This window comes from Maylandia zebra, linkage group LG20 (assembly GCF_041146795.1).
Source record: "Maylandia zebra isolate NMK-2024a linkage group LG20, Mzebra_GT3a, whole genome shotgun sequence".
Taxonomy (NCBI): Eukaryota; Metazoa; Chordata; class Actinopteri; order Cichliformes; family Cichlidae; genus Maylandia; species Maylandia zebra.
This window is the reverse complement of record NC_135186.1, coordinates 14,367,059-14,655,416: the sequence shown is the minus strand read 5'-3', so window position 1 is coordinate 14,655,416 and position 288,358 is coordinate 14,367,059. Positions and strand designations below refer to the sequence as shown.

Below are 288,358 nucleotides of genomic sequence, written 5' to 3'. Positions count from 1 at the left end.
TTGGAAGTGACGTAGAGCAGCATACATAGCATGCGTGCAGAGGGGTGGCTATATGTACAAACAGAGTGAGGGAAAGAGTCCAGGCCTTTTTAGTGGAGGGTCAGCTTGACACTGATGTCATCCGTGACCGTTGGGCATGAGATAACGCAACAGCTCCCTACCTCTGTGGCTCTTCTCCGTATAAGGATGTCTCTATTCATATTACAGCTCAGTTATTATTAGTAACTCTGCCCCATCCCTGGCCTTCAAGTGCAGGAACAGCAAATTTTACATATTCACTTTAGTACTTTGCTAGCAAGGCCAAAATAAATCAGAGTATTAAAAAAAATATGATGAACAGTTATTAGGTTACTGCATGGGATTTTGCATGTGGTGTCACATGATTTACATGGGGATGTCATTGGCTCCTGCTCCAGATATTTCCAAAATAGTAAAGGAGATCATCTCATCATGTGTGTTTTGTCCTCTGTGTCTTTCTAATACAATGCCACTGTGACAGAAACCTCAGTGACCTTGAGCTACGTTATTTGATCAGAGTGCCCAAGACTTTCATTCTTTCACCGCTCACAATATATAAATGAAACCCCTATGAGTACAGTGCTACCCCTTTTCTGATTTCTTATGGTTTTGCATATTCGTCACACTTACATGTTTCAGAATATTAGGCAAATATAATCTGAGTGACTACAAAATGCAGTTTTTAAATCTTTTTATGATATGCTGTTAGTATTTTGTCAGATTCATTTGATGATCTGAAACATTTAAGTTTCACAAATACGCAAAAAAGAAAATGAAATCAGCATTGTATATTCCCCGTAACACACACACACTGAACAAAGTAACAGGTACACACCCAAAAACAGATGAATCAGAAACACTACAGGATGAGCCTCTCTCGATCCGCTGGGGGCTCCCTCGTGCCATCACACAAAAACACAGACATGCACATACATCAGTAGTAAAATGTGACATAAAATGTATGCACTCGACAGCTGTACCGCTCTGTGGATCCTCTTACCCTGTGAAGGCATAACTAAGTGTTACCATCAGCCCAAAACCTGAGACATCCCTATTAATAACACAGTGGTGGGAATCTCACTTTTGATAGGTAACAAATCCCAGTCTCTTATTGGCAAAGGTAAAATGAGGTGAAGCTCTCAAAAACCACATGGAGTGCAGAGATACCCCAAACCACCTCATCCTATCTGCTGGGCAGCACTTTAAAACCTGCGCTTGACGTGAATAATTTACCAGCACTCTGTAACCAAAAACGGGACGTGTGCTCAAATGAGAAAAGGAGGGATTCCCTGTATGTGTGTATGAGCGCGCGTGTGTAGGTGGTTGGTTTTGTGTGTATGAGTCGTGCTAAGCGGGGGAAGCCCCCCTCCCCTTGGTTTCTGCCTCTGCAGTGAGCCTCACCCATGCAACAGCCAATCAGATTGCAGCTAGAGAAGGGGAGAGAATGATGGGGAAAGCCAAGCAGGGGGTGGTGCTTGCCCGCAGTGAAAGGTGTCAGTGTATGTATGCGTCAACACTTATGTAAATCCAAATCTTTGCATGTTAAATATGTCGTGGGAATACATGATTGTGTGTGCATTTCTAAGATCTTTTACTGAGTTTGACCTGCATAAGAAAGAATTAGCAAAATAATGAGGGGATATAAAGGAAAACAGAAGCAACTGTGTGAAGTGTAAAGATATGCTGATAGCTGCCTTAACTGAGCAGTAATGTGGTTTCAGATAACACTTCCTGCACACATTGTATGCTGAAGAGGATTTCAAAGGCATTGCATTAGTGACATTAGATACTGCATCTATTTTCGTGTTGTTTTAACAGAATCCTCCCACTTCAAAGCCAAAACTACCTATGATGGTGAAAACCCTGCATGAGCAGCCATTGGAACATAGACAGAGACATAGACTGTATGTAAATGATGGCAAGTGCCATCCATTGGTTTTAGAATCTACATTTTAATGTCACAATATTAGCAGTATGGACACCAGCATGATTGGTTTTGGTGTCAGAAGTGACCATATCAAGAAAAACAATTGGCATGGTAAGTAATCTAGTTAGGTTGGCTAGCAAGCTGTGTGGGTGCTATGTACTGCTACATATATCTGCTACTTGGTGCTAACTACCAGAACAGGAAATCTGACAATTTGACTAAAACTGAAACACAAATTGTTTTGGCACAATTCAAAAACTACATACTAGTTTTTGAATTGTGTCGATGGGCCACGTAAAACCAGAGGTATGATAAAAAATACACACGATGTTTTTTTCTGAACATCGTGGTGGTGGTGGTGGTGAACAGTGGTGTTTACAGTGGGAAGAACGGTAAAAACGGCGTTTTCTACAGACAGCGCTAGCACACACTCTCCGTTTGCGAGTGAAAAAAGAATAACAAAAAATACCCCTTCCCTATTGGTGTTAGAGTTTACCATGTCAGCCAATCAAAAAAATGATAAGGCAACATGTGACATTTGGTTGTTTAGGGAGAAGGGGAAGTTTATAGGAGTGACACCCGCAACGGAAAGCGGGTGAGCGAAAGACAGAGAGAGAGAGAGAGAGAGAGAGAGAGTTTGTATATGTGAGACATTAGTGACGTTTAGCGTGTTTGGAGGCTATAGTTAGTGTGTTGTGTAGTTATTGTTTTGTATTGTGTGTCAGTTATACTGCTGAATTTCATATTTGCTCTAAAAAAGCTGTCAAAGGCAGATTCCAGTGTAAACGCTGTTCCCACATTGAAAACTGGACTGATACACCTCCTGTTGTCAGACCTGCAGGGTTTAGGCCTTTGGTATTCTCCTCTGTCTTATACTGAACACAAACTAGATTTTTTGGACTGGCACAAATAATTTGTGCGCCTTCTTATTTGATGCAGCACACCTGATTGTTCTGTAAATAGATTTAAATGGTTATATAAAAAACGCCTGAGGCCTTGGCTGCATTTTTAGGTAAATAGTACCATATAACTTTGTTGTTTGCAAAACTTGTGCATAATTTTTAGAAATGTATAATTTCTATTTGCATTTCAAGTTATGAAAATGATTCGTTAAACATGTTTGTGGGTTTTACAGTAAAAAATATAACTTTTTTCTACTCGGATTTTGAATTTTTTGTCTGAATTTAGATCAACTGTGCTAATATAGTATGCCAAAATGAAAAAATAACTCAAATTCCAGATATTTGAGGTTGTGCTGAAAATAATGATACCAAACAAGGCAAGAAAAACATCTTTTAAAGGTGAAATATAGAGGTAAAATCAAAAGTAGTCAAAAACGGCCAATTATACCCTGGACCCCAGAGGGTTAAGGTGGCCTTCGGACTAAATCCAGTTTTCAAATAAATGTGTTATTAAGAACACATATGCATTCTTTGTCGTCACTCCCAGGTATGTTTGTGCATAACAGTCCCCTGTTTGGGGAACACACACACACACACACAAGAGAAAACATGTCTAGTCTCAAAAGCAATAACAGAATGAGCACAACAACTGAGTCACTTTATTTATGTTCCCCTCTGCCCTCTCATGGCTTTGACAGCCAGCCACGCAACATTCCCCATAATGTCTTTTGTAGTAGTTTAGCATGAAAGGCTATAAACTATCATGGTTGTCTGAGATAGAGGTCAACTCTACCCTGTATCTCAAACAGGCTGGAAGGTGGGTGGGTCTTATTATTTTGTAGGTCAAGGTTCAGTGAGACTGAACTGATGAAGACTGGAAGTAAATACATTCTGTCCCGTTTGACCCCTTCGGACTGAATTTTGTTGTGACTTTTTTGGTATTCTTGTTGTTTTTTAGTGTTTGGTGGTCATAAATCATTGCTGCAATGTATTAATCTCAGCAAAATCGGGATAAGCCCCGCAAGATGTGCGAAATCAGATGGGTAGGACTTTAAATCGTTGCTGGCATCTCACTTTTTTTTTATCCACACCCACTCAGTTGTGTTTATTCCAAACAAAAATTACCAAGCTACAGAAGATTCCCACCAAGAAAACACTACATCTCATGTCCACACACATGAAAGGAATTGTGTCCTTTTAAGGACTGACACAGAAGCAACAATTACATTTCTGTTTAGGTATTATCTCTGTTAAAAATAGAAACACTGAAGACATTCCTGATCCATGAACTCTCTGGGGAAATCTGCAGACAATCAGTGAATTCCAGACCTGGTGGTCTTGTGCCTCTATTCACACGGTCTTCTGAGACCAGGACCTGTCAATGTATATGTGTGTCAGCACGAACACATGTGTAAGGAACTGTCCACGGGGGAGAGGCTGACCCATGATTAAATCCTTATTATCTCCCTTAGAACCAAATTAAGAAAATTACTTAAGTGCCCCATGAGGAGAGATGAGCATGGCCACAGGCAGCTCAGGACCAAGGGTTAAAGTTCAGAGGTCAAACCGGTGACCCACGGGGCTGCTGTTTCCAGCATGTGCCTTTCTTTTGCCTACTTACTTCTACTACTATTGGAAGCTAACATATTAGGAAAAATATAATTAAAGTAATCTCTAATTGAATAAGTTATTATTTTCATGATGACATATGCAATAAGATGGGTGATACGTTAAAGGCAAAACAACAACCTTTAGCCCTCTGATAGTGTGTGGGAAAGGGACGTCATCAGTCCACTTGTCCCCTTAAAAGGAAGTATAACTGGAAATCAAAATAAAGTTCTTCCAAGTGATCACCGTTATTATGTGATGAAACATTTCAAACTTGGAAGTGATTTCCAGTAACACTTCAGAGACAGAGAATGAATGCCATGGTGCACTTAAGCATTTCTGTGGGTATATGATGGTAGTCCAATGCCTTACTAAGGCATGTTGTGCCAGATTTACTAATGGTCTGTGCCACCACAAAACTCTAGCGGCATTAAGAAGCCAACTAAAAGAGAAGAGACAGAGGAATTCTGGAGCAAGTTGGATGAAGTAGTAGAGATGAGAGTGGTGAGAGTGGGATGAGAGTGGTGAGCTGAATCAACCCCAATGGACATGTAGGTGAAGGAAAAAGAGGTGAAGAGGCAATGAAGAGGAAAAGATGGAAATGTCTGGATTTTGCACAGACTTGAGGGAGGAGGGAGGAGTTGAGACAGACTGTGGATGGCAGAGAAGACTTACCAGATGACTGTTGACAGGAACTGCCAAGCATTTGGTGCATCCTTGGGACAAAGGAAAGAAGACAAGGAGACTTAGTGGTGGAATGAGTTAGTACAGAAAACTATCCAACGGACAAGAGTGACAAAGAAAAAGTGGAATAGTTAGGAAAATGAAGAAAGTCAGCCAGAGTGAGGAAGTGAGGTGTACAGCAAAGACAGAGGTGGTGAAGGCAAAAGGAAAAGGCTTCCATTTAGTTGACAACCACATGTCAGCCAACCATAGAATGCACAATTTTCCCTTCCCTTTCCCCCTAACTGGAAGCTGCCAGGGGCCAGTGGATAGTCAGAGTGAATCTGGCTTTAGCAACTTATTTCAGAGAATAAACACAGTCTTTGTATTAGCTATTAGAAAGGGTGAGTGAGGGTACAAGTGATTAATTGGGCACAGCAACATCCTAAGCTACACCTGAGAATAAGAATAAGGCTGTGGGAAGTAATATTTAAATAAAACAGGAAGTTTGGTTTGTTTTGTTTCTAAATTGAGTATCCAAAGCAAAAATCTGACAATGCAGATTTTGCTCAAGCCAATAGCTGAGTAGTGTTACACTGAGGTCATGTACAATGAAATGCAACCACCTAACAGGATATGATACAATTCATTCAGCATTACCATACGGTGGAACAGACATGGCTCAAAATATCAACGAATCCATACTGGGCCACTTGTTTTGAATTTATGCTGTTATTAGTGAACATAACATAAATTACTGAACATAAATATCTTCATTTTTATTGTTATTTTATTATTATTGATTTGTATTTTATATTTATTTATTAAGTTATTATTTACCTGCAGTACACTGAGGGTAAATGTCACTGTCATATGGAAACATCCAAATAACAATAAAGAAAACAGAATTCCTCAGTACAATCAGACCTGGGAATTCTGAAACACTGTATGTCTAGTATATCCGCCAAGTGTCAGTTACAGCACTATTACTGGGAGAGAATTGTGTTGCGGGCTATGATGTCACTGCAGGTAGGATACAAAGCCTTGCAGCCACTGAGCTTACCTCCATCTCCGCCCTGATTCCATGCATCTCTCTCTCTGCCCACGTAGAATGCCTGAGAACTGGGTGAGGGGTACAATAAAGCAGGGATCATTCCAGAGTTGGGTGCGGTCTTGTTTGGGTGGGTGCTTGCTGAGCAGGAGGCTCATCTACAGGGGACAAACTCAGTGACCTTGATGCTACACATCAATGTCAGCTTGTAGTGATTTATTAATGAGGTTATTAGACACTTTGAGGAATCCAGTGTTAGTGGGAATATCAGCTGGTATCTATATGCTGAAATTACAGTGTTTCTGCATTTATATCCTTTGGGAGTAAGACGCATTGCACAGAGGTTAAATAGGTGACAAGAAGATCATTTTTATAATTACAGTATTTGTGTAAAATACAAATAAAGAGCCAGTGATTCTAGCAGTTTCTGAATTTATATTTTTCTCCCCATCTCCTTTCCTATACTTGTCTTATTCCTCCACTGCAGAGGACGTTATGAAACATGCAGAGCCTTGGATATGAATTGCAAGCACGTTCAGCTTGAACTAGAGGTAAGGGAGGGGGTATCTGCGTCATCACTGCCTTTCAAAGCCAACAGATTCACAACTATGTGTCTCTCCCTTGCTCCTTTTTTTCTGGGTTATGGCATACTATCCTGATAGCCTTTAGCAGTGATTCACATACTCTGATCCCCAGCCGTTTGCGTCCTCACTGCAGAGAATAAGGGGCATGAATGGAGGAAGGATGCTCTAGGGAAAAAAGTTGCTTGTGCAACACACTCTGACATCAGCACAGCCTCTCTCCTGCGTAATCAGTCATGCTGCAAAAGTACTGGAGATGGCTTGCACACACATTCACTATCATTTCTAGTTTATTTGCTGCTGTTGTAAGCATCGAGCCTCAGGCAATCCATCATGCACTGGTATTGACATACTGGAACAGGCATGTTTTGCTCACATAACTATATAATATTCTCTTGTTGTTAACAATAGATTTTAGATTTTGACTCTGTCCCCTCCTTTTTCCCTTTGTATTTATTTCATACATGATTATTAATATGCAAAATTAGCTGATGCCAGTTTACAGCATACCCGTGCAGCAATTCTCTGGCAAGTTCATTTTTCTGTTTATTTTTCAGTTTATGGGCATATATTTCCCATGTGGAGTGAAAGTTAACTATTCATTGTACTAAATTTTAAAATCTCAAATCTAATAAACCATTCTGCCAGTTGGTGAAATAACTGGAACATAAAGTTCTTCCTTGACTCTCTCAGTTTCACTCGCTGGACCCACGTCCTTATTTTAGGTTTGACAGTGTTTTAGTAAACAAAGGTGAAAGGCTCGGACATGAATTGAGCTGCGGTTTGGGGAAGGCCTCAAAGGGGACTGGCGGCAGCTCCCAGGCCTGGCAGATCCCCATGTACTAAATAGAAGCGAAGAAGTTAAAGAATTGAAAAGGGAAGGGAGGGAACAGCTAGTAGAACTGGGGGAACATATATAGATGAGAACCAGAGGAAGCATGTTTGGAGGCATGGTCCCGCTCCTGAAATTCAGTTACTTATCTCCAGTTATTTCAGTCTGATATTAACATCCAGGCACCCTGCCTTAATGCTTCTACGGCTTCCTTATAACATTAGCAATGAGCAATGGCAGCTAATGTTAGCTAAGCAGTTCCTTAATGACTGTTCTCAAAAATGACTGGTTCCCAGCACACATGGAGACTAACAGAAATGCTTTATGAAGACAAAAATAAGTAAATAAAAAGTGAAGAGAAAGAAAAAGTTAAACAGCAGTGTCTGCATTGGGTAGCTCAATAGTCTGGGTTTGAAGGTCTTCTGGCCAAACATCACAAGACTAAAAGTCGAAGCAAGACACTTAGTAGAGCAGGGGTGGCCAACCCGCGGCTCTCGAGCCGCATGCGGCTCTTTGCCTGGTTTCATGCGGCTCTTACGTTCATATCAAAGTTTGTGTTTTGGGGGTTTTTTTTGTGTGGTTGTTTTAAAATGTGCACGTTCGCTTCGCTTGAGTTCAATACGGTATTTTCATCAAATGGCCATGTGTGTGAGATGAAAATACCGCAAAGTTTCCCAATAGGAGCAAGTTTGCCCTTAAAATGGCAAGGAAAAAATACACAGCAAAAAGAAAATATGAAGATGAACACAGGACGTTTTTAACAGAGTGGGAGAGTTTATATTTTTTTGTTGAACGCAATGGCAAGCCATTCTGCCTTATATGTCAGACGTCATTAGCGCATTTCTAAGCTTCAAATCTTCAGCGCCACTTCAGCTCACTCCATGCTAACATCGACCAGAACCATCGACCCAAAAGGGACTGAACTTCGCAAGTACGAGTTGGCCACTTTGAAAAGTCAGCACATACAGTTTTTCCAAAAATTTACGAAGCGGTCAGAGACCATAACGCTTGCATCCTATCAGCTGGCTTGGAACATTGCACGGGCTAAAAAGCCATACGATGAAGGGGAGTTCGTTAAAAAATGCCTCAGTGACGTTGTTGAAATCTTGTCTCCTGAAAACGACAAATTAAAACGCATGGTATCAGACGTCCAACTGTCCCGCCACACTGTTGAACACAGAATATCGGACATTAACACGGCTATTGAAACACAGTTGCACTCTGACCTTCAAGCATGTGAGTATTTTAGTGTCGCATTGGATGAGAGTTGTGATATACAAGACAAGCCTCAGTTGGCAATATTTGCACAGTCTGTGTCAAACGATTGTGTGATCAAAGAACTCCTGGATATTGTGCCATTAAAAGACAGAACCCGTGGCACAGATGTGAAAGAAACCATGATGGCTGCATTAGAAAAAGCAAATCTGCCCATAACGAAATGAACTGCAATAGCCACGGATGGAGCACCAGCCATGATGGGATCTGTGAACGGGCTTGTGGGGCTGTGCAAAGCTGACCGAACTATTCCTGACTTTTGGAATTTCCACTGCATCATCCACATGGAGCAACTCGTGTCTAAATCATTGAATTTAGATAACGTCATGAAGCCTGTGATGGAAATCGTCAACTATATCCGCACACATGTACTTAACCACAGTCAATTCAAGAATCTCATTGCTGAGCTGGACCAAGGGCTTCGAGGTGACCTGCCGCTGCACTGTGAGGTGGCTGTCAAAAGGCCAGGTACTCTCTCGCTTCTTTGAGCTTTTGGATGCCGTGAAACTGATTGGCGCTGTCACTTGGTGTTTGCTCGCTCTGTGGTAGAGTATCACTTCCTGTTCCTGCTCAAACACAGTGGTGTTTCTGAGTAGCTTATTTGCTTAGCAATTTAATTAACAACTTTTAAATACATTCTTCTTTCATAGTATAATCTTCACGTGCTTCATCCGAAGCACACTTTCTGTGTACTCACTACCTAATTTATAGCCAAAGTATTCACTCACTGTCTCTGTACTGTCTCGCTAGCTTAGCTTGTAGCCGACTCATTAGCACCATGGCTACTTCACCTCTCCCTCCTGCACTTTCTTGCTCATTGTGTCAGATGTTTAGTTACTCCTCGGCCTCCTTTAGCAGTAATGATATCTGTAACAAATGTAGCATATTTGCAGCGCTGGAGGCCAGGATTACTGAATTGGAGACTCGGCTTCGCACCCTTCATTCACCCGTAGCTAGCCAGGCCCCTGTAGCTGGTGCAGCCGAAGATAGCGTAGGCCCCGCTAGCTGTTCCCCGGCAGATCCCAAGCAGCTGGGGAAAGAGGGCGGCTGGGTCACGGTGAGAAGGAAGCATAGTCCTAAACAGAAGCCCCAGCAGAAGCCCCAGGTACACCACCAACCCGTTCATGTGTCTAACCGTTTTTCCCCACTCGGCGACACACCCGCCGGGGGTCAAACTCTGGTAATTGGCGATTCTGTTCTCAGACATGTGAAGCTAGAGACACCGGCAACCATAGTCAATTGTCTTCCAGGGGCCAGAGCAGGCGACATTGAAGGAAATTTAAAACTGCTGGCTAAGGGTAAACGTAAATTCAGTAAAATCATAATTCACGTCGGCAGTAATGACACCCGGTTACGCCAATCGGAGGTCACTAAAATCAATATTGAATCGGTGTGCAACTTTGCTAAAACAATGTCGGACTCTGTAGTTTTCTCTGGTCCCCTCCCCAATCAGACCAGGAGTGACATGTTTAGCCGCATGTTCTCCTTAAATTGCTGGCTGTCTGAGTGGTGTCCCAGAAACGATGTGGGCTTCATAGATAATTGGCAAACCTTCTGGAGGAAACCTGGTCTTGTTAGGAGAGACGGCATCCATCCCACTTTGGATGGAGCAGCTCTCATTTCTAGAAATATGGACAAATTTATTAAACCCCCCAAAATATGACTATCCAGAGTTGGGACCAGGAAGCAGAGTTGCAGTCTTACACGCCTCTCTGCAGCTTCTCTCCTCCTGCTACCCCCCCAAAAACCCATCTCCATAGAGACTGTGTCAGCTTCCAAAAAGACAAAAAACAAACCAAAAACCAGCAACAAACAACTTAAACATAAACAATTACAAAGAAAGAACAATACAGTATCCACATCTGAACCAAAGAGTAAAACAGTGAAATGTGGATTATTAAATATTAGGTCTCTCTCCTCCAAGTCTCTGTTAGTACATGACTTAATAATTGATCAACAAATCGATTTACTCTGCCTTACAGAAACCTGGTTGCAGCAGGATGATTATGTTAGTTTAAATGAATCAACACCCCCGAGTCATTCTAACTACCAGAAATCTCGAAGCACAGGCCGAGGGGGCGGTGTGGCAGCAATTTTTCACACCAGCCTATTAATTAATGAAAGACCAAGACAGACTTTTAATTCATTTGAAAGCCTGATGCTTAGCCTCGTCCACCCCAGCTGTAAAACTCAGAAACCAGTCTTACTTGTTATCATCTATCGTCCACCTGGGCCTTACACAGAGTTTCTGTCTGATTTCTCAGACTTTATATCTAATTTAGTTCTGAGCTCAGATAAAATAATTATTGTGGGTGATTTTAACATCCATGTAGATGCTAAAAATGACAGCCTCAACATGGCATTTAATCTGTTATTAGACTCAATTGGTTTCTCTCAAAATGTAAAAGAACCCACCCACCACTTTAATCACACTCTAGATCTTGTTTTAACATATGGCATAGAAACTGAACATTTAACAGTGTTTCCTGAAAACCCTCTCCTGTCTGATCATTTCCTGATAACATTTACTTTTACAATAATTGATTACACAGCGGTGAAGAGTAGACTTTATCAAAGTAGATGTCTTTCTGAAAGTGCTGTAACTAAGTTTAAGAATATAATCCACCCACTGTTATCATCTCCAATGCCCTGTACCAACACAGAGCAGAGCAGCTATCTGAACGCTACCCCAACAGAGGTCGATTATCTTGTTAATAATTTCACCTCCTCACTACGTACGACTCTGGCTAGCTCCTGTGAAAACTAAGGCCTCAAATCAGAAGTACCTGACTCCGTGGTATAATTCTCAAACACGTACCCTAAAGCAGATGACTCGTAATCTGGAGAGGAAATGGCGTGACACAAATCTAGAGGATCATCATTTAGCCTGGAGAAATAGTTTGCTGCTTTATAAGAAAGCCCTCCGCAAAGCCAGAACATCTTACTATTCGTCACTGATTGAAGTAAATAAGGACAACCCCAGGTTTCTCTTCAGCACTGTAGCCAGGCTGACAAAAAGTCAGAGCTCTTTTGAGCCAACCATCCCTTTAACGTTAACTAGTAATGACTTCATGAACTTCTTCACAAATAAAATTTTTATCATTAGAGAAAAAATTACCAGTAATCATCCCACAGATGTAATATTATCTACAGCTACTCTTAGTACCATTGATGTTAAGTTAGACTCTTTTTCTCCAATTGATCTTTCTGAGTTAACTTCAATAATTACTTCCTCCAAACCATCAACCTGTCTTTTAGACCCCATTCCTACAAAACTGCTCAAAGAAGTCCTGCCATTAATTAATTCTTCGATCTTAAATATGATCAACCTATCTCTAATGATCGGCTATGTACCACAGGCCTTCAAGCTGGCTGTAGTTAAACCTTTACTCAAAAAGCCATCTCTAGACCCAGCAGTCTTAGCTAATTATAGGCCAATCTCCAACCTTCCTTTCATATCAAAAATCCTTGAAAGCGTAGTTGTCAAACAGCTAACAGATCATCTGCAGCGGAATGGTTTATTTGAAGAGTTTCAGTCAGGTTTCAGAGCTCAGCACAGCACAGAAACAGCTTTAGTGAAGGTTACAAATGATCTTCTTATGGCCTCTGACAGTGGACTCATCTCTGTGCTTGTCCTGCTAGACCTTAGTGCAGCATTCGATACTGTCGACCATAATATCCTATTAGAGCGATTAGAACATGCTGTAGGTATTACAGGTACTGCGCTGCAGTGGTTTGTATCATATCTATCTAATAGACTCCAGTTTGTTCATGTAAATGGAGAGTCCTCTTCACACACTGAGGTTAATTATGGAGTTCCACAGGGTTCAGTGCTAGGACCAATTCTGTTTACATTATACATGCTTCCGTTAGGCAGTATCATTAGAAGACATAGCATACATTTTCACTGCTATGCTGATGACACCCAGCTCTATCTGTCCATGAAGCCAGATGACACACACCAATTAGTTAAACTGCAGGAATGTCTTAAAGACATAAAGACCTGGATGGCCGCTAACTTTCTGCTTCTTAATTCAGATAAAACTGAGGTTATTGTACTCGGCCCTGAAAATCTTAGAAATATGGTATCTAACCAGATTCTTACTCTGGATGGCATTACCTTGGCCTCCAGTAACGCGGTGAGGAACCTTGGAGTCATTTTTGACCAGGACATGTCCTTCAACGCACATATTAAACAAATATGTAAGACTGCATTCTTCCATTTGCGCAACATCTCTAAAATTAGAAATATCCTGTCTCGGAGTGACGCTGAAAAACTAGTTCATGCATTTATTACTTCCAGGCTGGACTACTGTAATTCATTATTATCAGGATGTCCAAAAAACTCGCTGAAAAGCCTTCAACTAATCCAAAATGCTGCAGCAAGAGTCCTGACAGGGACTAGAAAGAGAGAGCATATTTCTCCTGTTTTGGCTTCCCTTCATTGGCTTCCTGTTAAATCCAGAATTGAATTCAAAATCCTGCTCCTCACATACAAGGTCTTAAATAATCAGGCCCCATCTTATCTTAATGACCTTGTAGTACCATATCACCCTATTAGAGCACTTCGCTCTCGCTCTGCAGGCCTACTTGTTGTTCCTACAGTATTTAAAAGTAGAATGGGAGGGAGAGCCTTCAGTTTTCAGGCCCCTCTTCTGTGGAACCAGCTTCCAGTTTGGATTCGGGAGACAGACACTATCTCTACTTTTAAGATTAGGCTTAAAACTTTCCTTTTTGCTAAAGCATATAGTTAGCGCTGGACCAGGTGATCCTGAATCCTCCCTTAGTTATGCTGCAATAGACGTAGGCTGCCGGGGGATTCCCATGATGCATTGAGTTTTTCCTTTCCAGTCACCTTTCTCACTCACTATGTATTAATAGACCTCTCTGCATTGAATCATATCTGTTATTAACCTCTGTCTCTCTTCCACAGCATGTCTTTTATCCTGTCTTCCTTCTCTCACCCCAACCGGTCGCAGCAGATGGCCGCCCCTCCCTGAGCCTGGTTCTGCCGGAGGTTTCTTCCTGTTAAAAGGGAGTTTTTCCTTCCCACTGTCGCCAAAGTGCTTGCTCATAGGGGGTCATATGATTGTTGGGTTTTTCTCTGTATCTATGAAGCGCCTTGAGGTGACTTTTGTTGTGATTTGGCGCTATATAAATAAAATTGAATTGAATTGAATTGAATTGAAACTGTTTATGGAAGAGAAGGACAAGGACTATCCCGAGCTCTCGGACCTCAAGTGGATTATGGATCTGGCCTTTTTGGTCGACATGCTGTGTCACTTGGACAGACTGAACCTGACCCTGCAGGGTAAGTTAAAAATGCTGCCTGACCTGGTGCAAAGTGTGTTTGCGTTTGTCAACAAACTGAAGCTGTTCAAGACACATATTCAAAAGGGAGATTTAACGCATTTTCCCACTCTGCTAAAAGCCAAGCGGGCAAGTCACCAGCGCTGCCCTGAGTAAGCAAAGAGCCAGATATGCAACGCTGATTGAAAACTTGCATGAAAGCTTTGTGACCCGGTTCCATGATCTACAATTGAAAAGGCCACAGATTACGTTCCTCGTCGACCCATTGAATGCAGAGACCGGCTGTTTGAAAGTCTCGCTAGTCACAGATGAAGCTGCGGCTGAGTTGGAGATGATCGATCTTTGTGAGGAGGACCAATTGAAACCTGCTTTAAGGGAAGGGACCATTGAGTTCTGGAAAAGTATGCCAATGGAAAAATACCCTAATGTCAAACGGGCTGCTCTTAAGATACTGTCAATGTTTGGGTCAACATACGTCTGCGAGTCTGTGTTTTCTACCCTAAAAAATGTGAAATCAAAGCATCGATCTGTTCTGACTGACACTCATGTGAAAGAATTGCTTCGAGTGGCAACAACGGAATACAAGCCAGATTTGAAGAGGATTGTTCAAGGCAAGGAATGCCAGAAGTCCCATTAAACAACATGCATTGTAAAAGTAAATGCTATTGTAGATTATTATACTTTTGTTTGTGGACTTGGTTGAACTGAGAGTTTGTGTGTGTGAGACAGTGCGCACAATTGTTGAAAATGACTGGCCTGTGGTTTTAGTACTGTAGGAGTCATTATCATATTGGTGTGTGACATTTACAAGAAATCTGGCTGAGCAGAATGTGTGTATTTTGTGTGTGTGTGTGAGAGAGAGAGAGAGAGAGAGGGGGGTGGAAAGGATGGGTTATGTTCATGTGTGCCCATGCGTATGATGTGGCTCTTTGCGGTAACACAGTAAAAAAAAAGTGGCTCTTGGTCTCTGACTGGTTGGCCACCCCTGTAGTAGAGCCTTCAATTTACTGAAGGAACTTCCTTCAGTTTCATGCATTAAAATGACCTTGAATAGTTTTTTTTAACTATAATAGCTAATGCTACCTTGCCTATTACATGGACCAACTGCAAGCTATCTCTAGCAAAACCCCACTTTGCAAATCCTAGTGCACTGTCCCCAACTTCATGTGATGTAGCAGACAATCCCCGAAAACATCCTGAGCCTTGAGGAAATAGAGGTGAATCTTGTCTTGGGAGGTTCCTAGTGACTAATTTGTTAATTGTTTAAACAAGAGAAAAAAACTGATACTAGCTGAGAAGCTAAAAGACAGAAAACCATAAGAAAAAGTGAGCATGTTTTACCATCTGACAGGGCTGCAACAAGGGTTTCTACACCGTCATAGTTTTATGTAATGTGTTTTAAAACTTTCTTTGTGGCCATTACCCACAGCCTCCCACAACACACAAACTCTAATTAACGTCCAGTTTTTTGAAACACAAACATTTTCATTTTGTCTTACCTCATGGGAAGACACACTTCACTAACAGAGTTGGCATCCGTACTGTTATAATGAATCCTTCACTCATTTATCTCATTTTTTAAATTTCATACAACCAGTCCAAACCACATGCTTGCTCCCATTTGAGGTCTGGAAAAAATCATTATCTCGTCTGCTATCACATGATTGCTGCATGATTTCCTCTTTTCACTTATGAATAATATTATTGACTTGACTGTGAGGGCACAGTCTCACACACACGTGTGCTGATCCTTCCCTGCATGGCATGGAAAAAATTGATTTTGTGACACTAGGCTTGGCTGTGCACAGCAGCACTCACCATACACTGCACACGTGATGATAACAATTGTGACCGAGATGCATGTGCAGTATTTAAGAAACACGGGCATGTTGGTGACTTGTTTAAGCTGAAATGGTCAGAGAAGACATGGGGGCTCTGTGCACGTGCAACTGGTTGACAGGACCAGTTAACACACCAGTCCAAGTGAGAAAGATCAGCTGAAACACTGTCCATGATTACAGGATGCTCCCAGCATGCCCTGGGCTCCCTGGAGGCTGCAGAGGTCATACAAGATAGTCTTGTGTCCTTTTGAATAAATAATGCATGAGGAGTAAAGACTGAGTATATGGCAAGAAAACAAATGAATGAATTCATCTGAGTACAGGTTGTACAGTTACTGTCTTACATTCATTGCCTGAATGACATTTTCATCCTTCAAACACTAATAAACCAGCATAAAAAGTCACAAATATTGGTTACATTTCTTTAAAGACAGCTAGCCACAGATAAACTTTAAAAGCTCCTGTAATGGCTGCTTCAGAAAGGATGGAATGTAGAATAACAAGAACAAAACACAAAGGAATGATTTTTTTCTTCGCAGATCATACATTACTCTGATGAGTATGTTAAACATCCAGCATCCAGCTGATGTCCTGCACTTGAAACAGATAACAAAAACACTCAGAAGTGATGTGATGATTTATGTAGGCTGGCAGCTTGGGACTTATGTAAATGGGTTAGAATGTGTGTGTTTCTTGGCTAATTGGAGGAGGTTTATGGGAGTGCAATGTTGAGGATTTGGGTGGGAAAAGGTAGGAACAGGCAAAGAGGTTAAAGGAAGGTGAGTGTGAGTATAAGACAGCTTAATAAAATCAGAAGGGTCAATGCGGATGGAGTAATAGAGGATGAAAAAAGGGATTACGGGAGGAGGCTGTGGCTCTGCAAGAATCAAAGAAGTGCAAAAAAGTGATGGGTAAGGGTGGAGGTAAGCTGTAAATTGTGGGGGTGGTGTTGCGAGAAGGAAGAAGATCTCTGAACATTTGGAGAGAACAGGAAAGAGCTGTAGATTGTGGATGACAGTGAATATGACTGAGAGAGTGCACAAGGACTTTAGATACAACTCAGCTGAAGGTCATAGCACCAGCAGTGCTTTAGAGACACACCCATACCCAGTGCATGCTCCACAGGAAGGGGAAACAGAGGATGCTTCCCACTGTAATAGGCAGTCACTGGGGAGTACGGCATGTAGCACTGAACAGAGGAGCAGTACCATGGAAGGAAGTCTTTAAATAAAGGATGAAACAGAATGGAGGGATGCGACTGAAGGGTGCCGTAGGCAAGGATATGTGGTCACTGAGAGCTTGTGTGGGTATTACTGCCAATGATGGCAGTAACCACAGGGGATTTGTCATAGAAATTGATTTACACATGATAATGATGTTACAGTATGTATGCAAAACACATTTTAATGTGAACGAATGTTTCTGGGCTAATTAAGTTATCATGGATATGCAAACAGAGATATTACCTTGGAAAATTTCGTTTTTTCCCACCTACAATTCCCAGCATGGGAACAGATGAATCTACAATGGAATTCTGAAAAGGAGTAATGATGCTTTTCTGTGCACTAATTATTGATTTTCACTGGTACCATGGTCATTAGGAAGATTTTTAAAAAGCCCTAAAGGCATTAGGAAGAGTCCTAATACATTTCTATGTGTAGCCTATGCTTTTCTTTATATAGTAGTTTTTGGGTTTTTTTAGTAAATTATTCCATAAAGGAAATTTAAACCTTTTAAACCTATTTTAAAATTAATGTTCCTTTTGGCGTCAAAAGACAATTACACATCTTGGCATTTTTTTTAAAGAACTATAACTTTGTATAAAGGTTGGGACCGGATAGTGAGCAGCCCTTTCTCCAATATATTTCTATACACTTTAATAACAAGAAACAAGAGATTTACTATAAATAGCTATTATAAATTATATTCCAGTTTTTATTAAGGAATAAAAAGTAAACAATAAAGAATAAAAAGATGAAGAGAAAAATAATGTAATATTTAAAAATAGTAACTGCAAGTTGGTCCATTAATCAGCAGTGCACATAAATCAACCGTCTCTGAAGGTAAAAAGATTCTTCACCCTCATAAACATGAACTGATAATTTTGTGTAACATGCAACTAAAATATATATCAAATAATAAATCATTAAGGAAAAAAATACTGATTTAAAATGAATGATACACTCCCGAACAGGTGTCTGTATCCAGTTAGGTTCCCCAGGCTAGGCCCCCGATGCTAGCTAAGTCTACCTCAGATATGAGCAAAAAAGAGAAGCTGAAGCCATACCAGTGCAAATGTCGCCTGGATGAACTAGTTCCAAGTCCAGTGTTGAGGAACAAGGACACACTGATGACAAGTGGGCTACTGGAAGAAGTAGGCACAAGTGGGCAAGGGAAGATTTTACCTCATGGAATGTTGGAATATTGGAATGTTACTACGCAAGTAATCCAAGTGGAAGGGATTACATGAAGAGGATGTCGGACTAGGGATGGGTATCGTTTAGGTTTTATCCGATACCGGTGCCAAACCAGTACTTTTGAAACGGTGCCGGTGCTTAAACGGTGCTCGAACCAGTGCTCGAACCAGTGCTTAAAGAATGGAGAACACAAACTTTGTCCAAAAACTCTCATGTTTAGCTGGTTTTTTTTGTCAAAAGATAACAATGTTAGCCTTTTCTGCAGCTATAGGGCATATATGGTATCACTCTTGGCTGTAGCTCTGCTCTAAAAGAACGTACGTACCTGGGCCCGCCTACTATCATTGGAAAGGTAAATGATTGGCTAGAATCCAAAGTGTATGACATCTCAGGAAAAAAAGCACCGAAATAAAGCACCGAAATGTGCGCTGCTTTTCGGTCTGGTTGCTACCGTTTATGTCAGAACCGGTGCCATCATGGCACCGGATACAGGTACCCATCCCTATGTCGGACCCATTGGAATCTTCAACATCCAATATCTAGACTGGCAAAACAACTAGTAGTTCAATATTTGACATTTGGAAGAAGCAACTGCTGTCAAAACTGGAGCTCGACGAGGTACAACACAAATGTTATGGCAAGGGGGAGCCAGGACATCAGGTCACGGGAGAGATATCATCATTCCTGGCAGTTTGGGTACCAAGCCCCAGGAATAATCAGTGTTTTGCAGCTGACCTGAGGGATAGGACCATGGCTAAGTTGGAAACCTGGACCCTCCATGGCCGATTACCAAGACTACATGAACTACCCTCTGAAGGTCTACTAGAAGATGTGAATGCATGGACAATCCCTACTGCGATTGGAGCAATACAGGAAGAAAATGTGGGAGAAAGACACAACCCAGAACAACGATGCTCAATGGCTAGCAGAGCTAAGAGCAGAGCATAACATCTTCCATGAACAGGATCCAATAATGGTCACAGTAGCAGACATTCGTTGTGAGTTGAACAGCACCAGTCCCTAAGATGATTTAAACCTAATGAACCAGTTGCTAATGGACAAGACACACTCGGAATGGCTAACTGAAGACCAAAGGTTCCATCCAGTTACTGGCTAATAACCTGCCTCAGCACCACATAGAAGCTACTGTCAGGCATCATAGTGGCTAAGATGAACAGGCACATGGTTCAACAGATGAGTGTTGCACAGAAAGGAATTGCCAGAAACACCAGAGGGACAAAACATCAGTTACTGATAGACAGAGCAGTCGCTTGGGACTATAAGACTAGACTGAGCAACTTGTACATGCCTGGAGTGACTACAATAAAGCCTATTACTTGTTCCTTCACATCCTGAAATGCCTAGAAGTATAAAAGAGCAATCCTGGGCCATGTTGGCCCAGCATTCTTAGTTTTCGTGTGTTTTGTGTTTTGTTCTTTATTTATGCCATGCTTTCTAGGTTGTTCTGTTAAGATGTTCCTTATTTGATTACCCCCTGTGTGCCCCTCTGTGTATCTGTGAGCCCTCGTTTTCCCTCCTTGTGTTTTATTCCATGTTTTCCCCAGCCGGTTATGTCCGTGCTCTCTCTCCTCCTGTCTGAACCTCTGTGTACTTCCTGTTTTACTTTGACAGTCTCCCGTCAGTGTTGCATTTACTCCTGCCATGTCTTATTACACAATGATAATTATTATCAGTGTCACCTGTGTTCCCCGTGTGCTCCCACTTCCCTCGTTAACCCTCTGTGTATTTATGTCTGCGTCTCCCTCAGTTCTGTGTCGCGTTCTCCCTCATTCATGGCTGTGTGTTTCTCCGTGTAATATGTTATAGTTTGCAGTTTAGTTTGTATGGTTTTTCTCTCCAGCAATAAAGCTGTGTTTTGAGTTCATTCCTGCCTCTGTGAGCTTGCGTTTGGGTCCTCATCCTGCCTGCACACAGCCGCAACCATGACACTACGGAACTGAGCAATCCTTAACCACCTGCTGATGAATTACCTGGATCACAGTAAGCTGTATGCCAGGAGTTAACAAGGTATTGATTCACTGATTCACACCATTGGGGCCTACATCAGTGACATCAGAATGTCATTCGAACTGGAAAACTGTAGTCACATGGCAGCTTAGAGAGGGAAGACAGTCGGAACTTAGGGTTTGTACTAGGAGAAGGCAACATTGCAGACACTGAGGACAGCTACAAGTACCTGGGAATCCCACAGACAAATGGAAATCAGGAAGAGGCTGCTAGGAAAGCCACAACCACCAAATACCTGGAGATGGTAAGGAAAGTCCTATGGAGACAGCTAATCTGGAAGAACATAATATGGGGTGGCTGTAGAGCAGGTCACCTACTAACCGGAAGGTTGGTGGTTCGATCCCAGTCTGCTCCAGTCTGCATGCCAAATATCCTTGGGCAAGACACTAACCCCATGTTTCTCTCCGATGCATCCATCGGAATATGAATACGTGTGTGAACGTTAGATAGGAAGCACTTAGTAACAGCTAAGAAAAAGTGCTTGTGCGAATGTGTGTGAATTGAGTGAATGAACAAGTTGTGTAAAGCGCTTTGAGTGCTTAGAGTAGAAAAGCACTATATAAGAACCAGTCCATTCACTATTATCTTAACAATCAACACCTACACCTTGCTGGTTATCAGATTCCTCTGTTGGGATAATGCTGGCCAAAGGAGAAGATAAAGGCCACTGACATCAAGACAAGGAACCTCCTTATTATGCATGTAGGATTTCAACTAGTTACAATGTCCAATGGACGCTGAGGACTAGTAATTGTAAGAAGCACTATCCAGGATGAGACAACAAAGATCCATGAGTAAATCAGAAAGATGCCCACAACATATCATGTCCTTAGTGAATTCCTCATGCAGCAGAAACCTGAAGAAAGAAGAAAACCAAGGAGGAGAAGGAATAGTCATCGAAGGATAAATCCCTGCACGGATGTACCACCAGCAGATTGTGGCTGACTTCCTGAAATCCTACCAGCAGCTGGACAAAGCTGGACTAAAAGATAGGACAGATGCACTAATAATGGCAGCACAGCAACAAACTCCAAGCAAAAGGTCCATAAAGGCTGGGATCTACCACACCAGGCAAGACCCCAGGTGCAGCCTGTGCATATATACCCCTGAGACAATCCAGCACAAAACAGCAGGGTGCAAAATGTTAGCAAGAGGGCATACATGGGACACAAAAACCATATGACCCATTACTGTACATGAACATCTGTGACAAGTATCGCCTGAAAGCCTGGAGGTCAAAATGGGACACGAGCGCTGGTGGTTGAGAATGATTGAAAGACCGAGCTAAGATCCTGAGTAACTTAAAGGATGTGAGAGGCTCGAGAACATACTCTACACATTTTCTACCACTTTATCAACTATAAGACTGAGGTTGTGTCTTAGGAACATTACTTCACCACACAAAATGTTTTGAGAGGCTCTAAACTAAACCAGGCAAAACCCTGATTAAGCACCCCAAAAGTAGGAAGGCAGTAGGAGTTAAATCTCACTAGTTAATGGATATGAAAAGTTTGATTTGACTTCATGCAAACATAAAGATTTTGGATGACAAAAAAGACTTGGGTGTTGGTGTTGGTGTTGCATGGGTTTATGTGTACTGTACTTTACATATTTGCATCTTAATCATTTAACCAGTTCTTGGAAGAATGAAAAAGAAAATTACTTCATACATCAACAATAATCCTGCTGAAAACTACAATCAAACAGTTTGCACGAGGAGGCATTATCAAAGCCTGTAGTGGTGTGTGTAATTTTTGAAGAACAGTCAATATACAATAAATAAATAAATAATGTGTTAAGGATGATCAGCTGAAGAACAACAAAAAAGGACACCAAGGACTGATGATGAGACTGAGACTGCAAATTGATTACAACGTGTAGCTGTATTGTGATATTTGCCCTTTATGTTGAGCATGAAAACTGTCCCTTTTCTGCCAACTTCACAAAGATAATATCACGACCTCGAACAGAGCAAATCTGTGATAACAGTAGCTAGTTACCATCATTTGGTTTTATGCAACCAGGCAAAAATTAATTCTTACGATTCTGTTTTTTGGTATTGTAGGTTTAAGACATAAAGTTCACATATTTCATTACTTTTAAAGAATTAGATAAAATTCTGTATGACAACTCTGACTAATATATTATATACACAAGCAAGTGCAGTAAACCCTTTGCATCAAACCAGTCATTCTGTAAAATGAAGGTAGTTATTTTTATAGTTTCTCCTCATTTTCTCTTTTCATAGAACCATCTGACCAACCCAGTGGATGTCTTCAACAGCGCAACCTCATTCCAAAGGTTCACCATCAATTAAGTTCAAGAGTACTGTGTTATAATTACAGGGTTATTTTTACAGGGTTTAACTTCATTTTTTCATTGAACTTTCATCGTCCTTCAGCTTCAGCCAGGCTGGAGGAGCTTTAAGCTTCTGATATAAGCCTCTGACTTTGATTTATTGTATTATTTTTTTTTATCAGTCTTCCTATTAAAAAGTATAACCTGTGGGCTCTCACACTGACTGTCTATACTGTCTGAACAGGGAACTGGACTAAAATGAACTGAACCCCATTGTGGTTTCCAGTTCTTCAATCTTCCTCTTCACTGATTTGGGACCAAGTGCGAGCAGCGGAATTTAATTTGTTTCATCCCCATGTGAAGGGATCTGTGTATTTTCTGAATCCCCTGCATGTGAGTGTGACATAGCGCCAAAAGCTCTTCTCTACTGGCCAGAGAACATCAGGTGTGACGGCTGTTCTATTAAACTGCCTCTGGCATCCATCACGCCCATGCCTCACCCAGACAAATGTAATGAAGTAAGACCTATTAAAAATCAATTTTATAGCCGCTTTTGCTGTTCTCTTTATGTTCCAGTCTAAAAGCAACAGCAGAAGGGAGGGAGATTGTGTAAGAGAGTGTATTAAATTAAACTAAAATAACATAACTTTCCCCCACTTACACAATCTCATATTCAAACTTCAGTTGAAGTGCGATTGGTTAAACAGAACAATTTTTCTTTATGAACACAACTTATGAAATTTGCTACCCATACAAATACAGATATACTATAATACTTGTTTGGGATTTTATTCCAGCACACAAGTAATTTCATCAAGTTTGCACATTTTAATTGATGGGCCAAGGACATTGGAGGGTGATAATGCTCTGTTTTTGTGCAAGTGATTCTCACATTAATCATTTAAAGGAGCCTTATGCTGTAAGCATTAGGAGAGTGCTTCTATTTTTCTTTATATGCTTAGTTTATATATATATATATATATATATATATATATATATATATACATATATATATATATATATATATATATGTATATATATATATACATATATATGTATATATATATATATATATATATATATATACATATATATGTATATATATATATATATATATGTATATATATATATATATATATATATATATATATATATATATATATGTATATATATATATATATATATATATATATATATATATATACATATATATATATATATATATACATATATATATATATATATATATATATATATCCATGGAGAAGGAGGCTAGAGGGCAAGATCAAAGTAGCACGGAGGGAGGTTAGCCAGCAAGCTGTCCATACCTGAGGCCTTGGAAACTGCCAAGCAAAGACTCATAGCCTTGGCCAGCCGCTTGAGGAGGTACACCAGAGAGGTAGAAGGCAGGAGAATAAACCAGCTGTTCTCCACAGAACCAGCAAAGGTGTACTCTCAGTGGCAAGGGAACAATAAGAGAACAGCACCACCAAGGCTGGAGACGGAGCAATACTGGAAGAGCATATGGGAGAAGGACGCAACCCATAACGGCAATGCTCAGTGGCTAGTGGATCTGAGGGCAGACCACAGCGACCTCCCTGAACAGGGTCCAGTAACCATCACAGTGGCAGATATCCAAGAAAGGGTCTCCAGTATGAAGAGTTGGACAGCACCAGGGCACGACATGGTTCACGCCTACTGGCTAAAGAAGCTGACTGCACTCCACGAGCGTCTGGCAGCACAAATGAACCAGCTGCTAGTTAACGAGAGACACCCGGAATGGCTAACCGAAGGTCGGACGGTCCTGATCCCCAAGGACCCCAAGAAGGGACCGGTCCCCTCCAACTACCGACCAATAACCTGCCTCAGTACTACATGGAAGCTCCTGTCAGGCATCATATCGGCTAAGATGAACAGGCACATGGGTCAATACATGAGCGGGACACAGAAAGGGATTGGCAAGAATACCAGAGGCGCAAAACACCAGCTACTGGTAGACAGAACAGTCAGCCGAGACTGCAAGACCAGACTGACCAACCTGTGCACTGCCTGGATTGATTACAAGAAGGCCTATGACTCAATGCCCCACAGCTGGATACTGGAATGCCTAGAATTGTACAAGATCAATGGGACCCTAAGAGCCTTCATCAGGAACTCAATGGGGATGTGGCGTACAACACTAGAGGCCAACTCCAAGCCCATAGCACAAGTCACCATCAAGTGCGGGATCTACCAAGGAGATGCTCTGTCCCCACTGCTGTTCTGCATAGGCCTGAACCCCCTCAGTGAGATCATTAACAAGACTGGCTACGGATACCGACTACGGAACGAAGCAGTTGTCAGCCACCTCCTGTACATGGATGACATCAAGCTGTATGCCAAGAGTGAACGAGACATCGATTCACTGATCCATACTACCAGGCTATACAGCAATGACATTGGAATGTCATTCGGACTGGAGAAGTGTAGTCGGATGGTAACAAAGAGAGGGAAGGTAGTCAGAACTGAGGGGATTGAACTACCAGAAGGCAACATTGCAGACATAGAGGACAGTTACAAGTACCTGGGGATCCCGCAGGCGAATGGGAACCATGAAGAGGCCACTAGAAAAGCTGCAACCACCAAGTACCTGCAGAGGGTCAGGCAAGTCCTGAGGAGTCAGCTGAATGGTAAGAACAAGATCCGGGCCATCAACACGTACGCCCTGCCCATGATCAGGTACCCTGCTGGGATAATAGGCTGGCCAAAGGAGGAGATAGAAGCCACTGACATAAAGACAAGAAAGCTCCATACCATGCATGGAGGGTTTCACCCCAAGTCCAGCACCCTGAGGCTGTACGCTAAGCGGAAGGAAGGGGGCCGGGGACTGGTGAGTGTCAGCACCACAGTCCAGGATGAGACAAGGAACATCCAAGAATACATTGGGAAGATGGCCCCAACTGACCGAGTGCTCAGTGAATACCTCAGGCAGCAGAAACCCAAGAAAGAGGAGGGAGACGAGGAACCATCATGGAAGGACAGGCCCCTGCACGGTATGTACCACCGGCAGATAGAGGAGGTGGCTGATATCCAGAAATCCTACCAGTGGCTGGACAAAGCTGGACTGAAAGACAGCACAGAGGCACTAATCATGGCAGCACAAGAACAAGCTCTGAGCACAAGATCCATAGAGGCTGGGGTCTATCACACCAGGCAAGACCCCAGGTGCAGGCTGTGTAAAGATGCCCCAGAGACAATCCAGCACATAACAGCAGGGTGCAAGATGCTAGCAGGCAAGGCATACATGGAACGCCATAACCAAGTGGCCGGCATAGTGTACAGGAACATCTGTGCCGAGTATAATCTGGAAGTCCCGAGGTCAAAATGGGAGATACCCCCAAGGGTGGTGGAGAATGACCGAGCTAAGATCCTGTGGGACTTCCAGATACAGACGGACAAAATGGTGGTGGCTAACCAACCGGACATAGTGGTGGTAGACAAACAGAGGAAGACGACCTTAGTGATCGATTTAGCGGTTCCGAATGACAGCAATATCAGGAAGAAGGAACACGAGAAGCTGGAGAAATACCAAGGGCTCAGAGAAGAGCTCGAGAGGATGTGGAGGGTGAAGGTAACGGTGGTCCCCGTGGTAATCGGAGCACTAGGTGCGGTGACTCCCAAGCTAGGCGAGTGGCTCCAGCAGATCCCGGGAATAACATCGGAGATCTCTGTCCAGAAGAGTGCAGTCCTGGGAACAGCTAAGATACTGCGCAGGACCCTCAAGCTCCCAGGCCTCTGGTAGAGGACCCGAGCTTGAAGGATAAACTGCCCGCAGGGGCGTGCTGGGTGTTTATATATATATATATATATATATATATATATATATATATATATATATATAATTTCAGTTGAAAGGAAATTGTTTTCTACAGTGTCATAAAGGTGGATCTCTTTACCTGGCTAGATCACCATGGTAACTTATACTGAAAACACAAGCTGATTTGGAACAGGTTATGTTGAGAGTTTAGTTTGAAATCTATTGTAAACACCATATTTGAAATCATTCTTACATTTAAGTATCATATCGAGTCTATACTGGGAAATTGTGTTTTATATATGCAATGTGTAGAGCCATATCTTACGATCACCAACCTACTAACTGTAACATGTATTTCTCTTTTGCACTGCTGGAAAAGGAGCTATAAGAACATAGATTTTAGTATTAGTTACTACTTTCAATGCATGACAAAAATAATGAATGCATCCAAGGACTATTAGATTATGAGACAGATGGATTTTCCACTGAATAACATAAATAGTTTACATGTTTTATATATACAGGACCGTAGCTAAAATCTCACCAAAACAAACATCTTTGTTTCTCTCTGTGTTTCTGTCCTTTTTATAGTAGCTGAGAATTGTACAGCCTTTAAGTTCACAAGCCTCATCATCCTCTCTCTCTTCCTCTTCTCTCTAAATGTGTGCTTCAGCTGTGGGCTGATAATGGACATACTCTCTGGATGCACACACACACACACACACACACACACACACACACACACAGAGAGAGAGAGAGAGAGAGCTGGTGACAGGCACTATCTCACTATCAAACAGCTTTGAAGCACTGAATATTATCTGAAAGGTATCACACTAATAAGCTCACTTTTGTGGGCTGAGCTGTTTTTTGTCTGCAAAAATAAAAGACTGAAGATGGGGATGCAATTTGCATACAACTATTTACATTAATACAAATTACACTATTTCTTAGTGTTGTTATCTAAGAAGGATCCTGCTTCTTCATTGCAGGTCTTTGTTGTATAGGAGTATGCAGGGCTGGAAGACATTGTGACAAGTAATAGATTAGTGCTGGATGAATGGATGGATAGACGTATCCTGTGGTTCTCACCCTCTTGCTTCTGGGAGCTAAAAGCTCCATTTGTCTACACAAATTCACATCTATGTGATCCTAGACTTATCCTTTACAATTCTTACACCAGGCACTGTAGCTGTGGACACACAGAAACGTATCTTTCCCTTGATTAAAAATTTTGGCACTATAGCTTCGTATTGATCCATCAACCTCTGGCTCATCCTTATGTCTGACAAGCCATTATATCTATAAGCAGGTCAGCCCACAATCTTGTTGATTTCAACTGAGTGAGACTGCACTGTGAATCAAACCTCTGCTGATCAGTTTGATGGATTTGACTGGTGATGTGCACTCAGCTTTCATTTCCCACTAGCTGGATATTTTTGGGATAATCTTCACTCGTCCTGGGTGAGAAAGCCACAATTTAAAGCTCCTGTTTTAGACCAAAGCTAATGAACTGATCAACTCCATGAATCCTGGTAACTGACAAATATATAGAATTTCATTCTTATATTGATTTCATTTTGTTCACTTGCTATGGCGGCTTTGTAGCTCTGTTTTACCTCTTTGTAGTTATCTTGCATCTGTTTTCCGCTGCTTTGCATTTCTTTGTGGTTGTTTGTGTCTATCTTTGTAGTTGTTTTATATCTCTGTGTTTGTTTTACATGTTGTTTTGAATCTTTTTGTGGTTGCTTTACATCTCTTTGTGATAGTTTTGTGTCTCTTCAGTGTTGTTGTGGGTCTCTCTGTATGTAATATGTAGAAAGGAAATGACAACAGTCACCTGGAAGGTGGAGGCTGTGGAGTGAAGGTCCGCTTTGCATCCTGGCAGACTTAAGAGTGGCACATTTACTGAGTAAGTCTACAAACTATTAGCAAACAAGCTCAGCCTGGAAGAACTGGTGAGCGAGACAATCCAAATTACCAAAAGCTTTGGACAAAGTTTTGGAAATGATATTTTGCAGTTATGTGAAACTAGTCTGTGACAGATACATGAAATACTGTAGTTGGTCAACAAATCCCATTATCATGGAATATCATTGATATGCTTCTTTTTGTTGTTAATGGAAATGCACTGTGAAAATGATCTCTATCTTTTCATCTCATACAGCATTCTATTGTAAAGTTTCTGACCTGTTTGCATCCATCTTTTAGATAAATTGCCATTTTGGTGCCCTCATTTGGCTGATCTCACCGGATGCTCCGCTTGCCTTGGATCCCATTGAAAACTGTAGCATGTTTCCATTTCTTGGACATGTTCATAATAGCACTTGGAGCCTATCAAGGTGATACTTCAGCAGCTTTTTCTGCTTGTTTGTGCATGTGCATTATAGATAAACCTCCAGTCTTTGATGGGAGAATGATGGGACTGCCTTGTTTTGTATGGAAACAGAGCTAGGAGACGAGCTTCTGTGAATTATCCTCATAACAGATAAGTCTCCTCTTACTAACCATCTTTGCCAACAAGGCTGATGTAGAAATTTTAATAACTCCTTCAGCACTTACACAAGGACAGCCTTGATGATTGAGAGGTGGCATCCAAACTGGCTCAATAAAACAGGCAAGTAGAACAGGTGAAGGCTCAGACAACACTTCAGATTCACAACTACCTGTTTTGCCAACACACCACATTCATTTCCCATGAATATTTTTAATCCCCCCCTGTACACACTGACAGTCAAGCATGACATTTTTTTTGTTTTGTTTTTTAAATCAAGAGGACAGCCTGTTTTTCTTAGCTGTGCTCACAGGACAGTCACTACAAACATCTGATTTTATAGAATTTGGTGTTAATTGCACACACAGTATAAAGTGTTTGAAATGAGCTCGGGCTCACTTTTGCTTACTTTTCTGTAAAAAACAAGTCACAGTACGACCCACATAATTAATTCAATTAAAATTACATCAAAGAAGAGATCATTTGTAGCAAACGGTTGTTAATGTTCGGTGTAAGAGGCTTTGCTGTTTGATGCCACTCTGAAAGAATCTGCACAATGACAGGATTTCTTCTGAGAGAGCTAATCCCATTAAAACACAGACATAAACATAAAACCCAACTGAAATTAGCACCAAAAAATAAAAAATACAGTAGCCTCAACAGAAAACAGCTACAAAACAATGAACTCATTGCCAAATATAGTCCAAATGGCTGGTGCCTAACAGCCAATACGACTGAGGAATAATGCCTGAAGAAACACAATGCTTCATTTTACTGCCAATAAATGCAGTACTTCTACAACTAAAGTTATATTGAAGTTGCCAATCACAATGATTGTTGAGAACATGGCATTTGCTCTCTTTACAGTTATAATTTATTCAGCTCCTTTAAGCCTTGTACCCCAGAGATGACAAAAATACATCTGCTGTTATTTTTAACACACTGATCAGATCTCTTATTACAAAAAGAAGCAAAAATGACAAATTATATCTCTAATATTATCTTTTGAAACATAACAGCAGCCATAAGAGTCCCAAGTCCCTCTCCTTTCAACCAGCTGAGCAGTGCTAATAGATCAAACATCACAGTTTGTCTTTAACCATGTCCTAGTGGGTGTGTGTATTGATTGCAGGACAGGCATTAGCTTTCTGGTTATTAATAGCCTAAGGAGGGAAGCCTAATGGGAGCTCTACTTCCTCCAACTGGTTTATTCATAGCAGGATCATTACTGCCATTTCTGACCCCCATCCTGTTCCTCTGTTTGACTGACAGACTATGAAAACTGGATGTCGTTTTGCATTTATCTTTGTGAAGACCAGTTTCAGTTTTTGACCTTAGCAGTGAAAGTAAGAACATTTTCCTCAATCCTCACCCAAAGATAGAGGGTGGTTTTTGGGTTGCAATTTAGTTTTAGAGTTTCTGAATTGGGCTTAAAAATGCCAGCCAGAGCTATTAACACATTTAGGTTCATTAATGCATAAACCTGGAAATAATTCATTAAAATAATTCATTAAAACTACACGAGGAAGCCCCCATGTTGTCTTGCCATCTTTAATACAGTGGCAAAGATTGTCTTTATGCCTAATCTCGTATTATTTATGTGTTTAGAGACCAGCTATATATGTATAACGCCTTTTAAGTTATCTTTAATTTTAAGATCATAGAGAACTCTTTCAAAATAAATACATGACCACAATATATCATTATGTTTTCCTCCTCCAGTACTATCTGTCTCTCTCCTCTCTCATTTGCACTGTATCCTCAAGCTTCATCTCCTGAACTGAGGTCAGGGCAATAACACTCAAAAAAGTGCATAAACATGTTTATTTATTACCAATTTATTTATTACCGTATGGTCACAATTACTGACTGTGACCATATTGGTACTTGGGAAATCCTCCGCAACTCACCTCAGCATCGCTGTCCTCAGACAGAAGTGAGTTTCACTGACTCGTACCGCACTGTTTGACAGCTTGCTCCAGAGTAAATATATATCAGACAACAGACACCCAGGATATTGACAGCTGAGTTAAGCAGCAAACTCACTATAAATGAAAAGCTGCCAGGTGTGTGTCTTACAGAGCATACTATAGGTAGAACAGTACACTTGAATTAGACGACAGTTAACAGCAGTTTTTGAACGCCATACCTTTAATTTATATACCCTGGGTCTTTCCCAGTTATTAAGTCTTTCTGCAAATTAAAAATGTTTCCAAAGATTAAAAACACTTGTGCATGTCTCTTCTGTCACAGGCATACACTTAACAAGTTTCAAGCACGCCGGATGAACAGGTGTCGAGGACAAGAGGAGGAGATGCTGTGCTGCTGCTGACTGAGACCACAGCCCTATGTCTGTCAAGCATAGCTATATATATGCCACAAAAAACTCAATGACTGCCTGAGCTCTTAGTGGTATTCCTGTTTTTGGTCCAAAAAGGACTGTTGAACAGAACTCTGTTTGAAGGGCCTGTTGTCTGTTAGTGTTTCTTCAAAATAATCCTCTGTTTCTTGCAAACATTTAGTGCTGGTGGTGAAAAGGGTCCAAGTGCATGTGTTCGCTTCTAGGTGAGATACTTACTGCTTTTCTATAGAAAGATCAAAAGAGAAACATTTATCCGAGCATAGGTTTGATTGGTACAGGGAGACGTCATGTCCTCACAAAGACAGAAATATTTATGCATGTGTATTTTGTGCATTTGTGTCTCTCTTTCATTTATCTCTCAGACAAAGACATGAAAGCAAAAACGCAATGTGCACACTTTGTGCGTCATGCTGTGCTATTCTTCTCTATACGGTGCAGAATGCATGCTATACCTTCTGTGCGTGGCTCATTCTGTGTGACTGTGTGAACTGTTCACTCTCTCCTGCTTGCTCTCTCTTTCTCTCTCTCTGTGGGATGCTTTTTTCCATCTCTAGTATTCTGACAGGAGGCTCCACCGATCGCCTCCTGTCCTCTCCTGCTATCGGTCCCTCAGGGTGACAAATTATTCATAAACCATTTCCTTTTTCTGTATAGATATGCTTTCAAAAAGCTTTTCCTTATCCGCCTTTTAAGCTGCATTAGCTGCATATGTGATCTTGCTGCGGCTGAAGCACCGTCCTGCCCTCCAGGTTACATCTTGCAGTAGCTGTTTAAACAGAGCTGCATCGTTCTTCCTCTCCTTGCCTGTTGCCCTACAGCTCCCCACTTCCTTTTTAGCCGAGAAGCTGCAGCAGCAAACATCCGAGACGCCGCTTCAGTAGGAAAAACAGGATGTGACAGAAGTCTGCTGAGATCCTTTCTGTTTCTTCTCAAATGCTTTTGCTGCTATTTACACAAGCAAATCAAAGTATTCTTTTATTAGTAATGGGTATTTGTTTCTGTGTAGCCTACTCTGTGCTGCTCTGCCCACACATCTCCTGCTGCAAAGCTCAATATCCACCAGCTTCCTGTCCAGAGGTGCAGCATGACTCCGGAACACTGTAGGAAACAGCTGTTTAACAATTTACTCCTTGTACACCAGATCATGCACTCCTATCACATCACTGGATAATATCTCAGATATGTTGCACTTGGATGACACATTACAACACATATCACTTCAATCTAGAGACAGAATGTATCAGTGAAAGAGGATTGTGACTCTGAAAGCTTAAATATTGAGCTTCAAAGTTCAAGGCATGGATTGATCAGCCTGAGTTCTTGATTTTAGAGTTCCCTGCACAGATCAGTCATTTTCTCTCTGTTTCCAGTATTACAGTCCAAATGACCTCCTTCTTCAGCAGAATTGTTGGTGATTTTGGTGCATTGTGGTAAAGTCGAGTTCTTGTTGCAGGATTTTTTTTTCCTACTTGTTTTACCAGATCAGTGTGACATTCACCTGTTGTTGAAAAAATTGCCAATTACAAGCATATAGGAATCAGGATGAGTAAAGAATGAAATAAAATCTCTGCCAAGGAGCACTGCAAGCTACAAAAGTCACAAACGGTTGTGAGGCCAACTACAACTTATACACTTTTCTTTCCAATTTCCTTCTGCTGATAGGATGATGACGTTGTCAGTATTGACTGACATGAGTGTGTTTTCTCTCCTCGGAGCATCTGAAACAAGATCTGGGTAATGTCTACAGGAAAAGGGTCAGAGATTGTCTGAAGCAGTCTGAACAGGACAACCCTACTGAGTGGATCTCATACCACAGATTATTAACGTAAGATATATAAATACATAGAAGGGCCTGATTTACACCTAGGTGAAAATCAAATGTCGGGACTTGCCACAAATCACTGATCACATTTAGTTCATGGACCAGGTCACAAGGGAGGATATGAAAAATGACAAGCTTGCATTCTTAGACTGTTGTTTCAAGTGACCCCCATCACTGGGGGGCATTTGAAAGGTAACCTGTGCTGGAAATCAATCCATACAGGTTTGACTTTCAACATCTGAGTAAATATACAGTCATGTTTTACTCAAAAAAAAAGTACAGAAACATATCAAAGTGAAAACGTACAGGCTTTTAAATGCCAGCAATCCACACATTATCTGGCAGCACATAGCATTTGTTTGCTGAGGAAAAGGGGATAGTTGTGTGAGTGACGGCAAAAGAAAGAACAGCGACATCAACAGTGATTTTCTGACATTTGAGAGATTTGTGTCATTTAGCGTGTTTGGAGAAGCTAGTCTGTATACAGTGAAATCGGTTTTTGTTTTGGGTTTTTTGGATGTCACAGATGCAGGCCAAGCCACGAAAGACAAACTACAATGTAAACATTGTCACCAGCTGGACAGGTGTAACATTTTAATATAAATAGTTGTATATAACTTTGTTTGCAAAATTTTTACATACTTTTTATTTGCATTTTAAATTATAAAAATGATTTAAACGTGTTTGTGGTCATCATAGTAAATTCAAAAATAAAATTATTTCCTACTCTGATTTTTTTTTTAAATCAATATGAAACCATAACCATAAAGTCTGACATTTGCAGTTGTGCTGAGAAGAATGACCCCAAACAAGGCAAGGTAAACAGTTTTTTTAAAGGTGAAATCAAAAGTAGTCAAAAATGGCTACTTGACTCCAGAGGCTTAACCATCATGAAAATTGAGTGCCAGACCTCAATCCTATAGGATTGAGGTCTGGCACTCAATTTTCATGATATTTCATGATATCTGAGATATCTGCAGTCATCCGAGGCTGACGTCACAGGGTTTCATCTGGGGCACCAGTCTGGCCTTGAATAATTACTGCTTACCTGTAATATTCAAAATCTGAGACAAAATCAGCAACTACCACAAGTTCAGTTTAGAAAAAAAGATATTCTCAGTTCTTTTTTTAGTTACTTGTCAACACCAAAGCTAATCTGTTTTGTAAGCAGTGCCTGTGTTGTTTGGATTTGGCAACACAAGCAAGTAACTCCACAGATCTTTCTATTCAAATGTTGCTACTCTGATTTGTGAAGGGAAATATTGTGACGTCAGCCTTTTTCAAATGAGCCTCACCCACTTCAGAAAGAATTAAGACAGAAGTGCAGAAATCTCAAGACTGAAACAGCACGACCAGAAAAAGAAATGCAAAATACAGAAGCAGTTATAACTTCTGGTTGCATTTAAATCAGTAACCAGCAATGTTGGTCAAGTTACTTGAAGAAAGTAATTAGTTACTATTTGCTGATTACTTCTCCAAGAAAGTCATCCCGTTATTTCACTGATTATTTATTTTCAAAAGTAATTAGTTACTTTATTACTTTGTTACTTTTTAAAAACATGATACACAACCTGAATACGTAATAAAGCAATAGACCTTTTAGCCCAATTCTATTTTTTCTGCATAATCCAGCATATAAAATTGAATCAAATGAAAAAGTCTCTTTTTTAAAAGTTGTTTTATTAGGTTTAATCATTTAACTTTATGCACAATGCATAAAAAAAAATTAAATTATATGAAACAGAAATTTGTTTAACATTTAAACCTATTTTCTGCATATTCCAGCATATAAAATAAAATATTTTTTTTGTGTTTACACTCACTCTTTCAAATAGATACACACCACACACAAACACAGCAAAAAATAAACAAAATTAAAGATTCAGCAGCACTGAGTCCTGTCGCTCTTAACTCTATTTTCACCTGTTTAGCTGGAGTTTGGCCCGGTGCCACAGCGGTCATGTCAGTGGGGGGATCCGGGGTTTCTCTGTGAAGTTCATATTCCCGTGGCAGCGTGCTCGGTGCTTGCTCAGATTTGAAGTTTAAGCGTGAGTGTACAGTGGACACTAATGTTTTTGTCTTTTTACGGAATCAAACTCAAAGTAATGTCAGTACTTCCAAACTTTGAACGCTCCATGTTTGAACTCTCTCCTGCACTCCACATTGTTGATCTGCACACGTCTGTTGCTGCCGGGGGGCTGGAGCCTGTCCCAGCTGTCTTAGGGCAAGAGGCAGGGTACACAGGTCTCCAGTCCATCTCTGGTAACCAGTTTAGACCTTTACTAATTACTGCTGTTCTGTCACTAGCATCTCAGAGATATGCACATGGACAAGGCCTTGGTGCTTTCAGTAAGTGTCAACCAGTAGCTGTCATCCAAGCTTTTAGAAACAAATTGTTACAAAGCATCTGGAGGAAACGTTGCACCATCACTGTCTAAAGACTTTTCAGGTCATTAGCCAATGAGCACACCCTTCTTTCTGCCTCTAACAAGGACCATAATGTACTAAATTAAGTTTTATTCAGGATGACCTGAAGCTAAACAGTGAGCTCATAAATCCATCGGGAAAATGTTTACAGAGGTCATAACATAAGGGAACTGTATCCTTTTTTTTTTTTTTTTTTGCCTGTCCCGTTTGGCTCTTTTGCCATCAGAAGTATTGTCTAAAGGCAAAGAAAGATGCCCAACGGATTTACTTTACCAAATTGACCATCCCAGCCTTGCCATAATGGTCCATTTGATTCACCTTTTATTGTTTATTTTATTTTCACTTGCTGAATACGGGACAGACTTGACTGGAGGAAAGAAGGGGAGAAAGAAAGAGGGAAAGAGAAACACCTGAGAAGAGGGACGGGGGAGAAGGGCAAAAAACAAAAACCAACAGAATGGGCAGCAAAAAAAAAAAAGAAGAAAAAAAATGCATATATCGATCACCTGGATCACCTGTTGAGAAAGAAAAAAGAAAACAAGCAGAAGAGAACAAGAGTAATAGAATAAACAACATCACAATGATACATGGGAATATGACAGTAAATACTAAATATTAAACATTATTGTGCAGCACTTAAGATCGACAGAACACAGTGTGCTTTGAGGTAGGAGCCAAAAAGGGTGTAGTTTGTGGGTGTGATCACCCGTGTGTACACCTGTGAGCATGGACGCGCTTGTTTTTTAAAAGGTTCCTTCATGTAATGATCTGCTAGAGGGTGTGGGGGAGCCACTGCCCCGTCCTCCAGGGCATGAAGCAGGTATGGAGGAGATCAAAACTCCAGACATCCAGAGGCCCCCAGAACACAAGAGACCAAGGAAGACCAACAGAGGGGCAGCCGCGCCACTGTCCCAGAAAGAGCTGAGGAGAATCCCAGATGAGGGCTCACTCAGCAGCCTCGGAGCAGAAGCCAGGGGGAGTTGCAGTGACGCGCCCGTGAGCTCCGCCGGCAGCCAGCTGTGCCAGAGTGACCGAGCCCCAGGCCGAGAGGCCGGGGGCACCCCACTTCCGAAGTGGCCCGAGCGAGCCCCAGGCTCCAGGCCCCGATAAGCGGCCGCCAAGGAGTGAGCCGGTGTGTACCTGGACGCCCATCCCCAGACACAAAGAACCACCAACGCACCGATGTCTGAGGGAGTCCGCCACTGGCAGGGGAAGTGGTGGTGGGGGGAGATAGGCCTCCAAACCTTGGAGGGCCTGAGATGTCCCCAGGGAGGTGGCATCTCATACCCAACCTGACATATAGACACAGACATACAGGCACACAGAGATACAAACATCCATTCCCACCCTCATGCTCTCATATGCACTTACTCCACACTCAACCAACGTGGAGACAGTACACACGATCACACTCCCCAAGCGTACTCTACGAACCGGGTCTAGGTACCCTTGCCCCTGGAGGGGGGAACTGCACCCAGACCCAGGTGGTGTTACCCTTTTCCCTGCGGTGGGGAGAGGCAGACCGCCCCGACTCCGCAGCAGCAGGGAGGCCCCACACTCCAGACCGCAGTCGGACGGCCAACTCCCCCTCCTAGCCCCCCCACTCCAGCAGGCCGCAGAGAACGGGGGTGAGAGAAGACTCCAAACCTCCCTCCACCCGCTCATTGTAGTGTTGATGCATGTGTGTTCTAAGGTGCATTTAAAACCCACGAGGGCATGGAGCTACCTGCCAGAGAGCAGCAGGTGAGCGCATAGTCCCTCCTGCTAGCCCTCAATGTCTACGTGTATTTAACATTGAGAGGTGGGCAACGACGCCAGGGGTGAGGTGTACACCCTGATGGTAATTTGGACTCCATGTATCGTGCCCACCCCCAAGATCCTATATGTATGTGTAATGAGAGTGTGAGTAATGTGAATGTCTAAGTTGTGGGATAAAATTGAGGCAGAGGCAGCCAGAAGGGGACGGGGACGGGGGGGGGGGGGGGGGGGTAGCCTCCTCTGCACCCTGGTGACATACCCCTACTCCAAGGCCCTGCATGTGTGGGTGATTGTGGTGGAGCGGGAAGAGGGAGGCAGCTGGAGATGGGGAGGGAAGGAAGGGAGGGGCAGGTGACCCCTCCCTGGGGCCAGCTCCCCCGCTGACCCCAGTAGGCACCCCCATACTCTGCGACCCGTCAGGGGAAGGGGGCCCAGGCCCATCCACACCAGGGCCCAGTGCAGCAGCGCCTTCCGGCCCCACAGAGCCCGGGACAGTCCACCCAACCCCTGAAGGCTGTATCCAATGTATTTCAGTGGAAAGGGAAGGGCCCGTTACAGGCATAGTTACATGATGAGCTGGGAGTGAGCAAATAGATATGCTGTATGTCAGGTCTAGGGGAAATTGATTCATTCGTGGTGGATGTTGCAGCTGCAAACAACGAGCTGTCTAATGCTAATTTGAGCATTTGTTGGTTTTAAAGGGAGTGGGTGTGAATGTAGAATGTGTGTGGTGTGTTGGTTTCTACACACTGTGTGGTTATGCATCTGCGGTGCCATGCACATGGCACGAGTGTTTGTGAATGAGAAGCTGTTTTCTACTCCTTGCAGCATCACGTTAGACGCTTCCTTTAGCGTTTTCCCAGTCTCCCAGTGGACGCACACACACATGCACACACACTGGCTTCACAACAAGGAAGCAGGATTTGTTTTTTCCCCAACTCTAAACCAGGAGTTCCCCTTCAAACTCTTCCTGATGTGGATATAAGAATATGCAAACATACATGTTTACATGTTCGTCAATGTCTCTGCGTGGGTGCACACATGAACAGGTGGGAGTGCACCCAACAAGACACACAGGTGTCCACACTCAAGCAAACACACATTCAGTTATCAGCATGTCTTCCTTCCTACTGAGTCAACAAGTTGTTGGTGACTTTAATGCTGTCAGGTTTCCCTCCAGCTTCCACACAGGATGTGTCCGCAATTGACCGTTTTTCCTGTGGACACACGAAGACAATGACAGCACGAGCAACCATTAACCTCATTCATAAAAAACACAGCTGCTCAGCTTCCACGGTGTGTTTGTCTAAGATGGATAACAGGATGAATTTCATAGCAAACACAACTCGCGCCTTTTGCGCCACTTCCCCTCTTCAAGTTGAACAAACAAGTGATGTAATGGGGTTACCGAGTTCTTCATTTGAATATAGCACTTCTGCATTCTCTATATTTTAAGCACATCAGTGTGTGCTCTGACTTGTAGCGCACTACAGAATTGTTACCATTTGCCCGCTTCCTGTTGTCCTATTAAGATTTCATGCTGCAAAATTAAAATCAGTGGAAATGCACAAGAAGTTCTAATAAATATCAGCGATACTCTTAGAGCAAAGAGTTTTCACGTGAGTTGTGTGAAAGTTTCTAGAGCTACATTCAAAGATGGGCAAAAAGAAAAAAAACTGCCAAGCCATTTATTACATTAACTGATGAGTCAAGACGTAACTGCTGACAGGTAAAGCAACAAAACACTATTCTCATATCCATCTCACATGTCAAGGTCTGTAGTCCATTAGGCTGCAGGTGAAGGCTTAGTCTCATCTTAAGTCTTTTGGATGGTGAAGAAACAGGCAGCTGTGAAGACTGGAGCAATTTTGATAAGACCATATCTTTTCCTTCCAGTCAGCAGAGGTGTGTAGCTACTGACAATAAGCTGTATGTTATTTCAAGCACCTAATTCAAGCTAAACATCAGTGTGTTAGCCTTAAAGGAATTGCTCAGAATTATTTATGCTACTGAACCTTTTCTTTAAAAAACCCTTTATAATCGACTGTATATGAAAGAAGGACATAGCCACTCAGTTAACTATTAGGTTTAGCCTTAGGTTTAGGACTCAGAAGTTACCATTTGTATGAGATTGTAAGAGAGCTAAGTTATGCTAGCAAGGCTGTTTAGCAAGCTGCAGTTTGAAATTTTCTAGCTATGACTCACAGAGGTTGCCAACTGGTTTCCTGGCCTATGTGACTGAGGCCTAACAACAGTAACAAAGTAGTAGATTTCACGAGAAGCACAAACATCCTGGTGATCATGCATCACCACCACCATATAGAAAATGTGACAGATAAAACACGCTTTTGTTATGCTAAATGGACTGGTACATTAATAGTGCTTTTCGAGTCTAGCTGAGCATTTGCTTAGTTAAAGCCTAATTCACTCAGAATTTTTTCTGTACCTGAGCACTTTGTCTAGCGTTTGCCCACACTTATTTACAACTCGGGAAAAGAAAAATCACGGTTTACCTTTTATTACCTTTTTTATTTATTTCATCTAAAATAAATGAAAATATCCCACTGCACTAAGTGATGTTGGAGTGACATCTTACAAAACAATGTTGATATTTGTAAATAAAAAGACATATTGATGTCCAGGCTGTACATGGTTGGATGCCCAAATTGAGGACCAAGTACAGACGTCGTATAGAGGTCCAGAATTGGTCACTGACCGAAGGACCCAATATAGACATGATCTGCATGTCCATCCAATGTTTAGTGGGATGTCAACCATCAAATTGTTTTTCCTCTGCAAAAGAGAAGTGTTTTAAGATGCAATGACTGTAACTGCAGCAGAAAGAAAATCCTGGGAAACCCCCTGCTGGTGACCAATTTTATGGCAGTTTTACTTATGTGCCACATTTAGTTTTACTAAGAGTCAATGTGCTTAACCACAAGTGTTTGAGAACGAGGCCTAATCAATGCCACTGATTACCAGTTTCTTAAAGTTATGGGACATATTTCATGCCTGAAACTTTCTACGGTGGCTAATAAATGTTCCATCAGCATACTGAATCTCTTAAAGTGTTTGCATAGCTGCTATGTAATGTCAGGTGTGTGTCAAATGCTTCTAGATCTAGAGCATTTATAGATTTAAATCAACATGCACCATGTGTTATTTTTAAGTGTTGTGTTTACATGAGTTTGTGCTGCTTGAATGTAACATGTACTCAACAACTCCAGTGGAATATTTTTCAATCCATATTCATACATCTTAACCCAGTTTCATATATTAGTCAACAACATGCTAATTTTAGAACACTGCTTTAAGGCTCTATTATCAAATATAGGAATGTGTCATGGGAACAAACGTCCTCTCGGTTTTTGTTTCGACACAAATGCGTCATAACTGCATCATCTGTAAAACAAACCTGCATTCCCCGTTGTCACGAAGAAATCCAAAGCATGTGAAGCATCCATGCACAACAGTCTTGTAATGCAATGGATTATATTTTCTACACCAATGAATCATTATGTTGACAATAACATCTTAGCAGAGCTGAACCATAAGATTTTTAAGGTGTGACTCTTTTTAAAACCCCAGCACCATTTCATTTCATTATCCACTGCGACACTTAAACGACCAAAGAAGATGTGCTGTTATCTGACAAGAGAAGCTGTGAGGGCACAGTCTGCAGAGTGTGTTCAGCAGTTTAGAGGCACGATACTGCACACAAGAGATCAGCTCAGTGCTAATGCCTATGTGCTGGGAAAGTCAGTAAATAACAGAAAATGAGATGCCAGAAAGTTGATTAGGTTCTGCACATAGCATCTCTGAAAACGCTACATCCACAGAATCAGAACAGCATTACCTGCATGAGTGAGCATGCATCAAGACAGAAAATGAGGTGTTTTGCAGATAACTGTGAGTAAAGTCAGTGGAGTTGTTTCTTGACGTACATCAGCTGATCATTCCTGCTTTTATACTTCAAACCTCTGGATAGTCCAGACTTATTTCTCTTCTATGCTAGGGTGGGACGGCAGTACAACGATCAGTACTTACACCGCAAAGGGTTTAAATGCATTTAAATGTGCTGGCTGGCTATTGTTAGGTGAAGGTGTTGAGGGAGAAAACTTTATTTTTATTTTTACTTTCAAGTAAATTTTAGAATAAAGGCCGATCTTTTTAATGACCAGAGACAACAGCTTTTTACCTTTCTTCCTTTCTCTTTTTAACCTGACAAAGGTGTCTTTAGTCTTTTCAACTGATGATCCTGTTGGACAAAGCCAAGTAAGTACAGAACAACAGATGCTTTTACTGCAATGCAGGAAAGAAAGACTTCATAATAAATGGACTGTCAGACATATAAGAAGGAAAAAATGACGTATGTCTATATTGGTAATTCATAAGCATTATGGCCAAGCTAGATAAAGTTACACCTTAATGGAGGCTTTGTGTTCATGCTAATCAATGTACAGTGTTTACACATTACATTACTAACAAAGACACCAGTGCTGCAGTCTGCATCACTGCTATGTGTTGTGTCTTTCCAGGAAAGATGCAGCGATCATATAACAACACAGTATGTATATTATATTATTTTATATTTTATGAATATGTATAACATAAGCATAAAATGTATTTTTGTAACATTCCATCTGTACTTATTATAATGGCTTCAATTACAGATTATTGTGTAATACTGCTTTGGCTTAATAAGGCCAAGAGAACGCGTCACAGAGACAATTCTAGTTTCTAACCACAGTTTAAAAAATAACTAATTTGCTTCCATGTGGAGAAAAGCATACTTCATTCCTCCTTTTGCACTATCCAAAACATTTCGAGACATTACCCAGGGGAGCGCTACGTCTGCATGTTTGAGATCAGACATTAAACAGTCTTTAACCTGCCAATGAGTGTTAATTTGACCTGACATCCTTCATGCACCAACTCTCAACCAAAGTAAACTGAGTGTTTCCAGGAATGAGAGTACCGAGAATCTCCTGTTGTTAAGTACACGCGAGAGTGGGCAGCTTTGGACTGTGCCTGGACCTGACTGTCTTGACACCATGTGCGAAAATGACTCAACACTTTTGCTCCCCTCTCCTCACACCTGAAGATCAGACACGAGGAGGAAGGAGATGTGAACAGTTTGTGAGGGGTTGGATGAAGTGTGTTTTTGTCCGTGAGAGTGAGGGGGGAAAGGAAAAAGAGACACATGGTGTGGAAGCATGGGGCAAAGCTATTTTTAACTGGCTCAGGCAACCTGATAGGGTAGGCCTATATATAGTGAGGCAGAGAAGCAGATTGGGTAACAGTGTGAGCATGTGCTCGTATCAAGGAGCCATTTAGGGTTACTATTCTTCTGCTGTAAACACAGTACTCCCAAACCACACATGCACACACTCACACAGATACACACACAGCTATGTGAGATACACTTAAATGTTGCTAAATCTGTAAAATGAATCAACTCAAGCACCAGAAAGGCAAACATCTTAAATCCTGAATAATTCAACGTTGCTTATAATACAACAGTTATTGTTTAACCTAAGGTCCGTCTCCATCGTTTGCTATATATTCTTCTCCTGTTACACGCCACACTCAGTGGATGTTTTCAGTCTGCCTACTGTCACTTGATGAGTGTTTAATCTGCATGCGTTTGTGAGGTCCTTTGCTGATTTTGTATCAGTGACACAACTGGCAGGTGTGTGTGTGAACGCAGGCACCTGTCCTATTACAGATACCAGAGGGGGTAAGCCACAGGGCAGCTGCTGGTGTGGTCATTTGTTGTTTCAGGTGTTATGACAGAGAGGCGCTGAGAGCATCAAGGAACAGCTGAACATTTGTCTGGACACATCAAAGCCAGCTCATACTGTATTTGCACAGCTGAAATTTTTGTATCTCTTTCTCTCTCACACACACACACACACACACACACACACACACACACACACACACACACACACACACACACACACACACACATACACACACAGACACTGCATGGCAGATTAAGGTGAGTAAAATGTGGAAATGCGGAATGCTTCATTTACAGTCTCTTTATCCTTTTTCTTGGTGTCATGATGTCATTGGAAAGGGGAGAGAAAACTTGTGAAAGCTGCTTTCAGAGATCATCTTGCAAATGGGATTACACCAGCAATGATTCCATTGAGTTCTCAAACTAACCACATATTCAAATAGTGGCATTTTTACATACCAGAACACATTATTATGGGAAGTTAGTTGCATATGTTTGTTTGCAAATTGACCATTTCAAACTTGTGCAGACTGCAAAATTAGTTTCACGTTCAAATTAGGGCGTCTTTCATGTGGAGAGCCATACTTGATGATAAGAACAAGAGCTCCAGCTGTTTGAGAGTCCATAGTTTCCAACCTCAAATGCAGGCCATGTGACCAGTAGGTACGTCACCCCTCAGGGAGACACGGGAGTTTTATCATAACTTTGTGAGGTGTTCAAGGGAGAACATCAGCATCACATATCAACCACAGGTTTCATATTAAAGATAGAAACTTTAAATATGATTATTATCAACATTAGTGTTTTGGTGGATGCTATGTTGTTGTTGGTTTGTTTTGGGGGGTTAGTGTATTTGCTAGAAATAAGCTAAGGCTAGCAGTCTTGGTTACTAAGCTCCATAAACTAGCTGATAAGAGCTACATAACATGAACTTCAACCACCTCACTGAAGCCTAAGCTACTTGGACAGTTTGTACTAGGCTGCAAATGATCGTGGCTCAACAGTTGGCAGTTCGTCTTGTAATTAGAAGGTTGCCGGTTTGAGCCCCGGCTCGGACAGTCTCGGTCGTTGTGTCCTTGGGCAAGACACTTCACCTACTGCCTAGTGGTGATGGCCAGAGGGGTCGATGGCGCGATATGGCAGCCTCGCCTCTGTCAGTCTGCCCCAGGGCAGCTGTGGCTACAACTGTAGCTGCCTCCACCAGTGTGTGAATGTGAGAGTGAATGAATAGTGGCATTGTAAAGCGCTTTGATTATTATTATTAAACCATAATAATAGACAGATAATGCTAGAATAATACTTCAAAAGGCACCAGAGGAACGGTCTAGTTCACTGACTTCATTAATGGAGGTGAAGTCACGGATGTCATTTTCATCACACTTCTCTGTTCACATAAATTTAAACTAGGACAACTACAGTGAGTTATATAAAATATAATCCACACATGTGAGTGTGAAGATAGGAACCTATCCATAGCCATTTTGAGTGGGGCAAATACAGGACGGGTACTCTGTGATCCTAAAGGAATGGGCATGGTTAGCAACAGTCAAGTAGGCTGTGCATTTGAATAATGAATAGTGTTTGTACTAAGCTGCAGAGATGCTCTTCTCCATTGCTTGATTGTAACAAGCAGCTCCTATTAGCTCGAATCAGTCCAGCCAGTCTCCTCTGAACTCTGACATCACAAAGAGAACTGCTGCTTAATATTAGGTTTTTTCGTACCATTCTCGGTAATCCTAGAGACATTTGTGAAGGAAACTCCCAGCAAATTAGCAGTTTCTGAAAAACTCAAATAAGCCTATCTGGTACCAGCAACCATGTTCAGAGTCACTAAAATCATCTTTGTCCTGGATTGGTTTGAATGTCAGCAAGTTGTGCTGCATGCTACTATGCATTAACGTACTGTTATGTTACTGCCTGATTAGACATTTGCATAAACGAGCAGTTGAACAGGTGCGCCTAACAAAATGGCCAGTTAATATATAAGTACAGGAATTCATTTATGAGTGAACCATAGGCTCAATCACCTCTAATAGAAGGCACCAAAGACATGCTCTGCAGGGAGAGAATATTTGCAGGTGGTTTAATAATGTCAACCACTCCCCCTGTTTTAAGGCACACACTTTCCACTCTAGGTAGAGACCGAAGCATTAATCATTCAGCAGATGGCCACTCTTCTTTGTGTGTGTGTGTGTGTGTGCGTGTGTGTGTGTGTGTGGGGGGGGGGGGGGGGGGGGGGCGCAGCAGAGAAAATGCCATGGCTGAATATCAAATAACAGTCCTCCTGACCCTGGCCCTTTTGCATGAGCTCCAAAGGTCTCATCCATCTGCATTATCACACCCATTACTTATTCATGACTAGCAGTTCCACTGTGAATGTTTGGCTGCTTGTGTGCAACTGTTTCTACATAAGTACATTTTGTGTATATGCTATACACTGTGTTAACAGTACTGGGTGTGTTTTTAGAAACCACAGGCATACAATTCAGCATTTTAGCTATACATTCATTAAGTCAGCGGCAAATTGAAATTTTATTTCCACTGACATGTGCTAATTATTTAGTTAGAAACAATAGGACATTAATAGAATTATTAATGTGCACTCAAACAGACATAGCTTGAAGGGCGGTTTGGGTCACATTACTTGCCACTTTTCAATATTTTTGTTTATTTGTTTTTTTAGACTTTTTAGACTTTTTAGACTTCTAAAACTGGACAACTCACACTAAACTGTTTCAGGTGGATAAATGGCACTAGAGGACAGAGGAAGCATTTGTAAATATTGTTGGAAATGTGAAGCCATGATACTGAACCAGAAAAGGGTGGAGTGCACATTCTGGGTCAGGGAGGAGTTGCTGTCCCAAGTGGAGGAGATCAAGTATCTCGGGATATTGTTCACAAGTGTTAGGCAAAAGTGGAGCAGGAGACTGACTGACAGGCTGGTGCAGCACCAGCAATGATACGAACACTGTGGTAAAGAGAGAACTGAGCGTGTAAGCGAATCCGTTTATTTACCAGTCCATCTGCATTCACGCCTTTACCTACAGCCACAGGCTGAGAGTACTAACTGAAAGAATAACATCACATACACAAATGGTGAAAATGGGTTTCCTCTACGGAGTGTCTGGCCTCAGGCTTGTAGACTGGGTGAAGGGCTTTGTCACTCAGGAGGGACTCAGGCTAGAGCTGCTACTCTTCAGCATAGAAAATAGCTAGGTGAGATCATTCAGGCATCTGAATGCCACCTCGACACTTCTTAGAAGATGTGTTTCACAGAACCTGGATGAATGGATGTCCAACAGGTTACATTCAACATTAACTTTCAACATTGAGGCCCTGTAGGTAACTGCATCATAAAGTATACCTAAAATGTTTGTTGTCAAAAACAATATAATATTTTACACCTTTCCCTATAAAGACATGAAGGCTTTTTGCAGCTCTCTCCCAGCAGAAAGAAGAACACCATGTGCACCTTCTTGGTGTATGAACAGTTCTTTCCAGCTTCTTTTATGAGTTCTTAGAGCCCAGTGAAAAAAAGTTGGATGTCACTGCTGCTGGATGCTGAATAAAGCAGCATGCAGATGTCTTTTTTCCTGCTTCAGCCCATCAGTCAGTAAGTCTTTATATCACATTGGGACTTCCTTAACCCTATCAGGTGGTGTTCAGACCATCCTAGCATAAGGCAGAGAGAGTCACAGGCAGCTGCTCTGCTGCTTCTTCTGTGCCGCGCTCTGTGTGTGATAGGGTACCTTCCAGCTAAGTGGCCGAAGAGATAAGTACGATCATGCGTGGACAGAGTGTTGTAAAAAGAAATTCCTCTGTAGAAAGCAGATAAGCCGACGGGTGAGCAAGAGCGCTCCCGTGCACAACCCCTCCACCACTGCTCTCCTTTGACTCTCAAACACCACCCGCCTGTCACGCCATGCTCACACATACATCACTCCCGATTCCAACTCCAGCGGCATTAGTCTCATATATTCAAAAGACTCCTGCTTAGTTTCGTTTAAGGGAAATCTATATTGTACAAAGAAGAAGATGATAAGTTCACATTTAAATATGTCAGCTGTGTCTAAATAGCATTAGAATTTCAATGTGCACCCCGGCACGCAAGTTTTCCCTTTTCACCGTGAGCGTTTTTTGATCATTTTGCCAAAGCCCGCTTCATTGACAGCACTTCTTGTTGATGTGACACCTCCTCCCTGAGCTTTTTAAATCTACCCTGTGGCACTCAGCCATTTGTGTTGCGTGCCCGAATGTTTACCACACACTGGTACGGGTATCCTTTCCAACACGCACGATAGTCACTTCTAGTAATTGGCCTGGAGAGTTACTTGACTTTGCATGCAAGAGAAGTATGGCACACATTTGATCACAAATCTGAGCACTGCTCATTTTTTCCTCCTTTTTGTTTTGCTGCATGCCCAGAAAAATGTATAAATGCGTGCAATGGCAATTCCCCACATGCGATATATGCACAGGCATACATTAATTAAGAATGGGTTTATGTGCAAACAAGATGACAAACATGCGTGGCTCCGTTTACTTCCACCCCGGCCTTTTTCTTTTTCTTTTTAGAGGCTCCAGTTTGACAAACAAACTCAACATGCACTGTTGCCGAGTTCTTTCACATTGGTTGCGGTTGCACCATATGATGGTGCATGTACACTCTCACATGAATAGATCATATAAATCATCTGCCTGGCTAAGATGGGAATCTAATCAAGAAACAGAATTTTAAAACAGCACAACACAACATTTTTCTTTTCACTCCATCAAATTCAGTGAAAAGGTTTTATTGTTTTTCTACTTTGAAGGGGTCTCATAATTTAACAAGAAAAATTCCAGCCATGTTACAAAGCAACAATAAATTTACCCTGAAAAGAAGTTCTCATTTGAATATAGAAAATAATGAATATACAGTATATTTTCCCAGCAACACACTACTTCACACTCATTCTGTTTACACAAGACTGGTCAGTATTTAATACAAGCACTAAAAGCTGTCACAGATTGGGATGTGAAGGAGGGGGAGGGGTTATTTTAATAAATCTTAACATTTGCATAAACAAATATCCATGGGATATAAAACATCCTTAGTGTCTAAGCTCTTACCAAGGGCTAAGGGCCCAACAAGCCCCCTCAGCAATCACGCTGAATTGCACACTAACGCACATCAGGGAATTGTGTGTACGTTCCTGTGTCCACACTCAAATCTGCACAGTGTAATTTGCATGTGCATCTGTGTGGATGAGCAAACCTCACCCTTTCTTCTCACCCACCACCACCCTTTTCCCGTAACATCAGCGCTTGTTGTCCCCTGTGGCTACAAGGGGAAAACCTTCAAGCGCATCTTCAAGGAGTGAGCGGAGGAAGGGGAACCTACAAAACAATTTCAGAAAGAAGGCAGGGGGAGGGAGACAGAGGGGAGAAAGATAAAGTGTTGATAATAAGAGGAAAAAGTTTCATTTTCAGATTGTTTTGAAAATGAATCCAATGTGTAGTGTCAGTATTCTTAAAGGAAAGAAGCTTTTAGTATCATTTTAGTGCCTATAGAAGTGTTTCCTGTTTGTTACTCAGTTGTGTATGCAGCTGATGCAGCTGAAACTTGAGATGCAAAAATTTTAAAATGTTTGCAATTATTTGAAGACGCACAACACATCCAGAGACATCTGTCAGGTCTGGCTTCCCAGTTCCCCTACAACTGTACATCTTTAATTTAGGCATTTGAAAAATATGGAAATGAGACAAAAGTAGATATGAGCTTTAGCTTTCATTTCATCTTATTTATAGCACATACAGTAAAATCTTGTGAAACTGGCAGGAAAAAATGCCAAGAATGTGAGAAGCTGTATCAAAATGAAAAGGCAGTTACTTTGTAGAATATAACATTTCCAACTACACTTTTTCCCCTTACTGCCAAGTGTAAGTACATATTTCATAGTTTTTGTTAGTTCAATTTTTTGTTGTTGAACAGGGTTGAAAATGTATGTATATATACTATTAAAAATGTGGGTGAGGTTAGAAAAAGGCTGTGATCCATGATGATCTCCTCAAACCAAAACACTAGCTATGTTTCATGCCAGTGCCGACTCAGTTCCTAAATGTGGTGCTTCATCAAACGTCTCTCTGAATACAGTCAAGTACACAGCATAATTATGCTAACCAACACAACACAAACCTAATTGGCACTTGTAGTGAGAAGTGAACTGTGTGTTTCTGATTCTCAAGCATTGTATTATAAATGTTAATGATGAAGCTCAAATTCACAACAGCTAAGAAACCCAGACACAACACAGTTTAATGTGCTACTAGTAGATGTCAGTTATTAGTGTATCACGTGTTATCAGATTACTAAAATGTATAAAGTAATCTAAAAACTAAACAAGTGAATTTCAAAATAATGACAGTGAGGGACACTGTCATAAGTGCCTCTCCCAAAATGAGCACATGCACATATTTCATATTCTATTTTCTGAATTAGCCTTTAGCTGCAATTAGCAGAAGGCTACACTATTAGCAACATTTCTCAGAGGTGCTCATCACCCACTTTTATGACATTATACGCAACCTAACTAGCCACAGAACAAATTTAGACATGACTAATGCCCACTTGTGCTGCAGAAAAATGAAAAGATCAAAAAGTCACACTTTCTGTTCATTAACAGACTCTTGTAGATAAGGTTCTCTACCTGATTATCCCAGCGCTGCATTTTACTCTCAGAGTGTCAGGGTGGTTTTACATGTGGAACCACCCTCCAGCTTGGGTTCACGAGGCAGACGCCGTCTCTGCTTTTACACTTGGGTTTCCAATATTACTTTAATAAAGTTTATCTTTTAGATAAGCTACTATAGATTCAGGCTTCTGAGGGACGTCCCATGATGAACTGCTTCTCTTCCCTTCCCCATGTAGTTATAAATGCCACATTGTGTTTTTACCTGCTTTGTTTTCTTTTTAGTTATTTCTTTCATCTCATCACCTGACAGATGACAGCCGGAAGTGTCTTGTTGTTTAAAATGAGTTCGTTCTCCTCGCAGTTGCCAGGTGCTGCTCACAGAGGATCGTCTGATTGCCGTGGTTCTCTCTCATTACTGTTGTAGGAATTTTAACTTTCAATAGAAAGCACACTGAGCTAAGTGTTTTATTAGCTCTTGCTATATAAATAAAACTTGATTAAATACATATCATTTCTTAAGCTACTTTCCAGTGGCCAGTGCTGCGATAGCAACTTTCCTCTGTACCAGTAAATAAATAAGATTTTCAACCATCTGAAGAGGTGTATCATTTGTCATAAGACCTATGATTGATCGGTGGCTACATTTATGTAGTTTTATATGTTATTCATTTCATAGTTACTGCCCAACTGTAATTAATATTAAGATTAGCTTTGTTGATTGTGTAAAAAAAAGTGCAATTCTTTTTCTTTTTTTAATCCAAAAGGAGGTGGGGGCAGGGTAGAAGTAGAAGAAGATGGAGATGGGGGAGGAAACAGAGGAGGGGGTTGGGACAGCATGGTTACGGCAGCTGCTGCTCAGTCAAAATTGCCTCAATTAGTTGATAGGGCTGCCATGACAACACTGTTTGAGTTGTTGTCATGGCAATGTAGGGGGAGTTGATGAGGATGATGATGGTGTTACAAGGTGAAGGGTTGGTGTCAGAGAGGGAAGATGAGTGTAAAAGAGCAATGATGGCGAGAAGGAGCACAGACTTGGTGAAGGATAAGGAAGAGCGGGATGAAAATAATGAGGGCTTACAGAGAAGAGGAAGGGAACAGCATGGAGGGAAGGAAAAATGTTGCTGTACAAGTAACTTGAAGGAATGACTCTCAGTTGGGAAGATTACCCTCTGATTGATCATGGTGAAAGTCATTTCAGGGACCAATGAAACAATACAGACGGGAGAGCTACCATGTAGAATGAAGAAGTGGGAGGTGATGGGGAGAGCAGAGAAGATAAAGCAAAAAGGGAAATCAATTGAGAGATTTAGGAGATTTAGAGCAAAAATGGATAAAAGGAAAAGAGGGGATCAAGGGAAAAGACCAAACTTAGATTCAAATAATGAAAAGATTGATTTGAAATGAAAGGAGTGACAGAATAAGAGACAGTCAATAAAGGGCTTGGCACAAAGGAAAATGGGCTTCTATTTCAGGTAGAGGATGGAGGAGAAAAGGAAAATGTGTGTCAGGAGAGGGGAGAAGAATACGAAGGAAACTGAGAATTGTAAAGGAATGATAGTTGTAGCTGTATGTTTTCAACATGAAGAAATGAACTGACAGAAGAATAAAGCAGTGTTCATTGTTAGAAAATTTGCAGAGCAAAAAATGTCTGTAATGTCAAAACTTCATGGTAAAGCAAATACGTTCTCATCCCAAAATGTAACATACCGATGCTATATTACAAGTCGTCGCTATGTTACGCTTTCGGGCGCCCAACCTGTCTATATGTTACGGGTTGCGAAGCATGAGAGCGGTGTGGAAAGAGTCTATAAATGTAAGGTTATGGTTAAGGTTGGGCTTAGGGCTGCAATAGAAAGCCTTGAAGCGAATAAAAAGGGAAGCACATAGAAAGCAGCACAAAACAGTTTGGTCATCAACATCAAAAGTTTAAAAAGATTAAAAAGGCTGTCACTCTTTGAAGTAAAACAAAGCTGATTATGGTTGCAAGTCTTTAAACAGACTCCACTGAATGGATCTGGGTTATGTCATTGCAGTTGCATTTGTATTCTGGTGGCAAAAACAGGAAACTAGAAAGATCATGCAACTACTAAAAACTACTTTGAAAACAGTTGCTAAACTCCCAGACACACACAGGCCTAAAGACTAGTTGGTGACTGTCTGACAACCTCAGTTGCAGGTCAAAAAGGTATATTCCCTGAGTGATTGACAAGTCTGCGTATTTTCACTGGGTGAAATTAGTTGCCAAGAGTTGATGGCTGCACCAAAAACCTTCTTGCAATTGCAGTGGTTACAAGAAAGTGAAGAGTGCAACACAGTTAAAGTTAAAGTTTAGCCTTTTGAGAGCTGTTGTTTGCAGCTTCAAATTGGTGAGTGGTCCCCATTTTCACTTTACATAGTTTTTCAAGTTTCAGTTAGTTAGCAAGTGTTTGCAGACAAGTCGGTATCTTCCTTGCAAAATACAATTTGCTTTCTTTTTTTTTTTTACTTTGATTTTTATAGGTTATTTTGACATTGTGGACATACAGTAAAGAAAATAACAAACAGACATACATATAAACAAACAGAGTCTGGAGTTTACATATCTTTCTCCATTTATCACATTGCAGAAAAAAAAAAAAAGAAAACCTATTATGTTATTTCATTTGTGTCACTTCTGAATGTTTTCCACTTCCTCCATAGTCTGTCGTATTTACCTCCCATCAGTCTAATGTTGAGTGTTATTTTTTCCATCTCTGAGATATCCTCTACAATACTGATCCAATCCCGCTGGGTGGGAGGATCTGGATGTAACCACTTCTTTGTAATTGCTTTTTTTGTTGCGGCCAGAATTATTTTGACTAAATACACGTCCTCTTTTTGTATGTATTCTTTTATGTTTCCTAGATACATCACTTGGCAAGTATTTGGGAATGTATAACTCAAAATATTATCCATATTCATTTTTAAGTCTTCCCAATACTTTTTAATTTTAATGCATTTCCAGAATACATGAGAATGATCCGCTTCCATTTCTCCACACAATCTCCAACAATTTTGTAAACTTGAGGTCAGTTTGCTTTTTATTTTGGGTGTAATGAAAAAACGTGTCAAATTTTTCCAACAAAATTCCCTCCACAACGGCGAATTAGTTGTACTGTGTTGCAATTCACACATATTGAGCCATTCTTTCTCTGTTATTTTTATGGTCAGTTCAACTTCCCATTTCTTTTTAATATAGAGTGTTGAATCTTGTCTATTTTCTTCTAATGACCTATAGAAGGTGGAAATAGTTTTAAATTGTTTATTTTCATAGCAATCTTTTACTTTTCCGACAACCCCCAGTGGTTTCCCAAGCCAGTCAGATTTTATTTGTTTTGCGTAGTAGTCCCTAACTTGCAAATATCTAAAGAAATCTCTATTTTCCAATTTGTATTTGTTTTTTAGTTGTTGGAAACTCATTAGTCCTCCGTTTTTCATAAGGGTACAAACTGCTGTAATCCCTTTTAGTTCCCACTGTTTGAATGTTTGGTCCAATTGTCCTGCCTTGAAATTTTTATCATGTCTAAACCATCTGAGTATAAATAATTGTTCTTTTAACTGACATTTTTCTATTACTGTGTGCCATATGTCTAATGTAAATTTCACAATTTGATTCATTCCACTTTTATTCTTTGTCATTAAATGTTTGTCAGAGATAAAAATCTGAATGTTGTTTCCCTCGATTTCTTTCTCAATTTCCTTCCATCTTGCCTCATATTCTGGTCTACACCAACCAACAAGTGGTCTGAGTTGGGCTGCATAGAAGTATTCCCTTAGGTTCGGCAAGGCCATCCCTCCCTTGCGCTTCGGGAGTTGCAGTGTTGTTAGTCTTATTCTGGGCTTCTTCCCACCCCAAATAAACCTTGATATCATCTTGTCCCATATTTTGAATTTTTTTTGAGATATAGGAAGTGGGAGTGACTGAAACATGTATAACAGTCTTGGGAGAACATTCATCTTTATTATTTGGATTCTTGAGTAGAAGTTTGTAGGTGTTGCCGACCACCGTTCTAGATCTTTTCTAATGTTGCCCTCCACCTGATTATAGTTTATGTCCGCCATATCTGATAATGATTTTGTCAAGGTTACGCCCAAATATTTCATGTTGTTCGAGTGCCAATTTAATTTGTATTCGTCTCTGATCTTTTGGGAGGGTATATAATTGAATGATAGAATTTGTGTTTTGGATACATTAATTTTATAGCCTGATAAGTATTCAAAGGTATGGAATAGTTGCATCAAAATTGGGAAGCACTTGTCAGGGTTTCGTAGAAAAATAATAACGTCATCAGCAAACAATCCAATAAGGTGTTTTTGTCCAGCAAGGGATACCCCCTCCAACTTTGAATGTTGTCGCACTGCTTGTGCTAGTGGCTCAACATATAAAGCAAAAAGAATTGGTGACAAGACACAGCCCTGTTTTGTACCTCTATATAGCCGAATTCTATCTGTCAGACTACCATTCACCTTGATTCTAGCTGTAGGTTGATTATAGATTGTCCTTATACATTGTATTGAGCTGTCCTTAAACCCGAATTTTTCCAATACTCCAAATAGGAAGAGCCAGCTTACGCTATCAAATGCCTTTTCTTGATCTAAGCTAATTAACACAGTACTGATATTCGTTTTTTCTGCATTGTCAATAATGTGAAGGACTCTCCTTATATTGTCCTGTGCCTGACGTCCCTTGATGAATCCAGTTTGATCCACTTCTATCAGATCTGGTACAAATTTTTGGAGTCTTTTGCTAATGATCGAAGCGTACAATTTATAGTCGTTATTTAGGAGGGAAATGGGTCTATAATTCTTGCAGTATTCTTTGTTTTTTCCTTCTTTGGGTAAGATTGTTATAATAGCTTCTCCCCATGATGGTGGAGCTATTCCCTGATTCAGAGTCCAGTTGAAGCAAGATAGAAGAAGTGGCTTGAGTTCTTCTTTGAAAACTTTGTAAAATTCAGCCTGAAAGCCATCGCTTCCTGGGGCTTTATTTGTTTTTTGTTCGGCAATAACTGTATCTAGTTCCTTATCTGTAATCTGTGAAATCAGTAACTTGTTTTGGGTATCTCCTATGGAGGGCAGATCCAGCGGGTCAAGAAAATTTTTTATTGTCTCAAGGTCTGCGGCTGCCGGTTGTGAATACAGTCTCGTGTAATATTTTTTAAATTCATTTTCTATCTCATTAGGCATATAGTGTAATTTGTTACTATCCAAATTTCTTACTTTATCAATAATCCTTGATCTCTGCTTTTTACGCAGTCTACTGGCAAGTATTTTAGTTGCTTTGGGCCCTGATTCGTAATAGGTTTGTTGCATATACCTAGCCTTTTTTTCTACTTCTTCTTTTAGTAATTCATCAATTTGGTTTCTGATGTCTGATATTTCTTCTAGAATTTCAGGATTTTTAAGTAGTTTATGTTCCCTCTCCAGATGTTTAAGTTTTTCTATCAAATTTTTATATAGGGCCAGTCGCGCTTTTTTTTGTGCTGCTGTTAGGGCTATGAGTTTTCCCCTTAAGACTGCCTTTAATGCATCCCAAAGTATAGTTGGGCTCACATCTCCGGTATCATTGTCTTCTATATACATTTTTATATCTTCTTTAATTTTCTTAACATGTTCATCCCTATTTAAAATACCCAAATTAAGTCTCCATGCTGTATGTATTTTCCTATTATCGAGACTGATTTCTAGACTAATCAAACTATGGTCTGAGACATCTGCCACACCTATTTTACAATCTGTAACATTATGAAGTTCTTCAATATTAATTAGAAAATAATCAATTCTCGAATATGTGGCATGAGGTGCAGAGTAGTGGGTGTAGTCCCTGGTTTGAGGATTACGTGTTCTCCATACATCAATCAGTCCCACCTCTTGTAACAATTTGCTTTCAAACAAAATAATCAATAGGTTTTTGGTGGCGCACCCTCACCTAGAGACAGCCAGCAACCTCCACAATCCATTTGTCAACCAGTCAGGGAATACACATATTTCCTAAGCAGGAAGATTCTCTAAGCCGGCCTGATTGGAGCCTTAGCAACATTAGCGTATTAGCCAAAGCAACATGTGACCTAAAAAGATTACACATAAAAGGTCTTAATGGTAGAATTTTATAAATTGATAGGACGTGTTGTTATGTGTCTTCTTTCAGCTGCTCCCTTTAGTGTCCACGCAGCGAATAGTCTGCCTCTATCTGGTCCTATCTCTATCATCTGCTTCTGTCACACTAACATTCTGCATTGTAATCTTTTACTACTGTCACCTTCCTCTTTTCCTTCTGCCTGGCAGTACCTCTACTACTACATGTTTTCCACCTGTCTACCTCTCATTAATACACATGGAGTTGGTCTTACTTCTACTGATATTTATTCTTCTGTCCAGAGCATGCCTCCACCTTTACAGGCTCTCTTCCACCTGCTCCCCACTCTCACCACAGATCATAATGCTGTCTGAAAACGTCATAGTTGATGGAGACGCCTTCCTGACCTTATCTGTCAACCTGTCCATCACCATCACAAACAAGTAGAGGTTCAGGTAATCCCACCCTGACTTTGAACCCATCTGTCAAGCCTACCACACGTCTCAGCACCATCTCACTGTCATTCCTCTCCTGGCTTCCTCATGCAGTTCTTTTCTTGGTTCTCTATCATATCAACGTTGTCTGGCATTCTCTATACTTATCCACTGACCCTCTCAAAAAAAAAACATCACAGCATGAAGCCATACTGATCAGCACCTCTTCTCTCAACATGGCTTCAGCAACTTTGCCTAACTTCCAAGGTGCAACACATCAGTCTTATTCCACTTGTTCTTGAAAATCAGCACCAGAACACTTCTGCCACTTTGATATGGCATTAACTAATCTGGTTAAAAAGTCCACTGGCCTCTCTCCTAGACCTTCACAGGTATGCATCCTCTTACAGTTTTTGCTCGTTGCTTGAACACTATAAACCCATGCTTAGACTAAAGTAACACAACTTGAAGCTTTTGTTACCATACCCCAAACACATGTACCCATACCTTAAACAAAAGTGCTGCTTTGCACTCTGGTTGCAATTATGCAACACACTTACTCCTTTATGCAACACACATGGTCCTGCATACTACACTCTATTTCATACATAAGACACTTCGTTCAAAAATGAAATTTCAGGGTGCCATTTGGAAAACACATGTATCCAAAATACAAAACACATCGGGTAATTGCAACCACTCAAATATACACCTGAAGGCACTTACTTGCAAAACTGAACACCAATTAGCCAGCCACAAAAAGCCCTCAGTTTAGCCAATTCAAGAACTTTGCAAGCATGGATGGAGGGAGAGCAAGAGGAAGAGGAGGAGGAGGTCAAAGAGGCCATGCACGGACCCATATTTCTGATGATATAAGAGCAACTTTGGTGGACCATGTCATCAACCACGGCCTGACTATGAGGGAAGCTGGGCAGAGAGTCCACCCACATCTAAGCCGCTTCACAGTGGCATCTGTAATACAGTTTTTTCTGATTGCTTAAGCACATTTTTTGTAACTATTGGCTAATTTTGCAAAACTCTTCACACAAATAAGAAAACCTGTCACCCAATCATCAAAACATTGTAGTTCTCTTGCAAAAGCAAACACAGCTAGATTAACTCTTCACACCTTCGTAAAAATGGTGTTTCCGTATCAAACAGTGCACACAAGCCATCATCTACTAAGCACACAATGCGCCAACTGCACACTGATGGTATGAATACAAAACACATCTGGCTTTTGCTTTCTCTGTGCACAAGGTAGGCTATGTCAGTTTGAGCTCATACTTCTGTCATAGATCCATAAGCATAGAGGGATCCAAACTTCAAGTACTGGTGTTTATTCAAACACATCAAAACAAACACAAGTGTTTATTTCCAAGTATAGGATTATTTGCAATCGCCATAATGACTATATGGGTTACTTGGTCTGCAGTGAACATGCTTCCTCTGCCCCCAGCATCTGGTCATCTAGCAATTCTGTAAAATAACAATTTCAGTATTTTTACATCAATGGTATTGGTGTGTTTCTCATTGGCATATGGCAGTGCTACAAATCTTTGTGCGAAGTGACTGTACTAACCGATTCTCATTTCAAGATGTCCTTATGATGCTTGCTACAGTGTAGCGGCTCGAGTTAGGCTGGACCCGTTGGCCAGCTACCCTCAGGGTCATTCCACGGTTGATTACATGGTCCACTATTGTAGCTCTGATGTCATCAGCAATTCTATTTCTTACTCTTCCTACCCTTCCTCTTCCCCCTCCTCATCTTCCTCTCCCCCTTCCTCGTCTTCCTCTTGCTCCTCCTTGTCCTTGTCGTCCTCTTCATCCTACTTCTTCACCTCCACGTTCTCTTCCTCGGCCTCCTCTACTTCTCACTCTTTCTGCTCCCTCCATTGTACTCCGCACACACAGCTTACCTGTATTATAGTGCTTAGGCTGATTGCAAAGTGAACTGATTATCTAAAAAAGTTTTCACATGTGAAAGTGTGCCAGACAGTTGGCAAATTAGTGTTAATGATAGCCATACATGTGTATGCTTTTGCTAGGAGTGTGTTGGAAATTTGGTAATTGAGTGTTGTGCAGTGAATTGTGCCTACAGTTTTGCAAAGTGTGTGTTACAAAATTGCAAACTGAGTGCAAAGCAGTTTTTGTGCTTTTAGTTTTGCAAACTCAGTGAGTGGTTTTGCTATAAGTCTGAATAGTTTTAGAGATTGTGCTACAAGAATCACAGTTAGGGTTTAAGCATTCAGAAAAAACTGTAAGAAAATTCCGACTAGAAAACAGGTCTGTCTTCATCTCACTGCCTTCTACTCTACTCAGATGGTTTTCATAGTACTGTTCTACAGTTACCATATCAAGTGTACAGGGTATTGCAGGGTGCTAATGCTCCTTTTGCAGCCAAAGTGGTAGTTTCTGTGAAACATACCATGATTACTTATATTGAAGTACAGTGTTGTACAGTGGATGATACAGTATATACAGTGAAGTACTGTAAGAAAAATAAGCAAACCGATGACAATATGTGGTTGTATTTCTCTAGAATGACTCGAAGACCTTCTGGGGGAGGACGCCAACGCCTGTTCACACAACGGCAGGAACTTGCTGTTGTGGACCTAGTGAGGGCAGACAATGCCATCCGTCTCCACCAGCTACGACGGAAAATACTTGCAGACAGGCGAGTGTTCAGCAACATAGACCATGTGAGCATCACCACCATCAGACGCATCTTGGGTAAACACAGCATCACCATGAAGCAGCTCTACAGAGTCCCATTCGAGAGGAACAGTGACAGGGTCAAAGGACTTTGAGCTGAATATGTACGGGTACGTGTAACTGTCCCTTACATTTACAATAGAGTATTGGTGAAGTCCAGTAGCAGCTGAATATGTACCATATCAGTACCACATGGATCCATTCTGAGAGCTACACAGGTACCTGTGTGATGGGGTGAGGGTGCTGTATGTGTAGCACTGTAGTACAGTGATATGTTCCCCTTTTTTCCAGAGAATCTTGGCCATGGATGGAGCTGCACAGCCTCATGAATACATTTTCATTGATGAAGCTGGATTCGACCTGAGCAAAACAAGACGACGGGGTCGTAATGTAATTGGCCAAAGGGCAATTGTGCACGTCCCAGGGCAGCGCGGGGGAAACATCACATTATGTGCCGCCATATGCCTTCGAGGGCTTCTGCACCATCATGCAATACTGGGTCCATACAATAGCCAACACATACTCACATTTCTAGATGCTCTCCATGATATAGTTGTACAGAACAGACCAGATCAGCCCAGGTTTGTGGTGATATGGGATAATGTCAGTTTCCATCGGGCTGCTCTGGTCCAGGCCTGGTTCTCCAACCAAAGTCAACTTGAAGTGGTATGCTTGCCCCCTTACTCACCATTTTTAAACCCTATAGAGGAATTTTTTTCGGCTTGGAGATGGCGTGTATATGACCGCCAACTACATGCCTGCATGCCTCTTCTGCAGGCAATGGAACAGGCCTGCGGCGACATTCAGGTGACAGCAATCCATGGATGGTTTTGACATGGAAGAGGATATTTTCCCCGGTGCCCAGCGGGAGAAGACATTGCTTGCGATGTTGATGAGGTCCTGTGGCCAGACCCCAACAGACGGCGGGATCCATGAGCCCACGTATGCACAATTGTCATGATTTTTTGTTTACAGTATAGTGTTTTTTCTATTACTGTATTATGGGGGTTTTTTTGTTTTGGTTTTTTTTGCTTTATCTGAATTCATGGTACTGCAATGTACAATATTGAGTAGGTCTATTTGCTTTTTTGGTTGTTTGCAAATGTGTCTCCTGAAAATATGCCTTCTGAATGAACAATGGAAATCAAAGACTGCAGTGCTTTATATAAAGTAGACTAGTGTGTTCCTCCTGCTCTGTAAGTGTTTGCATATGATGCAAGTATGTGTCATTTTGTCAACAGAGTTACATTTTGACAAAGGAATGTTAGGTTTTGATAGCAGAGTTTAGGTTTTGAGAGTAGAGTTTCAATTTGGTGCAGATGTGAATGGTATATTTCCCAGTGTTGTGTCATGTTTACTTGTGTTTAGGGTTTTGGCACAATGAGCAAAGTTTTGCAAAATGTGTTCAGGCAACGGGCAAAAACTGTAATAGCTGCCCTGACTTCTGTCATACTTCCTGATTCACTAACTTTCCTCCGTTTGTCCTCCATTTCTCTCTCGTTTTCCATATCCATCATCTCTTTAAAGTACTCCTTCCAGTATAGTCTCTTCACATATTAGTGCATTTCTACATCTCTGTCCTTAACCACTGTAACCTGCAGCACATGCTTTCCAGCTCCATCTCTCTGCCTAGCCAATCAATACGAATCCTTTTAGCCTTCCTTAATGTCCAGCCTCACATAAAACTCATTATAAACCTTTTCCTTTGCCACCTCTACCTTTATTGTATGCCTATCCCCCCCCCCCCCCCCCCCCAGTGCTCTTGTCTACTTTCTTCATCTCCATTGCTATCCCATTTTTTCCTTGCCACTTTTTTATTTTGAATATTTTCCTGTACTTTCTTATTCCACCATCAAATCTCCTTGTCTTTTTTTCTCCGTTGAGAGGATAGTCCAAACACCTTGGCAGTTTACTTCACCACTTCAGCTGAACTTTCCCAGTCATCTGGTAACTCTTACTCTTACTCTTACTCTTCCACCAACACCTCCTCATCATCCCTGTTCCCTTCACCTACATCCCCATTGAAGTCTACTCTAATCACCACCCTCATCCCCTGGGGACGCTTGATACCACCTCATTCCAACTTACTCCAGAATTCCTCGTTCTCTTCTAACTGACATCCAACCTGTAGGGCATATGCACCGGCAACATCCAGCATCACCCTTTGATTTCTAGCTTGAAACTAATGATCCTATCTGGCATTCTTCAGCGCCGCACTATTCACATATTCACATATTCACATTCTTCTGGATTACCGCTGCTGCACTTCGCTTCCTTTCTACACCGCTGCATAACAGCCTCTGGCCTTGCTTCCCTTCCACCTGGTCTCCTGCACAGGCAATATATCTATGCTCCTTCTCCCTATACATCAGGTTCACTAGTCATAGTCCAAAGATTTAAAATCCCCACTCTCATCGCCAAAGTCGCTGTCTTCAAACATACATACGCCTAGTTCTTCTTCCTGCATTGCTGTCCATAGTTATGGTCATATACTATTATAATGATCATGTTATAGTGTGTTTGTGTGTGTGATTTAACATCTACTTTATACTATGACTGAACAATGGCAGTATATATTTTAACTTGCTCATCATAGCCCATTTCTTGTGCAGTTTTGTTTTAAACTCTTGCCCTTTGGCAGAATGCTGGTCGGTTGCACAGATATAAAAATCAAAATGTTTAAAAATGTATAAAAAACAAACAATACTGTAAAGTACAAACAGGGTTCTTCTGGGAGAAACTGTGTGTATTATTTGAGCTATTCAGTGGGCTATAAAAACTTCCCTTGCTTAACTCAATTAAAATACACAAATGTGCAGCAGTTTTATGAAAGGTGTCTACTTTTGTCATTATTTGCATATGCAGCATGATATGAGGAAGAATTGTTCATGAAAATAAATATATGCTGAGATATTAATGGTCATAACATCTTTATTTCAACATACTTTATGAACATTTCTCTACATATCGTGCTGCATATGCAAATAATGATAAAAGTAGACACCTTTCATCAAACTGCAGCACATTTGCATATTTTTTTTCCCTTTTACACAATAAGAACGGACAAAAGCTTTTCCGATAACTCTTGCTGTAAGCACGTGTTTTAATCTTCAGGCGTCTTCTGTCGCATCCTCCACTGACTTCAGCTGAAACCCAGGACCCCAGTAATAGCTGGTCAGTTGTACATCAAGCAAAAGCTGTGAAGTGGAAAACTTTCCTGTGCATGTGCACCAAGTCAGTTAGGCAGTAGCAGTAGTTGTTATACAGAAACAATTTCAATTTACCTTGTAACATCTACATGTAATGTTTTAGCAAAATTTCCATAAATTTCAGTAGCTGTGACCCACACCCCCTTTATTATATCTGAGAGTAAAGGTAGTAATCTTAATGATAGATATCTCAAAATCAGACAGATCAACACTATTTAGATTTTATCTACTACTAAAAATTCCCCAACGCAGCACTCAGAGTGAAACAAAGGACAGGGAGGCGAATCGGGCTTTAGATTTGCACCAGTCTCGAGAAGTCAGCTATCTGGTTCGATCGTCTCCCGCTGCGACCGTCTAACCCTCCGGTCAGCAGAGCAAAAAGCAATTTGTCACTCTCACTGATCTGATGGAAGATGGATGATGGTGGCAAGAGAGCAGTAATGCGAGTGTGTCTGTAAGTAAGAGTGTGTGACTTCGAGTCTCTCACACTATCTCTCTCGGTCATCTTCACGCACATTGTCTCCAATTTATGCGTGTCAAACGTCTGTCTCTCTGCACGTGTGTACGTACAGCAGGTGTGCTACCAGCAGTATCATAAAACCAATCAATCTTATATCATATCTAGTTGGCTAAAACAAAATACATGCTCTTTCCATATATATTCATGAAAGGCCATTTTTTTCGCTGCAGACACAGTCATTTGCTTTGTTAGCTTCATGATTTATCGTCCCACCGCAGCTGAAGGTTGGGGATGGGAGAGAGTGCGGTACAAACCGCTGAGTAGGTGTATCCTCTCGAAGCAGCGATGAGCCTCTCGGCGCTTCGCAAACACAAACGCACGCCATCAGAGCAGCTTCCCCCCATCAATTCAGTGTTATTATAATCTCCCTCATTCTTACAGCTAATTCAGCCTTAATATAATGTCTTCTGACTGATCACACGTACCGAAAGTGGTTGTGTTTGCCTGTGTGTTTATTGCAGTGTTGGAAGTCCCAGCGATCACTGTCACAGGTGTTAAGGTGTGGATCAGGTGGCGAGTTTTAAGTTAATGCTTATGCTCAGTCAATGCAAATCGACCTGATCCAGATACAGTGCCCATGTTTTATCCCCCTGCACAAGATGTCATGTGGCGCTTAAAGGTCTCAATTACACTGACTCTTATCACACACGTGGCCACAAATCACATGCCTAAGCAGGAAACGCACATGCAGTGATTTCATGCAAGCTGGAATCCACAAACCCTGCATCATTCAATGGAAAAATATAATGTAGGCTTCTTTCATCTTGTTAAAATTACACTTATTAACACAATAATAATAATTTTTATTATATTGCGTACCATAATAAAATGCCAGAAATAAAAGTGTTTCATCAAAGCTCAAAAATTCAAGTGTCTCATTGTAAAAACATGGCATGAAGGGTCTTAAAAAAACATTTCTAAAAAGTAAAAAAGAAAAAATGAGATTTGTGCATTGATGTCAAAGTAACCCAGACTTGGAGATTAACTGATGGGAAAAACAGTGGGAGGTTGAGAACATGGTGAAACCCAAGAGTCTTCAGTTATTTTATTCGAATAACTAACATCACACCCTGTTCCCAACAAAGGTCACAGTTAATCTCATGGCGAATCTGTGAAAGTGTATCATTCAGTAAAAAACTTTTTACATTTTAAGACAGTGGCAGAGAACTTTGAGTAGGGGATTTTGAAAAGAACAGCCCAGGTGTTCTTTGGTTTTATTATTTGAAAATAATTTTTACCGCAGTATTCTCTCAAGAGAAATTCTTAGAGGGATTCTCAGAAATATTTTCTAATGTAAAAGAAAAGAAAAGTTACAGTTATTCTTTCAGAGAACAAAATGCCTTCAGGAACCAGGAAACTCTGATTCTCAAACGAAGGCTTTGAAGCAGAACTGGAAGCAAACCTTGCCCCCTTATATAAAACCAAATGCAGCCTCCAAATGTTGGATGATCAGTGGTCTCGCTTCATATAGTAATTGGATTAATGTATGTAAAGTATGCAAGGTTTGACCTTCTTTCTGAAAAAAAGAAGCTCTCTTTTTGTCTCATTTGTAACAATCCTTTTTTTTTTTTTTTTTTTTTTTTTTTTTTAAATGACATCAGAAACAGCAGTATGCGACATTACGTGATGGCAGAGCTTCAGTTCATCCTTTGTCATTTTTTTTTTTTTTTTTTTTTTTTTTTTTTTTTAATAAATAGGACAGGGGGAATGAATGAGAGAGAGAGGGGGAGAGAAAGAAAGAAAACCCAAGGGGAGAAGAGACGGTGAGAAGGGGGGGGAAGAGAGACAAAAAAAAAAAAAAAAAAAACTCCTGGGTCACCTGTATGGAGAAAAAACAAACAAACAAACAAACAGAGGAGACAGCAAACAACAAAGAGCAACATAATAATAGAGAAAACAAAGCACCATCACAATAAACTAGCTAGTCATAGATATCAGTATTTACTAAGTAATAAACGATATTGTGCAGCACGCAAGATAGACAGCGCACAGTGTGCTTTGAGGCAGCAGCCAAGAAAGCTTTAGTCCGCGTCTGTGAATACCCATGTGTGCATACCTGTGTGGATCAGCATGCTTGCATTCCAAAGGTTTCTCCATGTAATGATCTGCTAGGGAGTGTGGGGGGGCCACAGCCCCGTCCTCCAGGGTGTGAAGCGGGTATGGAGGAGATCAAAACTCCAGACATCCAGAGGACCCCAGAACACAAGAGACCATGGAAGACCAACAGAGGGGCAGCCGCGCCACTGTTCCAGTAAGAGCTGAGGAGAGTCCCAGATGAGGGCTCACTCAGCAGCCGCGGAGCAGAAGCCAGGGGGGGTTGCAGTGACGCGCCCGTGAGCTCCGCCGGCCCCCAGCTGCGCCTGAGTGACCGAGCCCTAGGCCGAGAGGCCGGGGGCACCCCACCTCCAAAGGGGCCCGAGCGAGCCCCAGGCCCCAGGCCCCGACAAGCGGCCGCCAAGGAGTGAGCCGGTGTGTACCCGGACGCCCACCCCCAGACACAAAGAACCACCAACACACCGACACCTGAGGGAGTCCGCCACCGGCAGGGGAAGTGGTGGTGGGTGGAGATAGGCCTCCAAACCTTGGAGGGCCTGAGGTGTCCCCAGAGAGGTGGCGTCTGATACCCAACCTGACATATAGACACAGACATACAGGCACACACAGACACAAACATCCATTCCCACCCTCATGCTCTCATATGCACTCACTCCACACTCAACCAACGTGGAGACAGACATAAAGAGACGCTGTACACACAATCACACTCCCCAAGCGTACTCTACAAACCGGGTCTAGGTACCCTTGCCCCTGGAGGGGGGAATTGCACCCAGACCCAGGTGGTGTTACCCTTTTCCCTGCGGTGGGGAGAGGCAGACCACCCCGACTCCGCAGCAGCAGGGAGGCCCCACACCCCAGACCGCAGTCGGACGGCCAACTCCTCCTACTAGCCCCCCCGCTCCAGCAGGCCGCAGAGAATGGGGGTGGGAGAAGACTCCAAACCTCCCTCCACCCGCTCATTGTAGTGTTGATGCATATGTGTTCTAAGGTGCAATTAAAACCCAGGAGGGCATGGAGCTACCTGCCAAGGAGCAGCAGGTAAGCGCATGGTCCCTCCTGCTAGCCCTCAATGACTAAGTGTATTTAAAATTGAGAGGTGGGCAACGACGTCAGGGGTGAGGTATACACCCTGATGGTGATTTGGACTCCGTGATTGTGCCCACCCCCAAGATCCTATATGTATGTGTAATGAGAGTGTGAATAATGTGAATGTCTAAGTTGTGGGATAAAATTGAGGCAGAGGCAGCCAGAAGGGGACAGGGGGGGGGGTAGCCTCCTCTGCACCCTGGTGACATACCCCCACTCCAAGGCCCTGCATGTGTGGGTGGTTGTGGAGGAGCGGGAAGAGGGAGGCAGCTGGAGATGGGGAGGGAAGGAAGGGAGGGGCAGGTAACCCCTCCCTGGGGCCAGCTCCCCCGCTGACCCCAGTAGGCACTCCCATACTCCGCGACCCGCCAGGGAAGGGGGGCCCAGGCCCATCAGACCGGGGCCCAGTGCAGTAGCGCCCCCCGGCTCCACAGAGCCCTGGACAGTCCACCCAACCCCACCACAGAGAAAACTGCACCCACCCCACCAACCACACATCTTCCAGACTACATAAGACGGTAAACGCCCAGGCTGAGATCTTCCTCCACCTCTCCTGTATCTCCCCCTCCTGCAGAGAGTTCCTGAGAGAAGAAAGCTCCTGCCAGATGTGACCATCCCCCCCACCAGTTGAAGAGCCCCCCAGGCGGCTCGATGCACCGGCGGCACCCTGCTCCAGGGCCGGGCCCCCATGCACCCACCCGCCCACAACCCCGGCAACACACCAACCAGGACCCGAGCCCCCGAGGCCCGGCCCGGGCCCCCGCCCAGAGACGGAGCACCCCCAGAACCTCACGCCCATCCCGGACCCACCCAGGGGCAGCCAGGTTGCCAGGTCAGTAACCCACGTCCGTCAGCACAGACCCTCCCCTAGCCCCGCTGCACGCAGCCGCGAGGAAACAGTCACCTGAGAGCCAACAGAGCCCTCAACCGGACGTGACCGCTACCCCGGGTTGAGCCCCCCAAGGAAGATGCCTCCGGGGAACCCCCCGACGCCCTAAGCCTGTCCCTACCCCCTCACCAATCACAACAGTGAAGGCGGGACCAAACTATGACCCCCCACCCCCACTAGGTGATGGAGCTGATAAAAGGGGCCCAGAGCAATTGATCTGATGTGGTGGCAGAGGCTGTGTCAAGACTAATGTAATCTAATAGATAATTTCTATATTGGTTAGAATTAAGATTATTTTTATTTTTCCAGTTCATGAGGACTGTTTTCTTGGCTATGCATAGGGCAGTGAAGATCATATGGGCTATATTCTTTTCTGAAGTGACATTATCTAAGCTGCCCAACAAACACACTAAGGGGGAAGTTGGAATGTTACATTTCAGACATTTTGATAAGTCTTCACATATCTCGCGCCAAAACTTTTGCACTGGTGGACAGAACCAAAGAGCGTGGATGTAATTGTCTGGTGTATTGCCTTGACAGTGTGAGCAGTTGTTGGAAGATGTAAAGCCCATCTTAAACATCCGATGACCTGTATAGTGCACTCTATGAAGTATTTTGTATTGTATTAATTGCAGACTGGGATTTTTAATTAATTTAAAAGTTTTTAAGCAAATCTGAGACCAGAAGTTTTGGTCTAGGTTGACTGATAAATCTGCTTCCCACTTTGCAGTAGGAAGGGATATTGATTCATCTAATTTAGAAAGTGTTCTGTATATTTTAGATAATAATTTGGGGGATTTAAGAGTAAGAAAATGTGCCGCACTTAGTGGTGTTTGTAATTCCACTTGACTGAGGTTAAATTTCTTTTTTACTATGGATTTAATTTGTTGATATTCTAAAAACCTTGTCTTGTTGATCCCATATTGTTCAACTAGTCTGTCAAATGGAATAAATTCTGTTCCCTCTAATATATGTTCTAAGTATTTAATTCCTTTACAACTCCATTCTGGGAAATTAATCATATTATTGTTTTGTAATATGTCAGGGTTATTCCAGATAGGTGTACGTTTGCATGGGATTAATGAAGACTCCGTTATTTTTAGAAACTCCCACCATGCTGTTAGAGAAAAGCTGATGTTGATACTTTTAAAGCATTCATGTCTTTTGATGTTTGAGCTAATAAATGGTAGGTCTGAAATCTCTAGATCCTTGCATAGTGCCTGTTCAACATCTAGCCAGGGCTCAACTAAGAAGGTATGTTTTAACCATTCTGAGATGAACTGAAGCCTGTTGGCTAAGAAGTATTGGTGAAAATTAGGCAGATCTAATCCTCCTCTATCCTTGGTTCTTTGTAGCGTTTTTAAGCTAATACGCGGGGGTTTATCTTTCCAAAGGAATTTGGAAATATATGAATCCAGAGATCTGAACCAATCTTGTGATGGTTTGTTAGGGATCATCAAAAATAAGTAATTTATTTTTGGCAAGATCATCATTTTTATAGTGGCGACCCTTCCCATGAGTGATATGGGTAAAGATTTCCATCTAGTCAGATCGCCTTCTACTTTCTTTAGAAGTGGGATGTGGTTTAGTTTAGTTAAGTCTGAAAGCTTAGGAGAGACATTAATACCTAAATATTTAATATTTCCGGATTGCAGTGGGGCAGAGGAAGAATTATGGAAGGAGCAGTTAATGGGGAGAACTGTAGATTTTGGCCAGTTAATTGAATAATCTGAAACTCTTGAAAACCAGTTTATTAAAGTAATTACCTCAGAGAGGTTGGTTTGTGTGTTTTGCAGAAAAAGCAACACATCATCCGCATAGAGACTGATTTTATGTTCTATGTTCTTACATTTTATGCCCTTAATTGTTGTAGCCTGTCTAAATGCTGCTGCTAGAGGTTCGATAAAAATTGCAAAAAGTGAGGGGGAGAGTGGGCATCCCTGTCTGGTGCCCCTCAGGAGACAGAAGCTGGAGGATGTCTGGTCATTTGTTCTGATACGAGCCGTTGGGGAATTGTATAATATTCTTATCCAGTTTATGAAAGAGTTTCCAAAACCAAATTTGTGTAAAGTTGCGAATAAAAATTTCCAATTAACTCTGTCAAATGCTTTTTCTGCATCTAGAGATAATATTATGGCTTCGATGTTTTTATCGTATGAGTAGTCTATTAAATTAAGTAATCTACGAGTGTTTGTTGATGAGTGCCTACCTTTTATGAAACCAGTTTGGTCAGGATGAATTAAGAGGGGGGTCATTTTCTCTAATCTCTTTGAGAGAGCTTTGCAGATTATTTTAAGGTCTACATTTAAAAGAGAAATTGGACGATAGCTTGAGGGAAATAAAGGGTCTTTGCCTGGTTTTAGCAGGAGACTAATGTTGGCAGAATTCATATTTGGTGGTAGTCTGCCCTTTTCCTCGATTTCCTGCAACATGCTGTGGAATACTGGTGCCAAAATTGTCCAGAATTCTTTGTAGAATTCTGCAGGGAAGCCGTCTGGACCTGGAGCCTTATTATTGGGCATACTTATCAGGGCTTCCTGGAGTTCACTTGGCGTCAGTGGCGAATCCAATTCCATTGCTTGACTGTCTAGTAATTTTGGAAGAGTTACGTTGTCAAGAAACAGATCAATTTCATTTTTAGATGGGTTTATTTGTGGTGAGTATAAAGTTTCATAGAAATCCCTAAAAATGTTGTTTATTCTTCCAGGATCATATATTGTGTTCCCCGATAAATCTTTAGCAGCACATATAGTTGTTTTTTCTTTATTTATTTTTAGCTGGTTAGCTAGAAATCGACCTGATTTGTTACTGTGTTCAAAATTCTGCAAGCGAAGTCTTTGTATAAGGAATTGTGTTTTTTTATTAATAATTTCATTTAATTCTAGTTTTGTTTTGCATATTTTGTTCAATGTTTCCTGATCTTGGTCGCACGCGTAGGCTTCTTCTAGTGATTTGATGTTTTTTTCTAATTCCTGAATATTTTTGTTTTCTTCTTTCTTTTTGTGTGATGAGAAAGAAATTATTTTACCTCTCATCACAGCTTTCCCTGCTTCCCATAGAACAGAAGCAGATATTCCGGGAGTGTCATTAAAGTCTAAATATGAAGTCCATTCCTTTTTAAAGTATTTAATAAAGTCTTCATCTTTAAGTAGTGATATATTAAATCTCCAGTTTTTACTTGGCGTAGTATTATTCTTGTGCATTAGTGTTAAAGATACAGGAGCATGATCGCTGACAGCTATAGGATGAATCTCAGTGTCTGAAATGTCACACAGCAGTGAGCTGCTGACCAAAAAATAATCCAGACGAGAGTAAGAGTGATGAACATGCGAGAAAAAAGTATATTCCTTACTGGTGGGGTGAAGAGAGCGCCATGCATCGCAAAGACCAAAGTCGTTCATATACTGTTTGATTATATTTGTGGACTGCCAATTGCGCTGAGTTCCTGCTGTGTTGAGCCTATCCATTTCTTCATTTAGTCCAAGGTTGAGGTCACCGCCAAGAATGAGTGTGCAATCAAGGTGTTCAGAGAGTGCACTAAAAAAACCGTGGAAGAATGAGGGTTCATCAACATTTGGACCATATATACTAACAATACATAGTTTTTGGTTCAATATTGATAGTTTAATAATTAGAAATCTACCCTCTGGATCTATAACTGTATCGAGTACTGTAAAATTAACATTTTTATGTATTAAAATTGCTACTCCCCGTTGTCTAGAATTATAACCGGCTGCAAACACGTTAGGAAACTCAGGTGTTTTAAGTTCGTTTAAACCTGTGACAGGTTTGTGAGTTTCTTGTAATAAAACAACATCTGCCTGTAGTTTTTTAAGCTGGTTAAATATTTTTAACCTCTTTCCTCTGGTGCCAGCTCCATTTACATTCCATGTGACAAACCTCAGCATGCCCTTAATTGTGCGTGTATGTTTAATGATGTATGCTGGGTGTTTCGTTTAGACAGGTGGAGAGAATATGGAAACATCCCTTGTTTGTAAATAGAAAGAGAAAAAGAAGTGTGGTGAGAGACTCCATAAGTCTGACTATGTGTGTGAATATTCACTAATATGAACAAGCGTGGCTTGCTTATGTGTCCTGCAAGTCTGTGCGTGCTGTGAGGCTGTTGTGAATGTGCTGCCGTTGAGCTGATGTGTTTGCGTGATCGTGTTGTGAAAATATGGAGAAATAGAGGGTGTTGTTTGTAGGTGAGTGGGGAAGTAGGTGACCACAGCAGTGAAAGACAAGAGAAAGAAAGAAACCACATGAACTGTGAGCGACAACAAAAAAAAGGAAACGAAACGGAAACATTCCAATTAAAGCAATGACGGAGGGTGACGGTATTATATCTGCTATGACATCCTACTGATATTACTAGGTTAAACACATTTTAAAGGAGAAAGTGTGAATGAATAAGAAAAGAGTGTAGCGGGTTCTTATCTGGAGTGCAGTCAGTATAACCACGGTGTGGTGCCGGGGTCGCGGTACAGCTGTCCGTCCACGTAGAGCCGGTCCACAGCGATGACAGCACGGGAGCCTTTCTGGATAAAACTACGTCGAACTGGGAACAGGACCTTGCGTCGTTCCAGGATCTCTTTGGGGAACTGGTCGTTCACGCTGAAGTCCGTTCCTTTCAGCTCTCTGCCGCGACTCTTCACCTGTTCCTTCTGTTTGAATTGGCTGAATTTGGCCACAATAGGCCGTGGTCTCCCGGTCCGCGACCGCGCGCCCCCCAAGCGATGTACTCTATCGAAGTCGATGTTCTTTACGGTGTCCTCCGGCAGCTTCAGGTGGATTTTAATGAAGCTTTTCACCGTTGCCTCTGCGTCCTCTCCGGCAGTTTCTGGAATACCAGAAAACACAAGATTATCTCTCATGCTACGGGCTTGTAAATCGATAACGGACTCTTTTATTTTTTTATTTTCAATGTTTAGCTGGGTCACGTTATCGGTGAGAGATTTAACCGACTCCCGTAGCGTGGCATTTTCAGCGGCAAGCGTTTCCACCTGCCGCTGGCTGAATTCCAGGGATTCTCTCAGAGATTTAAATTCCCGGTGTAAAATCTCCACCAGGGACAGCCTCGCATCGAAACTGGACAATCGCTTGTCGATGGACTCCAGGATTTCTGCGATGTCTTTGCCGGCAGGCGATGTTGTACCGGGGGAGTCTGCCTGGCGACTTCTCTTCGATGACGGCGTCTCGATTTTGGCCGGGGAAGATGCACTCTGGGCCTTATGCATTACTAAATCTTGAAAACAGCGGTCGATGTAATCTTGGAGAGCGTCTAAACTCTCCCCGTTGTCCTCCAGGGTGTTAGAGATGATAAAACAGATGTTGTTAGTTATATGACAATTGATTAGTATATTTGGAAAATATTTGGAAATACTGAAGCTTGGAAAACCTTTGTTAAACTCTATGCTACCATTTGCTTTTTCTCCGCCAAAATCTCCGGCGTCTGACGTCACCTACAACATCACTTCCGTCACTTTTGTAACAATCCAAAGAAAATCCAGTGAATTTCCTGTAGCCTACTACAGCTGGTCTGTGTTGATCTCTTGTGAAAACTCTATCCGGGACTCAGACACAGGCAGCTTTGGACACTAGTTGAGTTCCTGTTATACTTCATTGAAGTTCGCTTGAAGTCTGCTGCCTGGGGCACACATGTAGTTAATGTGTTGCAATGTTCATTGCAAATGGTCCATGCAATAGCAACAACCTGACTGTAAGCTGACGTTTGGAAAGACTAAATTTTCTGTCATTCTGAACCAAGCAGAATGAAGTAGATCCTTGCGGATTCATGGACATAAAAACTACAACACCCATCTAACATGACGAGTCCCCTGCTTTAAAAGTTTACCTTAGCCAGCCACTAGATAGGCAACTAAAATACACTTCAACAACATCATCTGGTTAGTGTGGTCTCCATTATGAAGCATGTGTTTTTACCATTATCATGTTGATGTTTTCAACATATACAACTGTTTGCCATTGGAGACATTTATTGTTGGTTTGACTGAATCATTATCCTATGACTGGATGACTCATCAAGTAGAATGTTCAGAAGATCGATGTTTCCACGTGCCGTCTCTAACTCATCATTGCTGGTCTGTCATTTTCTGCCACCTGCCCATTAGCAGTTTAATCAGCCTCTGGCTTTGTCATAAACACAGGCTCCTCTGGTTTGCTGTGAATTCCATCTGTTAGCAGCGTTTTGTGATAAAAAAAAATTTTTACACTGAAAAAATTGTTATTTTATTTAGAAAACCTGATACTACCCCCCAGTCCATGTCTGTTGGGTTCTTTCCGCATCACGGGACAAAAGAGAAGCACTGGTGACATCTCCATCTTCAGTGTCCTGTTTAGAGAACAGCTAGCCATGAATTGCCTTCATCTTCTGTTCATTATCATCGATAACGCTTCCCTGCCCATTTGACTCACACGCACCCACTTTCACTGATCATCTCTGCCACCCCATTGCACATAGCCCTTCCCCCATAAAAGACATACATGCACTCACATATTCACACAATCACACTGTTTACTCCCCCCGATCCACCCCGCCACATTTTTTCAACCAGATACTTTCTCCAACTGCTTCTTTTCCCCCGCCCGCCTTCCATCATTCATCACCACACTCTCATTTTCGCTTCCTTTTTAACTCATGTACTCACCTCTTCTTCATAGCAGCTCACGCCTGCACCCCACATACCATCCCCACCCCCTCATCAACACCCAGCACCAGCACTTTTATCAAAGTCAATCTGACTACACCAGCAAGATTTGCACTGCTCGGGTTTCCTTGGAAGCAATCCCACAGAAATCAAAAGCTGTCCTCTCTGAAATCCATCCAAAAGCACTGCTGTGATTGCTGGTTGTCAGCTTATGCAGATTTCATATCCAATCAAATCAAAGCACAGGTCATATTCTCTCAAGATGTCCTGTAGTGCCCACACAGCATCTGAAGGTCATCGTTCATTATTGCATAGCTGAGGTTATAGCTGACACTCTCCAAGTCTCTAATGTATAAGTGACTATGGCTCTGCTGCATTAAAAAGATTGCATTTTAGGGGAATGGAAACTGTTGAAAAATTGCATTCTGTGAGGTTTCTGCAGAATGAAGTATGGTGTCCTGAAAAATGGGCCACTGTCAGCAAACAGACTAGATAGTTGTGTTGTCATAAGACATGATGGATGAGCGCCCTGAAACATTTTATCTTGACAAAATTGCTGTACTACCACCAGTATTATAACATATCTAAAAGCATGAATCAAGACTAGAGTTAAGTCCTTGCCTGAAGTGCACAATGATCGATATCACGCAGTATTTACTGGAAGCATTAACATCGCCTTACAGGGTGGAATATTAAATGAATTCATCAGAGCTCCAGCGCGCCTTCCATTTGATCATATATATATATACTATAACTCCCCACTGAAGGCCGATCATTTCAATATACTGAAATGGGTACACTTATCCATGCATATTTCTCTGCACCCAAGACAGCAAAACAACACATACACAAACACACGTCTAGCATAAGCGTGACAACTGCTAGTTAACGAGGAGTTAGCAGGTGGTAATCCCCCTGTGGAGCTGATGCACAGAAAAAAGTACATCACTCAGGCTTTACACACATACACCCTCATGCACCAGCGCTTGCTTATTGAGACTCCTGGATGTCCACTGGGGGACAGAGCGTGCAAGCCCCCGTTAAAGTCAAGCTGTCACTACCCCCACTGCCCTCCCCCCGATCACTGCCCATTTTTGCCAGCTCTTCAGTTTATCAGTGCGCTCTTCCGCTCTTTCCTTCCACCTCTTGCCCACGCACTCTCCAATATACTCCGAAAAAACAGTCTCTCACTCATGCATGCAAACAGATTTCGGAAAACGCATGCCCACACACTTGGCATAGCTTCCGTGCAGGCCTTGTAGGCTCCAGCATGCACAGTCTTTGAGCTATATTAGCCTCCCCGTATGTTTTCCCTGTAGTACATAGAAGCATCTTTAATCTATACAGAATAAGAACACAAGGTACCAGCATGGAGCGGACAAGGGTTTCTCTTGGGCCTCGTCTTTGGTCTTCTATTTGCTTCTGTTGGATTTTCAGATTTTCTGTGAACATTCTCTTTGGTTTATTTTTCCCCATCTACAGCTTTGTGTTTCAAGGTTGTATTTATGCACAGCAGCTTCAGCATTTTCCCCTTGGTAATTTGTACAGGACATTTAGCACAGGAACAATTAGTGCTGAAGTTAAGCAGAGTAGATGAATGCCTCAAATGATAGCACAGGGCTAAAACGACATATCTGCTGGCTCAATCTGAACTCTATTTTAGCTCTATGATCACATTACACCAGCATTTACTTACTCCAAAATTGAGCTTTTCTGAATACAAAATCTGAAGAATTTTGTATTTGGGTGACAAAATATTGTTGTTGAAACATTCATAGTGACGTTTTTCCATAACAAAGTCTACAATAAAGATGGCATTCTGAAATTAAGCTAGCATAACCTGTATTAATAGTACACTAAAAGTGCTGTAAATCTAACAACAACTGTGCAGTAGTGACTGCGGGGTTACAAATATAGGGGACTTTCTTTCACTGTCACTCTGCTGAGCAACTTCAACAAACTTCTTTTAAGCCTCAGTCACACATGCCTAGAGAGCAGTTATCAACCATCTGGAAAGTGGTCCTAAAGAAAACATGTGCATTCCCAGACCGGTTGCAAGTGGTTTCTGTTGGTTGCTGGGAATTACTAGCATGAAATTGGCATAAGATAAGATGACCGTTATTAGTCCCACAGGTGGGAAATTTGTTTTGTTACAGCAAAAGTGCAAAGTTATGTAGCAGAAATTAGAAAACACTGGAATGCAATAAAATACAATAGAATAAAATAAAATACTATATACAATAGAATAAAATAGAATAGAATAATATATACAATAGAATAAAATATAAATACAAATACTATATACAACTGAGTAGGAAAATACAAAAATACAACTTCGTCAGAAGAAGAATTGCACAAGAATTGCACATATAGCAGTCTTATTGCACATGTGTGGGTTTGTGTGTTTGATCAGCTGCAAAAGTCTTTGTTGTAGAGTCTGACAGCAGTGGGGAGGAAAGACCTGTGAAATCTCTCCATCCCACACCATGGGTGCCGCAGTCTCCCACTGAAGGAGCTGCTCAGTGCTGTCACAGTCTGCTGCATGGGGTGGGAGATGTTGTCCAACAGGGATGACAGCTTAGCCACCATTCTCCTGTCACTCACCACCTCCACTGGGTCCAGAGGGCATCCCAGAACAGAGCTGGCCCTTCGGATCAGTCTGTTCAGTCTCTTCCTGTCCCCAGCAGAGATGCTGCCGCCCCAGCAGACCACACCATAGAAGATGGCCGAGGCCACCACAGAGTCATAGAAGGTCTTCAGGAGTGGGCCCTCCACTCCAAACGACCTGAGTCTCCACAGCAGGTACAGCCTGCTCTGCCCTTTCCTGTAGAGGGCGTCTGAGTTATGAGTCCAGTCCAGTTTGTTGTTCAGATGAACACCGAGGTACCTGTAGCTGTCCACAGCCTCGATGTCCATACCTTGGATGTTCAGTGGTTGCAGTGGAGGATGCTTGTGCCTGCGGAAGTCTACCACCAGCTCCTTGGTTTTACTGGCGTTGATCTGGAGGTAGTTCAGCTGGCACCAGTCCACAAAGTCTTGAGTCAGTCCTCTGTACTCCTTGTCGTCCCCATCAGTGATGAGGCCGACTATTGCAGAGTCACCAGAGAACTTCTGCAGGAAGCACTGGGTGGAGTTGTGGGAGAAGTCTGCAGTGTAGATGGTGAAGAGGAACGGAGCCAGAACCGTTCCCTGTGGGGCCCCCGTACTGCAGACGACCCTGTCCGACACACAGCCTTGAGTCCTCACATACTGTGGTCGGTCGGTGAGGTAGTCCAAAATCCAGGTAGTGAGGTGATGGTCCACTCCAGAGTTCTCCAGCTTGTCCTTCAGAACTGAGGGAAGAATAGTGTTGAAGGCACTGGAGAAATCAAAGAACATGATTCTCACAGTGCTCCCAGCAGTCTACAGGTGCGCGAGGGAACGATGTAGGAGGTGAATGACGGCATCATCCGCTCCAATGCCAGGCTGGTAGGCAAACTGAAGTGGGTCCAGTGATGAGCTCACAAGGCGCCGAAGCTGAGCCAGGACCAACCGCTCCATGGTCTTCATCAGGTGGGATGTCAGAGCCACCGGCCTGTAGCTGTTGAGGTCCTTGGGGCGTGATGTCTTTGGCACTGGTACAACACAGGAGGTTTTCCAGAGCTGTGGGACTCTACCCAGCCTCAGGCTCAGGTTGAAGAGGTGCTCCATCACCACACACAGTTGGTCCGCGCAGGACCTGATGACCCTTGAGCTGATGCCATCTGGGCCCGCTGCCTTCTTGCCATTAATCCTCCTCAGTTCCCTCCTAACCTGGGTGGTTGAGAGAGACAGGCTGGAGCCTTGTGTTGATTGTGTATTGGATGCTGTTTTTGGGGGTGGGGAGGAGTGAGCAGGGTGAATAGAGGAGGTGTGAAGTGTCTGAGGTGTCAGAGGTGGGACAGCAACAGTGGGGGTGGGTAAGTCTGCAGTCGATGTTGGAGACTGCCTCATTGCTGAATCAAATCTGTTGAAGAAATGATTCAGTTCATTTGCCCACCTCACATCCCTCCCAGGCAGAGAGTTCTGATGTTTGTGGCCTGAGATGGTTCTGAGGCCTCTCCAGACTTCACCAATGTTATTTTGCTGAAGCTGGTTCTCCATCTTCTGCCTGTAGCTGTCCTTCCCATTCCTTATCAGTTCCCTCAGCTCTCTCTGCACCCTTTTCAACTCCTTTTTGTCTTTGGATTTGAAGGCCCTCCTCTTCTGCTTGAGGACAGCTTTAATTTCTGGGGTAATCCAAGGTTTGTTGTTGGAGAAACACCGTACAGTCCTGGTGTTATCCACACAGAAATTAATATAGTCAGTAATGCATGTAGTAAGGCTGTTGATGTCCTCTCCGTGGTCATCACAAATCACCTCCCACACAGTCGACTCAAAACAATCCTTAAGAGCCTCCTCGCTCTCCTCCGACCATCTCTGCACTGTGCGGGTGGCTGGTGGCTCCCTGCGCACTAAGGGCTCATACACAGGGACAAGGTGCACCAGGTTGTGATCAGATCTGCCCAGAGGAGGGAGAGGTGATGAACTGTATACCTCTATGTAGCTACACCAAAAAACTCCTTGTAATTGCTGTAGACAGCAATTGCAAACCCGAAAAAGAGATGCACAAACGGAAAACAGACACCGTTCTCATTTTAAATTTTATTTGAAAATAGCGTGCCTTGGAGTTGTTTGATGACTTAGCCTATCTGTATCCCTCCCCAAGAGCAGCTCAAATAGAAGCAGTTTGGAATCCAGGAAGTGCTCTAGTATCTACTTAATTATTTATTCCTTCAAGAAAGTACTTTGTTAGAATAACAATTGCATCACTTTTGCATCACTGCGCAACACTGCTTGAGGTGCACAGTTGCATGATTACCGTTTGACAATGAAAATAATAATTTACAGTCCAACAGGCAAATCTCTATCCTAATGAGGAGGCTACACAGAAGAGCTTTCTTTTACTATTTAAATATTAACGCAAAGGTCAAAACACAAGCCCAAAGAACACTTTACAGTAGAAATAGATACTGGTATTTTTTTATTTTTTAAAAAGAGGAAAAAAAGGAGAGGGTGATGGTGAAAATGGATAATACACTACCAAAAGTCTGACTGTTCATCACTGTGTTGGTTGATTTCATCTATTTTTCTCTGCCTTTCATTCTGCAGCATTCAGGAGATTGCATTTCTAACCAAGCATATTTTAGAAAGCATCTACTATCTTTTCTCAGGGAGTGTAAACAAGGATGGTTTATGGTCTATAACACAGTCAACAACTATGTCATCTATCATTTTATGCAGCCTATAAGTGGATGGAAAATGGTTCTGTAGGCTGCAGCATTTCAATTTAATATCACATATGTTGCTGTTCCAAATTATGTAGCAATGATGAGTCATGATCAGTTTTTTGTTCTATGCTTTTTTCAGCCAAATGACCATGGGGGAGTCCTTTATTTGGCTCTAAATAGGTAATGCAGGGAACAGAACCATGACTCAGTGTGCTGAGATTCAGCAGGGTTACCTGGGCTGTAAAAGCACTTGCTTGGATTAGTGTGTGTGTCATCTATGGTAAGAGGTAATGCTAATGTAAACGCTTTGAGATTTTATTCAGTAGATAAAACCTTTAGCCCTACTTGAAATATCCATGTAGGTTTTAAGATTTTGTCTTAAGCCTTTTTTTCTATTGCTTGCCGTTATTGAGAGTCATTGAGGTACAAAATTGAGTTTACTGCCCAACCATCATAAAAAATGAATGTAATTAACACAAATTCATTTTATGGAGAGAGACCAGTGCCTGTAATCTTTAAATTGGCCTCAGGTGAAAACGTTCCACTGGATTGTGGATACGTGTATTCCCAGACATATATATATTTTATGTATGTACTCCAGGACGAATTTGTGTGGAGAGGGAGATATTAAGGAAAGATCAAGTGCCAGCATTTCATCTTTCTGTTATTCTGCAGGAGATGTTCATGTCTATAGCTCAAGGCAATTAACCCTGCAGTGTGTAAATGGATTTACATAGGTGTCGGTGAGATTTCTTTCCTCCAGGCAGGCGTGAAGAAATTCTTTTTTCCCAGCCTATTTCTCATTATTATTCCAGTTGCTTCTGCCTGTTATCTGGGGCTCTGCTGGTCTCAGAGGGAGTTTCTAAAGAGCAGTGATGACTGGGGGGAAAGGATTTTCCCACTTATGGATGAGCCCTAACTATGTAAATTAGTACATATAGTGTAATTGTTGCTTAATGAGCCTCAGTTCAGCAGATAATAGCAACAATAGCTGATTAGCATAAAAATACATTTCTTTCTCTTCATCACTGTTTTAACTGATAATTAGAAGCCCTCTGCAATAGTTGGTTTTCACAATAGTTTTCACATCAAGTTGATGATGGACCTCGAAGCTCCCAGTTTATGGCCTAAACGAAACTTTGAACCAGTCAGTTGAAACCATTGATTGTTCTACTTGGACACAAGCAAAAAGGACTGCAGCAATTCAGTTTTCATATTTTTCTATATACATTTTCTAGGTTTTCTGTAGTAACAATAGCGAAAACAGTGGTTGGAGAACAAAAAAATAGGAATTGGAGAGTGGTCCATAGGGACACTCTAGGTCATAGGATCAGGATCGATTCTGTAATTGTATCAACTAATCTGCGGTCTTTCCCAGGTGAAGAGAGGAACAAAGATGAGTTGGATCGGGTGATGGGAGAAAATGGTGGACAGGCCTGGCACATCCACATGGATAGTGAAGGTGCACTGGGAATGTAAGGCAGGGGCCCCCTGTGCTCAAAGTCTTTAGTTCTGTCAGAGCCCCAACAGGACTCCAAGGGAGTTTGGGGACATTGAATTTGAATGGACCATGTTGCCTAACTCCACTGTTATGTGAAGCTGTGGCCACAAGGTGGTTGGTGTTTGTCATTTCAGTAATCCCGAACCAGATGTCGCATATCAGAGGTACATTCTCCAGCTAGCCGAATATCCACTAAATGATGTTTTCATGTGTTAAATCTGTCCTGTGATGGGAATCCAACCACTTTCACACATTCATTCAATCCATCGAGGAATCTTACATCTCATTCATGAGTGGTAACACTCATGTCATTCATGTCTCATGACATTACAAACTACAAAGGCATACAAGCAGGAAATAGTTTCTTCACGAAGGACTGCAGACTGAGACAGAAATCTAAACATAATCTGTAATAGCTACAGGTCCTTGTCCTTGTACATCTTTGCCTTATCATACCACCCATCATATTGACTAATAACATCCAGAAACAAACTATTGCTATTAAAAGGTTTCACTTCTAAACATCTGAAATGTGCATATTGATGAAGACTTAACTCAGAGGAAGTAACTTGTTGTTACAAATGGCTCTTTTTTTGAATGAATCTCTCCAAGAAGCAGGAACTTCAAGGCCAGTGATATTTCAAAAATAAAGTGTAGGCAGTCTAGATTTCTTCTTTCATAAACACTTCTGGTAAAAGGATGAATTTATTCCTTTTTTGTATCATCAGAATACCTCGCTTTTATAAATGTAGCAAAGGTTAAGCACACTGGACATATTCTGATCCAAAGCAACTCGTGCAATTATGTTGGCAATGTGAGGAGCCTTGATTCTGGGAAAAGATACAAAAGATTTATTTAGAAAGCAGCAGCATAGCATCAAATCCCTCAAGGTTAATTCAGCTAAAAGTTGATTCACAATTTTCCCTATTCATTTCATTTTATGCTCTTCTTTTCAGTGAAAGCTGAATGAAATAAAGCTATTTAAAGTTCATGATCTACATTTTGGTAAAAGGCCACCGTACATCTGTCTGGCAGATAATTGTTGTCACTTTGGTAAACTTGAAACTCACATACACCATTATGTTTAACCAATCAAACAGACAGGAGTAAGAGAGGTAGTTTTGGTACATTTTTGTAACTTTGACATAGTTTGTGTTGTATTAGCAAAATGAACCAAATCCCAACACCATGGCTTGGTGAACAACAGCAGAGAGAGCGGTCAGTTTTCAAATAGTTGTTTGGTTGAACTGTGTTGCATTTATGAAGCCAGGGTAGTAACTGTGATGATAAGCTTGCAATGGCACATGCATGCTGATGTTTAGCATAGTCAGTATGTAAAAGACTGCTGCAGTCATGTCAAACATCGGTTTTGGACTCCACATTTTGCAGCCTAAGAGTTAGTTAGCATTACGGTCATTTCCAGGTTGTTTGTTTGTTTGGTAGGATTTTAGGGGGAAATATTTCAAACTGAGTTACTGTTTATTGCTGACAGGGTTGGTTGTGTGCTTGGTTCAGTGCAACACACAGATACATACTCCTGCTAATTACTAGTATATGAGACTAATAGGTTCCAGTGCTCCAGTCATTAAAACTGGAACATAGAGTTCTTGGACAAATGAATCCACGCCATAATATTCACCAGACAGTTTCATTAAAAGTGCTCTAAAAGGCACCAACAGCACAGACACAGTTAATAGGTTTAGTGGCCTGTGAGTGTCACAAATGTTTTCACCAAATTTCATTAATGAACCCTTTCAGTAATTTTGAAAAATATGCTCCTAAAATCCTGTCAAAACTGTGAAAATGTTGTTTTGACACTAAATTTGGCACCAGCCCATTTGGTAAGCTGTAGACATCTGCCTTTGACTTCTGAGCATACTTACTGCACTGTAACCTTTCACTTTTGAATTAAACATAAATGTAAAGGTACATCTTGTTTACAGCTGGCTAACCATTCTTAGCTGAGGAAAACATCCATGAAAATCTGCTTCTTGGTGCATTACTACCATCGCTGAATACCCTGAGTAAAATTTTAGCTGACATAAAGATGCCACTTTTTGTCTTGTTCATTGTTAAGTGGAGATGAGTTGCATTTCCAGATGGGGACTTTTATTTTTTATGGTTCACAAATAATGTTCAGAGTAAGGATTCAGCAGTATTTCTTCAGTCTGCCTAGTATCTCACTTATCACACAAGAATGTAGACTCATTACATCTCAATGCATCACAAAGCAACACTGGATCTTTGAACCTTGGCTTCCTATTTCAAAATATTTTGAATGCTGGATCCAGGATGTTCCCTGTACTTAAGATATATTGTCCTCAACTCATTTGTGATTATGTGCGTGGGTGTTTATTTTTATATATATGTAAGTATATCCTTGTGTCTGTGTCGCTGAATGACCCAACGTGGCATCTGCACAAATCTGATTAAACATATTCTACAATAGAAAAAAGAACCAATGAGATCTTTGGCATTATCAGGAGAGAGTGTCAACACTGAGATTCAGAACAAAAGAGGCTGTGCAGTGACTGACGGTTTTGTTAAACCCCCCAACCCGAACATGTTATCCTGGAATAAAGGTCACACTGGAACATTTTCTTTACTCTCGTCTTTTATTATACATTCTGAGACCTTATTTACACAGTTCTTATGGCGCAACATGACTTATTCCTTTTTATTATTATTTATGCTTCTGTCCTCCACACTTTGAATAGTTTTAAACAGCATAATACTCCAAGTTTGTCAGAGTTTGCAGCTTTTTTCTTTTCCCATATACACCAACTATGAAATGAGAAAGACTCCTGTGAATGTGATTTGTACTGTAAACAGAGATTTTTCATCAAGTCTGTTTATGCTTTTGTGTTTTCTATCTTTTAAAGACCACAGAAAAACTGCCCAAACAATATATGACTTATTCTTTAAAGGTAATGTTTTTCTACTGTCCTTAAAGCTTGATGGTAAATAATTTACAGTACAATTTATATTCTTACAATCTTGCTATTAAATAGTCAAACACAGTTTGAAGATCACAATCTGCAAAATGACAAAAAAGCCAAAAAGATGATGTTCGAAAGACAGAAAGCATGACCTCCAATAACACCACGAAGTGGGATTTATTTAATGTATATTTATTTATTTATTATGTCTTGACTGCCTTTCAATGTCAATAAACCAGGAAAGAAGCTGGGTATGTAAACGACGTTTATACTTTTTCTCACTGTAAAATGATATTTTTATAGATTCATTACAATCCGCTGAAACTATTAATTTTATATTTGGAAAATTCTGTTGTGTAAATAGATTTGCCAAAAATCCATCCAATGCATACAGTATCAGCATTTTTGCAATATAGATTCCCCCCTTCGTGCATTTTTTTAAATCAAATGTTGCATTTCTATGAATGGACTTCTTTGTGACAGTCCAAAAAAACAGTATTATTCGGTTTTATATTGGTTAAAAGATTTTGGTCACTCTGTCCTCAGTCTTTGGTCCCCACCCCCCTCTTTACCATTCCCTCCCTTCACCCGTCGATACACTGTCTCTCCTATCAAAACGTCAAAGGAGGATTACCCTCAGCAGCTTAAACCCTGGACCTGACATGAACCCTGATATTATGGTGAGGCACACCATGGCAATATTTCCCAGGGCGGGTCTAGTGGAGTTGACATTAATTTACTGTGTGTGTGTGTGTGTGTGTGTGTGTGTGTGTGTGTGTGTGTGTGTGTGTGTGTGTGTGTGTGTGTGTGTGTGTGTGTGTGTGTGTGTGGAGTTCAGAGGTTAAATATCTAACATGGCTTCTGGTATTGATTTTTCTGCAAGTGGTGCTGATATTTAAGTTTCTGATTCTTAACTGAATAGTCCCTCAATGATGAATGTACAAAGCAGTAACTCTTTTCTTTTCTTTTTACAGTGAAAACGGGTTGAGCTCCAAGCATCTGTGTGGGCACCCCACAGCTCTCTATAGCCCACAAATATACAGTAAAGACTCCACAATAACAGGGTCCCAGTAAAGAACACTGTTTTGGTGTTCATAGATAAATTTGCTCTTTATAATGATTATATAGTAGAGATTATTTTTATAGCTAACTAATTTAAATACATCAAAGACTTCAAATGGCCACTTGGTCACTTTGCCTGACAACTGGGAGCTAATCCGAGTCACCTGCGTGAGTGAAATTCTACCAATTTAATAGTCTGTTTTAATTTGCATGAGCATTAAATGCCACGAAATAGCATCTCTGACCTAACAAGAACCATATCCCAGCTTTAAAAAACCAGGACTTCTTGATCCAACACAAGTTTCAAAGAAGTGCTTTCACAACCAAAAACGGACCGTTTTTGTCGACATACGAGAACAAACAGATCACATTCTGTGACTATTTCAAGAATTGTCATGAGACCAAGCAGTCATGGGATGTCATACAGTTTATTGAGAAACATCAACCGTGAATATTTTCCTGGTTGACAGAACAGATTATCCAATTAGGAGATTATTATGTGACATATTGACATGTTTTTATAAATAAAATAGCAGTTACAGGGCAGCACAATTAAGAAATAAGAATAGTATGTATGAATGGATTGCCAGTATGGAGGGTGTTGTATTGCTGGTGGCTCCACCTATGCCTGCATAAGACATCCTAAATACCAGCCCCTGATGTTACTACTGAGATTTTCATATTCGCAATGTACTCCCCTCATAAAAGAGAAGCAACTATGAGGAAGCAAGTCAGCTTTTAATGTTTTAAAATGCACATTGAACATTCTTTATGTTCTTGGTAGCCCCTCCTGGGGGAGGTGTACCTACTGCACTCAGTCATTAAACTTTGGCTCCACAGCATGCATCTGTATTATTGCTCTATACATACTAGATGTAAGTGTGCATGTAGCACTTCATGCACATACGATGTGCCTATGTGCAGCAACTGCTAAAACTTTAAATGTACCAAAGCCGTCCTATTCACTCAGAATGTCTCATTATCTGTGTATTTTAAATGAGCAGGCTGGTCAATTCTTTATGTATTTTAATAAGGAGTGCATGCATACAGCACAGCTACCTGCGAGTAGATGGATTGGAGGCCTCTCAAGTCTTTTGCAAAGGTGAAAATTACACCAGAGCGCACCTTACAGCTGACATAAACCACACTGTGAAATTTTGATCAAAGTCAGTTCGTTTTCAGTTACGAAGAGAGAAACAATGAATATGGATGCTTCTGAAATGGAAACACGTGATTTTTAAAAATGAATATTTACTGTGGAGTCGGTTTAAAATACTCTACAGTTTGAATACACACTTATTTGTAGGAACGTATAAACCTACACACTGCAATAAGGTAAAAGTTAATAACAGGGCCATCATATAATTTACAGTGTCCCAGATGTAAGATAAAAACAGTCTATATGAAAGATAACAACTCTAACTCTGCATTTACCTTCCCAGAGAAAAATTAATCTCAAGAAGGCTGTCAGAGACGTGATTAAAGAAAATAATTATTCTACTGAGTCGCTTTTTTAATTCCCAGTTTTTGCCCAGATGCAGGCTGGTAACCATGTACCCGGACCTTAAGATTTGCATTTGAAAATCCAGAATTACATCACCATGACTGCCACTGAAAAAAACCCAGCAAATCTAATCTAAGTCAAGAACTGGAGCACTTTTCAAATCCAAGGAATTTCACAATTGGAGCATCTGAACCCGTCAGTAAAAATGGATGTTTTCTCAACCCACTCTGTCAGACACTGCTCTGAACAAAAGCCAGAGGTGTCACAGCAAGATGCACGTTGTTTTTTGGCAGCTAAGTCCGCAGAAGTAGAAAGAAGCAGTGCTATAGTGGGATGTATCCTATGTTTGTCCAAGACAAGTCTCAAGACAAATCTTGCACTTTTATTTATTTTCATCAAGAATGTGTTGTTCAGGTACTAAAATTACATTGTTTAAGGAAAGACGTTGGTTTGGGAGAAATACACCTGTTAAGAACTGTCACTCTGCAGGCTGACAAATTACACTTTTAAATTTGATGTCAAGGGGTCCAGGACAAATACACATACAGTACATGATCCATTAGGAGTGACGCCCAGCTCACAGCTGATGCGTCACAGCAATGATGCCAAAGAATGCTAGCTGAGAGGTCCTTTGCACTGCCATGTGTCACTATAGCTACTAAGTGAAATAAAACATTTATAAAAGAACTGTAACTTTGTTAGTTCAATTTATGCTAGTTTGTGATTAAGATAACAGACTTCCTATTTTAATTAATTGCTCGTTATTGGACATGCTAACATGCTAGCAGAAGAAAACCTTGTTCATGTATTTGTTTATTTATTTTTTGGACCATATATCATGGTCTGCGGTGGGTGGCTGGAATTTCCATAAGGCTCCTGAACTGACCTGGGATCCGCCCCTGGGCAGGGCCAACTCCAGCTCCTGCACACCTGGAGCCTATTGCAGGCAATCAAGCCAGAGGGATTTAAACCACACGTTGATGTTCATTCACTGCCAGTTCGTCATCAACACATGTTGGTAACAGGCCTTATACTTCAAGTTCTTGCTGTGATCTATCTTGTTAACAAGACTCTCTTGTGCTGCAGTTGCTGTATTCACCTTGGCTCACGCTCCACCTCCAGACTCAGGATACCAAACAATCATTTTGAAAATCTCTCTATGCCTCACCTGCCTGCCCTCCTGCCATCACACTTACCACACACGTGAGGAGCCATCAGTTAATGGTTAGCAACGTAGGTTCGCAACGTTCATCTGTAATCTGCTGTAATATTTTTAAATGAGTGGATTTAATGATATACAATAGATTGGTAGCTCTAAGTTGTGTAAACAAGACACTAAATTCCAGTTTAATGACGCCAGTGGCAGGGTGATATAAGAGAGCCGTGGACTCTGAAGCAGTGAGAGGAGACAAAGCAAAGGATGATTTGTCCTAGTTGATGGGATGATAACAAATGATCATACATACAGTATTTATGTTTGTATGTACATTTGGAAATTACAGTACTTTGTGCAACTTCCTAGAACACAGCACTGACACAGCATTTGACTCACAGGAACACATCTGAAAGATAGTACAGTAGTTTTTTCCTTCAGCCTTCCTGGCACTTATAGCCATCTGGCTCCAACATTAATGATAATATGATCACAAAGGATTTCATACTGTTATTGGATTATCTAAATGTCACCGTGTCACATTCATGTCTCGCTCATGATGTAACACATTTCAAATATCCACCACTGATTGGCATAAGAGGCTTGTGTTTACATTCTCTCATTGTGAAATACACATGTGCATTCACACATAGAAAACATAAACAACTAAGCAGCAAAGCGAGTTGTTTTGGTGCCACACAAACCTTTTTGTTTTAGTATCCAATTGTGTATTTATGGGGTTAAAATCAGTGATTTGTCTAACAACCACATGCATGTACTCTCGTTTCAGCAGCAGAATGAAGGTCAGGGCTGGACACCAACAGGATTACTTGGGATTTGCACAGAGTATCACTAGCCAGCTAATATGGGCCAGAGGTTTCCCCTGTTCACTCAGTGCCAGAGTATAAATAGCACTTAGACCTGCCTCCCTAATCCATATTACATACAAATCCACTTTTCATTCATTCAAACTTTGATGCTCGTCAACGTGTTTGAGTCTCCTCATCAGAGGCAATAAGAAGGTTCATACAACTTGCCAAGTATTTTTGTGTCCATCTTGCCAAGACTTTGGTTTTAGTATCGTTCATATCTGTCTGTTTGTTGGTTTGTTTTTGTGCACAAACAGCTCCTACGCGAGGAGTGGAGCAACCAAAATTGCAACACAGGTGCATCAAAGGACTTGAGGGTTGTTATCTCTATCGGCAGTTATTGACATCTTTGTTTCCTAGCAACCACTTACTAAAATATTGCAGTTTTGTGATTTTTACAACAATAATGTAATTTAAATGTTGATGTCTCTAAATTGTGATGTTTACAGTGTGAATATTACATTACATAATTTGGCACACCTATGAAGTCAAATATACTTATACTTTACTCCTTGTATGTAATCTTTCTATCGTTAATGGGCTTCTGCAGTGACTGGTTGATGAGTGCTGCCGGTTAGTATTTTTTTGTACTTTTCTCATTTTAATTCAGTATTTTGATTTCCTAACAACACAAACAAAACAAACAGTAATAGGGTTGTATATCAGCATATTTATAGAATAATGTTGCAATTTGGTGTTGTAATAAAATTTCAAGACCTTCATAAAAACAAAGATTTTATTCGCTAGTGTACAGTTACTGCATACATACATGTATCCATTCACAGCAGCATTTTGGCTTCCTGTGAACAGTGAGTGTTGTCAGCCAGCAACAAAATATGGAAGCAGCCTTCACATGGGAATCACGTGAGGTCCAAGCAAACACTGATGACCCTAATCCCAACCCTGTGTTATCAGAATATGCTTTAAAAGTAATCATTTGACCCAATTAACAACTATTAAAATTTTTGGCCTTTCTAGGTGATGAGTTTGTGAAGAAGAAAGTTGCATGTTTAAAGTTGCAGCAAAAAGCAGCAACTCGATTCTGAGAAACATTTGTTTTGTCTTTGTTTGGTTTTCATCTCACTTTATATCACTTTATACATAAAATCTTAATGGTTTAAGTCCTGCCAGAGTGCAGTTTAGTAAATGGTTTCACCACTGCAGCATTGTGAGAAACTTCCATGCCGTGCAGACAACAAAAACAGAAATTTAAACCATGCAGTGCGACCACTGGCCTGTTCTTCCCTCTAAACTAAAAGAGGATCAAAACAACTCAAGAATTGCTGTCTGGGCTTTCTTCATCTCACGGAACGTCACCAAACACACTCTGCTGTCCTGCACTTTGTGAATGAATGCAAACAGAAAGCAAGAGCAGTACAGGAAACAATCCTAGACAGCCGCTGATTTCACATTGCAGTCCAAACATGCTGCAATAAATATCTGAATTTCCATCTGTTGTGTATTGCTGATTCATTTCACTGGTTTCTCCTCTTCCTGCTCTTTTAACAGCACCAAAGGTCCATTATTACGCGTTGTTTTCTTTCATTTGATAAACTGAAGATTAAGGCCAAAGTGTTCTAAGAATAAGCCCTGTGGTTCAACAAAGCTAGGAGTCATCACTGCGCTCTTTGAAAGAGTTTTTGTCCTTAAAGTGTGTCTGACTCTGTCCCAAACAGAAAAAAAACAAGTTTCACAGCTGTTTGCAGCCCCGCCCGCCTGACATATTTCTAAGCCGGAGTCACTGATGTCTCGTTTGTGCCAAGGCTTTGTAGGCAGAATTTTTGTGGTTTTGAGACCAAGTAGCAACACATCATTTCCATCACTGCTAGTGGTTTTTTAAGTCTGTCTGAAAAAAACCACGTCTGGCCCCTTGTGCCACATCATCCCGACCTACTGCCCCCCCACCTCCCGCCCCTGCACTCCCCTTGACGGTCCTCCTTTCTGTGACTGTTTTCATGTGGGGGGGGGATGAGTTCATTCTCTGACCACGAGACAATACCTCATCCTTCCACTTTGGCTCTCTAGCTGAATCACAGGCTTAGGGGAGGTGGAAAACATCTCCCTTCTCCTCTACTTCTGTCCAAGACAAACAGCTGTGGCTCAGTTATGAGTGTGTGCCTGCTGTGTTCTGACAGGTTTCCAGAAACCTGCTGTCAGGTAGCCCATGCAGGGAAACACAGAGGCGGAGTGTTACAACACCGTTAGGGTCTGTGTGAACTTGTGGCCTGATCGGATGAATTCTTAGCTAACTAGCTAGGCAGAAAAAAGTACACTTAGCACTTAGCACAGCTAAACAAAGACCTGGTAGACTGAATGACTATTTCTACATGGAACATGTTAGCAGAGGCTTACTCACAGGTCACTCCTCGACATGTGGGAGTTTGCTTTACTTTCACACTGGAGGATTGGGCTTTAAGCGGGGGTCTAGTTTTCCTCTCCTAAGAAATGCTGAGCATCTTATGGTGCACTTGCTGCATCGTACACATGCTGATCTTCCACAAACTCATCCAGTTGCCATGGGCTTTGTCTATGCCTGTGGTTTTTCTTTATAACTCTTAGTCCATCACTTCCTATGTGTTTTTAATGTTGCTTCTTGCTTCCTGTTTTTTTTCTTTTTCTTCTTTGTTCTTTTGTCTGTGGTTCACTGTTGCTAGTGTAGGTTTGCTAATCCTGTTCCCTCTTTTGTTTCCTGCTTTATTTTGAAGATTTGTTCCTTATATGGCTTCAGGATTTTTGGCTTTCATTTCACATCCCAAATATTATTGCTTTTCAACCATGCACTTAAACTTCATTGAAAAAAAAGACAAGCATTAATAAACCTGAAGTGAGTTTTTGATCCTCTCTTTGATCCTTCCTTATTTTCTGTCACATGTATACATACTGTTAGCCCAAGATTACAAAGACTACACCCTTGCCACATTCTTGCTCCAGCACAGCCAATGGAGCTAAACATGCTGGATGGCGTTACAGAAGCATCCCAGAATTGTCCCAGACGTGGCTCTCCCTGTGGTTCAAAACGGCTCTATTTTACAATGAAGTAACGTCATCCTGGTCAGAACAGATAAGGAGGACAGGAAGTCAAATGCAAGAATGCCCTAAACAATTGGGTAGAATTGTAAATTTTCAAAATAAGAGACATTTTGCAGGCTTATCAGGTGAAACAAAAACGCTTCACAGGCAGGCACCTGATGTACAGTATTCCTGAGATTATAATGGTGGATGCTCATAGTAAACATTTCAGTTAATGAGGTCAGTGCATGAACAAGTAATCTCCACGAGTCAGAAGCTCGGTCTTCAGAGTAATCTGAAGCTCAGTTTCTTTCTGTTTTTGCTTCGCAGAAGAAAATTCACCAGTAAAAGAAAACCAATCATTTGGCTTAAAGGGAATGGGTTTCCTTTAGTGGAAAATAGCTAAAACTGCTTATTACTAGGAAGGAGGGTGGGAGGCAGGGGAAAGGAATACATTGTGTATCTGACAACAGATACACAATGCTCATGCTGGCATGTGGTCTACTAACTTCCTCCTCCGTGTTGCTTACCTGCTTGCTGAATGGCTGATTGCATGGCTTGATGAGTCAGTGGCATGCTGGGCTGCTCGAGTGTGTCTGTAGTGATAGAGTAACTGATTTGCTGACTGACTGGCTGTCTGAAAAACTCAGATAAAGCTATCCCTCGTCAGAGCCAGAAGAAGGCCTCCACACCCACCAAGGACTATGAGATACAGGAGAGGGAAAAAAGAAAGGGGCGGGGTTGGGGGATGGGGAGAATAAGAAGCAGAAGACATACGAGGTGACTGAGAATAAGAGAGAGAGAAGAGTACTGTGAATCCAATACTGTTCTATTAGGAGTGATTAGATTTTGAAGCTCTGAGCTGAAGCATAGATCTCGTGGGAATATGGCTAGAGTTACAGCTTTGATGTTGACCTTGCATGAACTGGTCTCACTCTGTAACCCACTTTTATTGAAATTTTTCAGCCCCCAGATCCACTCTGAGTCAGTGCATTCCTCAGAGTTTATCATTGTTTATCACGCCACTAGTCGCTTGGATGGTTTATCCTGTGTTTTGGGGAAAATTCTGCAGTGTTGATAGTTACCACCAAATTCCATCCAACTTTTGGCTTTGACATTTTCATGATATCGATTGTATTTACTACTGCATCTCAAAGAAGAGCTGAGGATGGGCAGGGTGCGATCAGACTGCACCCTATACTGCACATATATTGTTATCAAATTTTGTTTGCATATTTATTTGTTTTTAAAGGCTTGACATGGCACTTTTTGGGAGATAACTAATATAGATTATACATAAAAGATAGTTACCAGCCACTGTCAGATAAGCCACTGATTATGGAAGTCCTGTGGTGAAGCTTCAAGCTGAGCATTTTTGCCGTCTAGTCATGAAAATAAGTTATACTGCACACTCATTACTTAACCATAATTTACAAACCCAGCGTCAGTGTGACTTGAAAAGTGGTCATGACCATAAACTCATTAGAAAAGGGTTTATCGAGGTCATAGATAGCTTTAGCGTTATTTTCCTGTAGACTTCTATCTAACTGGACTTTTTGTCCAACCAGGCGACTCACCCATGGTGGCCATTAGAACAAGGCAGGTTTGGTGCACTTATTGACTGGCTTCTCATCATTTCTTCATATGCAGTCTTTACTAATTGCCCACTGTTGAGGTCCCTGAATGTCTTCATATGGCTTTTTTTCTTGTTTGCACTCATTTAATCAGTCAGAATGTTAATGCAGTATAATAGGCAGTTGGTAATTGGTATTACAACAACTGAGCTACCCCAGTTTTTGAACACCTAAGGTTGAACAACTAGTTCAGTCAAGTTTGGGGGATTGCCTTACCTGGTTGATCAAGACAAACAACTGCCACAAGCTCAAAAAGTTGGAAGATCCCAGTTCTTTATAATCTCAACAACATCAAGATGGAAAGATGTGTGGTTGAAAGCATCAATTTTGTGCTCCTTGGACTTGTATAATGCACATTATACAACAAGTGACAATTTCCTTCAAGGATTGCTAAGCATGCAAAGAACCTTAGACCTCCTCTGTGCCAGAAGTAGTAGAAGGACTATTTGCTGGTGTGTAGGCCCGACTATATCAGTTCAGATGCGGTTTGATAATTGTGCTGTTCTACTTGTAACTTTATTTCAGCTTCATCTACACTGCTTTGCAGTGCGTGGATGCTTCACATAGCTGAGAATAACAAACCTCTTGTATTTGCTCCAAGATTTAGGGTTAATCAAACCTACACTTGATGGTTGCTTCACTTTTCTGTGTTTTGATTAATTTTTAGAGCTATGTGTTCAAATTCTTCATACAATGCCTCTGGTAATATTTAAAGTTTTGTTCTTTTCTTTTTTTAATATGGCAGCTGCTGGTGCTGCACCACACAGTCGGAAGTTTCCTTTTGAGTTGAAGAGGATCTGTCCTGAAGTAGGAACTTTAATGGCTCAAAATACAAAAACAATGGACGTCCATCAAGAGCGACACTTATGAAAAGGTTCGTGACAGCAAAGGAGCTTCTGGCATTCAAAGCGGGTTACATTGTGTCATGGGGAAAAGACTTTGTACATACATTTCATGTTTTCATATCACATATATTAATTTAGCAACTTGCACTATCATGACAGATTTTTCCTTTTCCTTCCCACTGTCGCCAAAGTGCTTGCTCATAGGGGGTCATATGATTGTTGGGTTTTTCTCTGTATCTGTTATTGTAGGATCTACTGTGCAATATAAAGCGCCTTGAGGCGACTTGTTGTGATTTGGCGCTTTATAAATAAAATTGAATTGAATTGAATAGATTTAAATTGTTTAAACTTTGTTATGACTCAAGCAGTTATTACTTGGAAATGAATTTAAACTTTGATGACCAATAAAGCATTAACATGAACCAGTACAAACCACACGCCACAGACTCTAAAACAGGCTGTGAAACACCTCTGTACTAAAACACCAAAATGTAGTTTCTAGAAAACATTCCCACAGCAGGGGAAACATAAAACCAGTAACGCAACACTGACTACACCTTCAGTTAGAAGTTCCAAAGCCAGAAGGACGGTAAGTCTGTGGCTGTGACATTTGACACCACTCTGCTGCCCCACTTCCTAAAAGTCAAGGTTGGTTTCTTTTAACTACAACTAACCTCAGCTTAATGTTTTCATTTGGCGCTACACCTAACCAAACCTAAACTGTAGTACTGACACACCAGAAAGTACAATTGATGCACAACGCTGTCCTCTTGATATGAGTGCAAGATGAGAAAACAACTTTTGGGCAACCTTTTCTGTCATTTAGATTGGAGAACTTGTCTGCTGTGTGATCATGTTGCTAAACAATTTGCCCTTTTAGGAGGGAAGTTGGGTTGATAATTTGACTGCGGTCAGTTTGCTATGAGAAGCAGCCTGACCCGAGTTTGCATTTGTATGAACTTTGCAACAAACAAGATAAAAATTAGTCGTATAAAACGGTCACTTTAAATACATGTGATGCTTCTTATCAGACAGCTGAAAGATGTGCATCCCTTCAATGTCATTGCAATTGTCAGATGTCATGTTTGCTGTTATTAGCTTTGTATGAGCAGGTATTAGGAAGCTAAAATGAAAAACTTTCCCAGGCTCCTCTAACAGAGTGGCTTTCACCCCAAACCAGAAATCAAAGGTATTTGCAACTAATACTTAAAACCGAGCCAAACTTACTCTTAGAAAGCCTCTGAGCGGAGAGCTAAATCTGTTCAGGGAATCTGTTGCCTTGGTTCCTGATGCTGTACCATTGCCATGCTGGCTCTGGGCCCACTACTATACTCTCCTCTTTCAGCAACCAGTGAGGGAACATTTGGCACCATGGCAATGCCACTACATCACATCAGGAGTCATTTTGAGTGTTTAAATGAGGTTTAATTTAAGGTGTCCCTCAGCTGTTCAGACTTACGTGAATGCAATTTGTAATTTTTATGTGGCTTTCTATAAGAAGTTGTTGTGTAAAACGTCAGACACAGCCTTATATAATCCCAAGGCCCCAAAGCCCAGAACTCATTTGCTAATCAGAAGACATCCTGCAACCTGCTGCAGCCCCATGGCTACCCTCTGTAGTGCAAACTGGGTGTACCTGAGACAAAATATTCATCCCAAAGCATTCATCTGTGGGAATCCTCTAAAAATGAACCAGCTGTTTTCTAAGTATTTGGTTTCACAGGAAGGTTATGTATGAACAGACTTGTGTTTGTGCTCAATAGTGTTCAAAAAATAGGTTCCTGTGTGGTTTTGCAGGCGCGGGGGTTAATTTGGGTGATTCTCAGAAGAGGAGGCAAATATCTTGCACTCATCAGTTATGCAGGTTTTGTAATGCAGTACATCTATAAAATATCTCCAGTTGTATGCATTAGCGACCTCAATCCATCTCCAAGTCCTGGGCCTTCTCTCCCATAAATATTAAGCACACAGGCTTGCAGACATCTGAAAATCATTCTAAAAGTGACAGGTATACATAAAAGTCGATTCTGCAGAGAAGCGCATTAATACCATGTGATGAAATGGAGCAAACAGGATGAACACTCAGGCAAGAAATGCTTCAAATACCAAAAGGACCAAGCAAGCAGATGGGGATGGCAAAAGAAGAGAGAGAGGAAGAGGTGAGTAAACACCACTAGACATGGTAACAGATGGAGACATAAGAGAGGAAGACAGAGTCATTTAGGGACAGAGCACAGGAGCAGACGGAGATGAGGAGAGGCAGAGAGCAAGTGAACAGATGAGTGTATTAGAAAACCACTCGGTCGCTTTAGACAGCTTGTGGAAACAGACCACAGAAAAGGTTCGTGTCAGGTAACGGCTGCTGCATTCATCCATACAGCTGATAATAAGACAACTGAGCTGTGAAAAAGTAGAGCAGTGAGAGGTTAGCCAACTCTGTGGAGGATCATTATCTCCAAAATCACACTCTCAAAAGAGGACTGAGCTGTCTCATATATTTCACTTTTCAGTATTAGTCACTCACGGGGTTTTTTCCCTCATGGTGGGTAGCTCATTTGACATTGTCAAACAGTTTGGGAAAAGCTTCTGTCTACTTAGATTTGAAGCACCAGCAGCCAGTCAGCTTAGATCAGCATGCACTTTGGAGAAGAGCTAATCAGACTTCTACAATGTAAAAGAAAACTTCTGCACTTACTGGTCACCTTGTTGGGTATACCTGTTCAGCTCATTAATACAAATATGTAAACAGCCAATCACATGGCAGCACCTCAGTGCATTTAGGCATGTAGACATGGTCAACATGAACCTGCTGAAGTTCAAAGACAAAAATACAAAAATAGTTGTTTTAGCCTGTCCACAATTGATGCACACCTGCAGGCCAATTTGCACATCCACCACTTGGAAAATGGGGAACAAAGTAAGTAATCCTTCTAACTGATACATGTGAAAAACTATTCATGCTTTTTTAACAAAAAGGTCAGTTTTGGCCTCCTCCAAAATATAGGGTTAATGTAGGTTAGCACCTATAATGACTTAGGCCAGACCTCCATCCATTTTCTTCCGCTTATCCGGGGCTGGGTCGCCAGGGCAGCAGCCTAAGCAGAGAAGCCCAGAACTCCCTCTCTCTGGTCACCTCCTCCAGCTTATCCAGGGGAACACCAAGGCGTTTCCATGCCAGCTGAGAGATATAATCTGTCCAGCGTGTCCTGGGTCTGCCCTGGGGCCTCCTCCCGGTGGGACATGCCTGGAACACCTCAGCCAGGACGCATCCTTATCAGATGCCCGAGCCACCACAACTGGCTCCTTTCAATGTGGAGGAGCATGCCTGAACTCCTCAGGGAGGGGCTTAGGCCAGGCCTCTGAGGGTTTATTGATGTCATCTATTGTCATCTGTTCTGTACTGTGCTAAATTACTGCAGAATGGAAAAAGAATATAATACATTTAGTCATGAGAAATGGTGTAAATAAAACAAAACAAAGTTAAAAAATTTAGTGTGGCAACCTTACTACTGTTTCCCTGCATCCAGGATTCTTGCAAAGTTCAAGTGAAGGAGGATGGGCTATTTCAGCTAATTCCAGCTGCGTATCACAAATGAGATTGATATTGTCCTATTTTTAACTGTAATTTCTTAAGATGACTGAGAAGTAGAGCAGAGGGAAATGCAATAAATCACAATGCACCACAACTCCTACATCCAACAGCAAGAAAATGTCCAGCTGCTCTATACATTATTAAACACAGCAGCATCCTGTTTGTTCTGCTCTAGCAACGCATTTACTATCATGAGGAACAGCAGCTGGCTGATGATTTGCTATATATGGACAATTATTATGTCATATAACAACTAAGGAGCAAACTCAAGGACATCACAGAATATTTTCCCTGCTTGCTGTTTGACTGTTTCTCTATCAGCCGAAGGATTACTCTGGAAAAAGAACCAGCAGCAGTGATGAAGCGCAGATGCCACGCAGTGTGACAAGACGCATTTGCAATGAGCTTTCCAGGAACTCATTTGTTGTTTCATAGTTGTCTGGGAGACTCAGCTGCTGACAAGCTTTTTGTTTGGGAAAGGGTAGATGTACAGGAGCTCAGTCAGGCTGAAAGTCATATCTGAATCACTCCAGTACACTAGCTTCAGTCTCACTATGATAGTGAGCAAAAAACAAGCAGAGACCCTTTGACAGGAAGTTCAGTCATTCAGTTTAAGCTTTCGTTCTTAATAATGCAGCTGGGTTGTGTGCTTAAGAAGAAGCCAATATAATCAGCACTGACAGTAAGTTAAGATAACAGAATTTCTATTGAATCATAATTGTTCAGCTGTAATTCACAGGAATTCTGGTCAGGCTTGAGTCTGGACTGAGATCAGCGCCACAGCTGTTTTCATCACCTCACTAAACTCTGGGAAGGGGCCACAGAATCAGCTGCCAGGGGTCAGTGAGTGTGCCTGTGTGTCCATGTGAGAGAGAATATCAACTGTAAAGTAAAAAAGGAGGTCACTGAGTTGGTGGAAGATTGCCCAAGTGTTGTTACATGTGTGTGTCTCGCTCTGTGTTTGTGTTTGAGTCAGCTGGATATGGAGTCGCTGAGGCCTAAGTGAGGGTGAGGTAGAGCAGATCAGCAACATTAACCAGACATGGCAATGAAACAGCCTCACGGCCTTGGAGATGCTACACTTTCCTGGAAAGAATGTGACCTGTAGCAGCATACCTCTAACTGTCCATGCTTTTCCAACAAAGAACATGTGGACAGCCAGGAACCTGTGTTTAACTTTGCCCCTAGTCACAAGGCTGGTTAGACTCTGATACAATTCTGACGATCTAAAATGAAGCCTTGAGCCTCACAACATTCAACTTCACATTGTGTGAAGTTAACCCAAAGCATGTTAAGTTGGACTGTAGGGATTTCATGCTACAAAGTTCCTTTTAAGCTCACTGGTGCTGCCTGGAGAATGTTCCTGAAGCCCGAGGAATGCAGTGACATCACTTTTAGCATTTTGCCAGAGCTGAAAGGTTGGGAGTAGCTAGATGGACCGAATCTCCTCACATGTTTTTCTACCACTGTGTGTCTATATAGTGTGTGTGTGTGTGTGTGTGTGTGTGTGTGTGTGTGTGTGTGTGTGTGTGTGTGTGTGTGTGTGTGTGTGTGTGTGTGTGTGTGACTGTGTCTATATACTACAGATGGCTTTCTATTCCTTCACTTTGGACCAGAGTGAAAAATAAGATTTGCCACTGAGGACAAATGAAAATGCTTTAACTCACCTACAGAAGGGTAACTGAGATTTCAAGTGAAAGACCTTTCAAGTGCTACATGAATCAAACAGATTTGTGTGCTCTCCAGACTTTGAGACTGCCAGATGGAATTTTTGGATGAAATTAACCTGAAACTGCTGGAACAGCAGCATCACCGTCTGCAGTGAAGTGAGTTGCTACGGATGGGGAGTGCATACAAGAAACCTGGTCCAAAATCTGCATCTTCAAGTTCGATAGAAATTCACAGCTAGCCACATAAACAAGCCATATCCTTCCAGGAGAACATTTTCATGGTCAGACAAGACAAAGGTTGAGCTATCAGGCCAACATCACATGAGGTATGCTTGGAGGAGTAACACTGAGACCTTCATACCTAAGAACACTATACCAACTGTCAAGAATGGTGGCTGTAGCTAGGTTGTTTTGCGTTCATGCTACTAGTGTATACCCAAAATAGAGTGGAATAATGATGAAGGAAAACTATCTTCTAATCATTCAACAGCTAGATTTTTGAGACTTGGGTACAACTGGATGTTCCAACAGGATAAAAACACAGTAAAAACTGGTTTTGGGAGAAATACTGCATTATTCCTTCCAAAACCAGTTTTTGGAAGGAACAGCTGACATTAACGTCTGGAATGATCTTTCCAAAGGTGCAACCTCAACCTTATTTATAATTAATTTGCTTTGCTTAAAAAACAGTGAACCAGTTTTGACAAGAAGAGTGGTCAACAAAACGTATGACGCCTTTTGTATGGCCTGCTTTAACAACGTGCTAACCTTATTTACAATCAATATTGTATGGATGTAATAATGGTGCTAATATTCAGCTGGAATTATGCCAGAAGCGTGTTGAGGGCTACCAAAATCCTCTGGTCGAGGTACAAGTTTCTAAGAGACATTTGATCAAATATAGTGGTGGGGTTGTACGCATATATCTGTACCTCTATGCATACTTTAAACCCTACGTAAATCAGAAAAAGAAACGAATTCAGACTTGTGCACACAGTTCCCATCTTTGAAGCAACCATTTCAAAGGCCATGAGATTGCACACAGTCACAATAATTTCGATCATGCTGCAGACTGTAGCATAAAGCAGCTTAAATGACAGCCAGCCCCGTCTGTGGGCTGGCCGAGATAATGATCTACCAGGTTTGTTTCAGCTTTTTGCTATCAGAAGTAACATTACTCATTTTCTGATGTATGACTTCGGCATCTTTTAATGTATTGTAGCCCCACCAGCATTGCATGAGACAGGGTGCCCTCTCTTTATCATGTGTGAACAAAGTTGTGACACTCACAGAATTACAGCTTCATTCTCATTTGGCATGTCATCACAAGAAAGCATTCCTCTAAGACGAGTTTGCTGTAATTTTACATGCTGGTTGGTAGGTACCCAGACACTTTGCAGAACTGAGATATCATCAGTGAAACTTTTATCACATGTCTGTTTGTTGTGAAGAGTCAAAATGTCTACACTGAATTATTATAATGCGGGCCTTACCCTGGGCCAACAACGTCTACAACACCAGAACCTGGAAACTGAAGATATGAAATGGAACTGAGCTGTCACATCTTCACAGGCAAGAGTACACAATACTTAAAATATGAAAAAGTGCTTTAGCTTCCTAATCCCGCCCAAACCATTTAGTCTTTTATATTATATCACATAGAAATCTCGAAGTTTGGGTTAATGCTATGAAGCTTGGAAAACAAGGAGCAGCTCATGGATGCATGTATAATATGTACACAAAAAACTCAAACTAGCCTGTTATTAGTTGTTGTTATTTGTTTTTCTGCGTAGACAAAAAATTGTAAAATCCTATAAAAGAAAGAAAGAAAGACAGAAAAATAATACCAGGTGTACTGACTTTTTGCTGTTGAGCTGATATTCTTATAAAAACAATCATTTACAACCTTGGAAATACAGTTTCTTCTATTCCATATAGAAATCAGTTTCCCCTGCTTCCTGTAAGGTCTACATACAATGCATGTTCATGTTTACATAATAAGAAAAGCCGCTATGGAAGGCACAAGTCATAAGACAAAATAACCTTGTTATTTGCGAAAGCAGAGGAAAAAGCCTTCGGCCTGAATAGTAATATACAGCATCTAAATGGATTTTTTCACACTTACGCATCACATATGTAGCCTACTATTGCTTAATCAAAAAAAAAATGACACCAGGGGTCTCAAAAGTATCCATCACTTTCATTTTAACAAAAACAATACCAGCGTGAACATGGGGGTACCACAGGGGCTGCATGGCTCTTCTAGGAAAACTGCTCTGACCACAGGCCACCGCAATGTATGCTGTGTTATTATAAACAAACACACGAGGATGTGCAATATTAATCACACAAACCTCCCGCCTGCTTTCCTGTGTAGCCACACACACACACACAAATATACTTGTGTGCAGAGGAACAAACGCACATGTTACAAACATGAGGCAGGGGTGCGGATTCTCTGGAAGTGTGAGGTTTAGATAAGAACAGTTCTACGGAACAAGTAAGACGCAGCCACATGACAGTTGAGAGTGAGAAAGCACAGGGGTAGCACGGGGGGGGGGGGGGGGTTGTGGAGTTGAATAAAAGCAAACCCATCCAGGACCTCTTGTAGCGAACGAGTGGCTGCACTCCTTTGTTTCTCTGGAAACATTCTACACGGTTTGTTGAGGGAATAAAAATGAGTCACATTGATAAGGCCAAAATAGCTCCCAGCATGCTCACTGAAGCTGTTTTATGGCTTAACTCCCTCTCTTTCTGCATTATTTCCCATAGTGAGTTTGGATGCTTCATAATATCTACAGTGACGCTGCTGAACTAACAACTAAATATAGACCTACGATGGATTTAGGCTCATTTCCAAATAAGATGATTTGCATTTGTTAATACCAAACACTAGTGTGTTCTCACTAACTGACAGTCACCACCGATATAACTACGAATCAACAATGGATGGAACATTTTGCTCTAAAGTAAGGAGGCATCAAGAACTTCTCTCCATACTTGGAGAATTTAAAAGACATTTGGGTTTCTCTATATGCTGAACTTCAAACACTTTTTAAATATGCAAAGGTAGAAGTATTAAAAAGTATTCACTGGTACCCACTGACATTTTTGGTAGTAAAGCATTACAAAGTAACGCACTACTGTAATCACATTACATTTTTTAGTAACATGGCAATGTTACAGTAATGTGTGGCTCTTCAGTTATCTGCATGGAGGGTGCATAGAAAGAACAAAAAATATCAAGCAGACAGGGGAGACCTTCACCAGACCTTCACCAGGTGCTCGGGTATTTTATACCCTGAAACCAGAATAGATTTGCTGCTGCTTTTGAGCACTGGATGCCCTCTGAGCACCTTCTGTTTTCAGTTTTCCAGGCACATCAAACTGGTAGGAAATCCCAACCCAGAATTTGATGAGGTGGGCGACATTGATTACTGGTTATGTGACCTGATGAATTTTTGTGAAACTGTCAACAACTACACCAAAAATTATTTCTAAACATTCTGGAGAAGTGCCTTTCATTGCTAAAGAATTGTTCTCCATATTTAGCTTTGCAAACTGTGGTTATCGTGGCTTATATAGCTAAGATGACAAGTTCAAGAGTGCAGATGTGCTGAACAGATGGTGCAAACTATAAAATAATGGCCCAGGTTATAAAGTTCTAAAAATATCTTCTAAAGATACCTTAAATTAGAAAAGTCCAGTCAGGTGTCGCCTTGTCCGTCTGGCTGATGACAAATAAACATAGAGTCTTTTATTTTATATTAGGCTTTACTTGTAATTTTATCATTTAAAAGCAATTTGAAAGGACATTAATAAAGCTGCTAATATTGATGTAATAAATTGCCCTTCATAAATGTCTTGAATTACCCGTTGTCTTTTAATGACCTTTAATAGTGCGTGTTGTTTTAATTTAATATTAAAGTATTTAATCTTCTGTTATTTCCAGCTCAAGATTTCAGTTTTGTGCACAGATGAATGTGTATTTTACTTGTGCACCCAAAGGGCTAATAACTCACATCTTGGTGCATCAAAGTATGCTCATCTAACAAATGTACCCTGTGGTAAAGTCAGCGTGCCAGATGTGTGACAGACAAAACTCAATGTTCTGCCAATTCTGTACCTGGAGTCACACCCATAACACTTGCTGCTGCCAGATACTGGTGTGGTATTACACTGATAGCTTATTAAGCAGCCTTTTGTGTAGGTTATTGGCCGCATACAATATGAATAGGCTTCTATTAAAAGGTTAGCAGTAATTAACCCAGGAACTCTAATTGAAATGCAGAAAACTAATTTAAAGACTTCTGAAAAATTTGCTAAATTCATTAAAGGTGTGGTTTAGGCCACAGCAAACAGCACATAATGTTTTGCAATCTCTCATCTGAGTTGGACAATTTAGCTTTTATATTATCTTGGCTGCATGCATGTTTACCTTAGGAAGCACTGTTGTAAATCAACTCCCAATGTGGCTCATCCAACAAGTACAAGGACTTCTTGGTCTTCTTGCACAAGTTCAGGAGTGCCTTTTGAGGGGAGGATGCTATAGCATACTTTGGCTTGTTACTTAACCCTCCTGCCATCCTTTAAAAAACTCACACCCATCACCCTAGGGACCATTCTCAGCCACGCCATAAAAAGACCATATATCCATATTTTATTCCACTTTAAATTAGCCAACCTTGTAAAACTACTTCTCCCTGAAATATTCATGTAAAGTTTTAATTATATTTTCGTTGTTTTAACCCTTCAAATCCCAGTGTTATTACATGAGCGCCCTGTGTTATAAGCCCCAAAAACCAAAAAACGAAACTAAATATTTCCACAAAAAACCAGTTGAAGTAATATGTGATTGTCATTATAAGTAGGCCTTTAGATGGACCAAAGATTGGCACCAACATACATTTTGACCTGCCATTATTTTTTTTGCATTTTTTTTGCAATTTAAAAATTAAAACTTCAAGGCCCTGAGTCTTCATTGACATCCAAGAAAAGAAGAAAAAATAAAATCATATGATGATAATTTGGGGTTGAAAAATAGCGTTTATAATGGAAGTCAATGGGCAGAAAATGGTCCCCAGGGTGATGGGTGTGGGGATTTCTGCTGCTCAGCCATTTTAGGCTGATTTAAGGAATTCACACTGGAATATTAACATTGACAGGTAAAAACTATCCTGTGGCAAGTTTGGTTATATTCCACTGAACACAGTGGAAATGGCAGCCATTTAACACATAGCAGTGGCACAAAAAGGTCCCAAGAAGGCAGGAGGGTTAACTGAGGCCCCTCCAGCATTGCATTGAACTATTTTAGGAGCAAGAGAATGCATCTTATGAGGGTTGAACTATTTGGAAGCCAGGTGCAGTGACTTCCTGAAATGTTATCATTATCATTCTTCTAGCAGGAACTTAACAGTGCATGGTCAGAAAAATTGCCTCTTTTCTCGGTACTTGGGGTTTTCATATGGCTTAAACAGAAATACAAAAAGTAATAGAAAGAATTTGTGGCTTTGTGGCAGTCATCATTCTTATGATTAGGTCACTGGCATTATTATCATATCTAGTCAACAGACATCAGAGTGGTGTTCAATGGACCCTTGGTTGTTAGGGACAAATCTGTCTTTGGTAGAATCTGGTAGAGTCCAAGAATAAGATTATGGTGCAAGAAAATAGCATAACAGATTGATGATCTGAGCGCATGAAAGTGAAATTTATCCTGCTACTAGTTTTCCATGCTTTCACAAAGAAGTATGAAGGAGCATGCTTATTTTTGTGTGACTGTAAAATCGAGATCTAAATCTGGGGCCAACAAAAAGTCACCGTAACATAAATCATTAAATTTGAAATAATGATTATCCATCCATTCTTTTCCGCTTATTCTTTTTCAGGGTCGCGGGGGGGCTGGAGCCAATCCCAACTGTCTTGGCGAGAGGCAAGGTACAACCTAGACAGGTCACCAGTCTGTCACAGGGTTAACACATAGACAGTCATTCACACCTATTGGCAATTTAGAGAGACCAATTAACCTAACCCAACTCACTGTATGTCTTTGGACTGTGGGAGGAAACCGGAGTACTGGGAGAGAACCCACACAAACACGGGAAAACATGCAAACTCCACACAGAAAGACCCCGGTCTGATGGTAGAACTGAACTCAGGACCACCATGCTGCCCCATAATGATTGTTGTAAAAAAAAGAAGTTGCTGAAAAACATTTAGGTTGAGAATGAGGTTTGGGAAGCAGGAGTTATTGTTACATTAGCATAAAATGTATGTGTGAGTGTGAACTATTATTAAATGTTGAGTACACAACACTGACCTGAAGAAAAAAAAAGCAGCATCCACTTGCATCCAAGTTGGAAAAAAGAAAGTGCCACACCTTTTTGCTCCTATTTCTCCACTTCTCACACCCCACCCAAGCCACACACGAAACCAAACACACCCCGGCTAAATATCTGTTCACGTGACCCTTTGTTTTGCCGCCTCCACCACGTGTTAGATGCTCTGCCTTGTTGTTAACCTGCGCTTTACTTTCACACTTGCACTGTGACTCATAAACAGAAAGAATTGTGCGTGCGTGTGTGTGTGTGTATGTGTGTGTACACGCATGCATAACCATCTTTGTTTTCATGTTCGTGGCTGTGTGACTCACATCCTCTTAGTTTTATTAAGTGGACAATCAAGTGCTGTAAACAGTAGCTGTGTGAGTAAAAGGGCGATCCACTTCTCTTTTCTTTATTTCTCATATTCTATTTTCAAGCTTTCTGTTTCCATATCTCTGTCTGTCTGTCTGCCTCCTACACACGTGTTTACTATACAGATGTAGGAATTTTACAACAAAAAAACATAACTCTCAGTCCCATTTTCCCCAGAACACTATTCTCATACTGCAGGTGCTTCAGGTTTCTGATTTTAAAACAGCTGTGCATTTTAAGAGGCCTGTTTTGTAGCTTATGGCCTCACCCATTTTTATTGTCATACATGAAAGCATGTTCTCTCCTTACCACATATTTAGACAACAGTTACTGTACAGGAGTTCTCACAGTGACAAGTTTGTATTATTTATCCACAGTCTTTCTGGTTGCACCCAATAGCTGCGATTAATAAAATTAACAATGAAAAGCCGTCCTGTCCTCCTGGCGTTGCATAACACCTGCGCATATCAGTTCTCTCTCTCATGCAGATTCAGCTGCAGCATTAGTGTCTCTATCACACCTGACCATGATAATAATGCCAACTTCCTTACAACAGAATAGCTCACTTCATTGTTGAACAAATGGAAACTAGGTCGGAAGAAATCCCCATTGACAACTGCTTTCCAGTTCCCTTCCAGAAGATATAGTGTCACTTCCTCATTCTCGGCTTTTTTGGGCAGCCAGTGACCTGCTAGTGATGGTGATACTGTTGACTGGAAGGCAGCTGTTCCGCATTGTTACTCAGTGGCTACATAACTTCTTCCCTAATGTGACGCACAACGAACCAAAACTTCATGTTTCTGCCTTATCCTGTCTCCAACTGATTGACCGCTGCTAGCAAGTCAATTCATCTGGATCAGTCTAACTTAAGCAGCAAAGAACAGCTCTGAGCTTTAAAGCACTTCAGACTTCGATTTGTGATGAACCCCGGCTCAAAAGCTACTCTTTCTATTCACTGCAACCAAAAAAAAGTGTCGTCCGAACTGAATAAATTTCTCTAGACATCACAAACTTTACAAAACTGCTCTTTATCATGGAAATTTGGTCCATGCTGTTAAATAGCATTTGTCTTATATAGAAAAACATCATTGATTCATTTTGTGTTCAAGAACCCAACAGGAAGTCTAAAATGTGCAGTGTGTCTCTCACACTTGTGAATGGGTAGCCATCTTTAAACATTCTACCCGGCTGTCCCTAACACACCCACAGTCTGGCTGTTGAATCCAAAGAGCGTGAATCTGGCTGAGACATGCTGACCACTAAACTGAGGAATTGAAAGAACATTACCGGGATTAGAAACTGTAACTAACTGCTGAATTTAAAATGAGAGGAAGCACATATGTAATGTTTCATTGATTTTGCACATTAGGGTGATAAAGCGTTGCTTCCATAATTACTGTATATGTTCGTGTGTGTGTGTGTGTGTGTGTGTGTGTGTGTGTGTGTGTGTGTGTGTGTGTGTGTTATAATTTTTTGTGCCAAGTTAATTTTTTCTGCTTTTTTAATAAAGTAAGCTACAAAGCTCCCACCGTGGATCCACATACTCAACTCTCCTGGCGTTCTTGCGGCAGCGCCGTTGCTATGTGATTGCCATTAAAGCAATTCTTGGAAAAGCATCGTTAATTGATGAGTAACACAAGCGACCTGATTCCCAACCAGTTAAATGCACTCAGCAGGGCGTCCAAGCAGCCAGCAGCACTGATGTTTCGGCACAGATCAGCATGGAGGTATTGTGGTGCTAACTGTCCCTGGACCTCTATTGTTGCTCGATGGACCCTTGCAACAATAGGTCGCATTCCAGTCCTGCTGGGCCTGCAGCCGCGGTCAGCTACTGTGGCTGCACAGGCCGATGAGAGGTATCACTGTCGTTGCATGTGTGTGAAATGTGCACGCCAACTTTGTGCGTTTGCACGGTTCATTTCATGCACCGCCACCTCCTGCAGAGTGCATGGTTGTCTGTGTGTGGCCTGTCTGCCCACTGGAGGAGTTTGTCAAAGTGAACTTGCCCTTGATGACACCATTGTGGCTCCACACAGATTTTGCCCCTTCATGTGCTGCCACAACGATTCTCATAGAGGGGAAAATGGAGAGAAAGAAGAAAAACAAATGAATCTCCGGAAAAAAGCAGTAAGTGCTGAAGAGGAGTCTGTAAATCACAAGCCTGTTCTGCAATAGGAGGATTTTTAATAGGCCAATATTCCTCCTTTTGGTATCTGACTCAGAACATTTTTGGAGCATCATGCGAAGCAAATGAAAGACATCAATGAGTGTGTGTTTTGTTTTTTGTTTTTAATGAAAACAGACACTTTCTGTGCCTGGGGCTAAGTACCAAATGGGGATGTCCCCTGGAAACTACTAACTTTTCTGTTTTCATTATTCTGCTGCAGGCTGAATGCTGAAGTGATATCATAACCAGATAGCAGCTGGTAATACAACATCACTTTTTGTGATGGGCTTTCATTTTCTTGTTATGCTGTTTTTCATTTTTTTTCTCTACTTTGTCCCGTGGTGTGTGGATGCTTAGTTCTAACACAAAGGAACTGGTAGTGAAGTTTTTGATGTTTGCTCTGACTAATTAAAACTGATTTAGATTTCCTCCATGGCATACGTGATTTTAAGCTCTACTGACAATAATCACATTATACTATATTTAGTGTGTTGGTCATTTCAAAGTTTCACTAACTTTGAAATTAGCTGCTTCAAACACTACAAATGTTTATTGATTCTGGTTACCAGCAGATTCATGCATTTGTCAATCAACACATGCTCACATCTACAGAGTTCCTTTTATGGAGGGAAGGCATGGTAGTCATTGATAAAAATAAAAAAAAAGAGTTCTATGAACTACAGACCCAAGTTGTTATAGGGCAGACAGTTATAAGAGCTGAAAAATTCCTGTAGCATCTATTCGTATATTTATCACATTCAAGTGTCTCACTGGCCATAATTTAGGGAGGAAAATTCAGAGGACTCAGATGCTACGTGTCAATCAAAGTACATCAAATAAATTAAGACAAAGACAAATTTAAATTTCATTTAAAAATTTTCATCCATCCGTTTTTCTTAATCCCAGTCAAGGTTACAGAGGGCTGAAGTTTATACCAGCAGTCAAAGGGTATAAAATAAGCCAACCCAAAAAGGGTCACCAGGCTATCACAGGGCTAACACAGAGAGACAGATGATCATTCATACCAATGGTCGATTTAAAATCACTAGAATAAATTAGCAATACTTTTCCTGCAGGCCAGAGAAAAAATCAAACAAATTACAGGAAAAATGCATCATCATCTTTGAAAGTGAGGGAGGAAGATGGTACCTGGAAAAAAGCCACTCAGTCTCAGGGAGGGCATGCAAACAAACCAGAAATGGTGAGAGCCAGTTAGTGAATTCAAACTCAGGACTTTTTAGCTGATAACAATTCTAACCACTGCACAACTGTGGTGCTAAGGTGCAGTCACGTACATTTAGAGACCGGATGGTGACCATTTGACAACCGCAAGTCACGAGGGAGAAAACTCATTTCCAGTCAGCTGATGAGAGGATGTTACCAGTTGCTGTTAAATTGATTGTTAAAGCTCCATTCACACAGGCCTAGAGACCAGTCAGCTTCCCCCTGGCAACTGCTGGTCACTAGCAAAAAGTATTCCCCAACAGGTTGCTGAGTGGTTGCGTGAAATTGGTCATAAAGAGGTATAACATGCTGTACTAAAAAATCTCCTTGCACTCACTTGACTCATTAGCAGGTTGACGTGGTTGCCAGTAGACTACATGGAATACGTCGAGTTTCCTAACATGAAAACCTTGTGCCTTTTAAAATGTGTTGGCTGCATTGGTAAAGGACAACTCTGTGTTTCATGCAAGCTGCAGGTGATTGCTGCAATCTGCTAGCAATCAAAGCAAGCACGAGGAGGAACTAACTTATCCCAGTGTTAGCCTGAAAAGAATAAAAGATTTTCCCTTGTAGCTGGTGGTTGCCAGATGAATAAGTCCAGGTCTCTAGGTCCATGTCATTAGTGCTCGTTTTGCTATTAGACAAAAATATCTGCTCACGGGTGCTGTTGCTACCACAAAAATTCCAGAGTTTCACATACAACCACAGCAGTCATTACAGGTCACACATTGCCTAATGCCCCGTTAAACTCTTGCTTATCAAAAATCTAAAATGTAGTCTCTTTCCCAGGGATTTATTCTCATTAAAACATATTATCATGAGGGGATCCATCACTAATAGGCCCACAACCTATTTAGAATCCTGACCCACAGGAAGCAATTCAAAAGGAATTTCCCCAGAGAAATGCTTCATTTCTCCCACCCTCTCTCATCCACTTTTTTTTTCATAATCTATTGATCCAAAAGAAGAGTTGCTGTTTTCACATCCCTCCTTCACAAGGAGGTCAGGGGTCAGGCTGAGCTATAGAGCACCGTTGGAGATAGACGAGATTCAGTATCTAGTGAAGGACACTTGCTGCCTCAGGGGCCTTGATCAGGTGGAGCAAAGGCTCCCTATGAGCACAACAGCAGTTCAACTCTGTGTTTTCCACGCTAAGCAAACATTGCCCTTTGTTGCTGTAATTAAGCTCAGTTTCACTGCAAACAGCAAAAGCTATTTCCCGATTGAGCTACTCCAGAGAAGATATGTAACTGGCATAATGCAGATTTATTGGATCAGCACAATCTCTCACTCTGTCTGCTCGATAATGTGCCCACTGTCAACCTAGTTCTGAACTATAAATTGTTTCCACACAGCAGAATTTCCTGTATCTGTCAGTAATAAACGGGGACTTCTTGTGTTCTACGATCTTCCCCCTTAAAACAAAAACCAGCCAGCAGTAAAAAGTTATATCAGACTACTCAAAGAGATTATGGATGAGTCATGAGAGATCCCAAAGGTGTTCTCACCAGCACCTCACAGGTCAAACAATTTATGTTATGCAACACAACAAGACAGTCCTGAGATACCGGATCTTTGAGAACCTTTGAGAAACCACACTCAAACTGCTTTTCCTTAAATGCATTCATTCAGAATGAGAGGTCAGCAATTATTGTGCAGTTACTGTTTGTAGTTAAGTGCAAACAGATTTGAATTTTGATTTGGTTTTTCCCTTCATAAATGTGTTTTCTAGAGCATTTTCTCCTCTCACTTTCTTAGGAGCCTTTTGCTCTTAAAGTTTATCTGAGCATTGTCCATACTGTCAGACAAGATGGCAGAAGATCCCAGTTCATTTTTTAAAAAATGAACATATGAATCACTTTGCAACTTTTTTCCCCATCTGTGATCTGAACCACTCGGATCACTGTTTACCATTTATTGATAATGGAACAGATGAAAGCCTGAGCAGGAAAAATTCAGACACATACAGACACAGTTTGTCTGTCTTTCTACAAAGTCATTCCTCCAATCTTGTTAGCTTCTCAAACAAAGCTTTCATAAGGGGCGAAGCCTGCCTTAAATTGCATTAAATGACCGTTCAGCCCTACATTCGTCAGCTAGCACTTGATTAGACCTACTTTTAGGAGCCCAAAGTGGGCCAAGAAAGTATCTCGCATATACTACTATGGCTGTGAGCGCAGAAGCCCCACCCACCTTCTGTCCGAATCTTCTGTTTACCTGCAGCATCCAGTCAGATTAAAAGCAGTGGATGAGCTGATGAGCTGCAAGCTCAGTATAAAATAAATAAGGATTATTTTGAAATGTGAATCTGTAGGAAAGTATGACAAGAATGACAATATGTAGATAAACACAATAGGTTCCTTTTAAGGTATTCTCCTAAAAATACTCTACAATTAATAATCCAGGAAAGACAGTAAGGGATAGTGTTTATTGAAGTGTCACATATATATCAAATATTAGCTAAGAGTGGCCAGATCACCAAACACAGTAGGAAACATGAATAATTTACCCTCACATCCTTAATGGGTGTCTCTGTGTGCAGTTCTGCTTCTGTGAGTATTACATAAAATCTGACATTTGACTTTTACGCAACTGAATTTCAAAATACATGCATTTGTCTCCTTATGTGCACAATGTTGACCTTGCAAAGCCTGTACTATATAGGGCTCACCCTCTCAGCTGATGTTTATACCCACGTTTGTAAGAATTTAACCGTAGCTCTGTAGTAGCATACTCAGCTTCTCCTTTCATTCCCGCTCGCCACTCAGAAACAGTGCTAAATGTTTTACCCAGGCCAGCCATGTTTCACATCAGCTCATTTTTGGCTCATTAAGTAATCTTATCCATTAAATGCAACACTCCTAAAATGCATGTGCAGAGTGCTCTGCTTGCCGATATGGATCATGTTCTTCCACCTTCCAGCCTGTCTTACCAACAGATGTCTGTTTCATTGCTCTAACACTGGGAAATGGACACACTGTTCCACAAAATGTGAGCTTTCTATGAAGACTTTGTGCTTTATGGAGAACATCTAGTTCTCTCTGTTTAAGAAGAAATACACTTTTGTTTTAGTGGTTAACATTTTTCCATTTCTGACTTTACTTACAGATGATGAGTCATTACGTATCTTATATAGTCTCCTAAGTTGACTGTTTATAGATTCAGCTCAGGGTTTAGTACAAAAATATAAAAATTACACCAGCAGGTGCGATGAGTGCATGTGGCAGTGCAAGAAGTAAGATTGTAACTAATCACTTTTTCTGCATTACTTTTTCAGTAAGGAACATTTTTTTGTGAGTGGCTCTCGCTCCCGACGCATAATAACCCGCCAATTTCGTCCCGAGGACGATTTGTCACGTCCCGAGCCGTTCCATGGGAATGCGTTCCTAGGCTAGACACTGGATTTTGGATGAAATCGAATAGAATGAAGCTCCCACGGCAACACACATTCCACCTGTTTATTCCAGCCTAACCCGAACCTTATCCCTAACATTAACCACCACCTTAATTGTGTTAGTGTTTTCCTAAGCGATTTAAGTAAAATAAACGTACTGTACATGTGTAGATTCATTCCAATCGGTTTTTACATTTCCTCATTTTTCCGAACTCATAATATAGGGACGTGTTGGGTGGCTGAAAGCATAATATACCGACAATTTGTCACCGAGCGTAAAATGTTACGCTTTAGGAGTGAGAACGTGTTGCAGCAATAGGCCAATCTTTTTTCCTTAAACTTTTATTCAACTAAATTTCTTCTACCTTCGCATAAAGTCGAGAGTGTAGCAAGTTTTCTTTGTGCTGTGAAGAATTATTGATGATGATTCCTTGGGTGTCCCAAGTGTCCTTTGGCAAAACATTGAATCCAGAGTTGCTCCTGATTTGTTCATATGTATGTGACTGTAAGACAAAAAGCACTTACACGTAGAAAAATGTGCTTATATGAACGTGTGTGAATGGCTGGATGAGGCTTGTTGTATAAAATGTATTGAGCGCTCATGTTTAGTAGAAAGTTGGCAAATCTCATATAGGGCACACTTTTTAAGCTGGTTCAGCCTGACCACACTTGCTACATCTTGGCAAGATGATTCGTAACCCACCATTGCCCCAGCTCCTAACTTTAGACCAACAAGGTCTCGATCATAATTGGTACGGGCCCCAACACTGATTTCAACAGAAAAGATCAGAGGACAAAGAAAATAATCACTCTGACACACATCTTGTTTTTTAAGTACTTACAGGTTTAGTGTTTGGAACTAGGGTCACTAATGATGACTTAGACTTCGGGGGCTTAATTAATGTTATATCTGTTACTGATCACTCTTTTCCATGCTGTGCTGTCACTACCTATGCTTCCTAAACATGCATATCCCAAAACATGGACTCGCTACCAAATATAAATGAGCACAGATGGAAATAGCAATCCCTTTTCAACAATAGTGGTCTCAGCTGAAATATTCCTGACAATGCACCACAAGCTTCATTGCTTTATTTGTATCATAAAACTGTCTTGATCCTATGTGTATTGCTGGTGCAGCAGCTGTCAAATCGTGGTCATCTGCTTCACCCCACTAGAGTTACAAAAGCCGACAGGCGATCACCCTCGAGGCCCGAAACTGTAAGAGCAGGTCCAACCAGGAGATTACTGGTGTTACAAAAGTTCAAGTCAGAACTGCTTTCCTCACCTGCGTGAACAGGATTCCTTTGGAAAGTATTACCATGACAATTCATGACTAATAGCACAAAGTGAAATGTATGAATTTCGATTGCTTGCAGAGAGAAGCGGAGCACTTGGGCGCGGCCTGTGTGTATTCATTCCTTGACAGCTCACCTGCTGTAAAAGTTAAACCAGCATATTACTGAAAGGCATGTAGCTGTCAGCATATATTGCGTAAGAGGAATCCACTGTCATGAGAACCGAGCACAGGAGCTGCCTTTCCACAGTTGCCCCCAGGGCAATACCTCAGAGTCAAATCATAAATGTCACATTTGTTATGAATACTGATGGAGCTGCTGCTGCAGGGCTGCAGGATAGGTGGAGCTAAAGTGGGAAAGTTGCAAGTGTCAACTGCTCCTCCCTGACTTGAATCCGAATGAATTAACCGAGAAAAAGGTGCGAAAGGTGCGAGTGAAAGTCGAGAAATCAGTTTGCGTGCATCAGCGGAGATATACACAGGCGAGCGGTGAGCTCCAAGGGGAGGAAGGGGTTATTAACTGGGCTAAGCTCAGAGTTTCAAAATGGAAATCTCTTGTGCGATGCCTGACGTCTGCCCGTGGCTCAGGTTACCTGGAGTGACGACTCCTGCTGCGGCAGCCTGTATTTGCTTAACAAGGCCGTGCAGCTTTACCTTTGGCTTCAAACTCCTGTCTTTTTCCACACAGTGTTTTTGTTATCGGCTCATTCTACGCTTCTCCCTGCTTCTGTGTTTCCATCCTCCCCATCTCCTGTTTGCTAAAGATGTAGCAGAGTGCTACAGTAATTTTCCCAGGTAAGTAAACAGGACCCTCCCGTATGGCCACTGTTGATCCACCAAGCCCTGAGCTCGCCGCTGACGTCAGGGCTGGAGAATGTAAACAAAGGTTGGGACTCCAGGCAGTGCCTCTCCCACGTTTTCCTCACATTAATGGCTGCTGTTTATAGTAGGCTTCCCTGTAAACAAGCATCCACGATGGTGTGTGAGGAACATTAAAGGAAAGTTACACATCCGTGTGTGTTGTTAAAACCTGGGCTCAGAGGTTTTGCGTAGCTTTTGTTTGACCTGTCCACATTCTGAAGCACTGTGAGTATAGCAGGCGGTCATCTGTGGGAGAAGACCAAAGCAAACAGCTGCTCTGACGTAAAACAAAGTGCACGTTCCTCATAAAATATAGACTGTTTTACACTGTACATAACAACAGACTGCTGATATGGTCATGGAATTGAAATTATGTCTTAAATATAACAGGTTCATGATGGAACGCTACAGTCAATCATCTTGTTTTTATTACTTTAAATACAGAACATATGACGAGTTTGTAAAATATGAGAAACTGAAGTGGACCTGTTGCGCTTTTGCTTATATTCTCTCATACATTGGACATCTAACATTGCCAGAGTATTTATATAATGAGGTCATTGGATAAACTGAGGAACTGCTGGTAAGCTAAATTCTTAGGAAGCCCCAACTTCCTCTAAACACTCCATTACAGACCACTTTTGTCCAGGTCTTTGTAAACTGTATGTTCAATATTTCTCTTCCTTTCCACTGTCAAATATTGTATCTTGGATTTTGTTTTTAAATGTTATTGTTCATCTAACTTGGTCATTAAAATGCCTCTTTGTTTTCCTGCCAGTTCAACCAGGTTTTCTGTCTGTATTTCCTACTGTTGGGTCTTTGTGATGTCAAAGAGAGAGGATATCCCTAATATGGTCCTCACAGGCACACAGCTGCTGAAACCTGTTTGTATGCAAAGGGTAACAAATCTGAAGAAAAGCAGATTAAAAGGTGCTGCAAGAGACCTAAAACAGCGTTTCTAATGCTGTGGATGAACTAATAGACAGTACCAAAGACCGAGGTAAGATTTTAAAAAAGCATTAATTTGAACTGTGACGCTAACTCTAGAGCACAAAAATAAAACAGTGGAGCTGGAAATGAGTATAAAAGCTTCTTGAAATACTGAGACAACCATATACACACACTCACCAGCCACTTCATCGAGTGCATCTATTCAACTCATTGATAATACAAATATGAGTCACATGACAGCACCTCAAGGCATCGTGGCATGTCGACAATGGTCGAGTCAACCTGCTGAAGTTCAAAACTAACCATCAGAATAGGGAAAACGGTAAATTGGAAAAGGAAAATTAAGTGACTTTGAGTATCAAACTGCCGATTTACTGGAAATTTAGCACACTACCAACTCCAAGATTTACAAAATATGAGCCAAAAGGAGAAACTATCCAGTGAGCACTAGTTCTCCTCATTCAAATACCTCATTCATACTAGAGGTCAGAGGAAAGTTGTCCAACTGCTTCAAGCTGATAGAAAGGATAAGCTAACAACAGCAGCAAAAGAAAATACCTCTAAGAACAGGAAACCAAGGCTACAAGTTGGACTGGCTCACCAAAATTGGACACTAGAAAACTGTAAAAATGTTGCCTGGTCTGATAAGTCTCAATTTTTGCTGCAAATTTCAGAGAGTAATGTCAGAATTTGGTGTAAACACTATGAAAGCATGGATCCTTGCTGCCTTACGTCAATGCTTCAGATTGCTGGTGGTAGTGTGATGGTGTCGGAAACATTTTCTTGGCACACTTCAGTTCCCTTAAGACCAACTGAACAATGCTTAAACACCACAGTCCATCTGTGTACTTTTAGTGACCATGTTCCTTTATGACACAGTGTAAATATCTCCTGATGGCTGCTTCCAGCAGCATAATGTCCCAGGTCACGGTGTATCTGATATCCCTGTGCTGTTGTTCCTACATCATCATGATAATGTTGGTGCAGGATCAACATTGCAACTGACCAATCACGTTGTCATGATGCCATGGCTTTGCATTGCGAGTAAAAAAGAAAAACATGTCCTTGTTTATATAAAACTCTTTTTTCTGGGACAAATCGTAAGCTTTATTCATTTATACAATATAATATGTAGTTAGGTTTGCTGTTAATGCGCAATAGTATTAGCCAAGTGAATTCTCAAACATCATTAGTAAGTTGTCAGTAATAATGTTGGTCCCAGACCAACACTGATATATGAGCACATAGCTCACCACCAGTTCCTCAGTTTAACCACTGACCTCAGTATATAAAAACCTTGTCAATGTTAGATATCCAATATATGAGAGAACACCAACAACATATCAGATCACAAAGCTCAGATGATCTCAGTGTAGTTTCTTGAGCATGACAGTGTGTTCAATGTACTCAAATGGCCTGTGCAGTCACCAGATCTCAATCCAATAAAGCAACTTTGGAATGTGCTGGAACAAGTCACGTCATGAATGTGCCACTAATACATTGGCAGCAAATGTGAGATGCTATCATGTCAACGTGGATCAAATAGGTAGCTGATGAGGCTATTATGTGTGTGTATGTACTCTAATTACTCAAAGCAGCAGAACACAGGTAAAAATAATCAACAGGTGAAGACAGTTTGGGTGGGGTAGACTATCAAGGTGAAGAAGGGAAGAACAGAAAGTAAAACCAGAATGGGACACAACACAACACAAACACAGCTTTCAGAGCAAAACAAGACACCAAATACAAGACAGAGGAAGGATCAGGTGGGAAAACACTGCAGGAATAAACACTGTGTGACCAGACCTCAAATAACTGCAACACGAAATAATGCTCCAAAATACCAGAATGACCATGAAAACCAAACAGGAATCAAAAGCTTCATATGAAAAAATAATCACAAACTAAGAGCACTGCAGCAGCAGTAAAACCAAACAGAAAACAAAACCTAATAACAACAAAGAGAAACCCTGGGAACGTGACAACAGATCACCTTTAAGCTTCTCACAGTGTAGCGAGAACTAAAACAGTTCCTAATAAAGCACCACTATAATTATCATACTACTTTTACAATGTTTTCATGGTGGCAGCACCTTTTACAAGATTACAGATTAAAAATGCCAGATGACATTTTTTTTCTACCAAGGCAAAAACTTTTTTTTTAAAGTGACAGCAGCTGCTATCATTCATCCGGCCAGCCAGCTGCCATACACTCATTGAGCTGGACCAGCAATTTGCGTGTCACCATGTGCTTCCTCTGTCATTAACTTCCAGAGTGACCCTCAACCGCAGCCTTAAAGAGGGTGGTCAGTGGCTGAGAGCCGAGAGCAAAGGCCACGTGAGAGAAGACAAAGAAAAACACAAACGCAAAAAGCGCTGCCTCGTGTAATCACATCAGGCGCAAAATCGTCAGTCCCTGAACAGTGTGTATACAGAATATCAGATCTTTTGGTGCTTACGAGAGCAAAAAGAAAAAGACAGGACATGTTCTTCATACCCCGGAACTAATTAGCACTGAATGTTTATTTACAATTTTATGAAGTGGGTGGTGTTTTCATTACAGTTTATCCCTGGGAAACGATATCAGATCTGAAAAAGGCAGAGTATGTGTCATCCTGTGATGGCACAGAGACAAGATGTAATCACTGGAGATAGAGGGGAAGAGAAGAAGGTTGGGAGCAAAGATATGTTTTTTCTCTGCATTCCCTCCCTTCCCTCTGGGGACCGCATGGCCAAATGACTCCTCATGCTTCCTCCTTCAACGCTACCATCCACCCACACCCCGCACACACATACATATATAGAGATATTTGCATGTGTGTGCAGGATGTGCAAGTGGGGAGGACCAGAAGGGAAAGTAGGCCAGAGCCAGCAGAATTATGCTTTGTGTCCCGCAGCCATTTAAAGGTAAATCAGTTCATTAGGGGGTAAAATAGGAAGCACTAGTGACACAAACCTTACTGTTTCAATGTGAATGTGACCACAGAGTCATGATTTACTTTGTTAAATGCATTACATTTACAAACATGGGTTGCAGCTCGGCGAGAGGGCTGCTGAATATTAAATAAGCAGTCACATGTCACACAGAAAACTGAGATTTACTCATATGATAAATATATTTTCAGAAGTATATTTATGTGGTATGGCATGTCAAACCACATGGTGCTGCTCATCAAGATCAATAAAGTATTTGGTAAATATTTATTCAAATTTCCACTTCCTTAGTTGTGGTAGTGACCAATGTTCCCTCTAAGCTGCGCAATTGCGCACTGCTGGCACGGTCTCTGCGCACAAAAAATCTGCGTTGCGCACACACAAAAATCTAACCTGAATTGAAATTAAAATTAAAACTTTAACAATTCTGTTTTGCAATGTTAGTCAGTAAGTCACTGGCTGCTCCCGTATGGGATTAGAACGATGCCACCTTATCCCATAGTCCAGCCAATAATGCGATTCACATTCGTATATACGCAGCTAATCAACGTCGTTGACAGGCTATGACAGCGTCCTCATGTGCCGACACCGGTGTTTTAGCTAACAAAGTGGCGTGGCTGATGTGGAGTGAAGCCACGTTAACGACAACGTGTACAACCATTGGAGATGTGAGCAGGACAGAGGGAAAACACGTGGACTTTATACCAGTTTTTAAATTGTGTTGATAGGTACGTAAAACCGGAGTTATGATAAAATTATATGCAATGTTTGGTTTTCTTCCTGAATACTATCATAGTTTATATCTTATATAAAAACTGTGTTTTATAAGGAAAACGCTAAAAAGCACTCTCCGCCTGTGAGAAAAGCCAAAACCAAAAAAAAACCCAGCCTTTCCTATTGGTCGAAAAATGTACCATGTCGACCAATCAAAAAATGATATGGCAACATGGCATTTAGTTTTGTTTAGGAAGGGGGAAGTTTTAGAAGTGACGGCGGTGTTTTGAGATGTGAGTGATTTGCGACATTCAGCGCAAATCTTGTGTCGTTAGTGTGTAGTGTAGTCAATAGTTTTGTTGTGTGTGTCAGAACAATGAGGCGACTTCTGAATGTTACAGGTGTTACAACAGTGATACATCTCCTGTTGTCAAGCCTGCAGGTATCAGGCTGTTGTTCTCCTTTATCTCATAGTGGACAGGAATTATTTTTTGGAGTGGCACAAATGATTTGTGTGGCATCAAATTTGATGCAGAACAGCTGATTGTTGTGTAAATATTGTGAAATGTTTGTTTAGAAAACACCTTGGCTGCATTTTAGGTAAACAGCTGCAAAAACCTTTGTTCGCAAAACTCAGCAACTTTTTTGAAGAAGTAACTATAAAATTAATTGCCCAGCATTGGTCATTATATACTGTATTTTGCAGACAGAGAGTTACAGGACTCTCTCCCAGACCACAGACTCATAGTACAAGTCAGAGCTTTATAATATGTAAAAGAAAGTTGTGTTTTCAAAATTGGAGTCCAAGTTATTTTTACTTCCAATAGTGCTAACATTTTTACACAGGTCATGAACAAGACTTTTTAAAATTTTGATTGTAAGTGGGCTAAAGCACTTTATTAAAAGTAGTCTAACATAAATGTAAATTCTGTAATTTGATTATTTTAATTAACCATGTAACTTATGAATGGATTCGATGCTGGCGTGACCACAGTGCACACGTCTGCTGTTGCTCACAGTGGTCCAAGGGACCGCTCAGAGAGTTTGTGCGTTCGCTCAGACACATGAAAAATTAGAGGGAACATTGTTAGTGACGGAGATGTTGCTGCCACAGGCACTATCAACTTCTGCAATTATGGTATTATAGCACCATAACAACTACCCTAACAAGTGACATTCCCTGCATTAGGAAGAATATGCAATAATGTGAGATACACAAAAGCAGCTGACAATGACACAGCAGGGGTTAGAAAAGTGAAGCCATACAGTTAGGCCTTGTAGATGTCACCGCTAATAGTAGCAAGCTAGGCTAGTTAGCATTTTCCCCCTGAAAATAATAAACGAAAAGAAAGATGATGCTTTGGGGATTTGTTTGGTAATGTTTCTGTTGCTAATAGGTGTTAGCAACAAAAACCATGTTATTAAAATGACAACAGCACAGCGGGTTTCCAGGGTTAGAAGAGTTACTATTCATGGGTGGCAAAGGCCTACAAAGTTCTCCAGTTGCAACAGTAAACCACAGTAGTTAACAGTTGCAGCAACTGCCATGGAAAACACTGACTCACAGGTGGCTCCCCAACTGTCCATAACAGTACTGTGAGAAACTTACACTTGACAGTCTATAACTCCATATAAAGCAATGGATAACAAAGAAATTGATAACATTGCTGATGCATAAATGGAGGAGAATAATATTCTGCCTAAGAAACGAAATATTTTATTGATTCTTGTCAGAGAGAAATAGAACTTTTGACCTTTTAAAACACAGGCCCTCTTCTGTGCACCAAAGTCTCCAGCTCTTCTATGAATGGTGTTGCTTTGTTATCTCAAACATCACCTGCTCCAGAACAAATTGTTGATGTATAAAACAGACAACAGTAAAAACAAAATAATTTTCGTGACAGTGGAAACTATAGTGAAACTGGGCTAACCCCGAAGTTACCCTGTAGTACAAAGCCCAAACTCTAGCTTTGTACAAAGACAGCCTGCAGAAATGTGTTATACTAGAATCTGGATTATGTAAAAACTATATCTCTTTACCATCAGTAAACAAGTCTCCTCCAATAAACATGCTCTTCCTAGTTCAAAAACACCAATCAGTTAGACCTGCTGAATGCACCCTTTTGTTTTGGGTTTCATAGTCCCCTCTTGTTCTCCTGTTGTTAGGTTGAATCAGCTGTTGGATATTTTTACTTGATGACTCATCGACAGCTGTATTTCATGGCTGCTTGTGGCCTAAGCCTGTATGCATGAATGCACAAAACAGCAACACAAATAATAAATCACAAATACTGGCAAGAGCTGTCTTTTTTAGAGCCGCGTTATATCCTTATTTTATTGCTTTAATGCAAATTTGGGGGGGGGGACAGGCAGATGAGTAGCCAAGCCGCTTTGGCATTTGAGTTCAGTGGGTTCACAGTGGCCTCTTCAGCCAGCAGCGGATGGGAACCTAATCAGAAACCTCACAGTCTCTTCCAAGCTGCTCTGCTATAACAATCAAAGAGCGAGGGGGAAAAAAATCGTCTGGACTTCCTGATATGGGGTTTCCCAGGGAAGCAGGACTTTGAGCAGTTTCTGGGCCATGACATCACCGGCAGCAACACAGAGGTGTTTTGATTCAGTTGGAGGAGAGGGAAAAGCTGGTGGGAAAACCCCTCTACCATCACAACAACAATAACTGCTAACCCCACTCTCTGAGCGACAATGCAAATCAACTGTAGACACTCTAGGGGATGGGGGAGTGAAAAAGAAATGGAGAAAGTTCGACAGGGCACCGAAACAAGATACAGAAACCAAACAGATCAGTGAAAATAAATGCTAAAAAAAGATAAGGCAGCATTAGCTGTAACTCTTGTGGGGACTTTTTCAGCGTTCCATAACTTCGTCAGGGAATCTTAGTTGTTTGGGACAGGGCTATTTATAGGTGGCATCAGTGTAACCTGTCTCTAATTTCTCGAAATGAAAACAGACCACCTGATTGCCAAACATAAAGAAAGGGCAAAGGAGAAACTCCTTGTTCCATCCCTGTGGGAATTTTTTTGAAAGAACCCTGCCGCCAAAATTCTTTGGCCGTGACTGGTTGCAGTGTCACTGAGCTGTTTGTGTGATAGCAGTCTAATATGTCACTACTGTGTGTTTCCCACGTGGATGAATGCGTACTGCCCCCGCTAAACAAAAGCTCTTCTCTCCTTCAAGTCCCTACCCCCTTGATCCCCCTAACCTCTGTGGGAAGGTGACACTAGCAGACTTCTTCCTGGTTCAGCACATTCCTTGCAGAAGCACACAGCTTCACAGCTCCCCTCAGTTCACCATTTCCTCACTGTGACCCTCAAAGCCATTACAGAACCAGTGGAAGGCCATTGCTGAGAGTGGTGTTTTCAGCAGACCTTCACCCAGGCATCTTGGGGGAAGGCTGGTTATTGCTATTTTAGCATAGCAGTGCAATTTCAAGAAGTCCTTAATGTCAAACAGAAACAACCAACAGGGCCCCAACAGAGAAAGCAAATTTCCCCCATATTATCTTCTCTTCATTGTCTCCCTGTTAAATACAATATCAAATTTGTAATCCTTCTCCTCTCATAGATAGCCTCAAATAATCAGATCCCATCTTATCTTTAAGACCTTATAGTACTATATCACCCCAATAGAGCATTTTGCTCCCATACTACTTACCTGTGGTACCAAAGATAAAAGTAAAATGGGAGGCAGAGCCTTCAGCTTACAGGATACTCTTCTGTGTATCTCCCAGTATCTCCCAGTTTGGATTGAGGAACTGGACAGTCACTCTACTATTAAGATAAGCCTTAATTTCCTTTTCATGAAGCCTAGTAATAAGTAGTAAAGCTTACCTTGAACCCTCCCTTAGTTCAGCTGCAATAGGGTTGGACTGCTGGGGGCTTCTCGTGATGTACTAGGTTTTTTTTCATCACTCATCTGTTTTCACTCTCTGTGTTTATACACTACTTTGCATGTAATCAGTAGTTATTATTATTATCTATGTTTGACATTTGTTCTGCTGTCGATTTCTTCCTGTTAAAAAGGGTTTTTTTCTCCCCACTGTTGTTAAGTGCTTTCTTATAGGGATTTGTCTAATTGTTGGGGTTTTCACTCTATTATTGTAGGGTCTTTACCATAAAGCGCCTGGAACTCAACAGGAAAGTGTTTACAGAGGTTACGTCAGAAAGCCCAATTCCCATGGACTTCTATACGACTGGAACTTTTTCTTCAACAACAGCTATCAGGTCTTCAGATAGAATTCCAGTTTAAAGCACTTCCTTTTTTAAAGCCAGAAGCTACGTCCATGTTTTCTATACAGCTGGAGCAGATGTGTGGCTTAGCAGATCAGCTACAGCTCCTGTGACACCTCTAAATTATAGTGGCCACATGCCAAACTCCAATATTCAGAGTGCATCAGGCTGTAAACATGCTTTTGATGTTTTAAAGATGGGCCCTTTAACATAGGGCCTGACTGGCCACTGCAGTTCCATATTAGGTTCATTTTTCTGCTCATAGTAAAGTTTTCAACTGTACACAATTACTTCTGGTTTAGAGCAGGTTCTGGTTAGTACTGGTTTGGCCTCATAGCAAAGAATAACATAACTTACCATGACCTATAACCCCAAAGCAGTTTAAAAAAAAGTAATGCTACTGCAGGTTATAGCCAAACATTCTAGTTTGCACCTTACATAAAAGCTACCAAAAACCAGTTTAACCATTTCCTTACACTATCACAACTCCACGTGTCTGCATTTTTATTTCTAATTACTGAACATTTTTTCAGGACTTTAGTAAGGCCATGTCATATGATATCATATAATCCTTTCTATCAGTAATGTCATTATCAGCAGTAATTGCTGGGATGAAGTTGCATGTGTTATTTCCTATGATCTGAAAGCCCACAGTAACAAGGCTAAACCTCACAATAGTTCTATTATTGTAACCGCTCGCAATGTGAAAAGCAGCCTGCCTGTTTTACACACTGATTATACCAACTCCTCTTTAACCAACACAACAAAGATCATAAACAACCCTTCAGTAGCAGAACCCCTAATTGGGACAAGTGGGGATAATTTCCTTAAAGAACAGTCTGAGTGGCCCAGGACAGGTATGCTAATAACCTCTGACCTGAAATCAGGCCTGTGCTGACATGAAAGTTGACCTGTGGTGACCTATGGGACTCTGTAGTGCTTTCCCACATAGGCCTTCTTTTGATGTGTATTGGAACCTTTTCCCATGAGCCCCACTAGCCAAGGCCTCTTATAACCTGAGGAGAGCAGTGGATAAGAGGCTACCTGAGGAGAGGTCAGGCCACACCGGAGGCTACCCAGCCCACAGCGAGTCTTTCTGCCTTTAAGTCATCTCTAAATATAACTTGCCCTCCCCATCTCATTCCTTAAACACACACAATCATTCACACATGCCCATGCTTTCCTTATTTAGGGGGGAACCTAAAAAGACTTTGCTGGTAATTTGGAAGCATGGCAGATAATGTTTCAGCGGTTGTATTTATTTGTGTGTGTTTAAGTGTGCACCACCTTTGGTGGTTGGGTTAGCAACTTCCAGGTCCTGTGTCGTAGCACAGGGCAATGGCCAGGCATTGTAACTTTCACCCCAGACATTATGAATCACTGAAATCAGTGACTGCTCAAATGGGAAAGCAAGGGGAACCAAACTTTCAGCACTAAGCATTCATTCCTGACTATCCCATATAAATAACAGAACACAAGGACCCTGCAGGCTTCATTGTCATTCGGCTTCATTGTCAACATAAATGACACAGGCAGGCTTTGTTTGTCTGAGAGCAGCAAAGCTCCTGCTGAGCTGCAAGACAGTATTACGATCCTCCTCTAATTACGTGGTCATCTTTGTCAATCACTGTCACAGAGCACACACCTACCCATGATAATCGGCTATCAGTGATGAGCATACAGATGCCTTTTTGAGGTCCTTTGGGGGGATTTTAGCTGATGATCATGAGCTAATTGTTGCATTTGTTACACACTTTTTCATGCACATGGAATCTTCATTATGACAAATTATTTTTTTCTGCTCAGAAAATGACAGCAAAGCATGTCTATATGTAAAAGATATTAGGAGAGCTATATTTTTCTCCATTAGCATCATTACAGCTGAGAGGTTATTTGAGTTCACTATAGACTCACACAGCTTAAAGCAATTAGAATATATAAACAGCAATTATCCCTGCATTGGGGGGCTCTGCATTTATTGTGAGCTCTGAAGGTGCTGTCATGAATGATAAGGCTGTGAGTGAAGTATCAAACCCATTATGGGGGAAAATTACAGAGAATGTCCATTAACACAGTCATCACTATGCGTATCATAAGGAAAAGCCTGCATGTTTTTACTTAAACCAGCTATTTACAATAATTACCCGTCTCGATTCCACACAGACAGCAAAGGCATAAAATACAAATCAGTATATCTTATAATTATACATGCTTGTGTCGCAGGATTTTATGTGACTATAACAACATTGGAGAGTTCAATCTAGTGTTTAACTCATTGGAACCACTAGTGGACCTTTATCTCGTGACCTTCTGTAATCATTTTCCTGCTACTTACAGCAGGTGGGAACTGTGGTTCAGCTAAAGAAGGCGGCCCGGCCAGCAGTTAATGTTTGATGGATAGACACGTGTCTTAAGTGGTGTTTCACTTTTTACCCCAATCCAGAAAGACTGAGAGGAGTGAAAAAGAGGTCACACATGTGGGTGAGAGAGAAAGTGAATCATCTCCTTGAAAGGCAATGTGTTCTTAATAAATATGTCATATCGGACATTTCATAACTTTTACAGGAAGCGCGAAGGTGGAGTAGCAAGTCAGGAGTTTGCCAAAAGGTAACAGAGATAATAATTTTCTTTATGGCAAGCTCCCTCCCAAAGAAGCCAGCTCACAGTATCAAGATTTTCACTGGATATGATGTCTTGTTTTGTTTTCTTTTCAGGTTTTTTTGTTTGTTTGTTTTTTGTTTTGCTACGTTAAGCATTTAGCGATCTCATAAAACTCAGAATAAAAGAGCCTTTTATCCAAATATTTACAAAGGGTTATGCACATACTGATTATGACCAGTCATTCTACACAAACATTGGTGTTGTGAAACTTTCCAGTGGAAATGGTATTCATTTCTCTAGAAAGAGGAAGTAATTCATAGACATATTATGCAAGCCAACTTTAGCTATGTGGCTTTTTTATCCTGTGGCCTCTAAAGTTTCAATATGCAGAATAACACTGATGTAAATGAAAAACCTGCTACAAATTTGAGCCCACCAGCCCATTACACGGGTCACTGTGGCTCTGTTTGGCGACCATAAAGAGCGGGATGCCCTGCTTTACACTGAGAACCTGCCGCCCTCCCCTTAGGGGAAATACGTCAGGATATTGGAGTGAGCAGCTGGTCCCAAACTAATAACCTGTCCTTTTGACAGATGGGCTTAGATGGCTGTCATTTGAGCATTGCTGATCATGCAGGCAGGAATATCTGCAGCCTACAGAAAGATGATGCACTCACTTGTGGCATTTCACTGTGGCACTCATTGCTTTGGATCGTTTCATTTTCACACACTTCTCCTGTGCCCCTAACTGGGCATGAAGCGCACACTCCCATCAGAACCCATGCCACTGTAACACCACTTACCCTTACATTATTACAGCAGGAACATAAACGCATTAACAACAGTTTCATAGATTATCCACTTATTCACATATATTTCGACACTGAAGCTATGTTCAATTCGAATACAAGTGTGGCAAATGTGATTTAAGCTACAAAGCCTGGTCAGTGACATTAAAATCAAGGCCTTAAAAGGTCATAGTCTGATTAATGCAAACATATAAAGGAACTGAAAGGTGTGTAAATGAAATCTGAATGAATACGAGGTGGGCCTACCCACTTGGTGCATTGCATTGTGAAAAACTGTTCGAGCAAGTTGCTATCACCATCTCAGAAAAGGGTAACACAGAGATCAAGGGAGCCAAGGGCCATTTTCCAATAGACTTCTATACAACTGGATTTCTTTATTGCAGCAGAATGAGACTGTACACTGTACATGAGCATGCACAATGCTGGTTTAAATATTTGATAAAACAGTGCTACCAAAAGCAACATGAATGCTAATTGAAATGTTTTATATAAAAGGCAAGGGGAGGGAGGGAGTGTACGTGTTATGGAAAAGTGAAGCATAACCTAGATGCAAGAAATTGCATGAAATCTGAAAGAAGAAGAGGAAAGGTTTGAAGCTTACACGTTAGTGTTTTGGCCACCATCATGTTAATGACCTTTTACAGATGAAATGGTATTATCATGACGTTTTCTGAAACCAAGCTGGCAATGGTAAAGGCTAATAAAGGCTAATCTCAAGGTTTCAAGATGTGTTCTTGCTTTGTTTTTGTTTTTTTCTTAATTTGTGCTATGCAAATAAAGTTTATGTTTATGACTTTTTGGAGCCTGCCTCAAGTGGCACTAAATGGGATAGCAGTGTTTGCACTGGCTTCTGTTTTAGGAATTTAGGCATTTCAAAATCTCTTCAGTAAAGTGCAGAAGGTTTTGAACATGGGGAGCAATCTTGCTGAAGCATAGCCGCTATTAAAGTCTATTAAAGTCTGGGGGCGGGGTTGTTATAAATTAAGCAAATGAATTTATCATTAATGTTATCAGATGACAAGGTTATACTTCCCCAAACAAAAGACACAAACACAGCCTGATGTCACACAGAATTATAAACTCATTACAGTTTGACTCTGATGTCTGGAGCCAAGCAAACAAAACAGGACAGAGCAAATAATGCTTACATCTTTCGACTCAGTGGGGATAATGTTAATGTGGAAAGGGTTCAGAATAATCCTTTTAAAGCAATGCAGGCCTCACAGACACTCCATACATATATCCAGTAGATGTTGAGCTGACGATGCATTTCTACTTTCAAATAATGCAGAAAAATGTGTGCAAACTGGCGCCTAAAATTTGCAAAAGAATGCAGGAAATGAAGTATCTGAAAGTCAACAGTTACTGGGGGCTACTTCATGTGTGTGTCCCCTTGCCTCCCTGTTGTCCTCAAATGGAATCTACACCCAGGAAGAATGGCTGGTGTAGATCCTAAAGAAAGAAGGAAGGTACATATGTTTGGTTACAGAGCCCTCATCCACACCAGTACTTGAAGGAAGCCTTTTAAATGAGATTGACATTTGGTTACATTGTTCTGCACCTGATTTGCATATTGTCTTCAAACATTTTAGGGCTGAAGGAATTTGCCCAGGGTGTCCCAAATGCATGTATCAACAACCCCGCTTTCTCTCATTGTCATTCCACTAAGCCAGACTGACCTGAAAATACCTTAAGAGAGTAGCCCACTGAGTCTTTTTTTCCTTACATGCACTCAATGACCTTCATGGTGCATTAAGCACACATTTTTGTGCATGCTAGCCCGTGCATTAAAAAAAACTACAAAAAACGAATCTCTGCCACTAAATGCAAACCAAAGCTGCAAAATAGTAAATCATCTGCACTTTATCTGTCACCTTTTTTTAAACTGTAGTGTATCTACAAAGCAGTGCTCCTCATGCACCAACACACCACTTACTGTTTTATTCTTTTGGGGTGCGTCATCTCACGACATACATGTGAAATGCATTAAATCAGCAGCATGACCGTTTAAGATCTGCTGTGAAATTTCAAAGGAAAACAGAATGCAACTTAAGCATGGGTGGGGGAAAGGGAGCATGCCATTCCGACAATAACATGCGCGGGAAAAAGAAGGCGGAGAGAGGAGGAGCAGAGAGGGCAAAAAGAGGAGGGGGCCTGGCAAGGGGGGTAAATGGAAGCCTATTTATCTCTAGTTTCCCACATCCTGTGAACGGCTGCAGACACGGCCACCCAATTTGAAAGAATGAGTGGAATGCAGCTATTCTCACTAGCGCCTCTTTGATGCAGCAGCCAGTTGAGAGGCATTGTCAACTGAAAGCGCAGTCCTGGGCTTCACTTCATCCCGTAAAGCTTTGTGTTGAATGTGAAATTAATCAGGTGATTGGCAGGGGGTGAGCATAACTGAAGTGCAAATTGATGAACTGCTCTCAGGTCATATCTATACTTTGAGTGCATACAAATGTGTGTGTTATAAGCACAAATATCTTTATGAAGCAATTTGGATGCTTCAGTGCAGCAACAGGGTGTTTATTTTGTTAAATGCAGGCTTAGCAAGTGACGTGCAAACAGTGAAAAAAAAAAGGAAAAATGCTCTGCAGGTGATATCAAGCTATGCCAGAGAGTAGACAAAATGTTATATGCAGCTTCACCAGTGCCGCCCTTTTATCTTCAGTCTTATAATGGTCTAGTTATATCCCCCTCACCCCACCCGGTTTGGTTTCCCGAGAAGGGAGGAGACAAGCACTTGGCCTTGGATTTGCATTTCCCTCCAACATGAATTCATAATTATTACTTTAGTCTCTCCCTTTTTGGCGCGTTTTGATTCCCGCCACGTCTGTGTCTGGCAGGCCGGTTAGCTTTATTTTCAGTCTGTGATTGACATGTGGTATTTGCTTTTTATTGGTGTAGAGGAGCGGAAGAGGGCGGGACCAATGTAGACGTCAGCCTTTGGTACCCGCCTCCTTACTATAGTCATATAAGGGTCCTCCCCCCCCGATCAGATATTTTCAGGAGCCGGTGTCAGACTGAGGCACTAGGTTGAACCCTGCCTTATCTCCTTATATCGCGCATTTTTACTCAACTGTTTACAAAACATTGCAGGGGACTGCCGTAGCTCGCGTTAGGTTTTCATCCTTTTGCCGGGACTACGTTTTTGGCTATATTTTCCTGGACCACAGGGACTGTTTTTTTGTCTGCTATTCGGATGAAAGGATCCCTACCGCATTTTTGTTCCTGCAACGTGGACTCGGAGCTCAGCACGGGAAAGACGCACTGTCGGAATAAAACTACTCCTTTCAACAAAACAAAAACGAAGACGGAGGGCACACGTCGTTGACCTGCGGTGGATATTAAAGGAATGCTGCTGTCCAAGCTCAATTCTCTGGCCCACATCTCCACCGTAGACATGCCGGCGAAAATCCAGCTCCAGGTTCATCAAGGTTAGACGCCCTTTTTCTCCCCCCGCTGTGTTGTCATGGAGGACGGCGCTGCAGCAGTGGCTCAGTCTACACACGCTAGCAGCTAGTTTAACTTAATAACTGCCGAGGACGGTCATTTATTAACAGTAATGTTAGCCATGTTGCAATATTTTATATTCTTATATTAGCGCCGTTATATTGCGCTGTTTCCAGCGCGGATAAGCGGGTTTGCTCTCCGGTATTTACCGGCTATGTTTATACTGTGTTGCAGTGAAAGAGAGGGAGCCTTTCGAGAAGCTTTATCAGGTCGGCGCCGTGCTGGGCAGCGGCGGCTTCGGAACCGTCTACTCCGGAACGAAGATAGCCGACGGAGCTCCGGTTAGTACGCCATGTTTTAATATTAGAATACCTTTTTTATGTGCTCATTTATTTGTCATGGTTATTACATGTGCGGTTGTTGTACACGTTGTGTGACGCGGTCTCCCCTTTGCCATGGCAGGTCGCTGTCAAACATGTAGCCAAGGACAGAATCTCGGAGTGGGGAGAGCTGGTAAGAAGCAGTTTTATTATTAGCGCCTTTTTAATTAAGATGAAAAACATATTACTTATCAATACCCACACATGCGGGTTGGTTTAGGGCGTGTACGTGTGTATTGAGTGCTGTATTTGTCATTTGTCTCTAAAGCCTAACGGCTCTCGGGTCCCAATGGAGATCGTCCTGCTGAAAAAAGTCGGGACGGGCTTCCGCGGCGTTATCAAGATGCTGGACTGGTTCGAGCGGCCGGACAGCTTCATCATCGTAATGGAGAGACCCGAGAACGTCAAGGACTTGTTCGACTTCATCACCGAGAAAGGTGCCTTACCGGAGGACCTGGCGCGGAGCTTTTTCCGCCAGGTGCTGGAGGCCGTGCGGCACTGCCAGAACTGCGGCGTAGTGCACCGGGACATCAAAGACGAGAACATTCTCATCGACCTCCGCACCGGGGAGATGAAGCTCATCGACTTCGGCTCCGGAGCCCTGCTGAAGGACACCATTTACACGGACTTTGATGGTGAGTTCACTGCGCTCAGTATATAGTGCGCTGTATATTGTTTTTGTTTTTCACCTAACTTGTTTACATATACTTTTTATCGACATCATTAGGGTTATAAGGTTTTTGCCCGTTTAGACCACAGCAGAAATTCCCAGCTTGTGTAATCATACTCCACACAGCCGCCTTTTAGTACATGCTGGAAGGTTTTGCCTTAGTTTTGTTGCCCCCCACTGGAGGGAAGTGGTATTTTTACAACTCAAAGTTTGTAAACAAAGTCACATGTCTGCTCCCCCTCCCTCCAGTGCACTCTGTTACCGCACGCAAAAACTGCCTGTCACGCTGCCTGGCACCTGAGCCCAGATAACAGCCTGAGAAACAGGCTCAGCTGACAAATCCCCAGTCCTTGTTTATCATTCAACTCTCCCCAGAAATATTTTCATTTTCACTATTACTGTGTTATGATAAGTCACATGGTTTTCTGAGATTTTCAAATTTTCTTTTAGAAAGAGTACACCTTTTAAGCTAATTTGTTTCTTTTATTTTATTTTTGTCTCACAGGCACAAGAGTGTACAGTCCTCCAGAGTGGATCAAGTACCATCGCTACCACGGGCGCTCTGCCACAGTTTGGTCCCTGGGTATCCTGCTGTATGACATGGTGTGCGGGGACATCCCATTTGAACATGATGAGGAGATCATGAGGGGGCAGGTCTTCTTCCGGAGAAGAATCTCATCAGGTAAACCCACATTGCAGCTCATATACCAGCCTTTCAGTCACACGTTGCACATCATCTACTTTACTCATGTGTTGACCAGGACTAATTGCATGTTGCTTCCTTTTCACCAGAATGCCAGCAGCTAATCAAATGGTGTCTGTCTCTGCGGCCAGCCGACCGCCCGTCCTTCGAGGACATCTTCAACCACTCGTGGATGCAGAGCATGTCCTCCTCTGTAGTACCGTCCTCGGTGCAGACAGAGAACCAGACCACAGAAATCAGACTGCACAGCATCGGCCACGAGCCCTCAGCCTTCACACCCACCCCCGTGGCCGTGGCTCGATGATACGGGCGCGGACTGTTACAATTGGGCTGTTCTGGTCCGAACTGGACTGCACTGATACAAAAGACTTGAAGCAGAGTGGAGAGGAACGTTGGCCACCCACACCCCAGAGCAAAGTGTATGCAACTGCACACATCTGGCAGTTTCGGCCTGGCGGGTCAGACCCTCTTCACTGTCACGACCCCAACTACTTGAGTTTCCCAGCCATTAGTGTCATGACATCATCCTCGCTGGACGCTGATCTAGGCACCGGACGTCCGTGAGTCTGCAGGAGGGCGTGCTCTGGACACACCTGCTTTGAGCAAACACACACCTGTGTGGCTGTTGTGCTGAATGGCAAGAGGACAGAGTTACATAAGCTCTCGTTGCACCGCTCTCTCCCTCGAGATCACAGCAAAGAGGGAAAAGCAAAGACGCTGGTGAAGAGAAGCTTGACTTTAGTTTTTTTTGTTTTCTCAAAGAAAAGTGCCTTCTGTGAGATTGTTGGGGGGGTAGGCGCCTGAAAATACTTGAATTTGTGAAGCAAAAAGGCTTTTCATCAATGGCCTTTTTGCTCCTTACGCTCTACAAGGCTTTATAGCGTTTATTGCTGTCACTGTTTTTCCTCTCGTGGGCCTAGATCAGTAAAGCCTATGCCATTTATAACCACTACTATCACTATTTCTACTACTCCAATGTCATTAGCAACCAGACAACCTCATAGCTCTGGCAGCAACCTGTGCAAACAAATCATAAAAAAACTGGACTTACCTCACTCTTTACTACAGCATCCACCTCTATTCTACAACCTTTTCTTCCTCCTCCTTCTTGTGTTGTATACAAACACAAGGCTTAGGCAACCGCTCATTCAAACCCACCTGAATGCACACCACAATGCAAAACCATACCGAGATATAACATCCTCTGCTCTTCAATTTTTTTTCTTATAAACAGTGCCTCACACAGGTCTTAAAAAAATCGCTGGGGACGAGAATTGTAAATAAGAACGATATTTATTGTTGCTGTCTTCTTTTTCACACTCAATGAGGTTTTGTTTGTTTTTGGTCACAGATCTTATTTATTTATTTATGAGAGAATTTCGGCTGTTGATGTGTGCGCGTATGTGTGTATATATACAAATATATATATATATATATTTCATTCCACCATCACTGAAGGGCCCACATTATTTAAAAATAATAGCAGAGATGTGACCATATTTATGGCTTGAAAAATTTGAAAAGAGCAGATGTGTATGTTTGTATGTGTTGTAAATAACATGTAAATAGTCCCAAAAGCACTTCCATCCTAATGTATGTAAACATCCAATGTCTACTGATGGTAACTGGTTTTCGTTGCGCTGTTTGAGTGAATGTTGTGAGTGTGAGTGCGAGACTCAGAAGACTTTTCTGGCTGCATGATCGCAGCTTGGATATTTGTTTTGTTTTTCCATCTTTTCAAATTAGAATTGTAAATTATTTTAGAAGCTATTTTTATACAATTTCAATAAATATGTTTCTTTAAAACTATGACAACTTGTGCTCCTTTGTATTGCTTCAAAGAGTTCATTTGTTTTCTGGGGTTAAAAATAAACTTAGAACTGCAACAGACTAAAAATGGATTGACAACACTGCTTTTTTTTTTTTTTTTTTTTTTAGGGTTGTTTTGGGGGGTGGGGTTTAAGCTAGAAACAACAATGGCCTATGCACTGTTTTTAACGCCTACAGAGAATTTACTAGGCCAGAAGGTTATACAACTTCCTGTTTAAGACTGTAGAAAAGCATCAGAAACGGGAAACGGATGAAGAGATAAGAGGATGGTAGATGGCATCAACATAGGGCAGGGTGCCTATATCTATGTTAGCGAAGAGAAAACAAGCTCTGCGCTTGGCTTTCAAGTGCAGATAGATATACTCAAGCACTAGCTTCAGTATTAATAATTATTTAAAGAAACAAAAGAGGAAAATTAAAAAAAGATTTCTAAGCAAGAGAATATAATTGTTCATTATAATTGTTCATTCATATACAACAAAGACCTTTGAGAGGAGTTGGGGCTTCTTAAAGTGTTCAGTTTTTAATAACAGGGAAAAAGGGAAAACCCAGGCAATCATTCGCTTGCTTATGAGTAGCATCTGGGGAATGCGGGAAGGAAGAACTCTTTTTTTTTTTTTTTCTTTTTTTTTTACAGGAAAAGACTTCTCTGACAAAAGTCATGCAGAAGTGGAATGTTAGTGTCTAGGTGATCTTTCATGGATGAATAAAAGCATTTACCCCAGGAAATAAAAAGGCACGCTTATTCCCTGAATTCAGCGAAACAACATTAAGTATAACACGAACAACGATGGAGACGGTAGGAGAGTTTTGAAGTCTTGAGTGATGAAACCCTCCAGTAAAAATCAATATAATTCTACCCAAACAACATCAAGTAACGCTTTTGTTGACAATGGATCAAATATTTTATAATCAAAATTGCAATAAATTGTCAACAGTAAGTCTTAGTAAATATAATACAAAATAAATAAAGCACAACACTGCTGCATGCATTTTATTTCATTGTACTACAAGGAGTCCTCTTCACTTTTTCACCTCTTCACTGACTTTGTACCCTCTCTTAACAGTGATGAAGGGTTGCATTTCAATGATAAATAGCGGTATATAAAGGGCATAAAAAGGGTAAGGTAAAACTAGCTGCTCATCAATGAGGGAAAGTATATTTATATGAGGACCAACACTAAGTCAATTTTTAAGATGTGTGTATCTGTGGTTATTTTTGCTTTGTTCTTTTACTGAAATACATTTTAAAGGATTGTTTTGGGGGGTTTATTACATCTGGCCACTTCAGTTATTTTGTAGATAAAGATCTTACTGTAAAACTACAAAAGTCAAATAAAGCAAGATTTGAGTTGTAAAACTGAATTCTCCAACAACACAGCTTCATCGACTTGTTTAAGGGTCCTGAGCAGCTTTAAAAAATGAGAATTATTAGGGACTATTTTGGAGTATTTTTAGATGGATACATAAAAGTGAAGGATCTGAGAATTTTCGTCACCACCGCTCATTAAAGTATCAGTCATTAGGAATAAGGTTTGAACTAATTGCCCTCAGCCAATTCACAGCAGGATGGCCGCTTGTCTTCATGGGTTTAATCCCACTAATAGGCTGCAGATGCTCTTGTGGGTTAATCTAGACATTTGAGTGGTGATAGTAACCAGTGGGCAGCAGCCTATCGTGGATCTGTTCTCTTGGATAGATAAGAGCTGTAGGTTTAATCAGTTGTGATGCTCCCGGGGGGACTGCCGGCCTCGCCGCTAATCTTCCTTGAGACATCTCTGCCAGCACCCCACCTACAGCGAGACAAAGATTTACACAACATCAAATTACATGGAGGTTGGAAATGCTGGCGGGCCATCAGTCCCAGTTAGTGTCTGTCAGGTGAATATAATGTGTGTTTACAAGCCGAGATTTAAATGGACGGCTGAGAACTGAAATAAAGGACATGGGTGTGAAAGCGTTTATAGTTCCCCTAAGCTCAACAAAGCTTATTAGCATCTTTCAAATTATTGTTTTAGCCTCGCCGCTCTCAGGTTTACAGTTTTAGCTCGAGCTCACTGGTTACAGGAAGCAGTTTTTAATAGGAATGCTCTGAACACATTTAGCCCAGCCTTTCTCACATCAAACAACCGGCAGTTCCAGTTAGCAGCTAGCAGGTGACATTCCTCAGTGTCAGCTGAAAGGATGAAACGGTTTGTTTGTAGCTCCAAAGTTCATTAGGGATACCCAGGGGTGGCTGTATCTCAGGAGGTAGAGCATCCATCCGAATATGAATGTTGTTTAGGAAACGCTAAAAAGCTTAGAAGAAAGTGAATGTGTTGTATATGAGTACGTCAGGAGAGTAGAAAAGCGCTATGTAAGAATCAGTCTGTGTATTGTTGTGCAACAGGATGAAATGTAACAACTTTAGAATCCATTAACTTCTTAAAAATGTATTGTGCAACATTCCTGAGCCACCCTTTATTTCTTTCTATTTTGCTAGAAAATGGGAAATGAAATGGGTGTAGTTTTTTTAAAACATGCAAACATAGAGGGAAAAACAATGTATAAGCCAAAGGTTTAAAAGTCAACGCCTTTATTATTCAATGCAACCTGGACCCTCTCAGGCAAACTTTCTTATAATTTCTTTAAGTAGTCTTCAGGAATAATTCTCTAGGCTCCTCGAAAGACATTCAAAGTCTTCTATGAATGTTGGCCTGTTGCCTTTTATTCTGGTCTTTGCTAAGATGAAATCGCACTGCTCCATTCTCATCATTGTTGAAAAAAGCAGTTGGCAGTGAAACATTTTGCAGATTACATGATGGATCAAAATCTAACCGTACCTTCCTGAGTTCATAATTCCAAAAACATCCTCAAGACAACCATAATGTCCCCATGACAGAGCCTGCACCGTCTTTTACAGCCTGTAGACACTCACTGCTGACAATCGGGACAAAAAAAATATGTTTATATACAAATTTGGATTCATCATTCCATAAATACTGCTGCTATTGAATTTCAATCCAGTTTCTGTATAATTTAGCAAACCTCAGCCTTTTTCCCCCTCAGCCATTTCTGATGAGTAACAGTGTGGTCAAAGGCATCTTCCAGGTCCTGTGAATTAAAAAAAAAAAGTTTTCTAGTCCTGGCACTTCTACTTTTGTTTTCCATTTGATGTCTCTTAGCAAATAAAAATATTCTTCTAAAAATGATCAGGTACAAGGAGTGGACTAAAAAGGAGCAGAAAAGCAGCCAAGGTCCAATAAAAAGCCCAGAGAACTATTGCTCGCAACCACTTTATAAAAATACATGAAAGTTTGGTTTCTTGGAAGTAAAATATAAAGAAATGAGGGGTGACTCGAGGCGCTCGCACAGTACTGCAAGAGTACTTGCTAATTAGCTAAGATGATTAAATATTTGCAGTGAACATTTACACTCTGTGCATGTTAGTTCAAATTACTGCTGTGCCTAAGGACAGCCTCACAGAGTATTTAACCAGGCTTCCAGTGGCCAGAATTAGCTTTTAGGCTTTTAATTGCCTGTAATCTTTCCCACTCATTATAATTAAAAAAAAGAAAAACATTCAGAGCTAATGTTTTAATGACTTGTCTTAATATGCTGCAGGATTTCTGACCTTATGTTGCAGTTTAGACAGGACCCCATAAATGACACATAATCACTGATTTGTGACATAAAGGGGTTTAATTCAGTCATCCTAATGCCTCACCCCTGCTGCACACACACTCATATAATCAAACTCTGGGGGTCACGCTCCTGGAGCACCATTTAATCCTCAGCCTATCCCTGCTATCTGTTCTTAGGTCAGCTTGTGCAGGCCCTTAAGCCCATCAGCTTGACACAGAGTTAAAAGCAGAAAATGGAAGTGGTTCAAGTCCCTACATGTATTTTTATAACAGATAATAATAGACAGGCGAGGGGTGTCTTTCAAAGGACAACACAACAAAATTAACTAAATATAAAATGTCATCTGCAGCATGAACTGAAAATGTCATGTCAGTGTTCGAGTTTCTTTGATCTGACGCTGGGTTTCTTCTTTTTCGGATTTTCACACACCGCTCTATTTCCCTGAAGAAGCTGCAGTGTATCGGAGACCACAAGTTTCTACGAATGACACCACGATTCATTTCCCCTTTCATTCTGAGAACCACATAACACTTAAAAGGCCGCCTCTGTTCTGTTGCACACTTGGAGCACGTTGGCTTTTATTCAGTCGGAGACAAAAAGTGGAAAGCAGGCAACAAGGGGCAGAGAAAACGTCCAGCAGAGCCACAGTTGCATCAACCCACACAGCGAGCTGCTTCGTCCTATTGTTCATTCGAAGGACTAATCATGCAAATCGCCTTCAGAGTCAAATGCAGGCTCAGGTATTTGCATGGACTGTCGTGAGTCACTGACACACATCCATCCCCCAACCCTTGTTCTGTGTTCATTTGACTGCTTTGCTTCAACCCTGAGTCATTACAAAAATAAGCCACAACGTGAAAGAGCAACAGCAAACACTATGATTAGCTTTCAGAGGTACACTGATAAGGCTGATGTTTCCCTGTGAAGAGACCCTGTGTGTGATTCTGACTCAGTCAATGTGTCATTTGTTTTGATCAAGCGTGTTGGGAATATGGTCTTCTCATCTGCAGCCGATATGAGCCAGAGGTTTCTCAACACCTTAGCAATCAGAGCTGATTGGTTCATCTAGGCCTTTTTCCCGTAAGCCGTGTGTCGTCACCTTTATCTTGTGAGAAAGAAACAAAAAGCCAACTTGTTGCCTAATCAACCTCCTCCCTGTTCCAACTGTTAGATGTAGAGCAGGGGCAGTTGGGCAATGTTCTGAGGAACTTCCTTCAGCCCCTACCCCGCCCCTATCGCTGTCACTCTCTCAGTCTGTAAGCGTTTGGCCCCCTTCTTATCTGCCTGCTTCCACTACACGACACACTACACACACACATCTACATTCTTGCACAAAGGACTTACTGAAAGATGAATGGGAAACCACGTGCTCCCTGGCCCAACCTGTAATTTACCTCCTTGAGAAATGTTGATGTTGAAGTACTATGAAATATGCAGTGTTGGGCTTTACATTAAAGAATGGGGATCAGAAACAGCACAAGTGGAACAGCAATAACTCAAGAGTTATTAATACATAAGTGATAAATGGATTGATTTTTACACAGCGCTTATACAATATGCCTCATTCACTCATTTACATCCATTCATACAAACACGTTTTTCTGCACCTAAGTGCTTTCTAATGGCCCTTTTCCACAAGTACCTCCTCGGTTTGGCTTGACTCAACTCAGTTTTTAAGGTTTTTCATTAGGTGGTAGTACCTGTTACCAGGTACTTTTTTAGCACCTACTTGGCCGTGGTTCTAAGCGATTTGAGTCAGTCCAAAAGTGTGACGTCAGCAGACTGCATGCCACCAATTGGCCAGTCAGTGGGGTCACTCGATGAGTCATGAGTGCATCTCCTTCTTAAAAATCAACAATGCCATTTTTGAAACCCCAGCAACGAAATTGCCTCATTGTCCTACATTGTTGTGCTGTAAAAACCCAAGCACATTAAGGTGGTACTCAACTGTAATAGAAAACGATCCAAACCAAGCAGTGGAAAAGAGGTATAACACACACATTCCAAGGAATGCATCAGAGAGCGACTTGGGGTGCAATATCTTGCCCAAGGTTACTTTGGCATGGAGACTCGAACAGTCAATGATTGTAGCACCAGCCTTCCAATTAGTAGATGCCCTGCTCTGCCTCCTGGGCTGCAGTCACTCCAAACTAAAGTGATAAAATACATAAAAATCCTGCTAGCTCATTAATGGAGTTAGAAATGTAAATTTATCTTGGCCTGATCTTTTGTTAACACTATCAGAGCAAGATAGCGATACAAGCGGCGTAAATTAGCTTTCCCCAAAGGCTGGCTGCTCTTTCTCTTAGCACTAGGGTTTAGTCATTCAGGAGGGGTTCAGAGTAGGGCTGTTCCTCCACATCGAAATGAGCCAGCTAAGGCTGTCGCCTCCTGGGTAAGGTGTTCTGGTCTGGCATGTCCTACCAGTGAAAGGCCCCGGCATAGACCCAGGACACACTGGAGCGATTACATCTATCAGCTGGCCTGGGAAGGCTCATTGGTTCCTCGGATAAGCTGGATGAAGAAGGAGGTCTGGGCTTCCCTTCTTAGGCTGTTGCCCCACGACCCAGCTTCAGATAAACGTAAGAAAATGGCTGGATGATTTATTATTTCGTTATCTTAGAATTTTAACTTTTATTAAAGTGATTGTCACAAATTTTCAAACTGCGCATCATTGATAATGCACGGCACAACGGGCCACACTTTTCCATCATAGTTTAAGGGTTTTTCGGATGTTAATTTGTCATATTTTAACAATACATGAACAACTTTTTGTAGTAACATATTAAACATTGGTTTATTGTAAGTGTTTTTTTTTCTTCATTGTCTGTCTGGAGTACAATACATTACACGTGGCATGATTCATTATTAAAGAATGTGATTAATATTAATTTTTCATATTTTTAATTTTTTTTTTATTTCAGATGCCTTTTTTTAATCAGTTTTTGACATTTTCAACTAAACATTCTCAAATTTAATTTAATATCTGAGTGTTTCTTAGTTTTAGACTAGTCAGTTAGTCTAATGTTTTTCACTCATTTAGCCCTAGCATAGTCCTATTAGTGAAATAGAAAGGTTGGAGTAGGACAATATGGGGCCGAATGCGTTAAAAATGGAAGGTGGCATAGGTGGGTTGTTCCGTGAAACATCAGTCAGTGTCTCAGACCTAACGCCTTCAGAATCAGCTGATAAAGAAGTACAAATGGGTGGGTCAAAATTTGTGCTTTTTAATTTTCAAAGATTTTGTTTTGCAGCATTTTCAAAACATTAATAAATAATTTCATAAGTACAGGTGATAGACATCGTAAAAAAACAGCAGACTGTTCCAACCTAAAGTTAACTCAAACTCAAATGAGTGAGAGGGGCTTGCCATTTTATATCAAAAAAAGGTGAGCAGGAAATGAAGAAACAAACTGTTTCCAGACACTTATAGCATTCTGGAAAAACCACAGGACATGTTAATAATGTCTTTTGTTTGTTTTATTTTTAATTTAACAAGCTATATAAAAATTTGACTACATTAGAAAATTATTTTTGATCAAGTGGGCGCATGGCAATGAGATGAGCTTGGTGTCAAAATGTAGATAACACGGAGCCCTTTCATTTGCTATAACTGTTTTGTAACCTGACGTTAACCACCTTTTAAGGTGTACCCAAATATGCTTATAGAACATTTCAACAGTCATCACCCTGAATGCTGTATCTGCCATCTGATAACAAATGCTTGTTTCTGTTATTCAGTATTATAATTATCAATAGACAACAAAAATATATGAGCATTTTTGCTGCTGACGCGATGCTATAACCCATGGTCCTAATGCTCAAAGTGTATAAAAAAAATCCATGGAACAAAAAGAGAATTTTGGATTTGGAAACTTTTTTTGAATGATTTTGTTACCTAATAAGTCAGTGTTCAGCTCTGAAGCAATGCTATTGCTGGCAAGTGTGGGGCCAGTTGACATTTAGGTGACAATGCACAAGACACCTTTCAGTTCCTTAGAACACTATTTATAGTTTCCGAAGAAGTTAAAGCGGGTATGTAAAAATAAAAAAATACGTCAATTCGCTAGATGGTTTATCGTCCTATACGTGCATCTCTCATGAGGACTTTGCCTTTTGAGTCTTGAAATCCACATTGTTGGTAATACTTTTAGCAAAGTAAATATGTGAATGCACTGCTGTAAATGGCGCACACATAATCTTTTTTGAACCCTTTTTCTCCACACTGTATTTTCCTTATTCCATAGTTTTAAAGAGTTACTCTTGTAACTGTTCCTCATCATAGATTGATATCCAAAAAGCAAGCTCTGATCTTTTTGTGGAAATGGCACACATTTTTACAGGACACGCTGACACATGAAGCGAGGAGGAGGAAAATAGCTCCAGTTTCTTACATGGTTCCACCTTGATAAGGTCACTTCAACCTCATAATGGAACTCACACAAACAGTAAACGAGTAATAATGGTGGTCAGCCAGTGTCTGTGTCACTTGTTCCAGGGCATGATGCTCTGGTAAAGGTTGAGCTGAACTGCCTGCTCATACAGCAACACAGTGTTCTTGATGTCACCACTTGGCTCTGGCCTTCTTTTTTTCCTTTTTTTCACTGTCTATCTGACAGCTGATCCAGACTCTCTCCCTCTCTCTTTCAGTGTGTTGGCAGGGGTTCGGGCACCAGACTGCTGGGGCCTTCCTGGCTGCTATGCTCAATCAAATTTAGCCTATAAGGAGTAATTTGTCTGTCTGTTGCCAGATTGAAAGAAAAAAATACTTTCCAGAGATCAGATCATAGTTTCCATCCTCACACACTGGAGTGAATCACACATAGAAGGAAGGTGGGTAAAAGCATGGCCACCAGCTGCTGTTCATACAAATTATGAATTGTGTGAAGAAGAATATTTTGAATTGGTTGTGGGCCATTTGAAGTTATTTAAAGGCAGCTGACGGAGCTGTGCAGAGTAACTAAAGCTGAGTTTCATTTTCCAGAGAGTAACTGCTTAAAGCTTTTATGTAAGTCCAACACTAGCGTCTGCACAGGATAGCGTGAGCAGCATATTAGCACAGCAGCAGCTTCAGTGCTTCAGGGCACTAAGTGTAGGTCACCCACATTTTAGCAGCCTTCAGAGCCACAAACACATTCTCACTGTAGTTGCGTGCATAAGGCGCAAATACACTTCATGCTACATTTACGCTGAAATTATATGTTGCTGGAGAAGACAGTTGGGTGGATAAAATGAAGTGTGAATAATTCCTGTGCAGGCTCATATCCCAGTTTGCAGATATTCTATTGGGTGAAAAAGATTCAGTACCTTTTTGGTGTCAGTAATATATAAACATCCTATAAGTTTCTATGCGTTTTGTTTTCAAGTAAGCGAAAGATGGTTTAACTTTTTTTCTGGCGGTCTGGTGAATTCTTCCATGCAACCTCGATCCACTTTTAGCTCAGTTTTTGGTCTCCTCCATCTCTAAAGGCTTCATCTGGCTGTTTGGCTGCTAAACTCTCTGCTTTATTTAAGAAATGCTTCAGTGAAACGGTTCCATTAACAGAGCATTTTAAACACGCATACCTTTTTTGTTTATTACCGGAAGCAAGCGGATACAAGTTGAGGATATTACACTGACATATCTAAGTAAGCAAAAAGTGTTTTTGCTTCAAACATCTGTCAGTTTCTCTGCCACGGGCAAACTGAGCATGAATTTAAACTCACCCAAGGACAGGGATCCGAGGGTTTGCAAAGATTGGAACAAAACCTTCCTGGAGAGGAATTTTGCAAACCTTCACAGTGCATTTGTATGGTGTCAGAACTGTTCCACAATACAGTCAATCAAGCTCACAAATTACAAAACCTACAGTTTGATCTTCTTTTTAAACAGTTAGCAGCTGGAGTGAACTTTAATTCTAAAGTTTCTGAGTTAAAAACTACAGTGAAAAAAGTTTTATTTATTTATTTTTTTCTGGCATCAAAGAAATCTGTCCCTTCTGAACTTCTGATCCTCCTTCTTCTTAAATACATTCCTCTGAAGCTAATATGAGGTTCCGGATCCCACAGTACAACAAATCAAGTGGCTGTTTTCCAGAGTTACACAATTTTCAAGACAAAATTCCTAATTTACGATACTGTCTGCTGTCTCTGAGCAGTCAGGGGAAGGTCAAAGAGGGGATTTTACACAAGACGTCAGTAACATTGGAATAGTTTATTTCAGTCTGCTGAAGTCTGGAATGCATTTCAACATATATTAGAGACTGTTTAATCCCAAAAGCTCCTCAGATGTCTCCCTCATAATTTTTGCTTCTCTTCGCACATTAATCATCGAAGAACCCCACAGTTAAAACTACCTCTGTTGACCAGCTACAACAGAAAAATCCTATGTATAGAATACCCGATGAACAGTTCCTTATTTACATATCCTTCCGTGGGGAGTTTCCAGCCACCTGACAAATGGGAGAAATAACTCTCAACATTCTGTTTGATGCTCGTTTTTGGACTCCCCCAACTCCACAGGGAAATGCTCCATGTTCACCTCACAAGCACATACGTGCTATTATTTTGATGCATGCTCATCCAGGAAAGGTGATTCTGTTCATCTGGACGTAGCGTTTTCATTTAAAATGCTACGTCCAGATAAACAGAATCAACTTTTGGGGATAAGTGCTGTTAGGTTACTGGAAGTGCACAGGTTTTTCAGAACTGTAAAACAGAATCCTCCTTTCGGCAAAAACAAAGCTAACTATTTATTTTTTAATTGGCACCATAAAGAGCGCAATCAAATTACACATTTCTAAAGATTTTCATTACTAGCTCTAAAAAGGTGGGAAAGCAAACACTCAAATTGTTGAATTTTGAATTTTAACAACCTTGTTTCATCATTTAATTGTAAAATTACTTTGTATTTTAAAAAGAAGAAGCATTTATAAGAGTGCTGATATGTGCAGGGCATTTTCAGTGTCTGCATTTCTTTTGGAAGCCACCAGACCAATGAAAAGGAGATGATGAATGCAAACACAATAATTGTCAGAATTACAATGCAGTGGCCGTTAGCCCCACCCATAACTGACTGTATGAGCAGTAAATAAAACAACAAAGCAATTCTTTTTAAAAGGCGCTTTTCCAAAATATTCATTAGTTTAATCTTAGTTTGCACTGCTGGCTGTTGCAAAAATCATCATCGTTTTGTATCCATAGTAAAGCTGCAGAACAGAGTATTCTCAGAGCACCGGGGGTGTTAATTGTATTTTGTTCATTTGAAGATGTGAAGCAAACGGAAGACAGCAGTGCGTGAAAATAATGAAAGCGAACTGGGCTGCACAGCATTTGTTCGTCGACTGATGTTCCCATGGCAATGTTATTTATTGCCTCATTAAGTAAGACTGTTTTCCTCTGCGCTGTGCTTAAACAACCCCTGCTCGGTTTAATCTCTACCAAACAGCCAGCAGTCATTCTTTGCCAACTTGTAGTCACATGAAGACACCTGTGTTGTTGACTTTGTCTCCACATTTTTGTGAATGACTCAGCCCTCATCATAAGAAAGGGAGAGAGGGAGAGGGCTGACAGCTCACTGCCCCACCTCTGCACTCTCTCTGAGAAGTTACACAGGATCCCATGGGTTGTGGCCATCACCGGCCACGTTACACCTCCACTGCTAACAAGCCTGAACATGGAGGGGAGTACAGAGGGAGCTTTGGCCTGGGAAGGCTGCATAAACACACAGGTACCACCATATTGTGCAAGTGTTCTTGCGGCAACCTCTTTTCTCACCCAGTTTCTCCCTTACTGATAAGAAATATTAGGAACCAGAGGGCGTGCATTGTCATGTTGGCATTTTTGTCTAGCACATTGAAATTACAAACTACAAAGGCGTCAATTAACATCTGGGAGCATAATTTGAAGGAAATCATACTGAGGAATGTGAATCAGAGTGTAAGTACAAAACACCAGGATCTGCTCTACACGATAACCAGTCAACAGGAAGCATTTCTCCTTCCTAATTGTATGCAAACTGCAAATTACAGCTTTACGTGTGCAAGCCACTGTGGGGGAGAAGAAACGGTTGTGCTTGGTATTATTGCACCCCTACTGGTTACAATGGTTAGGGTTAAACAGAATAGCAAAATTGTTTTAGTCAATCCACAACTCTGCTAAAAGATGATAAAACACACAAAACACACACAATTATGTGACTTGTTGTTCATTTGCAGTAGAAACAGCTTTAACACACTGATGAGGAGTTTTGCATTTGCAAAAGGTTAATTTGGGTCTGTGCCAGACAGACCAAGCAACTCAGGATGAGCGGAACTTTTCTTTTCTGTCTGCCAGAGGAAAACAACAGATAACACATTGAAGCTCTGAAGGAAATGGAGACTTGTGAGGCAATAGAGGCCAGTTAGAGCTTCTCACCAAACAAACTCAAGCAGCCTCTCAGCTTTTATTTGCCTTACATTTTCACTGGGTATTTTTCCCAGGCCTGGCTGGGAACTGTGGGAGTCCAGGAACTCTGTGTGGTAGCTCAGTGACTCTGTGTTTGTCTCCAGGATGCCTGTTGGGTTTCCAGGGTAGTGGGAGTAACTTGTCTGAGCCAAGGGTGACCCTGACTTTCTCTCTGGCTAATTCCCTGAGAAGCTGATAGGCTGCGGAAGGGGGAGGCAACGGATCCTTAAATCTGAAAGGTTATGGGAAGGGGAGGTTGAGGAAGCTCGGAAGAATGGTTCCGGACAAAATCACCAAAAAAGGGTTCTGCTCTGCATTCATGATGGTGTGTGAGCTAGAGTACATGTCATGACCTGAACGTGTCATTCTCTCTCTCGTCCCCATAAATGAATGATCAGCCCCACACTGGTCCCTTAATGGAAAAACTCAGCATTTTGAAAAGATATACATATTTGTTTTCTTGCTGAGGGTTAGGAGACGTCATTTGTTTACCTTCAGTTTCATTTTGAGTAGTTAGAGAGAGGAACTCTATTCACTGAACCTCATTTTAAAGTTGGCTGCACCTGACTTATTTGAAAACAGGACTGAGTTTCTGCTGCTTCGAAATAAAATCCCAGAACAAACGATAACATCGCTTGAACTATTTGGCTGCATGAAGTCAGAGAGTGGTGGAAGTTTTCTATGTTTTTTTTTTAAGTGTGGAGATTTTATCACATAAAAAATACTATCTAGAAAAATACTATTCACTTTTATCTGATCAATTATATCATACCAAGGTTGTTCTGTATGTTTAATATGTGAAAGAATCCACAAAGTTGTAACCAGTGAATGTTAATCCTGTTATTATTAATATAGCTTACATTTTTATGACAGGCTTATGTATGGGGTGTAGCCACTCTGTCTTGCAGGTGACTGCCAACACACATGGCTGCAGCTGGCAGCCTTCCTGACCTCGACCTCTTGAACCATTTGTGGTGTTGGTGCTTATAAGTGCTATGGTTTAATCTGCAGTTAATTTGACTTAATTAACTTTGCTCTATTAATTTTACTTGGGTGTTTGTGAAGCATTGCTTTCTATGGATAAATGCTGTATGGACAAATGTACTGGGCCACCTACACATTAAACCTACAGGAACTGCTGAGCCATGCAAACCCATGCCATGAAGCTCCTGGCACAGAGTTGTTATGCTGATATTAATACCAGAGGGGGCTTGAGACTTTTACATACTATTTGCCTTAACATTCTGTGACCCCGCTCTGTAATTTTACATGGTCTGCAACTTTGTGGCTGTGGTTGACACTTCCACTCTGTAGTAATACCACTTTTAGACAGACAGTCATGAAATATCAAGGAGAGAAGAAATTTGATTTGACAAAACTGATTTGTTGCTATGATGACATCCTTTTACACTAATATCATTGAATTCAATAAAATCCCCTCCACCTCACCCCCAACTGGTTGAGACAGATAGCAGCCCCTCCATGAGTCTGGTTCTGCTGGAAGTTTGTTTCTTCCAGTTTTTCGTTCCCACTGTCACCAACGTGCTTGCTAATAAGGGGTCATCTGATTGTTGGGGTTCCCTGTATTATTGTGGGGTTTTTACCTTACAATATTTAACCTCTTAAGCCCCAACGCCTAACTGATATCCTGCCTTTTGCCCCCGTATCTGGGGGCGTTGGGGCTTAAGAAGTTAAGTGCCTTTAGTTGACCGTTGTTGTGGTTTGGGTTATATAAATAAAATTGGATTGAGTTGACCTGAACTCTTTAGAATGACCCATTCTTTCACAAATGTTTGTAAAGGTAGACTGCACAATACACCGTACTAATGAGACTGAAAACGCCTGATTTCAAAGATTAAGAGATGTGGCCCAAAACTTTTGTACATATCATAAACCTTATATAGACAGAGATACTTGACAATAACAAGAAGTCAAATTCTGGTGGAGCAACACATCTACAAGCACAGAAAACAAAAGAAGAAGCCTAGAAGACAAAAGGCCCTTTCACAGATGTTGCATGCACTGCGCTGACCGCTACCTAGTGCGAATGGTCCAAAATTTGTGATGGCTGTTGCGTTTTTTTGTTGTCATTTTTTTTGCACCCGTTCTACATTTACTAGATGCGCCTGCTCCATGTCATGTGAAAACATGTGTCTCTCATCCATAAAGAAGTGAGCTTTGTCATGATCTCTACTAGTGAAGACTACTTTTCACCCCGAGGTCCTCAGAGACATTGAAAGGAATGACTTAGTCAAGGGCTCTGGCGGTGCCTATGTATGCACATAAACCTAAGTTATAAATTTCACTGAACTCCGATATGCACAGAATGCTTTTGTTCATTGTGTGTTTGAACTTAGCACGGCTGTAGGCTTCGTTTCTATTCGTCAAAGGTACGTCACAGCGCGCAACCGTTATTGTGCAGTGCAAGCAATAGAAAAGAATGGAGTTCAGTACAGCGCTGTGGGGCCCGTGTCCAATGTGAAAGGACCTACAAAGTGTTGAAGAACAGAATAAAACATCACAAACATATTACAAACTTCATACACGTCACTACCTCAAACACTTACCTGTAGAATCTCTCACACACACACACACACTTGCACACCTTCATACATCAAGTTTTTGCTTAATTCTCAGTATTTTGCACAACTCACTGTTATTGTTCACTTTTCTATTACACTGTTGTGTCTGCACTCTCTTGTGTCTGTATGGTTCTGTTCTGTCTGGTGTTGCACTGTCTTTGTTTTTGTTTCTTTTTTGCAATTTTTGCACACTTGCACTTTAGGTAGTCATGTGTTGTTATATGTTATACATAGCACCGTGGTCTTGGAGGAACATTGTCTTGTTTCTCTGTGTACTGTACCACTGCACATGGTTGAAATGACAATAAAGCCGCTTGACAGGGCAAGCCTTTACTTTGCTCTTAAACAAGTATTCAGTGTTTTTAGCCTAAAATGTTAGCATGGTTGTTTGCAAAGTCTGTGAGCTACTTCTGCTACAAAGGTTAGCATTAACTTCTTCAGGATGGCCCAGATGTATAAAGAGAATTAAATATTAAATACTAGGTCCTACTCATAGCATAAATGAGTGTGGTAAAATATGCATGTGTTCATACTTTTTTGTGGGAGAAAAAGGTTGAAATATATTTGTGTTTTTGGTTTAGAATCTGAGGGGCTGAACATTAACAATCACTGAATATTTTTGTGACATCGATGGTGTGAACAAGTACATGTTGCGAGGTTCTGACATGTATTGTGTGGGTGTACTGGCTGGTTTATGAGATAAACATGACTTATTTTCTCCAATTGCATTTTAATATTTCTGCTAAAACATACTTTTGTGGTTGTTTCATATGTAACAACATGAAAGGAAATATGGGTGAGTGGTATCAGCTCCTGTCAGTCTTCCCTAAACACCCCTCTTAGCTGTCTATCACTCTGTGAGAACCTGTGTGATGTTTACAGGAGATTCTAGGGGAGTGCCACATTCCTCTCCAACTGACTCACAGCATTACACATTGTGCTGGTTGGTGCCACGTCCGTTAAGGAAAGGTCAGCCTGCTTTCCCGCTCTGTCAGCAGGCAGTTTGGAAGTTGGGCAAAGGGTGAGGAGACACACACAGATCAATAAGGCAAACACATACATGTCAGTGATCTGTGATCAGCTTCACATTGTGTATTCTGTGTGCTGCAGTGCTTGCCAAGTAGAACACATCGTTTTTTAATGGCATTGTGAAAGGGAACAGAATGTATGATCACCCCCAGCTATAATAATTCCCTCTTTGAATAAGCCATCCCTTTGCCAAATAAGACTCCTTTCACAACAACCACCGGTTTGCCAAGACATTGCAAGTAGTAACACAGGCAGGGCGGGTACACAACAAACCAACCGCAGTGTGAGTAAGATGAGAAATGAGATTATCCAGCCTCAAATGTAATTAAAGTTTTCCACCTTTGCACTTTGCCTTCTTCTCATCCAGCTCTTCCTGTCTGTCTTAACAAATATTTGTCATAACCTCCCTGCCCACGTGCATTCCCATCCGCCCCTCCCTCTCACACTGGCTGTCTTCCCGTAAAGATGCTGCCTCACTCACTTCCTCATTCCTGAAAAAACTAATAAAGAACACTGATGTGGCAACGCTCAAACTTCTGCCTGCTCGTGCTGGCTGCAGTGCAGGGTGTCTGATGCTTATTTACAGATAAGCTCCTCGGAAGCCAAGACAACACGCTTCATTTTCTTAAACGCGTCGTTATGGACTGTCAACTGCTGATGACTGATACTTCAAGGATTAATGATTAACAGTGTGAAAGAGGTGCAGGGGCAATAAAAAGGGTTTTACTGTGATACTGCTTAGTGTATCATAATACCTCGAAGGATTGGAGGGAAACACAAGGCGGGAATGTAATCCTTCCCTTTTGTGTTGGTCATTTGTTTGTTTTATCGGAAAAAAAAAGATTCCGTTGAGAAACTATAGATGAAAATGACAAAATAATCCTAATTAAGGAACAAAACAAGTCTGCATTCAAAATCAATGCACTGCTTCAACAACTGAACTTTGTGGAAGAATTAAACACGTGCAACATTTATTTGTAGCAACAATACAGACAATAGCAAAACATTATTCTCAGCATAATGAAACTGGAATGCTTGTATAAATATTATTTGGTTTTGGTCCTCTGTACACCACAATGCACAGTTTCACTTTCTTCAACATACAGCCATTAAACACAAAGCTTATCAAAAACTGCAGCATTAACTGATCATCAGCAAACGTGAGCACCTGTAGAAAAGCAGACGTTTTGGCAGTTTGCTGGTCTGAAGCTACATCTGAGACTCTACACGCCTCAACTAGCGTGTTAAATGTTGATGTTCGTGACAGTACAATTAGAAAAAGACTGAACAAGTGTGGCTAGTTTGGAAGAGCTGCCAGGGGAGTCTCTTCTCTTCAAAAAGAAAATGGCAGCATGGTGTCGGCAAACTTGCATCTAAGGAATCTGTAAACGTGTCCTCTGAACAGATGAAGCCAAAGTGGACATGTATTGCTACAATACATAGTACCACATTTAACAGAACCAAATACAGCACATCATAAAAAACCCGGAAACCAACTGTCAAGCATGGTGCAGAAGGGGTGATAAGCTATAACACCTGAGCACGTTGCATTGCACTTTAAGTTACTGCTGTTAAAGGTCATTACATAAGCTAATATATCATAGGGTGTATTTATTTTTCCACACGACTGCAGAGATTCCGGTGAAAACTTCAGTTTTTAATGGCTGTATGCAGAGGTGGGACCAAGTCATTGTTTTGCAAGTCTCAAGTAAGTCTCAAGTCTTTATCCTCAAGTCTCAAGTCAAGTCTCAAGTAATGTCAGGCAAGTCAGAGTCGAGTCTCAAGTCACTGGTGTAAAAGTCCAAGTAAAGTCACAAGTCTGAAATTTTGAATTTCAAGTCCTTTCGAGTCTTTAAAAAAAAAAACGAAAAAAAGCATGTTGCAGTTATATGCTAAATGTAAATATTAGACCATGTAATTTTTAAATCTGTGTTTTTCTCAACACATGACAAAATAGTGAACTTAGAAAATATACACAAATTGTGAAATTGCACCTCTTTAAAATGCAGCTCAATTAAACCTAGCTCCAAGAATAATTTTCACCGACAGTTCTGAGATAAGCTGCATGTTATTCTTGGATGCGGTTGTAGGACCGGCTTTAAAATCGCATGACAAAAATATCATACACATTAAAAAAAACTGTATCACCAACGTAGCCTGGACAACATTTGCTAGTTAGATGAAGTCAGCTATCTCATCGTAGCATATTTATATGCATATTTATAATTATACGCTTCTTGGAGTGAGTGCATACACTCATGAAGTTTAGTAACTTCTGGTCACTGCAACAAGCCCAGGTACAGTTTACCGACGGATGGGTGCAGGACCTTGAAATGCACCGTGTAGAAAGTAAAGACCATCGTACGTATCATAAGTTTACCAGTCTCACAAATCGTCGTCATAAATACACATTCGTTAACCGTTTATTAATAGGACCTTTGAGCTCAACGGTAGTTAATTAGCAGTGGAAATAATTTCTGGTAGCATCACAGAAATGTAGCAGTGACAATAATATTGTATGCTGTAATCGCACTGGACAATTAGTGATACAAAACAACTGTTTTACCCTGTGAATAAAAGTATATGTTTTTGTCAATGTACCATAATAACAGAAGCGAAACACAATATTCTGTCAGGACAATTTACTATTTATGCACAATAAACAAAGGAGCATAGCGAGACAATTTCTGTTCAGCGCCAGACTTGCTTGTAACCTATATCACCAATTATGTTAAGAAAAATGACGCATTAACTACAACAGCAGACTGACCTTTGTGGAAATGCTTGGAGCAGACTAACCTGTGAGCTGGAGGGTTCTGGGACGTTATAATTGGTCTTTGAATGGCTGCAATCCAGTCGCATCTTTGTTACTTCGGAAACATGGCTCGAACAATTTCTCTTCAACGACATAATCCGATAACAACCGATCTCTTTACCCGTCGGCTTCCCGTGGCTGTCATGCGACCAGCTATTGCAGTTAATAACACAACAGCTTCTTGACATTTTTGTGTTTCTTTTTATCGCTGTGTGACTGGTTTCAATTGAAAGCCTGCGTGCGCTAGTACCGCTTGCCACGAGTTCCCAGAATCCTTTGCGGTTCTACCCGTGAATGACGTCACATTTTCAATCTCTATATAATATGCATGTTAAATTTTATATTTGGGGTGAAATATCACGTCTTTTCAAGTAAACCGGTTCAAGTCCAATTCAAGTCCCAAGTCATTGGTGTAAAAGTCCAAGTCAAGTCACAAGTCTTAGAACATTATTTCAAGTCAAGTCTAAAGTCATAAAATTAATGACTCGAGTCTGACTCGAGTCCAAGTCATGTGACTCGAATCCACACCTCTGGCTGTATGTATGTTTAACTGTATGTAGCACTGATACACATAGATATGACAATATGCATTAACGCGCCCATACTATTGGGACAAAAATGCCACAATCATCTGTGCAATGTGGCCACGCTTAAAGGCTTTTCGTTAACGTGGCATAAGGGATCAATAAGAATGTGCAGTGTCTTCCTGGTGTAAAGAACAGATATAACAGCAGTATTGATTTTCTCATCTACTGCTTGGAAAGAATATAAGCAGGCTCATTTCCCGATGTGTGGAATGATTTCTTAAAGCAATAAAGAAGAAAAAAGCTTGCCTCAGCAGCAAAGGTATCATCTACACTGAGTACTGATGTCTTCATAATCGGAACAACTCCTCCTCTGCACTCCATTGATTCTGTGGAATCTTCAGAGCTAGCACAAATAAAAGGCTATTACCGATCACTGAACACAGTACCTGACCAGCATAGGGGAAATAGTGACCTAGTTGAAAAGCTAAAAGTGTGTCCTGGTATTTAAAAAATAAACCAGTTAAAAGGAAGAGTTTATTTATAAACATGTAATTTAGTATCACAGAATAGACTTACTTTATTGCTGCAATCCTCAAAAATGAGCATTTAAAAATATTTCCCAATTTTCACGTGTCGTCAGATGCTGCAAGTAGTAAAATGGTAAAATGGTAAATGGCCTGTATTTATATAGCGCTTTACTAGTCCCTAAGGACCCCAAAGCGCTTTACATATCCAGTCATCCATCCACCCATTCACGCACACATTCACACACTGGTTGCCGATGGCCAAAAACAGCACTGTTGTCCTTTGTCCTCCAGCCTTTAGCCAACACACCAGATAGTTGCTGTGCTATCAGATGCACTAAACAACGCTTATTTAAAGACAACATTACATTAATGTTTCAAATTAATACTAGCAGAAATCTTGTGCCCGTACACCATCAACCAAGTCAACAAAACTAAGAGTTTGTTTAAGATAGCTATGTAGCCCTTCACGTTGCTTTAACGTCTGTACTTTGAAAGCTTTCATCCTTTAGCTGTGCTACATGAGGGATTCTTTACAAGATACCAATAGGTATCACTAAATTGAAGCTCTGGGAGAGACCTTGCAACTTTTAAATAAACCCAGGGCAGAATATGAATTTCCGAAAATTTTTAAATTATTTTCATATCTGCATTTTTCATCCATGGATAGAACATCCACAGAGTCTTTGCTTGAGACAGGTGAAAAAAAACAATACCTCCATCCTGCAATACCACCAACTGTCCACTACTGGCCGACACAATGGAGTAATGATTTTCCCACAAAGGTAGTGAGTCGGTGGCGTGACTAAAAACTGTGCAACTTAATAGGCTTATTGACTTTTCTAGATGTAGCTAAAGTCATTCTTAATGACTATTTTAGCTGCAACCATGTTGTTGGTAAATTGTCTTTAAATTTAAAGAAAAAACACCAAACCAATAAATTGAAAAACTGTTGATTAGGCTTACTTGCAAATCTTGTCATCGAAATGTTTGTTTTTTTTAACTCTGCAGTTAGCAGGAAAAATAAAACGTAATAAATTTTCATCTAAGATGCTAAGAATGTGGGAAAACGTTGAAAAAGATGTAACTTTGCTGGGGTTTTTGGCCCTTAAAAGGAGGATTTTGAAGATGATGGTAAGTTCATCAGTTGTCAGCTAATATTATTACATTTGGTTGCATGCACACCACAGACACAGGTATGTGCTAATTAATGCTAGCTAACAAACTAAAACGAATTTTCTCTCAACAAAACCACAAGTGAGGGCTGCTAACACACCTGACTGTGTCAGCATCTACCTATGAGTTAAAGCCAACACACCAGAAAAACATTCATGTTTTGAAGCCAGCCAATAGAGAAAGGTCAATTTTTATTGTATTTTTCAGCACCTGGTAGTTAGGCCCACAGTACGAAGCCAACCACCTGTATGAGCCTGAAAACCTGAATTTACAAATCCTTCTTACTAATACAGGCCTTTGTTGACTAGAAAAACCAACCTAAAACCAGTACTGGATGTAACATGTTACTGTAATCACATTATATTTTTAATAATGTAGAAATATGACACATTACTGTGCTAAAATCAGTAATTACAATACAGTTACATGATTACGGTATGCTAACGCAAAGCTAGCCAAAACCCCAGAGTGATTTAAAGAATCACGATAAGTGTAACAAATTGTTTTCTCCACTGAGGGATTGAAAATGGTTAATTTACTGCATTACTTTGAAGTAAAGTGCAGAATAATGTGTAATCATTAGTTTTCTGAGTAACGATTCCAACAGTACCCACAACAGACTTAAAAACTCCTTTGTCCCACACGCCATCAAACTGTTTAACTCCTCTCTGGAGGAGAAACAGGAGGACAAAGGAGGGGGGAACAACTAAGCTGTAGGGCCTTTTCTCTTCGCTTCACTGTGCAATACTTCTTGTGCAATACTTTTTGTTAATAGTCAACAGTGCAATAGACTTCAATACTTGAAATGTGCAATTCCCTTGTATTCTTATTCCCATTTATCCCTTTCGTATATTTTATTTATATATGTCTCTGTATTTATATATGTGTATATATATAATATTCTGCTCACGTTCTGTAACTTCTGTCGGTGCTGTGCTTTTGGAAACCGAATTTCCCAGAGGAACCCACCCGAGGGATTAATAAAGTTTTATCTTATCTTATCTTAACACAAAAGACAAAACCCTTCGATACTCATCGTAGAGCGGTTTATCTCTTGAAACAAAATTTAGAAATCATTTCATCTCAAACACCTTTAATTCCTCTCTGCTTATTTTCCGGAACAGAATAAAATGGTGTAATGAATTTCCCACTCGAATGTTGTGAGTGAGAGCAAGCTTTCCGGCTCCTGCGATGCTGATAGTAACTGCTGAGTAGGGAGAGAAGGTCAGCAGTCGCTGACCATCGGTTACATAAAGCTGTGTCCTTGCTGAACTTTCCATTGGGCTGTTTGTTAATCAGTCATTATTAGCAGAGGAAACTGACGATTAAGCCGTGTGAGGTTTACAGTAATGTAGAACTCGAAAAAGGTACAAAAACAGGAACTGACCTCGACTCTTCCTGCTGACTGTTTGTGTGTGCATGTGCCTGTGTGTATGTGTGCGTGTCTTTGTGTGTAAATGGACATTCTTGCTTCCTCTGAGCCACCGCAGGTAGAGAAATCCGTGTGTGTGTGTGTGTGTGTGTGTGTGTGTGTGTGTGTGTGTGTGTGTGTGTGTGTGTGTGTGTGTTTGTGTGTGTGTTTGTGTGTGTGTGTGTGTGTGTGTGTGTGTGTGTGTGTGTGTGTGTGTGTGTGTGTGTGTGTGTGTGTGTGTGCTGTAGCTGGAATGTACAGAGGAGTCTTTCCTGTGTGATGAAACTGGTCGATTGCTTGCTTGTTACTGGCATCACTCGTGGCAGCACACACAGTGATGACAGGACAGGACACAGTGATCGCCGGAGAGACAATGCGAACAATGCTGACATTAACATTACAAATATGGGTGCATGCAGAATGCACTGTACAGAATCGTGATAAGGAGACAGATTTTAAAGGCAAATGCTGACTTTCAACCCCATTTGCCTTTAATTGAATTGAAACTTGAAGTGCTGTTATCAGACCGCAGCAGTGTGTGATCATTTGCACATGAACCTGACAGCACAGTCTGTGACAGGTACGAGCGCAAAGCACATGTTGATTACTCAGGGAAAGTGTCTGTTCCATTGAATCAGACATTTGTGTTATCATTTGCAAGCCTAGCTTACTCTTCAGGGTCACATCAGGGTCAAACGTGAAACATAAATAATGTCTTATTTTGTCCAACTGTAATATTCTTCTTCTTTTTAAAAAACATTTTATTGTAAAAGGCTAGTTTTTTTCTTTACTTTCACAGCACATGTGACCTCAATAGCAGGACACTTGGATTGAGTTTGAATGGCTTGTTTTACTTGGGACGTTTTCTAGTAAATGAGAGAAGTGAACCGGAAGTATCTGTGAGGAAACCATATGAGGAGCTGGTTGAATTCTCTGAATTAAAACTCCTTTATTAAGAGGGACCTCTTCTGTATCAAAGCAAAGGAGATAAGGCTGTCGCACAATTTGAAGCAATGCACTACCATAACACGTTACACAAGCGACGCTGTCGTGGAACGAGAGGTCTGAGCAGGTCACCAGTTAGTCACAGGGCTGACACATAGGACAGGAAATGATTTCAAATGAAATTTCATTCATCTTGTTGTTATAGTTTTCTGTTAAAAGTTTGTAGGAGTTCCAATAAAAAGGGGTGAACATTAAAGAAGCCCTAAACCTAATCACAGAAACCTGAAGGAAGACTGGAACATCTGGAACAAAACATATGTGTGGACAGCAGGATGAGCATCAATTCTTAATACTGCATTTTCATATCTCTGTTGTTACTAGGAAGCTATAGTGTTTTAAAGCAGCTGTCCCCAACCCCCGGGCCAACTGAGCGGTACTGGTCTGTGAGTTGCTTGGTACCGGGCCGCGAGAGTTGAGGCTCGAGTGTGAAATTTATGGTTTTCAGGGTTTTTAGCAGTTTTTAGCGTTATGTTTCATCGTTTTTATCATTAACCTGGTTTCCCTGGGTCTTTTCACATGTGTTATGAATAAATCTTCTTTTTTTTGGTACCGGTACTGGTTTTATTTTGTTGTATTTATACGCAACACCTTAAAGACCGGTCCGTAAAATATTTCTTTCTTGAATCTTGGGGCACTTTAGTTTGTCAAAAGTTCAACATTTGCTCTCATAATATAAAGATGTCTTTGCTCAGAATCTATGAATAGACACCGCTATCCTGTCCAGTGTGCGAGGCATGGACGGCAGTGCTTTAAGCTAAATGCCAGAATCAGCATGCTAAAGCCTTCATTCTCCAAAGCAGGTATCGTTTTTTGTCTTGTGCACTGCTTCAGCAGCATAGTATCACTGAACAAACTGCAGCAAATGAACAAATCAAATAAAAAGACATTCACCAATCGCCCTTACCAACACTCTGTATCAAATCTTATCAAGGGTAAGCACTTTCAAAATAAAGAGTTGAGGAATTAGACTTACATATATTATCTTCACACTATTTTCTTTCATTAGAATAATCTTTTTTTAAAAAACACAAACACACAATAATGTGTTTTGTACACGGTATTGACTGTAAAAGCTAAAGTGCTACTTCCACTTTTTTCTGCATTATCAGAAAGAATCCATTTCAGTAAATAATTCCTCATCTCCAACAAATATCTGTTAATTCAGATCTGGGCTGATGTCATTTATGGACTATTTATGTAATCTTTAAAAGTATTTTGTCCTAAAGTGGAGCCGAAACTAAAGAAAATGTTATGGTGTCACTAACATAATTACATTTCTTCCCAAGGCGCCCATATATGTTTGCATTACATGAAGTAACAGTCCGTGCAGCAGTTATCAGGTCGTTTCATTTGACAAATGTGAGCCTCGCGGTGGTGGGTGAAAGTCATCAAAAAAGACATCAAAGTCTGAGAATCGTGACAAAGTTTAACCTCGCAGGTGTTGAGAGTGAAACTTTGACCTGCTTCTTGCAGAGGACCACAGGAAATCAATCCATCCATGTTTGTCTGCTTATCCAGTTGAGGCTTGCTAAAAACAAAAAATCGACAGGCGTGGTGGTACCTGATCAGGTGATGACCAGTTTAGCTCTAAAGGGGTTGCAAATGGATGTACTAAAATGTATCCTGCAGCAACTGAGATACACCATGCACCCTGTGGTGGCACAAGAGGAAAATTCAGGAGACAGTTAGTTGGAAGTCATTAGACACATCTTGAACCTGTGGAAGCCCGTTTCTGCCTCTTAAAAAAAGTATCCATATCTTTCTTGAAATTTAGAGTTATTTTCTTGAAGTTATTTTCAACTTATTAACTCGAAATTTTGAGAAAAGTAACTCTTCACAAATGATAAAATTCTTGTGTTATTAGCCGAATCACATGGCGTTACTATCTGCAAACGTACCCTCGAGGGTGCCAATTTGTTGCAATCCAGTTTTGAGTGCGCATTCCTCTGCGCCATATCCTTCCGGGTAACAAGAAAATGACGTCATTCATGTAGATTACTGGTTGGCAGAGCTAACTCGAAATTTCGAGTTACTTTTCTCAAACTTTAGAGCTAATAAGTCAAAATTTCAAGTTAATAAGTCAAAATATCGAGTTATGTATAGCTTTTCTTTTTTTTGTGTGGCAAAAATGGGCTTCCATATGAACCCACTAGCTGTTGAGATATTTAAAAATATGAAAGGTCAACCTCACAGTGATACTAAAAAAAGTGATAGTGTTACGAAAGTTAGCATAACTTGTTGTGAAAGTATTCATTATATCCTGGGCTAACCAGTCAACCAATGACATGGTTGGCATACCACCATAGTCGCACTTGGAGTCACCACGCTACTGTTGCTAAAGCTGTATTTTTGCACAGGATTTCCTTTTTGCAGTTTACTTTTAGCAGAATGTTTGTTCCACTAACATAACATGGGATTTTTTTTAGCGCCTTTTTTAGCAGCATGCCAGTAATGCTGCTTTTTATAAAGGGTAATATATTGGTAATATTTATAGATGTGTTCTGGCACTTGAAGAGGAAAACTGACATACCACAATAGGAAATTAGCAGTTGTGGTCAAAGATACAATGGGAGTCAGAGGGCACATGTTCCAGCCTATGAAAGTGGTGCTTTTACTTCCAGTTATTGTTAATGGGACGTACAAAATAACGCTAGGAATGAAGCAGCGGGCGCTATCTGCCGTCGCTGTGTCTCCTCGTAGAGACCCACAGGATAAAGACGCAGACACACACCCTACATTTTATGAGAAACTGTTATTGATTAAGAGTGCACTAACACATCTCAAAATCCTGCTGATGCCTCTGCTTCCCACTCTTCCTCTTTACAAAACCAGAGCAGGGTGACTCTGACCCACTTACATCCTGCTGTGACCCACATCGCAATTCTCTTCTTCTGTCCTCTGCCTGTGCAACATAACTGTATACTAACACAGATGTAGGATTTAAAGGAAATACATCAAAGAATTTAAAAGGAAATCTTTTTGTTAATAATCGGTTTTGTTAAATTGTTTGAAACTGGCTGATGGTGCACATTCTTGCCATTAAATCATAACCCGAAACTAAAAGTCAAACATCAGCAATGGTTTGAACTTTGCTGATGTTTGACTTTTAGTCAGCATATTTTTGATGCTGATATATTCAAAATATATCAGCATCAAAAAAACAAAAATGAAAACCGCATGCAAACTACCAGAATTCATAGCAGCAACATTGCATTGACATTTAGGGGGAAAACCGCTTCCACAGAGGTGTTTGTCTGGAGCTATTATCGCAGTGGAACGATGAATGCTGCGTGTTTCCTGTGGGAGATTGTGCCGTGGCGATGGCCCTCACTGACAGTGACATGTGTTTCTGTTTCATGACCCTGGCAGCTAACTAGAATGTGGCACTCGCAAGTCAGCACCAACAACTTCTAATCTGGAAGAAGCAGAAAAACAGGAGGTGGATATATAACAGGAAGATTTCTGTGGCACAAGCAATGAGTGATGTGTAAGGGATGAGACCAACTGCTGTGCAACTTATAGCACTTATTTGCATAAAGATCTAGATTCTGACTGGCTGGCTGGAAGGCATGGATTAATTTTTGGTATATAACAAGTGTAGCTGAACACCTGTGCCACATGTCATTACGCACCAAAGATTCTAAGTTTTCCATTGATGTGAGCACAGAATGAATGCATGGTTAAATGTAGCTTGTAGACTAAAGAGTAGACACAGGTAGAATAGTAGAAAAGTGCTAAATACCAGCCCGGTGTCATTCCTTGCACACAAAAAATACCCTAACTTTGAATCATCAACAGTTTACTTTGTAAAATTAAATATCTAAACTCATACATGCATAAGTCAGTTAATAATAAATTGTAATGAGGATGTTTTCACATTACTGATGTAAATATGTTCAGTTTAATCTCTAAGCATGTCATGCTGCATGCTGAGGAGCCCTCGTGAGCTCTGCTGCCTGCAGATTTCCTCAGGTTTGGCTGTTACTGGTGCAAAATGCCTTTGGCTCTTCTGCCACCTTGTGTTCACTCTGTTAACTGCAGGCCGCTTCATTTTGATTAAAAAACGCAGCACTCCTTGGCCCAACTTTGTGTGCATCACATAGAGCCACAGCCCAAAAAAATATAATGCTTTATTTTTAATAAGAGAAAAGAAAAAGAAAGAAAAGAAAAGCATGTGTTGCGGTCCTAGCAGGGCCTCCTCCTGAAGTTGCCTGTGTGGGCGTGTCCTACCATCTCTCCTGTGCCAAAGGTGCCACCTTTTTCTTTTGTGCAGCTGTGAGTGGTTGCTGCTAGTGAGCTGCGTGTTTGTGTGGTTGCCGCTAGTGAGCTGCTCTTTTTTGACTTACTTTTTTTGACCAACACTTGAGTTTTGTTTGTTTCCTTAAATGGTGATAGCGGCTTGTCCATCTCTTTTAGTTGAGCTACTTTAATAAAACTCTTTAATTTGACCCTTTTGCCTCCTTGTCTCCTTTTTCTGACCCGGACACTTTTTGTTACCTTCCGTCATCGTCTTGACCCTTTTAGGGGAACGTAACAGCTGGACAATCTAACTCAAAAACACACAGTTAGCTCGAGGTGTGATCTGTTTGCCTCTCAGCTCTGATTTACAGCTGAACAAAAAACTGTAGCAAGAAATAATTATTTACCTATAATTATACAATAATCAAGAAATTACAGTTCAACAAATTTATACATAGTAAAATCATAAATAACATGCATAGAACATTACCTTCGTAGCTTCAAAATTCCTTGGGTTTGAGCTGTTGTCCATCTTTCCTTTGTCATTGTCCAGTCACTAGCACTTGGATGAAACTGAGCATAAAGTATATTCTTTTACACCTTTGATTAAAAAAATGACTGCTATTGTCTTCTGTCAGGCCATCAGTAAACACACATGATCCATCAGCATTTGAAGTGTGCTTCCTGTTTTAAAAATAGTAAATGGTGATCAGCACAGCTGTGAATGCTTCTAGAGAGGGTGCACTGTATAGAGATACTAGTGACCCATCACTCAAAATGATGTTTCCTGACCACAAGGACAAACTCAACATAATCTTTGCTGCCTGGACATTTTGAAAAGAATCAGTGAGTGAGATTTACTCACATCTGGTGAGGCAAATCCACAAGCAATGGAAGTAGTCTGATCCAGGCTAGTGTGATATGCATGACACAGACTTATTCCATCAACACAGCTTATGGTAGCATACAAAGAGAGACTCCACGTCTTCAACTCTCTCACTGTTTCTTAGAACTTTGTTTGTTTGTGACCTCTTGTATCTTGTGGGTTTATGCTTTTATCATTGGTAGCCTCTACAGGTTGCTGTTATAGACTGCTATGCCATAAGGGTTGCTAGATTGCTACCCATGGCTGATGTTAAACTTAGTCTGATGATGTATTTGTCAAATCCTGAAGAAGCTTTTCAAATTGATATATGCTGGTTTGTTTTTTGTCATTATCCACAAAAAATAAAGTTAAAATATTACATCATTTCTCTCAGTATACTTCCACCGCATATATACCACATTTGGAAATATTTTACATATAGTGCTGTTGAAAGAACCTTTTTCCCCTCTTCTTGATATGTTATGTTTTGCATAATTATCCTGTTTGCATATTATCATTAAACACAAAAGTAAATACAAAATACAGTTTATAAATTAAATTTAAATTGTAAAAAACTTATTTCAAAAGCTATATTTCAACAGTGATTGTGAAGGGAAAATAAGTTCATCATTATAAGGTCACATAGGCCTGCAAATTTTTATGGTATTTATTTTCTGTTGTAAGTTGGTACAGGAGAACACAATTACACACAATTATATTGGCAAAATTCATTTTTCACCATGACAATGATCACAAACTCTCTGCCAGTTCAGTAAATGGCTATCTGGATAGAAAAACACAATGGACCATCATAAGTCATGACTGTTCGGAGCTCAGGCCTTAACATTATTGAAGAAGTGTGGGATCATCTTTACAGAGAATGGGATCTGAGCTGATACAGGACGGTGTATTATTGCAGGGTCTACCTTACAATATAAAGCACCTTGAGGCGGCTGTTGTAATTTGGCGCTATATAAATAAAATTGAATTGAATAAGCCTCCACATATCTCAGAAATACTGAGAGAAAGTTTCAGCCAGCAGAGACATTTACTTAAGTCTGGTTGTCTAGCACAAGGGTGTGAGACGTCACACCTGGGTGCAGCCCATGTCTGAGTCCCAAAGCTATCATTCAGCTCTCCATACAGCTGATGAGCATGGGACAGACACTGATGAGGGGTTACAAGTTCATTCTCAGGGGTCTTAAGAACTGAAGATTCTTATTTTTCCTCTTAACATTAGGCATGCACCTCCTTTCTCTCCCCGTTATCAAGGAGTTTAATAGAATAATGATGAAGTGACACTGAACTAAACAACTGTTTTTTGTCACTTTGTCATTCAGACTGTTCTAAAAGCCTTATATGATTTTATAATGTAAGATGATGTTCAAAGTCAGGAATATGATCCAATATTTCATAATAAAACCACGAATTCAAATCAAGAAGCTTGTTGTGAAGCCACAATGCTGCAGTACTGTACCACACTTCTAAATGGATTATTTTTTCTGGAGCCTTCTTCAGAATATATCACACAACATATTATAATACTGTACAGACTATCTTTGTTATAGTACAGCCTGCACATGATTGACATGGAGTCAGAGCAATAAGGGAACACATAGTTACATTCAGCTATTTTAAATACCCAAAATACCCATTGCTAGCTTTACCATATAAATATATCACAAATAACAAAAGCCAAAGATATTAAGACATACCCACTACCCCAGCTTTTGTTAAATATATCAGCAGGGTAATATAGCTGTAAACAGTATACAAAAAGAGGACACAGTTGTACAAACCCACAACATGATTCAGTGTGCCAGTCTGCATGCAAAATGCCAGCAATGATAAGAAGTCCTTTACTGAGGTGCTCTGTTGGGTCTGTTCAGATGCATGTTCAGGAGGGATTTTTCAACATCTTGTTCCCATTATGATCGATTTGGACCAAACAGTTTCAACATTTTGTTTTTAAAATCTCTCATCTATTTCTTTTACCATAATAAAATTTCCCTGCTCCATCCATATTTATTTGAGTAGATTTTTATTTATTACAATGTATTTATTCTAATCTTATACTGGGTCTAAGAGCAACCCCTCAGTTGAACCTTTGTTTCGAACAGATTGTTTTAGCTCTCCTGTCCTTTTGTTTAAGCCAGTTTCCTTGGAAAGGCTCTCCTTGTATACAGAAGGTTTCCCACGGGATGAGATAGCTGCTTTTTCTGACATCAAACCAAGCTGAGTAGAGGGAACTGTCTGAAATGGCGTGGCGGTCTGAAGACTGAATTTTGAATCATACAACTGTAAATGAGCTTCAAGCCACATGAGATATAAAACAAGGATAAGCTGAGGTCACCGTCCACATTAATATAATAAGGCTTTTGAACTACTGTTAATAATTATGGCATAATAAATAAATAAATAAATAAATAAACAATGTTTTCATATTTTACACTTTCAGTTAATGTGAACATGTCTCTCTTCCTTTTATTTTTATTTATTTATTTAAATAAATGAATAACAAATTATTTATTTTATCAAAATAACTAAAATAATAATAAAAGTCCTTTTATTTTTCTATGAAAGTCCTCGTACCGGAAGTTGCACACTACTTCCGGGTCGCGCTCGCCACACCGTTCCACATCATGGCGGCCCTCTTCGGATCTACCGTACTCCGCAGAGCGTGGCTGGGACCTTCCAGCCTGTGCTGCAGGACACCGGGGGCTCCTGTCTCTGCTGCCGGGCTCCGGTTTGTGAGTAATGCTGCTCCAGAAGATAATCGGTCGCCGATAATAGAGTCCACGGAGGAATACAAGTACGTTGAGCGGCTCATCCCCTCATCACGGATTCCCACTCCGCCTAAACACACCGGTCCTACCCCATCGGGCTGGATCCCTCCTGCGGATTCACCGCCGTCTCTGCCCTACATGATCCGCCGCTCCCGCATGCACAACATCCCGATTTATACCGACGTGACCAATAGCAACCGGAAATTAACGTTGATACGGAAAGTGGAGGGCGACATTTGGGCTCTAGAGAAGGACGTGAGGCAGTACCTGCAGGAGGTGACGGGAAAAGAGCTACCTACACAGGTCAACGAGGTCACCATGACCCTGAAGGTCAAAGGTCACTTCGATAAGGAGTTGAAGGACTGGCTGGTCAGCAAAGGTTTTTGACTGAAAGAGCTTCAGTTGCTGGCATCGACCTGCTGAAGGGACAGAGAGCCGTGGAGGAGGAGGCCTGTCAGCAGGAGCACACTTCAAAGCCTGCTTCAGTCCTTATGGAAGCGAGACTGCTGACCTGGGCCAATTTAATGAACTCTTTGACAGCAGTGAGATGCGATGTGACCACTGAGTGTAAAATGATGCAGGCCAGTTTAAGTCATTGTGATTAAACATTGAAGCATAGCAACTGTCTGTTTAATGTCATCCATGCTTTCTCCAAAAATGATGTAAAAAATCTCGACTCACAGTTTGTAGATTATTCAGACTGAGACTGAGTGCGCACAAACATTAAAATTACCTGCTTTAACAGTGACACTTTTCTGTGGAGGTCAATGTGCAGAAGTGTTACTGGTGGGCGGTTTGTTTGTTTGTTATTTTCAGTTTGGCCGACAAGATGACGTCAGATGTCTGTGATATGAGTGTGACAAACGCTTTCAGCCTTAAAGGGTCCAAAAGCATTTATTCACTAATGAAATTCACAAATCTCTACATCAACACTGAGTGCAGTACTTTCCCAACATGTCAGTCATGCTCATATTAAAACAGGGTGTATGACTCCAGTGAACACGCACCTCTTTCTGTCCCTCACAGTTAAAGAAAGAGGTGTGTGGTCCTGTAATGATAGCTGTGTTGTCTGTGTCTTAACACAACCACAGCTCAGACCCTCCTCCATGATTTTGATGAGTCTGTCACTCTAAACAACATCATTAATTTAGCTGAGAGAGAAAGTCTAGAATTCACCTGATAACCTTTTCCAGTTGAACAGCTAGTGGAGAAAAAAAAGAAGAGCGAGGAAACAAATATTAAACAAACTCTAAATGTGAGCGTGAGTATTAAAACTGACGGCTCCAGTAGCGAGGCTGTGTTTGAAGCTGCTTTACCTCCTCGCTCATGGACTCAGAAGCTTCTGACACTTCCTTCAGCATTTCCAACTCCTGACAGATGCACACACACACACACACAAGAGGACAGAACATGTCACTGTGTTTTTGTCCTACGAGACCAGCTCTGTTGAAGCTACACCCAAGTGTTACTTTATTGGTTACTCCGACCTGATATCAGTCCTGCAAAGCATCCTGACTAACTGAAGGTTCAGCTTTTGTTAAAACTGTTTCTGAGACGTTTGGACAGATAGATTCAGAATCTCTGTGAAACACTTCCAAGATAGTAGACACTTCTAAGTAGTGCTGCCAAATAGATAAATAGAATTTCATGTACAACAAGCCTGGATAAGCCATTAGTATGACCAGCTGCACTGCAGCACCAAACCTAGGACCTCGAGAGGTCCAGATCAGTAAGTAAAATGAGATGAATTGAAGCCTAGCAGGCAGAGGTTGGCTGTATGGCTGCCTGTGTCTGCACGCCTTCCCATCAAAGTGTCACTAAGTGTAAGTTTCAAAACAGCTGAGTTATAAAAACAGAACAATCAAAACACCATTCAGTAGTTAAGTAATGGGAACATAATCTAGCTATAGAAACTGGTTTTTGTTTCTGGCTGTAAAATCTGAACCACGTCTTCACTTAGATTGTCGGTGTTTCTATCCGTGTCTGAGACTGGAGTTTGGGAAAAGCTTCATTGCACCCTTCTGACTGACAGCAGGTACTAATGATAAGTAAGAATAGAGAAGGGTGTGGGCACGAAAATGAGAACAAAAAGTGTGTAATGTGGGAATACAATCAGTTATAAAACTAAAAGGAGTGTATGAGGTGCAGTCCCACTCCCAGAATTAAGACAAAATATTTTAATTTCACTAGCAGGGAACACATCCTCAGTTATAGTTTCTTGAAAGTGAATGGTGGATGGAATAAACTTTAAGATTGATGAAAAAATATATAAGTGGTAGGCTTCCAATGACCTTAATGAGTTGGTCGGGGATTCTTTTGCGTGAAGCTGCTCTCCTTGTATGTACCCGTCCCAGTTTAGAAGGAAAGGCCAGAGAAGGGATCGGGAAAAATTCCAGGCAATGAGAAAACTTAATGGAAGTCTGAGTAGGACCAGAATCTGGCAGCAATGTGGCCGGACTCAGTGATGACTGGAGGGTCTGAAGGGGAAACTTGCTGGGATTTCTGAAGCTGGAGGTAACAGGCTAACTGCTTTCAAGGACTTGGGAGTTTATCTTGAAGTTAAACATGGGCAGGGGGCTGCTGCTTGCAATCTTATGAAATTAAGTGAAGGCTAGAGACCCACCCATGATGATCTGGATTGAATTTGGTTAGTTTCAAGTCTGAGCAGCGTAGGAATTTGAAGAAAGCAAGCTGGGAGTTCAATTGGAAGTACTAGCTGGACTCAAAGGGCTATTTAAAGAGTTAAACAGTTTACTATTCATTATAGGGAAACATCAAACGGGGGATGTAGTCGCTGTGGAACAGGTGAAACCATTGAATATGTTCTGTTGCGTTGTCAAATTTATCAGGAAGAAAGAAGCCAACTGATTCCAAACCTAGGGGAAAACAAGATTAAGCTAGATATAAAGGATTTACTGCAAATGAACTCCAGAAATTGTGGTTATAAATATTTTGTACTTGTAAATCAAATGCATATTTGTGAACTGAGTTTTGTAACCTTCTAAACTAAAATATGTGAAAATTGTATGTTCGTGCATCTACAGATGGTAATTTGTGTGTTTACACGAGTTACACATTTTTTTAAGGTCTGCTTACAGATACAAAGCAAAAAACTACGTGTAAAACTGCGCTCAGGTTCCCTGGCTGTGTGTAACTCTCAACTTAAAAGTACAACTTTTGACTTGATTTTTCTTCCTTTCAGCTGATGGTTAAATTTGTGACTGACATGACATTGACCAATCTAATCAGAGAACAGATGGCTTTGGCTGTTGGAGGGGTGCTTTACTGAGCTTCAGGTCCTGGAAGGGTAATACTAGTGATGGGAATTCCAACTCTTTTTAGAGAACCGGCTCTTTCGGCTCCCAACCGGCTATTCGGGTTGTTTTGTTTCTTTAATTAATTTATTATCAACAACAATATAAAATTATGCACAAACGGAATTACTAATATAAAAAAAAAAAACGTGGGTTTTTTACATATGTTTATATATAAATATATACGGTGGCCCCTAGAGACAAAGCACGTACAAACTCCAAAACACATTTCTAGCATGAACTGAACTTCCAAAACAGAGCTACCTAGATCACTTAAATTACACAATTGAAAGCATGAAAGCATGTGTGTATTGTTTGTGTATTTATACACAAACTTTCATTCATATATATTCAAATAATTTAAAAAAAAAAAAAAAAAAAAAAAGTTCATTTACCTGTTACTACCACACACCAAATCCGGTCATTGGTACTTGCTGGCTTGTGTAGCCACTAGGTAACAAAAGCTCAACACTGCCCCTAGCATCCTGGAGCACTTCTGTTGTGTTTTGGAGTTTGTACGTGCTGCTTTGTCTCTAGGGGCCACCGTAAATATACTTTTATTTATTCACTCCACATAAAATGTAATAAATAAATTATATAATACAAAAACCAACTATTTACATTTCAACTTTTTCCTTTTAAACTAATTTAAAGTGAAATAACACAAAACACTGCAAACCACAACACAAATATAAATTACAGTATGCAAAACAAAAAGAAGATGCATATTCTCTGTCATATGGGCCTGCATGAATAAACTTTCTGAATCCTTTATCATCTGCAACTGAAAATAGTTGTGGATGATTACTATACCTTTCCAATGTGACGATGTTGTCCCTGGCTTTCTTTCTCTCTCTCTCCCTCTGGCTCTGTTCATGTGCTACTGCAAGTGTAACTACCGCCCCTCCTCCCAGCGCAAAGCACAAGGCTCGCATGCGGAGTGAAGCGGAAAAAAAGGGTGAGAGAGAGGGTGAGAGGAAGAAAAAAAAAACCCCACGGCTCGTGATAAGGAGCCAGCTCACGTCGTTCATGTCAAAGATCCGGCTCTAAGAGCCATTTCGTTCGTGACCGACACATCACTACTCTGCAGTGTTAACATCATCCTGAGAAGTAGTGCCTGGGTTATACTGAGCTGCCAGGTTGTGCACAAAGGACTTTGCTGCTTGCTGTATCTGGTGACTGAAATCAGTGATTTGGATCTAACAGGCAGGCTCCTGCTGGTGTAGCATCAAACTGTGTGGAATCAGGATTAAGAATAGCAGCAAAACGTTCTCTTAAACACTTCAGCAGCACTTGATTCCTAAAAGGACTTGTCAGCAGATGTGCCTCGAGGTTGAGCAGACATGGCACTACTTGTAATTGAGAGCGACTGGCTGTCACTCTGAAGATGGTCTGTATGAGCGTTCAAACAGCTTGACAAGGTTCTCCATCTTGGCACAATCATTTGTGAGAAGTGTGTCCATCCCCAGCTGCTCAAGCAGTTGGTTTTGTTCAGCTCTGGTTTCTAGCAGTCATCTGAACATGTCAAAAGTACTTTTCCAACGAGCAGTACAATCCCGGATCTGAGTTTTGCCATGTTTTTTGGACATTTCTTCATTTGCCACTGATGATTTTCTGACAGCATGTACCAGTTTTCTTGCTTTAGTTATGACCAGAGATGGTAATCCGATTACTTTTTTCAAGTAACATGTAAAGTAAGGGATTACTATTGCAAAAAAGGTAATTAGATTACTGTTACTTTCCCGTAAGCACGCTGCATTACTGCGTTACTAAAACCGTGATTTTTTTTTACCAGAATGTGTCATGACAATGACGTAAGCAAGTGCAACATTTGTGGCAACAGCTGTGTGCAGATCAACAATGGATAATATATCGAGTGCAGGAGAGAGTATGAGCATGCAACGTTTAAAGCATGTAAGTACTGACCTCACTGAGTTTCATTCTGTGACAAAAACATTAGCGTCCATTGTGTGTGGGAAGAAAACTTCTCTTTACAGCGAAAAAAAACCCCTAAACTTCCAAGCAAGCACCGAGTGCGCTACGACGTAATGGGAAATTCACCTCGCGGATTCTTCCACTGACCGCTGCGGCTCACCTGCACCAGGGTAAACCTCCGCCTACCCCACTCCTGCTTTACAGGTGACAATAGAGCAAAAGGACCGCTAGTCTTTGATTTTATTTATTTTCTGCTGTGATCTGATGTGAAAGACTGAGTGTAAACACAAAAAAATATTTTATTTTATGTGCTGGAATGTGCAGAAAATAGGTTTAAATGTTAAACAACAACAACAAGTGAAAAAGCACAACTTCACCCATCTCCCTGCTACCCAAAACCTTTCTGCAGAGAACCCAGCGGTCCCGTTCCCAGCTGAAAAGTGTGTGGAAGCACTGGACATGCTGAAGGTGGAGTTCAGTGTGCGATTCCATCAACTACATGTTCATGCAAAAGAAATCCGTCTTTTCCAAAACCCCTTTGTTGCCGACAACGATGAAGCCCAATAAATGTTTACATTTCAGCAAACCTGCAATCGTCACACTTTTTCTGTTACAAACTGACCCTGGCCCCCCATCAGAGAAGGGAAAAGTTATGTGGCCCTCACTGGAAAAAGTTTGGGGACCCCTGCACTACACCATCAAACACAGCGGTTACTGTGAATGAGCAGCAGCAGCTAGAAGATGTGGACAGGTTCATGTACCTGAGTTGCACTTTTAGCAGTGATGGGGACGTGGAGCATGACGTTAATTGGGAAAGCATGGGCAGCCTTTCAACGTCTACGACCTATATGGATGACCACCGCACTGCCTTTACCAACCAAGTTGCTGCTCCTGAAGACCATCGTTATACCGACGGCACTGTACGTAGCGGAGACTTGGAAATCGACTGCAAACATCAACCGCCATCTCGACGTCTTCCAACAACGTTGTCTTCGACGGCTGCTCAAGATCACATATCGGGATCGCTTTGCCAATGGGGAAGTATATCGCCATGCGGGAGTAGAGCCGCTCAATGTCCAAGTCACCAAGCGTCGCTTCAGATTTGCCGGTCACATCCTTCGGCTACCGGACCCGGGACCTGCCCGTGTCGTGGTTCTTTGGAACCTGAAGAATGGAAAGAGATGGCGAGGAAGACCCAAAATAACATGGAGGAGGACTTTCCTTGAAGATTTACGCTCAGCCGAACTGGGATGAAGCAACAACTGCCGCAATGGACCGAGTTCAATGGCGCTCTCTTGTCGCCCGATGCGCGGGAGGATCTAAGTCTAAGTAAGACACCTGTCAAGCCTACACTTAAGATACAGTATATCATCTCATCCTAATTAATGTTGAAAAAAAAGCTTGTACTTGTCTTATTATATACTTTTTGTACACATTAGTCTGAGTCCAATAATCAAATAGGCTGATCGGAGAGTACTATGAAGAAGTCAAATATGGTTCGATTATTATACGTTTCTGTCTTTCATTTATTATCAGTGAGTTCAAAGTCAAATAACTTCATGATTAAAAAGGGCAAAGCCTGGTTCACTATTTTGCTTATTATTTAGTGTAGTATCTATCAATACCAAGTGAATACAGGCTGGTATCGCTGATAACAATACTGATACTATTCAATAAATAAGGTGGATGCGTTATTGAATTGCCAAATCTCAATTAATTTTCATGACCTTAAGTGTTTTTTGTGATGTTTCCTTTTGTATTATTAAATAGTTAAACCCAGGACATAATTAGGACAAAGTTTATAATTATATAGAAAATGCTTATAGAAAATTAATATTCTTCATCTTAAATAAAAAGTGCACACAAAGCAGTAAACAAATTAAAACAAACAAGTACAGTCCACAGCATTGCAAACAAGAGCGGAACTTAAAGTAAAGAATCGATCTCACCAGGCTAGTATCGATCCGATACCGATGCCGACTGGGTATCGATACAATCGATATTTGGGTCGATCCGCCCACCACTAGTTTATTAGTCAAAGAGTCAAGAGACCAGCTCACAGACAGGTCAGCTGATACTGCATGATTAGATGTCCAATCAGCTGAACTGTCACTGCGGGGTACAGCCCAACCACACCAGGATTACTTTTGTCAGTATTACACTACTGGGTATTTAAACCCGTCCAACTTCACTACCCTCTATTCCTTGCAGCTTCAGCTAAAAATGATAGGAAGAGATACAAACCTGTTTGAACGACAAACAGCTGCTATAACACTCCCAACTTCAGGAGATTTGTTTTTTCAGATGTTTAGAGAAATGCACCGTTCCTGGAAATACTGCAATACCAGATTCATGTGTGGAGTGGCCGGAGCAAGCCCCTATTCCAGTGCTGTCCAAACCCAGGCCTCGAGGGCCGGTGTCCTGCAGGTTTTAGATGTGTGCGTAATCCAACACAGCTGATTTAAATGGCTAAATGACCTCCTCAACATGTCTTGAAGTTCTCCAGAGGCCTGGTAATGAACTAATCATTTGATTCAGGTGTGTTGACCCAGGATGAGATCTAAAACCTGCAGGACACCGGCCCTCGAGGTCTGGAGTTGGCCAAGCCTGCCCTATTCCACTTCCCCGTCCTTAAAATCAAGTTAATATGTGTTCACATGTTTGTGAAGAAGAGAGCTATCTAGCTAAAGAATCAGTAGTATCCATCAGATATTTTATGCTAACACAATGTATACTTACCTCGTGTAGCAAAGAAATCCTAAGGTTTCACTTTAATTGTCTTCAGAGAACATGTTGAAACACATTCAGAGAGAACTGAAAAAGTTAGAAGTCTTCCTCCATGATATCAGGGTAAGTTTTGCCTTACTGAACAATTATTTGGTGAGGTTTAATACATATTTAGTCAAAATGTGTACAAAAAATGTGTAAATGTGTAAGTCACACTCAACAAGCACCAAGGCCAACCGAGCTCCAAGATCAGTGTGTCCTTAAAAAGCACAGGGAAAAAATGTACAGGAAGACGTGTTATATTTATGAAGTGCAGTGTGTGCCACTCCGGAAGCGAGAGCACGAACCATGTATTTGCCTTTGACAGTGTATAGAGTTTCATTTGCTTGTAGTACTATTCTCTTTCATTGTGACATAAGTACTTTCGTGAAGGTGTTACATCTAGTACTGTGAAAAAGTCTGAAGCCACATCACATAACCTCTGCCAGGGAGGTTGTTAGTGTTTGCATCTGTGCCTGATATTCTGTCATATTGTCTGTAAATAGGATTACTCAAAACTTTTTAATGAATTCAGATACAAAAATAAAAAAAATTAAAAAAAAAAAACCTTGTGGGGGTGTAGTGTGGGCTCAAGTGACCAATCCGTTTGATTTCACCCAACATCCACAGAGGTTTTCAAGGTCAGTGTCATGATCTGTTGGTCAAAAATTGACAAAAAGCCTTATAATTGAGAAAGTATGACTCTTAAAAGTGTACTGTGTATTGTCATCATGTAGAAAGTAGTGTATAAACATATGTCACATTTGACCTGTGACCTCTTCGTTAATAAATTGATCTGAAGGTCGAAGTGCTAGTAATGCCATATAGAGCTATTTAAAACCATGTTTCTTACTGCCAGTTTGACAGCATATAGACATATGGGAACAATTTATTTAAAAATGAATTGAGTTTCTTATTTCCTTCTAACTGTCCCATCTTACTCTTGTTTTAGTTTTTTAAATACATTTCCTGAAAAGTCCACAATTTCTATGATCAGACATGTGAGACTGATCTCACTAGATTAGATTAGATGAAACTTTATTAATCCCTCAGGTGGGTTCCTCCGGGGAATTCAGTTTCCAGTAGCACTGACAGAAGTTGCATGTTACAGATACAATCAAGGGGAATCAGAGCAGAATTTAAACATAAATATACCATATATATATATTTATATATATATACACAGAATATATAATATGGATAAATAGGAATACCTGTGGATTGCACATTTGAGTGAGTCTATTGCACAGTCGAATATAAGAGGAAATATTGTGAATATTGCACAGTGTAAAAAAACCCACTACAGCTCAGTTGTTCCCACTCTCCTTTGTCCCCGTTTCCCCTCCCTCTCTCCTCCAACGAGGAGTTAAACAGCTGGATGGCGTTTGGGACAAAGGAGTTTTTAAGTCTGTTGGTTCTTGACTTTGGGAGAAGCAACCTGTCGCTGAATAGGGGCTACTTGGGGCTAGGGTTAGGCAAATGAACAGAGAAGAAAGTCCAGCCTTACAGTCATAACATTTATTTTTTTCATTTACATCATACTGGATATTATTCTTTGGTCCACAAGGTGCACCAACTTCAGCAAGTTATCTGTCACTGTACTATGCAATTAACAGCATTAACCCTTCAATGCCTAGAAGAAGAAAAACTGAACATCCTTCACATGATCCAAAGTGGGCCATTCAAAAAGTCCAGAACCTGGAACTGTTTGTATACTTAACAATATATTGCTGAGCTTCTCTAAGTTACAGTAGCTTGTGTTAGTATGTGTACACAAAGATTATAAAAACACAGAATAAAATTGTAAGAAGTCATCAGTTGATGCAGTTTAAGGACACTTGTTCTTCTGTGCAGTCTCACCTGGAGCTCACGTTTGTAGTTCATGCCATCGTGACAAAAGACGTCCATGAATGCACTGCTAACTGCTCTTCAACCTTATAAAATTAACGTGCATTTTGATTATGAACCACTTTTACAAAACCAAAAGCTTCACTGTCTTTAGTGATTTATATGTCTAAAAAAACGGGTTCAGTTTGTAACTGAGAGCGGCTCAGTGGCGGTGAATTATATTTCCAATAGAAACACAATTTCATATGTTGTAGTAACAACACACTGCCACAAGATGGCAGCCTAGTGACAGAGCCTTGAAAGAGTGACAGTGACACTTTTTATGAACTCATCTGTAATGTGTCACCTTTTCTGTAGAATGAAGAAGTGCTTCCCTTCTTTTAAAGTAAATACAGGCTTACAAAGATCCTCTAAACATGTTTCTGAAATAATCCTAAACACAATCATTAATTCAAAAATGCAAGAAACAATTTATCTAATCACTCTTCTTCACTTAATTACTGAACTTATTAAAAAAATAAACAAAGACTTTTTCTTTTTTTTTTAAAGAGACATTTCTGCTGTGACTTCACTGTGGTTTGTATGTGCAGGCAGGAGTGTGAAATCTCAGAACAGCAGAGGATTGTCGAGCACGGCCACTCCTGCTGCGACGCCCCCGTCTGAGTGTTCTGAGCTCTTGGTCCTCAGCAGATGGCCCACACACTCATTTGTCACCATGTCTTTACCCTGTCTGTAAGAAAACAAAGAAAAGGCTAAAATTAGAAACAACCACTACACTGGGAATCTGCAAATACTTCTAAAAAAACAGCCACAAACAAAATGCATTTAATATCAATGCAGTAGTGGTCACATACCTTACATATGCTCCAAACACTCCCAGTTCACTGAGACAGTTGCTTATTTTCAGGGGGCTGCCTTGTCTCATCAGGTAGTTCCTTACAGGGGTTGGATGGATTTTATCCATCAGAATATAGGCTGTACGCTCGGTACTCTCCTTCACTTCTTCCAGGACCTGGCAGATCTCTGATCCATAAATGTTGTTACCTAGAAAAACAATTCTACACTTAAGTATAGATAAAATGGACATGGCTAGATAGGAATTATTTCACATTAGCAGATGAGCAAACTTTTGTAAAACACTTTTTAAAATTAGTGAAGAGAAAGTTCAGTTTTACCCAGTGAACCACACCTGGCTACACCCGGCCAGTCTGACAGGCAAATGGAGAGATCTTTATTTGGCTGGGTTTTTTCCTACTTATGTTGGATAATGCTAGCCTGCTTGCTAGTACAAGCAAGTTGCTACATATTTAGAATAAAGAAATATTAAACAAATACTGCCTCAAGTAGTCTTTCTTTCAGATGCTCCCTTTAGGGGTTGCCACAGCGGATCATCTGCCCCTTTGTCATGCTATCCCTAACATCCTCCTCTGTCACACCAACCCTGTGCACGTCCTCCTTCACCACATCCATCAATCTCTTTGGTTTTTCGCTTCCTCCTGCCTGGCAGCTCCATCTTCAGCTCTGCTACCTCCAGCCCAGCCTCCTGTCTTTTTGTCAATGCCATTGTCACCAAACCATACATCATAGCAGGCCTCACTGCCATCTTGTAATCCTTCCCTTTCACTCTTGCTGCTATCCTTCTGTCACAAATCCCCTCTGACACTTGTCTCCACCCACTCCACCCTGCCTGCACCCAACTCTTTACTTCTCTTGTGTGCTGTCTGTTGCTGTGGATGGTTGACCCCAAGTATTAAATCTCATCTACCTTCACTATCTCTACTTCTTCTATCTCCACCATTATACCTGCCTCCCTCTGACTCACATACATGTATTCTGTCTCGCGTCAGCTGACTTTCCTTCACCTTCTCTCCAGAGAATCTGTTGTGCTCTTTTCAGCACGAAGCCACACTCCTGCTCACTGATCGTCACCTCTCATTTTCACCTAGTCTCAGCAACTTTGTCCCAAAGCTTCTTGATTTATCCTTCTGTAGTTACTACAGCTTTGCACATCTGTCTTGTTCTTGAAAATCAGCAGCAGCACACCTCTCCATTCCTCGGGCATCCTCTCAGTCTCTGTTAAACGGTCTGGTCAGATTGCCCTCTCATCTAACTCCCCTCCTCCATCCTCCTCTCTCTTTCATCTTCTACATTATCAGCTCCTCAAAGTTCTCCTTCCAGTTCATGTGTAAAATTACTGCTAAAATAGCTCATATGAACCCTGATACTGACCTAAGTATTTATCAAAACAAATGCTCTGATATTACAAAGAAAACTAATGATTGCTTTTTACAGTATTAGCCCAGAGTGATGTAAGGCAGGGTGGTTAGTCAGCCATAACCTGCTGACAACTTGTATCTGGTAGCTTTTTCACATCCTGATCAATGTTGTTGTCAAGTGTGTCTCATACACACTATTATCTCAGTCACAGTACAGCATGCATGAATCACAGTAGATACACAGTAATGCAAAACAGCAGGCAGTCATGTATGTGTCGTTACTGTTTTGACTGAGGCTAGCTCATACGTGGAATGAAGCAAATACTGCACGTGTGTGCAGATCCATGCACTGCTTAAACTTCCCGAGTTTAACAAATGGTGAGCAGCAAACACAAGTTCCATCATTTGCTTCTGGTGTTAACATCAAGTGTGCTTTATTAAAAAGTTCAGTTTACCTCCTCCTTCTCGCTGAGGCTTCAAGACAAACCGCTCTGGTGCTGCCAAGGCCATTGACACTGTTTTGTCCCCCTCTGGACCCTGTAGACGAGCACAACCACAGAGAAATAAATGAGAGGAATAAAATGTGAATGATATTGCTTACACTGAACATCAACACCCAGGTGAGGATTATCTAATGCCAAACTTTCCAAACAATGAAAAAATCGTGTGCTTTTTCTCACCATGTCTAGAGTGTAGAGGCCGGCGAACGTCGCTCGGATCTGCTGCACAGCTTGAGGCTGGTCCGGGAAGAACCTCTCCAGGACTCCGGGTCTGGCGAGCACTTGCTGAACCTTCTTGGTACCAGCCAGGTGAGTGCTGATATCTGGACACTTCACAGCTCGAGAGCGCTCCATGAGGAGACGAGCATCCCAGCTCTGTAATTGAAAACAGACAATGAATTCTCTGCTTGTCTTTTTATCATTAGATGATTTTCCAGCATAAAATAGCCTCTATCATTTCACTAACTCTTGGAATCTTATTTCACTGCTGCTAATAACGTTTTACACACTGTCGCAGGTTTTTTTTAGCTTCGTTCGTACAAACTTTCTCGTGGTTGAGATTCCAGACAAAACAGCCAGCACACCGACCAGCAGAGCGTGACAATAGTTGGTTTATATTATGCTGAGATTTGACAGAGACAGAAGAATGAAGGAGAACAACACAGAGTCACGCTATCAAAGAGAGCCTGGACAGTAGATTCAGCAGTTTGGCTTAAATTTGCAAACTGTTTTAACTCGTTATGTCCAATTAAGTGTTGGTTCCATGGTGCTCGCCAGTTTTCCTTCACTTCCTGTTCCTGCCTGCAGAATTAACACACAGCTGCACGTATCTACACACAATGTTGCAGAGAACATTGTGGCTCAAGAGTTGGCAGTTTGTCTTGTAATCGGAAGGTTGCCGGTTCGAGCCCCGGCACCAACAGTCTAGGTCGCCTACTGGTGGTGGTCAGAGGGCCCGGTGGCGCCAGTGTCCGGCAGCCTCACCTCTGTCAGTGCGCCCCAGGGCAGCTGTGGCTACAATGTAGCTTGCCATCCCCAGTGTGTGAATGACTGAATGTAGTGTAAAGCGCTATACAAATACAGGCCATTTACCATCTAATCACCCATTCAGACTGACAAGGCGACAGGTCTGTTGTCACTTATATCAGCCAATCAGGGCTAGACTTGGTGTTGCTAGGCAGGGAAAGAAATAAACTGGATGATAATGACGTTCTAGTTTCTCATGAATACGAATCATTTTAAGTAAGTCTGCATGTTGCATGTTTCTAACTAAACTCTAATGTAATCTTCCATTCTGTGTGCAAATCAAAAGTTGGACCTGTTCAGAAGTGTAGTTGTCAGGCATGTAACCATTCCTGAAATACACCACGGCGACCTCTTTGCCGTCCCTGAAGTGAAAGCGACATAAAAGACACATTAAGGACCACTGCTATGCGTAACACAGTTTTTGTTTGAGAATAATACACTTAAATAATGTGTCAGTGCATTGTGAGCTGACAGAAATCGACTTACACAAAAAGCCTCTTGTCCTGATCAAGGGACCCTGCTTTAAAGACATCTTCAAACCGCAGTCTTATTACGTGAATGTTTCTGAAACACGGCATGTTGGTGAAAAGCACAACTCTTCAAATGCTTTAAGATAATGTTTTAACTTCCACACAAAGAAAACATGCAGGTATGAGAGCTCTAACCCTTCACACACACCTACCTCTTCCAAAGTTCATACTCAACGAATCGCTGATCAAAGATATTTCTCTGGACGTCTTCCACAAAGAACGCGACGACTGCTCTGCAACGACAACAACTGCATCTCAAAATTTCTGGACTTTTGGTTCTCACGGTTTTGATTTTAACTGAAATGATTTGCTTTTTGGTGCCCCATACTACCAAAACTGTCACTGGCCTTTGTTGTCCTGAAGAAATGTTTGTAATATTATGATGCACTGAGCAACCACACCAGCAGAAGCAGTGTTTGAATGTACAGCTCCACTGGCAAGATGTTTTATTCTGGATGTACTAATTAATTCATCATGTATGGTGACATAATTAGACCAAGTGAATAAAGCAAAGAGCGATCAACAGCATGTCTGGCATGTACTCGATGGATGTACTTCATTCTTACTTCTCTGATCCATAGAGCTCCCAGGCTTTGGCAATAGCCCTGGCCAGACCAGCTGCAGGATTATTATCCAGGATACGCTCGCTCTCCTCCAGCCTGCCGGCCATCTTCAGGATATGTCTGTCAAGCAAGATTGTAAGCACTCTCAGCAAACCTAATCACAGCACATTATCATTATTATCATCATTATTTCCTGACCATGCCTCGAACAATCCAGTCTCACTCTAAGTCGCATGTGACGCCTTAAGATGAGCATTTTCGCTGCCATCATCTTGCCACCTTGAAACTGATAAACTGAGGGAAATTGTACAGCCATAGGCTAGCAACTTGTCGATCAATCCTGCCTTTTATAGTCTATATTAAATTAACTTTATATTGTATTTAATAAGACATGACATTAATGAGCCTATAAACTCATAACAGGGGCATTTTCATGTAGACGTCTATACAACGGAATATCTTTCACAACCACAAGAGGCGCCCCCCCCTGGCCACTGAAAAGAATGCAGATTAAAAGAACTTCTGCAGTGGCTTCATTTTTCAGACACAAAAGCTATGTCTATCTTTTATACAGGGTGGACCATTTATATGGATACACCGTAATAACATGGGAATGGTTGGTGATATTAAAGTCCTGTTTGTGGCACATTAGTATATGTGAGGGGGCAAACTCCTCAAGATGGGTGGTGACCATGGTGGCCATTTAGAAGTCGGCCATCTTGGATATAACTTTTGTATTTTCAATAGGAAGAGGGCCATGTGACACATCAAACTTATTGGTAATGTCACAAGAAAAACAATGGTGTGCTTGGTTTCAACGTAACTTTATTCTTTCATGAGTTATTTACAAGTTTCTGACCACTTATAAAATGTGTTCAATGTGCTGCCCATTGTGTTGGATTGTCAATGCAACCCTCTTCTCCCACTCTTCACACACTGATAGCAACACCGCAGGAGAAATGCCAGCACAGGCATCCAGTATCCGTAGTTTCAGGTGTTGCAAATGTCATATCTTCACACCATAGACAATTGCCTTCAGATGATCCCAAAGATAAAAGGGGGGTCAGATCGGGAGACCTTGGGGGCCATTCAACTGGCCCACGACGACCAATCCACTTTCCAGGAAACTGTTCATCTAGGAATGCTCGGACCTGGCACCCATAATGTGGTGGTGCACCATCTTGCTGGAAAAACTCAGGGAACGTGCCAGCTTCAGTGCATAAAGAGGGAAACTCATCATCATGTAGCAATTTCAAATATCCAGTGGCCTTGAGGTTTCCATTGATGAAGAATGGACCCACTATCGTTGTACCCCATATACCACACCAAACCATCACTTTTGTTGTTCCAACAGTCTTGGAGGGATCCATCCAATGTGGGTCAGTGTCAGACCAATAGCGGTGGTTTTGTTTGTTAACTTCACCATTCACATAAAAGTTTGCCTCATCACTGAACAAAATCTTCTTCGTGAACTGAGGGCCCTGTTCCAATTTTTGTTTTGCCCATTCTGCAAATTCTGTGTGCCAATCTGGGTCATCCTCATTGAGATGCTGCAGTAGCTGGAGTTTGTAAGGGTGCCATTTGTGAGTAGCTAATATCCGCCGAAGGGATGTTCGACTAATGCCACTCTCCAGTGACATGCGGTGAGTGCTACGCTGTGGGCTCTTGCTGAATGAAGCTAGGACAGCCACTGATGTTTCTTCATTAGTGACAGTTTTCTTGCGTCCACATTTTGGCAAATCCAACACTGAACCAGTTTCATGAAACTTAGCAAGCAGTTTGCTAACTGTAGCATGGGAGATGGGTGATCTCGTAGGGTGTCTTACATTGAAATCTGCTGCAATGACCCGGTATCACCAGATATTAACGCAATTTCGATCCGCTCCTCACGTGTTAACCTCTTTGACATGTCAATGGCTGTGAACTAAGAGAAACTTGTAAATAACTCATGAAAGAATAAAGTTACGTTGAAACCAAGCACACCATTGTTTTTCTTGTGAAATTACCAATAAGTTTGATGTGTCACATGACCCTCTTCCTATTGAAAAAAAAAACGATATATCCAAGATGGCCGACTTCTAAATGGCCACCATGGTCACCACCCATCTTGAGGAGTTTGCCCCCTCACATATACTAATGTGCCACAAACAGGACTTTAATATCACCAACCATTCCCATGTTATTATGCTGTATCCATATAAATGGCCCACCCTGTAGATTGTTTATAGCTGTATTAAATCCCAAACCTACTGACAGCAAAGCAAAGAGATTGGTGTCAACTGTAAGGGAAATAAAGGAATGTGGGGTTTTTATTTATCTTTTTTTTTAAATAAGGGTAAAGTAGCTGTGTGAAACGGTGGCTATAAAGATGACAGTAAATATATTTGAAGGTCTTGGCCAACATGATCACTCTTACTGCTGAGTTCTAGTGGCTAACCTACAGAATATGGGTGACACATAAATGACCTGCTTACCTGTGTACATCTGGCGTGCGCGATGAAAGGCCTCCGAAACTGGCAGCAATGGTGTTGATCTCTATCTGCTTTAGCGATGGCGTGTCATTCTCTCTCTGGTCCAGCATGTAGTCAGACCGATTGAGACCCAACACAATGGACTGTAACAAAGGCAAAGAATCCCAGCTGCAGCATTTGGTCACTTTATAATCCATTAATAGATTTTTATGGTCCCAGCTACACTGTTGTAAGAACCTAATGGTTTTCTTCATTCTATGCTACAGCAGATCTAAAGATGTCACAGAGTTTTAGAAAATTGTGAAGAACTTTGTCAAGCAATAAAGCAAAACAGCTGATAATTGAAACAAGATTTTAGTTTTAGCCAAAATATAGCTTTTGCCTCTCACCCCTCTCCTCCCTGTCGTTCCCTGTCTTTTTTTCTCATAAGAAATCTCTCAGGATTTAATGGCTAGCATACGAAGCCCAAAAAGAAAAGAGCCTGCATCATCGTTCCATTTCTAACTTTTTAAAAAATTCCCTCCAAAAATGGCCCCAAAAGAAGCCAGATAGAAAGGTTTTCATGGTGAAAATACATAGTGGTGAAGGTAACCCAAAACAGCCAACACCCCAAAGGAACAGATAGGCTGAAAAATCATTCCTGTAAACATTTACACAACCTCACACCTGCAGTGATGACCCAAGATGTTCATTCTACAAATACTCTATTTGAAATCCAATCTTCCTTAACTAGAAACTGTTTGATTTTTTATACACTCTTTCTTTTCACTACTTTTGAATCCTTATTGAGTGCAAGCAAACAGCTTTGTTGGATTTAGCAACACACCAAGGCCTTAGAGCCCAAACAGCTCAAGTACAATGATGATGGGAAATGGAATGATAATTATGCAGCACTTTGCTCTAACTGAAAGGCGCATTTTACTGCAAACCCTATTCACCCAACCACACAAAAGCCTCCAAACTGCCTTGTCTAACTTCGCACACACTGGATGCACTGGGGGAAACTCAGGGTTCATCATCTTGCCTAAGAAAACTGGAATCTGGACAAACTGGGTAATCAATCCGCCAAACTTCCAACTTACAGACTCTGCCTCCTGAGCTCCCCCTAACACCAGTGTCATCGGGGCTGTGCTGACGTACCTGTGACCTGCCTTCTTTAAGGATCTGTTGGTGGATTTTGAACAACCTTGCAGTGAAATCATCCACAGCGATGGTGCTGTAAACAGACACTTTGTTCAAATCTTGTCAGCAGGTTTTTCATCACAGTGTATTCATTTTGAATTAAACTAACAGGTCATTTGAAGACAGACTTCAGAGACTGTGACAATAATGAGTTTTTTTCTTCCAAACCACATACATGAGGTCATAATGCATCCTACCTAGCCAAAGCTTCTTGTAGGAAGTCTGCATCCTGACTAATCTTGTCCACCAGGGTGTTGTAGTGTGTTTGCACTGCCAGAGCCTGGGAGAATACAGCTTTAGGTACAGGTGTGGGGAACAGTGTGAATGGAGCAAAGGAGACCACCTGAAAAACAAGATGTAAAATGTGAGAAAAGAATGCTGACCAGGGGAAACAAAACAAAACAAACAAAACTGTTGGACAAACATTGGAGATGGCTTGTGGACTCAAAACACGGGCTTAATAAAGATCTCTCTGAAATCCTCTGCCCTAAGGCAGAACAAATTCCTAACATGACTTCACATTCAACACGGCCTTTTCATCAGCAACGGTTTAACATTCCACTGGTATGTGATCTTTGTTGTTGAGGCTTATTACCTAACATATGAATTCTGTTAAAGATGCTGAAAAAAATGTTTACTTACTTTTTTTTTTTTAGTTTAAGCATTTATTTAAAGTATAACTACTTCACTACTTTGCTCATGGCCATTCAATCAGTTGTTAAGGTCAGTCTCATTCAGTTCAGTATGATTGAATTAACCCTTTGTTTTAAAGACCTGCAACTGGTCATACGCTATATTCCCAAAAGTCTCCGTCTGGCAATCCGATGGACGACTCTGGGTTTGTCCGTTGCCAGGAGAACTGTGCATTGGTCTTAATATGACATCTATTACACGTTTGCAGCTGGTCTAAAATACTGTAGGTTACCTATTAATGGCTAAAGAGAAGCAAGACCAGATTACTGAAATTTTAGCCTCCCTTCACTGGTTACCTGTTTGTTTAAGAATCAGTCAGTCAACATGTTCCCAGTAGTTCCATAATCCAAAAGCAACAAGGGAACGTGCTTTGTTACGTGGCTTCACTAAACCTAACACCAGGAAAAGTATAATATTACAAATATACACTACATGTTACAAATATGTAGCGTCTTCCCCTGAATGAATATTTTGAGGAAATGTATTCTCATGGTCTGTAGCTTTACTCTTTCAGGTGCAGTTGTTGGATGGGGCAAGAATGAATATAATAAGACGATTCAAAATCATACCTGAGCAGACTTGCAAATTTTATATGAGTTTCACAAGTACACATTCCCTCTTTAAGATTATATAACTACACTAACACTTATCCAGCAATGAAAAACCAGTGAAAGTGCTTCTACATGTAAATGGTAAATGGACTGTTTCTTATATGGTGCTTTTCTACTCTACCTAAGCACTGAAAGTACTTTATACAACTTGCCTCATTCACCCATTCAAACAGGCACTTTTTTCTATACTTTTTATATGTGTTTTCTATCTAACATTCACACACATTCACACAACTTGTGGATAGTATCTTGCCCAGTGACATTTGGCATGCAGACTGGAGCAGCCAGCCACGATCAATGACCTGCTCTACCTCCTGACCTACAGCCACCCCTCAATGCTACAACCGCTACATGCTACATGTGTGTATAATTCGCACCTCAGATGAGTTGGGGGTCTCCTGGAGCCTCATTAGGACACCCTGTGTAACGGCTGAGTCTTTTGCCTCCTCTGCCAATTTTTTTATCAAAGCCGAGTTCATCAGCATCTCGTCTGGTAGCCCCTGCGCCATTCTCATTCACCTGAAGTAGGATAACCAAATAAGATTACTATTACTGCTAACGTTATTACCGCAGTGTTTGCTCATCACTTAAATTTCCTAAACTGCTTTAAATGATACACATATACATATACACAATACACAAGCGTAAATACTAAAATAAATTATATTTAAATAACAATAATTACAATGAAACACGTCATACATCGATAGTAACATTAAACAATACATTAAACATTTTCTTTTCTGTAATAATCGTGTTATAGGATAGTTTATAACATCAAAACAACACATGTGGCTAACTTACCTGCTTAAGTTTTAACCAGGTCGTTTAACACCGTCTGTTAGCAGTCACCGGTAGTAGAAGCTAGTTAGCCATCAACCTAGAAGGTTCCCTTGGACTGTGTTCTCATCAAGTACTTTCACACTTATGCAGAGAGCGATTAAGACTGCCACCCTTTACCTTCCACGGTGCATCACAAGACCTAACCGGAGCATGTACACACTTCAATCCCTGACGCATAAACTAGATGAACCGGCTGAACGGCTACTACTAACCAAAGCTGATTGGTTGACCGGGGAGCTAACCGGAACCACATGCTTCGCTTAGCCAATCAACGGCCAGAACGTCATCGGAAAAGCCAGAAGTTTTGAAAAGGCACTGCTGACTGAAGAATGAGACAGCATTTAATGTAGAACAGAGGTAAATGCGTGTGACTTATTAAACAAGCGGGTTTACTTCATTTTTGATTAGAAGTAATATTGTTTGACCAAACGCGGCACTAACCTTTATTTCGTGTTGCTATTATGTCAAAATATTAAGAAAATAATTTATAAACTGTACGATAACAGTGTTTGAATGTTAGTTAAGACATCAATCTCCTTAAATAAACAAATAGAAACACACACTTATTAAGAGAACTTAATGCTGGGGAAATATACTCATGTTTATAACGTCCATGCTTACCCAGCCTTTACCGCGCATTTTAGCTTGCTAAACGATGGGGAAGTGTAAGCGCAGAGCGGAGAGTGCCGGTGTTGCAGGTTAACTGTTTTGTTAACTGGTTGGATTTGTTTACATATTCCATTCTCCGTGTTTCAGATGTTGGATCCGCAGATTCGTCTTTTTCACCGCGTGGTCGTATGTCATATAGTTTGACAAGATTAAAGACCTCGACAAAAAAGGTTTCCATCTCCAGCTCGTGCAAATGCATACACGTGTCAATATTAAATAATTTATTTATTTTTTTAATAAAAAATAATTTCATTGTTGTCTGAAGATGATAGTGATACCTGTGTGTCATACTGGCAATAGAGACGACCGCTCGGTGAAAAGGACGAATCTGGGGGACCAGATTGTTGAGCCATCTACGGATCATTAAAACATCCATGCGCACAACTGCAAAGAATGGATTTGAATTCGAGCAGGAAAACTGAAAAAAGGAATAAACTTGACAAAATATATATGTTTTGACAGATCAAAGGAAAGAGTTCCACAAAACAAATTTGTGGGTTATTAGCATTTTCTCAGTTCTGGATTACATGGTGATGTATTTTATTCATACACTGTTGCAGAGACGTCTGTGTTTGCACCTTCAGCCACTTCAGCACACAAAATGTCATCATAGGCCAGACATGATTTATTTTGATAGGCAATCGATCAAAATTAGAAATGAGCATGAGTTTCCAATATTTAACTGGATATAAAGTTAAAAAAATATCTAAAAATGTTATGGCCAATGTGACGGTTTTTGGGGTTTTTTTGGTCTGAAATGTATATTTCACCTTATTTTTAGTGCCAGCTGTTTGGATGTAATGTTCTACCACTGTCAGAAGGTGGCAGTCATACTTCAATCATAAAAACCTTGATTTTAGAGCGTGTTTTAATGCTGTTCATTGTTGGTTTTCACTAAACAATATTCTGACTCACTGAGTCTTAATTGGATCTTCTCTGTAGTGGGTCTCCAGTCGGTGGTGCCCGTAAGGCCCATATGGTTTGCTAATATACAACACTAACCCTGGCTGCTGAGGATTTAGCATAATTTTTCCAGTTAGAGCCTAAAGTATAAAAGACTGAAACTGAAAAAAAAAATCAAAATTAAATAACTGACTTTGAGCAAAGCATCTTTAGTCCATTTTTAAATGACAGCCTCTTTCAATTTTAATGAACTATAAAGAATTTTAAAAAGCTGACCAAAGAATACATTAATCTGAGATCTGAGGAAATACAGATTAATTGTTTTATTTTGTATGCTTACATTGTTTTACTTTGCACACAGAAACAAAATAATTTCATAAAAATGAAAACCACCAAGGTCTAAATTAATTCCCTCCCCAATGCTAATAGTCAGTTGTGATTCCTTTTTGCTGGAACAGCCTGCAACCATTTGTTGTAGTTTTCAGCAAGTCTCACACACATCTCTGATCAATCCCAGCTCATTTGTCTTTCTTCTTCTGAGTCTCACATACTCCCCCATATCCTCATAAAATAGACTTGCCGTTTCTGTGCTGACTTGGTTATGATACTGAATGAAAGGCAACTGTGTCAAAATTCATAATCATATTCCAAATTTTGAGGAAAAGTTCACTATGGAACAGGGATTATCTCACTCGACAGTTTGCTCCACCCCAGTAGAGGGAGCTAAAGCTTTCCCAATGCAAGTCACTCAGATCTGTTGTGTTTTTTTTTTCTGCATACAAGCCCACAGGCCTTCCAGCTAATCAGTAGGTTTCATTAAGGTCTGTTGGCTCAGCATATGAGGGAGAACAAATGACCAAAAAGAGCAGCTATAATAGGATGATGTCACTTTGGTAGCACATGGCAAAAGAGGGCATCCAGCCAGTGTGTTCAGGAAGCACTGAACTGTGACTGTATAATTTAGCACTGTGTTTGTGTGTATGCTTGTAGATGGCGAGTGGACAGCTGTCGAGGGCGGAGGCATTGGCATGCTCAGGCTGCAGGCATGCGTGCCATGTGATGCTCTACGCTGACACGAAAGCTCAGCTGTTTGGAAGAATTCCCATCAAACATATCATACTGGTGAGGTGTGTGTGTGTGTGTGTGTGTGTGTGTGTGTGTGTGTGTGTGTGTGTCTCATTTGAGCTACTCTAACACACACACACCTTTACATGTCTGCCTCTTTGAGTGAACAGGCATATTTCTGTGTGTCACTTCCACAGATGCAGATGCGCTTTGACGGTCTGCTGGGTTTCCCTGGCGGGTGAGTCTTTCCTGGTGCTGCTTTTGCTCCTTGCAAACATAGGTACATTTTAGCTTTTGGTTTGTAAAGCCTTCTTGTTCTTCACAGAAGAAAGAAAAAAGAAACCCTTTACAGCTCAGAACAAACATTCAAACACTGATGCTACAATCCTCGTCCTGCAAGGATTGGCGATGATAAAATGTGCCTGACGGCTTCTTGTTTAAAGCGACTTATCTTGCCTTAAACCCCTGTTTGTAAAGATTGAGATTGTCACATACTGCTTAATTAGTATTCTGCTAAATGAATCACTTGTGCCTTTGTGATTTACTGTAGTCGCTGCCAGGATCTCTGGCATTTCATTTGCCAGCACAGTGAAATTATATAACGAGGAGGCAAAGAGACAGGGCTGAAAAATGATAGAGACATATGCAAAACAAGAGAAAACTACGTCAGCAAATAGCAACAGTGGCAGCTCTATTGATACAACTACATATGAATTGTGTAGCCTCTGTTTTTAATATACTGCTGCAGGTGGTGTATGAAGAAATCTTTCAAAAACGTGTACTGCCTGGCAACATTAAACATCCAAAACACTAGTTAGTTGTGTAAATTTGGTCTGCTACTAAAGTTAGCTGTTAGACTTGTGCAGGCATTCATACACATCCATCCATTTTTTGTCAGAGTCACAGGGGCAGCAGTCTAAGCACAAGTCCCCTCTCTTTCTCCCCGGCCAGTTCCTCCTTCTCATCTGGGAGGGACTCCGAGGCATTCCCCGAGGCATTCCCAAGCCAGCCAGGACACATGATCTGTGTCCTGGGACTGCCCTGGCATCTTCTGTCAGTAAGACATGCCCAAACCACCTTAACTGGTTCCTTTTGATATGTAGGAGTAGAGGCTATACTCTGAGTGCGTCCTAAATGTCCAAGTTCCTCAAACTCTTTGGCCAAGGGATCAACCTTTGAAGGAAGCTCATTTCCGCTGCCTCCACCCAGAACTTGTGGTCATAAGTGAGAGCAGAAGCGTAGATCAACCAGTAAACTCACACTTTTCCTTTCACACTCAGCTCTTTCTTTATCACAGAATACCTGTACAGCATCTGTATGACTGCAGACGCCACAGAAATCCATCTGCCAGTCTGCTGCTTCACTCACCCTCGCTTGTAAACTAGATCCTGATATACTTAGGGCAACAACTCATCCCTGAGTGTTCCACCCTTTTGCAGTTCAGGACCATGGTCTCAGACTTGAAGGTGTTACGGTAATTCCGATTTGCAATTTGGAACAAACATTCATGTCGCCCTTTTGGAGGCAGTCTGTTCACTTTGTATCAGTGGCCATCGTCAGCTCAAATGAGAAATTTACATTTTATTTGCGACAAAATGTTTTTGTTTTGGGTTTTTTTGCTTATGAATGCTAAACTAATATCTTCAAATCATCAGTCTGTTGGCACTGTGACTGATTCTACATGCCTGGATAAATTGAGTGAGAGTTTGAGTTTCTTTGGCTTTCTTATGCCTTAGACCAGTCAAACAAATAGTTATTGGCTGATTTTGAGTTTGAGGTTATACCAGAATTACATTAGAGCAGGTTGTGCCACAGATGGCTGTTCTATTGAAATGTGGTTATACGTTTCTCTAAAAAAAAAAAAAAGTTTTTTAATTTCTGAGCTCTTTGAAGTCTGTGTATTGACACAGTGTGTCACTACATTTCATGGTTACTTTTAGCCATATATTTGTTGTAGACAGCATCTGGGTCACTGCCCTCTGCAGCAGTGCCAAGTTGGAAGCAAAATCATCTCAAACTGGAAAAAAAAAGTTTGAGTTTATTTGAACCACAGCTCATTCTGAACTACACTCGTCTCGCATCATCAAAGGGGCCCTCTACTGCTTATTTCCATTTTAGTTTTTTTTAACTGATTTGATCTACTATTGTAGCTTTGCATGATTCACAATTCAAAATAGTCATTCATCTTATACTGAGCCTCTACAGTGGGGCAAAAAAGTATTTAGTCAGCCACCGATTGTGCAAGTTCCCCCACCTAAAATGATGACAGAGGTCAGTAATTTGCACCAGAGGTACACTTCAACTGTGAGAGACAGAATGTGAAAGAAAAATCCATGAATTCACATGGTAGGATTTGTAAAGAATTTATTCGTAAATCAGGGTGGAAAATAAGTATTTGGTCAATAACAAAAATACAACTCAATACTTTGTAACATAACCTTTGTTGGCAATAACAGAGGTCAAACGTTTACTATAGGTCTTTACCAGGTTTGCACACACAGTAGCTGGTATTTTGGCCCATTCCTCCATGCAGATCTTCTCGAGAGCAGTGATGTTTTGGGGCTGTCGCCGAGCAACACGGACTTTCAACTCCCGCCACAGATTTTCTATGGGGTTGAGGTCTGGAGACTGGCTAGGCCACTCCAGGACTTTCGAATGCTTCTTACGGAGCCACTCCTTTGTTGCCCGGGCGGTGTGTTTTGGATCATTGTCATGTTGGAAGACCCAGCCTCGTTTCATCTTCAAAGTTCTCACTGATGGAAGGAGGTTTCGGCTCAAAATCTCACGATACATGGCCCCATTCATTCTGTCCTTAACACGGATCAGTCGTCCTGTCCCCTTGGCAGAAAAACAGCCCCATAGCATGATGTTTCCACCCCCATGCCTCACAGTAGGTATGGTGTTCTTGGGATGCAACTCAGTATTCTTCTTCCTCCAAACACGACGAGTTGAGTTTATACCAAAAAGTTCTACTTTGGTTTCATCTGACCACATGACATTCTCCCAATCCTCTGCTGTATCATCCATGTGCTCTCTGGCAAACTTCAGACGGGCCTGGACATGCACTGGCTTCAGCAGCGGAACACGTCTGGCACTGCGGGATTTGATTCCCTGCCGTTGTAGTGTGTTACTGATGGTGACCTTTGTTACTTTGGTCCCAGCTCTCTGCAGGTCATTCACCAGGTCCCCCCGTGTGGTTCTGGGATCTTTGCTCACCGTTCTCATGATCATTTTGACCCCACGGGATGAGATCTTGCGTGGAGCCCCAGATCGAGGGAGATTATCAGTGGTCTTGTATGTCTTCCATTTTCTGATGATTGCTCCCACAGTTGATTTTTTCACACCAAGCTGCTTGCCTATTGTAGATTCACTCTTCCCAGTCTGGTGCAGGTCTACAATACTTTTCCTGGTGTCCTTCAAAAGCTCTTTGGTCTTGGCCATGGCAGAGTTTGGAGTCTGACTGTTTGAGGCTGTGGACAGGTGTCTTTTATACAGATGATGAGTTCAAACAGGTGCCATTCATACAGGTAACGAGTGGGGGACAGAAAAGCTTCTTACAGAAGACGTTACAGGTCTGTGAGAGCCAGAGATTTTCCATGTTTGAGGTGACCAAATACTTATTTTCCACCCTAATTTACGAATAAAGTCTTTACAAATCCTACCATGTGAATTCATGGATTTTTTTTTTCCACATTCTGTCTCTCACAGTTGAAGTGTACCTCTGGTGCAAATTACTGACCTCTGTCATCATTTTAAGTGGAGGAACTTGCACAATCGGTGGCTGACTAAATACTTTTTTGCCCCACTGTATGTAGCCACACTTTTAGCTACTGTCCCTTTAAGTTCACTTTCCCTTTCAGACAACTTTCTTCTGATTGGCTGCCCCTCAAGAAGAGATGTTGTTAACGGTATGTGGGTGGGGCTGTTCCCGCTCTGTGACCCAAACACTGAAGCCTGAACTGTTGGCTCATGAGGATTGCCTTAACTCACATTTTCCTCATTATTTAAATCTTTAGCCCTGTTAATATGGACATGCATAATAGCACCATTTTAACCTATTATTAATTGTGGGGCCACAATTAAGCTGTGCAAGAGTTATCACTCATGTTCTATGGAAAAAAAACCAAAAGAATCCAAGCACCACAGCAGAAAATACTCAGTAAGCGTAACAAAGATTGATAATGATACCAATAATGATAATAAACGTGTTAAAAAGGACTCCCAACTGTGCCCAGTCACAGTTCTGTCCACACAGCTTTGTTAGAGAGTGACCTGCTGAGACACGATACATGTAAAAGCAGCGGTCACTTCAGTTAATTGCACGACAGCAAGTGGCCTTTTCTGCCTCTTCCAGTGACATTTATGAGGGTTAAGAACCTCTCTAAAGAGCTGCTCTTAGTTGTCGGTGTTCTCCTAATGATAATGGAAATGTGCATCTGGATGTTGACCAATGCTTTGACACTATGGCAACAGTACAAAACACACCTAAACTCCTTCAGAGATTTTTATAGAAGCCTATAAATTGCTCTGAAATATATATAAAAAAAGAAAACGTGACAAACTTGATATGTTAGAATCACACGGAGCTGTTGATAAGCAAGTGTTCCGTATAAAACGGTTGTTGGCTGATATCCAAAGCGATTTGCTTTTAGGCATTTAACATCCCGCTAGCTGTTACCTTTTGCTTTCCTTTTGCTGTACTTGTGCTCTTCTGGATACAAACGTCACTCTGATCACTTTGGCAAATGTTTTTATTTTTGCGCACTGTCAAACACAGTGAAACTGTATCTTTAGCCTCTGTGCATTTCGTCCATTATGTCCGGTATATTGTTATTGTAACAGCTCAGGTTGAGCTTTTGTTACTATATTTTTTTTGCACATTTTCTAAGATGAGACTCGAAATCTAGTGACTTGAAGGAGAAGTGATCAGCACCATCACCTGGACAAACTAACTTAGGGCTTTAAATTGAATTAGCCTTTCAATTAGTGTGATTTATTGTCAGGAGAGCAGTGCCTCTGACATCGTTTATCTACTTTCACATCTGTTGCTGACCTTTGATTCTCACACTTCAGGCTCGTTAACCCTTCGGAGGAGACCCTTGAGTCGGGGCTTAGCAGGGAATTGTCAGAAGAGCTAGGCCTGGCTTTGCCAATCTCTGTTGAAGATCATGTGGATTCTTGCTATGCACCTCCTTCCTCCCCCTCCTCCTCTTCACGTCTTATCACTCACTTTTACGTGAAGAAGATGGATGAAGAGCAGATTAGGGAGGTGGAGAGGGCAGCTGCATCCACTGCAGCAGATCACGGTTTGGAGGTAATGTGTCCTTCCAGAGTGACTGATTGCAGCGATTTACCTGATCTCATGCTCTGATCCTCACCACCTTCTTTCTCTGCCTGACTCCAGGTCCTGGGAATGGTCAGAGTCCCTCTCTACACCATGAAAGGAGGAGGAGGGCTCGCATCCTTCCTGTCACACTCTTTCATCGGCAACGCTCGCTCCCAGCTGGTCCACTCGATGCTGAGACTCAACCTGGTCGCCCCCGGGGAGTTGCACAAAGCCCTGACGCACTCTCTAAAGACTCATGCACACACGAAACAGGACCTGCAAGCAGCCCTGGCACTGACCCAGGGATTGAGGAAACAGTTTTAAAAAAATGCAGCTGCATTGCTACATCCTCTCAAAATGTAAATACAGATCCATCAGGACTGTTATAGACAAAAGATGATTTCAAATCCACTGTAACTTATACTCTGGAAACTCCCCGCCATACATGAGTATGGAAAGCCAAAGGTGGGAGGCCAGCAGCAAGAACAGAGCAGGCATTAAGGACAACGGATATGACACTAATTGAGTCAGACATGGCATTAAAATAAGAGAGGCAGGAGTGGAGGTGGGTTCCAAAGCGGCTTGTAGATGCACAGTAACCGTGGGCAGACTGAACCGGCTTAAATAGCGTGCCCTATTTGACATTTGTCAATTAACTGTGTAGAAGGGTCTCAGCTGAGCTTGATTTCCGTGGCCCGCCTGAACTAACCCTATGCTCGGTTTTGACCCTCCGCAGCACAATCTCACACATAAACCTCCACACTCACACTCATGCTGTCACGCTGACTCTGAGCTGGTGACTCATAATTGCATACTGTGCACCAAACAGTTTGGGGCAAAACATTATCAGCTCCCGTACAATTAATGGAAATAAAGCTGTTCACACTGCCCATCACGTCTGAGTCTTTCCTGTCATTTCTCTTCATTTCAGTCGTCAGCACTGTGTTGATTTCAAACAGCCAAAATTGAAATGCTAATTACAAGGCGCGAGAGCATTTTTAAATTTTTTTTTTTTTTTTTACATTTACAGTCACATCTTTATGTGCTGGTGAAGGTTACTTTTCTGTTATTCTAGCAGCAATTTTGACACTTATCTCACAGGCATCTATCAAAAGTGCTACACAGCACTCAGAGAAGCAACATAAGATGAGGGGTTACCTTATATGGCATTGCATAGGCACCCTGTGGTTTCCTTTATCTGCTGGTATCAATAATGAGGCAGGATGTGTATGATCTACAGCCTTTTCAGTCAGAAGGGATTCTTTGTCTGTGTGCTCCTCACATTTCCTTTTCTTTCTTTCTTTTTTTGTTGTTGTTGGTAGGTTTCATTTGAAGTTGTAGCACATCAGCAGTGGTGGTGCTGGTGGTGGAGGATTAATTACGTCCGTGACATACTATACAGCCTGCAGGCGAAGATTTGATTCTGTTTAAGTGCACCCTTGGTGCACATAACGCGCTTGCTCCAGATGTTAGTAACCTCATTCCCCAACATTATTGCTGCCAGTGAGGAAGAGCAGAGACAGGATGTTGCTCAGCGTTCATGATACCTACTGTACTGAAAGTATAAGATCCATTCTCTGGTTTTATTTTATTTTTATTTATTTTTAAATCAGTCAACTTCTGCAGGTGCAGGAGCATCATTTATCCATGTCATATTATTACTACACTGCATTCATCCTCCTGCATTCATCAGATAAAAGCTGGAACGCGTGGAAGAAATGTGCAGAGTATCCCGCTCGTTCACTCATCTAACATAATGGATTTCATGGGGACTTATTGCATTCTTACAGGGGTGTCCATTAATCATGGCTACATGCAGATTGACTCATCATCGAGCAGGTGTTAATGCTATTAGTGATGAAGGTAGAATTAATTTGTGCAGCGGAGTACGGTGCGATCTGCTGTCGGTGCGCGTCTCTCGATCCGAGCGTGTTTTTCTGAGCTGTGAGGAGGAGGGGGGGAATACGCACCACATCCGACACGATAGACAGGAAGCAAAAGAGACTGGTAGTACCAATCGCTCCTGTCTGTGGTTGCCTTTTATGTGATCCTGTGGCCCTTTTTGTGTTTTTGTGTGTCGACGGTTGCATCTTGCATGACAGTAAGGTGTGTGTGTGTGTGGGGGGGGGGGGTAAAAGGATGCTGTCGTGTGCTGCAAGGGAAAATAATACAAGGTCATTAGGAAACATTTAGAAAAAGATTGGTGGGGGTTGAAGGGTGGTGCAGTGTAGGTGAGGGGGAAGGATGGATGCAGGGGGGAGAGAGCAGGAGCGAGGGATGCTGAGGGAGAAAGACGGTATATTCATAGCAGCAGCGGTATTTATAGCCGCCCAGAGGAGAGGAGAGAGCGCGGGGGCGTGGCTTTTTGCGCTGCTTCGCATGGCGGAGAGGGAGAGTGGGGAGGAGAGAGGCAGCTCTGGCGCGAGTGAGTGAGCGAGAGGAGAGGCTATTTGGCAGGAGAGGGAAGGAAGAAAGAAAGGCGGGAGAGAGGGAGGGCTGTTTTTTGAGTGAGCGAGTTTGTGTGTCTGTGTCCCTGAGAAATAGAGAGAGAGGGTGGAGAGTACTGAGCTGAGAGAAATCTGTCAGATTCAAACACACTGTCTGTGTGTGTGTATGTGTGTGTGTGTGTCTGTGGTAGAAAGAGAGCGAAGGATGTAAAGAGAGGTGGAGAGCTGAGGAACACATAGAAAGAGACCGAAGAGGACCACAAAGTGAGGTATGTACGGCTGTCATGCTGCTCATAAATCCAGAAACAACCTGTGTGTGTGAGCATGTGCATGCGTGACTGAAGTGAATGTGTCTGTGTGTTTATATATAGTTTGGTGTCTTAAATGGACACTGTGTCCTCTTGGGGGGTTTGTAAGTGGACAAATGGAGCTACTGGCTGTTAGAGGAGTATCAATTATGTAATACAGTGTGCACCATTTTCACTGTTGATGCTCTGTATATGAGTGTGAGTGTGTGTGAGAGAGAGTGTGTGTGTTTGCGTGCTTGTGTAATTATGCTGAGGTGTTTATGTGGCCATTGTGTGGAGCCCTGCCACTGTGCCTTGACCATATGGGGTGATTTACAGCCACTGTTAAAAACAAAAAAACACCAGTGCTGATGGAGCTGTGGAACCTTAAATCCCACCTGCTGGCCTTCTCACCTATAAGGAGTTCACAGCTATTTTCATGTTATGTTATTAAGGCACGCAGATAAACAAGCTTCTCAGAGGCATCTGCAAAGTAGCGCTCCCTTTGTGCTGTTGGTTCACAGAGCAACAACAAAGATTGTGATGGTAATGTAAGACAGCAGCTCGAGTACAGACACAGCAAGCTCAAAAGCTTATGTAGGAAGCCGAATGGTGTGTTTTGTTTTCTTATTTGATGAGTTTACCTTTAGTTAAACCCAGGAGGAGCAGCAGATTCGAGAGCGACATTGTCACGATAAAACTTGAAATTCTCACGTTGATTGAAATCGTAGCCCTTCCGGCTCACAGGTTGGCCTGATCTAAGATGCAAATCCCTGACCTCAGATGGCAACACGAGCGTCCTTGCTTTCACTGCATCAAAACAACTGCACAGACAGTGGTGTGCTTCAAGCGTGTTTGCTGTGCTTGCACATGCATAACGTGGTGCTAATTTTGACCTACTCCACTTCCCTCATGTGTTGATTTGCCAATGAGCTGTGCCGGACACTTAAGTGACATTACAGGAAATCAGGCGTGACACTTTTTCCACAGAATTTGAAACCACATGTGGTCACAGTCTTTAGGTCACAGTCATTTTAACCCAAAGGATGCAGAACAATTTAACAGTAATTTTACTTTCTATCTATTGATGCAGTCATATGCTGTAACCAATTCAATATAGGTGAATGTATGTCAGGTAGGGTGGACCTGCTTTATAACTATTTTATGACCATAACTTCAAATTTGTAATAGCAGGTCTGGCTAAAAGATGGTGGAGTCAAAAGTAGTTTTGTTTCCGTAAATGTAGAACAATGGAAATGGAAAGTGGCCTCAAATATGCTTACTATTAATATATATGCATATCTTAAAAAAAACTGTAGTTAGATTTAGTAGCAGTGGAGATATTTGTGTAAATGTCCCTGATTTCATATTACAGCAGTGAGATTTTCTCTTTCAGTACTGTAGACCCGAGGAGCAAAAATATCAGTAGAACTAAACCTAAAGCGCTGATTAATTATCTCACTTAGAGAAGGTTTCAGCGCTGTGCTCAGGCAGTTTCAGCTGTGCCTGAGGAGCGGATGTGGCCTGACAGCCTTCCACCCCCTCACACTGCCCAACTGTTTCATTTCACCTTTTTTTTTTTTTTGATATCTGACGGGATCTACAGGTATGCATTCCACAAACATTGCCTGTAAATGATCTTCTGCATTAAAGTCAACTCTCCGTGCTTTTGCAATTAGGTATCATGCCAGAATCTAAAAGGCGCCTGCCATGTGTATAATATGGCTACTGTGCTACTGCCAGAAAAAATGTATGTCCTTTTGCAAATGTAAATCTTTTTGCTCTGTGCCGGTACTTAGTGGACTGCTGGCCGCACTTTCTTTTATGGGATGAATTCCGTGTGGTTCTCCTCTACCACCTTGAAACTAGCTGACCCTGTGCTGTGTGTTTTTGGCTGTGACGCGAGCCAGGATTAAGCTGCTGCTAAAAAGATTTGGTGAGATTTTCAGGTAACAGAGTAATTCTCTACAGATGGTTGTGAGAGGAAAAAAACCTGTGGTAGCATACTATTATGCAGTTTCCTGTTTGCTGTGGAAGTTTCTGCACAAGCAGCACTTCACAGGGTACACAGGAGTGTATAGAAACTCTGGCAAGAAGCAAACAAACCTGGATTTTGGCTACTTTGCATGGCGAATATAGCGTCCTAAATCTCATGGCAGATTCTTAATAAGTTATGGGCCTGGAGTCGGTATGAGTTTGTGCTACCTTTTGTTGTGATGCAGTCACGTTGGCTGTATACTGTGGTTTCAGAATTACCGTCATGCAGCCAGTTGGCTGACAAATAAGGTAACTTCCAGCAGTTGAAAGTCGGTTGATACCCACTACCTTTCTAGTTATCTTGATGACTCAAATCATTTTACACTGCAAGTCACACTCAGCCATTCACTAATACTGTTCTTTTGTAGAGTCTAAGCAAAAAAACTGTATATCAAAGATGGATGTAGCCACAATATCATCACTTGGGTTTTAGACTCCGTAGCTTGAAACCTCAACGTTAGCATTTTACCTTCTGCTGTGCTGTGCGGGGGGATTTTGTAGATCCATATAACCATATCTGGAAGGGAGTTCTAAGTGCTAAGTTATTAGTTAATGCTAGCAAGCTTAGCAAGGTGCATCAGGTTGTAAACCTGCTAATTAATGCTACGTAGGATTTCACTCACTAAAACTGAATCATTAACTTTTTGGGCAAGAAACTCCGCACCACACAGCAGGCCATATTATTGATCAGATAATTTTCTTTAAAAATCCGCCAAGTGGCACCAACAACACTAGGGCTGCCACGATTAGTCGACTAGTCACGATTACGTCGACTATCAAAATCGTCGACGACTGATTTAATAGTCGACGCGTCGTTTGAAGCTTTGTAAGATCACAAAAGACGCAGGAATATGTAGTAGGATTTAAGAGTGTAATAACGGATTGAAACAGAAGATGGCAGCACTGCATGTACAAGGATGCCAGCTGCCGTTAAACCCCGAAGAAGAAGCTGTGTCCCAGAATTCATAGCGCGGCCCAGCTCAGTTTCCAACAATGGCGGCAGCTAGTTAGTTTTAATATTACTCTTATTATTCTTTCTGGGTCACAAAATAAACGTTTAACATATTTTCAGGCGGGAATGTAGCTGTGGAAACCTCAAATATCTGCTCAGTTTATCAAGACACCGCATATTTTCAAAAGCGCTCCGACGTTTTCGGAGACGTCTGTTACCCACTAGCTCGATAGCTAGCCGGGGGCTAGGCTAACTAGAGCCGTGAGAACACCGGACTCCCGGCAAATCGTTTTCAAACCCACCGCCGTCTTTCGCTACTCAGGTTAAACATATGAGTCACTTAGATAACTTAAAAATGTTATTGTTTGGCTTTTTTTTTCTTTTAGTATTTTATTTGTTCCTGAGTAAATCTGTTTGGCTGAGATTAAAGTTCTAGTTTTTACACAGCTGAATAAACGTCAAGCAGACAACTGATTATCAGAAGTGTGAGATGCTGGAGAATCTACTCCGGTGTCCTGTTATATTTTAGATATCAAGGAGTTTATTAAACTTCACTGAAACAAACTATCATCTTGTCTTTATTTTTAGTTAGCACATACCTTAAACACTTAAAGCTGTAAGCTAATGATAGTTATATAAGAGCAGATGCTGCTGGTGCAATAAGCTGTACGTTTTACGTCCAATGGATGATGATCTGATTAGTCGACTAATCGCAAAAATAATCGGTGACTAGTCGACTATCAAAATAATCGTTTGTGGCAGCCCTAAACAACACAAACATGGTTGAGGCTGGTTGAGTTCAGGAATCAGCAGAGGTCAAGCAACCTGCCAGCAAAAGTAGACGCATTTCTAATTACAGCTCACTAGTATGGGTAACATTGTCCACCATACCTTGGTTAACGATGAAGGCAAAACTTTTGTTTTGTTTTTATTCTAGGCTTAAGCTGGACATTTTAACAATGGAGCAAATGGGACGTGACTCAGTTTTGGAGCCAGCATCAAGTGGACAATAAAGGAAGTGTAGTTTTCAGTTCATCTACTTTGGTTAAATGTAAAACCTGTTGAAGTTGCTGTTGGCTTTTAGCATGTGTCAATCTCCAGCTGTGATTTGTAGTCACAGAGGTGAAAATTAAAAAAAAAAAAAGGCTACAAAAACTCACTGTAAGAGTTACTACAGAAAGTCAGTGTTGCATTTTCACAAAACTGGGATACTCAAACCAGACGACTTTTAGAAACAGCAGTCAAAACGGAAGCAGCCAACTTCTAAGATATCTACACATTCAGCTGGTTATATGAGAAAGCTCTTCATGAACCATATCGTGACTGGACAGCGGGTTTTATTCAGTCTCTTTCTGCCCACTACAGAAGTTTTATTTATTTTTTAATTTCACACCCACGATGTGTGGCATGCACTTACTCTTTAGATAACTCTGATTACATCATCAGGGTTTCCTCTAGACCATTAAACATTTATGATCATGTCCTGAGAAGTACTTATCATGATTAGTAAACAGAATTGGCCGAAGGTGTGATCCCTCATTTAGGTTACCTCCCTATGTGTGGAACAATATATGCTTAAAAATACATGATGCAGCTATATTTTTCCATCCACAGGTCCAGATTGTTGATCATTTATGCAAATTCTGTTTCATCAGTATGCTTTTTTTACATTGCACATTGTACAATAATATGACGTGCCAGACACAGTATGGGTCTATACTTTTCTTTTTTTTTTTGTAAGCCATGTAATGTAACATTTTTGTTAGCTGATGTTTATCCTACTCACTCCTCCTGCAGTATAAGCTGCAACCATCTCCATCCTGTCCCAGGTCCTGATTGCATCTAAAAGAGGCTCTCCAATCAGCACGTCAATTGATCGGTGTCACACCTGACTCTGTCTGACTTGGGCTTTTACATCAGTCAATGCACAGCTAGAGCATACATTAGCATGATCATGCATTCATGATTTTCAACATTCATCTGTGGTGACGAAGCTGCTTCAGCACCTGTGTCTGCAGTGCTGTTGAGCGGAAGCCTAATAGTTCCCAAAAGTCAGCTTTTCGGGAAGTTAGATCATCTGGCCGAGGGTCCCGCTGGCTGACACCCATATGTTTCCTTACTTGTTTTTATGATTTTTTTTGTTTGTTTTTACGGTTTGGCTATGTCCTGAGTTCAGGGGGTTTTGGGATAGTTTTCCTCCGAGGCAGCTGTAAGAAGTCTTACAATTTGCAATTAGACAGCACAACATAAAGTTCTGCACATTAACACGGTCAACATAGCAAATCGTTGCTGGCTAACAGTAGTGTCAGGAAATCCCCGTGCAGTATCAGCATAACATCTAACACAATATCATCCTTGTATTGATTCTGCTTAGTGTCCCTTTTTCTTTTTTCCTTTAACTGACATTAGCAGGAAACCCCCTTGATGGCAGTAAAGCTCTAAGACACGCTACCACATTTATCCTGCCCTGTCGTCAGTCTGCTTTATATTCACCACGTGCACCACGTGACCTCTTTCATTCAGTGACCTTGACTTTAAGTATGAAACACTGGTCCCCTCTAACCTCTGTCTCTCTGTCCCGGCCGCCACCCACCCACCCCCACTGTTTTCCCTCATCTTTTGCTGAATCCCTCACATCCCCTCCTCTCTCCTCAGATCATTTACAGTGGCTTTGTTCTGTGCAGATTAAGGTCGCACGCTGATGAAGGCTTCCTGTGCCTCCAGAGGTCTCGGGACCCTTGGAGTCTCATTTGCAGATTTTCTCTTCGCGTTCGCTCGCTCTGCTTCCAGATTTACTCTCCACTTGAAACCATGACTGACTATGTCTGGATCACATTCAGTGCACTGTTTTTGGAGGAAATGAAAGCACAGGTCTGACAACAGTTGTTAAGATGGCATTGAAGAGATGCCAGGCCAGCTTTCTTGTTTGTTTTTTATCTCCTTGAGTGTGCCGTACTGCCGTACAATCTACCTGCATCAACAGTATTAACTTTACAGTATAAATGAAACTGCATTAAACCACCTGGTGTCTTTTAACTTCAGTTACTTTTGTGAACTGAACACAATTGATTGCTTGTGGCGGATTGAGGAACAATTTCCACTGAAGGATTTTTTTTTTTGTATCCTTCACAGGGTTCTGAAACCTGTTGAGAAACTGACACAGGATGTGGGGGGTGAAGCTGCCTCTGTATATATGGGTGTGTGTGTGCTTCCTTGCATGTGTGTTGAAGTTAAAAGTGAGAGATGAGTAAGAAACTGATTTTCATTGACAGCCTCGAAGGACTTGAAAGTCGTCCTCAAAGTACAGAAAATCAAGCGCACTTTGCATTCTCTAAATATGTTATTTTCTCCCGGTCTCTTTCCTGTTGGCTTCTCTTCTCTGTATGTTTAGTTATGCATAGGCACAATATATTTACATTGTGAACTTGTGAACATGACACGTCACAGCACTATGATTTGACTACAAACAAAAGATAACCAGACCTTATATTACACAGTGAATGGTAAAAATGTTTAAATATTAAGAGCACTAGACCAGAAGATGATTTAAGTTAAAAAAAAAACCTCACCCAGTTACCAAGCTTAAAAGGTTATTCTGTGTTGGAGAAATCAGCTTGTAGCCATTTTTAAAACCCAACCCAGTGTGATATTACGAGGTTCAACCAATGAAAAACCTGCCCACTAACTGAATACACTGAGGTAGGGAATAGACACCACCTGTTTGCACAGTAGAAATCATTAGCAAACATAGACTGTATATATGTGATGGATGTAGCCACTGTTGTTTCATGAAGTCCTTTTATGAAACCCCAAAGTCAGAGCGCTGTCTTAGTATTTTGGAAGAAGTAGTAACTATATTTAGGCTGGGGATGTGCACGTCGGGACATTTGTATGTTGCTGCTCTTGTTCGTCTGCGTCAGAAATGCTAGTAGGTTAAACATAGTTTATTAGTGCATAATTGCAGCTGTTTCAGAAATGCCACTAGCCAGGATGATAGCCCCTTATTTCTTTTCTTTTTCTGCTATTCTTTTCTAGATTAGCTGGGATCATTGTCCTGTTGCATCACCCAGTTTCAGTCGAGCTTTAGCTATGTCAAAGTTTTCCGTGTCCGAGAAGTGGCTAACTTTTTCATCCGGCTAAATCACCACGGTAACTTATGCTGAACACATAATGTTGTCTGGAACAGGCTATTCTCAGAGTTTCCACTTAAAATCGACTGGAAGCGCTACGTTTTCACTCATAAGCAATGTCTGAGATGAGGTGTTTGCGCTGTTAAGCTGTGTTTGGTTGTTGCTGTGCTTTGTGACCAGTCATCTCCAGTTTGGTCTGGTCTGTCCAGAAAAGGTTATTACAGAAGTCTTGTGGTTTCTTCATGTTGTTTGCTCAGATACAACTTTGTAAACCTAGGCTGTGTTTCCATGCACTCTCATTTAACATGCTGTCTGATGCCTGTACTGTCTGAGATGTGACTCTTGGGTTTTTTGCAGTTTGTGTGAGCTCTGCACAGTCTGACCTTGAGTTGGATTTATTGGACTACCCACTCCTGGGAAGATTGTGACATTGTGTGAACACACACCTGGATGCTCCGGACCAGAAAACTGCCAGAACGTCTGGTTTTATAGAGGTGCTCAAGCAGGCTACTGATCAATTAATGAAGTACATTTGATTATCACTACCTGGCTGCTACTCACTCTTAAGTAGTTACCCATAAGTTACGCTTAATTCCTATGGAAGCAGTAAGTGTGTACTTGCTTTTTCAGAGGAGACTGTGAATAATGCCCAACTGTTGGGAAATTTAAAATGGGAATTGACTCACTTCTGAAGTCGGCCTCTACTGGCCATTTTTAGGAACTGCAGTTTTTTGTCTCTTACATGTTAGCATCCCTTTTCATCTTGAAGGTGGCCTCTTGTTTCACCAATGCCTGCAGATGGGTATAACAAGTATACAATACTATAATGGGTATAACTTGAACTAATGTTCTCTATAGTGCTTCATAAATAAAGTTGTCTCGGATTAAAGTTGAGGAGCAGAATTAGGGGATCTCACAACAGATTTTTATGTCTTTTACCTGATGGTTGATGTTCTTCTCAGCCTGAGTAGCACATACACTGACTTTGCTGTGTTAGTGGGGTCACCTCTTAACACAAACCAACCCTCAAACCAAGAATGACAAGTCATTAATAGATCAGCAAACCACCAGTGATTGAAAAAACAAAAACATAGACCAGTGTGTGGTTGTTCTCTAACCAGCATTCATATATATGTGCTTCTGGAAAAGAAAAGAAAAATCACTGAATCACTGGAGGTATTTCCTTGCCTATTACCTTCACGGACATCCCCAACAACCAACCTACGAGGCTACGACTGTCCTTCATTATTGGTGTTACTCATCATCTCTCATCTCCCTCCCACCCCAGTCCTTAATCCTTCACATCCCCATCACTCTGCCCTCTTACTGTCCCTTCTCTGCACCACCCTTGTCTCTCCACCCCTCCTATTATATCTCCATCTCTGGTGTCACTGTCCCTTTCTGTCTTGTCACCCTGCCCCCATGTGTCCACTTCCTCTCATTCGTTCACTCTCTCATTGCGGCCTCCGTAAATCTGTTCCTGCTGCCTTTTTCCTCATCCATATCCAATCTCATTGTACTTCTATCTTTTTTTTTCTCCCCTGCCCGCTGCTCAGGCCAGCTCACCTATGGATCACCGCTCACATCGGAAACCCAGGGGATTCCATGGACGCATCGACCTGACTCACATCCCCGCCAAGAGCAGCCAATCGACACTGATGCCGATGCACTGCACTCAGCTGTAGAGCAGTGAGGCCAAGGGGTCAAGGGTGAAAGGTCACAGGCTACTGATCAAGAGCAGAAGCTGAGGTTACAAGGTTTCAGAAAGAGGGAAGGACATCGAGACTCCGAGAAGCTATCGGGAAGGAGCGTCTCAGTGACAGACGAGGGCCAGGGGATCGAAGATGATGACTTCACACGGAAAGCTGAGGCGGGAGAAGGGGAGCCTGGCTGAGTATGAATCGCAGATGAAAGGTGAATATGCATGCGCTTGTCTCCGTGTATATGCTTGCGTTTGTACATGTGCGTTTGCCTGCACACATGACTGCACACAAGACAGCACACGGGCAGTCATGCATGAATGTGTGCACTGCGCAGTCATCCACACACACCCACACAAATATACATAACACACACAGTATCTGAACATATGTGTGCGTACTCAAACCTAAGCTCCGTGCAGAGTAAAGGGAGGAGAGCAGAAAAGCTTGCCTAGAAAGAAGCAAATCATTTTTGTGTAAGTGAAAACAAAACAACAGCAAAAATGACCAGTGCTGGCGTAATGAGGTTTTCTCGTGACACCAGCATGTTTTTGTCTGTTTGTGTGTGCGCATGTGTGCGTCGTGATTTGGAGGCTTCATGCCATGGCTGCCTGGCTCTGTGTACTGTACTACAAGGGTGTATTTATAGCTAGTATTAGTGATGCTGTCTCCTCACATCCAGTCAGCCCCGGGCTATGTACTCACACAAAGACAGAGGAAAAAGAGTAAAGAGGGGAAAGAAGGAGCGGGCGGAGTAGAGGGATGAGCAATGAGAGGGTGGGGGTAGAGGGGCAGGGGGTGAGGTGAAAGAGCCAAGCGAAGGTGGTGTTTTCTGAGAGAAGGATGTTTGTATTAGCCTTTTTAGAGCAAAGAGCAGCACTGGGTCGCTGTGCTACTGATTTAGTTGTGTTTGCATACAAGCTAGTGTGTAATACATATCGATATGATTATAACAATTAGTATATCACTATCACATTACAGGGGTAGTCAAACAGCTGTATCGGTCACACCACTGGCTGCGTTTTATAAACCTGATCATAAGACATGAATTATTATTGATCCTCTATCTGAGTTAGAGGGAAAGAATTCCAGTGAAATGATTCATATACTAATGGTGAATGTGCGTGCATTATTTCCAAATGTGCAGAGATACAGTGTGTCTCCAGCTTGTACTTCAGGAGCCGTTGTGATAGGGGTTTTTATTTTTCCTGTCCTCTGTTATTGGTGTCTGGGGATGCCTGTCTTTGAGTGGTGGTGGTAGACGTACTCTCATTCTTTGCAATTAAAAGTAAAAAAAAAAACTTACAAATGTACAAAATGTCCTTAAACATGAAAGGTTTGAGCTGATTGGCCCTTGTGAGAACACCTTTTAAGACTGTAAACACTGTTTTAATCTGGTTTAAGTCCTCATCCTGATGCTCATGTTTGAACTTCAGATACTCATATTGTCTGCATCTTCATGCCTCAGTGCAGTGAGTTGCTGCTTTCTGAGTGGCTGATTGGATATTTAGGTAAGCGAGAGGTTGCACCTGATAAAGTGTCTGAGTGCGTGTAGCAATAATAAGTCAATATAAGTCACAAACTCCTTATTCAGTATTTTTTTCTATTTATAATGTCAGTGAAGACAGATGCCCCGAATAGGGTTGTGCAATTATCCACATTTTAATTTTTGTTAATAATCCAAATGTTATTAAACACACACAGGGAAGATAAACTGTGTTGCTTTCTAACGCTTTAAATAAACAAAATTAAAGAAAAAAACACTGAAAACAACCTATACAATACTCTATAGTAGCTTTTGAATCAGTTATAAAAATCATAATCCTTATTTATTTTCCTGTGCTTATGTTATTTTAAAGTTCGTTTCCAAACCTTTATTTAGTGATTCAGTTGGACATCAGGCACATACTGTATTTTATGCACTGGCTGAGCAGGTAATTACATTTGCTGTGATTGTTAGAGGTTGTGAGCATGTGTTTACTTCGGTGTCTAATCTATTTTTTGTCTCCCCTGTCTCCATCTCCCTCGCATCTCAGACCTGCGGGCCCAGCTGACAGACCAGATAAAGATTTTAGACTCCCAGGTGGAGGTGAAACAGCAGCAGCTCTCAGACCTGTCTGAGTTTCTCCGCCGTCGGGGTGACATCGAGTCTGAATATGCACGGGCCCTTGACAAACTCACAGAGAGGTTTACTCATAAAACAAAAAAGTAAGGCTGCATCAGTTGTGTTTATACATTTGGGTCTTTTCTTGTAACTCCCTCCAAGTTGAAAAACGAACACAAGGCGTTCTTGATTTACTGGCATTTATTGCACACGGGCGCCACCAACGATGCCACCAGAGATGCCGTAACGATGCCGTGAGAACTGTACAACAACATAAAATAATCAATTTCCGCCGTACATTGTTCTCATAGAGAATAAACAATAAGGTACATCATTAAACAACACAAATGCTTACAATTTACCTTCACAAAATGCTAACATATACACGTGGTTACCATAAACTCGCTCGCTCTATCACAAACAAACATCTTATTTTCTATCACAACATATACAAATTGCATACCTCATTGGCCGCATTAACTTGCAGGGGTTAAATGAAACGCTTCTTGTAGTGTCACTCTTTCCCATAGTCGAACACTCCGTTGCATACGTCTACATGTTTCTACCACCACCAGAGAGAGACGAAAAGCATGCTGCGCTCTACCGAGTGTGGCGTGTAACTGAAAATATTGTCACCCCAAACAACAGACTAAACATTGGTTCCACCCCGGAAACATTCTGTAACCCTTGTAAATGTATTTCCAGCCAACAACATACATTACATCACACACATATATTAACAATAAAGTATTTCACTTATTCATTGTAACTTGAACCATAAAATTGTCTCAAATTGCATAACTGCTGCTGACGGCAGCCACACTCCCACCAAATCATTAATGATTTTTCAACTGAACCTCGTTGTAAAGGCAAGTGTATACAGTCCCTTAGTCACATAGATCACAGAGACAAGAATTCTGAACTATTCAGCTTCAAGTAGGGTAACTGTTTTGTGGATAGGTCTTTCAAGATACACTGGCTTGTTAACTCTTTTTCCTTGGTCATCCAATGTCGCATCACTGATTAGCAGCTCGAGTTTCCTAATGATTCCATCCTCACTAGGGTACACCTTGGTTACCTTGGCCAACTTCCACTCATTTCTGGGTAGACTATTGTCCATCAGCACCACAATGTCGTTGATCTTAGCATTTCTCCGTGCCTTGTACCATTTTCCTCTCTGCTGAAGATTCAGCAAGTATTCCCCTTTCCATCTGGTCCAGAATTCATTAGCCAGGTATTGCACCTTGCGCCATCTCTTGCGAAGATAAAGGTCTTCCTTCACAAACTCACCAGGTGGTGGTAAAACCACTGAAGACTTCATAGTCAGGATGTGATTCGGCGTAAGAGGCTGTGGACCAGTGGGATCGTTCAACAGGTGAGTTGTTAAGGGCCTACTATTTATGATCGCCATGACTTCATAAAGGTAGGTACGCAAGGATGAAGTGTCAAGTCTTCTGGATGAATGATCCAGAATGGATGTCAAAACACTTCTAATCGTCCTAATCTGCCTTTCCCAGGCCCCACCCATATGGCTGGCAGATGCCGGGTTCATGACAAACTCACAACCTAGTTGTCTTAGGCTTTCTTGGTCCATTTTCCTTACAGATACCAAGAACTCCCGTCTTGCTCCAACAAAGTTGGTACCCTGATCGGACCGAAGTTGTCGAACACTTCCTCGTATGGCGATAAAGGTTCGAAGAGCATTAATGAAGGCATCACTGGTCATGTCGTCGAGAAGCTCTATATGCACAGCACGAGAGCACAGACATGTGAATAGCAGACCATAGCGTTTAAGTTCCCTTCTTCCCTCCTTAACGTAAAACGGGCCGAAACAGTCCATTCCACAATAGGAAAAAGGGGGCGATGCTTCAACTCTCTCACGCGGTAAATCTGCCATTCTTTGTACCTCAGCATTCCTTCTGAATTTCCTACATTTGACACACTTGTAGATGTAGGAAGACACTGCGTGACTACATCCCAATAGCCAAATGCCATTTGATCGCAGCTCATTCATCGTCATCCCACGTCCCTGGTGATGAACCCTTTGATGGAAGTGTTCAATCAGTAACTTTGATATGTGGGTTTTGTTTGGCAAGATCATTGGATGTTTGATGTGTGGGTGTAAATCTGCATGCTCCAGCCGACCTCCCACTCTTAACACACCCCTTTTATCCAAAAAAGGATTCAGTTTGTGCAACCTATTTGCACGATCTCTTGTTGTTGTCTGCTTCGATTTCAGATCTTTGATTTCTTCAGAAAACAGTTCGTTTTGGACAGTAGCTATGATGAAAAGCTCTGCCTCTTTCCTCTCCTCAAGACTGGTGACTTCGTTTGTTCTGTACGTCAGACCTTTCAGCTCTTTGACGTATCGCTTGAGTCGTGCAATTGCTTTAACTAGCCTTGTCCAGTTTGAGAATCTTGAGAAATGATTGAGCAACGAATCTTCTGTGGTCAGTGTCTTATGGACAAAAGTCTTACGAAGTTCTGGATCTTCAGCTCCCAACTCTCCCACCTTAATGTCATCAGCAGGAAGTTTATCCTGCCAGAGAAAATCTGGACCGGTGAACCAGCTGGAAGTAATTAGTCCCTTTGCTGTCAGACCCCGTGATGCATGGTCAGCGGGATTGTTCTCAGAAGTCACATATCTCCATTGGTCTGGATCGGAACCTTCTTGGATACGCTGAATGCGATTTGCCACAAATATGTGAAACCTTCTAGCCTCGTTGTTGATGTATCCAAGAACAACCTTCGAATCTGTCCAAAAGAATTCTTTGGCTTGAACTTCCAACTCCCCTTTAAGCAGGTCACTCGTTCGCACGGCGATAACTGCTGCTGATAGCTCAAGCCTGGGTACTGTGGTGACCTTTGTAGGAGTCACCCTGGCTTTGCCAATAACTAGAGAGCAGTGGACTTGGTTTGAAACACTGATTGCTCTCAAGTAAGAACATTCACCGTACCCTTTAACACTCGCATCTGAGAAATGATGCAGTTCATATCTTTCGACCTTCTCAAAACCTTCTGGGAGATAACAGCGCTGAATTTTGATGTCAGCCAGGTTCCTTAAATCCAATAGCCAAGACTCCCACCGTGGTTTGAGCTCTTCTGACAGTGGTTCATCCCATCCAACCTTGTCTTGACACATCTGTTGGAGTATTTGCTTTCCAACCAGAACAAATGGTGCCACAAAGCCGAGAGGGTCATAGATGGATGCCACAGTTGATAAGACTCCTCTTCTGGAAAGTGGGCGTTCATCCACAATCACTCTGAAATGGAACTGGTCTGCAACAATGCACCATTTGATTCCCAGAGCTCTCTCAATTTGGGACTCACCAAGAACCAAGTTGCGGTTTCGTACTGAATCTGCACGTTCACTCTCTGGAATGGATGCAAGTACCTCATGATCGTTAGAAATGAATTTGTGAATTCGCAGTTTGCCAGCACTGCAGAGTTGCCTTGCTTCCTTTACTAACTTAATGGCTTCATCCTTGGTTGCGACACTTGTGAGCCCATCGTCCACGTAAAAGTTTCGTTCAATGAACTGAATGGTCGTTTCACTGTAGTGACCATGTCCTTGGGCAGCAACATGTTTCAACCCAAAGTTTGCACAACCAGGGGAAGAGGCAGCTCCAAATAGATGCACTCGCATGCGATAGACTGATGGTTGAGCCTGGAAGTTTCCATCGTCCCACCAGAGAAATCTCAAGTAGTCCTGGTCCTCTGCTTTGACGTGAAACTGATGGAACATACGCTCGATATCGCACATTATGGCAACTTGTCCCTTGCGAAAGCGACAGAGAACACCTATCAGGCTGTTCGTTAATTCTGGTCCGGTAAGAAGGTGATCATTTAGTGACACGCCTTCAAATCTTGCTGAGCAGTCGAATACAACCCGTATTTTTCCTGGCTTGTGTGGGTGATACACCCCGTGATGAGGAATGTACCACACAGGACTGTTGTTAATTTCTCCTCTTGGGACCTTTTCTGCATCCCCATTTGTTATGATTTCACTCATAAAGGTCGTGTAGTCCCTTTGATATTGTTTGTTCTTTTCAAATCTTCCTTTCAAACATCGAAGCCTATGGACTGCACACGTCTTATTGTCTGGGAGATTTGGTCGATCTTTCTTGAAGGGGAGCGGCATTTCACAGTGACCATCCGCCTTGATTTTGATTCCTTCTTCCATGATGGTTAGGAAACGCAAGTCTTCCTGAGATAGATTAGCATCCTCTACTCTTCTCTCACTGAAGTCAGACTCAAGCATCCTCAGCACATCTGGCGGTGAAATGAACTCCTTGACTTGGGTTCGACATATATATTTCACTTCGTTTGTGAGCTTCTTAGATGTCTGGAGGTGAGGTTTCACTGACTTCATGACAATCTTGTGACTGCTTCCTATAGCATCACCATAGTCGACACATGGGCTAACACAACCGACTATGCTCCATCCAAGATCTGTCCTTTGAGCAAATGGCTCATTGTCTTTACCTGGGACGACCTCTCGGGGCAGCAAAGCCTGTGGACAGTTGTATCCTATGAGAAGCCCTACATCGCACTCAATCAATGGAGCGATCTCCTCTGCAAGATGCTCTAGGTGTGTCCAAGCTCTTGCCGTTCTTGGTGTAGGAATGTGACTTAGATTGGCAGGGATGAACTCTCTTGAATAGGTTACAGGGAGAGAAATCTTCTTTGATGAATAGAAACCTCTCACCTGCAGTCCAACTAACCTTTGACTCGGGATGATTGTATTTCTGGATGAAAGTGTGGAGAGTTTTAACTGCACAGCCTCCCCTTTCATTTCCAGAGCTTCTGCCTTATCTTGCATAATGAATGTGGTATCGCTTTGGTTGTCAAGTAGTGCATACACAAGAATTTCATTCTCTGGGTTACTTGATGTAGATAGCCAAACTGGGACAACCGTAGAGGAGTACATGCTGTCCATACCTTGCACTACTCTGTTTGACGTGGCTTCATTTGATGGTTCAGGAGTATGTTTGCTCTCTGTTCCTTCCGTTGACTTAGCATATTTTGAGTTTTTTACACTCTCCCCATGCTCATCACTGCCTTTCTCTCTTCTGGTTGCTCTTTCACGGTCTTCATGTAAACATGTTGGGTGTTTTTCCTTACATGTCTCACAAAGACTCCTTCTTTTGCAGGTCCTTGAGAGATGTCCTGGTTGTAAACATCCAAAGCACAACTTCCTTGTCTGAACAAACTTAACGCGTTCCTCAACTGGTCTTTCCCTGAACTTCCAGCATGTCTGTATGCCATGATTGCATCTTTCACAAAAAGTGCATTTCTTACGTTCTGCATTCTCTTCAGAGTTGCTCGCAAGCACCTTTGCACCAATGTTTCGTGCCTTTGTTATCTTTACCTTTTCACCATCATTAAACTTCAGGGCATGAAGAGAAGTCACTGGGTTGCAAGCTATTTTTGCTTCCTTTGTGATGAATTCCACGAACTGACTGAAAGTAGGAAACACATTACAAGTTTCTTCTACCTCGGTCACCTTCCTGTTCCAACTGGCCACCAGCCAATCTGGCAGTTTTGTTAGAAGTTTTTGATTTTCATCACAGTCGTTCAATACTTCCAGACCCTTAATCTGGGACATTGCAGCCTGGCAGCCTCTAAGGAAGTCTGAAAAATCCCTCAGCTCAACACTGTCTTTGGGTCCGATTTTGGGCCATGCGGCAAGCTTATCCTTGAAAGCTTTAGCTATCACAAATGAACTTCCAAACCTTTCTTCCAGGATGTCCCATGCTGAGTTGTAAGCTGTATCCGTTCCTAATAGGAAGTAGCTTTCAATGGCCTTTTTTGCAGGTCCGCCAACATATTTACGAAGGTAATAGACTCTTTCCCCTACTGGAATGTTTTTCCTGCCTATCAGGGTTTGAAATGACATCTTCCAATCGCTATACCTTAGTGGATCACCCATGAAGATAGATGGTTCAGGTGTTGGGAGACGGCTTACATTAATAGACTCTGCTATTGCTTCAGCGAGGACTGTGATACTATCTGCTTGGTGTATCACGGGATGCTCACGTGGACTCCTTACAACTCCTGGAGATCTATGTTGTTGAGCTGCGTGGTTATGAAGTAACTCTGTTATTTCCTCATCCGAGCTTATGTCTTGTTCATAAACTTGGAGTCGTGCCTTCGCCGCACTTAGCTCCTTAACAGTCTGTAAGCGCTCTATTTGTCTGCGTTTCTCTTCCAGTGCTTTCTTTCTTGCCACATTTTCTTCCTCTTGTAATGCAATCTTCTTTCGATTTTCTTCTTCAAGACTTTCAAGTTCTTGTTGCTCACATTCTATCTCTTGCAGGACCTTTAGTGCAGCTTGTGTAGCAGCTAGCTCTGCTACGGCCTCTTGTCTCTTAATGGAGGAAAGGCTTGACTTTTGTGACTTTATGCTGGAACTGCTTGCAGAGCTTAGACTTCTTTGAGAGCCCTTACTTGTGCCTTGAGAAGCTGAAGATGAAAACACTGAACTAGACTCAGGCCAGACTAAATCCTCTATCTGAACGTCTTCGTTATCTTTATTCTGAAGGTAAGTGGTTGCATTGTCCAAGATTATTTTGGATACCGCGTCACAGGTGTCTGCCCTACGACGGATCTCACTGTCTGGGGAAGCACATTTGCGCAAATCTTCATATGCGTGTTTCACATCTGCTGATGCACAACTTAACTTACACATCAAATCCTTCACAACCTCAACAGAGGGGGCTCCCTTTATCATTTTCTTAGCTTGCTTGGCGTTTGCTTTCCATTTATCATAAGTTGTAGTGAAACGATGCTGAAGTTTTTTTGACTTATCATCATGCAGTTGCTGAGCCTTTTCAGTAAGCTTTCGAGGTCTTTGACTTCTTCGTGGCTCTTCTTCACATGACTGCTGTACATTTGTGGCACTACTATCCTCAAGTAAGTCGCCGTTCTTAGTTTCATATTCAGTTGTTTGATCCATTCTGCGATGTTTACTTATTACTTGGCACAAAATAAATTCTAGCTATACCTTTAACAGACATGCGGTTTAACAACAGACCAGCTCAATTGCCTGAAATATTAATAGCTACAAGCTTAACCTTGTCTTTAGGTGAACTTGTCCAAAACATCAAGAATGGATAATACCTTCAAGATTTTACAACACCTTAAACCTTAATAAAATATCTGAATGAATACCATCTTGAGTCGTATAAATATGGTGAACTTTGTTCCTAAACCAACAACACATACGACGCAGCACTTAATTCTACAACACTTCTAGCATCCAAATAACACGAATAGGTAAAATGACTTCACCTATAAAAAATCTTATTAGACAGAACCATGAACTTAGAAAGGAGATATGCAGAGCACAGATTACTTTCAGTTCTTACAGTGTTCCGTTAAACAGTCGTCAAAGTTGACCCACTTCTTAACATTTAACTTGTTTTAAATGCATCACTTAAAGGATCGTCCATGTAAACTTCAACTGTTTGCTGCTTAGGTTAACTGGCGTATGCATAGTCTTATCTGTCTGATGCTAGCGTGCGATGAATTTCTTCTTGCTCAGTGGATGACGACACCGCTACTCGTCTCCTCGCCTCATGCCGAGCAGACTGAGTTCTCACTGTAACTCCCTCCAAGTTGAAAAACGAACACAAGGCGTTCTTGATTTACTGGCATTTATTGCACACGGGCGCCACCAACGATGCCACCAGAGATGCCGTAACGATGCCGTGAGAACTGTACAACAACATAAAATAATCAATTTCCGCCGTACATTGTTCTCATAGAGAATAAACAATAAGGTACATCATTAAACAACACAAATGCTTACAATTTACCTTCACAAAATGCTAACATATACACGTGGTTACCATAAACTCGCTCGCTCTATCACAAACAAACATCTTATTTTCTATCACAACATATACAAATTGCATACCTCATTGGCCGCATTAACTTGCAGGGGTTAAATGAAACGCTTCTTGTAGTGTCACTCTTTCCCATAGTCGAACACTCCGTTGCATACGTCTACATGTTTCTACCACCACCAGAGAGAGACGAAAAGCATGCTGCGCTCTACCGAGTGTGGCGTGTAACTGAAAATATTGTCACCCCAAACAACAGACTAAACATTGGTTCCACCCCGGAAACATTCTGTAACCCTTGTAAATGTATTTCCAGCCAACAACATACATTACATCACACACATATATTAACAATAAAGTATTTCACTTATTCATTGTAACTTGAACCATAAAATTGTCTCAAATTGCATAACTGCTGCTGACGGCAGCCACATTTCTGTTCCTCTCATGGGTCTGACGTGCGTGATCGTGCCATAATCTCGGTGCGCATCTCTGTTACTGTACAGGAAGGAGCAGTGGGGTCAGTCCGTGTGTCAGGTCTGGTCTGTTCTGCTGACTCAGACCCGTCTGGAGAGCCGGGAACATGCAGCACTGGGTGACACCTGCTGCAACACGCTCACACAAAGGCTGGCACATGGTACAGAGGACACACATCGCCTGCACAAACGGGTGAGAGGATGTTATAGTGTAAGGTCACATGTATGAAAAGCAGCAAAAGGTAGAGGGAGAGTCCTTCTACTCCAAAACAAGCCAATCATTTATTTTTTTCAAATAAAAAGATGATTTTACTTCTTTTACTTTACTCTAAAATGACTCCTTTAAAACTGAGCAGGCTCCCAGATATGAACTTGCAGCTTTGACAAATACCAAATACAGTGACGGCTTTAATATAGATCCTAATTTGTCTTGGTAACGCTGGGCCTCATTCACTTAAAAAAACATTACACAGACTCATCTTGTTCAAATTACTGGATGTCAGACATGCTCTCCGTACCTTCTTGTGGTTGAAATGTGAGCAGAATCTTAATTAAGCCACTACAGACATGTCAGAGGAGCTAAGAGGTTTTGTCTGGCCCGACATCAAGCAGAGGAACTCTTTTAGTTTTTCTAATATCACTTTCAGCACTGTATTAAATGAATTACTGCTACAGATCAAAGTAATACTATGGAAACAATATGAAGTGAAGAGATAATTTTACCAAGACAGAATAACTAAATCATATTTAATAAACCTCCAGGTTTTAATGCTGTCAAGCTCTGAAGGTCCTAAATTCCCACAGACTCAAATTTAAAGGTTCCATGTTTTTCACCCTTTTCACTCCTAATGGTACCCTAATTCTAGCGTTTAGCTGCTAGTACTATTTCTAGTACTCTTACCTGTACTAGGAGACTTAGTGTAACAGGCCTTTAAAGTGTAAAGGGCATATTGCATTGGTGGGCAACAGGAAGCCATTTTTATATATTTTGTCTTTATTTCAGAGCAAAGAAGTTGGAATCCAGATGCAAGATGAGCTGCTGAAGGTTACCACTGAACTGCAGACGGTGAGCACATTATACAGCCGTCCTGAGTGTAACAAGACAAAATACTACAGTCACTGAGACTAGCATGTTGACATGGGTTTGTGCTATTGATGAAGGCTCTGAAGACATATAACCAGTACCACACCGACTGCCTAATAGCTGAGGGGAAACTGAAGGAAGCCGAGCGGTTGGAGGAGAGACACACCGGCAAGTCAGCCGAACTGGGCCCCGGACAGCTGGGAGGGCAAAGGCGAAGCTCTGTTAAGAAGATGGAAAGACTGATGGAGAAGGTGAGCCTGTATTTCTGTGAACGATAAAGAACAACAGCAGTCTTAATATGTTTCTCACAAAGCAAACCACTTCCTGTATTCAAGTGCCAGATACTTGAGTACTGTACATCCGGATATTTATCACTAGATGTGGTTTCAAGTTGTTATTCGTGCTAATTCTCTTTCTTACTTTTTATGTTTGTGTATGCACACGCAGAGGCATGGCAGAGTGCAGGAGACCCAGCTGAAGTGTACCAAGGCTCGTAATGACTACCTGCTGAATCTAGCAGGAGCAAATGCTGCCATGAACAAGTACTACCTGCAGGATGTCAGCACCCTCATCGACGTAAGAAACATGCACTTTGTGTTGGGTGATTGTATGTTCATGCATTTATGACACACCTCAGCAGAATAATAAATGAAAGTTGTCACAGGGAGAAGAAAAACAATAGTTTGAATGCACATTCATCCACATTTTCTCACGCTTTTCTTACACCCTTCATTTCTTCTCCCTCTCTCCTGCCAGTGCTGTGACCTTGGTTTCCATCTGTCTGTGGAGAGAGTGATGAAATGCTACCTGGCCAGCAGGTGGCGCATCCAAAAGACTGAGGAGACGGGGCTTAAGCAGTTGGAGACTGCGGTGACATCGCTGGACCAGAGCGGAGACAGAGATGCATTGCTGCAGCAACATGACGCCGCCTTCTGCCTTCCTTTCAGATTCAACTACCACCCACATGAAGGAGACCAGGTGAAGCTACCGTACCTCTGGTAGAGCTGTATGACCCAGCTCAAAGTGTTCAATAAAATGTGTGAAAGTCTAAGTATAAATGCAAGAACAGCCACATCCATTTAAGATAAGGTAAGGTTCATTTATTATAGGTGACCTATGTGTTAATAACAGACCTATACACAGGGTTCTACCATTTCCTTTATTTCATTCGCCTCTCTCTCTTTCTACTCTCTCTGAGCAGTCCCATGAAATAAAGGCTAAAATGCTCCCCTAACATCTTAAAAACAATACAAGTTACAAGTTTTCATTTCCTAGTGCTGTGTGATTTCACTGGTCAAAATATACCTGAATGTTTGCTGAGATCAGCACCACTTTTCTTTTACTATACCTTATTTGACATTAGTTTTATATCTCTTGTGCATTTCAGGTGTGCGAGGTCAGTGCGGAGAGCCAGGTGAGGTACGAGTTGGAGACCAGGTTCCAGCAACTTCAGTCTCGACTTGCTGCCGTTACCTTGGAAACAGAGGAGGTCAGCTATTTGTTTTCTGCCTGTTTCCTTAATGGTCTGTCTGCCCTAGTCTGTCTGACACTGCGTTAGCCAGGGTGGAGCTTTGCAACATGAGCCTTAAACCTTGAACTCGGAGCAGCTAAACCCACAAATCGCCTTTTTTTTGCCTTTCTCAGATCAGTAAAACGCTTAAAGCCACACTCGCAGCCCTTCTGGACACTATGTGCGACAGCGACTGTAACCCCTCCCCCGATGTGCCCAGCAACCTATCACACGAGCCGCCCGGTGGAGGCACCCTTCCAAAACTTACCCTTGCCAAGCGTCGAGCCAATCAACAGGAGACAGAGACCTACTACTTCACAGTGAGTTAATGAATTGACATGACTGACAGGAGTTTCCTGATAGCAGTTTAAATGAGCAGTGGCTTTTTTTTCCAAACACAGATAAAAATGATCAACTGTTTTTGATTTATTCACTATTTCTTTCTTTTTTTCATCTTAGAAAGTGAAAGAGTTCCTTACCAGCAGCTCTCTGGCCTCCAAACTTCAAGCCAAACATGATATCCTACAAGATGCCATACAGAAAGGTACAAGGAGGATGGATTTAATGCAGTTTGTTCCAGTGTTGCCTTTGATTATGTCTGCAAAATATCCACATACATTAACCAAATTCCAACATGGCCACAAACTGCCTCTTGGCTTAATGAGCATCTTGCAGGTTTTGTCACTCATATGAAAAAACCTGTTAAAAATAAAACAGAAAGAAAGCATGACTGTACATGCTCCACAGTAACATTTAGAGCAGCTACAACAGGCCAAGTATAATAAGACTGCATCAGTGGTAGTCTCAGATTCTGATACTGTGCATTGCACTGAACTCTGTCATACACACACATATACATATGTTACGAGAGATGTCCTCACGCTCTCCAAAGTTATAGACTGTATACAAAAGATGGACATAGCCATGATGTCACTCTTTCACATATTTTCTGTTTCTGTCTTCCAGCTGAAGCCGTTGACAGCGACCCTTCCAGGTAAACAGACTGTATATAAGAGCTGAGAATAAATCAGTGTGACTGAAATGGAGAGAGTACAGAGGACATGGAGAGAGGACAGTGATGGGCTAAATTTAAACCAAAATTGCTTTTTCCATGATGTATACGAATCTATTTCTAGAGGGGCGGACACCTGACTTTGCAGTTATCAACAATACTACATCTTGACTGTCACTATGGGATCATGCATTTTATCTATTATATTTCCCAGAATGCAATGTGCTCGGTCAGTGCGCGTTCGGAAGTCCAGACCTGTTTCCCAATTCTGCCACACACTCTTCAATACAGACATACTGTCCTACATAGAGGTAACACTCACATTCATTCACACAGAAAACCAAATCCGCTCTTCATTTGTTTTTACTTGTCTTGTATTGTTTGCTGCGCTGCTGTTCAAACCTTCCAAATGAAAACCTGCCACATTGATGCAGAAGAATTGGGGATTGTTGAGGGTTCTTGCAGCACATGCGCACAATGACAGCCCTCCACCCCCCTTGCCCCCTCCAGTGTAGTTACTGCTGCCTTCGTGTGTATGGTCATGCTTATGGCTTACTGCTGGCTTTCTCTCCTTTCAATCCATTCCCCCTTTTATCTCCTCCTCTCTCTCTTGTGAAAGGATTAAAATGCACTGGCCTCTTTGCTGCCTCCTCTCGACTCCTCTATTCAGTGTGTGTGTACATGAGCGTATGTGTGCGTGCGCGTATGCTTATGTGTGCCTCTTCCCACTGCCTCTAAATCTTTATTCCCCTTATTGTCCCCTCTCCCTTCTCTTCTAATCTGCTTTTCCTGTGTCCCCGCTCTGCTGTGTTTGGCTTGGTGCAGAAGAAGAAGGCGAATGTCTCGGACACAGGTACTCAGCACCGTCTGTGTGACTGCTTATGCAGTGCATGCAGACTTGGGACTGTTTACCACAAAAAAGCAGTCACCATGTCTAAGTCGTGTCCAGTGCAGCTTTTTTCAGGGAAGTTTTAGCAGCAGGTGTAAAGCTCTTTTTATGAAATGTGTATGCAGTATTCCCCCTTCAGTCTGGGTCTCTCATGTTCATTAGCCAACTTGTAAAGCACTTTGCTCAACCTTTTACGATAGAATGTGCTATAGAAATAGAATTGACACTGGCAGCCTGGCCTCAGCAACACGCACCGTAAATGTTTAATCTACTGAGGCCCTGAAAAACTGGTGAAATACTCTTAATCTAACCATTTGCATGTTTACATACAGTACAACAGCTGAAAGTCATAGAAGTTGCTGGGTTTTTATTTATTTACATTACACCTATAGTTGTACTATATAATACAGATTTTTTTTTTCTGTGTACAATATCTCATCTCTTCATTGTCTTCATCATTCACCTTCCACACACATTGGAGTAGAGTTTTTCACCGACTAAAATGCCCAGTAGACAAAAAAGAGCAGACAAGAAAAACTGGTGCAGCTGCAAATGCACAGTCACGTTAAGCTCCAATTTAACAACTAAAGAGTCAAAAATATTTCCCATTTTCTCTCATTTGATGATGATGATAGCTCAGTCATTTCAATGCACACAAAAGTTCAGGCATGAACTTCTGTGCACAATCATGAGACTGGAAGGTTGAGTTTATTATGAACCTAATAATAATGATATTAATTTTATGCATCAGTGAGGAAATTGCCTAAAAATCACCTTTACTGGTGAACTATCAAATTGACAGTCATTATCAGTGTCACAGCCCTAATTTACTGTAGCACTTTAATCGTTGAAAATATCAGCTGTCGGTTAGCCTAGCATAGCGCATAAACTGGATGCAGAGAAGAAGAGTTAGCTGAGTTTTGTTGAAAAAGTAGTTTTTTCTAAAATATTTTTTAGATGTTTCTTTTTTTGTGTGCCTTAAACTAACATAGGACACTGTCAGTCTGCATGCTAGCTCTTGTTTCCACTGTGCTAAGCTACTAGCTTTAGCCAAAGTCTTTCTAGAAGTAAGTCTTGTGACTGGTAATGCCCTGTGCAGTTATGTGGGCAGTTATTTTTGATGCCCCTATTTGAATGAATGAGAAAAGAGCCATAACCCTTTAATTATCGCTTGGTCTTAAAAACATCATGTGTAGAATCGACAGTCGAATCTGTTTAGAAAATGCTTTAAAGGTTAGCTAAACTTTTCCTGTGCATGTGCAAAGTTTCATTAAGGCTGCATATCCCATCTGAATCTTGCAGTAATACAAAAAGGATCATCATTACATTACAGAAGTGTCCCATAGATTTCTATTCAGGACTCTTTAAGTGTCGACTTGCTTTTATAAAGTCTTTGTTTTAGCTTTACATAATGGACAACGGTGGTTGTATAGTTTTTAGTTACTTGTAGCCAAGTGCCCTTAAAAGAACCTCAATTGATGAAACTTGTACTTTTCAGTCATCTTTAGTTTCTTGCATTGCATCTTTCTGTCTTGCATATTTCCCTTCCCTGTTATTGGTCTTCCTTTCTTTCATCCTTTTTTTCCTCCCCCTCTCTTTGCATCTCCCTCTGCACTCTGTTTCTGTCTTCAGCACCGCATTCTCGTCTCATCTCTCTTCTTCTAACCGTCTTTTTTCTGCAGAGCTCTGGACAGCAGATTCCTGTGGTGGTTGAAAGCTGCATTCGCTTCATAAACCTTCATGGTGAGTCAGTTTTTGTCATATCAGTAAGTCATGCTGTGAGAGCTTTGGACAGTGAAAATGAGTAGGTGGAAGGACCTGTTTTGTATTTTTTTTTTGTGCACTTGTGCATATCAGGCATCTATGAACGCGTCATATGGTGTGAATATGTGTTTGTGTGTATCGCAGGCCTCCACCATGAAGGAATTTTCAGAGTTCCAGGCTCACAGAGGGAGGTGAACCTCCTCAGAGATGCATTTGAAAGAGGTAAGTGCTTTCCTCGTTTTTTCTTTCGTTTTTTTTTTTTTTGTTTGTTTGTTTTTTGTACATGTGCTGAGATAGCAGAACTTTTTCCTCAGATGGAGAAAACTAAATCAAAGAAGGGAAGTTGTTTATTTACATTGCAATAAATATGTCAGTTAAAGTTTACACAATTAAAACTGCAGAACACTATAGTTGTTCCATTAGCACAAACTAGTGGTTTACAAAAACTGCGTTTGCAATGAAGCCAGAGCCAGTGAATGTAAGTCTAGCATAACTGAGGGTTGACCTCAATCGACCAAGTAAATTTTAGCAACTCGAATGAGTGAGCTGGATCATTCATGGCCATTTATTTACACAGGAATACTACATTTGTCTTTATCAAGCTTGCACTGTTTCCCAGCCATCTATCTTCTTCCACTTATCCAATTCAGGATCATTGTTGGGGTGGCCCGTGGATTCAAACCCAGGAAACTTCCTGTCATAGTCCTGGGATTTTTGAGCTTGGAATTTTGAACATTTTTAGTTTTGTACAATCAGTTGGGTTTTTTATTACTCACAAAATGAGTTTGATGTCTTTAGAATCTCTTTAGTTCCAGTTTCCATTTGTACTAGAGATTTATTGTTCCTCAACGTTTGATTTCCTTTTATTCACCAATCTCTGTGGTTTCATAGTTTCAGGTGTTTATTGTTTAGATTTTTGTGTTCTTTGTTCCCATTAGGTAGTTGTTTTCCTTTTCTCATAACCTTAAGTAGTTTCTGCTGTGTAATTAAAAACATTTTTTTTGTTTACCTAGTTTGCCAGTGAGTCCTGTATTTGGGTCCTGTTTCTTCCAGAACCATGACACTTTTTTGTTGTTGCTGTGAGGCAGTGATGCTAACTACCACACCAACATACCATCCTAAAATGGTTTAATGTGATTAATTATAGTTTTTCAACCATCCATCCATCTACCAATCACCATAGGGCTAGATGCATGCTACATTCTGGGCCGTGTCAGTAATCAGTTTTCAGTTATTTTTTTGGCATCAATGTTCCACCAAATCATTATGCCATATGTGGCTGTTTTAGACAGGATGCACTGCCTGAAACTGCACCTGTCTCTAAAACCACTAACCTTATCCACACACACAACATTGTCCAAATACCCCAGCAAGTTTGTCTGCGGCCTGCTTGCCCATCTGCTCTGGATGCTCAGATGTCAAATTGCATGTGCCTCAGGATATCTCTGAACCCTAGTTTAGGTCTGACATGGTTTTTTGTTTTTTTGATGAAAAAGATAATGTAAAAATTATTAACTTCCCGCTAACCATTGGCCACAATGAGTTTTAAGAAACACCCCACAACAGCACACATAAAATAGGTCTGGGAGAAATTACAAATATAATACGTCTATAAATAGATATCTGCATATGACCACACAGATATCTGTAGGTAGGGGACGTGACTTTTGGTTCTAAAAGCTTTCTGGTTTCTGGTCCGCTTCTAGTTCGGTTGGTACTGACAGCCAGTGGCTTTGTTTGCGAGCTTGTAAAAAGGTCATGTGAAGTGCAGAAGACTAAACGTTTTTCCCAAATCAACCTCAAACTACCGGCTGACAGTTTTAGCTTCTTAATAGCTCTTTGTATTCATAAACAAGAACTAGTACACAACGTTTTGGCTCAAATGTTCTTTAGTTACAGCCCTGAAAAGCAGACCATGTTCCAAGAGGCTGACACCAACGTTACAGTGTCCTCCTCATGATTCTGCAAGGGCTTGGATCTGCTTGGAGAGCGCCAAACATAGCACTTTCTTCACTTTTCTTTTCTTCTGTGTTGCAGTTTTTAATACCAAAGCAGTTCATCATTTTCTCCTCATGTGGATGTCGCTTTTTTGAGAGAGAGAGAGAGAGAGAGATTTTTAATGTGTGTGAGTGAAACAAATCCTTTCAGTTTACTCAAGTGGAACTAAACGAGTATAATAGGATCACCCACTTGTCCGTGTTGTCAGCAGCTCTTCATGATTGAGTCAGCAAGCGAGTATTAACCTGTAACCTGGTCTAAGTTAGATTGCAAATACATCTTACCTTTACAGTTTTGCAAATTCTAACTGGCATGAATCCTTTTTGCCAGTGACTTTCATCATCTATTCGCTAACTTTGTCTTTTCAGCGCTGAGCTGGTAGCATGCAGTTTACACTGTGAGATCTGAGACAACAACATAGAGCTAAAAGGCTTCATAGAGTGAAGGAAAAAGCTCATGCCTGTGTCCTCTGCTACTCCGATTCAGTCATCTCACGTGTGTTTAACCTCTGTGTAGGAGAGGATCCTCTGTCAGATAGTGAGTGTGACCTGGACTCTGTGGCCGGTGTGCTGAAGCTGTACTTCAGAGGCCTCGAGCCTCCTCTCTTCCCCTACGACAGCTACACTCAGCTGCTGGAGTGTGTCCGTAAGACCCCTTATGTAACTTCTCTATGTGTGTGTGTCTGTTTTCAGATTGTGTACTGGTTTCACTTGGGCTTTTTCATGTCTGCTTTCAGTTACTCGAGTATTTCTGGAACATTGTAGTTCCTAGATACTTTCTCAACCTTGGTTAAGCTGACTCAGCTCGTCGCGTACTGTGCAGTGAACCATTTTTTGCCTGTGATCCTGTTTATCTTGATATAACTTCACTGATGCTCAAACACAAAGCAGCAAAAACAATGCAGCGTTGATGCAAGAAGATGCAACTTATACAGCTGGTTCTTGCAGCGCATAGTTTGCTGTGTGTTTATCCCTTCCACTATCTCCCTGTTATTTCTGTAGGTCTCTTCCCAATTCAGTTTTTTTATTTTTCCAGGACAGATGCTCTGAGTCACAATTTGCACAGCTAACCAGTGCAGCAAACCTGCCTGGGGGTTGTTTACTCCCCTTAAATTTGTAGATTTTCCATTAGTGGCATAGCATAATCAATCCATCCTCCTCGCCTCTTTCTTTAAGGAAGGATTTTGGGTGAATTTTGGTCAATGCAGGCTTGGAAAAACTTAAATGCAACAACTAAAAGTTTTAGTTCATCAGGTCATTTTGTTTTCTTCCTGTCATCAGAAATCGAGGAGGAGGTGGACAAAGCCGTCCAGATTAAAATGATTGTCTCGACCTTCCCGAGGCCTCTCCTCATCGTGATGCGTTACCTTTTTGCTTTCCTCAACCAGTAAGTTGCACCAAAACCCAGTGTGGGATATTTTCACATATCAGATATGTGCCATCCTCATAAAACTGCACACTCGTGCCAGAAATAGAAAGTCACCATGTGCGTGTTTGTGTTTCTCTTTTTTTCTCAGTGTGTCTCAGTACAGCGACGAGAACATGATGCAGCCCTACAACCTGGCTGTTTGCTTTGGTCCAAGCCTGCTGAGGGGGATGGATTCTGATGACGCTGTTGCTAGGCAGCCACAGGTTAACGACCTTGTCAAGACCATGATCCTTCAGCATGACAGCATCTTCCCCAGCCAATCGGAGCTGCCGGGCCCTGTTTACGAGAAGCACATGACTCTGGAGCAGGAGTACTGGTGAGAGGAGTACTCATTGATAAAAATGTTGTTTTTGCTGCAAAAAGACAACAACTCTAAGTTCTTAACAGACAGCAATTTCAGTGAACACAACGCAAAGTAAGAAAACAACTTTTTCAGTTTGACATCAGAAGCAGCGAGTTGCGACCTGCTAGTCATGAAAATAATGTTGTCTAGTCCCTTTGTTAACCCTTTGTTTAAGCCAACGTTCATTGCATTGGCTGCCCCTCACAAACCGATGGTTTGAAATGCAGGTGGGTGGGGCTCTTTGTTTACATCGAACTACAGAGGACTGATTTCAAAGACACCCTGAAAATCAAAGTGTAAAAGTTCTGCAGCAGGCTAGTTCATTTTGCAGAAATTTAATTGTAGCAACTCAAAATGGTACTCAATTTGTATGCCCCCACCTGCTCGTATACATGCATCACTATAAATAAGATGGTGGATAGTGTCCTGGGGATCTCCTCCCACAACTGGACCATCGCTGAGCTCCTGGATAGGCTGAGGTGCAACCTGGAAGCATCAATGGACGGAAACATAATTTCCCCGAGGTGTTCCATTAGGTCAGGTGGGGTCCTCAGGCCACCACATGAATTCTGTTTCACATTGTTGGTCAGAGACATTCACACCAGTGTCCTGCTGGAGGTCATTTTTAAGCTCTGGCAGTGCTCAGCCTGCTCCTCCTTGCACAAAGGAGAAGATATCTGTCCTGCTGATGAGTTAAGGACGTTCTACATCCCTGTCCAGCTCTCCTAGAGTAAATGCCTCTCCCGGAGTCTCCTCCATGCTCTTAAGACTGCGAGGAGACACAGCAAACCTTCTAGCAATGACACGTATTGATGTGCCATCTTGAGGAGTTGGACTACCTGTGGAACCTCTGTAGGGTCCAGGTATTGCCTCATGCTGCCAGTAGTGACACTAAACTAATGCAAAACTAGTGAGAAAAAGTAAAAATACGAGGAGGGGAAAAAATGTCAGAGGCCTCCAGCTGTAAAAGCATTTCTGTTTTAGGGGTTGTCCCATTGTTGCCCCTCTAGTGCATTACCACCAAAGCAACTGAAACTGATTAATACCCCCTCTGCTACAAAACTGAGAGGATCAATATCCCAGAAATTCGGCTGATGTTTGATCCTGTACTCAGATTAAAAAGTGTACCTTTGGGCTTTTTTGAGCAGTAAATTAAGTAAATACATAAAAGTGCCTATCACGCTCAGTCTGAAAAGATATTTGTTGAAGTATTTACTGTCATCAGTAAATAATTGGGCAGCAGCCTTTTTGCTCCAGAGATTTGTTGTTCATGTCAAACTTTTAAGACTCAGGCTGAGATGGTTCCAAGTACATAAAGCATCTTCACCCCTCAGCCCCCTTTTCATGGTTCATCCTCTTGAAACAGAATTTCATGCCACGCCAAAGGCACTTCTGTGTAGCTCATAATGCTTTGTGTAAAAACATAACGCTTAATGCTATTAAGCCGATTGCTCGCTAAAATGGAACACTAGCCTCCAGGCTAACCCCCTACAACCCAAAGTCAGTCTGTTTCCTTCATGATCTTTTTATTAAAAATCATTCAGTATGACATTAGACCAAGCCTGAGGTTTTAGGGTCATTTGGGAAATCTCACAGCAGTATGAAGTCTTGCATAAAGAGAGGCTGTGGTGTGACAGTTAGCGGAAGAGAAGAGGAACCGAGCATGACTTTGGTTTTCTGCTTTTCTGCAGTGAACCAATCACAGAAGAGGGAGATGGTGAGACCGAGCATCTGCCCAGTGAGGATGGTCAGTACGCATAAGCACCAACCCTGTCACATTATTGTACTGTTACACCACAAAGGTACATTATAACCTTGCTTTGTGTGTCTGCTGGTGTGTACAGAATGGGAGGCGGTGGCTATGTTTGACTACGTGGCGAGATCCCCGGCGGAGCTTTCCTTCAAGCAGGGAGAGCCTCTCATCCTTCACAGCAAGGCCTCTTCTGATTGGTGGCGAGGAGAGGTGGGAGGGGTTAAGGGCCTCATCCCTCACAAGTACATCAGTGTGCTGGAAGGGTGAGTGACATTTCTATGTCACATAACCACTGCCAAAATGAAATTTCATGACACCCTTAAGGCATCATTATCATTTCATACAGAATTTACTGTTTTTGTCTGCTATTCAGGTCAGTTTATTCAGTGCCACAATTCAAAGTGAAATTAAGGCAAATCGGTTTCCCTGAGTGAGCGCCACGGCAGCCTGCAGTATGACTGGATAGATTTTCTTTAATAACTCATACGTTTGGATACTGTTAAGGTTTAAAGTTAGGAGTGTGGCTGCTTTGAACGACAAGTGCCGACACGGGCACCTTGGGTAATTCGATTCACTGAACTGGACCTCTCCATTACAAATGGGCCCACTAATATTCTTTACCAGTTAAAGTGACAGGAAGTGACAAAATGAAAGAAAAACAGCGTCTGTGTGTGTGTGTATGCTGATTGGATGCCATTAAATCAGATAAACTGGTAGAATTTAAAACCCACAAGTGGAGAGAGAAAGTATTTCAGCATCAATTCATATTCTCTGCTTGTGTGTAGGTGTCTGAACTGCATATCTAATTCATAGCGCCTTATACCAATCCCCAGTTATCTCTAATACAGATATGAAGAGATAACAGTGCTATGATATCCAACATTTATCAAAGTTAAAAACTGTGGCCTCAAACATTCCCAGGAGGGTGATTAAATATCAGTGCAGACTAAGCACCACCAGGACATCACAAGTTTCTCAAAGGTCATTTTCTTTTTTGAGGAGCTGTTGCTTTATTTTGAAGTTATTTTGTTCTTGTCACACATAAGTTCACCTCTGCTGCTGGTCCCTCCTACAAAACGTTTGTTGCTCAGTCTTCATCCCATATTTAAAACTGTACTGCTTGTGCTTTCTCTCGTGAAATATATATCTCTCTCCTTCTCCTCCCTTAGGTCAGATCGAGGGAAAAGAGAAGAAGGAGGAGGAGGTGGAGGAGGAGGCAGCACTGGAAACCTGACAGCAGAAGATCCACAGACAGAGAACACAACCCGGTACACAGAAGCATACACAGACGAACAAACACACTCAAATGCACACTGCGGTTTATTAAAAACATGTAATAGCCATAAACATCTAAGTACACAAACTCATACGTCTACCCAGCTCCACATTTTTGTACAAAGAAGCATATAAGCTCGTGTGCGTAAATAGACTTGAAAGTTCAGAAGTTTCTGTGTGTGTCTTCACAGGATGCGGGTGAACAGCGATAGCGCTTCGTTGCCAGGACGGCAGAGAGGAAGTGAGGGGAGCCCTAGTCGAAAGCCACCAACCTCCCCCGCCACACGACACCTGCCAGTGTAAGACTCGCACCTATCTTGACGCACTGCAGGCCTCATGCATGTGCAGCGTTACTCAGATTGATATAAATTAGGTTTGCAGCCAGTTGAGACTGTGGATAAACTCTGTTCAGGAAAAAACTGCATGAGGGGAAGTAATGTACACGTGAGAGCCACGAAGGTTTTGCATTACATTTTTTGTACAGCACCACATCACCCTCTGTTTGGACTGCTTACTGAGAGTTACAGTGGGAGAAAATAAAACTGTCATTATCTATATACGTGTGCATCTGTCTATATAAACAATGTGCAACATTACCATTTACATAGTAGTACACAGTCTTTATTTGCATACATCTGGTCATTTGCAAACTGAAGGCATATTACATCCACTGTAATATCTCATTTTTTTCCACTTACAGTCAGGTACATTCAGTAATTTTTTTAGGTTATGTATTACAAAAAACTGTATCATAAGTCTACACAGAACTTGAAACAAACTGATGCATTCTCATTAACTTTCCCAAAGTTTTACAGCTTCTTCCAGAGTAAAGGTGCACGCTTCTCAACTGGCATTGACAGCTGAGTTAAACAGCAATCTGACAGCCTACACAATAATTCGCTTCAATTCAATTGTTTATTATATAGCACCCAATCATAACTCAAGGCTCTTAGTACCGTAAGGACCCTACAATGACGTCTATGTAAAAGTGTAAACTATTTAAGGGTGGGTGATTTTTCCCGAAGTGGTTGTGGCAATCACCAGCCAATCAGGATTGGTGGAATGAGACTGTTGCTTTTGAGAAATACGCAGGGAGGAGCATCCCATGGTGAGACATTGAAACGAATGCTAGGATTGAGCACTCACTTTTAACAGGAAGAAACCTCCAGCAGAACCAGGCTCAGGGAGGGGCAGCCATCTTCCTTGACCAGTTGGGGGTGGGGGAGTTGGGGGAGGAATAAAAGACAAGCTGTGGGTGATTAATAATAAAAAATAATAATAATTAAATGCAGACTGGTGTATAAACACAGAGTAAAAAAAGGTGAATGGAGATGAAACACTCGGTCCATCATGGGAAGCCCCCAGCAGTCTAGACCTATTGCAACATAACTAAGGGAGGGTTCAGGGTCACCTGATCCAGCCCTAACTATAAGCTTTGTCAAAAAGGAAATTAAGCCTAATCTTAAGAGTAGAGCGGCTGTCTGTTTTGTTTTTTTAATGTTTCAGAACTCTTAATAACAGTGCACTATTCTGGGTTAAACTGCTAGTCACTACTCTTGTATTTTTTAGTTTTACTTCATGGTGCCGGTGTCCTTGTGTCTTTGTATCAGTAGCCCGACACACTGATGCAGAAATTTGTCGATTTGGCTCATCTCCACAGTATTTCTGAGAAGAGCTGCAGCTGCTTACAGGTTTAGGCGGGAGCAGCACTTTCTGCTGCTGAGGATGAGGAATTTGTGGATTTCGGAATCAGATTGTGGAAAAGCAGAGCTACAGCATAGAAAGTAACATAGCAGGTCAGAACACTGCTTTCCACAATTGCACAATTCAGCTGTGGAATAAATGAGGCAAAGCCCAAAACTTTAGTCTTTATAGCGTGAGAAGATGGAGAGAAACTTTTCCAACACATTAAAGTAAGGTTCAGATCAGAGGTGGCATCTGCCCGTGTCTTTCAACATCTCTGTTAAGCTGTTTATGTTTTTTTCTTTCAGGTCTCAGGAGCGAAGGCACACGTTGGACACTCTGAGACAGGGAAACTTCAGACCCCCTGACAGACCTCCATTCATTCAGGCAGAAAGAACACCAATTGATAAGGTTAGCGGTGTAACATATTCAACCCTTTGTTAACAACCAAAACAAAAGCATTACATTACGAAAAATTCTAAAATGTGGGTATGACTTTTTATAAAAAACATCCAGAAGTTCAAATGTATGCACAATATGAAGCAGTAACTTTGCTGGTGGTGTTTTTTTACGATGTTTCATCTGACGAGTGTTAGCTTGCTAGTTTTGCTCGTTGACGTTAGATTTATATTAGAGACTTTTGCATTGTGGCTCACAGCTGCAGGTCTATTTTTGCTTTAAAATGTTAGTTTTAGAGTTGCATCTCTGTCCTAGCTTGCTTTACTGGGGGTTTATTATGCACTCACATAGTCTAAAAGTAGATGTTGGTGCAATTTATGAAGGTTGGTATTACTACATAAAGACTATTAAAAGCAGCCGTGGTGGGCTTTGGGGGTTTTTTTGCTCTTCTTTCTGGTTAACACCACTAATGCAACTGTGAGAAAGGCGGTTATATATATTCAGAACTGATGATTAGAGAGGGGAAGTACTTTTTATTTTACAGAGAAGGGCTCTAGATAGAAAAATCTGAAAATCCTCTGGAGCCCACTGAAACTCTGAGGTCTTCATCACGGCTGTTTTTATTAGTTCATTTCATTTATTAGTTCAGATTGCTTTAAAAAAATTCATTTAAACAATCAGTTGCCATATTTGTTCCAAGTGACGCATTTTTGTCAACCTGCACAGTAACTTAACTAACCACTTACCACCACTGCAAACCATGCATGATCAATCACTGCTCTAAGGCATTACTATCATCACATAATTATTTCCCAGCATACAGTAATGTTTAATCAAAGCATGTTTTCACATAATAAGTGTGTGGTTGTGTAGCATTACTTCTTGAGAGCAATTTCCTCATACTCTTTCCATCCTTGTTAAATTGGACAAGTAACGCATGTGATAAAACACTCCAATAATCTAAACAAAGAATGACACCATCCATTTTCTTGGAAATGGTCCTTTATATCAGCGGTCCCCAACCTTTTTTGCGCCACAGACCGGTTTAATGTCAGACAATATTTTTACGGACGGGCCTTTAAGGTGTCGGTGATAAATACAACAAAATAAAATGATACGATCAAGACAAAAACTGTGGTATTTTGTAAATATAATAATAAACGCAAATTCACTGTGTGATTGTGTAACTTTATTAGCAGCGTCCTGAAATGCACCAACAACATTGAGAATAACATCCTCCTCTCTGCCCCTTAAAGCTCTCTGGTCGCTATGGTAACGCATAAATATTTCTTTCAAAATAAGACACACAACTTCAACACGGGAAACCGAGTTAACGATAAAAGCCCCCGAAAACCTTAAAATTTACACCCGAGCCACAACTCTGGCGGCCTGGTACCAAACGACTCACGGACCAGTACCGGTCCGTGGCCCGGGGGTTGGGGACCGCTGCTTTATATGATATTTAGATCACATCACTTCTTGATTCTGAGTAAGTAACTATGATGTTAGATGTGAGAGTGAATTCATTCTGCAGTGAGAACACCACCAGCAACTTATGTTGTTCAGTCAGTGGACTTTCTGTTAAAGTCTAGATTAAATTGACTTTGTATACAAAACTCCACCTTCAGAGTCGCTCAGTTATGAGATTCCAAGTTAGAGCCTTCACAAAAAAGTGATGAAAAAAAAGGACCTTCCAGTCTTTAACAGTGTCAGGATGCAGCAGTAGAATAATGCAGTATGTAACAGAAAAACTTTGATGTTCACCTCCCCTCCTCCTCCTCCTCCTCTCGCTCTCTCAGGAGATGATCAACCGTCAGATGAACTCGGTGTTCAAGGAGCTCCTGTCTCGCCAGCCTCCCTTGCAGGGGTCCGGCATCACTGCACCTGTGGCCACTGCAGCCCCTGCACCCTCCTCTTCCTCCTCTTCATTGTCCACCTCCTCCTCTGTTCCTCAGGCTGCCCCTGTGGCCAAAAAAGCAGGATTCGGTCTCAGGGGACGGGCCCTTTTCAGACCGGTGGACTGAGACTAAGGAGGGGACAGCCAGGAAATTATTGATTCATTGTCTGACAATGATAATTATCCCGCTGATGCCAATTGTGCATTTGGGAAAGATCTTGATTTTTTTTCTTCTGTTTTTTCCCATTTTTTTTTGGACACGTGTATAATAAGTGAGTCTCTGCCATCTCATAGTGCCACTATTCTCTGTGCCGTGTATGTCCAGTGTGTCTGGTTTTGGTCTCTTTTTTTGCTTTGTTGTTGTTTTTTTATGGCCTGGTCTGCTTTTGTTCTCAATCAGGGATGTGACTTCACCAGACTGACTATTTAAACACAGTTGCCATGATACTAACTGTACATCAACAACAGAAGACTAAAACTGCCCCCTAGTGGCAGGTCTGAGATCAGTTCACCCAAAAACCTTTTTCCTTATTTAAAAGAGAAAAGAAAACTGATCTGGGGCCTGTGTCTAGGAGTGCCTTCACATCTTTTACTCTACATGTTTAATTCACTTGAAAAGATCTGATAATTTTCAATTCTGCATATTATAATAAAAATGTGACCCAGGCAGATGTGTATGGAACCCAAAGTGTTCAGTATTAGCAGCAAAACATTGTGGCATGATAAAAAGAAAGTGCTCCCTGTTTCAATTCTAAAGGTTTGACACATCACTGCATAATAAAAATAATCTTTAGCAGATCTTAAAATTAAGTAAATAAAGCCTCAGATGAAATACAAAATACAACACATTTTATTGAGGTATTGAAGTGTGTGAAGAATTAAGTACTCCTTTACTGCTTTCATATGAAGTAACAGAAATAGTGTCCAGGTGCTGCTATTTAAATCCACCTGATTAACTGAATCAACAAGCAAGTGTCACCATGTATCATCTGCAATGATCTTGGGAGGCATCTGTTGCTGTCCATCAGTCTGGAAAGGTTTTTTTTACACATTCCAAACAGTCTGAAGTCCATCATTCTACAGTGGAAAGGAATATTTACAAGTGATAAATATTTAGGAATGTTGTCAATTTTCTCAGGAGTGAATGTCCTGGGAAATTTATCCCGAAGTGATATGAGCTACAACTGAGTGAACAGGCCTCATTTAGAAAGTTTAAGTTATTAGCAGTATACCTGGAAAAACACTGATCCAATATGGTTTGTATGGAACAGGAAATGGCCGATTTTAAACATGACATCAGCTAACTACTTCACCAGTTAACGAAAGTTTACTGTCTAACCCATTTGTTTTTTCCAGCTGACTCTTTTTGGAGAACAACATGCTAGGCACATCATATTTGTTGCTTTATATAAAATAAGTTTATTGGAGTTACAGCAGTAGCTAATTTAGAATTGGTTTGGTTTGGTTAGCAGCTAACCCTGCTAGCTCAACAGCTAGCAAGGTTAGCTGTTAGCTGCTTTAGGATGGTAGCATACTGCTAAAAAAAGGTAGTGGAAAAACACCTCTGTCATTAAATAGTGTGTTATTGGAGAAAAAAAATGAAACAAAAAGGTTTTTTTTAATATTTTGTGAATATTTTTTGAAAAATTCCTTTCAAGCTAAAAAAAAATGATCAAACAACTTTTTATAATGATTATATCCTAAATCATCTCACAAATTACAACTTAACATTTACATTTATTATTCTGTTGATTTTTTATTTCATATTAATTTATTGAAAACTGAACACTTTGAGACTCCGTGTGTGTTAGCTAGATACGCTGTTAGCATTGAGGTTGGTATACTTGGTCTTTGCATAACAGCATGTTGTGTTGAAAAAACACAGAGAAGAAAAACACATTCCCCTTCATATGTGACGTGGCCTGATATGTTGGCCAAATCTCAGGGCTTATGCAGAGTTAAGGACAGGCTAACTCAGGTTTGGCTTAGAAGGAATAAGAAAGGGTTTTCTCTCAGGTCTTAGGTCGACTTACTCTTCAGCTGGAAACTGTGCCCTTGTCTCGAGAGCCAAAACGGCCCCTATATCAGAGAGGTGTCCGACTCTTTCTCTGATTTAAACTGTGAACACCATGGCGCCATTTTGGTGCCACAATTGAAACTCTTGTCTCATTCATCCACACTTTGGGCCCCCCTTGCTGTGTTTATGGCATCATCATAGGCACTATAAAACATGGACGTAGCTACTGTGATGTCACCTGTTGGTGTCTGAGGTCCCGTTTTGAAGCCACATGATGAACATTTCTGTTGTCGCCATCTTGGTTGCAAGACACTGGCTCCAATGAGGACAAGCAGCAGTGAAACTGCTTGCTCATTGCTCAATATCTTGTGCCTGACAAGTCGTTAGACAGTGCATGAGCAGAAAATGCCACTGCTAATCTTCCTTTTTGAGACATGATATAACCAAGATTTTACTTTTTATTATTATTGTATATGACCCAAAACAAGTGACTAAAGTAAAGTTTTACCCAAAGACCCCTACAGTCTTTTTCAACAACAGCTATTGCCATCTGGTGGCCTTCAGAGAGAATGCAGGTTTTTAGGCACTTCTGCATTGGCTTTATTTTTAGGACCAGGAAGCATGTTTTTTCCCCACAGGTCCCATTCAAACGTGTTTCAGGATTCCTGCAGCGAGGTGAACAGCTCCTTTGACTCTAAAAGCATTTTAAAATCTTACATACATCATCTCACATTTTTTGTGTTTCAGTATTGGAAAAATGAAAGAAGAGTTGTTTTGTTTTCCCTTCTTTTATTGATTCTGCATCTATGGTTAAAACACCCTGTTGTTCTGGATCACTGTTCGATGATGTCACTAAGTTTACTGCGTCCAACTGTATATGTGGTTAAAAAAAATGAATAAAGATGACAAAGTGATGAATGGTTAACAGATTGTTGTTGTATTTAAGGGGATTGTTGTTCATTTGACTGGTGTGACTGCCACACGTGGTTCAGCTGAACTCGGGCATGATGGGGGTACAAGTGGTTGCGCTGTGCTTCTGAACATGGCTCTCCAGTAGTCACTCAAAGATTTTGCCTCTGGAAAAATAAGCAACCCCAACTTCCTGCGTGTGACAGTCTCTCTTGCAGTCTGACTCATCACTGTGGTGAATCAGTGTTGTATTAATGTTAATTGAAACATGTTTACGACATAATTGGTCTCTGTGGGTGCATGTGTCATTGTTTCTGTTTTAGGAAACCACACCAATTCTGTAATGCGATCATTCGGACCCGTCTGCTCCTTCTCCTAAAATAACCCCTTGACACAGCCACCCAACACACACACACGCACACACACACACACACACACACATAGAGAGCTACTGTACCGCATTTGCACTCCTGACACACTAAGTCGGTGTCAGACACTGTAGGTGTCTGTGTTGTGTCTCTGCATGTCCTGTAAATTCCACTTCAGCTTCGAGGGACATTGTGATGAAGCCGCTGAACTGATCTCATTGACATTTCAGATTAGCACTAAGCAGAGCACCCCTGCCCCATCTTTCTCTCTCTCTGAGGGTCTCTGTCAGTGAGAAAGGATTAAGATAGCATTTTGTTTTTAAAAAAAAGGTAAGTCAGACATGATTTATTCATATCTTTGCTGCCTCTGTGGTGAATCGTAAATCTTGAATTGAAAGTTTCATAGGACGCACCGATATATTTTTTCACCTTTTTGATAGAAATGTTCTAAATGCACACGTGTTAGATCCGACCACTGGCTGCACTGTATCTAATGCGACCACTGGCCGCACTGCAGAGCTTTCCATTTAAAAATGCCGTCTTAAAATTACCAGCTGCTATTTACAGATTTTGGACTGACTTCTTTTTCGGGAGGCTGAAGAACAGGTGGAAGTGCCAGAGCTCAGCTCGCTTTTACACTGGCCTGCAATCAGCTGGAGGAGTGAGTCTCTCTGTCTGTGGGTTGAATCTAGTTGGCTTCAACAATTCTGCGTGATTCGAATGCAAACATTTACATTTGCTTTTAGCGAAGATGATGATGGTGAGCGACGACTGCCTGGTGGAGTGTAAGATTGACGACAGCGATGAAAACGACGAAGGGGAAGAACAGATAAACACTCCCCCTCCTCCCCCAGAGTTTGCATCCAAATCCTCAACCCCTGCACCCAAAGCTCCAACTCCACCTGGAGCTCTGACTACGCCCAGGGCCCCGACTCCACCCATAGCTCCAGCTCCACCTGCTGCTCCTCCTACAGCAGCAGCTACTCGTCCTGTCAGCAGGGATCCTCGTGGTATCAACCAGCACCTAAAGGTCCTGATGTTTGTTCTCTTTATTATCAGTCTGCTTTGTCACAACATCTGCCCTTGAGTCCTAAAATCCAGATGTCACATGCATAGACACAGTCCTACCAGAAAATTGTTTTTTTAACCTTCTAATTGGATCTGACCAGTCTCAGAACTGTTATCTATATCTATGACAAAATATCTGAGATAAAAATGTATTTTGGGGGAATTTGTACACTCTTTATAAGACTATCTTGGTTTTTAAAATGCTGCACACTTGTGAGGCTACACAATCATTTTCACCCTCATTTTCCCATCCGACAGACAGATGTCCCTGTTTATTTATTTTTTTTCCCTGGGTTTCTTTTTGGCTTTTTTGGGAGGGGGCTCTTTCTCTTTGGAAAGAGTTAAATGGGACAATCTATAGATGACACAAATAAAACCCCAAAGAACACAACAAAACAGCAGTGAAATAACCCTTATTGATTGAAAGAGTTAATGCAACAGAAAACCTCAGATAAGCCAGACATGACACATTTCATTTTCCCAAACTTTGTGACATTTTGATAATAAAACGAATTTAAATCATTTTATATTGTTTTATTTTGAAGTTAACTAGATCATTTTTAATCATTTTTAATATAACATTAAGCTGACCAGAAATGCTGTGAATGGTATTCCCAGAGTGATCGCTCAGATACAGATATTCCAGATAATTTCCTGCTGCAAACATAGTTTCCAACATGAGTTGTCTGAGTGAAAAAACATAAAATATAATAAATTATTTCTGTTATAATGGAATATCTAGGAATAGGAATGAAATAGCTTTCAGTACAGATACACAAACCAAAACCTGCATGTTCCCAAAGCACATTGTGCATGGTTGTCATGTTAAAGATCTAACTGATCAAGATAGCAGTTGAAACTATCCTGATAAAAATAGAATTAACTTTGGCTAGTTTATTGTGTTCAGCCTCAGCGTTCTCTCCTGTTACCTTTTACAGGTGGAGGTCAGTGATGTGTTGGCAGAACCCAGCAAACCTCACAGCATAGACCAAGTGTGGATTTACAGCGTCACTGGCTTTGAGAATGCTCGTATCTGGACGTACCAGTGCCTCTCCTTGCTTTTTGCTGTGCCCTGCGCTCTCGTTTGTGGCATTTTCCTGGCCATTCTTACCTGCCTTCATGTCTGGTATGTTGGAGAGTTATTAAATATTTCTCCTCTGGACACACATTGCTTTATCTGCAAATAACCACAAACACACATCCACAGTATTATTAGGATTATTGGCATGTTTTTTTTTTCCTAGCAAGAAAGAGTGTAGTTAGCCTCTAATGAAACATCAGACACAGCCTCTACTTTAAAACATGTTCAATATAACATTTGAGTGCATGGACTATATATCAGAGATGGACAAAGTTGTCATGTAACCCCTTACATATTCGTCTCTGCCCAGTTCATACCAGCATCCTGTTTTACTGTGTGTATACAGTTAGGATTAGGACTAAGGGGCAGGGGCAGTTCTTTATGGCGCAATTCACATGTGCAGAAATACGTTTGCAGACAGTCACATGTTTAATAGCTTTCTTTGCAGATTCCTGCTTGACATTATACCAATGTCACATGAATAAAACTCTCTTCTAGACACTGAGGAAGGTTCACTAAAATGAAACCTCAGTGGACTAAGGTCATAAGTACGGAAGAGCCCACTTTTCTTTTTCCAGTGGCCCTAATCCTCTTCCATACACAAGCAAAAGAAACCTTATTTACAGTCTTGGCTATCCTGTTAGCAGTATTGCAGATGTCTCACTTATAAATGTAAAAGGATTTTTGGGTCAAATAAGACTTTGTTGTTGTTGTACTGCAAGTGTGGTCGCACCACAGCCAACAGATATTCAGCAGTACAAATTTTCAGCTTTGTTACATGCGCGCAGAAATTTCTCCAATTTGTGTGAATCTTTTGATTATGTCCTATAGATGATGAGATATGTAAAATCTTTGTAAATGTGCAGCTGTTGCAGCTTTGGACAAGTCTTGTGTTTTTGTTACTGGTGTTTGAACAATTGTTTCACAATTTATAGATTTATTTTTGCAAGCTGGTGAACTTCTGCCCCTCTTTACTTCTGAGAAACTCAGCCTCTCTTCCTGTAGCTGTTTGCCACATGAGTGTTCAGACACATTACACAGGTGTTTCTGCTGCCTAAGCCGTCTTCACTAACTTACTCTGATCTTTGTCTGTGCCTAGGTTTCTGGTTCCCTGCATACAGCTGAGCAACACTTTCCTTCCATGCCTGCGGTCCTTGTGTATGTGTGCCGTCAACGTTGTCATCTCTCCATTCTGTGCATCTGTTGCTCTCTGCTGCAGCCAAATCGCAATTTCACTGTCGAACAAGGACTGGATTCAAATGAAAGACAAAGACACAGTATGAATGCAAGATATGCACTCAGTGGGTGACTGAGTGAATGCTTAAATTGGGGGCCTATTTCTCATTTCTTTCTTTTTCTTCATGTTTTTTTTTATTTATGTTTTATTAACCTGCTCTGTTAATCCTACTCAAAATGTTTTCTACATGTAAACCAATTTCTGCTATTATTTCCACCATCAGGCTATAAAGAAATGTACTGCTACTACTGCTACTACTATTATTATTGTTGTTGTTGTTGTTAATCATTTGATTTCTGGTTTATTTGTATGAAAGCTGAAACAAACTACAAATAAAAATGTCAAGACTTCCACGGGTATTTTTTTTTATATTGGGTATTTATTTATTTTCCAAAATGAAATAGATATGAGTGTAAATCAAACAACTTTCAAGAAATATTAAGGTCACAAATATTTTGTTTTTAGTTAGTTTTTTTTTTTAAGTAGAAAGTTTACACATACTATAAAATATAAATGTTCAAATAATTATCTCGTCTTAAAAATAATTTATGAAGCAAAAATATAAGTCCTATTCATTTGTTTCAAACTTGGCTTTGGGGCTTTTTTTTCAGCTTTTCCTAAAAAACTATGGATGATTTTCACAAATTAATCAGAACATTTTGATTGATTGCTTAATCAGTAGTTGAAGCATGCGAACTTAGTGTTAATTGCTTCGAGAGAGAAATTTTTTTTCCACAATTATTCCGAGCTTCCCTGAAGCCCTTGAAGGCATCGTTTAATACGTAACTACCCGGCATGCACTTCGCCGTCGCCATTTTTCTTGTTGTGATTTGCGAGATACGCTGTCTTTACAGTTCTGGAAAAGTCTCTGAGAGATTTTATTATTAATCTTGTATTTGAACAAATATCTTTTTAAGCTCATTTTGAAAACATGGCGCAGTACAAAGGCGCTGCCAGTGAGGCTGGCAGGGCCATGCAGCTCATGAAGAAGCGTGAAAAAGAAAGAGAGCAGCTGGAGCAACTAAAGCAGAAGATTGCAGAGGTTTGGAACTTCTCCCCCTTGATTATAACAAGTCCAATAATAGTTCAGTGTCAATGAGAGCTACTTTAGCCGTTTATAAGTGGTCAAAACGACAGAACGCAGTCGCGTAAGGCCGGGAGCAAAGCGAGTGAAGGACAGTGGCGGAGCCAGGAAATTGTCCGTGGGGTGGCCAGGATGGATCTGTGATGATTTTAGAGGGCATACATCTCTCACAAAATATTGTATTGCTATTTAAGCTCCTTAAACTACACGCCTGTACAATATTTGAATCTAGGTAGTGGTGGCAAAGATCAAATGCTATCTCTAACATTTTTTCTTATTTGTGCAGATAAAGTAACAAAGAAGCACAATACAAATGTAGCACCACTTATAGACAGTTGTACTGTGTATTACTACTGTGCTGAGTTTAGCTTATGGTGATCAGCAGTATTATGAGCTAATCTGCTGTGTCATCAAGATACACAGACACAGATACATAATTAACTTTTTTTTATGTAGTTCGATCCAGGTATTTATACACGAAACAAACTACTTTACCGTTACAATCGCATAAAACATGGGAAAAAATGTTTAAAATGAGAGATTTGTCCAAATTTCTGTTTGAATTCTAAGATTTTTGAGACAAAGGCTGTAAGGGCTCTCTGATCTGTTCTAATATTGTGACCACACCAGGATAACAACATGCCTGACCTGCTCTTCACTGAGCCTTCACTGTGTGTGTGTGTTTTCTCATAGGACAACATGGTCAAGTCCAACATTGACAAGAAGTTCTCGGCTCACTATGATGCTGTAGAGGCAGAGCTGAAGTCCAGCACAGTTGGTGAGTGTGTTGTGTTATATTTAGATTAGGATGATTTGTTTCTGGCATTCTTGCTTACTTTTTAATTTACCTGTTGTGGTTTTTGTTTGTTTCTTTGTTCTCTTAAATCTCTTGATCAGGTCTGGTGACACTGAATGATATGAAAGCCAAGCAGGAGGCGCTGGTAAAAGAGCGAGAGAAACAGCTGGCCAAGAAGGAGCAGTCCAAGGAACTCCAGCTGTGAGTTTTTCTTACTGATGCTCTGGGGCCTCTGTTACGATCCAGGATTCAGTCTTATCTGGTTAAATTCAAGTTTCAACCTTGGTTGAGGAAAACAGCTGGATTTCCAGTAATTTAACAACAACTACATTTCCAGAAATTAGCGTCACCGTTCCCAGAAGATCAGCCAGACTTCTGGGCGTGGACATTTGGAGGAGGGTCTAAAGTTTTTGTTTTTGCCCAACGAGCACAGATGGACATAGATTCTTAAACACCACTTTATTACTTGATTCCTATTGTCTGCGAATGGTTTCACAGCAGTTTTATTCTATGAACAATAATTAATTAATTAACTATTAATCAATTAATATATGACATAGCGCCTGTTTGTATTTGCTTACCTCATATCAAACTTGCATGTAGACTAAGCCTACGTTTGAATTTTCTTTTAATATGAATTCTTTATTCTCTTAAACGGCACCGATGCTGCAGAAATAATTGATTGCTATCCATCAGATTCTCTCATGTCCTATTGATAGAGTTGTGATATTGATAAGTCTGTTGACTCACGCAGTCAGTTTTGTTTTCTTTCTTCTGAATATAGCAGCTGTTTTCCAGTCTTACTGACCGGAGCAGTTAAAGTGCACATTTTTAATACTGTAACACTCCACAGTGCTTTTCCTCACACTCACATCGCCGTGTGAATTTCAGTTTCTATTATGTGTTTTACCTCGTCATATTTTCCTGCACTATAATTTGATCTTCTTTTATGAAATCAGTCGCTCTGCTGCGAGGATACTTATCCATATTTGCGATTAGTTAGATGCAACCAGGGTCAGCCCTGTCGTGCGAATGTGCAGGGGAAACGCTGAAATGAATGAGAGGATTACCCAAGTTAGGATAAGTGTATCCAGATAATGTAGCATCTGGTCTGTGGCTGATCTAACTCTCCTTGGTGGTGTGGTGTGTGAATAGAAGAATAGAATAGAATAATTCTTTAATTGTCCCACAAGGGGAAATTTGGTTGTAACAGCAGCCAGAAAGACACATATACAAACAGGACACAGAACAGAAACATACACAATTTTTCTTAGATATTTACATTAAGGACAATGGTTACTATAAACAGAGTACTGTACAGTTATTAAATAAAATAAAATTAACTACAGATAAGAGGCAAACCAGGTTGTAGTGCGAATTGGTTGATTGAATTATTGCAGTTACAGCGCAGATGTAAACATCTGTGATTGTTGGGAGCAGTTTTGATTGTACAGTCTGACAGCTGCAGGGAGGAAGGACCTGCAGAAATGTCCTTCCTCATACAACATACAACACTGTAAAAAATGACAGATGCCACCACAGAGTCATAGAAGGTCTTCAAAAGCGCTCCCTGTACTCCAAATGACCTCAGCTGCCTCAGCAGGTAGAGTCTGCTCTGACCCTTCCTGTAAAGAGCATCAGTGTTGTGGCTCCAGTCCAGTTTATTATTCAGGCAGGTGAACACCCAGATACCTATAAGAGTCCACTATCTCAATGTCCACTCCCTGGATGTTCACTGGTGTCAGTGTGGTGGGTCTGCGTCTCCGGAAGTCCACCACCAACTCCTTGGTTTTCCCAGCATTGATCAGCAGGTGGTTCTGCTGACACCAGTCTACAAAGTCCAGAGTCCACTGTCTGTACTCTGAGTCGTCCTCACCTGGGATGAGGCCGACTATGGCAGAGTCGTCAGAGAACATCTGTAGGTGGCAGCGTGGGGAGTTGATGGAGAAGTTTGCAGTGTAGAGGGTGAAGAGGAACGGTGCCAGCACAGTTCCCTGTGGGGCCCACGTACTGCAGACCAGCGTATCAGAGACACAACCCTGTGACCTCACATACTGTGGGCGTTCTGTGAGGTAGTCCAGTATCCACTGGGACATGTGGTGGTCCACTCCCGATAGCTCCAGCTTGTCTCTCAGAAGTCGTGGCTGGATGGTGTTGAAAGCACTGGAAAAATCAAAGAACATGATCCTCACAGTGCTTCCAGGCTTCTCCAGGTGAGTCAGAGCTTGGTGCAGGAGGTAGATGATGGCGTCCTCCACCCCGATGCCAGGCTGGTAAGAAAACTGCAGCGGATCCAATGAAGAACTCACCAGGGGGCGCAGATGGTTTAGAACCAACCTCTCGAGGGTCTTCATCAGATGTGATGTCAGGGCTACCGGCCTGTAGCTGCTGAGGTCCTTGGGATGGGAGGTCTTTGGTACCGGTACCACACAGGAGGTCTTCCACAGCTGTGGTACTTTCCCCAGTGACAGGCTCAGGTTGAACAGATATCCTAGGATGCCACACAGTTAATCTGTGCAGCACCTCAGGAGCCTGGAGCTGATGCCATCTGGACCTGCAGCCTTTCGCACCTTGATCTTGCGAAGCTCGTTCCTCACTTGAAGTGCTGAGATAGAAAGAGTGGATTTTGGGGGAGGGGGGTGTATGTTGGAGTCTATAGAAGCCGGGGGTGGGTGTAATGACTGGGAGCTGGGAGGTGTGAAGTCCTGTGATGAAAGACAGGCAGGCCCTGAAGATGAGGGAGATTGCAGCAGGGGGGACGATGCTGGGGGAGGGATGGGTGGTTGATCAAACCTATTAAAATGTTTATTTAGGTCATTCACCCACCCCAAGTCTCCTGCAGCCTGGGGGTTGGTTTTTGTCCTGAGATTGTCTTCAGGCTGTTCCAAACCCCTCTGAAGTTGTCCTGTTGCAGCTGCTCTTCCATCTTCCTCCTGTAGTTTTCCTTCCTTTGCCTTATCTTCCATTTCAGCTTCTTCTGAACAACTCTCAGCTCCTGTTTGTCTCCAGATCTAAAGACTCTCTTCTTCTCCTTGAGGAGAGCCTTAATTTCAGGATTTATCCATGGCTTGTTGTTAGAAAAACACCGTACCTTTATGAGTATGGGTACGGTGTTGTCCACACAGAAGTTCATGTAATCTGTAATGCAGTCTGTGATGCTGTTGAGGTCATCCTCCAGGGGGCTGCAGAGGTTGTCCCACACAGTAGAACGGAAACAGTCCCTCAGGGCCTCTTCAGTCTCTGCCGACCATTTGCTTAATGGGTGTTTCACAACTGTTTCTCTGTGTACTAGAGGTTTATACACAGGCTGGAGATGAACCAGGCTGTGATCTGAGCCCCCCAGGGGAGGGAGAGGTGATGAGCTGTATGCCTTCTTGGTGTTGGCATACAATAAGTCCAATGTTTTATTGTCTCTGGTGTGGCAGGTGACGTACTGGGTGAAGGTGGGGAGAGTGGAGGACATGTGATGTGATTAAAGCCCCCAGAGATCAGGAAAAGGGCCTGAGGGTGCTGTGTTTGGAGTCTGCTGGTTACAGTGTGCAGGACCTCACAGCCTGCTGTAAAAAATATAATAAAGAACACGATTGTCCATAGAATTCTGAGCTCCATTGTGGGGACAACAGTCCAAAAACAAGAAACACAAGAACAACAAAGAAACAACTATTAAAGAGAAAAAAGGAATCGGTCAGGTCGGAGCTGCTGATACTGGCTGCCAGCTCGGAGCGGCGCCGGAAGTAATGACAGTAAATGTCAGAGAACCAGCTGTGGGGTGTCCTTTTGTGTACTGCTTAATGATGTGGTCTAAAAGGAAGCGTTCCAGCAGCAGTGGTTCAAACCCTGCTCCCCCCAGAAGAGGTCGCCAAATGATCACATTTAAAAAAAAAAGTTCATTTATTTATTTCCTTTCTTACTTTTAACCTTCTACTTGTGAGGTACCCACACATTTTTCAGGCTAATAATTCTGGGAAATAATTGCTAAACATAAATACCAAACATTTAAATACCAGATTACAAAATTTGCTATCTTTGAGTTTTGGACTAAAAGTTGTGGAAGATGTCGTCTGCGTCACAGAAATATGTGATGTACCTTTTTTGTTTTGGTTTATTGTTTACTGGCTTATCAAACTATTAAAATGGCCTAATTTACATTGATGGATAGTGAATGTAGTTCCTGAGTTCAGTTCTTCTGAAATGTATCTGATGTGTGTACATCCCATGGAAATTGTTAGCTTTTTGGCCTTTTTGGTAAGCAACACGTTACCCTTCTACTTCAGGAGCTGCCTCGCTTCAGTTATGTGCACTGTAATAATTTCACTTCAGCTGAATTGAAATCAATGTTTTCTTTTTTTAAATCTTGGCTGTTAGTCTCCGTGCAGATGAAACAGAAAGAATGCAGACTGTGCACCGACCTGCAGATCCTGTTTTTGAAATGTTGGGCTTCTTGGAAACAAACTCTTCTAAATTTTTGTTTTTAAAATTCTCACCAGATGCCTCACATGTGTATTCTTACTAAGTTGGCAGTAATTCTGCATTTGTGAACGAATGCTGCCAGATCATTAAATACAGGCAAGTTCGTTTTGGTCAACAGAAAGAACAAATTCAGTGCACGTCTGTGTGAACAGTTTAAGGAAACTCTAAGCAGTCCCTCTAAGGACCCAAATAAAATACAGATGAATAACACTCCTTGGTGCTGTCCAACCTGAATTGCGTTGCCAAACATATGAAACCTACAAGCAGCTTATCACAGCGTGTAAACAGTAAATTTTCTTTTCTGGGCTCTAGCTCAGCTCAGCCAAGCTCAGCAGCAAATAATTGTTTGACTGTAAGTATTTGCTTTCACGGACACCCTCTTGTGTCTCGATGGGTCAATATTTATATTTTCTCTTCTCTTTCCAGCAAGCTCGAGAAGCAGAAAGAGAAAAAGAGAAAGGAGGAACAGAAGAGGAAAATAGCCAGCTTGTCATTTAATCCCGAGGATGAGGAAGAGGAGGAGGAGGATGAAGAGGAAGAGCAAGACTGTGAGCATTCGTTCTGTTTGGGACGTTAAGGCCTCAGTCATCTGAAGCAGTTTTCTTTCTTTATCTGTAACTTTGTTTAAAATCTCTTCTAAATCTGTTAGATTAGGTCAGAGCCTTACTGCTGAAATGAACATGTTCAGACCGAGCCCTGCAGGGAGACTAATCTGAATTCCAGAAGCGGCAGAGATCTCGTTATACTTGTTAAAGGTTAATTTGAACTTGTTGATTTGTCGCTTCTCTTTTTCTGAACTATACAATTAGTTATACGTCACTCCTTACAAGTCGTTTAGATCATCAGATTAGAGGGATTGATAATACTCAGTACTGCTGGCCAGACCCCACGTGTAACCATAAGAGTTATGTTAAGAGCAGCAGTGGTGCAGGAGCAGCCAAAGTCTTTTCTGTGTGTTCATACAGATTAAAGGTAACAAAACACCCCACTCAGAGATTTCGTCACCACCGTGAGGCAACAAGTGCAGACTGATGGTGGTGATCACAGTTATTTTCTTATTGCCAAATAAAATTCCAGAAAGATCAAAAGTTAATGTGCGAAAATCTTGAGCCACCCCTCAAAGATGGCCTCAGTTTACGTCTCCACAATGGGGTTTCAGTCATGATGGCCTTGTCTATCTTCATGTATACAGTGACTTGGTTTGGTCTTTCTCATTAGAGATTGTAAGAGTCTTAATTAGACTTGGTGACTAACACAGTCTTGGATTTTAAAGTCTGCTTAATAACTGTGATTTTTTTTTTCTTGTACTGCTAAAACATAAATAATCTAGATGTCACATGATTTCTTATTGATCTTTGGTTTTGTCTTGTAGATCCAGTCAAGAAGAAAAAGCTGGGGAAAAATCCAGATGTGGACACAAGTTTCCTGCCTGATCGAGACAGGGAGGTGAGGTGGTTGTAAATCACATTAACTCCATGAGCGTGTGATAACATAATATGGTTGCACTTCTGGCTCTTCTTAGCTCTGCATGTATGTTCAGCTGTGCTCTGTTTTACCTGGCAAGCTGCCAGACACTGCAAATCTTAAGAAACGCGAAGGCTAAGAAGTGATGAATGATTACCTCTCCACAAGTAGCTCCACTTCACTGTCAGTTGTCCATGTCAGCAAAATAACAAACAGATTTCTGAATAATTGGAGCTCAAAAGTTAAGAGTTGGTGTCACTGTTGATCAGTTGGTGGTGTTGTCAATCTTCTGTAATCTGATCGTCTTTAAATGTAAAACTTGTTTCTAAGTATTTTTGCTCCACTGATGGGCTTTGTGTACTCAGGAGGAGGAGAACCGGCTCAGAGAGGAGCTCAGGCAGGAGTGGGAGCTCAAACAGGAGAAAATTAAGAGTGAGTATCAGGATTACAAAGTAAGTAATGATGATCACTTTAATGCTGAATACAAGGAGGCAGGCAGGAGCTACACAATGATCCATTTTGGATGTTTTCCGTGAGGACAGTTGACACTTTCCTCAAAGTGAAGTGCCGACCAAAGTGTTTTCCCCTGAGCCCAGCATGTTTTTTAGTTCTTTGCAATGGGAGTGTCACTGTGCTAGTGGCAGTGTGACAAGGTGCTGTGCACATCGCTGTTTGCTCTGACCCAGCCGCCTAACCGTCATCTCACAACCTTTAAATAACAATGGGAACTGTTTTCCTCCTGAAATCCCCAGAGCCGTTGAATGAATGGCTTACTGAAAAGCTCTGAAGGTCTCTATATTTGCACGCAAACTAGTACAATGAAAACAGTCAAAGTTCAACTGCCATGATCACTGTGATCTCAACTCTTTTTTTTCTGTACAACTTCACTGAACCGTCCCATACCAGCAACCGCCACAGCCAAACTCTTCTCGGGCAGTACTCGATAAGACTCCTGCTTTAGCTTGAAAGCTCCCTTCACCTCTGGTGTCTACCATCTGGTTCAGGGATTACCACCACTACAAGTATTAGCTACAGCTCCATGCAGCCGCTTCAGCAGTGGAGGTTAGGAACACGGTCCATTCAGACTCACTGACCCTCAGAATGCTGTTGAAGTTCTGTCGGAGGAGCCACATCCTCCACCTTATTGTAGTGGAGCAGTTTGTGTATACTTGGATTTCCTAGAAGCAATGTGGTTAGATGCTTTTGCCTCAGGTAGTGTCTCCCAAGTCATATTAGTCCTGGGTGAGGGCCTGACAAAGAGTGATTCAGAGCCAGGAAGAACGCTTATTTGCCAAGCTTTAGGAGAAGATGACTCTTTATTGTCATTGGACAGTCATACCTAGTACAATAGTACAACGAAGTTGGAAAGCGTCCCACGTTGGCACTACACACAACACAGTAACTTAAAGTGGATTTTTTTTAAAGTGCAAGAAAGATATGAACAAAAAAAGGAATGACTTAATAAATAAATAAAAGAATGAGTGAATGTTTATTGCACATTATTATTATTATCATTATTATTATTATTGTTATGTTATTGCCCCCCAAAAACAAAAACAAAACAAACAAAAACACCAGGGAGGTATCCAATGAGGTCAGCTGTTAGCATTGAGCTAACAAAGCTATTGCCCTGTTGTAAAGGTTTCCTTGAGTCTGTTTGTCCGAGACATCAGCAGCCTGAATCTCCTGCCAGACGGCAGCAGCTTAAACACCCGGTGTCCTGGATGTGTGCAGTCCTGTAGGATGCTGTACAGGTCCTTCAGGGAGGGAAGAGGATGTCCAATGATTTTTGGGGCCATATTAATGACCCTCTGTAGTGCTTTTTTGTGTGCCATGGTGCAGCTGGAGAACCACACACAGATGCAGCATGTCAGCACATGTTCAGTGGAGCAACGGTAGAAGACAATCAGCAGCTCCCTCTTCACGTCCATTTTTCTGAGGATTCTCAGAAAATGGAGACACTGTTGGGCCTTCTTTACAACCACCAAGGTCTTTGAGCTCCACTGGATGTCTGTCTGCGTCTAGCCCGTGCGGTCCGGTCACGGAGACCAGACTCACCCTCTTGGGGCCTCATTACTTTTAGAAGGCACTGCAGGGGCTGGGTGCAGTGTGCATCAGGCTGCAGGGCCCCGGTGATCTGAAAACGAACATCCTAATTAAAAAGTTGCTATTGCATTATTATGAAATCAGTGTGGCAGTACAGCAGTGCGCAACCCTATGTCTCTCTAAATCTGTAATAACTGTGTGCATCTGTGTCATCAGATGAAGAGATTGAGATTACGTTCAGTTACTGGGACGGCTCTGGACATCGGAAAACTGTCAAGGTAAAGATTGAACCAACTGGCACTGAGGTTTTTAAGGAGAAAAAAAATGTTATCTGCACCGTGCGTAGCAACACTTTACACACCGGTTTCTCTCCTCATGCTTTTGTTTTCTCTCCGTTTGTGTATTTCTGCTTCAGATGAAGAAAGGTAACACCATTCAGAACTTCCTGCAGAAAGCCCTGGAAGTCCTCAGAAAGGACTTCAGCGAGCTCCGGTGAGTTTAGACATGAAAATAGGATCATTTTTGTTTTTCACTCGGACTGTTTGAGAATGCAGGTATTTACAAAAGTAGCTGCAGTTATGCCATACGAAAAGAAGGTTCCATGGTGGGAGTGTTCATCACTACAGGCCATCATATAACTGAATGCGGCATCAGCTGAAATTGACACCGATGAGTAAAAGTAGAGTGAAGATGTTGTCTGTGTAAGGAAAAAAAGCTTTGACAGTGGTGTAAGTGCTGTCTGTAAGAGACCTCCTGCAGTGAACAGCTGGCCAATTTCTGACTTGCCAGAACTGACTTGGCGCACATCATGTGTCCTTCTCAGTTTCTCCATCTTTTAACGCTAGAGTGATAAACTGAAGCATTGCTGTCAGCCCCAGTGTTTTATTTCAGTTCCCATGGAGACATTAAAAAAAAGGCACCTTGGAGTTAATGGATGTGACAAAATGATAAATGGGATTTTTTTCCACAGATCTGCTGGAGTAGAGCAGCTGATGTACATTAAAGAAGATCTGATAATCCCCCATGTAAGTGCTGTGACACACCCAGTTAACTGCTGCCAAACCTTTGCTTAACTTTTTTTTTTCCCTTTTTTCCTCCCTCTCTTGTTTAAACACCTGTGCGCCATTCAAATTCACTTTGATAGTTAAGTGTAGTCACACTAGTAGATTGTAATCAGAAAGAGAATTTTGTTTTTGATGTAAAGTTGTTTGTCTCCTTGTCTCCTTCAGCATCACAGTTTCTATGACTTCATTGTGACCAAAGCCAGAGGCAAATCAGGTAATCAGGCATCAACAGCTTCCACACTGTTGACATCCAATATCCCAATTTCCTGCTACAGACGATAGAAAAGCTCTAATATAAAACATTTTTGTTGTGCTATAGAGTGTATATAAAAGATGAACCAAGCCACAGTGACATGTGACACAAAGGCCCAAACATAAATAGTCCCTCATTAAACCAGAATGTTTTGTTAGAAATCAACTGTGGTTTAGTGTTTATTAATCCTTGTTTTTAAACTAATAGCATTTTGTGTCGTTCCTTTTTTACACAATATTTCATATTCAATTTAAAGTTAAATAGCACAGCTCGTCCAATCGCGATAAGTGGACGGGGGATTTTATTCTGGACATGTTTGTATGTTGTTGCTTTAGACTGCGGGTGTCTAAAGAGAAAAGCGCGAGACCAGGAATATTGTCCACATTTAGCTACCCCTAATCTGATATAACTAGTGATGTGTCGGTCGCGAACGAAACGACTCTTAGAGCCGGATCTTTGAAGTCAACGATGCAAGTCGTGTTTTTTTTTGTTTTTTTTTCTCTCACCCCCTCTCGCACTTTTTTTTCCGCTTCACTCCGCATGCGAGCCTTGTGCTTTGCGCTGGGAAGAGGGGGGAGGGGCGGTAGTTACACTCGCAGTAGCACAGGAACAGAGCGGGAGGGAGAGAGAGAGAAAGAGACAACAACGTCACATTAGAAAGGTATAGTAATCATCCACAACTATTGTTCAGTTGCGGATGATAAAGGATTCAGAAAGTTTATTCATGCAGTGAATCCTGTGTATGGAATTCCAAGCAGGAAAACACTCTCCCAAAAAATCATCCCCGGCCCATATGACAGAGAATGTGCATCTTTTTTTTTGTTTTGCATATTTTAATATATATTTAATTGTGTTGTGGTTTGCAGTGTTTTGTGCTGTTTCACTTTAAATGTGTTTAAAAGGAAAAAGCTGAAAATTTAAATAGTTAAAAGTTGAAATGTAAATAGTTGGTTTTTGTATTTTATAGTTTATTTAGTTTAGTACAAACTCCAAAACAAATGCAAATTCCGAAGCACAACAGAAGTGCTCCAGGATGCTGAGCGCAGTGTTGAGCTTTTGTTAACTAGTGGCTACACAAGCCAGGAAGTACCATCGACCAGATTTGGTGTGTGGTAACAGGTAAATGAACAGTTTTTAAAAATAATTTCAACATTCTTTTTGTGCATAATTTTATATTGTTGTTAATAATAAATTAATTAACGCAACAAAACAACCTGAAGAGCCGGTTCGGAGCCGAGAGAGCTGTTTCTCTAAAAAGAGCCGGAAATCCCATCACTAGTTATAACATTCAGGCTTCATTCTAACAGAGTCTCATTAATCACTGCACTTTGATAGTCTAAGAAGCTTGGAAACAAAAGCAGAGAGTCCCTCCACCAGCCCTATAGGGGTTAAATCTGGGCCCATGGGGGATGTTATAGTCTCTGTAGTTTATATTATCATGAGGCAATTATGTGTCGGAAATTCTTTCTTTCTTAAATGCCTCATGCTTCTTAGTTTTCTGCTTTTTCACCCAGTTGATATTTCTTCTCCGCAGGCCCTCTGTTCAGCTTTGATGTCCACGATGATATCCGATTGGTCAATGATGCCACTGTGGAGAAAGATGAGGTGAGGGGGAAAAACAGTTTATGGGAAATGGTTTCCTTTTTTTAGCTGATTAGAGCTACTCCTAAAGTACTCAAAAAAAGAAATGTCATAAGTCTGTTTCTACAGTTGCTTTGATTAGAAATACTCATAAGAAAGATGAAATATTTGTGTATCTGATACAGGAAAGGGAGTTTATAAGATTATAGAGGAATGAACAGAAAGAGTGTGATGTTGAAGTCAGACACAAGCCGAGATCAGAGAGAGAGCAAACAGAAGAAACAAGGCAGCGCGCTACATATAGGTAGACTGAAAAAATTAAGCAAGCATCAATTCTGGACCAAAATGGAGATAAAATGTAAAACTGACACAAAAATAGACACACACTGTTAATTGGACTGATACATCAGTGTCGGAGCCTAAAAGTATCACAAGTCACTGAATTCTGATTGTAAAATGTAAAAACAGCATTAATTTAATAGTTTACTGTCCTGTGCAACGTCTAACTTGAAATGAGTCAGTCTCTTCATCATGTATTAGTAGGATTTTTTTTCTCTTCACTTAATTTAGAAGGATAAAAATCCTTTAAAATGTCCTAAATTGTCCTCTTTGACAGGAAGAATGTTGAGTAGTTTGCAGTTGTGTTTTCAGAGTTTGAAAACAGATTTTGCTTACCCAGAAATCATCTTTACACTGACACTAATGTAGAAGAAACCAATACCACACCCTAGAGCCACGTTTGGACTTGTTGACTTGCCAAGCATATGTGGCTGAGACACATGGGTCCAATCCACTGTGTACCCACAAACTGAGCAGTGGGGGTCTGATGTCATATGGATTGTGTATCGTTGAAGGCTTTGGAGGTCTGGCTGTCCTGACTGGTTTTAGGGACAGAAATGTCTGAATATTTCTGTAAAATGTATTCTCCACCCATGCTGTATTGTGAAAACAAACAAAAATATTAAGTGCAGCTTTGCTCTTTTACCTCAAGTCTCATGCAGGGAAAGTGGTGCTGAGGAGCTGGTATGAGAAGAACAAGCATATCTTCCCTGCTAGTCGCTGGGAGCCATACGATCCTGAGAAGAAATGGGACAAATACACGGTAAGAGTCATTTCTGCCAAGCAAAAATTAATCAGCTGGTTATTTCCCCAGTTTCATTTTAAATTGGAGTCTCGTTGGCTCTGTGTGGCCTCACCACCAACGCTGCAAGCAAAGCTTTGAAGCTGACCCAGCTTTTCTCAGGTTCATCATTAACTGCAGGTGGAGCACCAGAATGCGAGGCAGAGGGGAGATGACTGGACCTCATTACTCTAATATATCTTCCATGTGTGCAGTTCAGTTTCAGTTTAGTTGTATTTATATAGTGCTTTTTCACAGTGACAGTCATCTCAAGGCGCTTCTATATGGGACATAAAAGCCCCACAATATTAGAGAGAAAAACCCCAAATATTGGATTACCTGTGAAAAGCAGGATGGGAAGAACTCCCTTTAAACAGGAAGTGACCCTGAACCAGGGTCAGACAGGGCCAGCCATCTGCTGAATGAGGTGAGGAGAAAGGAAAGACCAAAATGAAGAGCACAGTGAGACAAGAGTTAATGACATGCAGTGCTGGCAAAAGCACATGAGGAGTGAAAAGAAGAAGGTACATGTATACTGCTCAGTGCATCATGGGAAATCTATGAGTGTACCTGGCAGTCTGATCCTGTGGCATCCTTATAAGAGCATAATAAAGGGGAAAATCCAAGGTCAGAGCAAGCTGCTCTACATGAAAGCTGTGGTACTGTAGCTGTGGCCTGAGTAATGAGCAGGGTTTTAAAGTTGCTCCTGGATTCAATGATGAGTCAGTGAAGAGAAATAGCATGGGAGAAATGTAATGATATTTCTGCTCCCTGCGTCAGGCTCATTGCTGCGTGCTGACAGGATGATTTGTGGCACGAGTTTTCTTTGTAATTGTTCAGAGGGATGCTGGAAGGAAGTCCAGAGCTTTGTACTGTCACATTGTGACTGAGAAGATGCTTTTCACTTTATGGCATGCATTTAATTTTTAAATGCAGAAAATTGCAAGGCTTTTTATTGCTGGAAATTGTTAAGCACATATATTACAAATGTAGTGAAACTTTAATGAGCACCTCTGGGACTCTGCTCTGCAAGCTGCATGGTACAGCTTCTTCCCTCATCAGTGCTTTCTTACACGAGGCGGCTTCAGAGCAGTGAGGTCTAACCGCTGGTTTCAGGCTGACTTGATGGTTCTGGAAACTCTAGTAGTCCAAGAAAAAAAGGCTTTGAGGCTGGAAATGAACATAATCAGAACTGCTTTAACCTCCTAGGACCTGGCATCCACATATGTGGACATCACATTTTGGGTTATTTAGACCAAAATACTAAATCTTGCTCTACAAGGGCCTGATATCCACTTACGAGGACATTATACTGCCACTGTTTTATCTAAATTTTAAACAAATGTATGTGGCTCTAATTTTTCTTAGAAACAGAAATCAGGAAATTCTTTGTTTTTACATTCATCAGGTTCCAATCAGCCCAAATATCAAAGAGAAATTAAAAATACTTGCCATGAAAGAGTTTGGGTCTTAGGAGGTTAAAAATGAGCAAAATTCTGTAATACTTCAAATAAGCAGCTGTTTCAGCTTATTTAGATATTACTTTATCATTGATTGTTAGTGAGTAAATAGTTTATTGACACTCCAATGACTGGATGACTGTTTGCAGTGGGAATAGAGGAAAAGCTCAAGTGTTTGTTGAGCATCTAGTGGCCTTTTGTGGTATTGCACAAGGCGATTTTTTTATTCTTATTTGTTTTTCATTGTTTTCAGCCTCAGGACCTGGAAAAAAAATATGGCAGTTTGATGAGGAGCATGCATGATACACTCTATCTAATCAGCGTGTTTGTATTTGATTCTTTTGGCGTTACATAATATTTTTTTGTTTTCCAGATCCGATGAGACGCCGATGCTCCATCGCTATGTCCGGTCCTCGACGCAAATAGTTGCTAATTTCCATCTTTACTTGTTCTATTATTTGTTTTAATGTCAGTATTTCTTTTCAACATTTGATTGGTTTTATTTGAAAACAAAATTTTTTGTGTACATAGTTGATTACTCCTAAACCTTTGTTGGAACATCTGCTGAATAAAATGAACCTGGCTAACACCTCAAAGGTCTTTGGTGAAATTTGTGCAATGACTTGTTTTTCCTCACCTGATACTTAGGTTTAATAGACTTGCCATGAGATGTTTGTTTTTTTCTGCACTCTAATAACTTACTGTGGCAGCAGAGCTGTTCCAACAAGTACAGGGAGTTTATAGGCCACACCTCCCGTGTAGCCTGAAGATACCACTCCCCTCCACGTCTTTCTTCCTTCTCCAAGGTTGCTGTCACTTAATGCTCGAGCACAACTTGGAGGTGCTTCAGCTGCCAGAGTGTCGGTGAGAGTTTGAGATCCAGTGCTCGCCATGACAATGAGGTCCTGGCCCTAGAAGCATGTGGAAGCTTTTGTACCTGTTTTTGACGCTTTGTCAGCTGCTCTGCTGTCAGGCTGAGGCCACAGCTGCTCCTGTCACCCCTCAGAGCTGCAGTCTGGACTGTATCCAGCAGGTAAGCTGGAGGTTGTATCTCCTTCATAGTCAACTGTTAACTCACCTTAATTCAGTAACTTTGTATAATTCGTACAATATGCAGCATCATGTTTTATTTTTTGTTTTGTGACAGATGTTCTCTCAGCCTTTGTTTGAAAAGTAAGAAAAACTCCCGACTAAAGATAATTCACATAACACATTTTTTTAAGAGAATTATTCAGTTTGTCCTGGTTTTAAGAAAAGTTTAGGTCTTCGTTAAGTGGTCGCAAGATAAATCTAAAGAATAGCAAATAAACAACCTGCAGATTGAGTTCCTGCTGCGTAACTGATGAGTTACACAGAAAACGACATCCTCAATTCTTCAAATATAAGATCCAAATTTAGTAGGGAAAAAAATTCATTTTAAACCGTCAAACTGCTGCATGGTTTAAAATCCCAGGTGTCACATTTTATTTCCCGCCCCTTCAGTGGGTATGTTGTTCTCTGTAGTGGAAAGTATGACGTGTACAAGATTTCCTATATTTGTTATCATCTAAGAAACAAATCTTATGTTCCTTTAATGTGTGTGTGTGTGTGTGTGTGTGTGTGTGTGTGTAACCCTGTAATCTTGAACATAAATCAAGTTAGAAATTGAGGGGGGCTTGAGTGGATTTTCTCATGCTATCGTCTCACACTACAAGCTCCAACAGTTTCAATCTGTCCACACTCTCAGTGGATGTCGGAATGTTTTCACTGCGTTATTTAGGTTGGCTGGAGTTACACATACTGGCTGTAAACAGATTATACCGTGATGACTGTGTGGTGTGTATTCACATAATGAACCTATGATTGTTATTATCAGAGAAGGAAATCTGCAGCAGTTACCTTTAGTTTTAGGTGTCACAAGAAGAAGAGGGGAGGGGGGAGTTGTAATGATTTCCCGGCACAAAGATAAATTCATCACCCGCATATGGAGAGATTTTAAATGTGAAAAAGTTTAAAAAGCAAAGGAGGAGAGCATTTGGAGACTTTTCACTGGAGCTTGTGCCACAGAGATTTATGATGCAACTCATTAAAATGGATCCAGTCGTGAGCGATTATCCAAAATGTTGATTTTATTTGAGCCAGATTTCCTGTCAGTAATGCAGTGTTTTTACTTGAAAAGATATTACCCCTGGGTTACCATACCACAGTGAGATGGTTAAACCAAAGGGCCATGCTCACGTATTCCTTTCAATTTTATTTTGATTAATGAAAAGTGGGGCACTCAGTCATCTTGTAGAAATTAGACTTTGATTTTTCTCCAAAACTTAATTTGTGTGGGCTTTTTATATGGATTAAGACTTCCTCCATGTTTGCTCAGCTGGTTTGCTCCAGAAAACGAAGGTTTAGGCTACGCAGACTTTCTACCTAACCTTCCGCACACACGGTTTCTCTTTTATCATCCTATTAGTCATGATCTCTAAAACCTGTAGAGCAAGTCAGCAGTGTAAGAAAGTGATCAAACAATTTTTTAATGACAGAAACACCAACAGCCAGTGCTATATCTGTCTAGGGGCACACCAGACTTTCATTTTCACAGAAGGTGGAGGTAAACAGCTGTTTTATTACAGAGAAACTATAACAAATTCAGTGACCCAGTCACACTTTCACTGCTCCAACAAGTCAAATATGTCCTTCTGTAATTTAGTGTGCTTTGAGTGTGAAGCAGCATTAACTATAATTACACAAACACCCCGTAAAAGCGATGCTTTGGGAAATGCACTGTCCTGCTCTTCATTGATAATGTTCACTCAACAGCAGAGCACAGTGAGTCAACCCTGATCAGTGCCTTCACTACACAGTATGTTGAGAAGCATCCACTGTTTAAACACAAGAACAAGCCGCAGCACATACTGTACAGATGGGAATCAGATTTTACATGGAGAATCTTACAAAAACAAGAACCATATTGTTTGTAATATAGCAACAAGGTTCTCCAAACTTACCATGAAGGGTTGTCAGTGCTGATCCACTGTTTAAGCTGTGATAGGTAACTATGTGCAGATGTTTGGAAATCAAAGCACCTCTGATGATTGTTACTTGAACTCAACTGAACTGAACTGAAGTGGTGCACTACCTTTTTTTATGGCAGGCAAACTGAACATACAATTCTTACAATACAATTCTTTTCAATTCAATTGTACTTTTACAGCGCCAAATCACACCACACTTACCTCAAGGTGCTTTATATTGTAAGGTAAAGACCCCAAAATAATAAAGAGAAAACACTGAAAACCCCAACAATCACATGACTCCCTATGAGCAAGCACTTTGGCAACAGTGGGGAGGAAAAACTTCCTTTTAACAGGAAGTGTGGCCATTAGCCACGACCGGTTGGGGGTGAGGGGAGATAGACAGGATAAAGACACACTTTGGAAGAGTGCACAGTTGAACGTTTTCAGACTGTCTCTCATGGAAGGCTTTCATAGTGTTGGACAGATACATTTCAGATACGTAAGTTACTGAAACTTAAGCTCTATGAAGAGTAAAGCAAAACTGCCAAAGGATATTAGTTCATTGTTGGGAAGCAGGAATGTGACTTAATTGTTGCTGCTATTAAGTCACATTTTTCCCTTCCCTACTCCTCCTCACTTTTGGCAGCTGAACAGGGATTGTACACAGTCCTGCTTTTCATTATAAAGTTAAAGGGAAGGTCAAATTGAACCTTGTGTGCACAAAACTACGAAAGAGATATAGATGAGTGTGTACAGTTTGACCTCTTTATTTTCTCCTATGCAGGGCGGTCCAGCATGTGAATACTGCAGAATAACCAGGAGTGATGTCAGAAAGGCTCTGGGCTTTAAATCCATGGAAAGGTTTGGAAGTAAGTCAGGTTCAAACATCATACTGCAAATATCTGAGCTCTATCTGAGTTTGAGGTTTGAATGAACTTGGTTCACACCTATTTCCACAGTGCTAAGAATGTGGTTCACCTTGTAATTATTATCTCTGCACAGCATCTGCTTCAACCATCATTTTTTTCTCTCTTTCCTGGTAAACTTCCGACCCTTCCACCTTCCGTGCTCAATCTTTTTCTAATTGTACTGTGATTAATTTCAACATTTAACATGCTAACTTTTGCAGAATTGGCAGAGATGTCCACTCCTTTCAACATTGTCTTCAGTGTTTTCCATTTGTAAATAATATTTCTCTCTGTAGAATGACAGACTAATTACCTCATAACGCTTCTCAGATCAATGGTTGTTTCACTAGGATCATCACCGTTTCAACACCAGTTCCTTCTTGGCACTGCACTAGCACATAGCTGAATGCTTCAGACCAGCAGGTTAGAGGTCAAGCCTTCTGAATGCGATAACTTAAGAATAAGGCAACCCAGTATTTTGACATTCATAACATAGGTGCATCTACTTGGAGGCTGAGGCACTACAGCTGACTGCTGCCAATATGTTTTTTATAACGTAATGACTGGCAGCTGTTGGTCCAACTAGATCCATGTCAACACAAAACTTTGCTTAGCTGTCAGCAAATCTCCATGTAATTTGGTTATTCATGGTCCCCAGAGGATTAATCGGTCTTTTAGCTTTTAAAAGTGCTTTTGAGAAATAGTTTCTTTCTGGAGGTTTTTCAAAGTTTTTCTTTTGGCTGCTTTTACACTCATTTTCACTCAAGTCCCAAGGAATGCTTTTTTGTTTGCTTAGCCACTTCACACTGACCTATGAATCATTCAAGCATAAAAAAGACCCCTAAATCAATGGATGAGTGATTGTTGTAGCTACATGCTACTGAGAATTTTGCAAAGAATCAGTGTTAAAATATATCTTTTTTCTTTCTTTTTTTCCTTGTTTTTTTTTACAACCGGCTTGGCACAAAAACAACAATTTGTTCTCTTTTATTTAGCTGAATCCACAAAAAAAGGTTTAAAAAAATACAAAAATAAAGACAACATAGTTGTATTGCACTCATCCCATAAACAGGCATCGTGTAGAATTTGCACATGTACATGTCAAATAATGTCTAGAAGTATTAAAACTGCAGTACATTTATCAGGATTACTACAGCTAGTGCTTGTCTAATTGATGCTAACACCATGACTAATATTAAATCTGCTTTAGACAGTCATGTTCCCCACTGCCCGGTCGTTCCAAAGATGAAAATTGTCTGGGTTTGGTAATACATTTTTTTCCTTCCATGGATCGAGTAATACCGCTCAATTTTGTTCCAGTAGTTCAAACAAGAATGAATGTATGCTGATCAAGGTACAGACTTTTGAGGATTATCAAATCCGGCTCATCAAATTACTGGGATTAACTGGGATTCAGGGGGGTTCCAAAATTCACATAAAATAAAAGATAACTGATTAATTACACTAGCAAAAACTCACCTTTTAGGCTGTTTTTGTCAGGGATTTTTCAGTTTTCTTCATTCCAAATTTAGCGGCTAGTCGAACGATATTTTGTTGTGGTTCCAAATTTTGGTGACCGTTAAGTTATGTAGGAGTGATGTATGTTGAATGTGACATGTGAAACAAATGCAAATGGTGAACATAACACCATAACACCAAGTCTTGTTCAGATTATCCCCACTGTGATGAAGGAGAGAGGGTTCATGCATGTAGTTGACAAAGCAGGTTTTAAAACATGAACATTGCTCTTTGTACAGCAACAACATGCTGATGGCAGAAATCATTAAGAGCATGTCTACAGATTTAAGTTTGCAATGGTTTAACTGTTATGTACTGCAATCAGCTTTAACATTCATAATTGATTACTTGTATTTCCTCTCTTTACCACTTTAATTAATTAAAAACTGAAGATCGTAATGTTTATATTGTATCTATAAAATACAGTGCATCATAAAATGACTGAAATAAGTGCATAACAATATTTTGTTGCATAAATACCTAACACAGAGTAGGCAATAATCCAGTTTGCCAGCTCTTAACTCTGTTTATCACGTCTAGTTTTCTTGTTTGATTGCTTTTTGAGTTTTGATTTTTCCTTTGTGATCAGACTGAATTCAACCCTCTGCTGGGATCCGGGTAATCCTGATATTCTGGATCAAATAAATTATTTTCCTATTAAAATGTGTTTAATCCAGATTTTAAAAAAATAATAATTTTGGATTACCTGATCTTATCCGATCTTGCAATCCTATTTCTCCATTGAACCAGATTTGGATTGGGTCAGTTCAGATAGATTATATTTGAAAAACTGAGGATTGGTCAGAGAATTGTGTTATCTGTCTTTTCCTTTCATTACCGCTGTCAGCTTTATGACCATTGTTTACAATAACATTCCCATCAGCCCAAACTGTAACTATTTGTGGTGCAAATATTACCATCTTAGCATTCCAACCATATTAATTTAAATGTGTTAGCATGTTGGGATTAGCAAGTGCAGCCTCTCAGAGCTATTATTGAAGTATTTTCCTCATTATTCCTCTTCAGGTTGTATTCCATGGCCATGTTTTGAGCTGCTGGGAAATGAAGACCCTAAAATCTGTCAACACTACGTCCAAGCACCAAATGATGTGAAGGTTGAGTTTTTAAATGACTCAAACTCCCAATCTGACACCATCATTGTCTCCTGGAAACCCAGTTACTATGGTAAAATTTGTTTGCTTATTGAGAATATATACCTATCATTTATCATGTCGTATCCTAAGTTTCTAAGTGAAAAGAGTAATTTTTCACTTGGTGGTGGGATATCTATGATTTGTTTTTCTTTATTATTATGAGAGGTTAAAAAAGACATCTGACTTCAATTATGAGACATATGCGAGATGTCTCCAAAATTATTTTTCTTATTGTACTATGTGACTGAGGCACTGACACATGACAACGTCGGAGCCTGATAAAAAAACAAAAGAAAGAACAAACTCTCAGACGTAAACACTCGTACACACAGTGTGCAAGTTTGATGAAGGGTTGTTGCTAATTCTTTGTTTCTTTTGTGTTTGCTGCAGGGATCGCCTTCCTTCGTGGCTTTCAGGTGTCCCTCCAGGCTCTGGGAGGGACTAGCGTTGCCTGTCAGCTCTTTCTCTTCCACCGCAACTTATCCCTCCCAACTTCACATGCTCAACGGGTAGGAAGAGCCCCGCTGGCTTTGGCCTTTGGCTGTGTTATTTTTCCTTTTATTGTGTTAGACCACACAAAGAAAACGTCAAGCTTTTAAAGTTTTAAGTTACAGCTAGTTATGACAATAACTGGCTTCATGTGGATATATTTCCATTTACAAATGTTTTGAGTTACAAGTGGTTTCTAAATTTTTCTCAGTTACATTCCCTTGAACCAGAGCTTAAACAGCATCTTTCAGTTTTGGGGTGAAAACTGCAAAACACTGAATACAGAATAAAACAAAATAATGTTCTGGATGAGATTACGATCAAACATAAAACTGACAACATGTCCTTGGAGGAAATAGTTTAACATTTTATACTAAAGATCATCCAAATGCTGTAAATATGAGGCAGGACATAGAAGACTATTGTTTATAGATGAAGCCTTTTTTTAACAAGCTCGTCCCCAGTGGACTTAAATTATTTACATATATTCAAACCACATGGACACAACAATGAATAGCTCCATTCAATTTTTTTAACTGGTAAGTCTCAAAGAATGAAAAAGCAGCAACACTACTGACAGTAACAACAACATGTAACTAGCTTCTTTTTACTTCTTCTTGACGAAGAATCGCTCTTTCACACTAAAGTTCCCCTGTGCGATATTGCCTAAAATTTAAATAAAAACACAATGCAATGATTTGCAAACAAGGAAAAACATAAAAAATCTGAACTGAGTAAACAGTTGGAGGAACATTAGGTTAACTGGCAACAGGTCAGTAATATTATTGGGTATAAAAAGAGGTTCTTAGAGAGGCAAAGTGTCTCAGAAGTAAAGATGAGCAGAAGTTCACTGATCTGGAAAAAGGCAGCATCTACAAATTCCTCTTTCAGAATAGTTTCAGTTTTAAATTGAGAAGATTAAATATCTCATCTACAGTACACAATTTAATCTAAAGATTCTGAGAATCTGAAAAAATCTCAGTAAGTAGGGGACAAGGCTGAAATTTCCGGACCCTCATGGACCCTCTTGGGTGACGTTGCATTAAAAACAGACACGATTCTGTCATTGAAATCCCTGCATGAGCTCAGGAGCACAGGAACCATCGTCTGTGATCACAGTTCACTGCCCCAAACCATATATGAAGTGTATAATGTGCCCATGCTATTCTGCAGGTGTACAAGTCAGACCCGTTCCCCGGCCTCTCCCTTGGATCCCAGTATGCTGTTACTGTCATGGCTCTGCCAGTGCCTGAGGAGTGGGAGAGGTTCTACCGCAGTGAGATCTTCTCTACACGATGTAAGATGCTGTTTGGTGACCTTTATTATTTAAATCTGCCTTTTTAGTTTTGGTCCAACTTCAGTGAATAGCATTATCATAAATTTACATATTTTGCCACCAATCAGCTCTGCTATTCTGTCAACACTGCATTAAATCAATATTTAGAGTAACATGTGCTTCATGTTCTTGCAGCATGTGCAGAGAAGAATGGCTTTGAGCAGTGTAAAAATGGTGAGAAAACTTATTTTCATGTGAAGTCCAGTCTGTGACAGTCTTTCTCCAAAGATCTGCTTTATTCATGACATTATGTTATTGTTATGGTCTGGTTACAGACTGGTACCCTAAACATATTGAGGTTCAGCAGGAAGGCAGTGCCATCACTGTGACCTTTAACTTGGCTCCTCCAAATCTGGGAATAAGAAGCTACTTCTCGCTGTGTTACATAAATGGCAGGAAAAAATACACCGACATAATACCGGTAAGTAATTTCCTGTGCTGCACCTTTGTTTCATTCAGTGCCTTTTATTTATTTTTAGATATTTCTGATCATTTAGGTTCTCTTTATAAATGTAACAAGCATTAATTTCATCATCTTAGGATCTGACTACAAATAAAACTCACCATAGCTATCAGCTGAGCGACCTTCAAGAAGGAACCAATTACACCTGTGAGGTAAAAGAATTATGACTAACACTGTTTATAGTATATGTGGACATAAGTATAACTGCTTTCCACCAAAAGACTTGGTTGATGAATAAACTTGAATACTTGAATGGACTTTGTGTTTATTGACTTTTTCCCCCAAATCTTTTTACCACATGTGTGGATTTCATCAGAAAATAGTTTGCTCATCAGTCATATTGCGCGAGGTGATGACATTGTAGGTCTTTTCATATTCTTTTGCTGTCTTTTAACTAACCGTTCAATTTTTATGGACAGCAGCTTTCCTGTTTTTGTGCACTTTCATTGTTCTCTTTCCCAGAAACAGCTAACTTTGTCTGATACAACAGCTCAACCCCCCCCCCCCCCCCCCCCCACACACACACACACACACACATACACACACATAATCAAAGTTAGCAAATAAGTGGTTGTGAAATGCATATACGAAGATCACACATATCATTGTGACCACCTGCCTAATATTGTGTTAATCTCCTTTTGCTGCCAAAACAGCCCTGACCCATCGAAGCATGGACTTTATTACCACTCCTGAATGTGTGCTTTGGTATCTGGCTTGTTTAACCAGCACATGCATGGCTTGATTGGATTAGGGTATTTAGAGGCCAGTTCAACACCTCAAACTTGTTGTTGTGCTCCTTAAACCATTCCTGAAGCATTTTTGCTTTGTGGCAGGGTGCATTATCCTGCTGAAAGAGCCCCACAGCTATTAGGGAACACCGTTTCTATGAAAGCATATACATGTTCTGCAATAATTCTTAGGTACACTACCAGTCAAAAGTTTGGACACACCTTCTGATTTAATGGTTTTTATTTATTTTAATGACTATTTACATTGTAGATTCTCACTGAAGACATCAAAACTATCAATGAACACATATGGAATCATTTAGTAAACAAAAAAGTGTGAAGTAACTCAAAACATGTTTTAGATTTTAGTTTTGTTTTTTTTTTAAATAGGCTCCCTTTATTACTTTGCACACTCTTGGCATTCCCCTCGATTAGCTTCATGAGGTAGTCACCTGAAATGGTTTTCCAAGAGTCTTGAAGGAGTTCCCGGAGATGCACTCGTTGGCCCTTTTGCCTTCACTCTGCAGTCTATCTCACCCCAAGGTGCGGTAAGCTGAACACAGCTTCAACCGTCTGTTTGTTGGAAAATAGTAACGCGACCGCACCGCATTTTCTTGTTAGTAACAGTAATGCCGTTGTAACGATAGAAATACTAATTAGTTAGATTACTCGTTACTGAAAAAAGTAACGCCGTCATTCCCATCACTGATTGTAACGCTTGATGGGTTTTGCGACTGCACTCGGGGACACATTCAAAGTTTTTGCAATTTTCTGGACTGACTGACCTTCATTTCTTAAAGTAATGACGGCCTGTTCTTTCTCTTTACTTAGCCGATTAGTTCTTGCCATAACACAAATTCTAACAGTTGTCAGATAGGGCTGCCAGCAGGCAAGAAATTCCACAAATGAACCCTGATGAGGCACAGCTGTGAGGTGAAAACCATTTCAGGAGACTACATCATGAAGCTTGAGAGAAGGGTTTAGCCAGCAGAACCAGGCTCAGGGAGGGGCGGGGCCATCTGCTGCGACCGGTTGGGGTGAGAGAAGGAAGACAGGATAAAAGACATGCTGTGGAAGAGAGACAGAGGTTAATAACAGATAAGATTCAATGCAGAGAGGTCTATTAATACATAGTGAGCGAGAAAGGTGACTGGAAAGGAAAAACTCAATGCATCATGGGAATCCCCCGGCAGCCTATGTCTATTGCAGCATAACTAAGGGAGGATTCAGGGTCACCTGGTCCAGCCCTAACTATATGCTTTAGCAAAAAGGGAAGTTTTAAGCCTAATCTTAAAAGTAGAGATAGTGTCTGTCTCCTGAATCCAAACTGGAAGCTGGTTCCACAGAAGAGAGGCCTAAAAACTGAAGTCTCTCCCTCCCATTCTACTTTTAAATACTCTAGGAACAACAAGTAGGCCTGCAGAGCGAGAGCGAAGTGCTCTAATAGGGTGATATGGTACTACAAGGTCATTAAGATAAGATGGGGCCTGATTATTTAAGACCTTGTATGTGAGGAGCAGGATTTTGAATTCAATTCTGGATTTAACAGGAAGCCAATGAAGGGAAGCCAAAACAGGAGAAATATGCTCTCTCTTTCTAGTCCCTGTCAGGACTCTTGCTGCAGCATTTTGGATTAACTGAAGGCTTTTCAGTGAGTTTTTTGGACATCCTGATAATAATGAATTACAGTAGTCCAGCCTGGAAGTAATAAATGCATGAACTCGTTTTTCAGCGTCACTCTGAGACAGGATATTTCTAATTTTAGAGATGTTGCGCAAATGGAAGAACGCAGTCTTACATATCTGTTTAATATGTGCATTGAAGGACATATTCTGGTCAAAAATGACTCCAAGGTTCCTCACAGTGTTACTGGAGGCCAAGGTAATGCCATCCAGAGTAAGAATCTGGTTAGATACCATATTTCTAAGCTTTTCAGGGCCGAGTACAATAACCTCAGTTTTATCTGAATTAAGAAGCAGAAAGTTAGCGGCCATCCAGGTCTTTATGTCTTTAAGACATTCCTGCAGTTTAACTAATTGGTGTGTGTTATCTGGCTTCATGGACAGATAGAGCTGGGTGTCATCTGCATAGCAGTGAAAATGTATGCTATGTCTTCTAATGATACTGCCTAAGGGAAGCATGTATAATGTAAACAGAATTGGTCCTAGCACTGAACCCTGTGGAACTCCATAATTAACCTCAGTGTGTGAAGAGGACTCTCCATTTACATGAACAAACTGGAGTCTATTAGATAGATATGATACAAACCACTGCAGTGCAGTACCTGTAATACCTACAGCATGTTCTAATCGCTCTAATAGGATATTATGGTCGACAGTATCGAATGCTGCACTAAGGTCTAGCAGGACAAGCACAGAGATGAGTCCACTGTCAGAGGCCATAAGAAGATCATTTGTAACCTTCACTAAAGCTGTTTCTGTGCTGTGATGAGCTCTGAAACCTGACTGAAACTCTTCAAATAAACCATTCCTCTGCAGATGATCTGTTAGCTGTTTGACAACTACTCTTTCAAGGATTTTTGATATGAAAGGAAGGTTGGAGATTGGCCTATAATTAGCTAAGACTGCTGGGTCTAGAGATGGCTTTTTGAGTAAAGGTTTAACTACAGCCAGCTTGAAGGCCTGTGGTACATAGCCAATTATTAGAGATAGGTTGATCATATTTAAGATCGAAGAATAGATTAATGGCAGGACTTCTTTGAGCAGTTTTGTAGGAATGGGGTCTAAAAGACAGGTTGATGGTTTGGAGGAAGTAATTATTGAAGTTAACTCAGAAAGATCAATTGGAGAAAAAGAGTCTAACTTAACATCAATGGTACTAAGAGTAGCTGTAGATAATATTACATCTGTGGGATGATTACTGGTAATTTTTTCTCTAATGATAAAAATTTTATTTGTGAAGAAGTTCATGAAGTCATTACTAGTTAACGTTAAAGGGATGGTTGACTCAAAAGAGCTCTGACTTTTTGTCAGCCTGGCTACAGTGCTGAAGAGAAACCTGGGGTTGTTCTTATTTTCTTCAATCAGTGATGAATAGTAAGATGTTCTGGCTTTGCGGAGGGCTTTCTTATAAAGCAGCAAACTATTTCTCCAGGCTAAATGATGATCCTCTAAATTTGTGACACGCCATTTCCTCTCCAGATTACGAGTCATCTGCTTTAGGGTACGTGTTTGAGAATTATACCACGGAGTCAGGTACTTCTGATTAGAGACCTTAGTTTTCACTGGAGCTACAGTATCCAGAGTCGTACGTAGTGAGGAGGTGAAATTATTAACAAGATAATCGACCTCTGTTGGGGTAGCGTTCAGATAGCTGCTCTGCTCTGTGTTGGTACAGGGCATTGAAGATGATAACAGTGGGTGGATTATATTCTTAAACTTAGTTACAGCACTTTCAGAAAGACATCTACTTTGTCTACTCCCCACCGCTGTGTAATCAATTCTTGTAAATGTCAATGTTATCAGGAAATGATCAGACAGGAGAGGGTTTTCAGGAAACACTGTTAAATGTTCAGTTTCTATGCCATATGTTAAAACAAGATCTAGAGTGTGATTAAAGTGGTGGGTGGGTTCTTTTACATTTTGAGAGAAGCCAATTGAGTCTAATAACAGATTAAATGCCATGTTGAGGCTGTCATTTTTAGCATCTACATGGATGTTAAAATCACCCACAATAATTATTTTATCTGAGCTCACAACTAAATTAGATATAAAGTCTGAGAAATCAGACAGAAACTCTGTGTAAGGCCCAGGTGGACGATAGATGATAACAAGTAAGACTGGTTTCTGAGTTTTACAGCTGGGGTGGACAATGTTAAGCATCAGGCTTTCAAATGAATTAAAAGTCTGTCTTGGTCTTTCATTAATTAATAGGCTGGTGTGAAAAATTGCTGCCACACCGCCCCCTCGGCCTGTGCTTCGAGATTTCTGGTAGTTAGAATGACTCGGGGGTGTTGATTCATTTAAACTAACATAATCATCCTGCTGCAACCAGGTTTCTGTAAGGCAGAGTAAATCGATTTGTTGATCAATTATTAAGTCATGTACTAACAGAGACTTGGAGGAGAGAGACCTAATATTTAATAATCCACATTTCACTGTTTTACTCTTTGGTTCAGATGTGGATACTGTATTGTTCTTTCTTTGTAATTGTTTATGTTTAAGTTGTTTGTTGATGGTTTTTAGTTTGTTTTTTGTCTGTTTGGGAGCTGACACAGTCTCTATGGAGATGGGTTTTTGGGGGGGGTAGCAGGAGGAGAGAAGCTGCAGAGAGGCGTGTAAGACTGCAACTCTGCTTCCTGGTCCCAACTCTGGATAGTCATATTTTGGGAGGTTTAATAAATTTGTCCATATTTCTAGAAATGAGAGCTGCTCCATCCAAAGTGGGATGGATGCCGTCTCTCCTAACAAGACCAGGTTTCCTCCAGAAGGTTTGCCAATTATCTATGAAGCCCACATCGTTTCTGGGACACCACTCAGACAGCCAGCAATTTAAGGAGAACATGCGGCTAAACATGTCACTCCTGGTCTGATTGGGGAGGGGACCAGAGAAAACTACAGAGTCCGACATTGTTTTGGCAAAGTTGCTCAAATCCTTGGGCTTGCCTAATCTTCCTGCTCCTAACACATTAACTTAGAGGACAAAATGTTCACTTGCTCTTCACTTGCTCAGTCAGATATGTACTTTCATGCTTCACCTATTTGACTTTTTTCCACAGATTGCAGCTAATGAAGTGGATGCAGTTAGGAAAATGTTCAATGTTCATGTCGTGCACACTCAGAAAGGTAAGGAAAGCTGTTTTGTTGCTGCATATTCACACAATTACTATGTCACAGTGTGTACAAAGCTTTCTGTACTTTTAGTTGTAAAGTTATATCTCCTGAACCATATGCAGGTTTCTTGCATGCATGCACAAATTTCTCAAGAACTATCACTGGACATGAAAAATGTGTATTCCCCAATGGCAAGCAGTTACTGGCTTTCACTAGGTGAAGGTGCGGCAGCAAGCAACCCTCCTAATTGTTTTGGTCGCAAGATTTCCACCCTTGTGTAGATGACGCCGACTTCTGTGCAAAATAGGAAACACATTAATGCTACTTTGTTAGTTATACTTGTTATACGTATTTCGCTGTCTGTTTGTTACTGATACACACTTGTGGCCAATGCAATAAGTCTTTTTATTTTAACTATTCTAATACTTTGAAAAGCAGTGGGATAATCCACTAAACTGTCTCAAGAAATAATTCAAACTTTGGTGTTATCCGAAGATGCCTCTCCACGCTCTGTCACTCCCTCCTTGGCTTTTGTCCTTCCTCTGAGTCTGGTCGCGGTAGCCGTACTTGGAGGCTGTCTGGCTATTGTCATTAGGAGGAGGACCAAGCTGCAGATGAAGAAATTTGACATACAACTAGGTGCAAAAACAACCCAGACATGTCATGTAAAATCAGTATTTGAACCACTGCCAGTTATTACGTTTATACATTTTCATTTAGTATCTCTAATCCATCTGCTCCTTTCCCCAGCAGCACATGAAAATGTTTTGTTTTTTTAATCATCAGATATCATCAACAAACACGAGGAAGTTGGGAATCAGGAAGAATTGGTATCACTGCGCAAAAACAGGCTGACCCCTCCTCGTCTTCTGATTTGCTACAGCAGCCATGAGGGCCCCGCTCATGTCAAAGCTGTCATGCAGTTAGGTGTTTTCATACAGCAGCACATGGCCACTCAGGTACAGTTTTACATTTTATCTCTTAACTTGCAGCACATTTTGTAAGGGCAGTTTTGGCAACATTTTGCCAAAGTGTTCGTTAGTATGAGATGCATTTAATAAGAGAAAGAGATGGGATTCGGTTTATATTAACAAAGTCTTCCCACTTATTTTTCTTCAAAGGTGTGTCTGGATCTTTGGGACTCTCTGAGCGTGGCTGAGGAAGGCAGCATGGCCTGGCACTGCCGGCAGATCCGGGAAAGTGACTTTGTCTTGGTGATGTGTTCTAGGGGCTTTAACCAAAGACCCAAGCCAGAGGATGATGATGGTGATGAAGATCAGGCCTACAGCTCTGATGCAATCATCCAACTTATTGGTGCAGAGGTGGGCCGAGCCAAAGCCTGGGGCCAGGACCTGTCCAAATACATGGCAGCCATTTTCGAGTACTCAGAGGAGACAGACATTCCCACTGAACTGAGGCTCATTTCTCACTATGTACTGACAAGTGACTTACCACTGCTCTTCTCCCACCTCCATGGAGTGGCCCTGCACAGGCCTGGGGCTTACCTTAAGATAGACCACATCTCAGAGAAAGGCTTTGCCAAGGTGCCAGCTGGAGCTGCTCTGCAGTGGGCTATCTATGAGGCTGGAATGGCATTGGAGGGAAAAGGACAGCACTCTCTGGAAGAAGGGGACTAGATAGTGAAGAAGGGACTTAAACACCCTCAGTTAATGATAGTTCTCAGCTCGATATGTGATAGTTGAATGAAACTGTGAGTTTACACCTCAAACGTGAGGAGTGGATCTACACCTGTGCCTCAGCACACACTATGACCTCTGCAATGCCTTAATATGCAACTTAATATGCACCCAGTATTATGTGTCCTGGCCAAAAAGATATTTTCTCAAATAAATATTTTCAGTCAATTTTCTTGCAGTATTGTGTAATAGGTTCCATGAATACATCAGCTATTAATATTATTATCAAGCTTACTCTGTAAGACTGTTTATTTTGAAGTTGAATTTTAAATATTGTAAACAAGCAACTTTACAGCCATGCTTCACGTGTCTGTGTACATCTCTGCGTACAAATGGAAATCAAAGCTTCATGTCATTTAAACATATGAATAAATGTCTTGTCTTGTATATTACATTATATTTGTGTAAAATAATACAATTTATTTACATCGAAAATTTTAATAAAATAAAAAAGTTTCAAATAATGCCATTTTATTGCGACTTGTTTTTTGTTTGTTTTTTAACATTTTGCTGGTGCTGTAAGTCCTCAGCTTGTCTTTGATCAGAAACAGTCTTGGTTAAATATTGGCTCATACACACACTGTATTAAAAACAGGGGGAAATTTTATATCGTCGATCACTGTTCCATTTTTCTGAATATAACAATTACAAGACAGACCATAATTGAAGATTATCTGTTTATTACCAAATGTCAGCAGCGTAACTAACAGCTCACTTGTTGGAATAGGTCAACAAAAGGCTGGAAAAGTCAAGTGACACTAAAATGAAACAGCTGGAGGAACAATTTGCAACTAATATGGTTAAATGGCAACAGTTTACGATATGAGTTTACAAAAGAAGCCAGATGTGAACAAAATCCAGATCACTGTTGTCTAATTTTGGCCAGAGTTCATTTGAAATAGACTGAGACGAGGTGGAAAACTGTTCTGTGGTCAGACGAATTTAAATTTGAAATTCTTTTTGAAAACATGGACGCTGCTTTGTCTGGATTAAAGAGGAGACTGAACATCCAGCTTGTTCAAAAGTTTGCATCTCTGATGGTATGGGGGTGCATTGGTGAAGATGGAATTGGCACCTTACACATCTGGAAAGGCACCATTCGCCTCCGTCAGTGCGCCCCAGGGCGGCTGTGGCTACACTGTAGCTTGCCATCACCAGTGTGTGAATGTGTGTTCAAGTTCAAGTTCAAATTTTTTGCCACAAGCAGTGGCAGGTTGCCCGGCAGTGGAATGAACCCGCCCCCGACCTTACACACAGTACACAGACATCACATGGGGATACAAGTCAGAGAACGGTTGCATTACTGAAAAAAACACTGAAATATACACTACAATGGGAAAGTACAAGAGGAAAAAAAGAGACCTCTGTTCATGCTGGGCTATAGAGGACAGCATGAGAACAGGAAACAAAAACACTCCTCTGCACAGAAAGCACAGAAATGTCCACAGTACAACATTATGGAGCACGTGACCAGCAACAGGGTTGGGTAAGTAATCCCAGGCAACACAGCAGCCATCCTGCCACTGTACCGACTCTCCAGCGCGGGCCCAGACCCGCCTCGTGTTCCCAGGAGGGAACAAGCATCAAAGGCATTGGAAGGGGAGGGGGGATGTATGAGTGCTTATCAGTGTAAGTGTATGTGTGTGCGTGTCCATAGTTCAGCTGAGACAGATGATTTTATTGTGATATTTATATTGCATGTTTGTTTATTGATATTTATATTGCATAGTTTTATCCTCATATTTATATTATGTGTGTTAGTGTTGTTGTACCATATTCCTTTAATCCACTGTGGACTAAGCAGACAATTGTAGGCACCTGTGAGGTGGGGGCGTTCACTAAGATGCCCTATCAGCCGCCGGGCTGACCTGTTAAAGGGGATAGTGAGCGCAGAGACAAGAGAAGGTTGTTTGCCAACCGCCATTAAAATGGAGGAGGAGGAGGAGGAGGAGGAGGAGGAGGAGGAGGAGAAGGAGAAGAAGGAGAAGAAGAAGAAGAAGAAGAAACAAGAAACAAGAAACAAGAGAAGCGCTGCATGAAAGGTGAGCAGGAGAAAAAGGAACACGTGTAAGCCCGCACGTGTGTTGAAGGAACTGCTGCCTGACTGTGGGGTGCCACGAGTCGTTCAGTGATCCAGTCCCAACGGCAGGAACAGCAACAGTGGGTGGCGATGGCCGCAATTCACAACAGGGCAGGGATGCCCCTCTGCCTGCATCTGACAGTGCTACGAGGGAGGTAGGTGCAGGTGTGGAGTGGGGCGAGACTGTGCGGCGACGTGCTGTCAGGAGGAGACAGGTCTGCGACAGGAGCCCCCTCCTTGTTCTTCTGCCCGGCGTGGTTTCCATCCCGGAAGAGAAATTCCTCTCCTGTGTCAGATAAGGAACATTCGCCCGCGTGTGGCTGTACTGTGGGATTATGGGACTGTGGGAGGGGAATTTTAGCATATGGGAGACATTCGTTTAGCTTTGTTTTAATAGTGTATAGTTATTTCTGCCGGCAGGGTTTTTAGCGCATTGAGAACTCTTTTTTTTATTGTATACGGGGGATTTTAACTTGTATTTGTGATTCTGGCTGTGTTTTTTATGGAAATAAATGGTGTGTGTTCAAAGCCAGCGTAGTTTCTTCCTCTTGTATGTGAACGGACTTGGAGGTGAAGATTTAGGTCCACCAGTCTTTGTGTGTGTGTGTGTGTGTGTGTGTGTGTGTGTGTGTGTGTGTGTGTGTGTGTGTGTGTGTGTACAGAAGGAAGGTCATGGCAGGAGCCTTTTTTTTTTAATGCATTTCCAATCAGCTTTTTTACAAGAAGTGTATTTCATACATTGGAATAAATGTATTCTTTTCGATCAAGGGCGTAGATTTGGTTTTGGCATTGGTGGGGACGGATGATTCAACCACCGAACCCTGCCCTGTTTCTTTTTTTCCCCTTTTTGTCTTTGCTTCTTGATAAAAGGAGAAATACACTTTCCTACATATGCTATTCTACATGCTTTTAAACCATTTAAAATGACAATTCATAGTTTTACATTTGAATTATATAATGTTAAATTACTATTAAACAAATGACTGACTAAGTATTTTAGGCTTTAGTTTACTTCAATCATATTTCATATAAATCAGGTATCATACAAACATAAAAATAGCTTCAAATACAGTCATGACAATAAAAGACTATGACTTTAAAGACTTAACAACATTACTTCAGTTACACCAACATCTGTTATACATTAGCACTAAGGGAACACTGAATGACCTGGTGGGTTTTGTCCATAAAACTACTCATCTAAGATTACCACAAAGTAAAAGATCTCTCAGCAATTTTATGCAACATTTTAGGCACTATTGGCCCGATCAACTCAGTGAGCTGGGATTTTTTTTATTCTAAACATGAACTACTGTTACAGCAACAGAGACGGACTACTGGTGTCCCACACAACAACTCAATGTCCACTATGTGAAGCAGCCAAACACATGCCTTCTCCTCTTGTTAACTGAGATAAACTGCTGGCATATTGGTTTTACATCTATACTGTCCAGTCTCTCCTGGTGGACATACAGCAGCATTGTTTAATCTCATTCGAGTCAATGTTAACCTTACCCATCTTTTTAGTCTTCTTAGGGGTGGCTGTATCTCAGGTGGCAGAGCAGGTCAGCCACTAACCAGAAGGTCGGTGATTTGATCCTAGGCTGCCTCCTGGCTGCATGCCAAATATCCTTGGGCAAGATACTAACCCCGTGTTTGGTGGTGGTCAGAGGGCCCGGTGGCGCCAGTGTCCGGCAGCCTCGCCTCTGTCAGTGCGCCCCAGGGCAGCTGTGGCTAAAATGTAGCTTGCCGTCACCAGTGTGTGAATGGGTGAATGACTGAATGTAGTGAAGCTTCTTTCAGCCTCAGTACATGCGTTTTATCCTCAGATTACAATTATTATTCTGTGCTTGATGTGCCTCAGCTTTGGTCCTGGCTCTTCCCCTCTGACTGCACTAGGACATATTGCTGTCTGATAAAATAACACATGGATTCGTGCCATATAAAAAGTGAGACATGTCAATTCAGATTCTTTGTCAAATATACACTAATGAATCAGCAGCCTAACAACTGTCATGATAATAAATACTAGTTAATCTATAGCACCAAATCATCAGTCAGTCACCTGTGACCTCGCCTCTCCACTTCTGTCTGAGCTACAAAATGGCAGAGCTGCCTCTGTCACCTGATGAATAACAGTGAGACATTCCACATACATGCAGTCACACATGTGCTTCAAATACAGTCATGAACCATCAAGTCATCATCCAATTTCACCTGTGATCTTGTGTCACCATTACTCTCTGAGCTTTGTGTTGGTTGGAATATTTGCAAAATCATGACTACCTCATGATGTTTTGTCTCAAAAATTAACCCTATGAATATGTCAGTACCATTAGGATGAAATTATTGTGTCACCAACATTTTAACGTTAGACATATAATTTTAACAGCCTCTGTAAACTAATATCCTGGCTTGCTCGAGGCTGCCGTTTTCTCTGACAGTTTCAATCAAAATTAGAAATGCTACTCTGAGACTGAGAGAACTAATAGTGCTGCCTGTTGTGCAGTTAGTTTCCAAAACACATTATTCATGGTTACATACAGTTTTAGACTGATGTGGGCCAAAGCCTATAGCATAGCCTGTAACGTTATTATGACGGACATATTTTATGAGTGAACTTGGCTTTAAGTGACTTACAGGTTTCTTTGAAAAATACTTTCTTATATCCAGGTTCTTCCTTTGCGCTGCCATCCTCCTCTCCTTGCAGCGCAGAGTTGCCGCTGCTAAAACTAAACAGAGCTCCCTGAAAGGCACAGCCAATCACATTGGCCATATTTGTCACATGACGTAGGACTCCAGTCTTTCTGCACCGCTGGGTGAATGAGACGTTGACCGATGTTTTTTCTTTCTATCGGGTTAGTTTTTCTTTACTCGAAGAGATCAAATTATTGGTGGGGACAATTCAATAATCGCTGGATATTGGTGGGGACATGTCCCTTCCTTCCATGCCAAATCTACGCCCTTGATTTCTATAAAAACATGTTTATGGGGACAATGTGACAAATCTTTGGTCCCTATTAATGGTTGCTGAAGAGGAAGCTTGAACCATGGGGCTCTCCACCATCTGACCCTAGAACTGAAGAAGCTTCTCGGATGAGAGGCGCCACGTCTTCTAGCAAAGAAGTCCAGATGCTTTTCTTTCCAAGCTCCTTAGACTACAATGAACTGGATGACTGAGAACCTTCACAGATATTTAAATCAAGTGAGCAAACTCATCAAACAAATGTTTGCTACACACAGTTTACTTCCAACTGTGCTGATTTTTAACAATAAAAAAAATTACTGTCTTCATTTTTTGTAGTTTAAATGTCACAATTGAAATGAGAGGACTTCTCCTGTGTTTAGAAAAAAATGCAATTTCTGTAAATCAGCCTTAAAACTATTGCACTCTGCGCTCTCATTTGACTAAACATTTTTTATTTTTTGTTTGAATGGTACTAACGTGTAGTAGAAAGTTTTATTCTGGCTCTTTTTTTTTCTTCTTCCAATTTTACATCACAGGGAGCCGGGATATATCGACCGAGGTTACCGCCATCAACTGCCTAACTGATAGTAAATTGTGGTATGGAGACAACTGATTATAATATTTCCAGTGATACTCACAAGGTCTATCTTATAAGGTCCTTTTTTTTTTGCATTTAGACCTGGTTTAATTCTGGTATAGAACCAGTTGAATATTTGTATATAATCCCTGCAGCTGTCAGACTCTATAGCAGGGGTCACCAGCCTTTCTTAAAACTCAGACCTAGATAAAAATGTGAACAGTTCCTCTTTAGTTATATGATAATAACAATTCTTGATATGCTGTGTCTTATCACAGGTTAATTTTTCAAAAAAGGCAAAGGCCTGGGTCGTGTAGCAGCCAACAACTCCTCCAGAGAGGCTGTCCTGGTGAGGGAGAAGTCCATGGCCCACTTCTCGACGGAGGGAGCAGTGTCTTGGCAGCCAAACGAATAGCCCATTTGAAGTCCCAGTAACTTCCCCACAACTGCTCTGAGCCACCCACAAACCTCTAAAGAGCATTCCTGCCTTTTTTTAAAAAAATTCTTAATAAATGAAGCTTGCCTCCAAAATAAACTAACCTCTCTTTATTCTCTTAAATAATTGGTCTTCACTATGTTCCTATATAGTAGGATATTTTTCCATTAGTATAACATGAAATAAATTCTACATATGTCAAGCTGTGTGCCAATATTTGCTGTGTAATAGAACTGAGACATTAGTCATTACAAAAATTTGAAATAATATTAAAATTCTCAAACAGAAAAACATTAAACATAAATATATAAAATATAGCTATTTACAGAGAGACAGGAATAAAAAGGACCCAGCTTAAAGTGGAAGAGCATCAGGGAGAAGGAGGAGAAAAATAGGAACATTGTTTCTGCCCTGGAGAGCCTGCTTTTTTCACACATACAGGAGCATTACTCGCAGTTCTCACAAGTTGATTCTCAAAGTGCAAACCTTTGTAGATTTCAAAACGTAAAAGTATTATTTTTCCAGGGTTTTCCTTCGTCTGCGCGCCACTTTTGTGCGCCTTTTTCCCTCCCGGAAAGTTCCACTTGTACTTGAGACCCGAGCAGCCCTTGCCAGTGTGCACAGTGCAGCAGCACAGACACCTCGGGGTCCATTATTTCCCCACTGTGGCTCTTCACTGGAAGCATTAGTTACTTGATTCAGTTGTGTCCTTTGAGAGGACTTGGAGGTGGGATGGTTGGAGATGTTAAGATGGTTGCTGGAAGTGATCAGAATGGACAGGATTAGAAATGAGTCTATCATAGGGACAGCTCAGGTTGAGCACTTTGAAGACAAAGTCAGAGAGGCAAGGCTGAGATCATTTGGACATGTTGGATAAAGAATGCTGAAGATGGATCTGCCTCGAAGTAAGGAAAAGAGGAGGACAATGGAGAAGACTGATGGAGCGAAGGAGGACATGCAGAGGGTTGGTGTGACAGAAGAGGGTGTTGAGTACAGGGTGAAATAATCCTCTGTGGTGACCCATAAAGGGAACAGCCAAAAGAAGAAGAAAATGTGAGCGGTTTCAGCTGAAGCTTTAAACCTTAAGGCCCATGAAGGCATCAAATCAAGTGAGGTGATCAACTATGTGCATGTTAATAAGTCCCCTCCAGTTATACAAAGACACACATCAAGTGCACCCACATATAAGAGACTAAAGCAGGCAAATAAATATCTGACCAATGGGTCAATGGAAGCACAACATCAAACTATTAAAAACAGATTTCTAAAAATATTTGAATTTTGTTGCTATCATGGCAGTAACTACTCCTAAAAGGCGTGATTTTTAAAATAGGCACAAAATAATTGACCAAAATGACTGATGTAACTAATTCAACTTGGCATAAATGCAGGTCCAGGTGAGCTGTGAGTATACTGCAGAGTCATCCTCTAATTCAGGGGTATATAATGACAGTTTCAACAGGGCCCGTGGGATCAAGATACCATTGGGTGCAGTGGCATAACCAAAAACGGAAGGACAACTTCCATCAACAATTTGTGCAGTTTAATGCAGATTTCTCTTATCTAATTATCAGTGACGCTGCAAAGAAGAACAGACACATTTAATAACGTGGTATTCAAAAACAAGACTGCTCAGCGTCATTTTACTCACATAGAGCACCACTAGGGGGGGGTTCCTGCCCTTTTTATGGCTTCACTGTGTTGTGTATGGTGAACCAATACAGGAATTGAGCCATACATTGGGTGTGGGGGAGATTACCCCCTTTATGACCAAGGATGTTGTTAGAAACAGTTGTGATCAGGAAGTCATGCACACACACACACACACACACACACACACACACACACACACACACACACACACACACACACACACACAATCACAGTGCCTTGTCTTTGTAACCAAGGGGGGTTTATGAGGGGAGGTACTTGTGTAAACCATTGTTTATTGTGACAGTTTTTTTTCAATAAAAGGCAGCGAGCGGAGGCCGGAGTCGGGGTCAGTCGTGATGGGATTCGAAGTGCGTTTCTGAGATAGCGACTGAGGCCTCCCTTGCGCAAGTAAATCGATCAATGCTGTTGCCTTCTTTTTTCATTCACGGGAATAACTCTCTGAGTCGGCGGGGTCTGAGTTTAGACTCCACACTCATAAATGAATCAGTGAATCAATAAAGTTCACATGTTTTCAAAACTTTCAATTCCTAAAAAAAGAAGAAGAATTTTTCATGTTATTTTAGGGTTTGTAAACCATGATTGGGCAGCAAGTCCCTCACACTACAGCCACAGTTTGAGCAGATTCTTGGAGTCGGACTCATTCCCATCACCTCAGGATTGTACTACGAAGTGAGACTAAGGGCAGGAAGCTTATGTCAAGCTTACAGTCAGAGTTCTTAGTGTCTCAAAAGCAGCTCTCCTAGCTCTTATTAACAAAGGTAGGATGATTTGCCACTTAATTGTAGCCGTTAAAGTATGCTTCTAGCTAATATTCATAAAGGTAGGACGGTTCGCCACTTAATTTCGTGTTGTGCGCATGTGCAGAACAACGGGTAGGATGGTTTGTCAGGTAGGATGGATTCCCAGAACACCGGCTGTGTATTTTTGTTACGTTTGCTACGTTCCTGTACCCCTAGACTGGGGAGTAACACATCTGAAATGAAAAGCCTGTAAACGTGTGTTCCAGCCTCTTGACTTTGCTGGCACTCGGTCTTCATACTCGACTCCAGATCTGGACTTGTGTTGAACTCGACTGAGGTGGTGTGATCAGACACAGCGCTGCTCTTCACTGCAGCTGTCCACAAATCACAGAGGAAGTCAGGAGTGTTTTTACCTCGTCTAGCTGCCTCTGTGTGTGTGTGTCTCTTTAATTCATTTTTCTTTGTAAGCTACAGAGACCTTCACAGGACAATAATTGATCCTCGTCTTCGCATGAAATCACTAAATACATGCAGCAAAGCCCAGAGGACACAGGTAACCGATACAGGAGACTTTTCCTGCCCTTCCAGGGAGAAAGTCGATTTCTTCAGTTATACTTCCTGTTGGTTTTTTGGTTTTTACGTTGAAGATTTTAGATGTTTGGCTTTTAATTCTGGTACTCCTGTTTTAATTTCAAGGACTGAGGTTGTTCTTCTTGCACCCGTGGACAGAATCGTCTGTTTTTATAGTTTTATAGTTGTTTTGGAGTCAATTTTGCTTCAGTTAGTTCATTTAAAATATTTTAAATAGTTTTTTTTTATATTTTCAGTGGTAGTTTGCTGTGTATTGTGTTGTGTGAACTTGGCAAACTAACTAAAGGAAACATGTCCCAGGTCTGGTTTGTGGGTGGTTGTCTGCTTAGTAATGAACTCTGCAGACCACATCAAGCTTTCTGCTTCCCACAGGTGTAGCATATGGACTGAAAGCAAACAGGTGTTAGTGTGTTGTTGTGTAGTTTCTATTCAAGCTGACATCATTTAATGCTGTTTCTGCATGCTGGTCAGTGCCATCCAGACAGCAGGTATGACTGAGCTTTTGAACCAGGAGAAGGTGTTTACCTTCTTCGCTCCCAACGACGATGCCTTCAATGCACTGCCGCAGGATGAACTCAGCAGGCTGATGTGTGAGTTTTATTCAACTACACAGCTTCTCTTCATTCACTTTCTTAATTTATCCACATGGACACTTTCCACACACGTGTGTAAAGCGTCTCTCTTCTTTACAGCAGCTTATGTTGAGAGGTGCCTTGTAGAGATTTCTCAGTGGGGCTATTTTCCTGCTTTTTGATTGGACTGAACATGCTGAATGTTCACAAACTGTTTGTTTAGTCTGCTGCACAAATATCAGTAGCAGCTTCCACCCTAATAAAGACATGCAGAGACTCTGCTCTGATTCCAGTCATCTACAAACACGCGGCAAAGCAAGTTGTGGCTTATAGCAGAGCTTAGCATGAAGAAGGAAATGAGATCAGACCTGTTTGTGTTTCTGTGTCCAGGTGACCCTCAGCAGCTGTCAGGTATGCTCAAGTATCACCTGGGTGAGAGCATGCTGGTGTTTTTTAAATTGCTCCTTTTTTTTTTTGTTTAATCAAACCTTTGTGTGTGTGTGTGTGTGTGTGTGTGTGTGTGTGTGTGTGTGAGAGAGAGAGACAGAGAGAACAGGTCACATGGCAGCACAGCATTTTCTACCCACAGTTTGAACTGAGTAAGAAATAACAAATTATTAAAAGTTATGAGGGTCATTTATGGGTGTTTTTGTGTTGTCTTTTCTATTGGACGTGATGGTTATCAAAACCAAACACGGTAAATTTGGCAAGTGCAGGAGACGCGACACGGAGGAGATTTGTCGATCAGGCTGCAGAATGCAATGCGCATTGTTGAAAGCTGTACTGTGTAATAAACAAATCTGCGAAAAAGCGAGGAAACATGAACAGCGGGACCACTGTGTGCTGTTTATTAATAAACAATAACATATATTCCTATATGACAACATGCATAAAAGCAGAAAGGTATTTGTACATCAGTGGGAAAATAGCGAGACAGTAGGCCGGTGTTGTGCCAATGTAACCGGTGTGATTCTGCGTTGTGTCTGATAAAAAAAAGGTAAAAGAAAGAAAGACCTCCGAGTAAATAATTTGCCCACTCCAGCTCCTCTCCCACAGGGGAATTGTAGGAAAAGGGGAGAGGCAAAAGGGGTACACTGTATTTATAGTATTGCACCAAAGAAGAAGAAGAAAAGAATGAGGAGGGGCTCTAACTGATAATGAACACAACTACAGGCTTGGAGGTCCTAAAAGTCAGGTATAAAAGGAGCAGTTTGGGGGTTTAGAACACATTTTGTGTAATTATAACAATGTGATTTATGACTCTGTTACACCAAAAAGTGATTTCCAATGTTTCTGTGTATTTTTTATGTGTAATAGCTTTACGTTTGTTGGTAAATAGACTTTGGTGAACAGGGGTTACAAAGGGGTATATAGAATTCAAAAATTATGTGTTTTTCAAGTATCTTCATAACTCTATTATTCCTTCCTATTAGTACTATTGTACTAATAGTTTTTGCGCGGCTTCGGCTCAGTCAAAAATTTCAAAAGAGAAATGAATGAACTTACCAGGTTGCCCGATCTTTTCACATATCTTCCTCCAAGCTCGGTCCTTTTTATTCCTGTCTCGGTACAGAAAGGAACTGGTGTCGTACAGCTGCGGGTTTGCTACGGCGTTGATTAGCCTTTCCTCCATAGCATATGCTATTTCCGGTGGGGAAACTCCTGTAAGGCGCTTCGTTTTCGGTGTGATATTCGCACCTTGTTTACGGTCGATTTTCCAAAAAAAAAAAGTCAACCAAATGGATGACTCAAGCAGCGATTTACATTTCTCAAGATGTCTTGAGCATTTACCGAATAGGGCCTACATCTGTAAATGGCGTTCATCGACTTGTGATACTTTCCCCCCTGGCCTCAGAGCAGAGAAAGGATTCAAATTCTATATTTCTCAGTATTTGTATATAGTGTTCTCTCGTTTATCGCGGGTGTTATGTTCTAAAAAATAAGCAGCAATAGGTGAAATCCGCAAAGTAGCCTACTTTATTTTTATTTTTATACAATTATTTTAGATGTTTTAAGGCTGTAAAACCCCTCACTGTCATGATCCTGGGTCCTTTTGACCCAGCGTTTTGTGCTTTCTCTTCGTGATTGTGGTTCTGTTAATTCTCTGGTTAGTGTTTACTCTGTTCTGCCCGTGTGTTCCTGTATCTAGTCCGCGTTTCTTAGTTTGTGTCTTTTCTTGTGTAAGTTCCTGTTTTATTGTGAAGGTCTGTGTCTTATGTGAGTGTTTTCAGATTGCCTCCCTAGTCTCGTCATGTTAATCACTCCCAGCTGTGTTCCCACCTGTATGTAATCTCCCTGTGTTCTCTGATTGTATTTAAGTTGTGTCTTCTGTCATAGTAATTGCTGGTTCGTCTGTGTTATTTCCCTTCCACCCTTCTGTGTTGTTTCTCTGGTCATTCTCCCTGCAAATCACGTTCGTATTCCGGTTAGTGTTTTATTTAGTTTTCCCAGTTTAGAGTTTTCACCGTTCTGTTCTTCGCCACCCTGTCTGTTGTACCTTTTGGTTGCAAATAAACTCACCCTCCACTTCAGCAGCCTGCAGTTTGGATCCATTATTATTCACACGGCTTGCCCCGGCAAACCGTGACACTCACTTTATACACTTTTCTCAGACAGGCATCGACATTGTCCCACTTTTCTCTCTCGTTTAAACACTCAAAGTTCAAGAAAAAAAAAGTCCAGTATTATAGAATGAAACCGAAGATCAAAACCAGTTTTCAGTCCCAAATATTTATTTGAAAAATAAACATACAGTATATTTGTTTTTTTTCTATAAATAATAATGACGGATTTTAGAACGAATCAATTTACCTTTAAGCTTAAGTGCTTAATTTCAGCTTAATGCACTTTATAATCCGGTGCGCCGTATGGTCCCAGAAGTCCAACGTCTTTTGTCCGATGCTTATCACCCAGGAGGCACCCAGGAGGCGCCCAGGAGGCATCCTTGTCAGATGCCCGAACCACCTCAGCTGGCTCCTTTTGATGTGGAGCAGCAGCGGCTCTACTCTGAGCCCCTCCCGGATGGCCGAACTTCTCACCCTATCTCTAAGGGAGAGGCCAGCCACCCTTCGGAGGAAGCTCATTTCTGCCGCTTGTATCCGCGATCTCGTTCTTTCGGTCACTACCCACAGCTCGTGGCCATAGGTGAGGGTAGGGACGTAGATCGACCGGTAAATTGAGAGCTTCGCTTTTACACTCAGCTCCCTCTTCACCACGACGGACCGGTGCAGCGTCCACATCACTGGGGCCACAGCACCAATCTGTCTGTCGATCTCTGGCTCCCTTCTCCCATTACTCGCGAACAAGACCCCAAGATACTTGAACTCCTCCACTCGGGGCAGGAACTCATCCCCGACCCGGAGTAGGCACTCCACCCTTTTCTGGCTGAGAACCATGGCCTCAGATTTGGAGGTGCTGATCCTCATTCCCGCTGCTTCACACTCGGCTGCGAACCGTTCCAATGCGAGCTGGAGGCCCTCACCCGATGAAGCCAACGGAACCACATCATCCGCAAAAAGCAGAGATGAGATTCTGAGGCCACCAAAGTGAAAGCCCTCCGCCACTTGGCTGCGCCTAGAAATCCTGTCCATAAAAATTATGAACAGAACCGGAGACAAAGGGCAGCCCTGGCGGAGCCCATCACCCACCGGGAATGAGTCCGACTTATTGCCGGCAATGCAAACCAAGCTCTTGCAACGGTTGTATAGGGATCGAATGGCCCGTAGCAATGGGCCAGACACCCCATACTCCCGCAACACCTCCCACAGGACACCCCGAGGGACACGGTCGAATGCCTTCTCCAAGTCCACAAAACACATGTAGACTGGTTGGGCAAACTCCCATGCACCCTCAAGTATCCTTGAGAGGATAAAGAGCTGGTTCAGTGTTCCGCGACCAGGACGAAAACCGCATTGTTCCTTCTGTATCCGAGGTTCGACTAGCGGACGAACTCTCCTTTCCAGCACCCTGGCATAGACTTTCCCAGGGAGGCTGAGGAGTGTGATCCCCCTGTAGTTGGAACACACCCTCCGGTCTCCCTACTTAAAGATGGGGACCACCACCAGTCCAGGTGTACTGCCCCTGATCTCCACGCAACATTGCATGTCTCTTGTGTTCTGGGGGCCTCTGGATGTCTGGAGTTTTGATCTCCTCCATACCTGCTTCATGCCCTGGAGGACGGGGCTGTGGCCCCACCACACCCTCTAGCAGATCGTTACATGAAGGAACCTTTTAAAAAAAACAAAAAACAAGCACGTCCATGCTCACAGGTGTACACACGGGTGATCACACCCACAAACTACACCCTTTTTGGCTCCTACCTCAAAGCACACTGTGTTCTGTTGATCTTATGTGCTGCACAATAATGTTTAATATTTAGTATTTACTGTCATATTCCCATATATCATTGTGATGTTGTTTATTCTCTTCTGCTTGTTTTCTTTTTTCTTTCTCAGCAGGTGATCCAGGTGATCGATAGATGCATTTTTTTTCTGCCCATTCTCTTGTTTTTTTTTTTTTGACCTTCTCCCCCGTCCCTCTTCTCAGCTGTTTCTCTTTCCCTCTTTCTTTCTCCCCTTCTTTCCTCCAGTCCAGTCTGTCCCGTATTCAGCAAGTGAAAATAAAATAAACAATAAAAGGTGAATCAAATGGACCATTACGGCAAGGCTGGGATGGTCAATTTGGTAAAGTAAATCCGTTGGGCATCTTTCTTTGCCTTTAGACAATAATTCTGATGGCAAAAGAGCCAAACGGGACAGGCAAAAAAAAAAAAAAAAAAAAAAAAAAAAAAAAGAGAAGCTGATCAGGGACTTCGTTTGCTCCGCACTACCCGACTCACTGGACCCTCTGCAATTTGCATACCGCCACAACAGGTCCACTGATGATGCCATAGCCCTGACACTCCATGCTGCCCTCTCACACCTGGAGAAGAGAGACACGTATGTGAGGATGCTGTTTGTAGATTACAGCTCAGCATTCAATACCATCGTTCCCTCGAAGCTGGACAGGAAACTGCAGGATCTAGGACTGAGCAGCTCCCTCTGCAGCTGGATCCTTAACTTCCTGTCTGACAGACGCCAAGTGGTCAGACTGGGCAGCATCACCTCATCCTCCATCACACTGAACACTGGTGCTCCACAGGGGTGTGTACTGAGCCCTCTCCTGTACTCACTCTACACCTACGACTGCACGGCCACTAACAACTCCAACATCATTGTGAAGTTTGCGGACGACACTACAGTGGTGGGTCTTATCACCAAAGGTGATGAGACGGCCTACAGGGAGGAGGTCAGCGCCCTGACCCACTGGTGTCAAGACAACCATCTCACCCTCAACATCGCAAAGACAAAGGAGTTGATAGTGGACTTCCGGAGGTGCAGAGAAGTACACACCCCCATCACCATCAGCGGCGCTGCTGTGGAGAGAGTGAGCAGCTTCCGCTTCCTGGGTGTACATCTGGCTGAGGATCTTACGTGGTCAGTACACATAAACAAAAACAGTGAAGAAGGCGCAACAGCGCCTCTTCTTTCTCAGGAGACTGAGAAGATTTGGCATGAGCCCCCGCAACCTCAGGAGCTTCTATCACTGTGCCATTGAGAGCATCCTCACTGGATGCATCACCACCTGGTATGGCAACAGCACCGCCTACAACTGCAAAGCTCTCCAGCGAGTAGTGCGGTGCTCTGAACGGATAATTGGAGGTGAGCTTCCCTCCCTCCAAGACATCTACAGGAAGCGCTGCCTGAGGAAAGCATAAACTGTTCAGACTACTTCCATCGGGAAGGAGGTTCTGCAGCATCCGGTCCCGTACCAGCAGACTGAGAGACAGCTTTTTCCACCAGGCCATCAGACTGCTGAACACTTCATAGACACCTCACCTTCACTACTGGAACTTCAACATTATGCACTCCATACTGTATATAAATGCCACTTGTTTTGCACAATATCCAACTACCAACCTCTGTATATTTTATATACTTTTATTTTATTGTTTACTCTATTTATTTGTAAAATATGTACACACACACACATATATATACACACACGTAGATATACATATTTAGTATACACATTCAGTAATATGCATACACCCTTATATTGTACATATATTTATTCATATAATTCTCAGATTTAGCCATTCTTATATGTTGCTTGTCTTATGTTATTGTATTTTTGCACACCTCTGTTGCTTGTGAAGCTCGCACACAAGAATTTCACTCACATGTACTGTACCAGTGTACCTGCACATGTGATGTGACAATAAAAGTGATTTGATTTGATTTGTTTCTGTATGTATCAGCATCTATGATTAAACAAAGTTTTTCCTCCACGTGGTTAAGAAGAGTATTCTAGGATTCTCAAAATGCTTCCATAACACCAGTAGGTGTTTTTAAAAGGACAAATTATTTTATGGGAAGTTGAACTTCCTTTTACTGTTAATATATCAACAAATAACTAACAAAGAAAACTTGAAAAAGGGTCTATTGTAAATATTCACATTACACCCTCTGCTACGCTGGAAATTACTTTCTTTGTTGGGGTTTATGAAAGAAGTCTGTCCATGTTTGAGTGTATTCTTTTTGGCAAAAGAACAAGAGTAAAAGAATCATCTATATTTAGCATTTCAATCTCCTTCATGCTTTCTGGTAGAGAGCCAGAGCCATCAATTATGGCCAGGGGTCCAGGTCCTGACCTTAGCCATCTAAGGTGGTACGCTTAGACGACAGCTCAGTGGCAAAAACAGCAATGAGGCTTGAGCCCGGTGGCCAGTAACCGCGTTGCTGACATGAAGATCGTCAATGTCGCCCCAGAAGACGCCTTCGATCGTGCCAAATGGAGACGGATTTTTCGCAAAGCTGACCCTGCCACATGGGACAAACGCCAGGAAGAAGAAGGTCCAGGTCCTGAAGCAACAAGCAGCCCTGTTTGAAAAAGCAATCCCATTTACATTTACCAATAAAACAAAGGTGTATGTGTGTCTGTGTTGAAGATGTTAAGATGCTAACTTTTTCATTGAAAGTAACCAGGATGGACACACAACATGTCACACAAAATGGAGAAGGATGCTTGGGATAGACTGAGATAAAGGCAGAAGACGCACTGTGGCGACCCCTAAAGGGAGCAGCAGAAAGATAGCGACTCTCCTCAATGGTTAGTACATTTCCATCTTGATCCTTAATCACTCTACTCTCTTGCAAGTCCAGGCTCTGCTTGTCTTTCTGTAAAAGTCACCTCTCTTTTTTTTGTTGTAATCCTAGCCTCTCAGGACCCCTGTCCACTTTCTTCATCTCTCTGACTATCCTACTTCAGCCGTACATCTGCAGTCGTCTAGTAATTCTATCTCACCTCCTTTCTGAACTCTCTGCAACATCCTTCTTTCTTCAATGTTCACCATTTAATCTTTGACTGCCTTAACTTGTTTTCTCTTCTTAATGACTAAATTCATCCTACATACTACCACCTGATGCTGCCTTGTCACATTCTCCCCAGAGGAAAAATGTGACTTCGATTTTTGCCTAGCTTTCTTCTCAGGAGAGAAGGAAGCCAGGCAGCACATTCTCAGCTCACCTGTGTGCACAGAATAGTTCACCTGTGTGCACCTTCCTCCACTCTTATATGTATTTTTGTCCTTCTACACTTTACCTACGCAACACCTTCTCATCACCTCTGTTCCCTTCAGGTACATGTCCTCTGAAGTCTTCTCCAACCACCAGTCTCTCACCCCCGAGAACACACCATCTAATTCCAAATGTAGGATATATAAATGGTCAGTTATGATTATAATTACTGCTAATATAATTGCAATATACGGTATTTCCTATTTTTAACGGAACGTGTTTCAAAGAAGGGGTCGCTCAGGTGCTGCAGATTTTGAGAGCCATATTATCTGAGCTAAAGGAGTCCATCTCCAGGTTGTATATTACTCACATTTTAGGCTTTTGCTTCAGGGATCAAGTGTGAGTCACTGAGCTTAGGTTTCCAGATACTTTTCCAATTCTTTTGTACATCTGGACACACAGTAGGTGCTTACCAGTTGTGACAGCCCCTGTTCCCATGTTTTACACATACTGTTTTTATGGTGTCCCAACTGAGATGTTTATTCCCCATGAGGAAGAAGAAGCTGATGTTTTCTTATTTATGCTATTTTTCTGTGTGCCAATCTCAATTGGCTAATTAGTTAGTTAGTTAGTTTTTTTTTGGTCACTCACTTCTTCTGCATTTGCAAATGCAAGAGTGACTCTTATGTAGAGCTGCACCACAGCAGTTTTACAGAGCTTTTTTGAATGGTTCTACCAGAAAAACTTAATGATCAGGGCCCAATTATTTTGATCAAATTTGAGATCACAGTCATTTATCACGATTATGCATTGAGTTAAATGCTCCCCGAGTTTGTCCTCGAATTCTAGAATACCCTGGTTTTTCAAAGCATTTTAACAATGCATCAGGATCTGCTTCCATCGACAAGGTCTTCACCTTCTGCTCTGCCAGACATTTAAACTGTGTTTTGAAGGTCTGTTTTTGAAGAGTATTTGAGAAACTTCATTCTGCTTGGTGCAGGGAACAGCTGTGATGGGAGGCAGATCGTCAGGCGATGAATTAGAAATTCCCTGATCTGGTTTTGCTTTGTGATCTACTGGTGGAGCAT

At 41.3% G+C, this 288,358-nt stretch overlaps 9 protein-coding genes and 1 long non-coding RNA gene across 16 annotated transcripts; 7 read left to right on the top strand and 3 right to left on the bottom strand.

Annotated features, from left to right (window-relative positions):
• Positions 1-129,455: 129,455 nt before the first annotated feature.
• On the top strand, positions 129,456-133,475 carry pim1 (Pim-1 proto-oncogene, serine/threonine kinase). The gene is made up of 6 exons (XM_004565458.5): positions 129,456-129,897; positions 130,148-130,254; positions 130,376-130,426; positions 130,562-130,928; positions 131,469-131,645; positions 131,756-133,475. The coding sequence occupies exons 1-6, from the start codon at positions 129,816-129,818 to the stop codon at positions 131,968-131,970; spliced, it is 999 nt and encodes a 332-aa protein (XP_004565515.1). The 5' UTR covers positions 129,456-129,815; the 3' UTR covers positions 131,971-133,475.
• A 526-nt stretch (positions 133,476-134,001) lies between these two features.
• Positions 134,002-153,258, bottom strand: LOC101467646 (uncharacterized). The gene is made up of 4 exons (XR_191560.4): positions 153,074-153,258; positions 136,524-136,589; positions 136,319-136,415; positions 134,002-135,289 (listed from the first exon to the last, which is right to left on the bottom strand). It is a non-coding gene; the product is annotated as an uncharacterized LOC101467646 (long non-coding RNA).
• Positions 153,259-164,314: 11,056 nt separating this feature from the next.
• mrpl49 (mitochondrial ribosomal protein L49) lies at positions 164,315-165,121 on the top strand. Its single transcript, XM_004565457.5, has one exon. The coding sequence runs from the start codon at positions 164,360-164,362 to the stop codon at positions 164,888-164,890; it is 531 nt and encodes a 176-aa protein (XP_004565514.1). The 5' UTR covers positions 164,315-164,359; the 3' UTR covers positions 164,891-165,121.
• Positions 165,122-174,021: 8,900 nt separating this feature from the next.
• On the bottom strand, positions 174,022-185,352 carry gss (glutathione synthetase). Its single transcript, XM_004565453.5, has 13 exons — positions 184,963-185,352; positions 184,536-184,677; positions 183,052-183,197; positions 182,813-182,888; positions 181,676-181,815; positions 179,205-179,321; positions 178,791-178,871; positions 178,595-178,672; positions 178,401-178,470; positions 177,263-177,457; positions 177,038-177,119; positions 175,221-175,410; positions 174,022-175,096 (listed from the first exon to the last, which is right to left on the bottom strand). The coding sequence occupies exons 2-13, from the start codon at positions 184,671-184,673 to the stop codon at positions 174,973-174,975; spliced, it is 1,437 nt and encodes a 478-aa protein (XP_004565510.2). The 5' UTR covers positions 184,674-184,677; positions 184,963-185,352; the 3' UTR covers positions 174,022-174,972.
• zgc:103759 (U8 snoRNA-decapping enzyme) lies at positions 185,228-193,859 on the top strand. 3 transcript variants are annotated; one of them, XM_004565454.4, is made up of 5 exons: positions 185,228-185,358; positions 187,564-187,695; positions 187,836-187,876; positions 192,712-192,952; positions 193,043-193,859. In XM_004565454.4, exons 2-5 carry the CDS (start codon positions 187,564-187,566, stop codon positions 193,286-193,288), a joined length of 660 nt encoding a protein of 219 aa, XP_004565511.1. In that variant the 5' UTR covers positions 185,228-185,358; the 3' UTR covers positions 193,289-193,859. The 3 variants fall into 3 exon arrangements, with proteins under 3 accessions (XP_004565511.1, XP_004565512.1, XP_076734293.1); XM_004565455.2 differs by lacking the exon at positions 185,228-185,358 and adding an exon at positions 187,335-187,394; XM_076878178.1 differs by lacking the exon at positions 185,228-185,358 and adding an exon at positions 187,360-187,379.
• A 1,529-nt stretch (positions 193,860-195,388) lies between these two features.
• Positions 195,389-234,921, top strand: LOC101465899 (SLIT-ROBO Rho GTPase-activating protein 3). Of its 2 annotated transcripts, none has more exons than XM_004565452.5 (24): positions 195,389-195,680; positions 204,374-204,731; positions 206,554-206,725; positions 214,975-215,137; positions 215,948-216,010; positions 216,106-216,279; positions 216,476-216,604; positions 216,785-217,006; positions 217,416-217,517; positions 217,673-217,858; positions 217,998-218,082; positions 218,505-218,532; positions 219,376-219,403; positions 221,122-221,182; positions 221,348-221,425; positions 223,718-223,846; positions 224,482-224,587; positions 224,718-224,945; positions 226,664-226,719; positions 226,817-226,988; positions 227,895-227,993; positions 228,192-228,299; positions 229,992-230,094; positions 231,882-234,921. In XM_004565452.5, the coding sequence occupies exons 2-24, from the start codon at positions 204,662-204,664 to the stop codon at positions 232,104-232,106; spliced, it is 2,787 nt and encodes a 928-aa protein (XP_004565509.1). In that variant the 5' UTR covers positions 195,389-195,680; positions 204,374-204,661; the 3' UTR covers positions 232,107-234,921. The 2 variants fall into 2 exon arrangements, with proteins under 2 accessions (XP_004565509.1, XP_004565508.1); XM_004565451.5 differs by lacking the exon at positions 219,376-219,403 and adding an exon at positions 218,765-218,861.
• Positions 206,775-214,895, bottom strand: LOC111501719 (uncharacterized). 2 transcript variants are annotated; one of them, XR_013094716.1, is made up of 2 exons: positions 207,085-214,895; positions 206,775-206,882 (listed from the first exon to the last, which is right to left on the bottom strand). XR_013094716.1 is itself a non-coding variant. In XM_076878075.1 (2 exons), exon 2 carries the CDS (start codon positions 213,577-213,579, stop codon positions 207,544-207,546), a length of 6,036 nt encoding a protein of 2,011 aa, XP_076734190.1. In that variant the 5' UTR covers positions 213,580-214,340; positions 214,543-214,895; the 3' UTR covers positions 206,775-207,543. The 2 variants fall into 2 exon arrangements, 1 of the variants encoding a protein (XP_076734190.1); XM_076878075.1 differs by having other exon boundaries at positions 206,775-214,340; positions 214,543-214,895.
• Positions 234,922-235,267: 346 nt separating the features above from the next.
• On the top strand, positions 235,268-239,018 carry cav4b (caveolin 4b). The gene is made up of 5 exons (XM_023153135.3): positions 235,268-235,603; positions 235,841-235,934; positions 236,020-236,303; positions 237,280-237,467; positions 238,522-239,018. Exons 3-5 carry the CDS (start codon positions 236,025-236,027, stop codon positions 238,703-238,705), a joined length of 651 nt encoding a protein of 216 aa, XP_023008903.2. The 5' UTR covers positions 235,268-235,603; positions 235,841-235,934; positions 236,020-236,024; the 3' UTR covers positions 238,706-239,018.
• A 443-nt stretch (positions 239,019-239,461) lies between these two features.
• Positions 239,462-254,586, top strand: fam50a (family with sequence similarity 50 member A). Its single transcript, XM_012923048.3, has 13 exons — positions 239,462-239,701; positions 240,437-240,521; positions 240,641-240,740; positions 245,436-245,557; positions 246,382-246,455; positions 246,839-246,905; positions 248,736-248,797; positions 248,935-249,011; positions 249,490-249,544; positions 249,749-249,797; positions 251,371-251,441; positions 252,409-252,519; positions 254,371-254,586. Exons 1-13 carry the CDS (start codon positions 239,591-239,593, stop codon positions 254,377-254,379), a joined length of 993 nt encoding a protein of 330 aa, XP_012778502.1. The 5' UTR covers positions 239,462-239,590; the 3' UTR covers positions 254,380-254,586.
• An 82-nt stretch (positions 254,587-254,668) lies between these two features.
• On the top strand, positions 254,669-270,534 carry si:ch211-207e14.4 (interleukin-17 receptor D). Of its 3 annotated transcripts, none has more exons than XM_004565445.3 (12): positions 254,669-255,030; positions 257,772-257,856; positions 260,440-260,598; positions 260,958-261,076; positions 262,230-262,353; positions 262,528-262,566; positions 262,668-262,813; positions 262,933-263,007; positions 268,325-268,391; positions 268,875-269,018; positions 269,166-269,338; positions 269,501-270,534. In XM_004565445.3, exons 1-12 carry the CDS (start codon positions 254,917-254,919, stop codon positions 270,014-270,016), a joined length of 1,761 nt encoding a protein of 586 aa, XP_004565502.1. In that variant the 5' UTR covers positions 254,669-254,916; the 3' UTR covers positions 270,017-270,534. The 3 variants fall into 3 exon arrangements, with proteins under 3 accessions (XP_004565502.1, XP_076734274.1, XP_004565503.1); XM_076878159.1 differs by having other exon boundaries at positions 268,872-269,018; XM_004565446.3 differs by lacking the exon at positions 268,875-269,018.
• The last annotated feature ends 17,824 nt before the right edge of the window (positions 270,535-288,358 follow it).

Excerpts from the sequence above, each read along its gene's own strand:
- pim1 (XM_004565458.5), top strand. The coding sequence starts at position 129,816 with ATGCTGCTGTCCAAGCTCAATTCTCTGGCCCACATCTCCACCGTAGAC. Across the intron at positions 130,255-130,375 it reads AGATAGCCGACGGAGCTCCG|GTCGCTGTCAAACATGTAGC; the intron begins GTTAGTACGCCA and ends TTGCCATGGCAG. Across the intron at positions 130,929-131,468 it reads CATTTACACGGACTTTGATG|GCACAAGAGTGTACAGTCCT; the intron begins GTGAGTTCACTG and ends TTTGTCTCACAG.
- mrpl49 (XM_004565457.5), top strand. The coding sequence starts at position 164,360 with ATGGCGGCCCTCTTCGGATCTACCGTACTCCGCAGAGCGTGGCTGGGA.
- gss (XM_004565453.5), bottom strand. The coding sequence starts at position 184,673 with ATGAGAATGGCGCAGGGGCTACCAGACGAGATGCTGATGAACTCGGCT. Across the intron at positions 181,816-182,812 it reads TTAAAGAAGGCAGGTCACAG|TCCATTGTGTTGGGTCTCAA; the intron begins GTACGTCAGCAC and ends CCTTTGTTACAG. Across the intron at positions 178,471-178,594 it reads CAGGACAAGAGGCTTTTTGT|GGACGGCAAAGAGGTCGCCG; the intron begins GTAAGTCGATTT and ends CTTTCACTTCAG.
- zgc:103759 (XM_004565454.4), top strand. The coding sequence starts at position 187,564 with ATGGCGAGTGGACAGCTGTCGAGGGCGGAGGCATTGGCATGCTCAGGC. Across the intron at positions 187,696-187,835 it reads CCATCAAACATATCATACTG|ATGCAGATGCGCTTTGACGG; the intron begins GTGAGGTGTGTG and ends TCACTTCCACAG. Across the intron at positions 187,877-192,711 it reads CTGCTGGGTTTCCCTGGCGG|GCTCGTTAACCCTTCGGAGG; the intron begins GTGAGTCTTTCC and ends CTCACACTTCAG.
- LOC101465899 (XM_004565451.5), top strand. The coding sequence starts at position 204,662 with ATGATGACTTCACACGGAAAGCTGAGGCGGGAGAAGGGGAGCCTGGCT. Across the intron at positions 216,605-216,784 it reads ATGTCAGCACCCTCATCGAC|TGCTGTGACCTTGGTTTCCA; the intron begins GTAAGAAACATG and ends CTCTCCTGCCAG. Across the intron at positions 217,518-217,672 it reads TTACCTTGGAAACAGAGGAG|ATCAGTAAAACGCTTAAAGC; the intron begins GTCAGCTATTTG and ends TGCCTTTCTCAG.
- LOC111501719 (XM_076878075.1), bottom strand. The coding sequence starts at position 213,579 with ATGGATCAAACAACTGAATATGAAACTAAGAACGGCGACTTACTTGAG.
- cav4b (XM_023153135.3), top strand. The coding sequence starts at position 236,025 with ATGATGATGGTGAGCGACGACTGCCTGGTGGAGTGTAAGATTGACGAC. Across the intron at positions 236,304-237,279 it reads GTATCAACCAGCACCTAAAG|GTGGAGGTCAGTGATGTGTT; the intron begins GTCCTGATGTTT and ends TACCTTTTACAG. Across the intron at positions 237,468-238,521 it reads CTTACCTGCCTTCATGTCTG|GTTTCTGGTTCCCTGCATAC; the intron begins GTATGTTGGAGA and ends GTCTGTGCCTAG.
- fam50a (XM_012923048.3), top strand. The coding sequence starts at position 239,591 with ATGGCGCAGTACAAAGGCGCTGCCAGTGAGGCTGGCAGGGCCATGCAG. Across the intron at positions 240,522-240,640 it reads GCTGAAGTCCAGCACAGTTG|GTCTGGTGACACTGAATGAT; the intron begins GTGAGTGTGTTG and ends TCTCTTGATCAG. Across the intron at positions 246,906-248,735 it reads CAAACAGGAGAAAATTAAGA|ATGAAGAGATTGAGATTACG; the intron begins GTGAGTATCAGG and ends CTGTGTCATCAG.
- si:ch211-207e14.4 (XM_076878159.1), top strand. The coding sequence starts at position 254,917 with ATGTGGAAGCTTTTGTACCTGTTTTTGACGCTTTGTCAGCTGCTCTGC. Across the intron at positions 262,354-262,527 it reads TGAGATCTTCTCTACACGAT|CATGTGCAGAGAAGAATGGC; the intron begins GTAAGATGCTGT and ends ATGTTCTTGCAG. Across the intron at positions 268,392-268,871 it reads TGTCGTGCACACTCAGAAAG|AAGATGCCTCTCCACGCTCT; the intron begins GTAAGGAAAGCT and ends TGGTGTTATCCG.